General features: G+C 40.0%; 7 protein-coding genes, 1 long non-coding RNA gene and 71 other non-coding genes across 82 annotated transcripts; 4 read left to right on the forward strand and 75 right to left on the reverse strand.

Annotated features, from left to right (window-relative positions):
* Window positions 1–28,740: 28,740 nt before the first annotated feature.
* On the reverse strand, window positions 28,741–28,813 carry trnav-cac (transfer RNA valine (anticodon CAC)). Its single transcript has one exon. It is a non-coding gene; the product is annotated as a tRNA-Val (tRNA).
* Window positions 28,814–33,944: 5,131 nt separating this feature from the next.
* Window positions 33,945–34,017, reverse strand: trnav-cac (transfer RNA valine (anticodon CAC)). Its single transcript has one exon. It is a non-coding gene; the product is annotated as a tRNA-Val (tRNA).
* Window positions 34,018–35,034: 1,017 nt separating this feature from the next.
* trnac-gca (transfer RNA cysteine (anticodon GCA)) lies at window positions 35,035–35,106 on the reverse strand. Its single transcript has one exon. It is a non-coding gene; the product is annotated as a tRNA-Cys (tRNA).
* A 1,302-nt stretch (window positions 35,107–36,408) lies between these two features.
* On the reverse strand, window positions 36,409–36,490 carry trnas-gcu (transfer RNA serine (anticodon GCU)). The gene has a single exon. It is a non-coding gene; the product is annotated as a tRNA-Ser (tRNA).
* Window positions 36,491–37,283: 793 nt separating this feature from the next.
* On the reverse strand, window positions 37,284–37,356 carry trnav-cac (transfer RNA valine (anticodon CAC)). The gene has a single exon. It is a non-coding gene; the product is annotated as a tRNA-Val (tRNA).
* Window positions 37,357–38,373: 1,017 nt separating this feature from the next.
* Window positions 38,374–38,445, reverse strand: trnac-gca (transfer RNA cysteine (anticodon GCA)). Its single transcript has one exon. It is a non-coding gene; the product is annotated as a tRNA-Cys (tRNA).
* Window positions 38,446–39,747: 1,302 nt separating this feature from the next.
* trnas-gcu (transfer RNA serine (anticodon GCU)) lies at window positions 39,748–39,829 on the reverse strand. Its single transcript has one exon. It is a non-coding gene; the product is annotated as a tRNA-Ser (tRNA).
* A 793-nt stretch (window positions 39,830–40,622) lies between these two features.
* On the reverse strand, window positions 40,623–40,695 carry trnav-cac (transfer RNA valine (anticodon CAC)). Its single transcript has one exon. It is a non-coding gene; the product is annotated as a tRNA-Val (tRNA).
* A 1,715-nt stretch (window positions 40,696–42,410) lies between these two features.
* On the reverse strand, window positions 42,411–42,482 carry trnac-gca (transfer RNA cysteine (anticodon GCA)). The gene has a single exon. It is a non-coding gene; the product is annotated as a tRNA-Cys (tRNA).
* Window positions 42,483–43,790: 1,308 nt separating this feature from the next.
* Window positions 43,791–43,872, reverse strand: trnas-gcu (transfer RNA serine (anticodon GCU)). Its single transcript has one exon. It is a non-coding gene; the product is annotated as a tRNA-Ser (tRNA).
* Window positions 43,873–44,665: 793 nt separating this feature from the next.
* Window positions 44,666–44,738, reverse strand: trnav-cac (transfer RNA valine (anticodon CAC)). The gene has a single exon. It is a non-coding gene; the product is annotated as a tRNA-Val (tRNA).
* Window positions 44,739–45,395: 657 nt separating this feature from the next.
* trnac-gca (transfer RNA cysteine (anticodon GCA)) lies at window positions 45,396–45,467 on the reverse strand. Its single transcript has one exon. It is a non-coding gene; the product is annotated as a tRNA-Cys (tRNA).
* A 1,308-nt stretch (window positions 45,468–46,775) lies between these two features.
* On the reverse strand, window positions 46,776–46,857 carry trnas-gcu (transfer RNA serine (anticodon GCU)). Its single transcript has one exon. It is a non-coding gene; the product is annotated as a tRNA-Ser (tRNA).
* Window positions 46,858–47,650: 793 nt separating this feature from the next.
* On the reverse strand, window positions 47,651–47,723 carry trnav-cac (transfer RNA valine (anticodon CAC)). The gene has a single exon. It is a non-coding gene; the product is annotated as a tRNA-Val (tRNA).
* Window positions 47,724–49,438: 1,715 nt separating this feature from the next.
* On the reverse strand, window positions 49,439–49,510 carry trnac-gca (transfer RNA cysteine (anticodon GCA)). The gene has a single exon. It is a non-coding gene; the product is annotated as a tRNA-Cys (tRNA).
* Window positions 49,511–50,819: 1,309 nt separating this feature from the next.
* trnas-gcu (transfer RNA serine (anticodon GCU)) lies at window positions 50,820–50,901 on the reverse strand. Its single transcript has one exon. It is a non-coding gene; the product is annotated as a tRNA-Ser (tRNA).
* Window positions 50,902–51,694: 793 nt separating this feature from the next.
* trnav-cac (transfer RNA valine (anticodon CAC)) lies at window positions 51,695–51,767 on the reverse strand. The gene has a single exon. It is a non-coding gene; the product is annotated as a tRNA-Val (tRNA).
* A 2,035-nt stretch (window positions 51,768–53,802) lies between these two features.
* Window positions 53,803–53,884, reverse strand: trnas-gcu (transfer RNA serine (anticodon GCU)). The gene has a single exon. It is a non-coding gene; the product is annotated as a tRNA-Ser (tRNA).
* Window positions 53,885–54,677: 793 nt separating this feature from the next.
* On the reverse strand, window positions 54,678–54,750 carry trnav-cac (transfer RNA valine (anticodon CAC)). Its single transcript has one exon. It is a non-coding gene; the product is annotated as a tRNA-Val (tRNA).
* A 657-nt stretch (window positions 54,751–55,407) lies between these two features.
* Window positions 55,408–55,479, reverse strand: trnac-gca (transfer RNA cysteine (anticodon GCA)). The gene has a single exon. It is a non-coding gene; the product is annotated as a tRNA-Cys (tRNA).
* A 1,305-nt stretch (window positions 55,480–56,784) lies between these two features.
* trnas-gcu (transfer RNA serine (anticodon GCU)) lies at window positions 56,785–56,867 on the reverse strand. Its single transcript has one exon. It is a non-coding gene; the product is annotated as a tRNA-Ser (tRNA).
* A 1,201-nt stretch (window positions 56,868–58,068) lies between these two features.
* On the reverse strand, window positions 58,069–64,525 carry LOC129434907 (uncharacterized). The gene is made up of 10 exons (XM_073875774.1): window positions 62,800–64,525; window positions 62,485–62,698; window positions 61,752–62,333; window positions 61,369–61,581; window positions 60,548–60,774; window positions 60,323–60,397; window positions 59,969–60,135; window positions 59,778–59,879; window positions 59,332–59,589; window positions 58,069–58,911 (listed from the first exon to the last, which is right to left on the reverse strand). Exons 1-10 carry the CDS (start codon window positions 64,297–64,299, stop codon window positions 58,140–58,142), a joined length of 4,110 nt encoding a protein of 1,369 aa, XP_073731875.1. The 5' UTR covers window positions 64,300–64,525; the 3' UTR covers window positions 58,069–58,139.
* Window positions 64,526–67,795: 3,270 nt separating this feature from the next.
* trnav-aac (transfer RNA valine (anticodon AAC)) lies at window positions 67,796–67,868 on the reverse strand. Its single transcript has one exon. It is a non-coding gene; the product is annotated as a tRNA-Val (tRNA).
* A 657-nt stretch (window positions 67,869–68,525) lies between these two features.
* Window positions 68,526–68,597, reverse strand: trnac-gca (transfer RNA cysteine (anticodon GCA)). Its single transcript has one exon. It is a non-coding gene; the product is annotated as a tRNA-Cys (tRNA).
* Window positions 68,598–69,905: 1,308 nt separating this feature from the next.
* trnas-gcu (transfer RNA serine (anticodon GCU)) lies at window positions 69,906–69,987 on the reverse strand. Its single transcript has one exon. It is a non-coding gene; the product is annotated as a tRNA-Ser (tRNA).
* A 793-nt stretch (window positions 69,988–70,780) lies between these two features.
* Window positions 70,781–70,853, reverse strand: trnav-cac (transfer RNA valine (anticodon CAC)). The gene has a single exon. It is a non-coding gene; the product is annotated as a tRNA-Val (tRNA).
* Window positions 70,854–71,510: 657 nt separating this feature from the next.
* trnac-gca (transfer RNA cysteine (anticodon GCA)) lies at window positions 71,511–71,582 on the reverse strand. The gene has a single exon. It is a non-coding gene; the product is annotated as a tRNA-Cys (tRNA).
* A 1,308-nt stretch (window positions 71,583–72,890) lies between these two features.
* On the reverse strand, window positions 72,891–72,972 carry trnas-gcu (transfer RNA serine (anticodon GCU)). Its single transcript has one exon. It is a non-coding gene; the product is annotated as a tRNA-Ser (tRNA).
* Window positions 72,973–73,765: 793 nt separating this feature from the next.
* Window positions 73,766–73,838, reverse strand: trnav-cac (transfer RNA valine (anticodon CAC)). The gene has a single exon. It is a non-coding gene; the product is annotated as a tRNA-Val (tRNA).
* Window positions 73,839–74,495: 657 nt separating this feature from the next.
* trnac-gca (transfer RNA cysteine (anticodon GCA)) lies at window positions 74,496–74,567 on the reverse strand. The gene has a single exon. It is a non-coding gene; the product is annotated as a tRNA-Cys (tRNA).
* A 1,308-nt stretch (window positions 74,568–75,875) lies between these two features.
* On the reverse strand, window positions 75,876–75,960 carry trnas-gcu (transfer RNA serine (anticodon GCU)). Its single transcript has one exon. It is a non-coding gene; the product is annotated as a tRNA-Ser (tRNA).
* A 793-nt stretch (window positions 75,961–76,753) lies between these two features.
* trnav-cac (transfer RNA valine (anticodon CAC)) lies at window positions 76,754–76,826 on the reverse strand. The gene has a single exon. It is a non-coding gene; the product is annotated as a tRNA-Val (tRNA).
* Window positions 76,827–77,483: 657 nt separating this feature from the next.
* trnac-gca (transfer RNA cysteine (anticodon GCA)) lies at window positions 77,484–77,555 on the reverse strand. Its single transcript has one exon. It is a non-coding gene; the product is annotated as a tRNA-Cys (tRNA).
* A 1,308-nt stretch (window positions 77,556–78,863) lies between these two features.
* trnas-gcu (transfer RNA serine (anticodon GCU)) lies at window positions 78,864–78,945 on the reverse strand. Its single transcript has one exon. It is a non-coding gene; the product is annotated as a tRNA-Ser (tRNA).
* Window positions 78,946–79,738: 793 nt separating this feature from the next.
* trnav-cac (transfer RNA valine (anticodon CAC)) lies at window positions 79,739–79,811 on the reverse strand. The gene has a single exon. It is a non-coding gene; the product is annotated as a tRNA-Val (tRNA).
* A 657-nt stretch (window positions 79,812–80,468) lies between these two features.
* On the reverse strand, window positions 80,469–80,540 carry trnac-gca (transfer RNA cysteine (anticodon GCA)). Its single transcript has one exon. It is a non-coding gene; the product is annotated as a tRNA-Cys (tRNA).
* A 1,308-nt stretch (window positions 80,541–81,848) lies between these two features.
* trnas-gcu (transfer RNA serine (anticodon GCU)) lies at window positions 81,849–81,930 on the reverse strand. Its single transcript has one exon. It is a non-coding gene; the product is annotated as a tRNA-Ser (tRNA).
* Window positions 81,931–82,723: 793 nt separating this feature from the next.
* On the reverse strand, window positions 82,724–82,796 carry trnav-cac (transfer RNA valine (anticodon CAC)). The gene has a single exon. It is a non-coding gene; the product is annotated as a tRNA-Val (tRNA).
* Window positions 82,797–83,453: 657 nt separating this feature from the next.
* Window positions 83,454–83,525, reverse strand: trnac-gca (transfer RNA cysteine (anticodon GCA)). The gene has a single exon. It is a non-coding gene; the product is annotated as a tRNA-Cys (tRNA).
* Window positions 83,526–84,833: 1,308 nt separating this feature from the next.
* On the reverse strand, window positions 84,834–84,918 carry trnas-gcu (transfer RNA serine (anticodon GCU)). The gene has a single exon. It is a non-coding gene; the product is annotated as a tRNA-Ser (tRNA).
* Window positions 84,919–85,711: 793 nt separating this feature from the next.
* On the reverse strand, window positions 85,712–85,784 carry trnav-cac (transfer RNA valine (anticodon CAC)). Its single transcript has one exon. It is a non-coding gene; the product is annotated as a tRNA-Val (tRNA).
* Window positions 85,785–86,418: 634 nt separating this feature from the next.
* trnac-gca (transfer RNA cysteine (anticodon GCA)) lies at window positions 86,419–86,490 on the reverse strand. Its single transcript has one exon. It is a non-coding gene; the product is annotated as a tRNA-Cys (tRNA).
* Window positions 86,491–87,798: 1,308 nt separating this feature from the next.
* Window positions 87,799–87,880, reverse strand: trnas-gcu (transfer RNA serine (anticodon GCU)). Its single transcript has one exon. It is a non-coding gene; the product is annotated as a tRNA-Ser (tRNA).
* Window positions 87,881–88,673: 793 nt separating this feature from the next.
* Window positions 88,674–88,746, reverse strand: trnav-cac (transfer RNA valine (anticodon CAC)). Its single transcript has one exon. It is a non-coding gene; the product is annotated as a tRNA-Val (tRNA).
* A 657-nt stretch (window positions 88,747–89,403) lies between these two features.
* trnac-gca (transfer RNA cysteine (anticodon GCA)) lies at window positions 89,404–89,475 on the reverse strand. The gene has a single exon. It is a non-coding gene; the product is annotated as a tRNA-Cys (tRNA).
* A 1,307-nt stretch (window positions 89,476–90,782) lies between these two features.
* Window positions 90,783–90,864, reverse strand: trnas-gcu (transfer RNA serine (anticodon GCU)). The gene has a single exon. It is a non-coding gene; the product is annotated as a tRNA-Ser (tRNA).
* A 793-nt stretch (window positions 90,865–91,657) lies between these two features.
* On the reverse strand, window positions 91,658–91,730 carry trnav-cac (transfer RNA valine (anticodon CAC)). The gene has a single exon. It is a non-coding gene; the product is annotated as a tRNA-Val (tRNA).
* Window positions 91,731–92,387: 657 nt separating this feature from the next.
* Window positions 92,388–92,459, reverse strand: trnac-gca (transfer RNA cysteine (anticodon GCA)). Its single transcript has one exon. It is a non-coding gene; the product is annotated as a tRNA-Cys (tRNA).
* Window positions 92,460–93,766: 1,307 nt separating this feature from the next.
* Window positions 93,767–93,848, reverse strand: trnas-gcu (transfer RNA serine (anticodon GCU)). Its single transcript has one exon. It is a non-coding gene; the product is annotated as a tRNA-Ser (tRNA).
* A 793-nt stretch (window positions 93,849–94,641) lies between these two features.
* On the reverse strand, window positions 94,642–94,714 carry trnav-cac (transfer RNA valine (anticodon CAC)). Its single transcript has one exon. It is a non-coding gene; the product is annotated as a tRNA-Val (tRNA).
* Window positions 94,715–95,371: 657 nt separating this feature from the next.
* On the reverse strand, window positions 95,372–95,443 carry trnac-gca (transfer RNA cysteine (anticodon GCA)). Its single transcript has one exon. It is a non-coding gene; the product is annotated as a tRNA-Cys (tRNA).
* Window positions 95,444–96,751: 1,308 nt separating this feature from the next.
* Window positions 96,752–96,833, reverse strand: trnas-gcu (transfer RNA serine (anticodon GCU)). Its single transcript has one exon. It is a non-coding gene; the product is annotated as a tRNA-Ser (tRNA).
* Window positions 96,834–97,626: 793 nt separating this feature from the next.
* On the reverse strand, window positions 97,627–97,699 carry trnav-cac (transfer RNA valine (anticodon CAC)). The gene has a single exon. It is a non-coding gene; the product is annotated as a tRNA-Val (tRNA).
* Window positions 97,700–98,356: 657 nt separating this feature from the next.
* Window positions 98,357–98,428, reverse strand: trnac-gca (transfer RNA cysteine (anticodon GCA)). Its single transcript has one exon. It is a non-coding gene; the product is annotated as a tRNA-Cys (tRNA).
* A 1,308-nt stretch (window positions 98,429–99,736) lies between these two features.
* Window positions 99,737–99,818, reverse strand: trnas-gcu (transfer RNA serine (anticodon GCU)). The gene has a single exon. It is a non-coding gene; the product is annotated as a tRNA-Ser (tRNA).
* A 1,519-nt stretch (window positions 99,819–101,337) lies between these two features.
* On the reverse strand, window positions 101,338–101,409 carry trnac-gca (transfer RNA cysteine (anticodon GCA)). Its single transcript has one exon. It is a non-coding gene; the product is annotated as a tRNA-Cys (tRNA).
* A 1,308-nt stretch (window positions 101,410–102,717) lies between these two features.
* trnas-gcu (transfer RNA serine (anticodon GCU)) lies at window positions 102,718–102,799 on the reverse strand. The gene has a single exon. It is a non-coding gene; the product is annotated as a tRNA-Ser (tRNA).
* A 793-nt stretch (window positions 102,800–103,592) lies between these two features.
* On the reverse strand, window positions 103,593–103,665 carry trnav-cac (transfer RNA valine (anticodon CAC)). The gene has a single exon. It is a non-coding gene; the product is annotated as a tRNA-Val (tRNA).
* Window positions 103,666–104,321: 656 nt separating this feature from the next.
* On the reverse strand, window positions 104,322–104,393 carry trnac-gca (transfer RNA cysteine (anticodon GCA)). The gene has a single exon. It is a non-coding gene; the product is annotated as a tRNA-Cys (tRNA).
* Window positions 104,394–105,701: 1,308 nt separating this feature from the next.
* Window positions 105,702–105,783, reverse strand: trnas-gcu (transfer RNA serine (anticodon GCU)). Its single transcript has one exon. It is a non-coding gene; the product is annotated as a tRNA-Ser (tRNA).
* Window positions 105,784–106,576: 793 nt separating this feature from the next.
* Window positions 106,577–106,649, reverse strand: trnav-cac (transfer RNA valine (anticodon CAC)). Its single transcript has one exon. It is a non-coding gene; the product is annotated as a tRNA-Val (tRNA).
* A 657-nt stretch (window positions 106,650–107,306) lies between these two features.
* On the reverse strand, window positions 107,307–107,378 carry trnac-gca (transfer RNA cysteine (anticodon GCA)). The gene has a single exon. It is a non-coding gene; the product is annotated as a tRNA-Cys (tRNA).
* A 1,308-nt stretch (window positions 107,379–108,686) lies between these two features.
* On the reverse strand, window positions 108,687–108,768 carry trnas-gcu (transfer RNA serine (anticodon GCU)). Its single transcript has one exon. It is a non-coding gene; the product is annotated as a tRNA-Ser (tRNA).
* Window positions 108,769–109,561: 793 nt separating this feature from the next.
* trnav-cac (transfer RNA valine (anticodon CAC)) lies at window positions 109,562–109,634 on the reverse strand. The gene has a single exon. It is a non-coding gene; the product is annotated as a tRNA-Val (tRNA).
* A 657-nt stretch (window positions 109,635–110,291) lies between these two features.
* On the reverse strand, window positions 110,292–110,363 carry trnac-gca (transfer RNA cysteine (anticodon GCA)). The gene has a single exon. It is a non-coding gene; the product is annotated as a tRNA-Cys (tRNA).
* A 1,308-nt stretch (window positions 110,364–111,671) lies between these two features.
* Window positions 111,672–111,753, reverse strand: trnas-gcu (transfer RNA serine (anticodon GCU)). The gene has a single exon. It is a non-coding gene; the product is annotated as a tRNA-Ser (tRNA).
* A 793-nt stretch (window positions 111,754–112,546) lies between these two features.
* Window positions 112,547–112,619, reverse strand: trnav-cac (transfer RNA valine (anticodon CAC)). The gene has a single exon. It is a non-coding gene; the product is annotated as a tRNA-Val (tRNA).
* A 657-nt stretch (window positions 112,620–113,276) lies between these two features.
* On the reverse strand, window positions 113,277–113,348 carry trnac-gca (transfer RNA cysteine (anticodon GCA)). Its single transcript has one exon. It is a non-coding gene; the product is annotated as a tRNA-Cys (tRNA).
* Window positions 113,349–114,656: 1,308 nt separating this feature from the next.
* trnas-gcu (transfer RNA serine (anticodon GCU)) lies at window positions 114,657–114,738 on the reverse strand. The gene has a single exon. It is a non-coding gene; the product is annotated as a tRNA-Ser (tRNA).
* Window positions 114,739–115,531: 793 nt separating this feature from the next.
* On the reverse strand, window positions 115,532–115,604 carry trnav-cac (transfer RNA valine (anticodon CAC)). Its single transcript has one exon. It is a non-coding gene; the product is annotated as a tRNA-Val (tRNA).
* Window positions 115,605–116,261: 657 nt separating this feature from the next.
* Window positions 116,262–116,333, reverse strand: trnac-gca (transfer RNA cysteine (anticodon GCA)). Its single transcript has one exon. It is a non-coding gene; the product is annotated as a tRNA-Cys (tRNA).
* Window positions 116,334–119,050: 2,717 nt separating this feature from the next.
* Window positions 119,051–119,191, reverse strand: LOC129428299 (U4 spliceosomal RNA). Its single transcript, XR_008638939.2, has one exon. It is a non-coding gene; the product is annotated as a U4 spliceosomal RNA (small nuclear RNA).
* Window positions 119,192–126,861: 7,670 nt separating this feature from the next.
* On the forward strand, window positions 126,862–129,104 carry LOC129428221 (uncharacterized). The gene is made up of 2 exons (XR_008638880.2): window positions 126,862–128,695; window positions 128,780–129,104. It is a non-coding gene; the product is annotated as an uncharacterized lncRNA (long non-coding RNA).
* A 1,545-nt stretch (window positions 129,105–130,649) lies between these two features.
* LOC129427376 (taste receptor type 1 member 2-like) lies at window positions 130,650–145,140 on the reverse strand. The gene is made up of 11 exons (XM_073876468.1): window positions 144,832–145,140; window positions 143,911–144,654; window positions 142,819–143,031; window positions 141,874–141,994; window positions 140,716–140,748; window positions 140,557–140,646; window positions 134,559–134,685; window positions 131,521–131,672; window positions 131,231–131,287; window positions 131,008–131,064; window positions 130,650–130,909 (listed from the first exon to the last, which is right to left on the reverse strand). Exons 1-11 carry the CDS (start codon window positions 145,138–145,140, stop codon window positions 130,650–130,652), a joined length of 2,163 nt encoding a protein of 720 aa, XP_073732569.1.
* A 12,201-nt stretch (window positions 145,141–157,341) lies between these two features.
* timeless (timeless circadian clock) lies at window positions 157,342–203,349 on the forward strand. 2 transcript variants are annotated; one of them, XM_073875776.1, is made up of 31 exons: window positions 157,342–157,404; window positions 158,849–158,905; window positions 163,686–163,819; window positions 165,244–165,397; window positions 165,502–165,616; window positions 167,061–167,123; window positions 167,195–167,296; window positions 167,461–167,616; window positions 171,427–171,560; window positions 179,271–179,358; window positions 179,481–179,657; window positions 181,082–181,299; window positions 181,611–181,714; window positions 182,603–182,772; window positions 186,474–186,593; window positions 188,015–188,166; window positions 191,557–191,654; window positions 191,754–191,871; window positions 194,833–195,034; window positions 195,125–195,264; window positions 195,342–195,427; window positions 195,509–195,629; window positions 195,759–195,841; window positions 198,589–198,737; window positions 198,831–199,038; window positions 199,112–199,180; window positions 201,964–202,082; window positions 202,197–202,431; window positions 202,549–202,591; window positions 202,680–202,753; window positions 202,897–203,349. In XM_073875776.1, exons 3-31 carry the CDS (start codon window positions 163,723–163,725, stop codon window positions 203,013–203,015), a joined length of 3,714 nt encoding a protein of 1,237 aa, XP_073731877.1. In that variant the 5' UTR covers window positions 157,342–157,404; window positions 158,849–158,905; window positions 163,686–163,722; the 3' UTR covers window positions 203,016–203,349. The 2 variants fall into 2 exon arrangements, with proteins under 2 accessions (XP_073731877.1, XP_055040448.1); XM_055184473.2 differs by lacking the exon at window positions 157,342–157,404 and adding an exon at window positions 157,855–158,038.
* A 4,716-nt stretch (window positions 203,350–208,065) lies between these two features.
* On the reverse strand, window positions 208,066–229,368 carry suox (sulfite oxidase). Of its 2 annotated transcripts, none has more exons than XM_055184374.2 (4): window positions 229,266–229,368; window positions 223,238–223,292; window positions 218,438–218,630; window positions 208,066–210,266 (listed from the first exon to the last, which is right to left on the reverse strand). In XM_055184374.2, the coding sequence occupies exons 1-4, from the start codon at window positions 229,351–229,353 to the stop codon at window positions 208,773–208,775; spliced, it is 1,830 nt and encodes a 609-aa protein (XP_055040349.1). In that variant the 5' UTR covers window positions 229,354–229,368; the 3' UTR covers window positions 208,066–208,772. The 2 variants fall into 2 exon arrangements, with proteins under 2 accessions (XP_055040349.1, XP_055040350.1); XM_055184375.2 differs by having other exon boundaries at window positions 223,238–223,318; window positions 229,266–229,324.
* Window positions 229,369–232,612: 3,244 nt separating this feature from the next.
* mcrs1 (microspherule protein 1) lies at window positions 232,613–248,321 on the reverse strand. The gene is made up of 15 exons (XM_055184634.2): window positions 248,150–248,321; window positions 247,656–247,704; window positions 246,047–246,209; window positions 245,790–245,928; window positions 245,199–245,363; window positions 245,000–245,109; window positions 244,778–244,886; window positions 242,616–242,754; window positions 242,451–242,526; window positions 238,133–238,161; window positions 237,942–238,034; window positions 237,778–237,860; window positions 236,384–236,471; window positions 234,721–234,848; window positions 232,613–233,144 (listed from the first exon to the last, which is right to left on the reverse strand). Exons 2-15 carry the CDS (start codon window positions 247,663–247,665, stop codon window positions 233,058–233,060), a joined length of 1,419 nt encoding a protein of 472 aa, XP_055040609.1. The 5' UTR covers window positions 247,666–247,704; window positions 248,150–248,321; the 3' UTR covers window positions 232,613–233,057.
* A 4,125-nt stretch (window positions 248,322–252,446) lies between these two features.
* On the forward strand, window positions 252,447–260,527 carry LOC129428034 (uncharacterized). Its single transcript, XM_055184897.2, has 4 exons — window positions 252,447–252,691; window positions 253,021–253,221; window positions 253,436–253,626; window positions 259,873–260,527. The coding sequence occupies exons 2-4, from the start codon at window positions 253,110–253,112 to the stop codon at window positions 260,044–260,046; spliced, it is 477 nt and encodes a 158-aa protein (XP_055040872.1). The 5' UTR covers window positions 252,447–252,691; window positions 253,021–253,109; the 3' UTR covers window positions 260,047–260,527.
* Window positions 260,528–263,638: 3,111 nt separating this feature from the next.
* On the forward strand, window positions 263,639–279,696 carry dnajc14 (DnaJ (Hsp40) homolog, subfamily C, member 14). 2 transcript variants are annotated; one of them, XM_055184214.2, is made up of 8 exons: window positions 263,639–263,762; window positions 266,360–267,676; window positions 271,749–271,847; window positions 271,933–272,039; window positions 274,245–274,364; window positions 274,455–274,615; window positions 274,701–274,815; window positions 277,695–279,696. In XM_055184214.2, the coding sequence occupies exons 2-8, from the start codon at window positions 266,558–266,560 to the stop codon at window positions 277,999–278,001; spliced, it is 2,028 nt and encodes a 675-aa protein (XP_055040189.2). In that variant the 5' UTR covers window positions 263,639–263,762; window positions 266,360–266,557; the 3' UTR covers window positions 278,002–279,696. The 2 variants fall into 2 exon arrangements, with proteins under 2 accessions (XP_055040189.2, XP_055040188.2); XM_055184213.2 differs by having other exon boundaries at window positions 263,732–263,939.
* Window positions 279,697–285,228: the final 5,532 nt, after the last annotated feature.

Raw genomic sequence — 285,228 nt, forward strand, 5'->3', positions numbered from 1 at the left:
GCGTCAAACTACATCGCTCCAGCTCCGCATGCGTCACTGATATAAGCGTAAGTTTTGTCTTAGCTTGCTCAAAGTTAAAAAAACTTTACAACAATTAGCATTATGTGCGAGAAGAACTCTTTATTTGGGGTTGCAGCTCGAGGGTGCTTAGAGAGACCTCTGCACACGAGAGACCCGCCGGCTGCTGCATGAGCACAGAGAGAGAGAGAGAGAGAGAGCGAGAGTCTCGCTGCGAGACCCGCGGTGGATTAACTGGCAGTTATTATAAAAATTACAGAAATAACTCGTTCATTTTTTTTGAGTGAATTATTTTACATGTTCCTCTGTCACACTCAGTCTAACATGTGGGAGGGCAGAGTTAGCCATGCCCACTTATTTGCATTCCGCGGAATAGACGGAATAGAAAAATCTGTTACGTCTGACATTTTATTCCGCGGTAACGGAATATACCGTCATATCGCCCAGCCCTATTCCTGAGTCCTGTTCATTCAGATATGGATGTTAAATCAAGACAGTCTGAATATTAAACACTGTTAATATCAGTATAAGGTAAACTCAACTTTATTTTGTTCAACTCTGTAATGGTAATGTTAATTAATAAAGATAATAAATTGTTATTAATCATTATTTCTTCATTTCTTTGGGTTTATTATAAGCAGCCAGTTATATAAAACACGTAGGCTACTTTAGTAGGATTCGTATAAGTTCTTTTGATTTAAATTTAAAATTAAATGAATAAACTACATGTTTTGTAATAATTTTACATTTAAAGCAAAATATCAAACATTACAAGCACGGATATCCAGAGCACTTGATCTTCTGCAATGCCCAAACGCATGAAACAGACACTCCCATCTCTGGAATAGCCTGAGAACTTTAATCCCGTCCGATTTGGTACCGTATTTTCCAGACGGTATTTTCCGCTCCGGAGTATAGGTCACATCAGTCAAAAAATGCATCATGAAGAGGAAAAAACATATATACAGTCTTGTTCAAAATAATAGCAGTACAATGTGACTAACCAGAATAATCAAGGTTTTTAGTATATTTTTTTTATTGCTACGTGGCAAACAAGTTACCAGTAGGTTCAGTAGATTCTCAGAAAACAAACAAGACCCAGCATTCATGATATGCACGCTCTTAAGGCTGTGCAATTGGGCAATTAGTTGAATTAGTTGAAAGGGGTGTGTTTAAAAAAATAGCAGTGTGGCATTCAATCACTGAGGTCATCTATTTTGTGAAGAAACAGGTGTGAATCAGGTGGCCCCTATTTAAGGATGAAGCCAACACTTGTTGAACATGCATTTGAAAGCTGAGGAAAATGGGTCGTTCAAGACATTGTTCAGAAGAACAGCGTACTTTGATTAAAAAGTTGATTGGAGAGGGGAAAACCTATAAAGAGGTGCAAAAAATGATAGGCTGTTTAGCTAAAATGATCTCCAATGCCTTAAAATGGAGAGCAGAACCAGAGAGACGTGGAAGAAAACGGAAGACAACCATCAAAATGGATAGAAGAATAACCAGAATGGCAAAGGCTCAGCCAATGATCACCTTCAGGATGATCAAAGACAGTCTGGAGTTACCTGTAAGTACTGTGACAGTTAGAAGACGTCTGTGTGAAGCTAATCTATTTTCAAGAATCCCCCGCAAAGTCCCTCTGTTAAAAAAAAGGCATGTGCAGAAGAGGTTACAATTTGCCAAAGAACACATCAACTGGCCTAAAGAGAAATGGAGGAACATTTTGTGGACTGATGATAGTAAAATTGTTCTTTTTGGGTCCAAGGGCCACAGGCAGTTTGTGAGACTGCCTGAATTCAAGCCACAGTACACAGTGAAGAAAGTGAAGCATGGAGGTGCAAGCATCATGATATGGGCATGTTTCTCCTACTATGGTGTTGGGCCTTTTTATCGCATACCAGGGATCATGGATCAGTTTGCGCATGTTAAAATACTTGAAGAGGTCATGTTGCCCTATGCTGAAGAGGACATGCCCTTGAAATGGTTGTTTCAACAAGAAAATGACCCAAAACACACTAGTAAATGGGCAAAGTCTTGCTTCCAAACCAACAAAATTAATGTTATGGAGTGGCCAGCCCAATCTCCAGACCTTAATCCAATTGAGAACTTGTGGGGTGAAAATAAAAATGCTGTTTCTGAAGCAAGACCAAGAAATGTGAATGAATTGTGGAATGTTGTTAAAGAATCATGGAGTGGAATAACAGCTGAGAGGTGCCACAAGTTGGTTGACTCCATGCCACACAGATGTCAAGCAGTTTTAAAAAACTGTGGTCATACAACTAAATATTAGTTTAGTGATTCACAGGATTGCTAAATCCCAGAAAAAAAAAAGTTTGTACAAAATAGTTTTGAGTTTGTACAGTCAAAGGTAGACACTGCTATTTTTTTTTTAACACACCCCTTTCAACTAATTGCCCAATTGCACAGCCTTAAGAGCGTGCATATCATGAATGCTGGGTCTTGTTTGTTTTCTGAGAATCTACTGAACCTACTGGTGGCTTGTTTGCCACGTAGCAGTGAAGAGTATACTAAAGACCTTGATTTTTCTGGTTAGTCACATTGTACTGCTATTATTTTGAACAAGACTGTAAGTCAACACTGGACTAGAAGTCGCATTTATTTAGAAAATTGTTATTCTTTTGGGGGACATTTTGTTTGTTAAGTCTTTGTTCGTTGTCTTTAAGTTAATGTTTCAGTTAACAGTTTTTTTCAGGGGTAGGCTACAGGAGCTAAATATAGCGCCCTCTCGTGACTGTGTAGACAGTAATGTTTTCCTTTGGTTCATGTTAGTCAGTATGAATTAATTTTGACATATAAGTCGCACCTGACTATAAGTCACAGGACCAACCAAACTATGAAAAAAAAGTGTGACTTATAGTCCGGAAAATACGGTACATAAAATCACAGACGTCGTGGGGGACACGTTGAAACTCAAACGTCGTTTGGGAAACTAATCCCGTCCGAATAGTTCCAAATAAAATACTTAAAAAACTTCACATTGTCCCTTTAAGAACAACTTTCTCCAACTCAACTTTGACTTTGTAATGGAGAGAGGGGCACAAAGTAACGCTTATTGGCTTTGGCTCTATCGGTCAAAACATATATTGTAACTAGGGATGCACCGAAATTAAAATTCTTGGCCGAAACCGAAAAAAGGAAACCAAGGCTGAAAAAACGAAACCGAAACACTGAAATAAATTATTAGGCCAATTATTAGTACAATTGCATTTATGGCTATCACTGTGTACTAACTTTACTAGGGGTGTGTGACGAATAAAAAAACTCACAGTTCGGATCACATTACAGTTTTTGAGGCACAGATCAGATTATTTTTCGGATCAGCAAAAAGCCGGTGGGAAAAATGTAATAAACAATAAAGAAATTGCAAACATTTATAAAAGAGAACAAAGTTGTACATTTAATAAGGTCTGAAATTAGCATTAGGTACAGAAATCAAATTAAATGAATCATAACACAATAAATTAAATATATTATTATTTTTTAGAGCTATTTGTCTCTTTGTCATGGGTTGTTTGATCAACATTAATGACACAGATTTAAGTAGGTTAATCTGACTGTAATCTATACATACACTTAAGACATAAACAAATGTTTTTATTAGAAAAAGAATATTGTGGAGATAATTATGATTATATGTGCCCTGTCAATAACAGAGAGATTTTATGTTTGCTTGTTTTTTTTTTACGCGTTTCTCTCGTATGTGCACTACCGAGGGCACTTAAACGCGTGCACATACAGAGACCGAGGGTGAATCTCAAACAGCGCAACAGTCGCTCCACATAAAAACGTTACGTTGTTTTTCATTGCTTTATTCGCCAAATGTATGTTAATGGATTACAGTAGGAGACACATTAGCGCGACTCTCTCTAAAGTTTACACATCAAGACATGCTTAATCTTTGCAGACGCGTGCAAACAGCTCGACCGTGAGTGAAACCTGCTTGAGCACAAAGGGGAGGGGTGGGAGACGACTGATCACTGTGAGTGAAACCCAAGCGCTAGCGCACAGATTGGAGGGGCGCGGTTGACATTCATTTTCGGTTTACATTTTCGGCTGGATTTTTTATTTCGGGCTGAAACCGATAATGCCATTTTCGGCCGAAATTTTCGGCGACCGAAATTTCGGTGCACCCCTAATTGTAACACTGTGTTACTGTAACTAACCTTGCTGTGTAAAAATGTTTTCGATTTTTACCAAATTTTGATATGTTTTAGGTAACAAAAAAATCGAAAAAAAACAAAAACATAAGATGAAGAAGTTTACTTTCATGCCTCTAAAACACTTTGGTCAATATTTTGCACTGCAAAAAATGACTTTCTTACTTAGTATTTTTGTCTTGTTTTCAGTACAAATAACTTAGAGTTCTTGGGTTAAGATGTATTTTCTTGATGAGCAAAATTACCTAAAAAAAAAGTCTAGTTTTTAGACTATGAGGCGGTTTCCCGGACAGGGATTATCTTAAACCAGGACTAGGCCTCTGTTTAATTAGGAAATAAAACTAGTTTTAACAAGCATGCCTTACTAAAACATTACCTGTGTGCATTTTAAGGCAAAACAAAGGGCATTGATGTATTTTAAGATATGTCAGTGCAAGTTGTTTTCAGTTTGGACAGCTCTTACATTTATTTTAGTCTCGGACTAGTCTAATGCCTGTCCGGGAAACTGCCCCAAAATGTTTTAAATTTAAGTGAATTTGTGCTTAAAACAAGAAAAAAAATCTGCCAATGGGATACGAAAAAAAACTTGAAATAAGTTTACTTTTTTTCTTAAACAATAAATGCAAGAAAAAAATGTCTTACCTCATTGGCAGATTTTTTTGTTTGTTTGAAGCAAGATTCACTTACATTTGATATTTATTGTCTAAAAACGTATTTTCTTGTGTGACTTTGCTCATCAGGAAAGTGCATCTTGATTTGGGAATTTTTGTATGTTTGTACTGAAAACAAGACAAAAATATTCAATTTTTGCAGTATAAACAAAACACATTTAAAACTTTTACAAATTCACAGGAGATCATCTTCTGACAGTAAGAGGAAAAGGAAACGAAACGAAATACGTAGCCGTGTTACAATTAACCTCACGTTAGTTTGTGTCCTGTTCTCCCCTACATTTATGCATGGAGAAAGCCAAGTCCTCCTGCTTTTCGGCGGAGTTCAGATGTGGGCTAAATTCACAAAATAAACTGTTTTCAATTAGATTTTCTGTGGTTTAAGATGAAAGGAATTCCATTGAATAGTTATTGTTATTTGGGCTCTGAGTTGTCTTTATGATGCTTTTGGGCTAGTTTTGAATGTCCCTTGGGCTGTTTTTTTAATATACAAATCTTTCAGCCCTGACTGGCAATTACACAGATGTTTGGTTTGGATTATATAGAAAGTACATGTAAACAAATATTATAAATCAGATTGCAATATTTAGGGTGCATGTAAACTTTACTGTTGTAACCTGCAGTCGGATTAAATTACGTCAGATTGACAACATTTTATGCATGTAAATATAGCCAATGATTGTGCTCACTCAGTTTTACATCACTGTTTTAAGTTGATGTAACCATAAGTTCTTTTGAATTGCAATGTTTGGAGGTTATGGAAGAACATAAAGTACAGAACAGTGTTGTCTAGTAAGAAAGCAAATGTTTCCTTTGTCTGTGGCATTTCTGGTCTATGTAAAGATGCAGTTATATTTGCAAAGACAGTTCAGTATTAGAATAGATAAAGCACGCCCTCTGCAGGTCATCCTATTGAATTAACCTTCTTTACTGCTTTTCTTTTTTTTATTAAATCCGTAAAAGAAATAGTTGCTCAAAAAAATGAAAATCCTGTCATCATTTTCTCACCCTCATTTTGTTTTAAACCTGTATAAATTACTTAGTTCAGCTGAACACAAAAGAAGACATTTTGATAAATGATGAGTTTGAATGCATCCATTGATGTCCATTGTAGGAAAATGAAATGCTATGGAAGTTAATGGGTACCGGCAGCTTCGTTTATTAAAATATCTTCTTTTGTGTTTAACAGAATAAAGAAACTCATACAGGTTTACAGTGACATGAAGGTGAGGAAATGATAACAGGATTTTCCCATTAAGGTTTTTGCATTATATGCCAATTTATGATTGTGTACCTGTACTTATAAATGTGTGTTTCCTCTGCAGAATGCTGTAATGAAGAACTGTTAGCTTGTTTGGATCATGCCAGCATTCCCGTGAATCAGCGGAGCAGCTGACCGACTCGAAACAGCACCGGACATACTGAGCAAGAACACCAGTCGCTCTTAGTTTCCCGTTTATTTTGACAGAAAAATCTGAGGAACGGCTCAATTTCCAACTAAGCAACTGTGTTAGAACCGAGGACAACTCAACATTTTCCTGACCTTCTGTATGACTGATGAAGAAAATAAACCTCATAAAAATAATAGTGAAAATTAACCATCATAATCCAAAAAAATGAAAATATTTTAGTAGCTCCACCGAAAATCAATCCAAGGACGTAATAAATATCTTAGGGTTCAACTATCACTGATTTCCTTCCAACATCGAACCTAACTTGAATGCTGAAAATCGTATGGCAATATATAAAATCCTTCAACTTCCTCTGAAAATCCAGATGTTCAGAAACTTCCTTGACCCACACCTACAAGGAGAAACGGACAGACATTTCACCACAGATGTGTTTTAAAAGGATTAAAAACTGTTTCCCATAAACTCTTGAACTCATTGCTTTTCAATGGCATGGTGATCTGTTGAAAAAGCAGGGAGAGAGAGTCGGCAGTATTCTTTTACGCAATACCGCTCATTCAAAGACATGGAGGATGACAACATACAATATCCTGGTACCGGCAAACAGCATGACCATCTTTAAGTATAGATGTTGTAAATGACGTCAAGTTCAGTTGTTGCTTTTCCTAAGTTGTACTTCAATTCTTGATACAATGTGCAAATGTCTATAGACATCCTAAAACTGTATATAAATATTGTTTTGCTTACAACTGTGGAAAATGTTCCCCCCTTCCCCAATGTGACGATATTTTCTATTTAGTCACTTGGTTTTCTTAGCTCATAAGTCATCATACTAATGCCATTCTGTTATATAAAGACTGTTTCATAAGACAACAGGGCTTTTATAGTGTAATAGAGAGAGACGGAACGACTGATTTCTGTGTCTGAAATATATTGTACTAAACCAACTTTTTCCTCTTGCTTTTCTGTCAAAAGATCTTCTGGCTTTTAAGATTATTAAAATTTAGTACCTTTTCATTATTTCTGACAGTCTGTATTTTATTGGTTTTGTCTGACAAGATTTGATTTCATTACTAGGCTATTAAAGTTTTTATAGTTTATCGTTTTTCATTTTGGCCAAACATGTTGCATAGAAATCCATGCGCGGACACCTGTGGCGCCTGTGGTTTTTAAAGGAGTTTAGGTTGCATTAAGCTCAACTTGTAAATATTTTGCACTCGTGTTACAGCATCATATGAACCTAACATGCAGGGGAAAAGTGCTCACCGCTTGTCATCTGGTTACTTTTTATATATTATCTTTTAAATACTATTTTGCATATAATCATTCAAGTCGTTGTGATCACATGTGAAATTGAGAGTTGTTTTTACTGGTGTTTTTGTGCTGGATTGCCATGACTTTGTATGAGGAGATACTCTCTTCCTGTTACTCACTTGAGCATTGCATTAGCAATGTAGTGGTGTTAGGTTCAATCCCAGAATCAATTAATCAATGCTCTATGAGTAGCTTTGGATATAAGTGTCGAGCAAATGCATGTTTTCATATTCATAGAGTACAATATAAAACTGACACATCCGTGCTTACATTTGCATTTAATGAACGTTTCATCACAAAAACACTGATCTGATCTGCAGGCAGTTCACTCAACAGTCACATTGTCACTTGTTAATGGAGCAGCTGTGGAGCCTGGCAGTGTTATTTGACATACATTTTATTAAAGAAAAGGAGAAGTGTTCCAAAATTCTGGAACTACAAAAAAAAATTTTGAACGATATTTGGAATAAATATTTTTTTATTGTGTTAAAATTGCACTGTAATACTGTATAACCTTCCTGGTTATAAAGTACTGAAGGCAGGACTGTTATCCTGGAAAAGCATCCTTGCATGTGTTCTGCCAAAGTCCAGGTGTTGAAGAGTCTAATGCAGAGCCAAAGACCCCTTTGTAGTCCACTGATCTGTTAGGGCAGTAGTAAGTAAAGTTCTCTTGGCACTTAATGGCAAATGATGTATGTGCTACTGACCTAAAGTCATTCAGAGTAAATGTGTCTTGGGTTTCTTAGGAACCAAAAGACCTGAATACGTGTGGTACTAAGAAGACTGGTTTTAGATGAGTTTGGGTCAGATTGGAAGACCAGCTACATAAGTGGCCAAAATGTTTTTAAAACCAGGCTGATTGACGACTTTTTTTTTACAGTGAGTCTTGTAGTGGTATACCAGTATGCAGAGGTGTATAATACTTGAGTGTGTTAGTTACATTTTCCAAGCGTCTATGCTTTATCAGAGTGTTTGTCTTGGGAAAAAATTTTACTTTTCTTTACTAAAAAATGTTCACTACATTCTAAAGCATAAAATCATACTGTGTATTCATTATATATTTCATATTAAAATTGATTTAATGCCTACATTACATAAAAATTGTGTACTTTTAGTTTCTTGAGTAAAAGTACGAAAAAAAAATTACTTAAGTAAAAGTACAAAAAATTACTAGATGTTTAATGTACTTAAATATTAAATATAAACCAAAATTGAAACCACTTGAAATTATTAAATGTAGTGGAGTAAAAATTATGATGATATGTTTTGGAATGTTTGTTTTCCAAAGAAAAACACTAATAAAATACGAATAATTGAAATTTTACTTTTATGTATAAAGTAAAAATACTTAAGTGCTATACAACTCTGGCAGTATGACGGTATATCGTATGGTAGTTATTAGGGCTGGGTAAAAATATCGATTCATCAATGCATTGCAATTATTTGTTTCTCAATTCAATATCGATTCATTAAATTCTATGAATTGATTCAGCCCCCCCGGCAAGTGGCGCCGCTGTGGGCAACACTCTAGTGAGAGCGTTCAGCGTTGTACAAGACGCGCTTTATCAAAACAGAAAGATCAAAGATGGCAAACAGCAGCACTTCTTTCAAGCCTGCACCATCAACGTGATCAAACATTAGTAATACTACACACATTATTTAAATATATACTCGGGTACTTAATTGCTTGTGTATTTACTTAATATTGAATCGATATCGAAGCAAGTAAATCAATATTGAATCGAATCGAATCGAAGCCTCAAGAATCGAAATTGAATCGAATTGTGAAATTCCTAACGATACCCAGCCCTAGTAGTTATATAAATCTGGATTCTTAGATTCTTATTTGTGTCAGACTGGAGAAATTTTGTCTGACTTAAGAGCATGCGACACCATACCATCCTTCCTTACATACTCCTTACCTAACCAATCTGTTACGTTCTGCGCTAGCCGGTGTCATGAGCAGTGTTGGAGAAAGTTACTTTTAAAAGTAATGCATTACAATATTAAGTTACTCCCCAGCAAAGTAACTAATTGCATTACTTAGTTACTTTTCATGGAAAGTAATGCTTGCGTTACTTTTGCGTTACTTTTTGGCTTTCAGGCCTTGCAGGTGTTTTTTATAATCGCAAAAATGTCAAACTTATGCCTGCCATCATCGTTTCTGACTCAAACTGTTTCCACTCAGAGTGCGTAATTTTATGTTAAAATGTTCAATTTAATTCAGTACATTATTTTATTTTTAAATTTAATGAATTAAACTGAAAAGTAACTCGCATTACTTTTTTTAAAAAGTAACTCAAATATTAATGTGTACATTTATAAAGTAATGCGTTACTTTACTCATTACTTCAGAAAAGTAATATTATTACATAATGCATGTTACTTGTAATGCGTTACCCCCGACACTGGTCATGAGCAATTCGGTCCCCCCTGGCAATTCTGCCCCCTTAGGACCCCCGCGTGATTCCATTGGCTGAAAAACTCCTCATGAGTAGTTTTCTTAGCGCCTTAGTACAATTCCTACAAAATCGCGTTATGATTTATGTAGTTAGAACGTTGTTAAAATTGTAATTGATGTCTTTTAAATGATATGTTTCATATAGTAGTATATAAATGATGCTATAGGTGGGAGATCTACGCATTGCTTGTGTCATTTTATTATTTAGATATTATATACTGTACCCTTTCCACTTTTTTACTGTGTAAAGTTAACTCTTTCCCCGCCATTTACGAGATATCTCGTCAATCAAGAGAAAACGCTTCCCCGCCAATGATGACTATTTCCGTCTTTCCGCAATACCGCTATTATCCACTAGGTGGCGCCCTTCCGCAACTTTTTAAAACCGGAAGTATTGCCCTATGGCAAGCTGCTAAAAAATAAGGCTACTAACCACTACTTTGTATAATTTAATGTTTTGTTTAATTAAAATGTGAAGTTTTAGCATAAATTTTCTTTGGGGGGCCGCGAAGGAATGCACTGCATACAAGGGGGGCCACATGTTGAAAAAGTTTGAGAACCACTGTCTTAAAGTGTAATTCTAATTCTAAGTGGTTAGACAGGGGCAGGGTCAAACAAAGGCAATATAACCAGATATACAGTCCAGGGGGCGTATTCCAGAAACTTTCTATCTTAGGTCTTAACTTGCTATTAAGATTTTTCACAAATTCATATTACAGAAGCAAGTCTTAAGTTGATTTAGGATTCTTATCTTACCAAATCTTATCTCATCTCTAGTTAGGACATCTTAAATCGCTTAATCATGTTCGGTTATCAACTCTCAGGTCTGTTACCAAGCAACCAGGAATGTGTGAGCTGCTGCTACAGTAAACAAAAGAATTCTCTTTTTTATTTAAATGGGGCAGAAAAATACATTTGATTAAATTCATTGTAATCATAGTCTGTGTTTTTTATTAGTGTTTTAGCACATCATCTGTGAGTTACCATTAAATGTAAACATTTAGCAAATGTGACTTACAAAAATGAGAAAACTATTCTTCCTAAGTGCTAGGACACTATTGTACATTTTAACATTTGATAGAGACATCAGAAACAATAGATGCTGAGTCAAGTGTGTACTGTATTCACTATGACTTTATCAAGTGTTCACTGATAAGACAACCTAACTGTTTTTTTTAAATGAGGGATGACACAGATTGTAACATCGCTCCACTAGTGAGAAACATTGTGATTATGTGAATGTGTGAAGGTAAAAAAATATTCAAAGAGTAATCCAAAAACAAACATTGCTGCACTTTGTTAAAAATGTCATTCACCTGCAGTTCTATCCTATATGATTGTTTCAGTTGGCGTTAATTTAAATTTTAAGTTATGACACCCGTGGGGATATCCTAAAGTTAAGACCGTTTTAGGATGTTTTGTCAAGTTAGGAAGCTTCTGTAATATCACTTTCCTATATGCAGTTAAGATAAGATAATGCACTTAGGAACGTTATTCTGTAATAGCTTTTGTATTAAAGCAACACCAAAGAGTTTTTTTACCTTAAAATAACGTTTCCAAAAAGGTTTCAGTCGTTCATCTACTCGAAACAGGGTGTACGGCACTTTTACATTCGCTTTGCAGCCCTCTATCGGCCAAAAGCGCACTAAAGAAGTTTCGTGTCGCAGTCTTGTAGTTCGAGTGAAAACTACAAAAACTTGCTTTACGGCAGACCTACAATCCAATCAAAGCCAGCTTTGCTGCAGTAGGCTAAAGTATTTACTAGAGTGGTAATGGACAATTCCGCTTCCAACCTGTAGGGGGAGCAAAGAGCAAAAACTCTTATGGCGCTTTTCCATTGCATAGTACCCCACGGTTTGGTTTAGTTTGGGTTGGGTCAGCTTACTTTTGGGAGCTTTTCCATTGGGTGCAGTAGTACCCGATACTTTTTTTCGTACCACCTTGGTTGGGGTTCCAAGCGACCCGAGCTGATACCAAACGTGACGCGAAAACACAGTAGATCACCGATTGGTCTGAGAGAATCGTCACTACAGCGTCATCGCTTTAATGTAAAAGATTAGCTTTACCTTTAGTGCTAGCTTGCGCTGTCTTGAGCAAACATGTTGTAATCCGTGCTCTGCTATAAGTTCCCAAACTCCCTTTTAGCGACGAAAAACACCACAGGTTGAGAATCAGAAACACCATAACAGTTTTTTCCAAACTTGAAGTTTGTGGCGGAACATTCACGACAAGCACGTCAGCATTATATGCTTAAATGCAACTTAAATGAGGCTCAGCGGAGTGCGTCAACTACTGACGCCGCGGTGTTTAAACAGAAACTGTCATGAGAGATAGAGGTAACCTTAGTGATAAACGTGATATGCAAACATCTATTTGTGGTGGCCAATTTTAATCTTATGGCGGACTGATAAATAAATAAATGTATCATGTACAAGGACGCTCTGTGTGCTGTGCAAATACATCCACTGATGCTACTGGACACATCATCAGTGATGTTCCTGGAATCACTGGGTGTTTCGGGTCTTTTAACATCAGACACCCCCATCCAGGTGACCCAGTTGTGGCTGATCAGACCTCAGCTTGTGTCCAGTTGACAAATCTAGCTACACTGGCCCAATGGATCTCCGCCTCATGAACCATAGCCATCTCGAGGCTTTCTCTGCCGTTTCAGGGGTGTTACGGATGGCTCTTCTTCTCCTCACTCCATCAATGCCTAAAAGACAGAGGCTCTGTACAGGGATCGTGCTACAAAGCCCCTGCATCCTACCTCTATTGGGAGACACCGTGATCTCCACCCAGCTTGTCGACACTCTCTGACCAGTCCCTCGTACTTGGTGAGCTTCCTCTCAAAGGCCTCTTCCAGTCTGTCTTCCCAAGGGACTGTAAGCTCCAGCAGAACTACTTGTTTGGTGGAATTAGACAAGAGAACAACATCTGGTCTTAAGGTGGTAGCCACAACGTGGCCAGGGAACTTGAGTTGCCGCTCCAAGTCCACCAACAGCTCCCAATCTCGCGCAGTGGCCAGGATGCCTGCAGTTGTTTTCACAGCTGGTTTTGGCTGCTCTCCCGTTCTGACAAAGGCAATGGCTTGCCTGAGAGGAGGGAGCGCTTGGCCCCCTTGACTCCTGTAGCAATGGCTTCAGCGATGGCCTTTAACACCTGGTCATGCCTCCACCGGTACCTTCCCTCTCCCAGTGCCTTTGAGCAGCAACTCAGAATGTGCTCTAGGGTTCCACACTTGGAGCACACACTGTAAAAAAAATTCCTGTAAAATAACAATAAAGAGCTGGCAGCAGAGATGCCAGCAGTATACCGTTATTTTTACGGTATTCATACGTAAAATGACTTTACGGTAGTAGTCTGTAAACCAGAAAAACTGTATTTTTCTGTATTTATATAATTTACAGTAAAGAGCTGGCAGTATACCGTTATTTTTACAGTATTCATACGTAAAATTACTTTACGGTAGTAGTCTGTAAACCAGAAATACAGTATACTTCTGTAGTCACACTGTTAAATTATTTCACAATCTAATACTGTAAAAAGTAAATGCAGCATATTTATGTGATTTATTTGGAAACTAAAATAATATTGTAAGTTAAAATAACAACCTAAACAATATTATTGTAATTTCCAAATAATCACAGAAATATGCAGCATTTTTACTGTATTAGAAATAACATACATTTAGCAGTTTCAAAAAATTCTTCAAATTCTTGTGAATATTATGCAAAATAAGCAACAAAAACTTCCAAATCAAACATCTTTATTTCAAAGAGCAATGTCAACATGAATACAAAAAAGGAAAGAAATAAATCCTGTTGGACAATGCTGAGAAGAGCTTTCTAATAACAAACAGAAATAGTAGTGGTTTGCTTTAGAAAATGGCAATAAACTTACATTCTTAACCTCCTAAGACCCAGGTTTTGGTTTGTCTTTTTCAGATTTCTTCCAGCTATTTTTGGGTTATGAAGAACCAATAAATATAATAACCAAATTTTTTTCTAAGAACATGAAGCAGTGTATTTGTCCATGTTTGTGTACAACAGGTTCCAGATACACAGAATTAAAGGAGCATTTCACCTGTAGAAACATTAATCTTTATTGAAAGTGCGTCATATTTGTAGTCGAAATGTAATATACATTTCGAATTTGACAGAGAAAATGGGTGTTTGTAGTCTCACCCTCTCAACAAAGATATTGGACTTTCTGCTTTCTATGATGCAAAAATTATAATTTTACATCATTAAAAGAAAGAAGTGCAACACTGAAATCTGTATTTCTCCTGTCTCAGCGGCAACTGAGGAAATGATGCACGACCATTCAAAAACATGACTGGGGTTCTAACAATACAAAGCTTAAAGGTGACATAGAATGATTGAACGGAGTATTTATCCTTGTTCTGTGATGTGACGTAGACAAAAACATTTTTGTTTGGGTCTGTAATACCTTAGAAGCTTCCTAAAAACCTTTCTCAGATAGCTCTAGGGTGGGGGATTTTAAACAAGTGGTTTTGCACCTATTTGGCTCCCCCTACTGGCTTAACTTGCAATCTCATTACTGATTGGCTGACTTTGCTGCCACTCAAAAAATGTAGGCAATTATTTTAAAGGGGGGAGGCAGTTAGATGCCTGTGTAGCAGGATTAGTTGAGCTGTGATTGACAGCTGATTTCACCTATCAGGAAGGGGCAGTCCCTTTTTAAGAGCCGATTGGCTGCTGCCCGGGATGCGTCATGTCCTGTTTTCCCCCTGGGTGTTTGCAACGTTAGCGGCAGGTGAGTTCTTGCTAACATGTTATGGTTAGCAGTTTTAATCTGTGTTTGTCATTTAAAAGTAATATGTTGGTTTTAGTGTGTTGTCTGTCGTGCTGGTGCCCTTGTGCTGTTAGTGGTGTACGTGATGGTGTACCCTCAGTCGGCTATTGGTTTTCCTGCTGTTGGTTAACCCGTGCCTTAAAACAGTAAATTGTCTGGGGTGATACCACTTTTCAGTAAGTGTCTAGCACGAAATCTTAATGTGTGAGTGTATGATGTTGTGTGTAGTTTTAATATTATATTTGTTTACTTTAGTATCCTCCCTTTCGTTCTATGCCGTGTCTCCCCTTGCCCTGTGTCTTTGCTTCTCGTGCTACGGTGTTGCACCCCTGCTAACAACGTCATTATCTGCACTTCTACACATGGGACTGTACCTTGTCTGGTTCTGCTGAGCGGCTAGAAATAACGCTCCACCTTTAATGTGACCATCGCAGAGCCGTGGTTTGCTCTGTGTGAGAACGAGTACCGAGTACAAGTAGAAATGAATGCAAGGGAGCGCACTGGAGACCCATCCAAGATGGCGGCCGCGCGATACGTCAGCTCCAATAGGCAGCTCAGTCTGCAGTGGCAGACACCTGAAGGGAACAAATACATTATCCTTACCATAATAAGATTTTTAAGAAGAAAATTTATAAAAAGGACAATAATTAGTAAACACTAGGTGAGAGTAACCAAGAGGCGAACAAGGTAGGCTTCTGAAGTACCTATAATCAAACTTCTAAATAGATTTGACATTCAAATTTAAAGGGTAACAATTTTTTTACAGATCTTGGGGAGATCTTGCAAATGTTTAAAAAGTAGTATGAACCCTTTTGTGGCTCTAGAGGTAACTGCACCTAATCTGATAAATTGCCTTCAGTGATGTCACTCATTGGTCAAGTTGCATTGTGGATAATGTAGGCACCAGGTTTTGAAAAGAAAGATAAATATGTGGAATAAAAAAGTAATATTTGTGTTTCTGCTGTATTGATTTGATCATTTGCTTTTAAAAGATTCAACAGTGTCATTGTAGGGCAAAGAAGACAAGTGAAATTCTTTTTAAAACCTTGCATCTACTTTACCTTATAATGCAATTTAGCAAATGTGTGACAACATGGAGTTAATTTATTAGCTTACACACACCTTCCATTGAGCCACAAAATAATTTACACCTCTCTTTTTATGTAGTAGTACTCCCACAAACTATTACACACATTGCATTCACAAGAGTCCAGAAAGACAATTTTCCACACCAATTTGGCATTTGAAAAGAAAAATGCAACGCCTTGACTATTCAACAGTCTTTAAAGCTCACGTAACACACGCTGTTTCTGCATTTCTGATGTTAATCTGGAGTACCTATAGAGTAGTATGACATCCTTTATATCTCCGAAGAGTCATTAGTTTAATCAGATTTATAAAAGAAAGATTAGCTTTACCCAATCTTTCCGATAACGTACGAAAAAATGAAGAAGGAGGAGTTATACTGCGGGAGGAGCAAGTACGAGTCATGCAACACTATACAACACCGTTTTAACTGATTCACTACATGCTCGTGTCATTTATATAATATGCACGCGACTATTTCCAACATAAGACAGAAGTCTTACTTACCGCGTGCAACTCGTCATGACCCGGTTGGGAAAATCCACTGCATCAAACACACACGCAAAACTCCGCTGCTACCCCGGATAATAAACTATATCCATTGTTTCCATGAGGCTGGATGTCTTCTCCTTACATCCAAAAACACACTTCTTCTTTCGTGCCATTGTTGACTTTTGAAATTAAACAAAGCTGAGTGGCGTGATAAGCTGTTAGCAGCTCTAGCGTCTCCCGCTGATTGACGGGTGGGCGGGGTTTTCCGGGGGAAGTTTTCCGGTGAAAGCCCATATAAAGAAGTGATACGTATCGAAAACCCCTGAAACGTCAGTTAGAACTGTAATCGAAAAAAACTTGCCGAAACTTGTACGAAACCCTGGCGAAGTGCATTCGGCACAGAAATACTCTGTAACACGTCCAACTGCTGTTTTGACACTTTGCCTACGTTTAGCATGAGGAAACAACTCCATAACTGTGTTAATAAGTCAGAATGCTTGAAATACCATTAAACCCCCCATTTAACCAAACTGCAATTAGCTTCATTTTCTTGTTAACTGTTTGAAAAACACTTTTCATTAAAATTCAACACAAACAAAATAAAACTCACAAAAACCATCTTGGTTAGCCCATGTTTAAATAATCCTATGGTTTGGTTGAAATAAATTCTTTAACAAGTGTTGTTCCTCAATTGCAGAAGTACGGCTAACGTTACCAAAATTAAACAAAATACCACCCAAAAGTAATATTGTTTTGGCTATTCAAATCTAAGCCTCACTGTTAAATGCCACATTTAAATCCCTATCTAGACAAGCTTCTATCAGTTGATATCAAGCATTCTTGGCAATATAAATAAGATTTGAATTACCATTTCATTTGTAGATGCAAGAACTGATGGATTTGATGAAGAACACTTGACGATGTGCAGCACGTCATCAAAATTGAACGTCGTCTTCTGGAAAATCTCCTATCCAAATGATGGTTCCCGAATTCCATCCAGGAGATAATGGCAAATTATTTCTGTATTTTTTATAGAAAATTTACCAAAACCAGTAGGCTAGCCTCAATATAAGACTAACGTTGCTAAGCTTCTGACCGTGCTCCAAAATCCCCAGTCAACACGCAGTTTCCAAAAAATACTGTATTGTCCTGTAATTTAAAACATCAACTTACTGTTTAGGGCCTCTGTCTTGTTGCTCCAATTTAAGCAGCCCACGATGCATTGCTAATTACAGTACTAAACTGTTAAACATGAAAACAGTATTTTAGTGTTGAAAGTTGGCTGTAAATTTACAGGATGAGATGAGAAATTTGATCCGCTGTGGCTCTGCCTTCCACAGCTCTGCCCATGTCACCTTCCTCTCAATCGCCAGTATCCAGGCACCCTGTTGTCTCATTCCTACTGTCTTGCTGGTTCTCTCGTCCTCAATCACTGCTCTCACCTCCTCCTGGACTAGGCAATGCTTCTCCTTTCTGTTGATGGTACCTATGTGGGGAGTTGGAAAGGAACCCAGTCCAGCCCTACCTCTTGTTACAACCCCCACCAGCCTTTTGTGGTGTAATCTTGCCTCTCATTGTCGAACAGCTTACTTAGCCTTCCACTTCCGGCCAGTGCTCACTTCAATCCCAGCCGTTGTCACAATTAAATCACTTGAGTCTCTGTATAGCAACACTTCCCTAGCTCTTGTTACCTTGAACTCCTCTTCCAAGGACTTGAGCGGCAGTTGCAGTTTGTTACGGTGCTCGTAGAGTGCGATGGTACTTAGTAGGGCTGTAACGATATATCGCGTGTCCCAATAAAAAGACCTGTCTAAAATCTAATCTGCATTGCGATTCTGTGTTTCATGCACAGCTTGTGCGTGTACTATGGCGTTTTGGTCAGTAAGAAGGCCATTATCAATCTATAATCATTATGAGTCTGAGTCGTTTATAATGTGCATTTAAAAAAAGCAACACTCCTTAAACAAAGTCATTCAAAATATTCTTTATTATCATGAAAATACCTGAAACAATTTGAAAAACAGCGATATACATATTCCTGAAGAGACATTTCCTGGAATAGGGTTTGTAACGCTACTTCTTCTGTGGCACAAGAGGCGTTTCTGCACGAGTGCGCCCCCTGGCTTTTGGATGTGGCGGCATTTCACCGTAGTTCATTCAAATCATGAGAAAACGGGCATTTGCATGATAAATCGTTACAACCCTACTACTTAGACTTTTTGGAAGCCCCAACTATCTTCTGAGGTGGCTGCTTACTTTCCTCTCTAATGTTTCCACAGTCGAAATTGGTACCTCATAGACAAGTAGTGGCCACAGAATCCTAGGAAGAATGCCATGCTGGTATAACCAAGCTTTAAACTTCCCTGGCAAACCAGAGCGGTCCACAGACTTTAGCCATCTGTCCAACTCAGTACAGGTTGCCTGGATGGGTGCAGAGTCCCTCATGGTGCTGTCAAACACCTTGCCTAAGCTCTTGACAGGCTTCTCAGTGATGGTTGGGATTGTTACACCTGCGACGCTGAACCAAAATTCGTTGTCCACCTTTCCTCTTCTCAGCACCATTGATCTTGACTTGGCTGGTTTAAAATGCATCCTTGCCCACTCCATTAGCTTATTGAGACCCTTAAGAATGCACCGGCAGCCTGGGACGGATTCTGTGGTGACAGTGAGGTCATCCATAAAAGCTCTGATCGGTGGCTGATGTTGAGCTGACTTCGTCTTGGGCCCTCTACACTCTGATTCAGCAGACTTTGTGAGCATATTCATTACAGAGATGGTACAGCCTGTGATAATTCCAATCTGTATCTTATGCCAGCCTGATGTCACTGCTCCTGCAGAGGTTCTCATCCTGAAATTGTGTCACTTGTATGTCATAGCAGTAGGCAGCGCAAATATAACGACACACCTATAATACCTCCACCAATACCAAACTCGATGGAAAAGCTAACCACGCCAAAATGAAGTGAGCTGACCTGACCCGACCCAAACTAAACTAAACTGTGGGGTACTATGCAATGGAAAAGCGCCATTAGTGTTGCTTTAAATGAGGTCCTAACTTAAATTACCATTTTTACAGTTCTACAGTTAAGATAAGATTTTAAAGTTAGGATTTGTCTGTAATATGCCCCCAGGAAACCAAATCCAAAACAGGAGGCCGGGGGGCAACAAACAGTGTAATCCAATTTAAAAATATGGTGAGCAACTAGGAGGCGATGAACATCATGAAAAAAGATGGCTGTGTCTCTCATGACCTTGTTATTTGTACACGGTGTGACTATACATATCACAACACATAAATAGGAAAATGTTCACGTTATTTTGTCACTTATTGGGAGCAGAATGCTAGCTGAAGCCATTCACTTCCAGTCTTTGTGCTAAGCTATGCTAGCGGGGGCTGCGTCAGACAGAGTAAGAGCACACAAGGAGATGAGAAAGGTATGTATGGACTTATATAACTCTTGGGGAAACGGTGAACAAGCTAAATTCCTAAAATGTGGGCGTGTTACTTTAAGGTGGCGGTAGCTGGTCTAAGCTGGTCCTTCCAGCCTGCTTAAAAAGTGACCAAAACACATAGCTAGTCCAGCTTGCTACACCAGCAATACCAGCTAAAACCATGCTGGGAGACCAGCTAAAACCAGCTCACCAGCTTATGCTGGTCTTAGTTGGATTTTTCAGTTGGGTAAAAACGGATCACATACCTGTGTCTATTGTGATAAATGTTGAGTTTCTTGTAGCGATGTCTAATAATGAAAATAATATCAATGCTCAGTCTTCTTATTCACTTCCTTTAAATTAAAGGTTAAATGTTAATTTGGTTTTCACTGCATCCTCCTTTTTTGTCATGACTTGAGCCGGTTGTGACAATACAAATAGATGTCTGAGTAATATTAATTTACCTAGTGATGCAGTTATGTGTAGTGATGTTTACAGTAAAGATGCAAATCATCAGAGAGTATTTGCTCAATGTAAAATGATATTGTTAATGCCTTTTTTTAAATCGAAGGGTATAATGAATAAGACTATGCTTGGCTGGAGTAAATGAATATGGATCTGAATATCAGGATGAAGCCCAGAAAGCTTTTAAATTATGGGTTATAGTGGGTAGACCCAGGCAAGGGCCTGAGCTTGAGTATAAGAAGTCTACAAATCCAAGATACAGTACAAGTATTGCTTTTCGTTTTATTTGTAAAAATAAGAAAACCTTGAGTGCTGATTCTATGGCTATTAAGCTGTTAAATCATAGTATACAACAGTTCTTTCTGGTTCTCGAATCTGATTGGCTATGAGCCCTTCCCAGGCATGCAATATTGTACTGATAACATAACAGTAATGGCTTCACTGTTTGTATTATTCCGCCACCTGCTGGTCATTTTAGTATTAGTGAGTGGGGCTTCTTTAATCCTTAAGCCGCCTTTCCACTGCACATGACATATTGACCCGATTATCAGACTTCTCCCTCTAGTGGTCGTGGTCGTAACGAAGTTTCAGTTTAATCGTAATGGGAGAGAAGCTCATTTCAGCGCAAGAGCCTTTATTCCAATATTTAACATAGTGAAATAAATAAATGAACGCAAATGAATGAAACAATAAACAGCTCTGCATATATGAACAAAGACTACCAATATTTTTAATATGGAGACAAGATTAAAATAACGTATACATATTAAATTAATAATATTACTTATAAGCAGTGATTTGAGTAATGTAGGGTTCACACCAGATGCGGTAGAGGCGTCTTGTTCCGGAATATTAACAATTATTAAGTTGACTTTTTTCTTATTTTTTTGTAAATTGTTGTAATATGCTTACGACTTGCGAATGTAATGGTCAGTTAACTTAAATAAACCAGGCTTGATATGCGACCTCCGCATATCAAGAGAAACGGACATCACTTATGTGGTTGAGCCGTGGATGAATCACCTGAGCATTTCAGGTGAACAGAACCAAATGTTTGGCTGTCATTAGTTCAATTCTGGCACCATGAACTTCAGACAGACTGTAGTCTGAAAAGTTCAGATGTTCATAGTGTTCTTCAGCATCCTTGCAAGTTAAAGTACAACCAACAGCCTTTTATTGTTCTGCATACTGCATAAGGTAAGCCTATATTATGATCTCTCTCTCATACAAACCTATTTATCAGGAGTAAAAATACATTATTAATAATAATATAAATAGATAAAAAAACAGACATTGTTGAAGTTGTTATTAACGAATTGGGTATTTGAATGATCATAAAACCACTTAAATAAATGTTGTAAAAGTGCATTGTGCATGTGAGCGAGGGGGCATAACATTAGCTGTATATGTGAACAAGTTATGTCATTTTGCTTGTGTGGTTCTGTTCTGGTGTTGCTTGCTATAGTAGGCTATGGTGCATTAATTGTGGAAGTTAAAATAACTAAATGCTAATCAAATTGATTTAAATATTGGAAACCATCTGGCAACACTGAGTGAATGTCTCGAATGACTAGACTTTCACGCGCAGCTTTCATGCGCGAATGAAGCGAGTACACTCCAAATGTTGAAGCGTCCAACTTCGCGTTTTTGCCACCTCTAGCGTGGCTGGGGTGACAAAGTACAAAGTAACGCGTTACTGTAATTACACTACTTTTAGCGGTAACGAGCATGTAACAAAGTATTTTTTTAAATCAACCCACTGAGCAATGCGTCTTAAAAAGACGTCATTTCGACGTCCCATGAGGAGCCGGAATGAAAGTTTTTATGACGTCTTTTTATGACATGTTCTGAACATCCAATATTGATGTCAAGGGGACCTCCACACAAAGTAAAACTATTTAAAATGTGGCCAATTTAGAGATTATATGTGTATATATATATATAATATTTATATATGAATAAATGTTACAAAATATTGCTTATAGATAATTCCCAAATATACAAGTTCCACCTTAACTATCTGCAATCTTGTTCTCTCTCTCTCTCTCTCTCTCTCTCTCTCTCTCTCTCTCTCTCTCTCTCTCTCTCTCTCTCTCTTTCTTTCTCTCTCTCTCTCTCTCTCTCTCTCTCTCTCTCTCTCTTTCTTTCTCTCTCTCTCTCTCTCTCTCTCTCTCTCTCGCGCGCGCGCGCGCGCTCTCTTTCTTTCTTACTCTCTCTCTCTCTCTCTCTCTCGCTCTATCATTCAATAATTGAAGTGAAGTGAACTTCACTCTTCCTCCCACGCTTGCTCTCGCTGGATTATTGTTACATGTACATTCTCTAAAACAATGTCATCACCTTTACAAAAAGTTGTTTTAACAAAGCATTGTGTTGAAGTTGGACCATACTCACTAAACAAACCAAATTTACTTTATTTTTTGTCATTTCTATGGCTCGTTTTTGAGAATTTACAAGATTCTGATGTTTTATTGAACTTGTTTTGTCACCATCATGGTGATCAGTGTTTCCTTTAGTTGGGTAGTTTGACTCTTTGTTTTTATATTGTAGTGTGTGTGCTTGATGATGATGTTTTTTAAAACACATTATTATTGCACCAAGTGTTTTTTATCAATGCAACTTACTTGTGGCTTCACATTAATTACATTGATGGTCAGAAGTGGTGGTATAATATAACTGAACTAACAACACAGATAAAGCATTAGAAATTTTGTTAAAAAGTAAACTGCTATCACAGTTTTGTTTGGAGCTGCAATCAACATACTTCGGTTTCTACTGCTGCCTACTGTAACAGGAAATGCAACCTCGTGGCTGTAATAAAGAATGTAAAGATATGCAGATGCAGACATCAAGAATCAGCCCATGAATCACAACGATGGTGAGTTTTCTAAATGTTGCAATGCATTGCACCAGCGTATTATAAAAACTCATGAGTCCAGCGAGTGTCACCACTGTTGTGATTCATGGGGTGATTCTTGATGTCTGAATATGTGACAAAAACATCTGGACTTTTAATTTTATATAAGCGCTTCTCAGTGGTGGTGTGAACCTAAATAATAAGTTGGATGTGACACCTCAAATTAACAGAGAAATTGAGACAGTACTACATGGTTTACAAAATTACTTTACAGACTTTACATATGTGGTATTATTGTTGATAAACGTTCAGTGAAGTTGTAAGATCCACATGTGAGTTTTGTTTACAACAAATTTTCTTGGCAACAAATAACATGCTTTAGCAAACACTTTTACAAAGACCAAACACTACTATAAAAAGTCAAAGGGTCAAACTACCCAACTAAAGGAATCAGTGATCGTCATTATGGTGACAAAAGATTTTCAATAAAACGTCAGCATAAACGTCTCTGTTAATAAAGAGAGAGAGAGAGAGAGAGAAAGAGAGACAGCATTTAAGGTGGAACTTTATCTATGAGCAGTGCTATGTTTTTGAACACTCATTCAACGTGATGTTTATGTTTTTTGACTCAGATCTCATAGACCACATTTGTATAAAATATTTTTGTATTGATTTCCCGAACCCCTTTTGGACGTCTACCTGAAGTCCAAGAGGGGTCATAGTCAGACGTCCAGATACTGTACCAGATCTGCACGTTGTATAGACGTGATAAGGGCCTGGACCAACCGACCTAATATAGACATATTCTGCACGTCGAGCGGACGTCTCATGTTTGGTGGGAAGTAACGCAGTAACTAAAAATTAAATGAGTTTGTTACTCGCGTTACTCTATTTTGTGGAAAAATTAACACTTGCAGACAAGACATTTCTGATCTAACGTCGCAGGACCGTGGTGGACAATGAATCATTAAACTTCATGGCCGACAGTGCGTATAGACTAGAGCAGTGGTTCCCAGTCCTGGTCCTTGAGGCCCCCCAGCCAGAAAGTTTTGGATGTCTCCGTGTTTTACACACCTGATTTAACTTATCAGCTTGTTAGGGAGACATGTTTACCATTTTTGAAGTAGGCTGATACATTGAATCAGGTGTTTTAAATAAGGAGACATCTAAAACTTTCTGTCAAGGGGGCCTCGAGGACCAGGATTGGGAAACACTGGACTAGAGCAGTGGTTCCCAAACTTTTTGCAGCATGCACCCCTTTCTAGTTTTTGACACCTGTCAAGCACCCCCCAACATCTTACTCTGGTTAAACTTCAAAATTTTATTGCAGTAACTAAATACAAATATTCACTGTAGATAAAAAAATCTATTATAAACCCGAAAGCAATGTAACTGTCACTGTATTTGCGTTTCTTACTTGACATTTTCTCTCTCTGGCATGTATGCCTATTTCTCTTGACCAGTACACCTCTGTTAGTTTTTTTTTATTTTTTATTAACATTATGCCAGTAACAATTGATATTTGAGAACATTATGTATTATCCAATAATAAGAACAAACATTCTGTTATGAGGGATTCACAATAATAATAATTTAAAAAATAATACAAATAAATAATAATAATAAAAAATAAAGAAAAAATTTAAATAAAATAAAATAATGGAAAAAACATACATAGACATAAAATAATTATCTCTGTTAAGTTTCTCTGTTCCTGCCTATTCACTCCGTTCATTATCATCTGAGTCCCTTTGATCGGGTTTTTCTATATATTTTTCTATATTTTCTATATTTCTATATACATATATATATATATATATATATATATATATATATATATATATATATATATATAAGAGGCTGATGTAGATGACTCATTCCCATCCCTTGATTTTTTAAAGTGCCCGTTTTTAACCAGGTGTCCATTTTGATCAATGTAGTAAGTGAAAAAATAAATGAACGAATTATCAGTTCATTACTAATATGAAGAGGGCGGGGCTATTGTGACACAGATGTGCTTGTAAAATGAAATTAAATCAGAAGTAATTTATAGCTTGTAATGTGAAATTTTATTTCTTAATAAAACTTTCCCATGTGAAGTTTACCACAGTTAAATAAGTAAAAATAATAAAGAGTCAATATTCCCCCGCCATTACAAACATTCTCTTTGCGCACCCAGGGGCGTCGGACTGGGGGGTAAAACCAGTACTGATTACCAGGGCTCCAAAGGAAGAGAGGGCCCTTGAAAAGTCTGAAATATATTATGGGGTGGGGCATGGGGGCCCATCAGGACTGCCTATGCATAGGGCCCGAGATCTTGCGCAACGCACCTGCGCGCACCCCCGGTGATCAGTCTACGCACCACTAGTTTGGGAACCACTGGACTAGAGGGTATGCACGTGACGTCACCTTCGGTGAAAGTTACTGCGGTTACGCCCTCTGAGTGGCAAAAGACAGAGCGACAGCATTTGTGTACAATGTGAAATCAGCGAAATCACGGGGCAAACTCGTCTAAATGGGAAAAAGCTGTTGTGCGATAGACTGTACTAACAGATTAACAAGAAATCAGAGCTATCGTTTTACAGACTGCCAAAAAACACAGAAAGGAGAAGTAAATAGATCGTTCAAGCCTACTTCCACAGACCACAGGTGGGTTGATAAGTTCCCAGCTAACAGAAAAAAGTTCTAAGAATGTTCCCTGAAAGTTCCCAATGTTCCCAAAAACGTTCTGCCAGCATAAAAGGTGTCCAGTTTTCTTGACGTTCTAAGAACGTTTTTGTGTTGTCTGAACGTTAGAGGAATGTTACATTTTACCATTTTTAAACGTTATGACAATGTCATGTTTTAATGTTCACACAATGTTTAAAACAACAACTGTTTATTATATTGACTTGTTTGTTTGTTATGTAAATGATATAGAAACATTGCTTTTTATTACATTCATTTTTATATATTTATATTATTTTATTTTATTATATTTATTATATATTTTATAAAACATTATTTTTGTCACAGCCAGATCCCGTGTAGCTCCTAAGAAACAGCAAACCATTCCTCCCTTGGAGCTATGCGCAGCTCTGACTGGCACACAACTTGCAAAAGTTTTGAGAACAGAGCTAACTTTGACTATCCAAAGCATTACTCTGTGGTCTGACTCCACAACTTTGCTTAACTGGCTTCTGTCACAATCTTGCCGATTCAAAGTGTTTGTAGGCAGTAGAGTGGCTGAAATACCTGGATGGTATGTGCCTTTACAGGACAACCCTGCAGATGACATCACAAAAGGTAGATCTATCCGTGACATAGGCCGTGAAAGCAGATGGTACAGTGGGCCCAAATTTCTTAGCCAAACATCTCATAGCTGGCCAGAGATGCTGCCGCTAACCACCACTAATCATGACAACGAACTGAGAAAGTCAGCTTTTTGTGGTTTAACAACTTCCACTGTGCCTGCCCCAGACCTGCAGCTGTACTCACCCACCAAACATGAGACGTCTGCCCAACATGCAAATCTGGTACAGTATCTGGATGTCTGACAATGACCCCTCTTGGACGTCCATTTGAGCTCTTGGCAGACCAGGGTACCAATTTCAGAGGAGGAGAAAGAGAACTAAGGGAATCGTTTATGGCTCTTCATCCTGAGTTACAAGCTCACCTCGCCAGCCAGCAGATAAGATTTCTCTTTACCCCACCCAGTGCACCTCACTTCAGAGGATGCTGGGAGAGAGAAATACGTTCTATAAAGGCAGCGCTTCAAGTCACACTTGGCGCCCAGACGGTCAGTGAAGAAGTACTAAGAACAGTCCTTATAGAAATTGAAGGTATTCTCAACTCCAAACCCATTGCCTACACCTCTTCTGACATTGCGGATCTAGATCAAGTAACTCCAAACCTCTTGTTGATGGGCGGGGGGATGCCTCATTACCTCAAGTCACATACCATGATTCTGAAATCTTGAGCCGTAGAAGATGGAAGCATGGTCAGCTCCTCGCTGATCACTTTTGGAGACACTTTATTCGTCACTACCTACCAAACCTTCAGATTAGGCAGAATGGAAAACAGGAGGAACTGATCTGCAGATTGGAGATACCGTAATGATCATAGACCAGCAATTTCCACGTGCTTTGTGGCCTGTGGGAAAGGTTGTTCAGGTATATCCTGGAACTGATAAGAGAATTAGATCGGAAGAGATACAGGTGAAAGACAAAACTTACACCCGACCTGTAGATAAGTTAGTATGTCTGCCCCCTCTCCATGATTAACTCCCATCCTGGACTGATAGAAAGATGAGCCACTTTTATAAATCAAATTCACAAGGTGAATTTGGGGGCGGCTGTAGGAACTATATGCCTAATACATAGACTTTCCCAAACACCCCTTTCATTTCATCAGAAATGGACTGTTCCAAAAGTTTGCGCTGAGGTTGCCAGGTAACGGAGCGGGAGAGAGAACCGTATAGCGGAGTTGGCTGCACGTTGTAAATAGTTTATAGACCGAAACAGAACCATACATTTCTTATTCAATAAACAAACCTACATTTCTTTCTTGAGATATCGTTGTCTTGACCAGCAACCTGTAGCCTTCAGCAATCCAACCAGTGGTTGACAAAGAGATTTTACATTAGGTATTAAATACGTTTTAATATGCAATATTAAAGAATACACAGTATGATTTTATGCTTTAGAATGTAGTGAAGTGGATTTTTTCCTAAGATAAGATAAACACACTAATAAAGCACAGATGCTTGGAAAATGTAACTAATGTAAGTATTGTCCACCTCTGCTATAAAGTCCAACTAAATGCAATTTAAGCTGATAATAGTTAGTTTTACTGGCATTTTCGCAGCAGCCGCTATGAAAACCAGCCATTTTGTTGAACGTTTGACACTCAATAGGGCGTTCCAGCGTGGTCACTTGGAAAAGTGACATCAATGAATACCCTGTATAGAGAGATATTGAAAAATTAAAACGGGACAACATACCTTTGTTTAAAAATTTTTGTCTCAAGTCCATCAGTCTGTTTGTAAATTATCTTTGCCAATCAATCCCAGTATGACAACAACTTGCATTTGTAGTCCACAAAAGCAATAAATCTGAGAAATGTTAATATATTCTCAGATGTTTACAATGGCTTTCATGGAAGAGAATGATCCATGATTGTTGATTTCCAGTAAAATATTCACCCTGGGCTGTACACCCATGTTAAAACTCCATAGTATGTGTGATTGCTCATTTAGTTTCAGTTTTGGTTTCACTCGCTCCGTATCCGACAAAACAATCCAGGCGAGGCGAGTGTGTTAACCACTACACCACAGAAATCTGCCCATTTGGATTCTTCACTTGTTTTGATTGATTCGGCCACACATTTTCTCTTTGTGCAACTCTCCCCAAAGGGGCAATGCTTTTCGCACGCTTGCGAACAGTCCACCTGTCACGTGTGGGGCGGAAACCTACCACTGTGTGTAACTTTGAAAGTGCTTCATGGCACAAGCGGTAAAGTGCATCACGAAATAAATTTGACTGGCTTTGTATCAAAAGGCACGCTTTGTTTCTGCCCGGTTTCGAACCGAGGACCTTTCGCGTGTGAGGCGAACGTGATAACCACTACACTACAGAAACCTGGTTGTTTGAACAGAGAGAGAGAGACAGAGAGAGACAGAGACAGAGAGAGAGAGAGAGAGAGATAGAGAGAGAGAGAGAGAGAGAGATTTTCACCCACCTGACTGGCTGCAGCAATCCCGGTCGACATAGATGACCTCAGGTTCAGCTTGGCCCGCATTCTTGTACCGAGTGACGATGCCTTGGCACAACTCTTCCAACCCTGCACCTTCATCTGTCGTCAGAACAGACAGAGTTCAACACCTGGCCAAACTCGTTGCCGATGTTTGTCATCCATGCAGCACTGTCCCCGATCTTGCCAGCCAGCTTTTTGGTGATCTGTAAAACAAACACAAGCACTAAGAAGTAAACCAATTTCCTCTTTTGTTGTAATTATACATATTTTATTTTATATACTTTTTTACTGTTGAAACCCTAACCTTCTTTGTTGAATCCATTTTAAGAATTCTACCATAGGTAGAAGTGATCACTCCCTTCATTTCATCCACATGGCTGAGGATTTCATTGGAATGGACCGTCTCAAACCATTGAGCAAGTGGAAGGGGCCTGAAGGGTGGTGGAGGAAGATATACAGCTGCAGAGGGGACGAAGGTAGCCATCTTCTTATGACGCTCACAGTCTGAGAGGTAGCTGATGGTCTGCCGAGCCCACTCCTCGCTGTGCGCTTCCTCTATTGCAGACTGGAAGTAGGAGGAACTGTTACCAATGGTCCTGGGCTTCAGGAAAGTCATGCATTTCCTGTCCAGAGCCAGCTGTGTTGTGAGGACAGCGGGGAACATGCTCCTGTGTGCCACATCCACCTGGGAGAGAATATCCTGGCTCCATGGGCAGACCGGCTGAGAGCACTTGCTGCAACGTGGATAGTCCCCTCCCACTAGGTAGTAGCGGCTATCCACATCAATTACCTCCTTTATCTTTCTGTAGATCCCGGAGCTGTTCATTTTCTGGGAACATTTTGGGCATTTTAAAAGAATTCCCCACATCCTCATTGGTGCCCAGATGAACATCCTCTGCCGGTAGTACCACCCAGGCTCAGGAGGAGATGGTTGGGGCTCCAGTGGGGGGTGAAACCAGCAGACTTGGATTTTTTGTTTCAGCTGGCCTGTAGGCTCATATAGGCATTTGGAAATCCACACCTGATCTGCTTCCTGGACTACTCTCCGAAACTGCTCAGGAAGAAAACCTTTCCAATTGATTGAAGTTGGTTTTAAAGTTGGTGGAGTTGCAGTGTGGTGTGGTGTGGCAGAGCTACTTGAAGGAGGGAGCAGAGATGGCGTTGTCTTTGATGGTAGAACTTTTGTGGTGGTAGTGCTTTTGTAGTTTTTCGGGGCTGGCTTTTGCGGTGATGGCATAATAAATGCTGTATAGTGAGCCGTTTGGATGTGATTCAAAAGACCAAGAGTACCCTGCACCTTGACCCCACAGGTGTCACACATCTCCTCCACATGGTGGTCAGACAGGTGCTCTGAAAATTTGTCTCCCTCCACAAGCTGGTTGCACTTGTAGCACTGCACTTTCTGTCCTGCCACTGATGCCCCTGCCTCTGTGTCTCCTCTCCCTGCCTCTGTGTGGTCTCGGACTCCTCCTGCCTCTGTGTGTCCTCTCGCTGCCACTGTGTTGTCTTGAACTCCCCCTGCCTCTGTGTCTCCTCTTGCTGCCTCTGTGTTGTCTTGAACTCTCCCTGCCTCTGTGTCTCCTCTACGTGTCTCCATGCCTCCTCTCCCTACCTCCATGCTGACTTGGACTCGCCCTGCCTCCGTCTCAACTACTCCTGCCTCACTGGACCCAGCGCCTGATGACAGATCTGCTGGCTGGGGAGGAGTACAAAAAGAGGGCCATACACTAATAAAGAATCCTACACTACTAGTTTTCTCCAGAATTGTACAGATATATATATATTGTTCAATAAATAAATCCACATCCCTTACGAAAATTAAACATGGTTTTACTACAGTTAAAACAAAAAAAAACATGGTTACTGTAGTAAAACCATGGTTTTGCTGATAGTAATCAATACACCAAAAAAACACACTTAATACACTTTTACCACAATAAAATGGTTTATTTTCGTAAGGGATGCTACAATGACTATCATGACTTAAAGGAAAATTCCGGTATTTAGCACTTTGAGTCTCTTTTCTGGTTTGTTTTGGATGACCTAGAGTGGTTGACAAAGAAATTTTGAAGATTGGTCCTGTCTCGACTTTTTCACTTTTTTGTTAATGTTGCAAAACAAGTAACGTAGCGAAATACAGTTTCTGTGGTGTTTTTTATTTGGCATTGTCAAAATTTCGGTATCCACCACTCTAGTTCATCCAAAACAAACCAGAAAAGAGACTCAATGTGCTAAACACTGGAATTTTCCTTTAAACCTAGATTATGTTAATTCTTAGCAAAAACCCCTTTGTTCTTTCAAAAATATGTGCTCATTCATGTGTCATTACTTCCACCTACTAATCAAAGTATTCTCGTAAGTGTAGAATCTGCTATTCAGAATACATACGGGCGAGTCCCTCAAATGGTTGAATACATGTTGCGCCTTCATCTTTGAAATACTTTCGCTGCGCCTTTCGCACTGTTATACTACACTCACACTGGACAAAGTCGTAGTACTGGAAGCCATGTTAATCCTGGCATGAAACGGCCACCGTAGGAGTGAAAACACGCTCGGAATTGGGCTGAGGGCTAGAAAGTAATATTCAGTTGGAATAGAATTTCACAGCTAGATGGGAGAAGTTCTTACACAATGCAGCTTTAAAAATAGAACAATATGTAAAATAATGTTTATTCAGACAATGTCAATTAAAGAAAAAATTAGAAAAAAGACAAAAAGCAAACAGGCTTTATAAACAGGCATTACTGCAAAATCACTGAAGCCCACCAGAGGAAAAAACAACCAAACAAACCACAAACAATAAATTAGTAAATAGTTTCACCTACCTTATGGAACCCACAGGAGCACCGAAGACTTCTCCCAAACAGATCCTTGGTAGAATGGCTCTGCAGGGGGCAAGCATCAATTCTCTTCAAGGCCTTTTTTCATTTCTTGGCCCCTGGCCGTTTGCCAGTTGAAAAGTGGTATTGGCCCCGAGCATATTTGAAGCAGATGTCCCTCCAGTAACTATCTGGCTTTCCTGTCTTAGTCATCTGCAAACATTAAACAAAAAATAAGTTAAGGTCAAGCTAGGCTATGTGTGTAGACAGACAAACAGAGCAGAGGAGATTATACTTGTATGTGTGTATGTGTGTATGTTATGTAGGTAGGTAGGTATGCTTTGCATGATTGTTTTATAGTTGTTGTGAAGCAATTTGAAAATGTATGTTTTAAAAGGTACTATATATGTTATTTAAAAGGTACTATATAATAAATTAACACATCTGGGCACATCTGTTCGCTCTGCTCAAACACATAACCAGGCTCCATTACCGGAGGGGATGAAACTTGGCACAACTATTACACATCTTATGGCTTTTCCCGAGAAATCGACAGTTTATATGGCAAATAAACAAATAAATGTATGTTTAAAAGTATGTTCCTCTGCCTCCTTCTGGTAAAATAATGTTTATAAATGGTTTACAAAGTATTTATTAACTATTTCACAAGGTATTATAGAAATCTGTTGCAACCTTATAATAACCACCCAGATAATGTTTATAGACACATAACTTTACAAACCAACTACTAGTTACCCTTAACAAAGTGTTAGGAATATCTGGTCCGCCTGATGGTTTCTTGAAGGTTTACACACATTGTTAACCATTACCTGATAAGTTACCTTATACATTATATGAGGAATATAACTGTAACTGTTAATTTACAGCACAACTTATAATCAGTAAACATTATTAATTATAATTTCATTGTTTGTTTACAGTAAAAAGACTGTTTGCTAACAGTTAAATGACAGTTAACGTTAATTAAAGATTAATTAACAATCAATTTACCATCTATTAATGATGGTTATTATAAGCGGCCACGTAATAAGAACGTTGAAATACAATTTGAATACCATGCTAACGGGACAGGAGATGAAATCGTTTATTGATTTGTGTTTTATGAGTGTTGCTTTTATGAGTATTAATACATTTTCCAAACCTTAATCCCGTGTTTTGAGTTGATGCGGTGAAAAAATGGCCGCCACGCTAAAGCGATAACCACACCCCCTCCCGCGTCACAACAACTACGTCACTGTCCGGACCTGTGTTAGGACCTCGTTTGAAATTCTTTGATCTCGTTAGGAATGTGTTCGGACCTGGTTAGGAGCTGGTTCAGACCTCGTTCGGATGTTAGGACCTCGGAGGCAGTCCAGACACTGGTGGGTACTCGTCCACCTCGTCGCGTCGACTGTCCTCGGAACCGCTACCTTTCGGCATTTTCCTAATCCTAACCGACCAGCAAGTACATAGCAGCTTGTGTCAAGTTGATTCAACTGTTGAGGTAGTGAAACGCTATCTTTTAGAAAGCGTTCATTTCAGCCTAATGGAAGGTAAAGGCGTTAAGAGAACTGTGGATTTGCAATCCATCGCCTTAGACATGTTTGGAAATCATAAAAAGGACTGACCTTTAAAGCAAAGGGTTTTTTCTCTCAAAATTGTTTTCAACAGATTTAAACATGAAAAGGCGAAAACCATTCAAGACTTTACGTAAAAAGAACAAGAGGTTTTCGTTGGCCTAAATACCCAGCCAAATTGCTGGGTAATGTAGACTGAACCTCAAAACCCTCACCCGCCGTAAGTTTAACTCTCACAAACCGACGATCGGGTTCGCAAACTGATTTAACTGTTCACGTAATTAAATCAATGTGGCTTAAACCCTTTCACATCTCTAACAAAGTGTTTACTTCAGAGGAACCCAGAACCTTTCGCGTGTGAGGCGAGCGTGTTAACCACTACACCACAGAAACCTGCCCATTTGGATTCTTCGCTTGTTTTGATTGATTCGGCCACACATTTTCTCTCTGTGCAACTCTCCCCAAAGGGGCAATGCTTTTCGCACGCTTGCGAACAGTCCACCTGTCACGTGTGAGGCGGAAACCTACCACTGTGTGTAACTTTGAAAGTGCCTCATGGCACAAGCGGAAAAATGCATCATGAAATAAGTTTGACTGGCTTTGTATCAAAAGGCACACGTTGTTTCTGCTCGGTTTCGAACCGAGGACCTTTCGCGTGTGAGGCGAACGTGATAACCACTACACTACAGAAACCTGCCTGTCACGTACCCTGGTTGTTTGAACAGATTCTGCCACATATTTTCTCTGTATGCCACACATTTTAAAGGGAAAACCCCTAGCGGTCGTTTAAAGGAACCGCACATACTGTATGAGAAAGGCGACGCATTTGATGGGAATGCATGTATGTTTCTTCTGAAACAGGCAAACAGCTACGCACTTCTGTGTTTGGGTGTCTCGCGTGTTTATTTCAGACGTGAAGTGCGAGCAGTCAAGTCGCAGCTCGCCGATCTGAACCTTTAGTGTGAGCATACAGTTCGTGAGCTATGGGTTGACATGGCATGGGATTTACTAGTTCAGTGTACGTTGGCATTTAGCCACGATTGTGCTTAAATCCCACAGTGTATGTCCGGCTTTAGCGTTACAACCGTGGTGGGCAACGTCGGCCCTGTAATGCTGCAGTCCTGCAGATTTTGTTTCCAACCCTGGTAAAACCTAGTTTTGTAGTTTTCAGCCGACCCTTTAAGGCCGGAATACACTGCACGATTTTTGTCCTCTTATAAGATCAACTCGGGTACGAGAGGCATGTAGACTGTACGATGATGACACGGAAGCTTCGGCGGCTGCGTCACACGTTGCGCAACGTCACCAGCATGCGCTCGTGGTAAACAAATACTGGCGCGCAGGTCGTAGCAGCAAACACACTGTGCGGTGATCATGCCGAATTTCTGACACTGCCAGAAAACTATCGTAGGCTATCTTTGGACGCAAGACCGGGAAAACGGCCGTCTTTGAACCTCTCTCACTGTACGACATAGGACCACCGATGGAGAGCCACGATCACAGCCAATTATCGTGCAGTGTATCCCGGCCTTTAGACCTTAATTAGCCACAGAGCTACGATAAGAGCTGAGGACAAATTCTGCAGGAATGCGGCCCTCCAGGAACGACGTTGCCTACACCTGCGTTAGAATGTTCCAGGACGAACTTTGCGTCAGACACATTAGCACGCCGAACTACCGCAAGAAGCTGCAAACATGTGGGCTCTCTCTAAGGGGGCACCTGGATTTGAACCGGGGACCTCTTGATCTGCAGTCAAATGCTCTACCACTGAGCTATACCCCCGTGAAACCGACACCACGCTGAAGAATTGAAAAAGCTTCACGTGTTATACGTCACAGCAATTAAAGCCAACGTGAGAATGTCCAAGTGAACGTGGGGCGACTCTATCTGCTGTTAAATGCTCTAGCACTGACCTATACAAATTGTGGTAGAGACAACGTACGCTTTCAACCATTCCGCTTATGTTTCCAGTTGTTATGATTCCTGTACTGTACTGGTCCACTTACACTGAACATCAACAAAGGCAACCCCTCAGCCCAGTCTTTACCACTTTCTAGACAGTAGGCACGTAGGATGGACTTTAGAGTCTGACAACACTCAAGTGCCCCCCTGAGAATCTGGATTCAAAATGCAGAGTGCTAACAGTAACATCCTTGAAGTTATTATTATCTTGCCACCGCTTGCCGTATAATGTCATGCAGTAAACTGGAAGAGTTATTTGAGAAAGTCTGATGCTCTTGCTTTCCAGTGAGCCCTTTCCTGTTGCCACATCTCAGAAGCAACATCACATTTGAACTCAGATTGGTACATTCAAAGGCCAAAGCACTTACCATTACACTATGAGAACCACTACAAGACGTTTTGCCATGAAGTTCATAGTTCTAACAGAAACACCATGGGAACTTGGGTCAACATAAAATTCAAAGAGAACAAAGGAAGGTTGTACTGAGATTTGATCTCGCATTGCTGGAATCAATGTCCAGAGCGCTAAAAATTAAACCATGGAACGTTTGCCGCATAATGTTGTGAATTAGAGAGGTATTTATCTGAGGAAATCTGAGGCTTGTGGTTTCCAGAAAGCCCACTACCACAATTCAGTAGAAACTTTATGTAAGCTACTCCCACCTTAACAAGGTTCCGTCAAGATTGAACTTGGATCACTGGATTCAAAGTCCAGAATGCTGACCATTACAACGTACACTAAACAAGGCACCATGCAACCCACTGGAACCCAAGTACCGAGTGACAAACTTACTGAAGCGAGACTCATTTAATAAGGTGGCTTTGGGGTTTTTCAAAGGGATCTTTACCACTGCCAAAAACTAGAATTAGCTCTGCACACGCTTTTGCAAATAGATAAGTTCCACCACGATTTGAACCCGGATCACTGGAGTCAGGCGACAGAGTTCTGCTTCACGCAAAAGTTGTGGCCTCCAGCATTACAGATTTTTTGCAGGAGGGTTTGAAATTGTGGCTTAAACGCCTTGGTATCTCTGAGAAAACATTCACTAGCTGTGGCAGAAAAACACCCAACGTCCAGAGCAAGGTTGCATTCCAAAAGGAGCTCGAGCACGTAACGGCAAGCGACGAGGATGGGATTCGAACCCACGCGTGCAGAGCACAATGGATTAGCAGTACATCGCCTTAACCACTCGGCCACCTCGTCGCGTCGACTGTCCTCGGAACCGCTACCTTTCGGCATTTTCCTAATCCTAACCGACCAGCAAGTACATAGCAGCTTGTGTCAAATTGATTCAACTGTTGAGGTAGTGAAACGCTATCTTTTAGAAAGCGTTCATTTCAGCCTAATGGAAGGTAAAGGCGTTAAGAGAACTGTGGATTTGCAATCCATCGCCTTAGACATGTTTGGAAATCATAAAAAGGACTGACCTTTAAAGCAAAGGGTTTTTTCTCTCAAAATTGTTTTCAACAGATTTAAACATGAAAAGGCGAAAACCATTCAAGACTTTACGTAAAAAGAACAAGAGGTTTTCGTTGGCCTAAATACCCAGCCAAATTGCTGGGTAATGTAGACTGAACCTCAAAACCCTCACCCGCCGTAAGTTTAACTCTCACAAACCGACGATCGGGTTCGCAAACTGATTTAACTGTTCACGTAATTAAATCAATGTGGCTTAAACCCTTTCACATCTCTAACAAAGTGTTTACTTCAGAGGAACCCAGAACCTTTCGCGTGTGAGGCGAGCGTGTTAACCACTACACCACAGAAACCTGCCCATTTGGATTCTTCGCTTGTTTTGATTGATTCGGCCACACATTTTCTCTCTGTGCAACTCTCCCCAAAGGGGCAATGCTTTTCGCACGCTTGCGAACAGTCCACCTGTCACGTGTGAGGCGGAAACCTACCACTGTGTGTAACTTTGAAAGTGCCTCATGGCACAAGCGGAAAAATGCATCATGAAATAAGTTTGACTGGCTTTGTATCAAAAGGCACACGTTGTTTCTGCTCGGTTTCGAACCGAGGACCTTTCGCGTGTGAGGCGAACGTGATAACCACTACACTACAGAAACCTGCCTGTCACGTACCCTGGTTGTTTGAACAGATTCTGCCACATATTTTCTCTGTATGCCACACATTTTAAAGGGAAAACCCCTAGCGGTCGTTTAAAGGAACCGCACATACTGTATGAGAAAGGCGACGCATTTGATGGGAATGCATGTATGTTTCTTCTGAAACAGGCAAACAGCTACGCACTTCTGTGTTTGGGTGTCTCGCGTGTTTATTTCAGACGTGAAGTGCGAGCAGTCAAGTCGCAGCTCGCCGATCTGAACCTTTAGTGTGAGCATACAGTTCGTGAGCTATGGGTTGACATGGCATGGGATTTACTAGTTCAGTGTACGTTGGCATTTAGCCACGATTGTGCTTAAATCCCACAGTGTATGTCCGGCTTTAGCGTTACAACCGTGGTGGGCAACGTCGGCCCTGTAATGGTGCAGTCCTGCAGATTTTGTTTCCAACCCTGGTAAAACCTAGTTTTGTAGTTTTCAGCCGACCCTTTAAGGCCGGAATACACTGCACGATTTTTGTCCTCTTATAAGATCAACTCGGGTACGAGAGGCATGTAGACTGTACGATGATGACACGGAAGCTTCGGCGGCTGCGTCACACGTTGCGCAACGTCACCAGCATGCGCTCGTGGTAAACAAATACTGGCGCGCAGGTCGTAGCAGCAAACACACTGTGCGGTGATCATGCCGAATTTCTGACACTGCCAGAAAATTATCGTAGGCTATCTTTGGACGCAAGACCGGGAAAACGGCCGTCTTTGAACCTCTCTCACTGTACGACATAGGACCACCGATGGAGAGCCACGATCACAGCCAATTATCGTGCAGTGTATCCCGGCCTTTAGACCTTAATTAGCCACAGAGCTACGATAAGAGCTGAGGACAAATTCTGCAGGAATGCGGCCCTCCAGGAACGACGTTGCCTACACCTGCGTTAGAATGTTCCAGGACGAACTTTGCGTCAGACACATTAGCACGCCGAACTACCGCAAGAAGCTGCAAACATGTGGGCTCTCTCTAAGGGGGCACCTGGATTTGAACCGGGGACCTCTTGATCTGCAGTCAAATGCTCTACCACTGAGCTATACCCCCGTGAAACCGACACCACGCTGAAGAATTGAAAAAGCTTCACGTGTTATACGTCACAGCAATTAAAGCCAACGTGAGAATGTCCAAGTGAACGTGGGGCGACTCTATCTGCTGTTAAATGCTCTAGCACTGACCTATACAAATTGTGGTAGAGACAACGTACGCTTTCAACCATTCCGCTTATGTTTCCAGTTGTTATGATTCCTGTACTGTACTGGTCCACTTACACTGAACATCAACAAAGGCAACCCCTCAGCCCAGTCTTTACCACTTTCTAGACAGTAGGCACGTAGGATGGACTTTAGAGTCTGACAACACTCAAGTGCCCCCCTGAGAATCTGGATTCAAAATGCAGAGTGCTAACAGTAACATCCTTGAAGTTATTATTATCTTGCCACCGCTTGCCGTATAATGTCATGCAGTAAACTGGAAGAGTTATTTGAGAAAGTCTGATGCTCTTGCTTTCCAGTGAGCCCTTTCCTGTTGCCACATCTCAGAAGCAACATCACATTTGAACTCAGATTGGTACATTCAAAGGCCAAAGCACTTACCATTACACTATGAGAACCACTACAAGACGTTTTGCCATGAAGTTCATAGTTCTAACAGAAACACCATGGGAACTTGGGTCAACATAAAATTCAAAGAGAACAAAGGAAGGTTGTACTGAGATTTGATCTCGCATTGCTGGAATCAATGTCCAGAGCGCTAAAAATTAAACCATGGAACGTTTGCCGCATAATGTTGTGAATTAGAGAGGTATTTATCTGAGGAAATCTGAGGCTTGTGGTTTCCAGAAAGCCCACTACCACAATTCAGTAGAAACTTTATGTAAGCTACTCCCACCTTAACAAGGTTCCGTCAAGATTGAACTTGGATCACTGGATTCAAAGTCCAGAATGCTGACCATTACAACGTACACTAAACAAGGCACCATGCAACCCACTGGAACCCAAGTACCGAGTGACAAACTTACTGAAGCAAGACTCATTTAATAAGGTGGCTTTGGGGTTTTTCAAAGGGATCTTTACCACTGCCAAAAACTAGAATTAGCTCTGCACACGCTTTTGCAAATAGATAAGTTCCACCACGATTTGAACCCGGATCACTGGAGTCAGGCGACAGAGTTCTGCTTCACGCAAAAGTTGTGGCCTCCAGCATTACAGATTTTTTGCAGGAGGGTTTGAAATTGTGGCTTAAACGCCTTGGTATCTCTGAGAAAACATTCACTAGCTGTGGCAGAAAAACACCCAACGTCCAGAGCAAGGTTGCATTCCAAAAGGAGCTCGAGCACGTAACGGCAAGCGACGAGGATGGGATTCGAACCCACGCGTGCAGAGCACAATGGATTAGCAGTACATCGCCTTAACCACTCGGCCACCTCGTCGCGTCGACTGTCCTCGGAACCGCTACCTTTCGGCATTTTCCTAATCCTAACCGACCAGCAAGTACATAGCAGCTTGTGTCAAATTGATTCAACTGTTGAGGTAGTGAAACGCTATCTTTTAGAAAGCGTTCATTTCAGCCTAATGGAAGGTAAAGGCGTTAAGAGAACTGTGGATTTGCAATCCATCGCCTTAGACATGTTTGGAAATCATAAAAAGGACTGACCTTTAAAGCAAAGGGTTTTTTCTCTCAAAATTGTTTTCAACAGATTTAAACATGAAAAGGCGAAAACCATTCAAGACTTTACGTAAAAAGAACAAGAGGTTTTCGTTGGCCTAAATACCCAGCCAAATTGCTGGGTAATGTAGACTGAACCTCAAAACCCTCACCCGCCGTAAGTTTAACTCTCACAAACCGACGATCGGGTTCGCAAACTGATTTAACTGTTCACGTAATTAAATCAATGTGGCTTAAACCCTTTCACATCTCTAACAAAGTGTTTACTTCAGAGGAACCCAGAACCTTTCGCGTGTGAGGCGAGCGTGTTAACCACTACACCACAGAAACCTGCCCATTTGGATTCTTCGCTTGTTTTGATTGATTCGGCCACACATTTTCTCTCTGTGCAACTCTCCCCAATGGGGCAATGCTTTTCGCACGCTTGCAAACAGGCCACCTGTCACGTGTGAAGCGGAAACCTACCACTGTGTGTAACTTTGAAAGTGCTTCATGGCACAAGCGGTAAAATGCATCACGAAATAAGTTTGACTGGCTTTGTATCAAAAGGCACACGTTGTTTCTGCTCGGTTTCGAACCGAGGACCTTTCGCGTGTGAGGCGAACGTGATAACCACTACACTACAGAAACCTGCCTGTCACGTACCCTGGTTGTTTGAACAGATTCTGCCACATATTTTCTCTGTATGCCACACATTTTAAAGGGAAAACCCCTAGCGGTCGTTTAAAGGAACCGCACATACTGTATGAGAAAGGCGACGCATTTGATGGGAATGCATGTATGTTTCTTCTGAAACAGGCAAACAGCCACGCACTTCTGTGTTTGGGTGTCTCGCGTGTTTATTTCAGACGTGAAGTGCGAGCAGTCAAGTCGCAGCTCGCCGATCTGAACCTTTAGTGTGAGCATACAGTTTGTGAGCTATGGGTTGACATGGCATGGGATTTACTAGTTCAGTGTACGTTGGCATTTAGCCACGATTGTGCTTAAATCCCACAGTGTATGTCCGGCTTTAGCGTTACAACCGTGGTGGGCAATGTCGGCCCTGTAATGCTGCAGTCCTGCAGATTTTGTTTCCAACCCTGGTAAAACCTAGTTTTCAGCCGACCCTTTAGACCTTAAATAGCCACAGAGCTACGATAAGAGCTGAGGACAAATTCTGCAGGAATGCGGCACTCCAGGGGCCTCATTTATCAAACGTGCGTACGCACAGAAGTGTGCGTAAAGTGTTCGTAGGAACAGTTTTACGCAAAGTGTGGAATTTATCAAATTGCACTTATACTTAGAAATGTGTGTAAATATACGCACACCTCTGAGTATGCGTACGCAGAGCATCTAGTGGTAGAATAGCGATACTACATATAGGACCCTGTTCCAGTGAGTATAAAGAAGTGTCTATTTATTATCCACAAGCAGGTGTTAAAAATGATTAATGTCAGTATGGTAACAGCAAATAAGTATAATGATTTATTTGTGATATGTATCTGTATCTGTGAAAGCACATGTGATTTGTATTAATGAAGTCTCCGTCAAATGCTTGACACAGTGCAATGGCTTATCTTGCGTTATTGGAAGACTTGGCAAATAATCCATTCTGCCGGTAGCGCGTTTTCAAAGATCGCGCCAATGATGCTGGTTATATGCTGTTGTCCAAGGTGGAAAGTTGTCTGTCCTCCTCCAGTTGCACTCGTTTCACGTCGGTGTGCTGTGACGCGTTTTTTTTTTGCTGATAATTTAATGTCAAACGACTTTTTAATTTCTAAAAGTGTTCTCATACCCAACGGAATTAAACTCACTGTAACATGTTCCCATGCAGATTTGTTTTCTTTTGTTAGTCATTCCTCCCATACTAAGTGAACCAAACAGGATGTGTTATTAGGATTTAACCTCATCCACCAGTAACTCAATTTCTGCGTCTGTAAAGTTTCTCTTTTATGCTCTCTTTGCCATTATTGCGATGAGGGAAAAAGCACAACCACGTGACTTATAACGGGAGGTGTTGTCACCATATATGGTTCATTGGAGGCGTTTCGAAATGCAAATGAACATGAACGTGCACGAGCATGGTGCTTAAGAACAAGTGGGATTTATCATCAAGGATTACTTACTGATGTGCGTACGAACCACGTGCGCACGTTTGATAAATCCCGATTTTTTTGTACTTAGGCACATTCTAAATTTCATTCGTAGGTACAAATATAGAACATTTTCTACGCAATGTTGATAAATGAGGCCCCAGGAACGACGTTGCCTACACCTGCGTTAGAATGTTCCAGGACGAACTTTGCGTCAGACACATTAGCACGCCGAACTACCGCAAGAAGCTGCAAACATGTGGGCTTTCTCTAAGGGGGCACCCGGATTTGAACCGGGGACCTCTTGATCTGCAGTCAAATGCTCTACCACTGAGCTATACCCCCGTGAAACCGACACCCCACTGAAGAATTGAAAAAGCTTCACGTGTTATACGTCACAGCAATTAAAGCCAACGTGAGAATGTCCAAGTGAACGTGGGGCGACTCTATCTGCTGTTAAATGCTCTAGCACTGACCTATACAAATTGTGGTAGAGACAACGTACGCTTTCAACCATTCCGCTTATGTTTCCAGTTGTTATGATTCCTGTACTGTACTGGTCCACTTACACTGAACATCAACAAAGGCAACCCCTCAGCCCAGTCTTTACCACTTTCTAGACAGTAGGCACGTAGGATGGACTTTAGAGTCTGACAACACTCAAGTGCCCCCCTGAGAATCTGGATTCAAAATGCAGAGTGCTAACAGTAACATCCTTGAAGTTATTAGTATCTTGCCACCGCTTGCCGTATAATGTCATGCAGTAAACTGGAAGAGTTATTTGAGAAAGTCTGATGCTCTTGCTTTCCAGTGAGCCCTTTCCTGTTGCCACATCTCAGAAGCAACATCACATTTGAACTCAGATTGTTACATTCAAAGGCCAAAGCGCTTACCATTACACTATGAAAACCACTACAAGACGTTTTGCCATGAAGTTCATAGTTCTAACAGAAACACCATGGGAACTTGGGTCAACATAAAATTCAAAGAGAACAAAGGAAGGTTGTACTGAGATTTGATCTCGCATTGCTGGAATCAATGTCCAGAGCGCTAAAAATTAAACCATGGAACGTTTGCCGCATAATGTTGTGAATTAGAGAGGTATTTATCTGAGGAAATCTGAGGCTTGTGGTTTCCAGAAAGCCCATTCCCACTACCACAATTCAGTAGAAACATTATGTAAGCTACTCCCACCTTAACAAGGTTCCGTCAAGATTGAACTTGGATCACTGGATTCAAAGTCCAGAATGCTGACCATTACAACGTACACTAAACAAGGCACCATGCAACCCACTGGAACCCAAGTACCGAGTGACAAACTTACTGAAGCGAGACTCATTTAATAAGGTGGCTTTGGGGTTTTTCAAAGGGATCTTTACCACTGCCAAAAACTAGAATTAGCTCTGCACACGCTTTTGCAAATAGATAAGTTCCACCACGATTTGAACCCGGATCACTGGAGTCAGGCGACAGAGTTCTGCTTCACGCAAAAGTTGTGGCCTCCAGCATTACAGATTTTTTGCAGGAGGGTTTGAAATTGTGGCTTAAACGCCTTGGTATCTCTGAGAAAACATTCACTAGCTGTGGCAGAAAAACACCCAACGTCCAGAGCAAGGTTGCATTCCAAAGGCAGCTCAAGCACGTAACAGCAAGCGACGAGGATGGGATTCGAACCCACGCGTGCAGAGCACAATGGATTAGCAGTACATCGCCTTAACCACTCGGCCACCTCGTCGCGTCGACTGTCCTCGGAACCGCTACCTTTCGGCATTTTCCTAATCCTAACCGACCAGCAAGTACATAGCAGCTTGTGTCAAGTTGATTCAACTGTTGAGGTAGTGAAACGCTATCTTTTAGAAAGCGTTCATTTCAGCCTAATGGAAGGTAAAGGCGTTAAGAGAACTGTGGATTTGCAATCCATCGCCTTAGACATGTTTGGAAATCATAAAAAGGACTGACCTTTAAAGCAAAGGGTTTTTTCTCTCAAAATTGTTTTCAACAGATTTAAACATGAAAAGGCGAAAACCATTCAAGACTTTACGTAAAAAGAACAAGAGGTTTTCGTTGGCCTAAATACCCAGCCAAATTGCTGGGTAATGTAGACTGAACCTCAAAACCCTCACCCGCCGTAAGTTTAACTCTCACAAACCGACGATCGGGTTCGCAAACTGATTTAACTGTTCACGTAATTAAATCAATGTGGCTTAAACCCTTTCACATCTCTAACAAAGTGTTTACTTCAGAGGAACCCAGAACCTTTCGCGTGTGAGGCGAGCGTGTTAACCACTACACCACAGAAACCTGCCCATTTGGATTCTTCGCTTGTTTTGATTGATTCGGCCACACATTTTCTCTCTGTGCAACTCTCCCCAATGGGGCAATGCTTTTCGCACGCTTGCGAACAGGCCACCTGTCACGTGTGAAGCGGAAACCTACCACTGTGTGTAACTTTGAAAGTGCTTCATGGCACAAGCGGTAAAATGCATCACGAAATAAGTTTGACTGGCTTTGTATCAAAAGGCACGCGTTGTTTCTGCTCGGTTTCGAACCGAGGACCTTTCGCGTGTGAGGCGAACGTGATAACCACTACACTACAGAAACCTGCCTGTCACGTACCCTGGTTGTTTGAACAGATTCTGCCACATATTTTCTCTGTATGCCACACATTTTAAAGGGAAAACCCCTAGCGGTCGTTTAAAGGAACCGCACATACTGTATGAGAAAGGCGACGCATTTGATGGGAATGCATGTATGTTTCTTCTGAAACAGGCAAACAGCCACGCACTTCTGTGTTTGGGTGTCTCGCGTGTTTATTTCAGACGTGAAGTGCGAGCAGTCAAGTCGCAGCTCGCCGATCTGAACCTTTAGTGTGAGCATACAGTTTGTGAGCTATGGGTTGACATGGCATGGGATTTACTAGTTCAGTGTACGTTGGCATTTAGCCACGATTGTGCTTAAATCCCACAGTGTATGTCCGGCTTTAGCGTTACAACCGTGGTGGGCAACGTCGGCCCTGTAATGCTGCAGTCCTGCAGATTTTGTTTCCAACCCTGGTAAAACCTAGTTTTCAGCCGACCCTTTAGACCTTAATTAGCCACAGAGCTACGATAAGAGCTGAGGACAAATTCTGCAGGAATGCGGCACTCCAGGAACGACGTTGCCTACACCTGCGTTAGAATGTTCCAGGACGAACTTTGCGTCAGACACATTAGCACGCCGAACTACCGCAAGAAGCTGCAAACATGTGGGCTTTCTCTAAGGGGGCACACGGATTTGAACCGGGGACCTCTTGATCTGCAGTCAAATGCTCTACCACTGAGCTATACCCCCGTGAAACCGACACCACACTGAAGAATTGAAAAAGCTTCACGTGTTATACGTCACAGCAATTAAAGCCAACGTGAGAATGTCCAAGTGAACGTGGGGCGACTCTATCTGCTGTTAAATGCTCTAGCACTGACCTATACAAATTGTGGTAGAGACAACGTACGCTTTCAACCATTCCGCTTATGTTTCCAGTTGTTATGATTCCTGTACTGTACTGGTCCACTTACACTGAACATCAACAAAGGCAACCCCTCAGCCCAGTCTTTACCACTTTCTAGACAGTAGGCACGTAGGATGGACTTTAGAGTCTGACAACACTCAAGTGCCCCCCTGAGAATCTGGATTCAAAATGCAGAGTGCTAACAGTAACATCCTTGAAGTTATTAGTATCTTGCCACCGCTTGCCGTATAATGTCATGCAGTAAACTGGAAGAGTTATTTGAGAAAGTCTGATGCTCTTGCTTTCCAGTGAGCCCTTTCCTGTTGCCACATCTCAGAAGCAACATCACATTTGAACTCAGATTGTTACATTCAAAGGCCAAAGCGCTTACCATTACACTATGAAAACCACTACAAGACGTTTTGCCATGAAGTTCATAGTTCTAACAGAAACACCATGGGAACTTGGGTCAACATAAAATTCAAAGAGAACAAAGGAAGGTTGTACTGAGATTTGATCTCGCATTGCTGGAATCAATGTCCAGAGCGCTAAAAATTAAACCATGGAACGTTTGCCGCATAATGTTGTGAATTAGAGAGGTATTTATCTGAGGAAATCTGAGGCTTGTGGTTTCCAGAAAGCCCATTCCCACTACCACAATTCAGTAGAAACATTATGTAAGCTACTCCCACCTTAACAAGGTTCCGTCAAGATTGAACTTGGATCACTGGATTCAAAGTCCAGAATGCTGACCATTACAACGTACACTAAACAAGGCACCATGCAACCCACTGGAACCCAAGTACCGAGTGACAAACTTACTGAAGCGAGACTCATTTAATAAGGTGGCTTTGGGGTTTTTCAAAGGGATCTTTACCACTGCCAAAAACTAGAATTAGCTCTGCACACGCTTTTGCAAATAGATAAGTTCCACCACGATTTGAACCCGGATCACTGGAGTCAGGCGACAGAGTTCTGCTTCACGCAAAAGTTGTGGCCTCCAGCATTACAGGTTTTTTGCAGGAGGGTTTGAAATTGTGGCTTAAACGCCTTGGTATCTCTGAGAAAACATTCACTAGCTGTGGCAGAAAAACACCCAACGTCCAGAGCAAGGTTGCATTCCAAAGGCAGCTCAAGCACGTAACGGCAAGCGACGAGGATGGGATTCGAACCCACGCGTGCAGAGCACAATGGATTAGCAGTACATCGCCTTAACCACTCGGCCACCTCGTCGCGTCGACTGTCCTCGGAACCGCTACCTTTCGGCATTTTCCTAATCCTAACCGACCAGCAAGTACATAGCAGCTTGTGTCAAGTTGATTCAACTGTTGAGGTAGTGAAACGCTATCTTTTAGAAAGCGTTCATTTCAGCCTAATGGAAGGTAAAGGCGTTAAGAGAACTGTGGATTTGCAATCCATCGCCTTAGACATGTTTGGAAATCATAAAAAGGACTGACCTTTAAAGCAAAGGGTTTTTTCTCTCAAAATTGTTTTCAACAGATTTAAACATGAAAAGGCGAAAACCATTCAAGACTTTACGTAAAAAGAACAAGAGGTTTTCGTTGGCCTAAATACCCAGCCAAATTGCTGGGTAATGTAGACTGAACCTCAAAACCCTCACCCGCCGTAAGTTTAACTCTCACAAACCGACGATCGGGTTCGCAAACTGATTTAACTGTTCACGTAATTAAATCAATGTGGCTTAAACCCTTTCACATCTCTAACAAAGTGTTTACTTCAGAGGAACCCAGAACCTTTCGCGTGTGAGGCGAGCGTGTTAACCACTACACCACAGAAACCTGCCCATTTGGATTCTTCGCTTGTTTTGATTGATTCGGCCACACATTTTCTCTCTGTGCAACTCTCCCCAATGGGGCAATGCTTTTCGCACGCTTGCGAACAGGCCACCTGTCACGTGTGAAGCGGAAACCTACCACTGTGTGTAACTTTGAAAGTGCTTCATGGCACAAGCGGTAAAATGCATCACGAAATAAGTTTGACTGGCTTTGTATCAAAAGGCACGCGTTGTTTCTGCTCGGTTTCGAACCGAGGACCTTTCGCGTGTGAGGCGAACGTGATAACCACTACACTACAGAAACCTGCCTGTCACGTACCCTGGTTGTTTGAACAGATTCTGCCACATATTTTCTCTGTATGCCACACATTTTAAAGGGAAAACCCCTAGCGGTCGTTTAAAGGAACCGCACATACTGTATGAGAAAGGCGACGCATTTGATGGGAATGCATGTATGTTTCTTCTGAAACAGGCAAACAGCCACGCACTTCTGTGTTTGGGTGTCTCGCGTGTTTATTTCAGACGTGAAGTGCGAGCAGTCAAGTCGCAGCTCGCCGATCTGAACCTTTAGTGTGAGCATACAGTTTGTGAGCTATGGGTTGACATGGCATGGGATTTACTAGTTCAGTGTACGTTGGCATTTAGCCACGATTGTGCTTAAATCCCACAGTGTATGTCCGGCTTTAGCGTTACAACCGTGGTGGGCAACGTCGGCCCTGTAATGCTGCAGTCCTGCAGATTTTGTTTCCAACCCTGGTAAAACCTAGTTTTCAGCCGACCCTTTAGACCTTAAATAGCCACAGAGCTACGATAAGAGCTGAGGACAAATTCTGCAGGAATGCGGCACTCCAGGGGCCTCATTTATCAAACGTGCGTACGCACAGAAGTGTGCGTAAAGTGTTCGTAGGAACAGTTTTACGCAAAGTGTGGAATTTATCAAATTGCACTTATACTTAGAAATGTGTGTAAATATACGCACACCTCTGAGTATGCGTACGCAGAGCATCTAGTGGTAGAATAGCGATACTACATATAGGACCCTGTTCCAGTGAGTATAAAGAAGTGTCTATTTATTATCCACAAGCAGGTGTTAAAAATGATTAATGTCAGTATGGTAACAGCAAATAAGTATAATGATTTATTTGTGATATGTATCTGTATCTGTGAAAGCACATGTGATTTGTATTAATGAAGTCTCCGTCAAATGCTTGACACAGTGCAATGGCTTATCTTGCGTTATTGGAAGACTTGGCAAATAATCCATTCTGCCGGTAGCGCGTTTTCAAAGATCGCGCCAATGATGCTGGTTATATGCTGTTGTCCAAGGTGGAAAGTTGTCTGTCCTCCTCCAGTTGCACTCGTTTCACGTCGGTGTGCTGTGACGCGTTTTTTTTTTGCTGATAATTTAATGTCAAACGACTTTTTAATTTCTAAAAGTGTTCTCATACCCAACGGAATTAAACTCACTGTAACATGTTCCCATGCAGATTTGTTTTCTTTTGTTAGTCATTCCTCCCATACTAAGTGAACCAAACAGGATGTGTTATTAGGATTTAACCTCATCCACCAGTAACTCAATTTCTGCGTCTGTAAAGTTTCTTTTTTATGCTCTCTTTGCCATTATTGCGATGAGGGAAAAAGCACAACCACGTGACTTATAACGGGAGGTGTTGTCACCATATATGGTTCATTGGAGGCGTTTCGAAATGCAAATGAACATGAACGTGCACGAGCATGGTGCTTAAGAACAAGTGGGATTTATCATCAAGGATTACTTACTGATGTGCGTACGAACCACGTGCGCACGTTTGATAAATCCCGATTTTTTTGTACTTAGGCACATTCTAAATTTCATTCGTAGGTACAAATATAGAACATTTTCTACGCAATGTTGATAAATGAGGCCCCAGGAACGACGTTGCCTACACCTGCGTTAGAATGTTCCAGGACGAACTTTGCGTCAGACACATTAGCACGCCGAACTACCGCAAGAAGCTGCAAACATGTGGGCTTTCTCTAAGGGGGCACACGGATTTGAACCGGGGACCTCTTGATCTGCAGTCAAATGCTCTACCACTGAGCTATACCCCCTGTGAAACCGACACCACACTGAAGAATTGAAAAAGCTTCACGTGTTATACGTCACAGCAATTAAAGCCAACGTGAGAATGTCCAAGTGAACGTGGGGCGACTCTATCTGCTGTTAAATGCTCTAGCACTGACCTATACAAATTGTGGTAGAGACAACGTACGCTTTCAACCATTCCCCTTATGTTTCCAGTTGTTATGATTCCTGTACAGTACTGGTCCACTTACACTGAACATCAACAAAGGCAACCCCTCAGCCCAGTCTTTACCACTTTCTAGACAGTAGGCACGTAGGATGGACTTTAGAGTCTGACAACACTCAAGTGCCCCCCTGAGAATCTGGATTCAAAATGCAGAGTGCTAACAGTTACATCCTTGAAGTTATTAGTATCTTGCCACCGCTTGCCGTATAATGTCATGCAGTAAACTGGAAGAGTTATTTGAGAAAGTCTGATGCTCTTGCTTTCCAGTGAGCCCTTTCCTGTTGCCACATCTCAGAAGCAACATCACATTTGAACTCAGATTGTTACATTCAAAGGCCAAAGCGCTTACCATTACACTATGAAAACCACTACAAGACGTTTTGCCATGAAGTTCATAGTTCTAACAGAAACACCATGGGAACTTGGGTCAACATAAAATTCAAAGAGAACAAAGGAAGGTTGTACTGAGATTTGATCTCGCATTGCTGGAATCAATGTCCAGAGCGCTAAAAATTAAACCATGGAACGTTTGCCGCATAATGTTGTGAATTAGAGAGGTATTTATCTGAGGAAATCTGAGGCTTGTGGTTTCCAGAAAGCCCATTCCCACTACCACAATTCAGTAGAAACATTATGTAAGCTACTCCCACCTTAAGAAGGTTCCGTCAAGATTGAACTTGGATCACTGGATTCAAAGTCCAGAATGCTGACCATTACAACGTACACTAAACAAGGCACCATGCAACCCACTGGAACCCAAGTACCGAGTGACAAACTTACTGAAGCGAGACTCATTTAATAAGGTGGCTTTGGGGTTTTTCAAAGGGATCTTTACCACTGCCAAAAACTAGAATTAGCTCTGCACACGCTTTTGCAAATAGATAAGTTCCACCACGATTTGAACCCGGATCACTGGAGTCAGGCGACAGAGTTCTGCTTCACGCAAAAGTTGTGGCCTCCAGCATTACAGGTTTTTTGCAGGAGGGTTTGAAATTGTGGCTTAAACGCCTTGGTATCTCTGAGAAAACATTCACTAGCTGTGGCAGAAAAACACCCAACGTCCAGAGCAAGGTTGCATTCCAAAGGCAGCTCAAGCACATAACGGCAAGCGACGAGGATGGGATTCAAACCCACGCGTGCAGAGCACAATGGATTAGCAGTCCACCGCCTTAACCACTCGGCCACCTCGTCGCGTCGACTGTCCTCGGAACCGCTACCTTTCGGCATTTTCCTAATCCTAACCGACCAGCAAGTACATAGCAGCTTGTGTCAAGTTGATTCAACTGTTGAGGTAGTGAAACGCTATCTTTTAGAAAGCGTTCATTTCAGCCTAATGGAAGGTAAAGGCGTTAAGAGAACTGTGGATTTGCAATCCATCGCCTTAGACATGTTTGGAAATCATAAAAAGGACTGACCTTTAAAGCAAAGGGTTTTTTCTCTCAAAATTGTTTTCAACAGATTTAAACATGAAAAGGCGAAAACCATTCAAGACTTTACGTAAAAAGAACAAGAGGTTTTCGTTGGCCTAAATACCCAGCCAAATTGCTGGGTAATGTAGACTGAACCTCAAAACCCTCACCCGCCGTAAGTTTAACTCTCACAAACCGACGATCGGGTTCGCAAACTGATTTAACTGTTCACGTAATTAAATCAATGTGGCTTAAACCCTTTCACATCTCTAACAAAGTGTTTACTTCAGAGGAACCCAGAACCTTTCGCGTGTGAGGCGAGCGTGTTAACCACTACACCACAGAAACCTGCCCATTTGGATTCTTCGCTTGTTTTGATTGATTCGGCCACACATTTTCTCTCTGTGCAACTCTCCCCAATGGGGCAATGCTTTTCGCACGCTTGCGAACAGGCCACCCGTCACGTGTGAAGCGGAAACCTACCACTGTGTGTAACTTTGAAAGTGCTTCATGGCACAAGCGGTAAAATGCATCACGAAATAAGTTTGACTGGCTTTGTATCAAAAGGCACGCGTTGTTTCTGCTTGGTTTCGAACCGAGGACCTTTCGCGTGTGAGGCGAACGTGATAACCACTACACTACAGAAACCTGCCTGTCACGTACCCTGGTTGTTTGAACAGATTCTGCCACATATTTTCTCTGTATGCCACACATTTTAAAGGGAAAACCCCTAGCGGTCGTTTAAAGGAACCGCACATACTGTATGAGAAAGGCGACGCATTTGATGGGAATGCATGTATGTTTCTTCTGAAACAGGCAAACAGCCACGCACTTCTGTTTGGGTGTCTCGCGTGTTTATTTCAGACGTGAAGTGCGAGCAGTCAAGTCGCAGCTCGCCGATCTGAACCTTTAGTGTGAGCATACAGTTTGTGAGCTATGGGTTGACATGGCATGGGATTTACTAGTTCAGTGTACGTTGGCATTTAGCCACGATTGTGCTTAAATCCCACAGTGTATGTCCGGCTTTAGCGTTACAACCGTGGTGGGCAACGTCGGCCCTGTAATGCTGCAGTCCTGCAGATTTTGTTTCCAACCCTGGTAAAACCTAGTTTTCAGCCGACCCTTTAGACCTTAATTAGCCACAGAGCTACGATAAGAGCTGAGGACAAATTCTGCAGGAATGCGGCACTCCAGGAACGACGTTGCCTACACCTGCGTTAGAATGTTCCAGGACGAACTTTGCGTCAGACACATTAGCACGCCGAACTACCGCAAGAAGCTGCAAACATGTGGGCTTTCTCTAAGGGGGCACCCGGATTTGTACCAGGGACCTCTTGATCTTCAGTCAAATGCTCTACCACTGAGCTATACCCCCGTGAAACCGACACCACACTGAAGAATTGAAAAAGCTTCACGTGTTATACGTCACAGCAATTAAAGCCAACGTGAGAATGTCCAAGTGAACGTGGGGCGACTCTATCTGCTGTTAAATGCTCTAGCACTGACCTATACAAATTGTGGTAGAGACAACGTACGCTTTCAACCATTCCGCTTATGTTTCCAGTTGTTATGATTCCTGTACTGTACTGGTCCACTTACACTGAACATCAACAAAGGCAACCCCTCAGCCCAGTCTTTACCACTTTCTAGACAGTAGGCACGTAGGATGGACTTTAGAGTCTGACAACACTCAAGTGCCCCCCTGAGAATCTGGATTCAAAATGCAGAGTGCTAACAGTAACATCCTTGAAGTTATTAGTATCTTGCCACCGCTTGCCGTATAATGTCATGCAGTAAACTGGAAGAGTTATTTGAGAAAGTCTGATGCTCTTGCTTTCCAGTGAGCCCTTTCCTGTTGCCACATCTCAGAAGCAACATCACATTTGAACTCAGATTGTTACATTCAAAGGCCAAAGCGCTTACCATTACACTATGAAAACCACTACAAGACGTTTTGCCATGAAGTTCATAGTTCTAACAGAAACACCATGGGAACTTGGGTCAACATAAAATTCAAAGAGAACAAAGGAAGGTTGTACTGAGATTTGATCTCGCATTGCTGGAATCAATGTCCAGAGCGCTAAAAATTAAACCATGGAACGTTTGCCGCATAATGTTGTGAATTAGAGAGGTATTTATCTGAGGAAATCTGAGGCTTGTGGTTTCCAGAAAGCCCATTCCCACTACCACAATTCAGTAGAAACATTATGTAAGCTACTCCCACCTTAAGAAGGTTCCGTCAAGATTGAACTTGGATCACTGGATTCAAAGTCCAGAATGCTGACCATTACAACGTACACTAAACAAGGCACCATGCAACCCACTGGAACCCAAGTACCGAGTGACAAACTTACTGAAGCGAGACTCATTTAATAAGGTGGCTTTGGGGTTTTTCAAAGGGATCTTTACCACTGCCAAAAACTAGAATTAGCTCTGCACACGCTTTTGCAAATAGATAAGTTCCACCACGATTTGAACCCGGATCACTGGAGTCAGGCGACAGAGTTCTGCTTCACGCAAAAGTTGTGGCCTCCAGCATTACAGGTTTTTTGCAGGAGGGTTTGAAATTGTGGCTTAAACGCCTTGGTATCTCTGAGAAAACATTCACTAGCTGTGGCAGAAAAACACCCAACGTCCAGAGCAAGGTTGCATTCCAAAGGCAGCTCAAGCACGTAACGGCAAGCGACGAGGATGGGATTCGAACCCACGCGTGCAGAGCACAATGGATTAGCAGTCCATCGCCTTAACCACTCGGCCACCTCGTCGCGTCGACTGTCCTCGGAACCGCTACCTTTCGGCATTTTCCTAATCCTAACCGACCAGCAAGTACATAGCAGCTTGTGTCAAGTTGATTCAACTGTTGAGGTAGTGAAACGCTATCTTTTAGAAAGCGTTCATTTCAGCCTAATGGAAGGTAAAGGCGTTAAGAGAACTGTGGATTTGCAATCCATCACCTTAGACATGTTTGGAAATCATAAAAAGGACTGACCTTTAAAGCAAAGGGGTTTTTCTCTCAAAATTGTTTTCAACAGATTTAAACATGAAAAGGCGAAAACCATTCAAGACTTTACGTAAAAAGAACAAGAGGTTTTCGTTGGCCTAAATACCCAGCCAAATTGCTGGGTAATGTAGACTGAACCTCAAAACCCTCACCCGCCGTAAGTTTAACTCTCACAAACCGACGATCGGGTTCGCAAACTGATTTAACTGTTCACGTAATTAAATCAATGTGGCTTAAACCCTTTCACATCTCTAACAAAGTGTTTACTTCAGAGGAACCCAGAACCTTTCGCGTGTGAGGCGAGCGTGTTAACCACTACACCACAGAAACCTGCCCATTTGGATTCTTCGCTTGTTTTGATTGATTCGGCCACACATTTTCTCTCTGTGCAACTCTCCCCAATGGGGCAATGCTTTTCGCACGCTTGCGAACAGGCCACCCGTCACGTGTGAAGCGGAAACCTACCACTGTGTGTAACTTTGAAAGTGCTTCATGGCACAAGCGGTAAAATGCATCACGAAATAAGTTTGACTGGCTTTGTATCAAAAGGCACGCGTTGTTTCTGCTCGGTTTCGAACCGAGGACCTTTCGCGTGTGAGGCGAACGTGATAACCACTACACTACAGAAACCTGCCTGTCACGTACCCTGGTTGTTTGAACAGATTCTGCCACATATTTTCTCTGTATGCCACATATTTTAAAGGGAAAACCCCTAGCGGTCGTTTAAAGGAACCGCACATACTGTATGAGAAAGGCGACGCATTTGATGGGAATGCATGTATGTTTCTTCTGAAACAGGCAAACAGCCACGCACTTCTGTGTTTGGGTGTCTCGCGTGTTTATTTCAGACGTGAAGTGCGAGCAGTCAAGTCGCAGCTCGCCGATCTGAACCTTTAGTGTGAGCATACAGTTTGTGAGCTATGGGTTGACATGGCATGGGATTTACTAGTTCAGTGTATGTTGGCATTTAGCCACGATTGTGCTTAAATCCCACAGTGTATGTCCGGCTTTAGCGTTACAACCGTGGTGGGCAACGTCGGCCCTGTAATGCTGCAGTCCTGCAGATTTTGTTTCCAACCCTGGTAAAACCTAGTTTTCAGCCGACCCTTTAGACCTTAATTAGCCACAGAGCTACGATAAGAGCTGAGGACAAATTCTGCAGGAATGCGGCACTCCAGGAACGACGTTGCCTACACCTGCGTTAGAATGTTCCAGGACGAACTTTGCGTCAGACACATTAGCACGCCGAACTACCGCAAGAAGCTGCAAACATGTGGGCTTTCTCTAAGGGGGCACCCGGATTTGAACCGGGGACCTCTTGATCTGCAGTCAAATGCTCTACCACTGAGCTATACCCCCGTGAAACCGACACCACACTGAAGAATTGAAAAAGCTTCACGTGTTATACGTCACAGCAATTAAAGCCAACGTGAGAATGTCCAAGTGAACGTGGGGCGACTCTATCTGCTGTTAAATGCTCTAGCACTGACCTATACAAATTGTGGTAGAGACAACGTACGCTTTCAACCATTCCGCTTATGTTTCCAGTTGTTATGATTCCTGTACTGTACTGGTCCACTTACACTGAACATCAACAAAGGCAACCCCTCAGCCCAGTCTTTACCACTTTCTAGACAGTAGGCACGTAGGATGGACTTTAGAGTTTGACAACACTCAAGTGCCCCCCTGAGAATCTGGATTCAAAATGCAGAGTGCTAACAGTAACATCCTTGAAGTTATTAGTATCTTGCCACCGCTTGCCGTATAATGTCATGCAGTAAACTGGAAGAGTTATTTGAGAAAGTCTGATGCTCTTGCTTTCCAGTGAGCCCTTTCCTGTTGCCACATCTCAGAAGCAACATCACATTTGAACTCAGATTGTTACATTCAAAGGCCAAAGCGCTTACCATTACACTATGAAAACCACTACAAGACGTTTTGCCATGAAGTTCATAGTTCTAACAGAAACACCATGGGAACTTAGGTCAACATAAAATTCAAAGAGAACAAAGGAAGGTTGTACTGAGATTTGATCTCGCATTGCTGGAATCAATGTCCAGAGCGCTAAAAATTAAACCATGGAACGTTTGCCGCATAATGTTGTGAATTAGAGAGGTATTTATCTGAGGAAATCTGAGGCTTGTGGTTTCCAGAAAGCCCATTCCCACTACCACAATTCAGTAGAAACATTATGTAAGCTACTCCCACCTTAACAAGGTTCCGTCAAGATTGAACTTGGATCACTGGATTCAAAGTCCAGAATGCTGACCATTACAACGTACACTAAACAAGGCACCATGCAACCCACTGGAACCCAAGTACCGAGTGACAAACTTACTGAAGCGAGACTCATTTAATAAGGTGGCTTTGGGGTTTTTCAAAGGGATCTTTACCACTGCCAAAAACTAGAATTAGCTCTGCACACGCTTTTGCAAATAGATAAGTTCCACCACGATTTGAACCCGGATCACTGGAGTCAGGCGACAGAGTTCTGCTTCACGCAAAAGTTGTGGCCTCCAGCATTACAGGTTTTTTGCAGGAGGGTTTGAAATTGTGGCTTAAACGCCTTGGTATCTCTGAGAAAACATTCACTAGCTGTGGCAGAAAAACACCCAACGTCCAGAGCAAGGTTGCATTCCAAAGGCAGCTCAAGCACGTAACGGCAAGCGACGAGGATGGGATTCGAACCCACGCGTGCAGAGCACAATGGATTAGCAGTCCATCGCCTTAACCACTCGGCCAAAAATGGGGCAAAAGGGACTGCCCGTGGAGGGGGAAAAGAAGAAAAGAGAGAGGAAAAAGGGGGGAAAGAGAGAAAAAGAAAAGGAGAAAAGAGGAGGAAAACGTACACTATATTTTTTCAACATTGTTTACACACAGTTCTATACTTATTGCAAGGTTTATCATCACTTTAATTTTCATGTCTTTTGCGGGATTCGAACCTATGGTATGGCAATGTCGCTTGCATTTTCGGTTGTTCTTTAGTCTCGTAGTGCATTCCGGAAGTACAGATGCAATGCATTGTGGGTAACGTAGTCATTTTTTTAAACTCTTTTCCATATAAACAGAGGCGGACAATACATTAGTATTTTTACTTTCTACATAAAAGTAAATTTTCAAGTATTCGTATTTTATTAATGTTTTTCTTTGGAAAACATACATTCCAAAGCATATTATCATAATTTTTAGTCCACTACATTTCATAATTTCACGTTTTTGGTTTATATTTAATATTTAAGTACATTAAGCATCTAGTATTTTTTTACTTTTACTTAAGTAAAAAGTATTTTTGTACTTTTACTCAAGAAAGTAAAAGTACACAATTTTTATGTAATTAGGTATTAAATCAAGTTTAATATGTAATATAAAAGGAATACACAGTATGATTCTATGCTTTAGAACGTAGTGAAATTTTTTTAGTAAAGGATATTTTTTTCCCAAGACAAACACTCTGATAAAGCACAGATCCTTGGGAAATTTACTCAAAGTACTCAAGTAATGTCTGCCTCTGCATATAAATCACCATAGTAATAACCCTGTGATTATGCAATTATGCACATTAATGCATTTAAAGCAAATTCTCTTGTAAATAAACATATTTTGTGATGTAAACTAATTAATATTCAAATAATTAACTCAAAATGTCACATGCTACATTTAAAGCTACAACAGTATTAACAGTGTATAACTGTAAATGTTAATAATTCCCCCATCATGTTTCCCCCTCCTTTTTTTGGTAAACTCATTTATTTGAGAGACTACATCTGTGCAGCACAAGTGAATAAAACATATTCCAAATTGAGGATAGAGTGTTGGGTTTTGTGAATAAATGTAAAATGATTCTGCAAGTAAATCTGGCTTTAGTTTTAACAATTACATTCAATGGAGTACACTCACTGTGCTGGTATTAAGAGGAAATAAAATAAAAACGTGAAGGCTGTTCTTGGCTCCAATAAAATGATTAAACTTTATTATAACAGACAAACAACATAGAGAAAGACATGTAATGGTGACAGAAACTAAACACTCTCCTTCCAGTCATCCAGGGTCAGTCCTGAGGCTGGACAGTACCACCGCCCCTTCAGCTGGGTGTGTCCAGTTGTTTTATTTTTTTCCTGGCCACACAACTTGCAGGTGTAGTGATACTTTTCTTTTGTTAGCCTCTTCCGTGGCGGTTCCCCCCTTGACACTAGCTCCTCATCCTCCTGGGCAGCTTTTTTCAGCCTCCAGGCACGTTGCCTTGGCTGGGATGGAAGGCACTCTGTAGGAGCTTGCTGCAATGGAGAAGCTTGTGGATATGGAGGAGCATGTGGATATGGAGGAGCATGCGGAAATGGAGGAGCATGCGGATATGGAGGAGCATGCGGATATGGAGGTGCATGGGGATATGGAGGTGCATGGGGATATGGAGGTGAATAGGGATATGGAGGTGCATGGGGATATGGAGGAGCATGCAGAAATGGAGAAGCATGTGGAAATGGAGGCGCATGCTGCAACTGAGGAGTTTGCTGGAACGGAGGAGCTGGCCCAAATTGTGGAGGGAACTGGGGAGGTGGAGATGGTGGAGAGAACACAGGCTTGCTTACCGCTAGTGTGCGCTGGCGGGGGAAAGCTTCCCCCTCATGGTTTTCAGGCTCCTCAAATGTCATAGGTTCATGTGCATGTTGCACAGGGGCAGCTGGAAGTGTGTTCACTGCAGGAAGAGGCTCCTTGGCCAGGTACAGCTGTTTGGGAAGTGCAGTGCCTTGCAGCTGCATGTTCCTGTCCTTCCTCTTATCCCTCCTAAACAGCCTACAAGACATACATTCATTATTTTATACATGTATAAAAGCCTATCCTCCCTCTCTAAGGTTATTACATATTTTCTAACAAGCATGCAGGTGGATGGTTTTTCATCATGTTAAATCTTTATATGAAGAGTTTCGTTGCAAAACGAGATAACTACGTTTTTTTTATTTTTCAGAAATCTCGTTTTTTTGGTTGTGCATTCCAATTAATATCCATTCAACTGCAGTTGGTTTGTTTTGATTTAAACCTTCATAACTTAAAGAATACAGCTAAGTAGCACCATAAAACAAAATAATAACATGATAACATAATAATAAACATGTTTTGACAAAAATGTTAAAAAACGGATTTATCTCGTTTTGTAACGAAACTCTTCATATTCTGTCTTGACTGTATGGGAAAGGTAAATGAAATAACACATACCATGAAGATACTGTGGTGTTGTTAACCGGCACCAGACTCAGGTTCGTCTGGTTCAGGACAACCATGCTGTCCTCCAGCAGCTGTTTGATGTGGCTGTAGACGCTGACAATGGACTGAGGGATGGGCATGGTTTTCCCCTTTGCGTCCTTTGGCCTGTTGCATGACTGCTCAAACTCTTTTGCAAGTCTGAGGCAAACACAGTCACTGACCCTATGTATTCCGGGGTCCTGGGCTGCTTGGCCGTGAGTCATGTATAGTCTGTGGGAGAGAAGGATGATATTTTCTGGACTGTGAACAAGGATGTAAAGTGATGAAGAACTAAGTTACAATGTCAATAGGGATTGCAATAAAATAATTGACACTCAAAAAATACTTTTCACAGTGACTCGTGCTGTCTCTTAATGATTTGTATTGAACCAAAATAATAGCAAATTGTGATCAAGCACCTCTCTGCCGCCTGCTGTCCAGGAGCAGAGCCACTCGGCTTCCTGGGTGCTCTCCATGGTCCTCCTGATGCATGTGCTTTTTTCTTAGCCTTCTGGGTGTACCTAAACAGTGAAAGAGACATCCATATGCTTCATTCATTCCATGGAATGTATGTTTAATTTTGGTGTACAAAATAATGACTATGTTGTACCTTAAAGGTTTTTTGTCCATGGCATGGAGAGCTGTGTACAGGTTGACTATGTACGCCGCCTCCTTGGCTGACAAGGCGGTGATGGTGCGATTCAAGTCAACTAGGTAGGCTGCAAGGGCATCAACTGCCTCCCATCCCACAACGCCCCTCGAGTCACATTGGCTGGTCTGAAAAGTGATAAGTGAGAAAAAGAAAAAAACAAGCAAATTAATGTACACTCTTGTTTCTGATATGTGAGCAATGCTGATTTTATATTTATTTACCTTATTAAAATGTAACCACATTTACTTAACATAAGTTAAATAAGTTAAATATTGTGTTTTTGAGTAAGGTGTTACAGAAAGTGTTTCTGACCTCTGTGATGAGGGGTCCGGGTTCAGTGTCACCCTCCACAGCACTTGGAGGATCACCAGCCCCTATCTCAGCTGACTGGCAGACAATATCAGGCATGGTTATATGTGAGCAATGCTGATTTTATATTTATTTACCTTATTAAAATGTAACCACATGTACTTAAAATAAGTTAAATAAGTTAAATATTTCGTTTTTGAGTAAGGTGTTACAGAAAGTGTTTCTGACCTCTGTGATGAGGGGTCCGGGTTCAGTGTCACCCTCCACAGCACTTGGAGGATCACCAGCCCCTATCTCAGCTGACTGGCAGACAATGTCAGGCATGCTGATGGTGTCATCTGGTTCATCCTCCTCCTCCTCAAGCACCTGCGAGGGGATTTCGGAGACCTGTGATGGAGCCAGCAGGTCACCTCTGTTGGTCTGGGCCAATAAATATTCCACTGCTATACGCTCACCTGTAACCAGTGTAAAGACAAAATGAAGAAAGGACATACATTCACTATGGCATAACACAAATGTAACTGTGAGAATTATGCTGGTGATTAAAAGCATCCAAAATAAATCAAAACTCAGTAAAATATATTATATATATTTTTTGTTATATTTTATCGTCTGAGTGCAGTCACCCTTTGCCTAGAAATTGCAAAATACGCGTTTCATGTTTTCAAAATTTTCAATTTTAAAGAGTATAGAAGGAGTTCACATTTAATCTGGGCTCTTATTGGCTGCTTTTTTCAATATTCAGTGTAAGTCATCATTCTAAAATAAAATGTTACTTTTCTAGTAACAGAAATTAATCAGTAAAGTAAAAGTAATTTCAAGCATTTAACCATACCCCTTCAGATTAAATGATTTTGAAGATCATAACATTTTAGTCAAGTGAGCCTAAACTTTTAAACAGTAGTTTGCGCACATCCTTATCCTACATAAATAGCATGTTTTTCACAGCCAAGAAATGCATGTCCTCTGAGTAGGGGGGTGCTTAAGAAAAAGAGGAGGAGAGGATGTAATACTCTGGTCAACCAGTGTTGCTCTGAGATCTCTCTTACCAGTAGGTTTCCCGGGTGGGGTGATCTCTGGCACCAGATCACAACCATGGACGCGCTGGCTTAAGTTGTTAAGGTGGGAAATCAAGCGAACATCAAAGCTTCTTAGGGACGAGGCCCCCTCCACATCTACTGCCTCCTTAGCCCGACCCATGTTCCATCTTGATGCCCCCTCGAGCATGTACATTTGCATATGTACAGCATTGCACCTCCAGCCTAAGAAACAAAATACTCTGTTCAGTGAACCATTATTGTAAAGGTAATACATATGAATACCCGGCAGTGGTAATTGTGTTATTTTGAATAATTACAACACATTCTCTGTCATAACAGAAAATAACAATTAAAAAAGATATACAATACAGTATGTCTTGATGCAAATGTACCTGGTATAAAAGCACACTGATGTCGGTGAAAACTCTCCAGGGAGGAGGACCCCCTACCACACCTAAGGATGTCCAGCTCTTTGCCGCCCTTTTGGAGTGTCCCCACCTTTGTGTACAGTGCAACACCTGCAGGGTCTTGGAGGCACTCCAGGTGCTTCTGCTGCACTTTCCACACGTGGCTCATGCTGTCATGGCTCACCAGACGCAGCCCTGTGGTGTCTGTCAGCTCCCATACTGATTCCAGCAGCCCTGAAATCATGCTCCGCATCTCCTCCACTCCACGCGTTCTCCTCCTGCAGTGTCTCTTTAATTCCCCTGGGCTGATAGTGGCCATGAGCTGTTCTTCAGTGGGAGTATGTCCGCTGTGGCTGCTCTTCCACTCCGCTCTCTTGGCCTCCTTCAGGCGTTGCACATCCTCCTGGTCCCATTCAAAAACGCAGGAGGAAAGCTTGGCACAAAAGGTGCCATAGAGAGGGTGGTGTTCTGTAGTGAGGCCGCAGTTAAAGCGTCTCATGAAATGGAAGCTGTCTAAGCGCACTGCAGACCTCCATGGGTGAAAGAGCTTAGCCACTGAAGACACACCTGTGAAAAACAACGATTCATAATAACATAGACCACAACACCTGTACTGTGTGTGTGTGTGTGTGTGTGTGTGTGTGTGTGTGTGTGTGCGAGAGAGAGAGAAAGAGAGAGAGAGAGAGAGACAGAGAGAGAGAGAGAAATTTTCACCCACCTGACTGGCTGCAGCAATCCCGGTCGACATAGATGACCTCAGGTTCAGCTTGGCCCGCATTCTTGTACCGAGTGACGATGCCTTGGCACAACTCTTCCAACCCTGCACCTTCACCCGTCGTCAGAACAGAGTTCAACACCTGGCCAAACTCGTTGCCGATGTTTGTCATCCATGCAGCACTGTCCCCGATCTCGCCAGCCAGCTTTTTGGTGATCTGTAAAACAAACACAAGCACTAAGAAGTAAACCAATTTCCTGTTTTGTTGTAATTATACATATTTTATTTTATATACTTTTTTACTGTTGAAACCCTAACCTTCTTTGTTGAATCCATTTTAAGAATTCTACCATAGGTAGAAGTGATCACTCCCTTCATTTCATCCACATGGCTGAGGATTTCATTGGAATGGACCGTCTCAAACCATTGAGCAAGTGGAAGGGGCCTGAAGGGTGGTGGAGGAAGATATACAGCTGCAGAGGGGACGAAGGTAGCCATCTTCCTATGACGCTCACAGTCTGAGAGGTAGCGGATGGTCTGCCGAGCCCACTCCTCGCTGTGCGCTTCCTCTATTGCAGACTGGAAGTAGGAGGAACTGTTACCAATGGTCCTGGGCTTCAGGAAAGTCATGCATTTTCTGTCCAGAGCCAGCTGTGTTGTAAGGACAGCGGGGAACATGCTCCTGTGTGCCACATCCACCTGGGAGAGCATATCCTGGCTCCATGGGCAGACCGGCTGAGAGCACTTGCTGCAACGTGGATAGTCCCCTCCCACTAGGTAGTAGCGGCTATCCACATCAATTACCTCCCTTATCTTTCTGTAGATCCCGGAGCTGTTCATTTTCCGGGAACATTTTGGGCATTTTAAAAGAATTCCCCACATCCTCATTGGTGCCCAGATGAACATCCTCTGCCGGTAGTACCACCCAGGCTCAGGAGGAGATGGTTTGGGCTCCAGTGGGGGGTGAAACCAGCAGGCTTGGATTTTTTGTTTCAGCTGGCCTGTAGGCTCATATAGGCATTTGGAAATCCACACCTGATCTGCTTCCTGGACAACTCTCCGAAACTGCTCAGGAAGAAAACCTTTCCAGTTGATTGAAGTTGGTTTTGAAGTTGGTGTAGTTGCAGTGTGGTGTGGTGTGGCAGAGCTACTTGAAGGAGGGAGCAGAGATGGCGTTGTCTTTGATGGTAGAACTTTTGTGGTGGTAGGGCTTTTGTAGTTTTTCAGGGGTGGCTTTTGTGGTGATGGCATAATAAATGCTGTATAGTGAGCCGTTTGGATGTGGTTCAAAAGACCAAGAGTACCCTGCACCTTGGCCCCACAGGTGTCACACATCTCCTCCACATGGTGGTCAGACAGGTGCTCTGAAAATTTGTCTCCCTCCACAAGCTGGTTGCACTTGTAGCACTGCACTTTCTGTCCTGCCACTGATGCCCCTGCCTCTGTGTCTCCTCTCCCTGCCTCTGTGTGGTCTCGGACTCCTCCTGCCTCTGTGTCTCCTCTCCCTGCCTCTGTGTGGTCTCGGACTCCTCCTGCCTCTGTGTCTCCTCTTGCTGCCTCTGTGTTGTCTTGAACTCTCCCTGCCTCTGTGTCTCCTATACATGTCTCCATGCCTCCTCTCCCTACCTCCATGCTGACTTGGACTCGCCCTGCCTCCGTCTCAACTACTCCTGCCTCACTGGACCCAGCACCTGATGACAGATCTGCTGGCTGGGGAGGAGTACAAAAAGAGGGCCATACACTAATAAAGAATCCTACACTACTAGTTTTCTCCAGAATTGTACAGATATATATATTGTTCAATAAATAAATCCACATCCCTTACGAAAATTAAACATGGTTTTACTACAGTTAAAACAAAAAAAACATGGTTACTGTAGTAAAACCATGGTTTTGCTGATAGTAATCAATACACCCAAAAAAAAAACACACTTAATACACTTTTACCACAATAAAACCATGGTTAATTTTCGTAAGGGATGCTACAATGACTATCATGACTTAAAGGAAAATTCCGGTATTTAGCACATTGAGTCTCTATTCTGGTTTGTTTTGGATGACCTAGAGTGGTTGACAAAGAAATTTTGAAGATTGGTCCTGTTTCGACTTTTTCACTTTTTCGTTAATGTTGCAAAACAAGTAACGTAGCGAAATACAGTTTCTGTGGTGTTTTTTATTTGGCATTGTCAAAATTTCGGTATCCACCACTCTAGTTCATCCAAAACAAACCAGAAAAGAGACTCAATGTGCTAAACACCGGAATTTTCCTTTAAACCTAGATTATGTTAATTCTTTGCAAAAACCCCTTTGTTCTTTCAAAAATATGTGCTCATTCATGTGTCATTACTTCCACCTACTAATCAAAGTATTCTCGCAAGTGTAGAATCTGCTATTCAGAATACATACTGGCGAGTCCCTCAAATGGCTGAATACATGTTGCGCCTTCATCTTTGAAATACTTTCACTTCGCCTTTCGCACTGTTATACTACACTCACACTGGACAAAGTCGTAGTACTGGAAGCCATGTTAATCTTGGCATGAAACGGCCACCGTAGGAGTGAAAACACGCTCGGAATTGGGCGGAGGGCTAGAAGGTAATATTCAGTTGGAATAGAATTTCACAGCTAGATGGGAGAAGTTCTTACACAATGTAGCTTTAAAAATAGAACAATATGTAAAATAATGTTTATTCATACAATGTCAATTAAAGAAAAAATTAGAAAAAAGATAAAAAGCAAACAGGCTTTATAAACAGGCATTACTGCAAAATCACTGAAGCCCACCAGAGGAAAAAACAACCAAACAAACCAGAAACAATAAATTAGTAAATAGTTTCACCTACCTTATGGAACCCACAGGAGCACCGAAGGCTTCTCCCAAACAGATCCTTAGTAGAATGGCTCTGCAGGGGGCAAGCATCAATTCTCTCCAAGGCCTTTTTCCATTTCTTGGCCCCTGGCCGTTTGCCAGTTGAAAAGTGGTATTGGCCCCGAGCATATTTGAAGCAGATGTCCCTCCAGTAACTATCTGGCTTTCCTGTCTTAGTCATCTGAAAACATTAAACAAAAAATAAGTTAAGGTCAAGCTAGACTATGTGTGTAGACAGACAAACAGAGCAGAGGAAATTATACTTGTATGTGTGTATGTTATGTAGGTAGGTAGGTATGCTTTGCATGATTGTTTTATAGTTGTTGTGAAGCGATTTGAAAATGTATGTTTTAAAAGGTACTATATACGTTATTTAAAAGGTACTATATAATAAATTAACACATCTGGGCACATCTGCTCGCTCTGCTCAAACACAAAACCAGGCTCCATTACCGGAGGGGATGAAACTTGCCACAACTATTACACATCTTATGGCTTTTCCAGAGAAATCGACAGTTTAGATAGATAGATAGATAGACTTTATTTGTCATTGTGCAGTAGTACTGTACAACGAAATTTACGTGTGCAACCTCTAAAACAATACTCACTTACATAAACACACACTCACACAATAAATAAAATATAAAATATATAAAAAATATAAAATACAACTTTACACTGAAGTCCCATTAAATAAAAACCATGTTTATAAAGTACAAATGTGCTGACAGGTTGGTAGGGGTACATGGTTGTTCAGTTCTGTGATGGCCCTGGGGATAAAACTATTTTGGCAAATAAACAAATAAATGTATGTTTAAAAGTATGTTCCTCTGCCTCCTTCTGGTAAAATAATGTTTATAGATGGTTTACAAAGTATTTATTAACTATTTAACAAGATATTATAGTAATCTGTTGCAACCTTATAATAACCACCCAGATAATGTTTATAGACACATAACTTTACAAACCAACTACTAGTAACCCTTAACAAAGTGTTAGGAATATCTGGTCCGCCTATGTAATGTTAAAGATGTTTTAAAAATGGTTTCTTAAAGGTTTACACACATTGTTAACCATTACCCGATAAGTTACCTTATACATTATATGACGAATATAACTGTAACTGTTAATTTACAGCACAACTTATAATTAGTAAACATTATTAATTATAATTTCATTGTTTGTTTACAGTAAAAAGACTGTTTGCTTACAGTTAAATGACAATTAACGTTAATTAAAGATTAATTAACAATCAATTTACCATCTATTAATGATGGTTATTATAAGCGGCCACGTAATAAGAACGTTGAAATACAATTTGAATATCATGCTAACGGGACGGGAAATGAAATCGTTTATTGATTTGTGTTTTATGAGTGTTGTTTTTATGAGTATTAATTAATTTTCCAAACCTTTATCCCGTGTTTTGAGTTGATGCGGTGAAAAAATGGCCGCCACGCTAAAGCGATAACCACGCCCCCTCCCGCGTCACAACGACTACGTCACTGTCCGGACCTGTGTTAGGACCTCGTTTGAAATTCTTTGATCTCGTTAGGAATGTGTTCGGACCTGGTTAGGAGCTGGTTCAGACCTCGTTCGGATGTTAGGACCTCGGAGGCAGTCCAGACACTGGTGGGTACGGCCACCTCGTCGCGTCGACTGTCCTCGGAACCGCTACCTTTCGGCATTTTCCTAATCCTAACCGACCAGCAAGTACATAGCAGCTTGTGTCAAGTTGATTCAACTGTTGAGGTAGTGAAACGCTATCTTTTAGAAAGCGTTCATTTCAGCCTAATGGAAGGTAAAGGCGTTAAGAGAACTGTGGATTTGCAATCCATCACCTTAGACATGTTTGGAAATCATAAAAAGGACTGACCTTTAAAGCAAAGGGTTTTTTCTCTCAAAATTGTTTTCAACAGATTTAAACATGAAAAGGCGAAAACCATTCAAGACTTTACGTAAAAAGAACAAGAGGTTTTCGTTGGCCTAAATACCCAGCCAAATTGCTGGGTAATGTAGACTGAACCTCAAAACCCTCACCCGCCGTAAGTTTAACTCTCACAAACCGACGATCGGGTTCGCAAACTGATTTAACTGTTCACGTAATTAAATCAATGTGGCTTAAACCCTTTCACATCTCTAACAAAGTGTTTACTTCAGAGGAACCCAGAACCTTTCGCGTGTGAGGCGAGCGTGTTAACCACTACACCACAGAAACCTGCCCATTTGGATTCTTCGCTTGTTTTGATTGATTCGGCCACACATTTTCTCTCTGTGCAACTCTCCCCAATGGGGCAATGCTTTTCGCACGCTTGCGAACAGGCCACCTGTCACGTGTGAAGCGGAAACCTACCACTGTGTGTAACTTTGAAAGTGCTTCATGGCACAAGCGGTAAAATGCATCACGAAATAAGTTTGACTGGCTTTGTATCAAAAGGCACGCGTTGTTTCTGCTCGGTTTCGAACCGAGGACCTTTCGCGTGTGAGGCGAACGTGATAACCACTACACTACAGAAACCTGCCTGTCACGTACCCTGGTTGTTTGAACAGATTCTGCCACATATTTTCTCTGTATGCCACACATTTTAAAGGGAAAACCCCTAGCGGTCGTTTAAAGGAACCGCACATACTGTATGAGAAAGGCGACGCATTTGATGGGAATGCATGTATGTTTCTTCTGAAACAGGCAAACAGCCACGCACTTCTGTGTTTGGGTGTCTCGCGTGTTTATTTCAGACGTGAAGTGCGAGCAGTCAAGTCGCAGCTCGCCGATCTGAACCTTTAGTGTGAGCATACAGTTTGTGAGCTATGGGTTGACATGGCATGGTATTTACTAGTTCAGTGTACGTTGGCATTTAGCCACGATTGTGCTTAAATCCCACAGTGTATGTCCGGCTTTAGCGTTACAACCGTGGTGGGCAACGTCGGCCCTGTAATGCTGCAGTCCTGCAGATTTTGTTTCCAACCCTGGTAAAACCTAGTTTTCAGCCGACCCTTTAGACCTTAATTAGCCACAGAGCTACGATAAGAGCTGAGGACAAATTCTGCAGGAATGCGGCACTCCAGGAACGACGTTGCCTACACCTGCGTTAGAATGTTCCAGGACGAACTTTGCGTCAGACACATTAGCACGCCGAACTACCGCAAGAAGCTGCAAACATGTGGGCTTTCTCTAAGGGGACACCCGGATTTGAACCGGGGACCTCTTGATCTGCAGTCAAATGCTCTACCACTGAGCTATACCCCCGTGAAACCGACACCACACTGAAGAATTGAAAAAGCTTCACGTGTTATACGTCACAGCAATTAAAGCCAACGTGAGAATGTCCAAGTGAATGTGGGGCGACTCTATCTGCTGTTAAATGCTCTAGCACTGACCTATACAAATTGTGGTAGAGACAACGTACGCTTTCAACCATTCCGCTTATGTTTCCAGTTGTTATGATTCCTGTACTGTACTGGTCCACTTACACTGAACATCAACAAAGGCAACCCCTCAGCCCAGTCTTTACCACTTTCTAGACAGTAGGCACGTAGGATGGACTTTAGAGTCTGACAACACTCAAGTGCCCCCCTGAGAATCTGGATTCAAAATGCAGAGTGCTAACAGTAACATCCTTGAAGTTATTAGTATCTTGCCACCGCTTGCCGTATAATGTCATGCAGTAAACTGGAAGAGTTATTTGAGAAAGTCTGATGCTCTTGCTTTCCAGTGAGCCCTTTCCTGTTGCCACATCTCAGAAGCAACATCACATTTGAACTCAGATTGTTACATTCAAAGGCCAAAGCGCTTACCATTACACTATGAAAACCACTACAAGACGTTTTGCCATGAAGTTCATAGTTCTAACAGAAACACCATGGGAACTTGGGTCAACATAAAATTCAAAGAGAACAAAGGAAGGTTGTACTGAGATTTGATCTCGCATTGCTGGAATCAATGTCCAGAGCGCTAAAAATTAAACCATGGAACGTTTGCCGCATAATGTTGTGAATTAGAGAGGTATTTATCTGAGGAAATCTGAGGCTTGTGGTTTCCAGAAAGCCCATTCCCACTACCACAATTCAGTAGAAACATTATGTAAGCTACTCCCACCTTAACAAGGTTCCGTCAAGATTGAACTTGGATCACTGGATTCAAAGTCCAGAATGCTGACCATTACAACGTACACTAAACAAGGCACCATGCAACCCACTGGAACCCAAGTACCGAGTGACAAACTTACTGAAGCGAGACTCATTTAATAAGGTGGCTTTGGGGTTTTTCAAAGGGATCTTTACCACTGCCAAAAACTAGAATTAGCTCTGCACACGCTTTTGCAAATAGATAAGTTCCACCACGATTTGAACCCGGATCACTGGAGTCAGGCGACAGAGTTCTGCTTCACGCAAAAGTTGTGGCCTCCAGCATTACAGGTTTTTTGCAGGAGGGTTTGAAATTGTGGCTTAAACGCCTTGGTATCTCTGAGAAAACATTCACTAGCTGTGGCAGAAAAACACCCAACGTCCAGAGCAAGGTTGCATTCCAAAGGCAGCTCAAAAACGTAAAGGAAAGCGACGAGGATGGGATTCGAACCCACGCGTGCAGAGCACAATGGATTAGCAGTCCATCGCCTTAACCACTCGGCCACCTCGTCGCGTCGACTGTCCTCGGAACCGCTACCTTTCTGCATTTTCCTAATCCTAACCGACCAGCAAGTACATAGCAGCTTGTGTCAAGTTGATTCAACTGTTGAGGTAGTGAAACGCTATCTTTTAGAAAGCGTTCATTTCAGCCTAATGGAAGGTAAAGGCGTTAAGAGAACTGTGGATTTGCAATCCATCGCCTTAGACATGTTTGGAAATCATAAAAAGGACTGACCTTTAAAGCAAAGGTTTTTTTCTCTCAAAATTGTTTTCAACAGATTTAAACATGAAAAGGCGAAAACCATTCAAGACTTTACGTAAAAAGAACAAGAGGTTTTCGTTGGCCTAAATACCCAGCCAAATTGCTGGGTAATGTAGACTGAACCTCAAAACCCTCACCCGCCGTAAGTTTAACTCTCACAAACCGACGATCGGGTTCGCAAACTGATTTAACTGTTCACGTAATTAAATCAATGTGGCTTAAACCCTTTCACATCTCTAACAAAGTGTTTACTTCAGAGGAACCCAGAACCTTTCGCGTGTGAGGCGAGCGTGTTAACCACTACACCACAGAAACCTGCCCATTTGGATTCTTCGCTTGTTTTGATTGATTCGGCCACACATTTTCTCTCTGTGCAACTCTCCCCAATGGGGCAATGCTTTTCGCACGCTTGCGAACAGGCCACCCGTCACGTGTGAAGCGGAAACCTACCACTGTGTGTAACTTTGAAAGTGCTTCATGGCACAAGCGGTAAAATGCATCACGAAATAAGTTTGACTGGCTTTGTATCAAAAGGCACGCGTTGTTTCTGCTCGGTTTCGAACCGAGGACCTTTCGCGTGTGAGGCGAACGTGATAACCACTACACTACAGAAACCTGCCTGTCACGTACCCTGGTTGTTTGAACAGATTCTGCCACATATTTTCTCTGTATGCCACACATTTTAAAGGGAAAACCCCTAGCGGTCGTTTAAAGGAACCGCACATACTGTATGAGAAAGGCGACGCATTTGATGGGAATGCATGTATGTTTCTTCTGAAACAGGCAAACAGCCACGCACTTCTGTGTTTGGGTGTCTCGCGTGTTTATTTCAGACGTGAAGTGCGAGCAGTCAAGTCGCAGCTCGCCGATCTGAACCTTTAGTGTGAGCATACAGTTTGTGAGCTATGGGTTGACATGGCATGGGATTTACTAGTTCAGTGTACGTTGGCATTTAGCCACGATTGTGCTTAAATCCCACAGTGTATGTCCGGCTTTAGCGTTACAACCGTGGTGGGCAACGTCGGCCCTGTAATGCTGCAGTCCTGCAGATTTTGTTTCCAACCCTGGTAAAACCTAGTTTTCAGCCGACCCTTTAGACCTTAATTAGCCACAGAGCTACGATAAGAGCTGAGGACAAATTCTGCAGGAATGCGGCACTCCAGGAACGACGTTGCCTACACCTGCGTTAGAATGTTCCAGGACGAACTTTGCGTCAGACACATTAGCACGCCGAACTACCGCAAGAAGCTGCAAACATGTGGGCTTTCTCTAAGGGGGCACCCGAATTTGAACCGGGGACCTCTTGATCTGCAGTCAAATGCTCTACCACTGAGCTATACCCCCGTGAAACCGACACCACACTGAAGAATTGAAAAAGCTTCACGTGTTATACGTCACAGCAATTAAAGCCAACGTGAGAATGTCCAAGTGAACGTGGGGCGACTCTATCTGCTGTTAAATGCTCTAGCACTGACCTATACAAATTGTGGTAGAGACAACGTACGCTTTCAACCATTCCGCTTATGTTTCCAGTTGTTATGATTCCTGTACTGTACTGGTCCACTTACACTGAACATCAACAAAGGCAACCCCTCAGCCCAGTCTTTACCACTTTCTAGACAGTAGGCACGTAGGATGGACTTTAGAGTCTGACAACACTCAAGTGCCCCCCTGAGAATCTGGATTCAAAATGCAGAGTGCTAACAGTAACATCCTTGAAGTTATTAGTATCTTGCCACCGCTTGCCGTATAATGTCATGCAGTAAACTGGAAGAGTTATTTGAGAAAGTCTGATGCTCTTGCTTTCCAGTGAGCCCTTTCCTGTTGCCACATCTCAGAAGCAACATCACATTTGAACTCAGATTGTTACATTCAAAGGCCAAAGCGCTTACCATTACACTATGAAAACCACTACAAGACGTTTTGCCATGAAGTTCATAGTTCTAACAGAAACACCATGGGAACTTGGGTCAACATAAAATTCAAAGAGAACAAAGGAAGGTTGTACTGAGATTTGATCTCGCATTGCTGGAATCAATGTCCAGAGCGCTAAAAATGAAACCATGGAACGTTTGCCGCATAATGTTGTGAATTAGAGAGGTATTTATCTGAGGAAATCTGAGGCTTGTGGTTTCCAGAAAGCCCATTCCCACTACCACAATTCAGTAGAAACATTATGTAAGCTACTCCCACCTTAACAAGGTTCCGTCAAGATTGAACTTGGATCACTGGATTCAAAGTCCAGAATGCTGACCATTACAACGTACACTAAACAAGGCACCATGCAACCCACTGGAACCCAAGTACCGAGTGACAAACTTACTGAAGCGAGACTCATTTAATAAGGTGGCTTTGGGGTTTTTCAAAGGGATCTTTACCACTGCCAAAAACTAGAATTAGCTCTGCACACGCTTTTGCAAATAGATAAGTTCCACCACGATTTGAACCCGGATCACTGGAGTCAGGCGACAGAGTTCTGCTTCACGCAAAAGTTGTGGCCTCCAGCATTACAGGTTTTTTGCAGGAGGGTTTGAAATTGTGGCTTAAACGCCTTGGTATCTCTGAGAAAACATTCACTAGCTGTGGCAGAAAAACACCCAACGTCCAGAGCAAGGTTGCATTCCAAAGGCAGCTCAAGCACGTAACGGCAAGCGACGAGGATGGGATTCGAACCCACGCGTGCAGAGCACAATGGATTAGCAGTCCATCGCCTTAACCACTCGGCCACCTCGTCGCGTCGACTGTTCTCGGAACCGCTACCTTTCGGCATTTTCCTAATCCTAACCGACCAGCAAGTACATAGCAGCTTGTGTCAAGTTGATTCAACTGTTGAGGTAGTGAAACGCTATCTTTTAGAAAGCGTTCATTTCAGCCTAATGGAAGGTAAAGGCGTTAAGAGAACTGTGGATTTGCAATCCATCACCTTAGACATGTTTGGAAATCATAAAAAGGACTGACCTTTAAAGCAAAGGGTTTTTTCTCTCAAAATTGTTTTCAACAGATTTAAACATGAAAAGGCGAAAACCATTCAAGACTTTACGTAAAAAGAACAAGAGGTTTTCGTTGGCCTAAATACCCAGCCAAATTGCTGGGTAATGTAGACTGAACCTCAAAACCCTCACCCGCCGTAAGTTTAACTCTCACAAACCGACGATCGGGTTCGCAAACTGATTTAACTGTTCACGTAATTAAATCAATGTGGCTTAAACCCTTTCACATCTCTAACAAAGTGTTTACTTCAGAGGAACCCAGAACCTTTCGCGTGTGAGGCGAGCGTGTTAACCACTACACCACAGAAACCTGCCCATTTGGATTCTTCGCTTGTTTTGATTGATTCGGCCACACATTTTCTCTCTGTGCAACTCTCCCCAATGGGGCAATGCTTTTCGCACGCTTGCGAACAGGCCACCTGTCACGTGTGAAGCGGAAACCTACCACTGTGTGTAACTTTGAAAGTGCTTCATGGCACAAGCGGTAAAATGCATCACGAAATAAGTTTGACTGGCTTTGTATCAAAAGGCACGCGTTGTTTCTGCTCGGTTTCGAACCGAGGACCTTTCGCGTGTGAGGCGAACGTGATAACCACTACACTACAGAAACCTGCCTGTCACGTACCCTGGTTGTTTGAACAGATTCTGCCACATATTTTCTCTGTATGCCACACATTTTAAAGGGAAAACCCCTAGCGGTCGTTTAAAGGAACCGCACATACTGTATGAGAAAGGCGACGCATTTGATGGGAATGCATGTATGTTTCTTCTGAAACAGGCAAACAGCCACGCACTTCTGTGTTTGGGTGTCTCGCGTGTTTATTTCAGACGTGAAGTGCGAGCAGTCAAGTCGCAGCTCGCCGATCTGAACCTTTAGTGTGAGCATACAGTTTGTGAGCTATGGGTTGACATGGCATGGGATTTACTAGTTCAGTGTACGTTGGCATTTAGCCACGATTGTGCTTAAATCCCACAGTGTATGTCCGGCTTTAGCGTTACAACCGTGGTGGGCAACGTCGGCCCTGTAATGCTGCAGTCCTGCAGATTTTGTTTCCAACCCTGGTAAAACCTAGTTTTCAGCCGACCCTTTAGACCTTAATTAGCCACAGAGCTACGATAAGAGCTGAGGACAAATTCTGCAGGAATGCGGCACTCCAGGAACGACGTTGCCTACACCTGCGTTAGAATGTTCCAGGACGAACTTTGCGTCAGACACATTAGCACGCCGAACTACCGCAAGAAGCTGCAAACATGTGGGCTTTCTCTAAGGGGACACCCGGATTTGAACCGGGGACCTCTTGATCTGCAGTCAAATGCTCTACCACTGAGCTATACCCCCGTGAAACCGACACCACACTGAAGAATTGAAAAAGCTTCACGTGTTATACGTCACAGCAATTAAAGCCAACGTGAGAATGTCCAAGTGAATGTGGGGCGACTCTATCTGCTGTTAAATGCTCTAGCACTGACCTATACAAATTGTGGTAGAGACAACGTACGCTTTCAACCATTCCGCTTATGTTTCCAGTTGTTATGATTCCTGTACTGTACTGGTCCACTTACACTGAACATCAACAAAGGCAACCCCTCAGCCCAGTCTTTACCACTTTCTAGACAGTAGGCACGTAGGATGGACTTTAGAGTCTGACAACACTCAAGTGCCCCCCTGAGAATCTGGATTCAAAATGCAGAGTGCTAACAGTAACATCCTTGAAGTTATTAGTATCTTGCCACCGCTTGCCCTATAATGTCATGCAGTAAACTGGAAGAGTTATTTGAGAAAGTCTGATGCTCTTGCTTTCCAGTGAGCCCTTTCCTGTTGCCACATCTCAGAAGCAACATCACATTTGAACTCAGATTGTTACATTCAAAGGCCAAAGCGCTTACCATTACACTATGAAAACCACTACAAGACGTTTTGCCATGAAGTTCATAGTTCTAACAGAAACACCATGGGAACTTAGGTCAACATAAAATTCAAAGAGAACAAAGGAAGGTTGTACTGAGATTTGATCTCGCATTGCTGGAATCAATGTCCAGAGCGCTAAAAATTAAACCATGGAACGTTTGCCGCATAATGTTGTGAATTAGAGAGGTATTTATCTGAGGAAATCTGAGGCTTGTGGTTTCCAGAAAGCCCATTCCCACTACCACAATTCAGTAGAAACATTATGTAAGCTACTCCCACCTTAACAAGGTTCCGTCAAGATTGAACTTGGATCACTGGATTCAAAGTCCAGAATGCTGACCATTACAACGTACACTAAACAAGGCACCATGCAACCCACTGGAACCCAAGTACCGAGTGACAAACTTACTGAAGCGAGACTCATTTAATAAGGTGGCTTTGGGGTTTTTCAAAGGGATCTTTACCACTGCCAAAAACTAGAATTAGCTCTGCACACGCTTTTGCAAATAGATAAGTTCCACCACGATTTGAACCCGGATCACTGGAGTCAGGCGACAGAGTTCTGCTTCACGCAAAAGTTGTGGCCTCCAGCATTACAGGTTTTTTGCAGGAGGGTTTGAAATTGTGGCTTAAACGCCTTGGTATCTCTGAGAAAACATTCACTAGCTGTGGCAGAAAAACACCCAACGTCCAGAGCAAGGTTGCATTCCAAAGGCAGCTCAAGCACGTAACGGCAAGCGACGAGGATGGGATTCGAACCCACGCGTGCAGAGCACAATGGATTAGCAGTCCATCGCCTTAACCACTCGGCCAAAACCTCGTCGCGTCGACTGTCCTCGGAACCGCTACCTTTCTGCATTTTCCTAATCCTAACCGACCAGCAAGTACATAGCAGCTTGTGTCAAGTTGATTCAACTGTTGAGGTAGTGAAACGCTATCTTTTAGAAAGCGTTCATTTCAGCCTAATGGAAGGTAAAGGCGTTAAGAGAACTGTGGATTTGCAATCCATCACCTTAGACATGTTTGGAAATCATAAAAAGGACTGACCTTTAAAGCAAAGGGTTTTTTCTCTCAAAATTGTTTTCAACAGATTTAAACATGAAAAGGCGAAAACCATTCAAGACTTTACGTAAAAAGAACAAGAGGTTTTCGTTGGCCTAAATACCCAGCCAAATTGCTGGGTAATGTAGACTGAACCTCAAAACCCTCACCCGCCGTAAGTTTAACTCTCACAAACCGACGATCGGGTTCGCAAACTGATTTAACTGTTCACGTAATTAAATCAATGTGGCTTAAACCCTTTCACATCTCTTACAAAGTGTTTACTTCAGAGGAACCCAGAACCTTTCGCGTGTGAGGCGAGCGTGTTAACCACTACACCACAGAAACCTGCCCATTTGGATTCTTCGCTTGTTTTGATTGATTCGGCCACACATTTTCTCTCTGTGCAACTCTCCCCAATGGGGCAATGCTTTTCGCACGCTTGCGAACAGGCCACCCGTCACGTGTGAAGCGGAAACCTACCACTGTGTGTAACTTTGAAAGTGCTTCATGGCACAAGCGGTAAAATGCATCACGAAATAAGTTTGACTGGCTTTGTATCAAAAGGCACGCGTTGTTTCTGCTCGGTTTCGAACCGAGGACCTTTCGCGTGTGAGGCGAACGTGATAACCACTACACTACAGAAACCTGCCTGTCACGTACCCTGGTTGTTTGAACAGATTCTGCCACATATTTTCTCTGTATGCCACACATTTTAAAGGGAAAACCCCTAGCGGTCGTTTAAAGGAACCGCACATACTGTATGAGAAAGGCGACGCATTTGATGGGAATGCATGTATGTTTCTTCTGAAACAGGCAAACAGCCACGCACTTCTGTGTTTGGGTGTCTCGCGTGTTTATTTCAGACGTGAAGTGCGAGCAGTCAAGTCGCAGCTCGCCGATCTGAACCTTTAGTGTGAGCATACAGTTTGTGAGCTATGGGTTGACATGGCATGGGATTTACTAGTTCAGTGTATGTTGGCATTTAGCCACGATTGTGCTTAAATCCCACAGTGTATGTCCGGCTTTAGCGTTACAACCGTGGTGGGCAACGTCGGCCCTGTAATGCTGCAGTCCTGCAGATTTTGTTTCCAACCCTGGTAAAACCTAGTTTTCAGCCGACCCTTTAGACCTTAATTAGCCACAGAGCTACGATAAGAGCTGAGGACAAATTCTGCAGGAATGCGGCACTCCAGGAACGACGTTGCCTACACCTGCGTTAGAATGTTCCAGGACGAACTTTGCGTCAGACACATTAGCACGCCGAACTACCGCAAGAAGCTGCAAACATGTGGGCTTTCTCTAAGGGGGCACCCGGATTTGAACCGGGGACCTCTTGATCTGCAGTCAAATGCTCTACCACTGAGCTATACCCCCGTGAAACCGACACCACACTGAAGAATTGAAAAAGCTTCACGTGTTATACGTCACAGCAATTAAAGCCAACGTGAGAATGTCCAAGTGAACGTGGGGCGACTCTATCTGCTGTTAAATGCTCTAGCACTGACCTATACAAATTGTGGTAGAGACAACGTACGCTTTCAACCATTCCGCTTATGTTTCCAGTTGTTATGATTCCTGTACTGTACTGGTCCACTTACACTGAACATCAACAAAGGCAACCCCTCAGCCCAGTCTTTACCACTTTCTAGACAGTAGGCACGTAGGATGGACTTTAGAGTTTGACAACACTCAAGTGCCCCCCTGAGAATCTGGATTCAAAATGCAGAGTGCTAACAGTAACATCCTTGAAGTTATTAGTATCTTGCCACCGCTTGCCGTATAATGTCATGCAGTAAACTGGAAGAGTTATTTGAGAAAGTCTGATGCTCTTGCTTTCCAGTGAGCCCTTTCCTGTTGCCACATCTCAGAAGCAACATCACATTTGAACTCAGATTGTTACATTCAAAGGCCAAAGCGCTTACCATTACACTATGAAAACCACTACAAGACGTTTTGCCATGAAGTTCATAGATCTAACAGAAACACCATGGGAACTTAGGTCAACATAAAATTCAAAGAGAACAAAGGAAGGTTGTACTGAGATTTGATCTCGCATTGCTGGAATCAATGTCCAGAGCGCTAAAAATTAAACCATGGAACGTTTGCCGCATAATGTTGTGAATTAGAGAGGTATTTATCTGAGGAAATCTGAGGCTTGTGGTTTCCAGAAAGCCCATTCCCACTACCACAATTCAGTAGAAACATTATGTAAGCTACTCCCACCTTAACAAGGTTCCGTCAAGATTGAACTTGGATCACTGGATTCAAAGTCCAGAATGCTGACCATTACAACGTACACTAAACAAGGCACCATGCAACCCACTGGAACCCAAGTACCGAGTGACAAACTTACTGAAGCGAGACTCATTTAATAAGGTGGCTTTGGGGTTTTTCAAAGGGATCTTTACCACTGCCAAAAACTAGAATTAGCTCTGCACACGCTTTTGCAAATAGATAAGTTCCACCACGATTTGAACCCGGATCACTGGAGTCAGGCGACAGAGTTCTGCTTCACGCAAAAGTTGTGGCCTCCAGCATTACAGGTTTTTTGCAGGAGGGTTTGAAATTGTGGCTTAAACGCCTTGGTATCTCTGAGAAAACATTCACTAGCTGTGGCAGAAAAACACCCAACGTCCAGAGCAAGGTTGCATTCCAAAGGCAGCTCAAGCACGTAACGGCAAGCGACGAGGATGGGATTCGAACCCACGCGTGCAGAGCACAATGGATTAGCAGTCCATCGCCTTAACCACTCGGCCACCTCGTCGCGTCGACTGTTCTCGGAACCGCTACCTTTCGGCATTTTCCTAATCCTAACCGACCAGCAAGTACATAGCAGCTTGTGTCAAGTTGATTCAACTGTTGAGGTAGTGAAACGCTATCTTTTAGAAAGCGTTCATTTCAGCCTAATGGAAGGTAAAGGCGTTAAGAGAACTGTGGATTTGCAATCCATCACCTTAGACATGTTTGGAAATCATAAAAAGGACTGACCTTTAAAGCAAAGGGTTTTTTCTCTCAAAATTGTTTTCAACAGATTTAAACATGAAAAGGCGAAAACCATTCAAGACTTTACGTAAAAAGAACAAGAGGTTTTCGTTGGCCTAAATACCCAGCCAAATTGCTGGGTAATGTAGACTGAACCTCAAAACCCTCACCCGCCGTAAGTTTAACTCTCACAAACCGACGATCGGGTTCGCAAACTGATTTAACTGTTCACGTAATTAAATCAATGTGGCTTAAACCCTTTCACATCTCTAACAAAGTGTTTACTTCAGAGGAACCCAGAACCTTTCGCGTGTGAGGCGAGCGTGTTAACCACTACACCACAGAAACCTGCCCATTTGGATTCTTCGCTTGTTTTGATTGATTCGGCCACACATTTTCTCTCTGTGCAACTCTCCCCAATGGGGCAATGCTTTTCGCACGCTTGCGAACAGGCCACCTGTCACGTGTGAAGCGGAAACCTACCACTGTGTGTAACTTTGAAAGTGCTTCATGGCACAAGCGGTAAAATGCATCACGAAATAAGTTTGACTGGCTTTGTATCAAAAGGCACGCGTTGTTTCTGCTCGGTTTCGAACCGAGGACCTTTCGCGTGTGAGGCAAACGTGATAACCACTACACTACAGAAACCTGCCTGTCACGTACCCTGGTTGTTTGAACAGATTCTGCCACATATTTTCTCTGTATGCCACACATTTTAAAGGGAAAACCCCTAGCGGTCGTTTAAAGGAACCGCACATACTGTATGAGAAAGGCGACGCATTTGATGGGAATGCATGTATGTTTCTTCTGAAACAGGCAAACAGCCACGCACTTCTGTGTTTGGGTGTCTCGCGTGTTTATTTCAGACGTGAAGTGCGAGCAGTCAAGTCGCAGCTCGCCGATCTGAACCTTTAGTGTGAGCATACAGTTTGTGAGCTATGGGTTGACATGGCATGGGATTTACTAGTTCAGTGTATGTTGGCATTTAGCCACGATTGTGCTTAAATCCCACAGTGTATGTCCGGCTTTAGCGTTACAACCGTGGTGGGCAACGTCGGCCCTGTAATGCTGCAGTCCTGCAGATTTTGTTTCCAACCCTGGTAAAACCTAGTTTTCAGCCGACCCTTTAGACCTTAATTAGCCACAGAGCTACGATAAGAGCTGAGGACAAATTCTGCAGGAATGCGGCACTCCAGGAACGACGTTGCCTACACCTGCGTTAGAATGTTCCAGGACGAACTTTGCGTCAGACACATTAGCACGCCGAACTACCGCAAGAAGCTGCAAACATGTGGGCTTTCTCTAAGGGGACACCCGGATTTGAACCGGGGACCTCTTGATCTGCAGTCAAATGCTCTACCACTGAGCTATACCCCCGTGAAACCGACACCACACTGAAGAATTGAAAAAGCTTCACGTGTTATACGTCACAGCAATTAAAGCCAACGTGAGAATGTCCAAGTGAATGTGGGGCGACTCTATCTGCTGTTAAATGCTCTAGCACTGACCTATACAAATTGTGGTAGAGACAACGTACGCTTTCAACCATTCCGCTTATGTTTCCAGTTGTTATGATTCCTGTACTGTACTGGTCCACTTACACTGAACATCAACAAAGGCAACCCCTCAGCCCAGTCTTTACCACTTTCTAGACAGTAGGCACGTAGGATGGACTTTAGAGTCTGACAACACTCAAGTGCCCCCCTGAGAATCTGGATTCAAAATGCAGAGTGCTAACAGTAACATCCTTGAAGTTATTAGTATCTTGCCACCGCTTGCCCTATAATGTCATGCAGTAAACTGGAAGAGTTATTTGAGAAAGTCTGATGCTCTTGCTTTCCAGTGAGCCCTTTCCTGTTGCCACATCTCAGAAGCAACATCACATTTGAACTCAGATTGTTACATTCAAAGGCCAAAGCGCTTACCATTACACTATGAAAACCACTACAAGACGTTTTGCCATGAAGTTCATAGTTCTAACAGAAACACCATGGGAACTTAGGTCAACATAAAATTCAAAGAGAACAAAGGAAGGTTGTACTGAGATTTGATCTCGCATTGCTGGAATCAATGTCCAGAGCGCTAAAAATTAAACCATGGAACGTTTGCCGCATAATGTTGTGAATTAGAGAGGTATTTATCTGAGGAAATCTGAGGCTTGTGGTTTCCAGAAAGCCCATTCCCACTACCACAATTCAGTAGAAACATTATGTAAGCTACTCCCACCTTAACAAGGTTCCGTCAAGATTGAACTTGGATCACTGGATTCAAAGTCCAGAATGCTGACCATTACAACGTACACTAAACAAGGCACCATGCAACCCACTGGAACCCGAGTACCGAGTGACAAACTTACTGAAGCGAGACTCATTTAATAAGGTGGCTTTGGGGTTTTTCAAAGGGATCTTTACCACTGCCAAAAACTAGAATTAGCTCTGCACACGCTTTTGCAAATAGATAAGTTCCACCACGATTTGAACCCGGATCACTGGAGTCAGGCGACAGAGTTCTGCTTCACGCAAAAGTTGTGGCCTCCAGCATTACAGGTTTTTTGCAGGAGGGTTTGAAATTGTGGCTTAAACGCCTTGGTATCTCTGAGAAAACATTCACTAGCTGTGGCAGAAAAACACCCAACGTCCAGAGCAAGGTTGCATTCCAAAGGCAGCTCAAGCACGTAACGCCAAGCGACGAGGATGGGATTCGAACCCACGCGTGCAGAGCACAATGGATTAGCAGTCCATCGCCTTAACCACTCGGCCACCTCGTCGCGTCGACTGTCCTCGGAACCGCTACCTTTCTGCATTTTCCTAATCCTAACCGACCAGCAAGTACATAGCAGCTCGTGTCAAGTTGATTCAACTGTTGAGGTAGTGAAACGCTATCTTTTAGAAAGCGTTCATTTCAGCCTAATGGAAGGTAAAGGCGTTAAGAGAACTGTGGATTTGCAATCCATCGCCTTAGACATGTTTGGAAATCATAAAAAGGACTGACCTTTAAAGCAAAGGGTTTTTTCTCTCAAAATTGTTTTCAACAGATTTAAACATGAAAAGGCGAAAACCATTCAAGACTTTACGTAAAAAGAACAAGAGGTTTTCGTTGGCCTAAATACCCAGCCAAATTGCTGGGTAATGTAGACTGAACCTCAAAACCCTCACCCGCCGTAAGTTTAACTCTCACAAACCGACGATCGGGTTCGCAAACTGATTTAACTGTTCACGTAATTAAATCAATGTGGCTTAAACCCTTTCACATCTCTAACAAAGTGTTTACTTCAGAGGAACCCAGAACCTTTCGCGTGTGAGGCGAGCGTGTTAACCACTACACCACAGAAACCTGCCCATTTGGATTCTTCGCTTGTTTTGATTGATTCGGCCACACATTTTCTCTCTGTGCAACTCTCCCCAATGGGGCAATGCTTTTCGCACGCTTGCGAACAGGCCACCCGTCACGTGTGAAGCGGAAACCTACCACTGTGTGTAACTTTGAAAGTGCTTCATGGCACAAGCGGTAAAATGCATCACGAAATAAGTTTGACTGGCTTTGTATCAAAAGGCACGCGTTGTTTCTGCTCGGTTTCGAACCGAGGACCTTTCGCGTGTGAGGCGAACGTGATAACCACTACACTACAGAAACCTGCCTGTCACGTACCCTGGTTGTTTGAACAGATTCTGCCACATATTTTCTCTGTATGCCACACATTTTAAAGGGAAAACCCCTAGCGGTCGTTTAAAGGAACCGCACATACTGTATGAGAAAGGCGACGCATTTGATGGGAATGCATGTATGTTTCTTCTGAAACAGGCAAACAGCCACGCACTTCTGTGTTTGGGTGTCTCGCGTGTTTATTTCAGACGTGAAGTGCGAGCAGTCAAGTCGCAGCTCGCCGATCTGAACCTTTAGTGTGAGCATACAGTTTGTGAGCTATGGGTTGACATGGCATGGGATTTACTAGTTCAGTGTATGTTGGCATTTAGCCACGATTGTGCTTAAATCCCACAGTGTATGTCCGGCTTTAGCGTTACAACCGTGGTGGGCAACGTCGGCCCTGTAATGCTGCAGTCCTGCAGATTTTGTTTCCAACCCTGGTAAAACCTAGTTTTCAGCCGACCCTTTAGACCTTAATTAGCCACAGAGCTACGATAAGAGCTGAGGACAAATTCTGCAGGAATGCGGCACTCCAGGAACGACGTTGCCTACACCTGCGTTAGAATGTTCCAGGACGAACTTTGCGTCAGACACATTAGCACGCCGAACTACCGCAAGAAGCTGCAAACACGTGGGCTTTCTCTAAGGGGGCACCCGGATTTGAACCGGGGACCTCTTGATCTGCAGTCAAATGCTCTACCACTGAGCTATACCCCCGTGAAACCGACACCACACTGAAGAATTGAAAAAGCTTCACTTGTTATACGTCACAGCAATTAAAGCCAACGTGAGAATGTCCAAGTGAACGTGGGGCGACTCAATCTGCTGTTAAATGCTCTAGCACTGACCTATACAAATTGTGGTAGAGACAACGTACGCTTTCAACCATTCCGCTTATGTTTCCAGTTGTTATGATTCCTGTACTGTACTGGTCCACTTACACTGAACATCAACAAAGGCAACCCCTCAGCCCAGTCTTTACCACTTTCTAGACAGTAGGCACGTAGGATGGACTTTAGAGTCTGACAACACTCAAGTGCCCCCCTGAGAATCTGGATTCAAAATGCAGAGTGCTAACAGTAACATCCTTGAAGTTATTAGTATCTTGCCACCGCTTGCCGTATAATGTCATGCAGTAAACTGGAAGAGTTATTTGAGAAAGTCTGATGCTCTTGCTTTCCAGTGAGCCCTTTCCTGTTGCCACATCTCAGAAGCAACATCACATTTGAACTCAGATTGTTACATTCAAAGGCCAAAGCGCTTACCATTACACTATGAAAACCACTACAAGACGTTTTGCCATGAAGTTCATAGTTCTAACAGAAACACCATGGGAACTTGGGTCAACATAAAATTCAAAGAGAACAAAGGAAGGTTGTACTGAGATTTGATCTCGCATTGCTGGAATCAATGTCCAGAGCGCTAAAAATTAAACCATGGAACGTTTGCCGCATAATGTTGTGAATTAGAGAGGTATTTATCTGAGGAAATCTGAGGCTTGTGGTTTCCAGAAAGCCCATTCCCACTACCACAATTCAGTAGAAACATTATGTAAGCTACTCCCACCTTAACAAGGTTCCGTCAAGATTGAACTTGGATCACTGGATTCAAAGTCCAGAATGCTGACCATTACAACGTACACTAAACAAGGCACCATGCAACCCACTGGAACCCAAGTACCGAGTGACAAACTTACTGAAGCGAGACTCATTTAATAAGGTGGCTTTGGGGTTTTTCAAAGGGATCTTTACCACTGCCAAAAACTAGAATTAGCTCTGCACACGCTTTTGCAAATAGATAAGTTCCACCACGATTTGAACCCGGATCACTGGAGTCAGGCGACAGAGTTCTGCTTCACGCAAAAGTTGTGGCCTCCAGCATTACAGGTTTTTTGCAGGAGGGTTTGAAATTGTGGCTTAAACGCCTTGGTATCTCTGAGAAAACATTCACTAGCTGTGGCAGAAAAACACCCAACGTCCAGAGCAAGGTTGCATTCCAAAGGCAGCTCAAGCACGTAACGCCAAGCGACGAGGATGGGATTCGAACCCACGCGTGCAGAGCACAATGGATTAGCAGTCCATCGCCTTAACCACTCGGCCAAAACCTCGTCGCGTCGACTGTCCTCGGAACCGCTACCTTTCTGCATTTTCCTAATCCTAACCGACCAGCAAGTACATAGCAGCTTGTGTCAAGTTGATTCAACTGTTGAGGTAGTGAAACGCTATCTTTTAGAAAGCGTTCATTTCAGCCTAATGGAAGGTAAAGGCGTTAAGAGAACTGTGGATTTGCAATCCAACACCTTAGACATGTTTGGAAATCATAAAAAGGACTGACCTTTAAAGCAAAGGGTTTTTTCTCTCAAAATTGTTTTCAACAGATTTAAACATGAAAAGGCGAAAACCATTCAAGACTTTACGTAAAAAGAACAAGAGGTTTTCGTTGGCCTAAATACCCAGCCAAATTGCTGGGTAATGTAGACTGAACCTCAAAACCCTCACCCGCCGTAAGTTTAACTCTCACAAACCGACGATCGGGTTCGCAAACTGATTTAACTGTTCACGTAATTAAATCAATGTGGCTTAAACCCTTTCACATCTCTAACAAAGTGTTTACTTCAGAGGAACCCAGAACCTTTCGCGTGTGAGGCGAGCGTGTTAACCACTACACCACAGAAACCTGCCCATTTGGATTCTTCGCTTGTTTTGATTGATTCGGCCACACATTTTCTCTCTGTGCAACTCTCCCCAATGGGGCAATGCTTTTCGCACGCTTGCGAACAGGCCACCCGTCACGTGTGAAGCGGAAACCTACCACTGTGTGTAACTTTGAAAGTGCTTCATGGCACAAGCGGTAAAATGCATCACGAAATAAGTTTGACTGGCTTTGTATCAAAAGGCACGCGTTGTTTCTGCTCGGTTTCGAACCGAGGACCTTTCACGTGTGAGGCGAACGTGATAACCACTACACTACAGAAACCTGCCTGTCACGTACCCTGGTTGTTTGAACAGATTCTGCCACATATTTTCTCTGTATGCCACACATTTTAAAGGGAAAACCCCTAGCGGTCGTTTAAAGGAACCGCACATACTGTATGAGAAAGGCGACGCATTTGATGGGAATGCATGTATGTTTCTTCTGAAACAGGCAAACAGCCACGCACTTCTGTGTTTGGGTGTCTCGCGTGTTTATTTCAGACGTGAAGTGCGAGCAGTCAAGTCGCAGCTCGCCGATCTGAACCTTTAGTGTGAGCATACAGTTTGTGAGCTATGGGTTGACATGGCATGGGATTTACTAGTTCAGTGTATGTTGGCATTTAGCCACGATTGTGCTTAAATCCCACAGTGTATGTCCGGCTTTAGCGTTACAACCGTGGTGGGCAACGTCGGCCCTGTAATGCTGCAGTCCTGCAGATTTTGTTTCCAACCGACCCTTTAGACCTTAATTAGCCACAGAGCTACGATAAGAGCTGAGGACAAATTCTGCAGGAATGCGGCACTCCAGGAACGACGTTGCCTACACCTGCGTTAGAATGTTCCAGGACGAACTTTGCGTCAGACACATTAGCACGCCGAACTACCGCAAGAAGCTGCAAACATGTGGGCTTTCTCTAAGGGGGCACCCGGATTTGAACCGGGGACCTCTTGATCTGCAGTCAAATGCTCTACCACTGAGCTATACCCCCGTGAAACCGACACCACACTGAAGAATTGAAAAAGCTTCACGTGTTATACGTCACAGCAATTAAAGCCAACGTGAGAATGTCCAAGTGAACGTGGGGCGACTCTATCTGCTGTTAAATGCTCTAGCACTGACCTATACAAATTGTGGTAGAGACAACGTACGCTTTCAACCATTCCGCTTATGTTTCCAGTTGTTATGATTCCTGTACTGTACTGGTCCACTTACACTGAACATCAACAAAGGCAACCCCTCAGCCCAGTCTTTACCACTTTCTAGACAGTAGGCACGTAGGATGGACTTTAGAGTCTGACAACACTCAAGTGCCCCCCTGAGAATCTGGATTCAAAATGCAGAGTGCTAACAGTAACATCCTTGAAGTTATTAGTATCTTGCCACCGCTTGCCCTATAATGTCATGCAGTAAACTGGAAGAGTTATTTGAGAAAGTCTGATGCTCTTGCTTTCCAGTGAGCCCTTTCCTGTTGCCACATCTCAGAAGCAACATCACATTTGAACTCAGATTGTTACATTCAAAGGCCAAAGCGCTTACCATTACACTATGAAAACCACTACAAGACGTTTTGCCATGAAGTTCATAGTTCTAACAGAAACACCATGGGAACTTGGGTCAACATAAAATTCAAAGAGAACAAAGGAAGGTTGTACTGAGATTTGATCTCGCATTGCTGGAATCAATGTCCAGAGCGCTAAAAATTAAACCATGGAACGTTTGCCGCATAATGTTGTGAATTAGAGAGGTATTTATCTGAGGAAATCTGAGGCTTGTGGTTTCCAGAAAGCCCATTCCCACTACCACAATTCAGTAGAAACATTATGTAAGCTACTCCCACCTTAACAAGGTTCCGTCAAGATTGAACTTGGATCACTGGATTCAAAGTCCAGAATGCTGACCATTACAACGTACACTAAACAAGGCACCATGCAACCCACTGGAACCCAAGTACCGAGTGACAAACTTACTGAAGCGAGACTCATTTAATAAGGTGGCTTTGGGGTTTTTCAAAGGGATCTTTACCACTGCCAAAAACTAGAATTAGCTCTGCACACGCTTTTGCAAATAGATAAGTTCCACCACGATTTGAACCCGGATCACTGGAGTCAGGCGACAGAGTTCTGCTTCACGCAAAAGTTGTGGCCTCCAGCATTACAGGTTTTTTGCAGGAGGGTTTGAAATTGTGGCTTAAACGCCTTGGTATCTCTGAGAAAACATTCACTAGCTGTGGCAGAAAAACACCCAACGTCCAGAGCAAGGTTGCATTCCAAAGGCAGCTCAAGCACGTAACGCCAAGCGACGAGGATGGGATTCGAACCCACGCGTGCAGAGCACAATGGATTAGCAGTCCATCGCCTTAACCACTCGGCCACCTCGTCGCGTCGACTGTCCTCGGAACCGCTACCTTTCGGCATTTTCCTAATCCTAACCGACCAGCAAGTACATAGCAGCTTGTGTCAAGTTGATTCAACTGTTGAGGTAGTGAAACGCTATCTTTTAGAAAGCGTTCATTTCAGCCTAATGGAAGGTAAAGGCGTTAAGAGAACTGTGGATTTGCAATCCATCGCCTTAGACATGTTTGGAAATCATAAAAAGGACTGACCTTTAAAGCAAAGGGTTTTTTCTCTCAAAATTGTTTTCAACAGATTTAAACATGAAAAGGCGAAAACCATTCAAGACTTCACGTAAAAAGAACAAGAGGTTTTCGTTGGCCTAAATACCCAGCCAAATTGCTGGGTAATGTAGACTGAACCTCAAAACCCTCACCCGCCGTAAGTTTAACTCTCACAAACCGACGATCGGGTTCGCAAACTGATTTAACTGTTCACGTAATTAAATCAATGTGGCTTAAACCCTTTCACATCTCTAACAAAGTGTTTACTTCAGAGGAACCCAGAACCTTTCGCGTGTGAGGCGAGCGTGTTAACCACTACACCACAGAAACCTGCCCATTTGGATTCTTCGCTTGTTTTGATTGATTCGGCCACACATTTTCTCTCTGTGCAACTCTCCCCAATGGGGCAATGCTTTTCGCACGCTTGCGAACAGGCCACCTGTCACGTGTGAAGCGGAAACCTACCACTGTGTGTAACTTTGAAAGTGCTTCATGGCACAAGCGGTAAAATGCATCACGAAATAAGTTTGACTGGCTTTGTATCAAAAGGCACGCGTTGTTTCTGCTCGGTTTCGAACCGAGGACCTTTCGCGTGTGAGGCGAACGTGATAACCACTACACTACAGAAACCTGCCTGTCACGTACCCTGGTTGTTTGAACAGATTCTGCCACATATTTTCTCTGTATGCCACACATTTTAAAGGGAAAACCCCTAGCGGTCGTTTAAAGGAACCGCACATACTGTATGAGAAAGGCGACGCATTTGATGGGAATGCATGTATGTTTCTTCTGAAACAGGCAAACAGCCACGCACTTCTGTGTTTGGGTGTCTCGCGTGTTTATTTCAGATGTGAAGTGCGAGCAGTCAAGTCGCAGCTCGCCGATCTGAACCTTTAGTTTGAGCATACAGTTTGTGAGCTATGGGTTGACATGGCATGGGATTTACTAGTTCAGTGTACGTTGGCATTTAGCCACGATTGTGCTTAAATCCCACAGTGTATGTCCGGCTTTAGCGTTACAACCGTGGTGGGCAACGTCGGCCCTGTAATGCTGCAGTCCTGCAGATTTTGTTTCCAACCCTGGTAAAACCTAGTTTTCAGCCGACCCTTTAGACCTTAATTAGCCACAGAGCTACGATAAGAGCTGAGGACAAATTCTGCAGGAATGCGGCACTCCAGGAACGACGTTGCCTACACCTGCGTTAGAATGTTCCAGGACGAACTTTGCGTCAGACACATTAGCACGCCGAACTACCGCAAGAAGCTGCAAACATGTGGGCTTTCTCTAAGGGGACACCCGGATTTGAACCGGGGACCTCTTGATCTGCAGTCAAATGCTCTACCACTGAGCTATACCCCCGTGAAACCGCACCACACTGAAGAATTGAAAAAGCTTCACGTGTTATACGTCACAGCAATTAAAGCCAACGTGAGAATGTCCAAGTGAACGTGGGGCGACTCTATCTGCTGTTAAATGCTCTAGCACTGACCTATACAAATTGTGGTAGAGACAACGTACGCTTTCAACCATTCCGCTTATGTTTCCAGTTGTTATGATTCCTGTACTGTACTGGTCCACTTACACTGAACATCAACAAAGGCAACCCCTCAGCCCAGTCTTTACCACTTTCTAGACAGTAGGCACGTAGGATGGACTTTAGAGTCTGACAACACTCAAGTGCCCCCCTGAGAATCTGGATTCAAAATGCAGAGTGCTAACAGTAACATCCTTGAAGTTATTAGTATCTTGCCACCGCTTGCCCTATAATGTCATGCAGTAAACTGGAAGAGTTATTTGAGAAAGTCTGATGCTCTTGCTTTCCAGTGAGCCCTTTCCTGTTGCCACATCTCAGAAGCAACATCACATTTGAACTCAGATTGTTACATTCAAAGGCCAAAGCGCTTACCATTACACTATGAAAACCACTACAAGACGTTTTGCCATGAAGTTCATAGTTCTAACAGAAACACCATGGGAACTTGGGTCAACATAAAATTCAAAGAGAACAAAGGAAGGTTGTACTGAGATTTGATCTCGCATTGCTGGAATCAATGTCCAGAGCGCTAAAAATTAAACCATGGAACGTTTGCCGCATAATGTTGTGAATTAGAGAGGTATTTATCTGAGGAAATCTGAGGCTTGTGGTTTCCAGAAAGCCCATTCCCACTACCACAATTCAGTAGAAACATTATGTAAGCTACTCCCACCTTAACAAGGTTCCGTCAAGATTGAACTTGGATCACTGGATTCAAAGTCCAGAATGCTGACCATTACAACGTACACTAAACAAGGCACCATGCAACCCACTGGAACCCAAGTACAGAGTGACAAACTTACTGAAGCGAGACTCATTTAATAAGGTGGCTTTGGGGTTTTTCAAAGGGATCTTTACCACTGCCAAAAACTAGAATTAGCTCTGCACACGCTTTTGCAAATAGATAAGTTCCACCACGATTTGAACCCGGATCACTGGAGTCAGGCGACAGAGTTCTGCTTCACGCAAAAGTTGTGGCCTCCAGCATTACAGGTTTTTTGCAGGAGGGTTTGAAATTGTGGCTTAAACGCCTTGGTATCTCTGAGAAAACATTCACTAGCTGTGGCAGAAAAACACCCAACGTCCAGAGCAAGGTTGCATTCCAAAGGCAGCTCAAGCACGTAACGCCAAGCGACGAGGATGGGATTCGAACCCACGCGTGCAGAGCACAATGGATTAGCAGTCCATCGCCTTAACCACTCGGCCACCTCGTCGCGTCGACTGTCCTCGGAACCGCTACCTTTCGGCATTTTCCTAATCCTAACCGACCAGCAAGTACATAGCAGCTTGTGTCAAGTTGATTCAACTGTTGAGGTAGTGAAACGCTATCTTTTAGAAAGCGTTCATTTCAGCCTAATGGAAGGTAAAGGCGTTAAGAGAACTGTGGATTTGCAATCCATCGCCTTAGACATGTTTGGAAATCATAAAAAGGACTGACCTTTAAAGCAAAGGGTTTTTTCTCTCAAAATTGTTTTCAACAGATTTAAACATGAAAAGGCGAAAACCATTCAAGACTTCACGTAAAAAGAACAAGAGGTTTTCGTTGGCCTAAATACCCAGCCAAATTGCTGGGTAATGTAGACTGAACCTCAAAACCCTCACCCGCCGTAAGTTTAACTCTCACAAACCGACGATCGGGTTCGCAAACTGATTTAACTGTTCACGTAATTAAATCAATGTGGCCTAAACCCTTTCACATCTCTAACAAAGTGTTTACTTCAGAGGAACCCAGAACCTTTCGCGTGTGAGGCGAGCGTGTTAACCACTACACCACAGAAACCTGCCCATTTGGATTCTTCGCTTGTTTTGATTGATTCGGCCACACATTTTCTCTCTGTGCAACTCTCCCCAATGGGGCAATGCTTTTCGCACGCTTGCGAACAGGCCACCTGTCACGTGTGAAGCGGAAACCTACCACTGTGTGTAACTTTGAAAGTGCTTCATGGCACAAGCGGTAAAATGCATCACGAAATAAGTTTGACTGGCTTTGTATCAAAAGGCACGCGTTGTTTCTGCTCGGTTTCGAACCGAGGACCTTTCGCGTGTGAGGCGAACGTGATAACCACTACACTACAGAAACCTGCCTGTCACGTACCCTGGTTGTTTGAACAGATTCTGCCACATATTTTCTCTGTATGCCACACATTTTAAAGGGAAAACCCCTAGCGGTCGTTTAAAGGAACCGCACATACTGTATGAGAAAGGCGACGCATTTGATGGGAATGCATGTATGTTTCTTCTGAAACAGGCAAACAGCCACGCACTTCTGTGTTTGGGTGTCTCGCGTGTTTATTTCAGACGTGAAGTGCGAGCAGTCAAGTCGCAGCTCGCCGATCTGAACCTTTAGTTTGAGCATACAGTTTGTGAGCTATGGGTTGACATGGCATGGGATTTACTAGTTCAGTGTACGTTGGCATTTAGCCACGATTGTGCTTAAATCCCACAGTGTATGTCCGGCTTTAGCGTTACAACCGTGGTGGGCAACGTCGGCCCTGTAATGCTGCAGTCCTGCAGATTTTGTTTCCAACCCTGGTAAAACCTAGTTTTCAGCCGACCCTTTAGACCTTAATTAGCCACAGAGCTACGATAAGAGCTGAGGACAAATTCTGCAGGAATGCGGCACTCCAGGAACGACGTTGCCTACACCTGCGTTAGAATGTTCCAGGACGAACTTTGCGTCAGACACATTAGCACGCCGAACTACCGCAAGAAGCTGCAAACATGTGGGCTTTCTCTAAGGGGACACCCGGATTTGAACCGGGGACCTCTTGATCTGCAGTCAAATGCTCTACCACTGAGCTATACCCCCGTGAAACCGCACCACACTGAAGAATTGAAAAAGCTTCACGTGTTATACGTCACAGCAATTAAAGCCAACGTGAGAATGTCCAAGTGAACGTGGGGCGACTCTATCTGCTGTTAAATGCTCTAGCACTGACCTATACAAATTGTGGTAGAGACAACGTACGCTTTCAACCATTCCGCTTATGTTTCCAGTTGTTATGATTCCTGTACTGTACTGGTCCACTTACACTGAACATCAACAAAGGCAACCCCTCAGCCCAGTCTTTACCACTTTCTAGACAGTAGGCACGTAGGATGGACTTTAGAGTCTGACAACACTCAAGTGCCCCCCTGAGAATCTGGATTCAAAATGCAGAGTGCTAACAGTAACATCCTTGAAGTTATTAGTATCTTGCCACCGCTTGCCCTATAATGTCATGCAGTAAACTGGAAGAGTTATTTGAGAAAGTCTGATGCTCTTGCTTTCCAGTGAGCCCTTTCCTGTTGCCACATCTCAGAAGCAACATCACATTTGAACTCAGATTGTTACATTCAAAGGCCAAAGCGCTTACCATTACACTATGAAAACCACTACAAGACGTTTTGCCATGAAGTTCATAGTTCTAACAGAAACACCATGGGAACTTGGGTCAACATAAAATTCAAAGAGAACAAAGGAAGGTTGTACTGAGATTTGATCTCGCATTGCTGGAATCAATGTCCAGAGCGCTAAAAATTAAACCATGGAACGTTTGCCGCATAATGTTGTGAATTAGAGAGGTATTTATCTGAGGAAATCTGAGGCTTGTGGTTTCCAGAAAGCCCATTCCCACTACCACAATTCAGTAGAAACATTATGTAAGCTACTCCCACCTTAACAAGGTTCCGTCAAGATTGAACTTGGATCACTGGATTCAAAGTCCAGAATGCTGACCATTACAACGTACACTAAACAAGGCACCATGCAACCCACTGGAACCCAAGTACCGAGTGACAAACTTACTGAAGCGAGACTCATTTAATAAGGTGGCTTTGGGGTTTTTCAAAGGGATCTTTACCACTGCCAAAAACTAGAATTAGCTCTGCACACGCTTTTGCAAATAGATAAGTTCCACCACGATTTGAACCCGGATCACTGGAGTCAGGCGACAGAGTTCTGCTTCACGCAAAAGTTGTGGCCTCCAGCATTACAGGTTTTTTGCAGGAGGGTTTGAAATTGTGGCTTAAACGCCTTGGTATCTCTGAGAAAACATTCACTAGCTTTGGCAGAAAAACACCCAACGTCCAGAGCAAGGTTGCATTCCAAAGGCAGCTCAAGCACGTAACGCCAAGCGACGAGGATGGGATTCGAACCCACGCGTGCAGAGCACAATGGATTAGCAGTCCATCGCCTTAACCACTCGGCCACCTCGTCGCGTCGACTGTCCTCGGAACCGCTACCTTTCGGCATTTTCCTAATCCTAACCGACCAGCAAGTACATAGCAGCTTGTGTCAAGTTGATTCAACTGTTGAGGTAGTGAAACGCTATCTTTTAGAAAGCGTTCATTTCAGCCTAATGGAAGGTAAAGGCGTTAAGAGAACTGTGGATTTGCAATCCATCGCCTTAGACATGTTTGGAAATCATAAAAAGGACTGACCTTTAAAGCAAAGGGTTTTTTCTCTCAAAATTGTTTTCAACAGATTTAAACATGAAAAGGCGAAAACCATTCAAGACTTCACGTAAAAAGAACAAGAGGTTTTCGTTGGCCTAAATACCCAGCCAAATTGCTGGGTAATGTAGACTGAACCTCAAAACCCTCACCCGCCGTAAGTTTAACTCTCACAAACCGACGATCGGGTTCGCAAACTGATTTAACTGTTCACGTAATTAAATCAATGTGGCCTAAACCCTTTCACATCTCTAACAAAGTGTTTACTTCAGAGGAACCCAGAACCTTTCGCGTGTGAGGCGAGCGTGTTAACCACTACACCACAGAAACCTGCCCATTTGGATTCTTCGCTTGTTTTGATTGATTCGGCCACACATTTTCTCTCTGTGCAACTCTCCCCAATGGGGCAATGCTTTTCGCACGCTTGCGAACAGGCCACCTGTCACGTGTGAAGCGGAAACCTACCACTGTGTGTAACTTTGAAAGTGCTTCATGGCACAAGCGGTAAAATGCATCACGAAATAAGTTTGACTGGCTTTGTATCAAAAGGCACGCATTGTTTCTGCTCGGTTTCGAACCGAGGACCTTTCGCGTGTGAGGCGAACGTGATAACCACTACACTACAGAAACCTGCCTGTCACGTACCCTGGTTGTTTGAACAGATTCTGCCACATATTTTCTCTGTATGCCACACATTTTAAAGGGAAAACCCCTAGCGGTCGTTTAAAGGAACCGCACATACTGTATGAGAAAGGCGACGCATTTGATGGGAATGCATGTATGTTTCTTCTGAAACAGGCAAACAGCCACGCACTTCTGTGTTTGGGTGTCTCGCGTGTTTATTTCAGACGTGAAGTGCGAGCAGTCAAGTCGCAGCTCGCCGATCTGAACCTTTAGTGTGAGCATACAGTTTGTGAGCTATGGGTTGACATGGCATGGGATTTACTAGTTCAGTGTACGTTGGCATTTAGCCACGATTGTGCTTAAATCCCACAGTGTATGTCCGGCTTTAGCGTTACAACCGTGGTGGGCAACGTCGGCCCTGTAATGCTGCAGTCCTGCAGATTTTGTTTCCAACCCTGGTAAAACCTAGTTTTCAGCCGACCCTTTAGACCTTAATTAGCCACAGAGCTACGATAAGAGCTGAGGACAAATTCTGCAGGAATGCGGCACTCCAGGAACGACGTTGCCTACACCTGCGTTAGAATGTTCCAGGACGAACTTTGCGTCAGACACATTAGCACGCCGAACTACCGCAAGAAGCTGCAAACATGTGGGCTTTCTCTAAGGGGGCACCCGGATTTGAACCGGGGACCTCTTGATCTGCAGTCAAATGCTCTACCACTGAGCTATACCCCCGTGAAACCGACACCACACTGAAGAATTGAAAAAGCTTCACGTGTTATACGTCACAGCAATTAAAGCCAACGTGAGAATGTCCAAGTGAACGTGGGGCGACTCTATCTGCTGTTAAATGCTCTAGCACTGACCTCTACATATTGTGGTAGAGACAACGTACGCTTTCAACCATTCCCCTTATGTTTCCAGTTGTTATGATTCCTGTACTGTACTGGTCCACATACACTGAACATCAACAAAGGCAACCCCTCAGCCCAGTCTTTACCACTTTCTAGACAGTAGGCACGTAGGATGGACTTTAGAGTCTGACAACACTCAAGTGCCCCCCTGAGAATCTGGATTCAAAATGCAGAGTGCTAACAGTAACATCCTTGAAGTTATTAGTATCTTGCCACCGCTTGCCGTATAATGTCATGCAGTAAACTGGAAGAGTTATTTGAGAAAGTCTGATGCTCTTGCTTTCCAGTGAGCCCTTTCCTGTTGCCACATCTCAGAAGCAACATCACATTTGAACTCAGATTGTTACATTCAAAGGCCAAAGCGCTTACCATTACACTATGAAAACCACTACAAGACGTTTTGCCATGAAGTTCATAGTTCTAACAGAAACACCATGGGAACTTAGGTCAACATAAAATTCAAAGAGAACAAAGGAAGGTTGTACTGAGATTTGATCTCGCATTGCTGGAATCAATGTCCAGAGCGCTAAAAATTAAACCATGGAACGTTTGCCGCATAATGTTGTGAATTAGAGAGGTATTTATCTGAGGAAATCTGAGGCTTGTGGTTTCCAGAAAGCCCATTCCCACTACCACAATTCAGTAGAAACATTATGTAAGCTACTCCCACCTTAACAAGGTTCCGTCAAGATTGAACTTGGATCACTGGATTCAAAGTCCAGAATGCTGACCATTACAACGTACACTAAACAAGGCACCATGCAACCCACTGGAACCCAAGTACCGAGTGACAAACTTACTGAAGCGAGACTCATTTAATAAGGTGGCTTTGGGGTTTTTCAAAGGGATCTTTACCACTGCCAAAAACTAGAATTAGCTCTGCACACGCTTTTGCAAATAGATAAGTTCCACCACGATTTGAACCCGGATCACTGGAGTCAGGCGACAGAGTTCTGCTTCACGCAAAAGTTGTGGCCTCCAGCATTACAGGTTTTTTGCAGGAGGGTTTGAAATTGTGGCTTAAACGCCTTGGTATCTCTGAGAAAACATTCACTAGCTGTGGCAGAAAAACACCCAACGAACAGAGCAAGGTTGCATTCCAAAGGCAGCTCAAGCACGTAACGGCAAGCGACGAGGATGGGATTCGAACCCACGCGTGCAGAGCACAATGGATTAGCAGTCCATCGCCTTAACCACTCGGCCACCTCGTCGCGTCGACTGTCCTCGGAACCGCTACCTTTCGGCATTTTCCTAATCCTAACCGACCAGCAAGTACATAGCAGCTTGTGTCAAGTTGATTCAACTGTTGAGGTAGTGAAACGCTATCTTTTAGAAAGCGTTCATTTCAGCCTAATGGAAGGTAAAGGCGTTAAGAGAACTGTGGATTTGCAATCCATCGCCTTAGACATGTTTGGAAATCATAAAAAGGACTGACCTTTAAAGCAAAGGGTTTTTTCTCTCAAAATTGTTTTCAACAGATTTAAACATGAAAAGGCGAAAACCATTCAAGACTTTACGTAAAAAGAACAAGAGGTTTTCGTTGGCCTAAATACCCAGCCAAATTGCTGGGTAATGTAGACTGAACCTCAAAACCCTCACCCGCCGTAAGTTTAACTCTCACAAACCGACGATCGGGTTCGCAAACTGATTTAACTGTTCACGTAATTAAATCAATGTGGCTTAAACCCTTTCACATCTCTAACAAAGTGTTTACTTCAGAGGAATCCAGAACCTTTCGCGTGTGAGGCGAGCGTGTTAACCACTACACCACAGAAACCTGCCCATTTGGATTCTTCGCTTGTTTTGATTGATTCGGCCACACATTTTCTCTCTGTGCAACTCTCCCCAATGGGGCAATGCTTTTCGCACGCTTGCGAACAGGCCACCTGTCACGTGTGAAGCGGAAACCTACCACTGTGTGTAACTTTGAAAGTGCTTCATGGCACAAGCGGTAAAATGCATCACGAAATAAGTTTGACTGGCTTTGTATCAAAAGGCACGCGTTGTTTCTGCTCGGTTTCGAACCGAGGGCCTTTCGCGTGTGAGGCGAACGTGATAACCACTACACTACAGAAACCTGCCTGTCACGTACCCTGGTTGTTTGAACAGATTCTGCCACATATTTTCTCTGTATGCCACACATTTTAAAGGGAAAACCCCTAGCGGTCGTTTAAAGGAACCGCACATACTGTATGAGAAAGGCGACGCATTTGATGGGAATGCATGTATGTTTCTTCTGAAACAGGCAAACAGCCACGCACTTCTGTGTTTGGGTGTCTCGCGTGTTTATTTCAGACGTGAAGTGCGAGCAGTCAAGTCGCAGCTCGCCGATCTGAACCTTTAGTGTGAGCATACAGTTTGTGAGCTATGGGTTGACATGGCATGGGATTTACTAGTTCAGTGTACGTTGGCATTTAGCCACGATTGTGCTTAAATCCCACAGTGTATGTCCGGCTTTAGCGTTACAACCGTGGTGGGCAACGTCGGCCCTGTAATGCTGCAGTCCTGCAGATTTTGTTTCCAACCCTGGTAAAACCTAGTTTTCAGCCGACCCTTTAGACCTTAATTAGCCACAGAGCTACGATAAGAGCTGAGGACAAATTCTGCAGGAATGCGGCACTCCAGGAACGACGTTGCCTACACCTGCGTTAGAATGTTCCAGGACGAACTTTGCGTCAGACACATTAGCACGCCGAACTACCGCAAGAAGCTGCAAACATGTGGGCTTTCTCTAAGCGGGCACCCGGATTTGAACCGGGGACCTCTTGATCTGCAGTCAAATGCTCTACCACTGAGCTATACCCCCGTGAAACCGACACCACACTGAAGAATTGAAAAAGCTTCACGTGTTATACGTCACAGCAATTAAAGCCAACGTGAGAATGTCCAAGTGAACGTGGGGCGACTCTATCTGCTGTTAAATGCTCTAGCACTGACCTCTACATATTGTGGTAGAGACAACGTACGCTTTCAACCATTCCGCTTATGTTTCCAGTTGTTATGATTCCTGTACTGTACTGGTCCACATACACTGAACATCAACAAAGGCAACCCCTCAGCCCAGTCTTTACCACTTTCTAGACAGTAGGCACGTAGGATGGACTTTAGAGTCTGACAACACTCAAGTGCCCCCCTGAGAATCTGGATTCAAAATGCAGAGTGCTAACAGTAACATCCTTGAAGTTATTAGTATCTTGCCACCGCTTGCCGTATAATGTCATGCAGTAAACTGGAAGAGTTATTTGAGAAAGTCTGATGCTCTTGCTTTCCAGTGAGCCCTTTCCTGTTGCCACATCTCAGAAGCAACATCACATTTGAACTCAGATTGTTACATTCAAAGGCCAAAGCGCTTACCATTACACTATGAAAACCACTACAAGACGTTTTGCCATGAAGTTCATAGTTCTAACAGAAACACCATGGGAACTTGGGTCAACATAAAATTCAAAGAGAACAAAGGAAGGTTGTACTGAGATTTGATCTCGCATTGCTGGAATCAATGTCCAGAGCGCTAAAAATTAAACCATGGAACGTTTGCCGCATAATGTTGTGAATTAGAGAGGTATTTATCTGAGGAAATCTGAGGCTTGTGGTTTCCAGAAAGCCCATTCCCACTACCACAATTCAGTAGAAACATTATGTAAGCTACTCCCACCTTAACAAGGTTCCGTCAAGATTGAACTTGGATCACTGGATTCAAAGTCCAGAATGCTGACCATTACAACGTACACTAAACAAGGCACCATGCAACCCACTGGAACCCAAGTACCGAGTGACAAACTTACTGAAGCGAGACTCATTTAATAAGGTGGCTTTGGGGTTTTTCAAAGGGATCTTTACCACTGCCAAAAACTAGAATTAGCTCTGCACACGCTTTTGCAAATAGATAAGTTCCACCACGATTTGAACCCGGATCACTGGAGTCAGGCGACAGAGTTCTGCTTCACGCAAAAGTTGTGGCCTCCAGCATTACAGGTTTTTTGCAGGAGGGTTTGAAATTGTGGCTTAAACGCCTTGGTATCTCTGAGAAAACATTCACTAGCTGTGGCAGAAAAACACCCAACGTCCAGAGCAAGGTTGCATTCCAAAGGCAGCTCAAGCACGTAACGGCAAGCGACGAGGATGGGATTCGAACCCACGCGTGCAGAGCACAATGGATTAGCAGTCCATCGCCTTAACCACTCGGCCACCTCGTCGCATCGACTGTTCTCGGAACCGCTACCTTTCGGCATTTTCCTAATCCTAACCGACCAGCAAGTACATAGCAGCTTGTGTCAAGTTGATTCAACTGTTGAGGTAGTGAAACGCTATCTTTTAGAAAGCATTCATTTCAGCCTAATGGAAGGTAAAGGCGTTAAGAGAACTGTGGATTTGCAATCCATCGCCTTAGACATGTTTGGAAATCATAAAAAGGACTGACCTTTAAAGCAAAGGGTTTTTTCTCTCAAAATTGTTTTCAACAGATTTAAACATGAAAAGGCGAAAACCATTCAAGACTTTACGTAAAAAGAACAAGAGGTTTTCGCTGGCCTAAATACCCAGCCAAATTGCTGGGTAATGTAGACTGAACCTCAAAACCCTCACCCGCCGTAAGTTTAACTCTCACAAACCGACGATCGGGTTCGCAAACTGATTTAACTGTTCACGTAATTAAATCAATGTGGCTTAAACCCTTTCACATCTCTAACAAAGTGTTTACTTCAGAGGAATCCAGAACCTTTCGCGTGTGAGGCGAGCGTGTTAACCACTACACCACAGAAACCTGCCCATTTGGATTCTTCGCTTGTTTTGATTGATTCGGCCACACATTTTCTCTCTGTGCAACTCTCCCCAATGGGGCAATGCTTTTCGCACGCTTGCGAACAGGCCACCTGTCACGTGTGAAGCGGAAACCTACCACTGTGTGTAACTTTGAAAGTGCTTCATGGCACAAGCGGTAAAATGCATCACGAAATAAGTTTGACTGGCTTTGTATCAAAAGGCACGCGTTGTTTCTGCTCGGTTTCGAACCGAGGGCCTTTCGCGTGTAAGACGTGATAACCACTACACTACAGAAACCTGCCTGTCACGTACCCTGGTTGTTTGAACAGATTCTGCCACATATTTTCTCTGTATGCCACACATTTTAAAGGGAAAACCCCTAGCGGTCGTTTAAAGGAACCGCACATACTGTATGAGAAAGGCGACGCATTTGATGGGAATGCATGTATGTTTCTTCTGAAACAGGCAAACAGCCACGCACTTCTGTGTTTGGGTGTCTCGCGTGTTTATTTCAGACGTGAAGTGCGAGCAGTCAAGTCGCAGCTCGCCGATCTGAACCTTTAGTGTGAGCATACAGTTTGTGAGCTATGGGTTGACATGGCATGGGATTTACTAGTTCAGTGTACGTTGGCATTTAGCCACGATTGTGCTTAAATCCCACAGTGTATGTCCGGCTTTAGCGTTACAACCGTGGTGGGCAACGTCGGCCCTGTAATGCTGCAGTCCTGCAGATTTTGTTTCCAACCCTGGTAAAACCTAGTTTTCAGCCGACCCTTTAGACCTTAATTAGCCACAGAGCTACGATAAGAGCTGAGGACAAATTCTGCAGGAATGCGGCACTCCAGGAACGACGTTGCCTACACCTGCGTTAGAATGTTCCAGGACGAACTTTGCGTCAGACACATTAGCACGCCGAACTACCGCAAGAAGCTGCAAACATGTGGGCTTTCTCTAAGGGGGCACCCGGATTTGAACCGGGGACCTCTTGATCTGCAGTCAAATGCTCTACCACTGAGCTATACCCCCGTGAAACCGACACCACACTGAAGAATTGAAAAAGCTTCACGTGTTATACGTCACAGCAATTAAAGCCAACGTGAGAATGTCCAAGTGAACGTGGGGCGACTCTATCTGCTGTTAAATGCTCTAGCACTGACCTATACAAATTGTGGTAGAGACAACGTACGCTTTCAACCATTCCGCTTATGTTTCCAGTTGTTATGATTCCTGTACTGTACTGGTCCACATACACTGAACATCAACAAAGGCAACCCCTCAGCCCAGTCTTTACCACTTTCTAGACAGTAGGCACGTAGGATGGACTTTAGAGTCTGACAACACTCAAGTGCCCCCCTGAGAATCTGGATTCAAAATGCAGAGTGCTAACAGTAACATCCTTGAAGTTATTAGTATCTTGCCACCGCTTGCCGTATAATGTCATGCAGTAAACTGGAAGAGTTATTTGAGAAAGTCTGATGCTCTTGCTTTCCAGTGAGCCCTTTCCTGTTGCCACATCTCAGAAGCAACATCACATTTGAACTCAGATTGTTACATTCAAAGGCCAAAGCGCTTACCATTACACTATGAAAACCACTACAAGACGTTTTGCCATGAAGTTCATAGTTCTAACAGAAACACCATGGGAACTTGGGTCAACATAAAATTCAAAGAGAACAAAGGAAGGTTGTACTGAGATTTGATCTCGCATTGCTGGAATCAATGTCCAGAGCGCTAAAAATTAAACCATGGAACGTTTGCCGCATAATGTTGTGAATTAGAGAGGTATTTATCTGAGGAAATCTGAGGCTTGTGGTTTCCAGAAAGCCCATTCCCACTACCACAATTCAGTAGAAACATTATGTAAGCTACTCCCACCTTAACAAGGTTCCGTCAAGATTGAACTTGGATCACTGGATTCAAAGTCCAGAATGCTGACCATTACAACGTACACTAAACAAGGCACCATGCAACCCACTGGAACCCAAGTACCGAGTGACAAACTTACTGAAGCGAGACTCATTTAATAAGGTGGCTTTGGGGTTTTTCAAAGGGATCTTTACCACTGCCAAAAACTAGAATTAGCTCTGCACACGCTTTTGCAAATAGATAAGTTCCACCACGATTTGAACCCGGATCACTGGAGTCAGGCGACAGAGTTCTGCTTCACGCAAAAGTTGTGGCCTCCAGCATTACAGGTTTTTTGCAGGAGGGTTTGAAATTGTGGCTTAAACGCCTTGGTATCTCTGAGAAAACATTCACTAGCTGTGGCAGAAAAACACCCAACGTCCAGAGCAAGGTTGCATTCCAAAGGCAGCTCAAGCACGTAACGGCAAGCGACGAGGATGGGATTCGAACCCACGCGTGCAGAGCACAATGGATTAGCAGTCCATCGCCTTAACCACTCGGCCACCTCGTCGCGTCGACTGTCCTCGGAACCGCTACCTTTCGGCATTTTCCTAATCCTAACCGACCAGCAAGTACATAGCAGCTTGTGTCAAGTTGATTCAACTGTTGAGGTAGTGAAACGCTATCTTTTAGAAAGCGTTCATTTCAGCCTAATGGAAGGTAAAGGCGTTAAGAGAACTGTGGATTTGCAATCCATCGCCTTAGACATGTTTGGAAATCATAAAAAGGACTGACCTTTAAAGCAAAGGGTTTTTTCTCTCAAAATTGTTTTCAACAGATTTAAACATGAAAAGGCGAAAACCATTCAAGACTTTACGTAAAAAGAACAAGAGGTTTTCGTTGGCCTAAATACCCAGCCAAATTGCTGGGTAATGTAGGCTGAACCTCAAAACCCTCACCCACCGTAAGTTTAACTCTCACAAACCGACGATCGGGTTCGCAAACTGATTTAACTGTTCACGTAATTAAATCAATGTGGCTTAAACCCTTTCACATCTCTAACAAAGTGTTTACTTCAGAGGAACCCAGAACCTTTCGCGTGTGAGGCGAGCGTGTTAACCACTACACCACAGAAACCTGCCCATTTGGATTCTTCGCTTGTTTTGATTGATTCGGCCACACATTTTCTCTCTGTGCAACTCTCCCCAATGGGGCAATGCTTTTCGCACGCTTGCGAACAGGCCACCCGTCACGTGTGAAGCGGAAACCTACCACTGTGTGTAACTTTGAAAGTGCTTCATGGCACAAGCGGTAAAATGCATCACGAAATAAGTTTGACTGGCTTTGTATCAAAAGGCACGCGTTGTTTCTGCTCGGTTTCGAACCGAGGACCTTTCGCGTGTGAGGCGAACGTGATAACCACTACACTACAGAAACCTGCCTGTCACGTACCCTGGTTGTTTGAACAGATTCTGCCACAATTTTCTCTGTATGCCACACATTTTAAAGGGAAAACCCCTAGCGGTCGTTTAAAGGAACCGCACATACTGTATGAGAAAGGCGACGCATTTGATGGGAATGCATGTATGTTTCTTCTGAAACAGGCAAACAGCCACGCACTTCTGTGTTTGGGTGTCTCGCGTGTTTATTTCAGACGTGAAGTGCGAGCAGTCAAGTCGCAGCTCGCCGATCTGAACCTTTAGTGTGAGCATACAGTTTGTGAGCTATGGGTTGACATGGCATGGGATTTACTAGTTCAGTGTACGTTGGCATTTAGCCACGATTGTGCTTAAATCCCACAGTGTATGTCCGGCTTTAGCGTTACAACCGTGGTGGGCAACGTCGGCCCTGTAATGCTGCAGTCCTGCAGATTTTGTTTCCAACCCTGGTAAAACCTAGTTTTCAGCCGACCCTTTAGACCTTAATTAGCCACAGAGCTACGATAAGAGCTGAGGACAAATTCTGCAGGAATGCGGCACTCCAGGAACGACGTTGCCTACACCTGCGTTAGAATGTTCCAGGACGAACTTTGCGTCAGACACATTAGCACGCCGAACTACCGCAAGAAGCTGCAAACATGTGGGCTTTCTCTAAGGGGGCACCCGGATTTGAACCGGGGACCTCTTGATCTGCAGTCAAATGCTCTACCACTGAGCTATACCCCCGTGAAACCGACACCACACTGAAGAATTGAAAAAGCTTCACGTGTTATACGTCACAGCAATTAAAGCCAACGTGAGAATGTCCAAGTGAACGTGGGGCGACTCTATCTGCTGTTAAATGCTCTAGCACTGACCTATACAAATTGTGGTAGAGACAACGTACGCTTTCAACCATTCCGCTTATGTTTCCAGTTGTTATGATTCCTGTACTGTACTGGTCCACTTACACTGAACATCAACAAAGGCAACCCCTCAGCCCAGTCTTTACCACTTTCTAGACAGTAGGCACGTAGGATGGACTTTAGAGTCTGACAACACTCAAGTGCCCCCCTGAGAATCTGGATTCAAAATGCAGAGTGCTAACAGTAACATCCTTGAAGTTATTAGTATCTTGCCACCGCTTGCCGTATAATGTCATGCAGTAAACTGGAAGAGTTATTTGAGAAAGTCTGATGCTCTTGCTTTCCAGTGAGCCCTTTCCTGTTGCCACATCTCAGAAGCAACATCACATTTGAACTCAGATTGTTACATTCAAAGGCCAAAGCGCTTACCATTACACTATGAAAACCACTACAAGACGTTTTGCCATGAAGTTCATAGTTCTAACAGAAACACCATGGGAACTTGGGTCAACATAAAATTCAAAGAGAACAAAGGAAGGTTGTACTGAGATTTGATCTCGCATTGCTGGAATCAATGTCCAGAGCGCTAAAAATTAAACCATGGAACGTTTGCCGCATAATGTTGTGAATTAGAGAGGTATTTATCTGAGGAAATCTGAGGCTTGTGGTTTCCAGAAAGCCCATTCCCACTACCACAATTCAGTAGAAACATTATGTAAGCTACTCCCACCTTAACAAGGTTCCGTCAAGATTGAACTTGGATCACTGGATTCAAAGTCCAGAATGCTGACCATTACAACGTACACTAAACAAGGCACCATGCAACCCACTGGAACCCAAGTACCGAGTGACAAACTTACTGAAGCGAGACTCATTTAATAAGGTGGCTTTGGGGTTTTTCAAAGGGATCTTTACCACTGCCAAAAACTAGAATTAGCTCTGCACACGCTTTTGCAAATAGATAAGTTCCACCACGATTTGAACCCGGATCACTGGAGTCAGGCGACAGAGTTCTGCTTCACGCAAAAGTTGTGGCCTCCAGCATTACAGGTTTTTTGCAGGAGGGTTTGAAATTGTGGCTTAAACGCCTTGGTATCTCTGAGAAAACATTCACTAGCTGTGGCAGAAAAACACCCAACGTCCAGAGCAAGGTTGCATTCCAAAGGCAGCTCAAGCACGTAACGGCAAGCGACGAGGATGGGATTCGAACCCACGCGTGCAGAGCACAATGGATTAGCAGTCCATCGCCTTAACCACTCGGCCACCTCGTCGCGTCGACTGTCCTCGGAACCGCTACCTTTCTGCATTTTCCTAATCCTAACCGACCAGCAAGTACATAGCAGCTTGTGTCAAGTTGATTCAACTGTTGAGGTAGTGAAACGCTATCTTTTAGAAAGCGTTCATTTCAGCCTAATGGAAGGTAAAGGCGTTAAGAGAACTGTGGATTTGCAATCCATCGCCTTAGACATGTTTGGAAATCATAAAAAGGACTGACCTTTAAAGCAAAGGGTTTTTTCTCTCAAAATTGTTTTCAACAGATTTAAACATGAAAAGGCGAAAACCATTCAAGACTTTACGTAAAAAGAACAAGAGGTTTTCGTTGGCCTAAATACCCAGCCAAATTGCTGGGTAATGTAGACTGAACCTCAAAACCCTCACCCGCCGTAAGTTTAACTCTCACAAACCGACGATCGGGTTCGCAAACTGATTTAACTGTTCACGTAATTAAATCAATGTGGCTTAAACCCTTTCACATCTCTAACAAAGTGTTTACTTCAGAGGAACCCAGAACCTTTCGCGTGTGAGGCGAGCGTGTTAACCACTACACCACAGAAACCTGCCCATTTGGATTCTTCGCTTGTTTTGATTGATTCGGCCACACATTTTCTCTCTGTGCAACTCTCCCCAATGGGGCAATGCTTTTCGCACGCTTGCGAACAGGCCACCTGTCACGTGTGAAGCGGAAACCTACCACTGTGTGTAACTTTGAAAGTGCTTCATGGCACAAGCGGTAAAATGCATCACGAAATAAGTTTGACTGGCTTTGTATCAAAAGGCACGCGTTGTTTCTGCTCGGTTTCGAACCGAGGACCTTTCGCGTGTGAGGCGAACGTGATAACCACTACACTACAGAAACCTGCCTGTCACCTACCCTGGTTGTTTGAACAGATTCTGCCACATATTTTCTCTGTATGCCACACATTTTACAGGGAAAACCCCTAGCGGTCGTTTAAAGGAACCGCACATACTGTATGAGTAAGGCGACGCATTTGATGGGAATGCATGTATGTTTCTTCTGAAACAGGCAAACAGCCACGCACTTCTGTGTTTGGGTGTCTCGCGTGTTAATTTCAGACGTGAAGTGCGAGCAGTCAAGTCGCAGCTCGCCGATCTGAACCTTTAGTGTGAGCATACAGTTTGTGAGCTATGGGTTGACATGGCATGGGATTTACTAGTTCAGTGTACGTTGGCATTTAGCCACGATTGTGCTTAAATCCCACAGTGTATGTCCGGCTTTAGCGTTACAACCGTGGTGGGCAACGTCGGCCCTGTAATGCTGCAGTCCTGCAGATTTTGTTTCCAACCCTGGTAAAACCTAGTTTTCAGCCGACCCTTTAGACCTTAATTAGCCACAGAGCTACGATAAGAGCTGAGGACAAATTCTGCAGGAATGCGGCACTCCAGGAACGACGTTGCCTACACCTGCGTTAGAATGTTCCAGGACGAACTTTGCGTCAGACACATTAGCACGCCGAACTACCGCAAGAAGCTGCAAACATGTGGGCTTTCTCTAAGGGGGCACCCGGATTTGAACCGGGGACCTCTTGATCTGCAGTCAAATGCTCTACCACTGAGCTATACCCCCGTGAAACCGACACCACACTGAAGAATTGAAAAAGCTTCACGTGTTATACCTCACAGCAATTAAAGCCAACGTGAGAATGTCCAAGTGAATGTGGGGCGACTCTATCTGCTGTTAAATGCTCTAGCACTGACCTATACAAATTGTGGTAGAGACAACGTACGCTTTCAACCATTCCGCTTATGTTTCCAGTTGTTATGATTCCTGTACTGTACTGGTCCACTTACACTGAACATCAACAAAGGCAACCCCTCAGCCCAGTCTTTACCACTTTCTAGACAGTAGGCACGTAGGATGGACTTTAGAGTCTGACAACACTCAAGTGCCCCCCTGAGAATCTGGATTCAAAATGCAGAGTGCTAACAGTAACATCCTTGAAGTTATTAGTATCTTGCCACCGCTTGCCCTATAATGTCATGCAGTAAACTGGAAGAGTTATTTGAGAAAGTCTGATGCTCTTGCTTTCCAGTGAGCCCTTTCCTGTTGCCACATCTCAGAAGCAACATCACATTTGAACTCAGATTGTTACATTCAAAGGCCAAAGCGCTTACCATTACACTATGAAAACCACTACAAGACGTTTTGCCATGAAGTTCATAGTTCTAACAGAAACACCATGGGAACTTGGGTCAACATAAAATTCAAAGAGAACAAAGGAAGGTTGTACTGAGATTTGATCTCGCATTGCTGGAATCAATGTCCAGAGCGCTAAAAATTAAACCATGGAACGTTTGCCGCATAATGTTGTGAATTAGAGAGGTATTTATCTGAGGAAATCTGAGGCTTGTGGTTTCCAGAAAGCCCATTCCCACTACCACAATTCAGTAGAAACATTATGTAAGCTACTCCCACCTTAACAAGGTTCCGTCAAGATTGAACTTGGATCACTGGATTCAAAGTCCAGAATGCTGACCATTACAACGTACACTAAACAAGGCACCATGCAACCCACTGGAACCCAAGTACCGAGTGACAAACTTACTGAAGCGAGACTCATTTAATAAGGTGGCTTTGGGGTTTTTCAAAGGGATCTTTACCACTGCCAAAAACTAGAATTAGCTCTGCACACGCTTTTGCAAATAGATAAGTTCCACCACGATTTGAACCCGGATCACTGGAGTCAGGCGACAGAGTTCTGCTTCACGCAAAAGTTGTGGCCTCCAGCATTACAGGTTTTTTGCAGGAGGGTTTGAAATTGTGGCTTAAACGCCTTGGTATCTCTGAGAAAACATTCACTAGCTGTGGCAGAAAAACACCCAACGTCCAGAGCAAGGTTGCATTCCAAAGGCAGCTCAAGCACGTAACGGCAAGCGACGAGGATGGGATTCGAACCCACGCGTGCAGAGCACAATGGATTAGCAGTCCATCGCCTTAACCACTCGGCCACCTCGTCGCGTCGACTGTCCTCGGAACCGCTACCTTTCTGCATTTTCCTAATCCTAACCGACCAGCAAGTACATAGCAGCTTGTGTCAAGTTGATTCAACTGTTGAGGTAGTGAAACGCTATCTTTTAGAAAGCGTTCATTTCAGCCTAATGGAAGGTAAAGGCGTTAAGAGAACTGTGGATTTGCAATCCATCGCCTTAGACATGTTTGGAAATCATAAAAAGGACTGACCTTTAAAGCAAAGGGTTTTTTCTCTCAAAATTGTTTTCAACAGATTTAAACATGAAAAGGCGAAAACCATTCAAGACTTTACGTAAAAAGAACAAGAGGTTTTCGTTGGCCTAAATACCCAGCCAAATTGCTGGGTAATGTAGACTGAACCTCAAAACCCTCACCCGCCGTAAGTTTAACTCTCACAAACCGACGATCGGGTTCGCAAACTGATTTAACTGTTCACGTAATTAAATCAATGTGGCTTAAACCCTTTCACATCTCTAACAAAGTGTTTACTTCAGAGGAACCCAGAACCTTTCGCGTGTGAGGCGAGCGTGTTAACCACTACACCACAGAAACCTGCCCATTTGGATTCTTCGCTTGTTTTGATTGATTCGGCCACACATTTTCTCTCTGTGCAACTCTCCCCAATGGGGCAATGCTTTTCGCACGCTTGCGAACAGGCCACCTGTCACGTGTGAAGCGGAAACCTACCACTGTGTGTAACTTTGAAAGTGCTTCATGGCACAAGCGGTAAAATGCATCACGAAATAAGTTTGACTGGCTTTGTATCAAAAGGCACGCGTTGTTTCTGCTCGGTTTCGAACCGAGGACCTTTCGCGTGTGAGGCGAACGTGATAACCACTACACTACAGAAACCTGCCTGTCACGTACCCTGGTTGTTTGAACAGATTCTGCCACATATTTTCTCTGTATGCCACACATTTTAAAGGGAAAACCCCTAGCGGTCGTTTAAAGGAACCGCACATACTGTATGAGAAAGGCGACGCATTTGATGGGAATGCATGTATGTTTCTTCTGAAACAGGCAAACAGCCACGCACTTCTGTGTTTGGGTGTCTTGCGTGTTTATTTCAGACGTGAAGTGCGAGCAGTCAAGTCGCAGCTCGCCGATCTGAACCTTTAGTGTGAGCATACAGTTTGTGAGCTATGGGTTGACATGGCATGGGATTTACTAGTTCAGTGTACGTTGGCATTTAGCCACGATTGTGCTTAAATCCCACAGTGTATGTCCGGCTTTAGCGTTACAACCGTGGTGGGCAACGTCGGCCCTGTAATGCTGCAGTCCTGCAGATTTTGTTTCCAACCCTGGTAAAACCTAGTTTTCAGCCGACCCTTTAGACCTTAATTAGCCACAGAGCTACGATAAGAGCTGAGGACAAATTCTGCAGGAATGCGGCACTCCAGGAACGACGTTGCCTACACCTGCGTTAGAATGTTCCAGGACGAACTTTGCGTCAGACACATTAGCACGCCGAACTACCGCAAGAAGCTGCAAACATGTGGGCTTTCTCTAAGGGGGCACCCGGATTTGAACCGGGGACCTCTTGATCTGCAGTCAAATGCTCTACCACTGAGCTATACCCCCGTGAAACCGACACCACACTGAAGAATTGAAAAAGCTTCACGTGTTATACGTCACAGCAATTAAAGCCAACGTGAGAATGTCCAAGTGAACGTGGGGCGACTCTATCTGCTGTTAAATGCTCTAGCACTGACCTATACAAATTGTGGTAGAGACAACGTACGCTTTCAACCATTCCGCTTATGTTTCCAGTTGTTATGATTCCTGTACTGTACTGGTCCACTTACACTGAACATCAACAAAGGCAACCCCTCAGCCCAGTCTTTACCACTTTCTAGACAGTAGGCACGTAGGATGGACTTTAGAGTCTGACAACACTCAAGTGCCCCCCTGAGAATCTGGAGTCAAAATGCAGAGTGCTAACAGTAACATCCTTGAAGTTATTAGTATCTTGCCACCGCTTGCCGTATAATGTCATGCAGTAAACTGGAAGAGTTATTTGAGAAAGTCTGATGCTCTTGCTTTCCAGTGAGCCCTTTCCTGTTGCCACATCTCAGAAGCAACATCACATTTGAACTCAGATTGTTACATTCAAAGGCCAAAGCGCTTACCATTACACTATGAAAACCACTACAAGACGTTTTGCCATGAAGTTCATAGTTCTAACAGAAACACCATGGGAACTTGGGTCAACATAAAATTCAAAGAGAACAAAGGAAGGTTGTACTGAGATTTGATCTCGCATTGCTGGAATCAATGTCCAGAGCGCTAAAAATTAAACCATGGAACGTTTGCCGCATAATGTTGTGAATTAGAGAGGTATTTATCTGAGGAAATCTGAGGCTTGTGGTTTCCAGAAAGCCCATTCCCACTACCACAATTCAGTAGAAACATTATGTAAGCTACTCCCACCTTAACAAGGTTCCGTCAAGATTGAACTTGGATCACTGGATTCAAAGTCCAGAATGCTGACCATTACAACGTACACTAAACAAGGCACCATGCAACCCACTGGAACCCAAGTACCGAGTGACAAACTTACTGAAGCGAGACTCATTTAATAAGGTGGCTTTGGGGTTTTTCAAAGGGATCTTTACCACTGCCAAAAACTAGAATTAGCTCTGCACACGCTTTTGCAAATAGATAAGTTCCACCACGATTTGAACCCGGATCACTGGAGTCAGGCGACAGAGTTCTGCTTCACGCAAAAGTTGTGGCCTCCAGCATTACAGGTTTTTTGCAGGAGGGTTTGAAATTGTGGCTTAAACGCCTTGGTATCTCTGAGAAAACATTCACTAGCTGTGGCAGAAAAACACCCAACGTCCAGAGCAAGGTTGCATTCCAAAGGCAGCTCAAGCACGTAACGGCAAGCGACGAGGATGGGATTCGAACCCACGCGTGCAGAGCACAATGGATTAGCAGTCCATCGCCTTAACCACTCGGCCACCTCGTCGCGTCGACTGTCCTCGGAACCGCTACCTTTCGGCATTTTCCTAATCCTAACCGACCAGCAAGTACATAGCAGCTTGTGTCAAGTTGATTCAACTGTTGAGGTAGTGAAACGCTATCTTTTAGAAAGCGTTCATTTCAGCCTAATGGAAGGTAAAGGCGTTAAGAGAACTGTGGATTTGCAATCCATCGCCTTAGACATGTTTGGAAATCATAAAAAGGACTGACCTTTAAAGCAAAGGGTTTTTTCTCTCAAAATTGTTTTCAACAGATTTAAACATGAAAAGGCGAAAACCATTCAAGACTTTACGTAAAAAGAACAAGAGGTTTTCGTTGGCCTAAATACCCAGCCAAATTGCTGGGTAATGTAGACTGAACCTCAAAACCCTCACCCGCCGTAAGTTTAACTCTCACAAACCGACGATCGGGTTCGCAAACTGATTTAACTGTTCACGTAATTAAATCAATGTGGCTTAAACCCTTTCACATCTCTAACAAAGTGTTTACTTCAGAGGAACCCAGAACCTTTCGCGTGTGAGGCGAGCGTGTTAACCACTACACCACAGAAACCTGCCCATTTGGATTCTTCGCTTGTTTTGATTGATTCGGCCACACATTTTCTCTCTGTGCAACTCTCCCCAATGGGGCAATGCTTTTCGCACGCTTGCGAACAGGCCACCTGTCACGTGTGAAGCGGAAACCTACCACTGTGTGTAACTTTGAAAGTGCTTCATGGCACAAGCGGTAAAATGCATCACGAAATAAGTTTGACTGGCTTTGTATCAAAAGGCACGCGTTGTTTCTGCTCGGTTTCGAACCGAGGACCTTTCGCGTGTGAGGCGAACGTGATAACCACTACACTACAGAAACCTGCCTGTCACGTACCCTGGTTGTTTGAACAGATTCTGCCACATATTTTCTCTGTATGCCACACATTTTAAAGGGAAAACCCCTAGCGGTCGTTTAAAGGAACCGCACATACTGTATGAGAAAGGCGACGCATTTGATGGGAATGCATGTATGTTTCTTCTGAAACAGGCAAACAGCCACGCACTTCTGTGTTTGGGTGTCTCGCGTGTTTATTTCAGACGTGAAGTGCGAGCAGTCAAGTCGCAGCTCGCCGATCTGAACCTTTAGTGTGAGCATACAGTTTGTGAGCTATGGGTTGACATGGCATGGGATTTACTAGTTCAGTGTACGTTGGCATTTAGCCACGATTGTGCTTAAATCCCACAGTGTATGTCCGGCTTTAGCGTTACAACCGTGGTGGGCAACGTCGGCCCTGTAATGCTGCAGTCCTGCAGATTTTGTTTCCAACCCTGGTAAAACCTAGTTTTCAGCCGACCCTTTAGACCTTAATTAGCCACAGAGCTACGATAAGAGCTGAGGACAAATTCTGCAGGAATGCGGCACTCCAGGAACGACGTTGCCTACACCTGCGTTAGAATGTTCCAGGACGAACTTTGCGTCAGACACATTAGCACGCCGAACTACCGCAAGAAGCTGCAAACATGTGGGCTTTCTCTAAGGGGGCACCCGGATTTGAACCGGGGACCTCTTGATCTGCAGTCAAATGCTCTACCACTGAGCTATACCCCCGTGAAACCGACACCACACTGAAGAATTGAAAAAGCTTCACGTGTTATACGTCACAGCAATTAAAGCCAACGTGAGAATGTCCAAGTGAATGTGGGGCGACTCTATCTGCTGTTAAATGCTCTAGCACTGACCTATACAAATTGTGGTAGAGACAACGTACGCTTTCAACCATTCCGCTTATGTTTCCAGTTGTTATGATTCCTGTACTGTACTGGTCCACTTACACTGAACATCAACAAAGGCAACCCCTCAGCCCAGTCTTTACCACTTTCTAGACAGTAGGCACGTAGGATGGACTTTAGAGTCTGACAACACTCAAGTGCCCCCCTGAGAATCTGGATTCAAAATGCAGAGTGCTAACAGTAACATCCTTGAAGTTATTAGTATCTTGCCACCGCTTGCCCTATAATGTCATGCAGTAAACTGGAAGAGTTATTTGAGAAAGTCTGATGCTCTTGCTTTCCAGTGAGCCCTTTCCTGTTGCCACATCTCAGAAGCAACATCACATTTGAACTCAGATTGTTACATTCAAAGGCCAAAGCGCTTACCATTACACTATGAAAACCACTACAAGACGTTTTGCCATGAAGTTCATAGTTCTAACAGAAACACCATGGGAACTTAGGTCAACATAAAATTCAAAGAGAACAAAGGAAGGTTGTACTGAGATTTGATCTCGCATTGCTGGAATCAATGTCCAGAGCGCTAAAAATTAAACCATGGAACGTTTGCCGCATAATGTTGTGAATTAGAGAGGTATTTATCTGAGGAAATCTGAGGCTTGTGGTTTCCAGAAAGCCCATTCCCACTACCACAATTCAGTAGAAACATTATGTAAGCTACTCCCACCTTAACAAGGTTCCGTCAAGATTGAACTTGGATCACTGGATTCAAAGTCCAGAATGCTGACCATTACAACGTACACTAAACAAGGCACCATGCAACCCACTGGAACCCAAGTACCGAGTGACAAACTTACTGAAGCGAGACTCATTTAATAAGGTGGCTTTGGGGTTTTTCAAAGGGATCTTTACCACTGCCAAAAACTAGAATTAGCTCTGCACACGCTTTTGCAAATAGATAAGTTCCACCACGATTTGAACCCGGATCACTGGAGTCAGGCGACAGAGTTCTGCTTCACGCAAAAGTTGTGGCCTCCAGCATTACAGGTTTTTTGCAGGAGGGTTTGAAATTGTGGCTTAAACGCCTTGGTATCTCTGAGAAAACATTCACTAGCTGTGGCAGAAAAACACCCAACGTCCAGAGCAAGGTTGCATTCCAAAGGCAGCTCAAGCACGTAACGGCAAGCGACGAGGATGGGATTCGAACCCACGCGTGCAGAGCACAATGGATTAGCAGTCCATCGCCTTAACCACTCGGCCACCTCGTCGCGTCGACTGTCCTCGGAACCGCTACCTTTCGGCATTTTCCTAATCCTAACCGACCAGCAAGTACATAGCAGCTTGTGTCAAGTTGATTCAACTGTTGAGGTAGTGAAACGCTATCTTTTAGAAAGCGTTCATTTCAGCCTAATGGAAGGTAAAGGCGTTAAGAGAACTGTGGATTTGCAATCCATCGCCTTAGACATGTTTGGAAATCATAAAAAGGACTGACCTTTAAAGCAAAGGGTTTTTTCTCTCAAAATTGTTTTCAACAGATTTAAACATGAAAAGGCGAAAACCATTCAAGACTTTACGTAAAAAGAACAAGAGGTTTTCGTTGGCCTAAATACCCAGCCAAATTGCTGGGTAATGTAGACTGAACCTCAAAACCCTCACCCGCCGTAAGTTTAACTCTCACAAACCGACGATCGGGTTCGCAAACTGATTTAACTGTTCACGTAATTAAATCAATGTGGCTTAAACCCTTTCACATCTCTAACAAAGTGTTTACTTCAGAGGAACCCAGAACCTTTCGCGTGTGAGGCGAGCGTGTTAACCACTACACCACAGAAACCTGCCCATTTGGATTCTTCGCTTGTTTTGATTGATTCGGCCACACATTTTCTCTCTGTGCAACTCTCCCCAATGGGGCAATGCTTTTCGCACGCTTGCGAACAGGCCACCTGTCACGTGTGAAGCGGAAACCTACCACTGTGTGTAACTTTGAAAGTGCTTCATGGCACAAGCGGTAAAATGCATCACGAAATAAGTTTGACTGGCTTTGTATCAAAAGGCACGCGTTGTTTCTGCTCGGTTTCGAACCGAGGTCCTTTCGCGTGTGAGGCGAACGTGATAACCACTACACTACAGAAACCTGCCTGTCACGTACCCTGGTTGTTTGAACAGATTCTGCCACATATTTTCTCTGTATGCCACACATTTTAAAGGGAAAACCCCTAGCGGTCGTTTAAAGGAACCGCACATACTGTATGAGAAAGGCGACGCATTTGATGGGAATGCATGTATGTTTCTTCTGAAACAGGCAAACAGCCACGCACTTCTGTGTTTGGGTGTCTCGCGTGTTAATTTCAGACGTGAAGTGCGAGCAGTCAAGTCGCAGCTCGCCGATCTGAACCTTTAGTGTGAGCATACAGTTTGTGAGCTATGGGTTGACATGGCATGGGATTTACTAGTTCAGTGTACGTTGGCATTTAGCCACGATTGTGCTTAAATCCCACAGTGTATGTCCGGCTTTAGCGTTACAACCGTGGTGGGCAACGTCGGCCCTGTAATGCTGCAGTCCTGCAGATTTTGTTTCCAACCCTGGTAAAACCTAGTTTTCAGCCGACCCTTTAGACCTTAATTAGCCACAGAGCTACGATAAGAGCTGAGGACAAATTCTGCAGGAATGCGGCACTCCAGGAATGACGTTGCCTACACCTGCGTTAGAATGTTCCAGGACGAACTTTGCGTCAGACACATTAGCACGCCGAACTACCGCAAGAAGCTGCAAACATGAGGGCTTTTTCTAAGGGGGCACACGGATTTGAACCGGGGACCTCTTGATCTGCAGTCAAATGCTCTACCACTGAGCTATGCCCCCGTGAAACCATCACGACGCTGAAGAATTGAAAAAGCTTCACGTGTTATACGTCACAGCAATTAAAGCCATCGTGAGAATGTCCAAGTGAACGTGGGACGACTCTATCTGCTGTTACAGTTTTTCTCAGTCGCTTTGGTGCATTTCTCGCATGACTGTTTACATTTGCACAACAGTTACTTCAACCTCCACAACATTTATGGCGCTTTTCCATTGCATAGTACCCCACGGTTTGGTATAGTTTGTGTCGGGTCAGCTTACTTTTGGGAGCTTTTCCATTAGGTCCAGTACGTGCTACCCGATACTTTTTTCGTACCCGAGCTGATACCAAACATGACGCGAAAACACAGTAGATCACTGATTGGTCTGAAAGAAACGTCACTAACAGCGTCATCGCGTAGCTTTACCTTTAGTGCTAGCTTGCGCTGTCTCGAGCAAACATGTTGTCATCTGTGCTCCGCTATAAGTTTCCAAACTCCCTTTTAGCGATGAAAAACATCCACATGTTGAGAATCAGGAACACCATAACAGTTTTTCCCAGACTTGCAGTTTGTGGCAGAACATTCGCGACAAGCACGTCAGCATTATATATGCTTAAATGCAACTTCAGTGAGGCTCAGCGGAGCGCCTTCAGCTGACGCCACGGGTGTTTGAACAGAAACTGTCATGTGATACAGAGGTAGTGATAAACGCAATGTGCAAACATCTATTTGTGGTGGCCAATTTTAATTTTGTGGCGGACTGAGAAATGAATGTATGGGAATATACAACGACGCTCTCCTCTCACTTGTTGTCACAGCTGTAGGCAGCGCAAGTATAACGACATGCCTATAATCCCTCCCACTGCGAAGTGATACTAAACTCAATGGAAAAGCTAACCACGCCAAAGTGAGGTGAGCTGACCCGACCCAAACTAAACTAAACCGTGGGGTACTATATAATGGAAAAGCGCCATTGGTCATTTGTGCACATCATAGTAGCAGTTTCTCATTCCTTTGAACAAATTGCAAATGCTTTTGGACATGCATCAATTGCTTTCATACAATTCTCTGCTGTTTTAAAACATGATTATTTGCTTATGTCATGTCAGTCAAAATTAACTATACTGGTGAATGCTGAATAGTCATTCCATATAAAACTAATAGTCATCATTTCATTGCTGGAGTCATTACATAGAAAAATGTTGAACTAGTTGTCAAAATAATTTTTTTAATCCTTTTTTTCCCTGAAAATGTCTTCTAAATTGAACAATTTCTGAAATTATGTGGCCAGACAGAGAGTCTGGATGTGCAAGAATGATTACAGTACTATGTCTGTTGTATGTTCAGTTCCAATATGTACTGCAATATTGTTTACAGTTGTGCACAGCTCTACCCAAAGGGAGTTTTTGTTTGTTGTAAATAAGGGTGTATTTTTTTCTTTTGCAATATGCACAATGCTATGAACAAATTAGAATTGCAAAGAGCATATGCAGTAAAAATGTGAAACATACATATTCAGTGTCTTGTACTCAGTTACCTCACTAAAACAGTAATGTGTAACTTTACTGTATTTTTCAAATAGCTGTGCAAATACAGTTTTTCTCAGTCGCTTTGGTGCATTTCTCACATCACTATTTACATTTGCACAACAGTTAGTTCAACCTACATAACATTTAGTCTTTTGTACACATCATAGTAGGAGTTTCTCATTCCTTCGAACAAATTGCAAATGCTTTTGGACATGCATCAATTGCTTTCATACAATTCTCTGCTGTTTTATAACATTATCATCTGCTTATGTCATGTCAGTCAAAATTAACTATACTGGTGAATGCTGAATAGTCATTCCATATAAAACTAATAGTCCTCATTTCATTGCTTGAGTCATTAACGTCCAGCAAGGTTGTATTTCAAAGGCGGCACAAGCGCATAACAACAAACAACGCGGATGGGATTCAAACCTACGAGTGCAGAGCACAATGGATTAGCAGTGCATCGACTGTCCTCGGAACCGCTACCTTTGGGCATTTCCCAAATCCTAACCGACCAGCAAGTACATAGCAGCTTGTGTCAAGTTGATTCAACTGGTGAGGTAATGAAACGCTATCTTTTAGAAAGCGTTCATATCAGCCTAACGGAAGGTAAAGGCATTAAGAGAACTGTGGATTAGCAATCCATCGCCTTAGACATGTTTGGAAATCATAAAAAGGACTGACCTTTAAATGATAGGGTCTTTTTTTCCTCAAAAATCTCTCATGCCTCCTATGGTCTGATAACGCTTGCAGACAAAGATGGGATTTCTTTATCATGATCTGTTCATTACTCGCCGGTCTGCGGACAGAGTAAATGTTACTAGAATGCCACAAATGAGCAGGAGCCTGCTTCAGTGAACAGAGAAGCAGTGTTACTAAGCTCAAGTAAGTGTAGGTTTGTCTGTGTAACATGACGAACTGACTCTCGAGTTGCACGAGATAAAGCACATATGACAAAAACGTGACCCTCCCTGTGAAAAGCCAGCTAAATCATTTTTTATTATTTGCTTATTCCTCCATAAAATCATCACACGTGATGTAAAGAAAACTGTAAAAATGCAACCTTGATATCTTTAACGTTGACTCCCTCATCAAAGCTTGAAATGAATGTGACACCAAAGATTGGGATGAAACTGTGATTCCCCTAATCTCGTTACGAACAACACCAACACAAGCGGACATCTTTCTTTTACAATGACCTTGTAAGTCTCTTAAGAGACTAGCAAAAATTGCCAAAGCTGACTGTATTTCAAGTCATCCTGGCGGGGTATTGGGTAAAGTTTTCAACCAGCAATGATCACGCTTTGGATAAACCTCATAGGCTATGATATTGCCTCGGCAAAAAAATGACAGCAAAGGTCACAACCTCTCCTGTGCACATTCCTGGACGCTGGCCGATATAGTGGTAATCAAGCTTTCAACTGAGATTAGACTTCAGGTACAAATTTTAGAGCATGTTTTTTGTTTTGTCGAAAGTATATTAAGGAAAGGGTAAACATTGCAGAGGGCAATAAGGCAAGTGGGAATTGTTGACTTGAACCCTTAGAATATAATCAGTTATGGCTCGGAGAGTTTATTTCATTATTTAAAGATAACAGGATTAAGAGAATCTAGGTTTTTTCGTGGGGGAAAACTCTGCTTCACACTCCAACACAGTGGATGGCGATAATGCACCTTAAAGTTGGTGCTACCCGCCATTAAACAGAGAAGAAGAAGAAAAAGAAGACGAAGAAGGTACTGCTTTGCTGTATGTTGTGCCTTTTCGGCAGGTAAGAGATCTTCACGAGAAGTTTATTTATTATTCGCTTTCTATAAAGAAAAGCATAAGTGCAAAAACATGTTTATATTAATTAAGGACAACAATCTGGGGCAGGGAATTATGGGAATTGTGAAAAGAAAGGGGTGGGGCCTTAATCCTTAACCTCTCAGAACATGGCTCAGGTTAGGATCAACTCGATTAGCCACAATGCACATCCGTTCTAAACAAAGACCTGTTCCAGCTCTTCTTTGGCCTCATGTTGTGCATGCTGTATATGGTCAAAATGACAATGAAAGCTGCATCACTCCACAACAGGGCTGCTTGTTTAACACACACAGGAGAAATGTCACGGAGTGACTTCTTAGAGCGGAACTAAAGGTGAGAGGAAAGGTTCCGCCCGGACCAAATAACGCAAACACTCGTCACTTCCGGGTAACCCCCGTCAACCCAAATCAGGCTGAATTCGCGACAGGTGTGGAGAATGACGTGGCGATCGTGGACTGGGCGTCTCCGTGGATGAAAAGGGTACAAAAGGAGCAGTGGATATGTAGGAGTCACGCATGTTTTGGGGAAGAAGCATCCGGTGAGTGACCTGTGGAGAGAGAAGGAGGATTATTGATACAGGCTGTGAGTAAAACGGATTTTGATGTTTGTTATTACCTCTGACCCATGCATTGATGTTGCAAAGTCTAGCGGTTGTCTAGCAGCCCCACTGTATATGTGGAGATCAGTGGAGGAGCTGGAGTGGCAGAGTTGAACCACTGTGGTCTTGCGGGCCAACCCGACTGGTCGAATATTGTGTGTAACAGTGAACTCAAGTTTTCCCTCAGGACGGACCTCAACCCGGCGCAGAGTACGGACCCTATTATATCACTGGAGTGGAGTGCAGTGGGTGAGCTTTTCCTTGATGTGTGTGCACTTGAAGCTTTGCAGTGTTGTGCCGTCTCTTTTGTTGTCTGTTCTCGCCCCAGGTCCAGGGAGCACCTGCTGGAATGAGCGTGAGCTGCCACCACAATAAATCGTCAAATCCTACGACCGCCCGCTACCACCTTGGCCTGGAGAAAACGGAGGTGTGTGGGTTCATCGATTGAGGTATTGTACAGAGTTTGTGTGGAAAACTATAACGATGAGCGATACTTACCTTTACCCAGAGCTAAAGCTAACTCACCCTGTACGTTCTGAAACCCTAGAGTGGAAGATTATAACGACGAGCGATACGTACCTGTACCCAGAGCTAAAGCTAACTCACCTTGTATGTTCTGAAAGCCTAGAGTGGGAAACTATAACGACGATCGATACTTACCTGTATCCAAAGCCAGAGTCAACTTACCTTGCGTCGTCTGAAGACCTAGAGTGGAGAAACGTAACGTCCATCATTACTTACCTGTACCCCGAAACTAAGTTAACATACCTTGTGTCGTCGGAAGGCCTAGAGTGGAGAAGTACAACTCTAACTGTGACTTACCTGTATCTAGAGTCAAAGCTAACTCATCTTGTGTACCTCGAAGGCTTAACGTGGAAGGATAGCTACTTCAACCGATACTCACCAGAACCCGAGTTGGAGAGCGCGGCTGCTGGAGACGGGCCCGAGGAACTTAAGTACACATCGGACCCAGGTAGTTGTTGTTCATCTTCCCCCTAAATCTCATAGTGTGTTTATTCTGCCTTCAGGAAGAAGAAAAGGGCGCCACGAGAGCAACAACAAAACCCCAGGAGGTGTGACAGGGACGAAGGAGCTCCGTCCTGTCCTTTCCCTGTAGGCACTTACTCTTGCTGGCTGGTCTTCCCCTCCCCCCTTCTCAGGACCCCCGTCTCTCCCTGAAGGAGAGAGAGAGACAATATTTTAGATTTCCCTTTCCCTTTCCCCAAATTTATTTTAAATAATTTAAATAAAGTTGTTTAAATTTTACTTATCTCTTTCGTGTGTCTGGTCATTGGGGTGCTTTTGGGACCTCCTCGAGGTGGAACCTAGGAAGGGGCGTGACTCACAAAGTCTGTGGTCCGCTCCGACCTGTGACAGAAACAACAAAAGGCTGCTTAGTTTTCCCTTTTCATATCCCATGGTAACAACTTGAGCTGCAGAAATACAGCACGTCGTGAGCTGGAACGTCCAACAAGAGACCGTCCAGGGAACAAACGCTACTAGTCGGCAGGGTTTGAATGTGCGTGGGGAGACCCCAACAGCTTTCGAGTCAATCGCCTTAATCACGCAGTCACGACTACGATGAGTCGTTCGGGCAAACCGTCTGGGCTTGGTGTGTACTGAAAAAGGACTTGTAAGAAGAGGTTACGTTTTTACATAGTGTATGGACCAGCCGGTCACAAAAGGGACAGCAACGGAGTCAGCCATGCATCTTCCTGAACGGACTGCCGTGACTGGATTCAAACCGGGGTTGCTGCGGCAACAACGCAGAGTACTAACCACTATACAATCACGGCATGCCACCAGGCTCCGCCAGAACCCCGCCTGCAGGTCTGCCGGAAGATGCTTGGCATTGATTTTCCGAGGTCTCAATCAACTTTTTTGTTTACGTTCATTTGCAATCCGCCTCTCAAAGTCCAATCCATCAACGAGTCCAAAAGCTGACCCTAAAGCCAAAGGGAGATGTCCGGAGACGTAGTCGGCAGGATTCAGACCTGTGCGAGGGAGACCCCAATGGATTTTTAGTCCATCGCCTTAACCACTCAGCCACGACTATATGCAGACAGGTGATATGTTTTACTCTCTCCGTTTCCAACGAAATGGAGCTCTTCATACAGCGGCACAAAATGGAACCGAGGCTTTTGCGAGAGCACTCATCGCCCAAACAGGGACTTGAAACTGGACCCTCAGATTAAAGGCTGATGCTCTACCAACTGAGCTACCCAGGCTCAGGTTTACAGTTTTTCTGAATTGCTAAAACACTAAACCCCAATCTCTGAACCAAATTCATAGTGGCCTAAACCCATTTGTCAAATTATGCACTCTTTTTTAAAAACACTAAACACAAATTTCTCACTAAAACACACATTTCACACTGCAATGAATTTGTTTTATAAATCCTAAACACAGGCAGGCAAAAGTTGAACACAACTACAACACCGTTATCAATGAGTAAACACAACAACTCAAAATTCTACACACTTTTATCTAATGGTATTTGGGCAGGTGGCACATATATTGGCCATTTAGCTCGTGTAGTGTCATTTTGAATGGTAGTGTTTTGAAAAGGCAAACATGTGACTTTTTGTCAGATTGTTGTGTCTTGTTCAGAGAACCGTGTTCAGTGCATTTAAAAAGTGCCATTGTGAATTCCAAAATGTGTGTAAAGCAGAAAATGTGTTTAGACTTTTGGAGACTTGAGAAGAGGTGTTGCTCTCTGTGTGTCAGTTTAAATAGTTGTGCTGTTCTTGTCATTTTAGTGTGTTAGCAATTGGAAAAAACTGTAAAATAGATGCATTTGTTTAAAGCAAAGCATTTATTTACTTACCAGGCTGCAGGTGAAGCAGCTCTTTGTCCCTTCTAACGTCTCATAATTAGTCCTTATTTATGTCTAAGAGACTCAATAATAATCTTTTACATTCAATCCTTTAATCTTTCATATTTAAAAACGTTTTTGTGCTGCTGTGCATTCATGTGTGTGTGATAAGCAAACCCGCGTTGTCCTCCCGTTTATAGGCGCATATTACTAATGCGCTTTTTAAATAACAAAAAAAACATATTGCGCCATTGACTTCAGACTTTAGAGCAGGTTTTTGTTGGTCAATGGCGTAGTCTATTTTATTGGCCTCAAAATAGCAACGCGCCAACAATGCGCCTGAACACACCTTGTTTTTAGACCAGAACGCCCATGGGCGCAAAAGGGGGCACAAATGCATTTGCTATTTAAACAACGCGGCGCTAAACGTGAAAATTATAATTGCGCAGGGTGGAAACTAGCAAATGACACTTGCGTCGCACATTGCACTGCATTGCGCCGGGTGTAAGATAGAGCCCTTAGTGTTTCCACCTTGTTAATTGTTTGTTTTTTGAGCCTAAGCTGTACTGACTTGAGTGAACAGTATTGAATGCTAGTGCTTTCCATATGACCACATGGTGTAAGCACTGAGAAATGTAAGGATTTGTGTGTATAGTTTTGAAGTAACAGTTCACCAAATCTGACTCATGTGTTAAAGCAGGGGAGTAGTGTTTAGTAGTTCAGCAAAATTATTGCCAAATATGGCCTTATGGTTTTGAAATTTTAGTTCAAAAGCCTGGTTATAGTGTTTTAGCAATTGAGAAAAACTGTAATACTCCTTTGATAACTGATATTGTAACCCTGTGTGATATCTTGTTTACACCAACCGCGTTCCAGGCGTCAAAATCGCGTCTACCACGCCTAGTTTGCCGCTTGAACACTTTGAATGCATTGTGCATGTAGAGCGGAGTAGACGCGCGGAAAAAGCAAGCATTTGATGCGCGTCAGAGGCAAAATCCGCTTCTTGTGGGAGGGGCAAGTGCTCTGCGGTTGACTGTTTGCAAGATGACTTAGGGCCGATTCACACCGGCTGCGTAGCGTATCTGTTGTGTGTCAGTTGCGTGGCGGCTGCGTCGCGTTTTCTGTGTCTGTACATACCTGAAGCGTGCCTGACGCGGCGCTGACGCGCTGCTGTTGCTGTAGGTGACATATATTTTGCCTGGAAACGCTTCCAAGACGCTTGCGTGTGGCGTGAAAAATAGGCGTCAGTCCTATTCCTAGCATGCATGCGTTTTCTGAGACGTGCAGGCGGTGTGAAATGTCAAACCTGCTAACATGGGAGCCTAAATAAAAACGGCCACGCAGCCGGTGTGAATCGGCCCTTATGTTGAGCATTTACCGGTTTGTATTTGGTAACCTTACTATAGGGGGAAAATAAACGGCGTGGGTGGATAAACTTCACGTGACTCAAAAGTAAAATGTGTATTATAACTTACCAGGTTGCCCGATGTCCTCACTGACACTCTTCCAAGCGAGGTCATTTTTATTCCTGTCTCTATAGAAATAAGAACTTGTGTCGTATAGCTCCGGGCAGGGTCCGAAATTAACTTTTTGGCTCACCTGCCAAGGGGACTGGTAGATGAAAAAATCCACCAGCCAAACACATTTTTTACCGACCAGAATAATAAACAGCCTTTTTTTGTCACATGTATATTAATTTAATTTGCTGTATTCATGGCAGGGCTCGCAAAATTTCAAAATCCCTGGTAGCCCTTCGGGCAGGCACTCTTCAGTTTTTGGTAGCCCGAAATGAATGCAAGTAGCCCGAATAAAAAATACAGTACTTTTAATGTAGAATATTAAGAAAAAAACATATATCAAAACACAAATAACACATATCAAATTTCAGTACATATCAATCATCAGTACAAATATTAACTGAAGTCACAGATAAGAAAATGCTACTTGACTTTGTGGGCATAGCACAGGCTTATTCATTTAGTTTTACCACAGGCCAAATTTTGCCAATACAAAGCCAATAGGGCCTCTAACCACAATGTTTAATCTGCTTTTCTTGTTGTTGTTTTGATGCTGTTGTTTTTTTAACAAACAAAAAGACTGGATTTCCATGTAAACCAAGTTTTCCTGCTCATCCCCACACCAGATATACTCACCATTTAAAAGTGGTTTAGTGGGTCACAAAACTCACAGTTTGAATCATCCAGTTACAGATTGGATCATTTTTTCGATCAGAAAATCAGGGGCTACTGTCGCTTTAAGAGTCACTCTCTTTACTGCCCGTACAATCTATACTTTAAAGCTTGCTGCGAGAGATTTAATTTTCTTACGTGAGGATAGTAATGACTGACAGGACGAAGTTGGAGGATTGGCCCAACAAATCCATGACAAATCATGACGGATTGCTTCCTGTACTGCGTCTTTTCGCGCAATCGCGAAAGTGAAAGTAAAACTCGAGCGCAGGCTCAAACGTAACTTAAATACCCAATGCCTGAATTTCATACACCATTATTACCCATCCAAACCTGTGAAAGAATGCATAAGCATTTAAATATATTTTTTCCTCCCTATAAGTCAAGATAGCCCGACGGGCAGGGCGGGGATGCATTTTGATAGCTAATATGCAGCAGATAGCTGTAGACCGCAAGTTACCTGCAGTACTAGCTAGCAACAGACCGTCTCTAGTGCGAGACTTGGAGCGTAGAGACGTTCTGTGGCTAGCTCACCTCGTTCCCAGATTAGTTACTGTCAAACACATTTTGGTATGAAAATCACCCGCCAGTGTGGCGGGTAGCCTTTTGAATTTAGTCGCCAAATGGAAAATCTACCCGCATTTGGCGCTTGGCTGGTGTTAATTTCGGACCCTGGCTCCGGGTGACTGCTCACGGACAATATCAAGTGTTCCTTCAGGTTGAATGAGTGACTCCGGGCGGGGCTGCCTCCACAGCAGTAAGCAGGCTCCTGATTGGTTAACGCAGCGCAACTGGCTTTTTAAGGGGATGAGAGCTGAGACTCTCATTGGTTTATTGCACGTTACGCCCAAAATACTCCCATTACTCATTAAAAAAAGAAACCAACCCTTTTCGACCATGCGCTTGGCGCACAAACCATTTTTCCCGTCGTTAAAGGTGGAAAAGAGGATGTTTGTTTAATACATTTTTGCAATATTACCTGAAACTGTCTTTACTAAATGATAAAAGACTATTTATTAGGCGCACTGACAGTAATAAAATTAATATATGTCATCTGTGCATAAGGTAGGGCCTTATAAACATCAGCCAATCGTTGATGCAATCATCGCAATCGTCATTGGCCCTCTGGCTTGTCAATCACTGCCATTACGTTTCTTGTGAGAGACGTGCGCGCTTCAGTAACGTTACACGAGTGACGCATGCGCATAGCGCATGAAACTCCGTCTTAAGTTTCGGTTTGTTTTCATTTTCGCTCCTGCTTTCCTCCTCGAATCTGCACCATGGAAGAAAAGAAACCCGAAGGAGGACGCAAAAGAAAGAGTTTTTAAGTCGCTGAGAAGAGGAGAAAATTGTCAGAAGAATGTTATCTAACCAGAGTCGTGATTGGAGAAACATTTAAACGCGGGAGAGCAATGAAGGAACAGAGAGGTGTCAGACGCGCAGGTCGCAAAAATTCTCTTCGACAGGTAACAGTGATTATTCTTTCTTTGTGGAATAATTATTGTTGTACTGTTATTCAGGTATATCGACGTTGTTCTTGTACTGTAGTTGTAAGTGACCAGTCTGCTACACGCTAGTTGAAATGGGAGTAGCGTCGACTTATCTAACTTTACGTCTTATGTGTTTATTATCATATCTTTTCACAAAATGAATCCACTGACGCGACACAGCATATGCCAGTGGTAAACAAACACTCGTGTTCAAATACTCGTGCACGAGTTATGGAAGGCGTTTCCTAGATATGAGCTGTGAAGGAGGGAGGCTGTTCTTGCGCATGCGCTTATTTAAAAAACTCAGTAACGGTCTTTGGATTCTCAGTCGGCGGAAATATCCTCTTTTGCGCCTTTAAATTAGCAAAAGTGGATTCTGACACGCCCATTTAGACGTTGCGCTGTGCGCTTTAGACAATGCGCTTAGATCGTTAAAATAGGGCCCTTTGTGTCATAATTTTCTTTGGAATATGCAGACATGTCGACCAAATCTGCTTAAACTGCACGTCTATCCCGTAAACATTTACTCTTTTTTTTATTTTATTTTAGATGCGGCGGTCTATGTAATGTGTAGGCATCCTGTGAGGAGAGCCATTCTGGAACCTCCTTATCATTTAGTCGAACATCATGATCTTTTAAAACAGTCTGTTTTAAGCGATTTTTACCACCTGAAGACCCTGGGTTAGAGAGTGTTTAATAAACCTTGTTCATGAGTTCTGCTGACATAATGTCGCTTCATCAAGTAATGCGTGAGAGTTAGGTAAATACACTTTTAGTCTTTTTTACTTTCATGCAGCAACGATAATACTGAATATATATGCCATTACAGGTTTTTTAAATACCATAAAAAGTGTATGTCACAGGCTGATTTAGTAGTTTTCTTTTTTTTGCCTTGAATCATTTGAGACATTAGGGCTTTATTGTGTGCAGTGTGCTGTGTGATGGTTATTGTGTGCATTAAAATATAGGCAATTTGAATTGTAGTGGGTATTTACTGTACATTAAATTTATAGTGTTACTTTTTTAAAACTGCCCTATTTAACTCTTAGAGATTCATTTATGGACAAACCTGGCAACTTGTTTCCTGTTTTATTATTTTGCCCATATTTGGTCTGTGCTTCCTCCCCTGTTAATTTGACCTAATTTTGTTTATTGGAACTCATTGTTAAGCTCCACCTTTTTGCCCATATTTGGTCTGTGCTTCCTCCCCTGTTAATTTGACCTAATTTTCTTTATTAGGACTTATTATTATGCTCCACCTTTTTGCCCATATTTGGACTGTGCTTCCTGTCTTTGATGAATTGTTTTATTGTCTCTGCCTTGCTGCTGATGATTACAATTAGCAACCAATTGCCAAACAGCTGGACATGCTTAAGTGAAAGGGTATAAAAAACTGTTTCTTTGGGAGAGGACGCTGGTTTTTTTTTTTGAGGGTGACTTAGATGTTTGCTGCCATGGTGTAATACACTCTCCTGCCTTGCAAAGGAAGTATGGGTTCCCAGGACGTTTGCTGAACAACGGTGCACTGCTCTGGATTTCCTCAACGCTCTCTAATGTTGCCTGAAGGGCCCCCCAGCAGTACCTACCTGGTAGTTCCAGCGGCTGGCGTCGTCCTGAAGACTGTGATTTTCCTCCGACCTCCCTCAACGCTCTCTAATGTTGCCTGAAGGGCCGTAAATATATTTGTTACTGCACTGTGAATGTGTCCATTTACTATTTGTGGTGTTGGTGTTTATGGTGGTCGCTTGTTTCCAGTCCCAGCAATACCTATCTGGTAGTTCCAGCGGGTGGCGTTGTTCTGAAGACTGTGGTTATCCTCAAACCTCTCTCAACGCTCGCTATGGTTGCCCGAAGCCTCTGCAATACCTTTCCTGTGGTCCCAGTGGCGGCTTTGTCCTGAAGACAGTGGTTACCCTCTAACTTCCCTCAACGCTCGCTAATGTCGCCTGAAGGGCTGTAACTATATTTTGTCGTACTACAGTGCAAGTGTGACCTCTGCTGTTTGTGGTGCTGGTGGTTATTCTTGGTGCTCTCTTCTAGCCTCTGGATTGTCCCGTTGGTGATCTTGGCCAAGTGCTGCTGCGAGCCCGCCTTGGCTACCCGGAGTCTTCCTCAACGCCTGCAGTTTGCTGCTTAAAGTACCGTCACTTTCTCGGGTGGGGTCTGACGACTGCCGTGACGTTCTGGACGTATTTGCTCGATTATTTGGAAGGAAAGACAGCTGGGCGGACTTCCGAGGAGCCACCGAACCTTAACCCCGCCCCCATTTGCTATAAAGACTTTATTTTAGTGGACTTTACCCTCCATAATAGTGTTTCCTATTTAATGCTTTCTAGCCTATTAGTAAAGTATTTTTTTGCATTTATACACTGACTGTCTGTTTTGTTTCCGTGGCTGGGACCTGAGTCATTTTATTGTCACTAGGTGACATGTATACATGAATCAATTATTTTATCAAGCGTATTCAACACCTGTTTCAACAACTTTATACACAGAGGTGGGTAGTGACGAATTACATAAATTTTTTGGGTAACTAGTACTTTTAGAGTAAGGATGGGTACTTTTTACTCTTACTCAAGTATATTTCTAGTGAAAAAACTGTACTTTTACTTCGCTACATTTGGCGGCGTTACTGCGCTACTGTCAAATGGTAATAATTAATGAATAACAGTGGCGGAGCCAGAGGGCTATTTGGGGTTGCAATTGCCTCCCCAGACGAAGTCCTTGCCACCCCTGTTGCCACCCCGCTGAAAACATTACACTGTTTGATTTTTACGTGAATGCATCCAGCACGCACAAGCGTGCAGAGTGCTGTTGCTGCTACATGTCACGGAGTGACTCGGTAGGGCGGAACCAAAGTGAGAGAAGAGGTTCCGCCCGGGCCGGATTTCACAAACACCGACACTTCCAGGTTTCCCCGGGAATCCCCAAAATTACACAGAATCGATCACAGCTGTGTAAACAACGTGGCGAGTGTTGATTGGGTGAGTCATCCCAGGAAGAGTGGTATAAAAAGGAGAGTGAAGATACAGGAAGTGCGCTGTTGTATTGGGAAGAACGCCGCGGGTGCATGCTGGGTTATGATACGAGTGTGGGAAAAGGCACTGTTTGGAGTTGTCTCGGAGATCTGTTGAGAGAGAGAGAGTCAAAATCCAACTGAGGGTGAGAAAGGAACTTATTGAAGCGAGTCGATATATTCATTGTTGTCTGTGTTTAAAAGAAGGTCTGGGCGAGTCACACTGGTGGAGTTGGATGCATGGTGGATTCCCTGGAGGAAAAGGAACAAGAGGACAGATCGATTAACGATATAAAAGTCGTGAGTACCATTTAGCAACAAGCCTGTGATTTATTGACATAACCAAGGAAAAATGTTACCTGTTCATAGCGGCCCCACCGTGTGTGTGTGTGACGAGTGGGTGAGCCGGAGTACGTGAACTGTACTGACGCTGTGTGGTGAAGCTGCTACTATCTGGTTCGAACATCGCTTGGCGTAGCGATTCAGACCCCCCCCCCCCCAGAGCCGGTCTAGCCAGGAGAGGAGTATGGACTCTAAATATTCACTGGAGTGTGTGCTGTGCAGCGTGTGAGTGACTTATTTGATGTGAGTACACCTGAAGCTTTTGCAGTGTTGTGCCGTGTCCTTGTTGTCTGTACTAACCCCAGGAAGGATCAGGCCTCTGTGGAGACCAACGGGAGCTGCCGAGACGGTGGACGTCGAAACCTAATAACTACGCGACACGACCATAGCCAGCAGGAGTCCAACGGATCCATTAAGTGAGGTACTGTGGGGAACATTGTAGCCAAACTTGAACACGTAACGTCAGAAGAGGTGTTGGGAGTATTAAATAATCTTGGCGGCTGTGTATACTTTGTGTGTGTGGTGGTGTACGTCGAGCACTTACCTTATCGTCTAGATCTTCGCCTGTCCACAGGAGGAAGGGAAGATGACGTGTTGGTCCGGGAAGACGGACGTGTGCTCACTGTGCCATTCTGAACCCCACCCCCGACAGGACGTTGTCTCATCGGTCACAGTTGGACGCTGGTAAAAGCCCCCCCTCTCTTTGCCCGTGCACGACGCTAGAGGTGACGTATGGTTCTTACTATTGTTGACCCCCGGTACCCAGCTAAAGCTAAATTCATCCCACAAAGGCTCGTAGACCCAGAGAAAACCTGTAGAGAGAAATACTTACCCTGTATTGAGCTAAAGCTATACCCACTCTACACAGACTCATAGACCCAGAGGAAACCTGTAGGAGATAAATACTTACCTTGAACCAAGCTAAAGCTAAACATACCCCACGCCGACTCGTAGACCCAGAGGAAACCTGTAGGAGAGAAATACTTACCTTGAACCAAGCTAAAGCTAAACCTGCGCCACGCCGACTCGTAAGCCCAGAGAAAACCTGTAGGAGAGAAATACTTAGCTAAAGCTAAACCTACCCCACGCCGACTCGTAAGCCCAGAGGAAACCTGTAGGAGAGAAATACTTACCTTGAACCAAGCTAAAGCTAAACCTACCCCACGCTGACTCGTAAGCCCAGAGGAAACCTGTAGGAGAGAAACACTTACCTTGTACCAAGCTAAAGCTAAACTCGCCCCACGAAGACTCATAGCTCAGAGAAACCTTTTGGAAAAGTGTGATACCTACCCGTATTAAGCGAAGTTAAGTCCAACCCACGAAGACCCCAGAACACGGGAGCCTGGTCGTGAGGAAACAAAAAGGATTGGAGTTTGGTAGTTGGTCTCTGCCTTCCCTGATACTTACATTGTGTTTATTTTGCCCTCAGGAGGAGAGAGGAGCGCCCCGAGGTCAACAGCAACGCAGGAGGTTGGCCGTAGACGAAGGAGCTCCGTCCGGCCCTTTCCCTGCTGTCCCTTGCCAGTGCTGGCCGGATTTCCCCTCGCCATCCCCCTCTGGCCCCCTAGCTCCCCCCTGAGGGAAAGAAGAAGCCTCATTTTAAATTTCCCTTCCCCACTTCCTCCTTCATTTTAAATCATTTAAATAAAGATTATATTTTATTGTACTTATCTCTCGCTTGTTTGGTCATTGGGGTGCTTTTGGGACCTCCTCGAGGTGGAACTTAGGGAGGGGCGTGACACACAAAGTCTGTGGTCCGCTCCGACCTGTGACATACACTTTTCATTAGGCTTGTTCGACTTCATACGGCGCCACAAGAACCGACAGCTGGATAACGTCAAAGTTTCGCGAGAGCGATTTACAGTTTTTCTCAGTCGCTTTGGTACAATTCTCAGATCAGAATTGAAATTCTCAAAACTGCTTGTTCAATTCTCACATCATTGTGTCACTTGTGCACATCAAAAAAGCAGTTTCTCATTTCTTTGAACAAGTTGCAAATGTCATGTTGATCAAAATGTATTATAATGGGTCTCTGTTGAATAGTCTCACTTCACACAACATTTAGGCATTGGTTCATAGTATAAGTCTTTACTTGCAAAATGGTTAAACAAGTTTTCATAATACAGGGTTTGGTCAAACATATTTCCATACATTTCCATTAGATGTTTTTTTCTAAATCGGTCCTAAATTGGTAAAATGCTCCCAGGTGAATCTTGACTTTCTCTAACAGACAGAAACGTCCACCAGCAAGCAAAAACCAAGACGTTGAAATGATGGCTAACTATAGACCCAATAGTAACCCACTCCTACCCTAAATAACCTTGAATTTGGTTACATGCCATTTTTGCCAAAATAACTTGAAGATGTATGATATTCCAACATGTAAGCAAAGTCAACAAGTGTTCAAGGTGTTTGCTTTGATTTCTTTTACATGTTCTAAAACTATACACATCGTCTATTCTTGGGTCATGGTTAGAAGTCTATTAGACTTTTACTGGCAGCCAAAATTTTGTCTTGTTTTAGCCAAACATGCTTGCTGGGTCAGGAGGTATAGGAAGACTTCAGTGCAATTCCTACAGCACTGCATGTACAGTTTTCCCTAAAGATATTATCCCATGTTCACATTTCTACTTTTATGTTATGCAGTGCTGTCTTTTCCTTTCTGTATCACTATGACATGGTCTGTCAACCAATTAGAGTACAAACAGTAAAAGCGTAAATGTAAATTTTGTCCAGTCTCTTGCAATCAAACTCCCACATAACTTAGACTAAGGTGTAACTTACAATTTACAATACTTGTCTTCAAACCTTTAGCCATAGTTTACATCAGAACATCCCTCCAGAGTAAACTGTTATAATGACAACATGACTAAACAATTTGACTGTCTTATCCGTACACAATGACACAAGGACTTGTCATTCTGATGGCACTGACATGTTCATTGACACAGATATTTAATTTTGAGCGATGAACTAAGGATTTTGAGTAAAAGAGTGGCTTTTGCAGGTTATCCATGGTGTTTTGCTATTTGTACGAATTGTTTTGAGAAATGCACTTACTGTTTTGCAAATTGTGAGTATGATTCGAGAAATGTACCAAAGCGACTGAGAAAAACTGTAATAGGTGTTATCATTGGTAGAATAAAACTTTGCAACATGTGTAAACACAAGTATTTTAGCCAAATATAATTTATGCAATGGCAAACCAGAATGAAACAACAGCAGATGACCTTCTTATGTTGTCCAGCATCATCAGTGCCCTGTCTGCCTCAATCCAAATACTGTTTAAAAACTTTTGTTTTAAATAAAAACCAGTAAACACCTTTTCCGTGTTGCAGTTTGCTGTTCCACACTTCCAGTCCCATAAGCTTTGCACTATTGCATTCCCAGTCCGCACTGCACTCACAATAATTTATTTACACTCATTCGGGGCATTCGCTGTTATCACTAACCCAAAGAACTACTGAATAGTTGAACACAAAGTTGTGTATGTGTGTGAGTTGTGTGTACATAGGTTAACACAAGCAGAGTAAAATACTTTATTTAATACACCGGCAATAGATAAAGTCCACACCATGACAATTTGGTTGCTCAGAATGAATAGATTCGTGTGCAATACATTGCTTTCCACAGCAGGTGTCCCTAGAGAGCACACTGTTTCATGAGGCTTCGGGTAAATGAACCTTTTGGTGAACCAATGGGCTGGAAAGCCTGAGTGGTTCAGGAAGCCTCATTTGGCCATCACTACCTGCAACTGCTTCCGTCTCTTTACGTGTCATGACAACTGGCCCTATTTAAACCCCTCATTCATTATTACCCCTCAGTCATACACTGCATACATGTGCGGCGTGTTACGAAGCATCTCCAAAACGGCAGCTCTTGTTGGGTGTTCTTGGTCTGCAGTGGTCAGTACCTATCAAAAGTGGTCTATGGAAGTAAAAGCGGTGAACCAGCATGGTCATCAGCATACCAGCACCAGCATTCCATGCTGGTCATACCAGCAAGACCAGCATATGTTGTGTTTTGGTGCTGGTATGCTGGTGACTACCAGCTAAACCAGCACCAGACCAGCATGGGAATTATGCTTGTCTATGCTATTTTTTTAATCTTTGATATTGATTAAACTCACTGATCATTATCCTCAGCATTAATAGAAGGCTACAGGCAGGTGAGTTTTATCAGGCTTGGAGCTATACTCTGCAGGGACAACGGCCCTCCAGGACCAAGTTTGCCCATGCCTGGGTTATATAGTTATATACGTTGTCATTTGCATATCAATTCAGCACCTAAGAATTTTGACAATATTGATTCCAGAGAGCGTATCATCAAAGCCCTAATTTATCAGTTTGAGAAAAAAAATCAGTAGCTGTGTAATTGTAAAAAAAAATCACCAGTTTTTGCTTGTAGTCTGGGCTCTGCTGCAGTCTTTGCTCCAGGCTAATCAGTTGTGGAAGGTCTTACAAGAGCAGCAAACCTCCCTCAATATCCAAAAGATGCCCCCTGTCCTCCTGCAGCTGCAGGAATCTGAGGATGGTGGATTGCTGGTCCAGCACCATCTCTAATTTTGTTAAAACCTCCCTCGGCAGGGCTATGATAAAGACATTTACAATGAGACTACACACTACAAAACTGTACAACTCCATCCTTAGTCTTTTTAATAACCAATAAACTTGTAGTAAGATGACTGAGAGGAAATCACTGTTGGAACAACCTGGTTCTGATGATTGCTGGGGGGGGCAATTCGGAACGTCCAACAACGCTATAAAAGGACTAAAGCCTTAAAGCCTTCCTCTCTGTAAGAGTTAACAAAAGCCATGTCCCAGATTATATCTGTGGGCGCATACTTAAAACCTGTGCAAAGCAATTGAGTCCTCCTTTCCATTACATTTTTAACAAATCTCTAGAGACAAAACTAGCACCGGAGGTCTGGAAGGATGCTGTGGTGGTCCCTGTGTCCAAATCAAACACCCAAAAAACGTTTAATGATTTAAGACTAGTGGCAATTACATCAATTGTAATGAAAGCATTTAAAAAATTTGTGAAGTCTGAAATATTAAGCCTGCTTTAAGATCATGGTCATGGTCCAGTTATCGATGACTTTGTTGAATGGTGTGAGGCATCACCTTCAAATAAATGTAGCAAAAACAAAATACATGCTCATTAATTTTAGGGAAAAATCCAGACGCAAGAAACTACATCAATAAAAGGTCAAACTGTTCAATGCAGGCAATCGTATAAATACCTGGGGACGATAATAAACTCAAAACTCACATTTGAATCTAACTGTGAAGCTGTGAGGAAAAAAGGACATCAGCGACTGTTTTGTTTGATGAAACTGAGTCGCTTCCACATAGACAAATCCACGCTTTTATTGAATCTGTTTTATCATTTGCGCTAGTAGCCTGGTTTGGGAACCTCTCTGTGAAAACTAAAAACTCACTCAGTCAAATAGTGAAGTGGTCTAGCAGGTTGATCGGCGAGCCACAGCTTAACGTGGAGATCTTGTACAAAATCCAGTTACAGCTCATAATTGGTTCAATTTTAAATGACAGTTCCCACCCATTGCACAGAGAGTTTAAGCTTCTCCATTCTGGGCATAGGTTTGCAATCCCTAGGTGTAAAACAAAAAGACACAAAAACAGTTTTGTCCCTGCAGCAATTACACTGAGGAATAAGTTGTAGCTAGAAGCATTGTGCTTGTCTTATTGTTTAAACCCTTGACCTTTTTAAGAACTTTTTAAGAACTTATAACTATTTTTACTAAACTTTTTAATAGCTGAAACTTTTAATTTGTCATTTCATATTGGATGTTTTATTTATTGTTTTCAGCTGGATAATGTGTGATATATGTGGATTTGTTTGTTCTTATGTGTGTTTGAGGACTCTACTGCAAACAAAATCTACCTATGTGTACAAATAAAGTAACTTGAACTTGATAAATGGCTAGTTACAGTCCTACATTACTGAAGTAAAAGTTTGATTTTGAGTTTGTTACTCCCCGCTAGTGCCAAAAGTGTATGCATGGAAAAAGTGCGTCAGAAGAATACAATTCATACATATTTAGAATAAATATGAAGTTTTAGTTTTACAAGACATTAATTACACCTACGATTAACAGTACAATGTTGCAAAACTTGTTTTCTTATGCTTGCAAATTTATTTACACATTTACAAAACTGTTCTTGCCCATGCAAATTTATTTTTAGGGCTGGTTATCGATTCAGATGTTCCAGATCGATTTGATTTCGATTCCCAAGCTATCAAACCGATTTAATTTCGAATCTCGATTCAATTTTCGATTACGGTTCTTGGGTTGGTTTTTATACTCGATTCTTGATTCAACTCAATGAATATAGATTTAATACAAATGCTATATTAATAAAAAAGAACAGTGAACAGCAGCTTACAAGTGGGTAATTAATAAAAAGAAATTAAAAGCCACAACACTACCGTCGTCGTCTTGCTTGCGAAATCTAAAATGCTTCCATACCTTTGACTTTTTATGTGAAGGTGGCATCAACGTCAATGAAGCACCTGAACCCGCATTTTAAGCACTGAATGAATGAATGACAGACTTGCCTCTCGCTCCTTGGTAACATCACGCAAGGCAAAAAAGAGGGTGACATTTAGTAAAGAAGACTAGTAATTAGAGTAACGTTAATCTTTAATTCAATGTTTGCGGAAATAAATATGGAGGGAAAATCGATTATGCTCTTTAAGAATCGATTTTGAAATCGACCACGTTTAAAAAGACGATTAATCGAAAAATCTTTTTTTGCCCAGCCCTATTTATTTTATGATTGCAATGTCACGTACACTCTCACAAATTTTATCCTGTGCATGCAAATCTTTTAGGCATCATATTACCTTCATATTTCACAATATAAAATTGTGTGAAGATTTAGGAAAGTGGTGAATTGTTCCCTGAATTGTGTATAAGCAATTGAAGATTTTTTTTACAAAAGGGAGCAGAAGAAATTAAAATGGTATAATTATATATATATATATTATACATATATTACACCTTTTTAATTATACCTTTTTAATATTTATATCTTGTATTGTTTTTCTTTTATAAGAATGTGTTTATGTAGAAATACACAATAAAAAAGCTTGTCTCTACTTGCATACAGTCAACAGGTCTACTCACAATCAACCCAGTAAGACCATCCTGGTGAACCAGCTTTACCAGCTCTGTTTACTTGTTAACAGTACCAGCTAGACGGGCACTAGCCACCACTAGACTAGCATGGAATTCATGTTGGTTTATTTTGGATTTTTCAGCAAGGAAACGTGATTCTGCCTACAGTGGCAAGAATCAAATGTACACATGTGTGGACAACTGTGCTTGCAACATGACTAAATTTTAAGATGGTTCTTCTCCAACTGGATCATTATCAGGCAGTCGTCATTATAGTTTGGTACATGGATGTCCAGACATTGTGATGGTCCATAAAAAGTAAGGCTAGATCAAATGGAAGAACCAAATACTGACAGAAGCGAGAGATGTTGAATGCAAGTGCCTTTTATGGTCTCTGTGGAGCACAATGTCAGCCGACCTTTTCCTAGCTTATTAATAGGCATGATTTTACATTTTCTCAGATGTGAATATAATGTAATGCAACAGAGACGCTGCCGACAGCATTAAAAAACACGAGAGTTGAGTTCCCTCGAAAGTAAAACTATTCTACTGTAGGACCCCCCAAAAGCAAAATCAAGACTTCATTTAAATGGGGCACAATAGGACCCTGTTAAAGCCAAAGAACAATATATCCAACACAACTAAATGTTTTTATTTGGATTTTTACATTTATGTTGATTGCGTAAAAAAACAAAATAATTGTTGAAAAATGGTGTTTACATTACATAATTGCTTTATGGAGAAATAATTAAAATTTTTACTTGAGACTCCAAAACTGATCTTTATTTTGTATGTTTGTTTATGTCCATATCTGTAAAACTAATGCTACTGTAAAATCGTTAAGTTTGCCTAACAAATTTGTAAAAAAAAAGAAAATGCTAACATCTTCAGAAAATTTATTTATCTGTAAAATATCTAAAATTGCATTTTAAAGAGTAACTAAACCTCTGGTCAGAGCATTTTCACCCACTGGCAATATTTGAAAAATTGCAAGAAAAGTGGGCAGACCCCAACGGAAATAGAGGGGACGAACTGAGCTTGTACCAAGGGTGTGGTGAGATCGTAATAAGGGCGTGGTGAGCTTGAACCTGCTTACGTAGGGTCGTACCGCTTTCACGCGGTAATGCAACATCCAATAGGAAAATTCAACTGCAGTAGCCACCGTCCACCTGAAGAGGGCAGCACTCGCAGACGTTTTTACACCATATATTGTAGTATTGAAACACTTTACATCCAAATGTCAAAAAAATTACTAAAATTAATGAACAACACTAATAAAGCCCCATTCTTACAGATCATTAACTAAAAATAGTTGGTTTATGGCTTAATTACTCTTTAATAACAAAATTATCCTGCAACTACAAGCAACTGCAATTTCCCTGTGATGGATTTGATCTCCATATGGCATCATTGTTGTGGTTTAACTCCTGCTGATTGTTTGGGTGTAATTTTGAATAGATGTTTGAAAGTACACAGCAGTGTTCTTTTTTGGTTTAAATATAATGATGTAAGATTTTGGTATGAAATGGCTAAAGAGAATTGCATAAACACTCATTATCTGAGCCAAAGCATTTAAAAGCATGACATATTTGCTTTTTAAAAGCGCGTAAGCTGCAAAGTATATAATCCAGATCACGTAGAACAAAATGATACTAAAAGTTATTGACTTTGCCTCGTTGTAATTTTTTGGCAGGTCTCTTCCTGTGTAAGAAAACAGGATACACAGAAAACCTAGAAACCAACTCATAAACACAATTATGCTAATGAATATACTATTTCCCTTTTCACAGGTGAGCAAAACCTGGTCTTTAAAAGAAATGTCCTTAAAGGTTTTAGTAGGTGAGATAGTCATCCATAAAACACAAGCAATTAAATAAAAGACCGAAAAAGTAGAAACAAAAACCCACTGGCCATTGTACCTTACCCACAACCTGTGCACATTAGGGAACTCTGCCATTTTGAAGACACAAAGTATTTGAAAAGAACGAACGGTCAAACAGGAGAGACAGACAGTGTAGAAATACGTATATATGACACTTCTGAAGCGACACCTAATTGACGTGGGTTCTCCAAAGAAAAAGAACATACTTATACAAGATAAAATCAAACACGCTAACATGAGGAAACACATGCTGCCACCGGCTGACCTCACTACTGGTGTGTTGTAATTATATGCAAATGTGACAAGCATGATGATGAGAAGAATAAACGCACATCCTGTAGAAAATATAACTACAATGGAGGGGATTTCTGTTCCCTGAAGATAAACAACAGAACGTGTTTGGCAAGACGTGCTCCCCTCATCCGACCATTCACTCTCTGCACATGGAAAACAGGTATAAGGGTCACCTGAAACAAAAAAGCAAATTTGTGCCCTTTATTTGTGACATTCAATCCTTTACATGGCCTTAGTCAATATTATATTGTCAATTAAGAGAAAACATTTGCATTAAAAAAAAGTGTTTCTGAAGAATTTTTATGTTAATCTGCAATACCGCGATTATCCAATTTATTTTAAAAAATGAAGCCAAAACGCTATTTACTAATTTTAAACTTTATGTATGTTTTGATTATGGTTCGGAATCTGATCTCTAACAAAATTCATTCATAAAAATGTAATTATTTTAGGGTTTTGCTAAAAAAGAAACGATTTTTAAAGAAAAAGAGTTTGATCAGGGTTAAACTCTGCAAGAAATGAACCTCCGGGCCTTATTGTTCATTTTCCCAGTGAATTCCGGGTGGCATAGTCGAGACGTTAGTCTTCCTGAATTAGAAATTTTATCTCCAACTTGCCACAATTTGAACCAGCATGCTTCCACAGAAATCCACAAAAATGCCAAATTAGCTTAAGGAGTAAGCAATATTGGTGCATGTTGTTAAGAAGATGCACTTGGGATCAGGGATTTTTTTTTCATTCTTCAGCATCTGTATAACATCTTAACCTCATCAGTACCATGCTGATCAATCCTGCAAAGCCATGTGAAGCTCACTGTCAAAAATCTGTCAACAACAAGATGGGAATGCCGCATTGACAGTGTATATCACTACCATATTTTCCAGAGTATAAGTCGCTTCAGTCAAAAATGCGTTTTGATGAGGAAAAAACATATAAGTCGCACCAGACTATACGTTGCGTTTATTTAGAAAAAGATTTCACAAAATCCAAGCCGAAGAACAGACATTTAAACTGAAAAGGCAAGTTATTCAACTAAACAATAGCACAGAGCAGCAGGCTGAATAGGTGTCCGTACATGCTCAGGAGGTGGTGTACGCACGTTTTGAGTTAGGAAATGCACAGAAAAAAATTCTTAACACAACCTTTTTCCAAAGATTCCGCTCGCTCAGCACCACTCGTTGAACCCAGAACGCCCTTTGATAATTTGCTAGTTCGAGAATCTGTAAAAACGTCTAGCAATAAGTTATGGAATTTAAGCCTTATACATAAATGTAAAGTAAAAATCAAAGTTAAGATTGGACAGGAAGAAAACATTGAAAGGGAATGCGGAGAGACTGTAACCCAGCTAGCAGAAAAAAGTTCTAAGAACGTTCCCTGAAAGTTCCCAACGTTCCCAAAAACATTCTGCCAACATAAAAAGTGTCCAGTTTTCTTTAAGTTCTAAGAACGTTTCTGTGTTGTCTGAACGTTAGAGGAATGTTACATTTACTATTTTTAAACGTTATGACAATGTCATGTTTTAATGTTCACACAATGTTTAAAACAACAACTGTTTATTATATTGACTTGTTTAATTGTTATGTAAATGACAGAGAAACATTGCATTTTATTACTCTACAAAACATTATTTCTGAATGTTCAGCAAATACACCGCTGTAGAAAACACAATTCACTTATTAGGTTTAGATGTTGATGTTTTGTTTCATTTTAAGTCACCATTATTGTGATTAGTGTCTGTTTTAGTTGGACCCCCGACTCTTGACATCTTGCTTGCTAGTTTTTTCTCTGGTTGTGTTATCTTTGTGTTAATGCACCACATTTGTTATGAGCGTGTAAAGTTAATAGTGTAATTCTGTGGTTGTTGGTACACAATGGTAAAAAAATCATCACCTAATTATTTACTAATCAAAAGTTTATTTTATGTCAATAATGTAAATGAGATTCAGCTCTTTCACGGCAGTTTGTCATTAAAGAGTTTTAGAAACTTTGGACAAAAAATTTCCACTGTATAATTGGGTGCACAAACATCAAGAATCAGAGCACGAATCTCAACCATGGTGACAAATAAAATTGTTAAAAAAAATCATTATTTATCCATGCTGCAGTGCATGTTGGGAATCCTGAATGAGATTTGTAATTTGTTCATACCCAGCATGCATTGCAGCATGAAGTTTTTCATCATGGTTGAGATTCATACTGCAAATGCACAGTCCCAAAAGGCATTGTGTGAAACCGGACTGTAGCATCTATTTACATACATATGCATTGTCAGTATTGTGAAATACTGGAGGCGGGGACTAATTTTCATATTCATATCTATGATCTGGGTATACTAAATGAGGCAAGGTTGTTGAGTTTCATTCAAGCTTTTACTATCAAAAACTTATATGCTATACTTATATATGCTATTATGATGCTCAAACTTTAAGTTCTCATTGATCACTGCTTAAGGTACTTACGAGAATAATTCACATAGCTGTTTTGTGGGCATTTTTTACACAAAAAGCAGCAATTGTAATATCCAACACGTTCCCTTGAAAATCCCTTCTTACACTCAACAGAGCAGCTTGAGAGAGGAACCTTAATAGATTAGAAAATTATGTCATTATTTTGATCTTGACACATAAATATTCAAGTTAAAGGAATAGTCTACTCATTTTCAATATTAAAATATGTTATTACCTTAACTAAGAATTGTTGATGCATCCCTCTGTCATCGGTGTGTGTGCACGTAAGTGCTGGAGCGCGCTGCGACGCCTCGACAGCATTTAGCTTAGCCCCATTCATTCAATGGTACCATTTAGAGATAAAGTTAGAAGTGACCAAACACATCAATGTTTTTCCTATTTAAGATGAGTAGTTATACGAGCAAGTTTGGTGGTACAAAATAAAACGTAGCGCTTTTCTAAGCGGATTTAAAAGAGGAACTATATTTTATGGCGTAATAGCACTTTTGGGAGTACTTCGACTCGGCGCAGTAATACCCTTCCTCTCCCATTATGAGAGTGAGAAGGGGAGCGGACTTTTCAGGCGAGTCGAAGTACTCCGAAAAGTGCTATTACGCCATAAAATATAGTTCCTCTTTTAAATCCGCTTAGAAAAGCGCTACGTTTTATTTTGTACCACCAAACTTGCTCGTATAACTACTCGTCTTAAATAGGAAAAACGTTGATGTGTTTGGTCACTTCTAACTTTATCTCTAAATGGTACCATTGAATGAATGGGGCTAAGCTAAATGCTATCGAAGTGTCGCAGCGCGCTCCAGCGCTTACGTGCACGCACACAGATGATAGAGGGATGTATCAACAATTCTTAGTTAAGGTAATAACATAGTTTAATATTGAAAATGAGTAGACTATTCCTTTAAGGCTGTAAGGATATTGAGACTGTCAATGGTAACTTACAGAAACATTGCTACGCCAGGGAAAGAGAGAGGTGTTGATGGTAAAAATATTTTGTGGATATGTGTCATAAGTGCCCACCATCTCAATCCATGGAGGATTTGTTTCAGTGTGCCAAAGCACAACTGCATAACTAATGGCCGAATCACCATTAGCATCATATTTCACCTGACGTCCAATCAGTGGAAAATCCAGCTTCTTCATTTCTCCCAGTAGCTGATGTCAAGTGTAAAAAACATAAAACATTTCAAAACCTTGAAATAAAAATAAATAAGGCAGCTACTATTTGTAGTAATTACAAATAGCAGAAAAAAATAATTTAAATAACATTTTGATACAAACAGACACATAACACTAACATCCCTAAACCCTGTCTTTCTTAAATTTTTTATGAAAAGTAATCAATTACATCTGCCCAGAAATAACAGGGTTAAAGGAACAGTATGAAATAAATTTATATCAATTAATCATAAAATGGCCCTGATATGTCACTAGACATTAAGAAATCATTTTCATTTCAAATACTTATATCACTGACAACAGTGGTCCGGCCAGAATATTGTCATTTAAAAAGTGGAGTTGCAGCCCTCAACTGATTATGTTGTCTTGTTGTGTATTGGCCACCAGTTGTGTGATTGCAGTACCAGTTTTAGCCACAAGTTTTGTGATTGCAATACCAGTTATGGCCACAATCCTACATACTGTTCCTTTAATGATAGCAGGGCCATTAGGTGTTGTAGATGTGCATTAAAAACTTTCTAATACAATTCTGATAAATAAAATTGGGATTTTTGGCCGAATTACACATATGTCAGTCAGTATGCACAATGTATGAAACTTTACCATATCAAGAACGTAACAGTTTGTAGTCTAATTTGTTACAACCAGATCAGAGTAGTGCGGTTGTAATTATTTGTTGCAGTATTAATTTATTTACCTAGCTTTAGGTAAGCTAGCTGGACAAAAAATATTGTTGCTCTATGTAATAGATTAGAAATATGTAAAAGTTGCTCCCACTGACCCCTTCCCTCTCGTGTTCTGCCCCCATTTTAAATCATATTGTATTTTGTAATGAGAATTCTGTAATGCACTTACCATGTATGGTTTAACTGTTGTATTTTTGCTGCATTCATTCATGTTGCACTTCAGAACTTTATGTAATGCATGAGCTGTGGTATATATGGCAGCGTAGATGGGAAAGGATAATGTGGATTCTTCATTGATAATGTCTTCTGCAGTCAATGATGTGCAGTTGTCACAATCTTGATTACATGTCTTAGTCTGTATTTTACTCTGAACATTATTATTAGTAGTATTAATCTTAGGTGTTGCTTTAAATTCGTAGATGAATTCATTAAATCCAGGCAATGATAATAATCTCTCCGTCATGCCAATTACTGTACCAATATTCTTGATTCCTGGCTCTTTTAGAAGCTGCTCATTCATGGACCACGCTTCACTTGTTATCCAAACTTTGTCTCGGATGTTGTTGTCTATGGCCGCTTTGATTATATTTTTGGCATATTGTGACAGAGTGAAAACCACAATTACGTTGATGTTGAGCTTATGAATATTTTTAAGTGCTAGACTGTAGTTTGAATTTTGTCTGAGAGTCTCTTGATAAGCCAAACAAATGTCAGTATTTCTGATATAACTGCTAAACAGTTGTAGGCCTTCTTCGCTGTCTGGGTCTCCAAGAAAAGCAACCCAGTTCCATCCGAACCATTGTATGGTGTGAATAATCATCTGTATCAAGTCTTTGTTGCTAGGGATTGTTCTGATAAAAGAGGGATACTGAAGTTTATCACTTAATGTATAGCTAGTAGCTCCATAATTAACCTTTAAAAAAAGAAAAACACTATTTTAAAACAATTCACATAACACATTTAATTTACACATTGCACTTTCATGCACGAAGGTACTTAAGTGTTTTTTTCTGGATTAAAATGGTGCAATTTGGTAGCACTAGATGAAGGAGATGAATAATGTGCAGTTTAATTCACAAACATTATTTACCAGTGGTATAAGGTCCATTGTGGCCAATGGTGCAACCGAAATGGCCCTTGTGCTTCCATATGGTCCTATTAAAGCAATGACTTTAGGTTGATGGCTGTTGAGTTTCTCTTGAGGTTTTATTGATCCATTCTGTGAGATAAAACTGAAGACTGAAGGGAAATTCTCAGTGTCAGAACAATGATCAAAAATGTCATAACCCAGAGAAACATTGGGCAGCAGGGTGGTGGAGTTATTGATCTCTTCAACAGCAAACCTCATTACTTGAAACATCTTATAGCCAGATTTTGTAAACGTGTGCCTAGAAAACATTAGCAAGCAAGTTAGTTGCACTTAATTAAAAAATACCAAGAATTTACAGTCTTGTAATAAAAATCTGCCTGGTTTGTTAAACCCACCTCATAAAAATCATTAAAACAGTATTTACTTACCTAAAACATTCAATGGACTCGGGGGAGAACAAAGATGTTTCATATTCAACTTCATGTAGTGGAAAAAGGCCACCCAATAAGTAATCTCCATTTGAGCTGAACTCAGATGACAAACAGGAAACTTCATAAAATACACAAATAGTAAAGCCCACCAGGGTCAAGTAAATGTGACTCAAATGCATGTTTTAAAGACAGACTATGTTCTTATAAAACATGGATGCTGTGTGGTAGTTTTTATACTTTTGTTTAATTTGCCTAAAACACATTTCAATTTGGTTAAACCACTTTGTTTACTCACATGTCTGGGCCTCACTCAATGTTGAGATTGTTCGAAACACTAGTTGTTTTTGTAAATTTATTCAAACTGGGCAATGTCAGTAATCTCTCTATAATGTCATGAATTGGACTAATTTTATACATTTCCTGCTTATTAGGAAGCTGTCAATTTATAGAGCATCTTTATCTGCAATCCAAACTTTGTTTGCTTTGTTTTTTGCATATTGTGGTAAAACGAAAACCACGCTGACATTGATGTTGAGCTTATTTGTCTTAGAGCTAGACTGTAGGTCTGGCCAAAAGCCTAATGATAGGCCAGAGAAATGCCATTATTTTTGATACAGTATACTTTTTAACAAATAGCTAGCCCCAAAAAATGATCTATTTTGGTTCGGAAAATCAATGACCATTTAAGGTGTCTATATTTTCCCAGCCCCCAAAAGTACTCAAAATTTCATAAAACAATTGTATGCAATTCATGTCAAGCATTCTAAAGGTATACAGATTTGATCAACTAAAATACAATCTCTTAAGTGTGTTTTAAGCCCTAAGCCTTTGTTTTGATACCTGATGCATTTTCTCCCTTGGTTCGGTTTGTTTAGGCCAGTGCTTCTCAACTCTGTTCCTGGAGGCCCACTGCTCTGCACATTTTGTATGTCTCTCTTATCTGCCAGCCACAGTTCAGTTCATGGAGATCTCTGCTAATGAGCTGATGATTTGAATCATTTGTGTTAAATAACATAGACATACAAAATGTGCAGAGCAGTGGGCCTCCAGGAATAACGTTGAGAACCACTGGTTTAGGTATATGTGAACACCAGTGGCGGCGTTTCACAAAAACCTAGGGTATGGCAAAATTTCATCGTACAAGGCCATTTTCAAATAACGAATCTATGAATCCACATTATGTGTGTACATACTCCAGCAACCTGTACAAAATCATACTGATTGCACGGATGTACACTTACAGAAAACAATACGGAAGCAGTACAAATGAAAAACAAAAATAGAAACTGAAAATCATGTTTGTTTAATAATGCTTTTCAAATGTTGTAATTCTTAACTAACGTAAGTGCAACTCCAGCAACAGATAACTAAAAACAAGATAATATCAAAACAAAACATACTGTAACCTCCGCCAATAAACACACAATAAAGACTTTTAAATGATGTTATAGAGCACACGAGTTTAAGACTAACACTAAATAAAACTTAGTAAAACAGGGCTAAATGCCTTTATTTTAAGGATATTAAAATAAATATATTTTAATATCCTTAAAAACTTATTTGTTATTGTCTGAATTTACAATCGGGGACAAAACTCTTTTGAATGTTTTCATTTTTTTATTGTTGTGGGTTTATGGAGAACCGAACACCAAAAAAATGGGACTGTCCCCGGAAAACGAGAACATCTGGTCACCTTATTCTACAGCTACTGTAGGTGGCAGTTGTCGTGAGGTTAGTGTGTGAGGTCAGATGATGAGTGACAATGCGGGGAAAAAAAGAAAAAAAAACAGAGATGGATGATGGACGCTATGAAAAAGACAGAAGACACTTCTGCCAAAAAACCAAAACCCTCAAGTAAATACCACAATCAATGGGACAGCGAATTTATTTTTCTGAAGAGGAGCAGGGTGGGGGACAGTCACGCGTTTTGTAAGTTTTGTAACTGCGACTGGTATTTTACACTTAACGCCCTGTTTTCAGATTGTTTATGATAAAATAAAATGCTTTTGACTGAAATTTGGACATATGATGCTGGTCCCAGAATTTTCGGTTTCTGTTGTATCGCCCCACACCTCTACAATGGCTGCGGGTGCACTGGAACAATCCTTCCTGAAATGCATTGGGCTGTCGTTTACAAAGACGTGAAACTCACCGAGTGGTCAGGGGTGTTCACTGATATGCTCACACAAAAATCGCTGCAAAAGATGCTTTCCAACAGGTGTTTTACCATTTGTTGTAAACTTGTGGACCTATTTTTCCAAACGCCTCACACCCGTTGAGAGCTTGAATAATAGTGTCACAGGTCGGAGCGGACCACAAATGTAGTGAGTCTCGCCTCTCCCTAGTTTCCACCTCGAGGAGGTCCCAAGAGCACCCCAATAACCGTAACCTCATATATCAGTTTCTGTGAGGATATGTGTATTCCTACAAAGACTCAAATGATTTACAATAATGATAAACCGTGGTTCACTGCAAAACTCAGACAGCTCCGTCAGGCCAAAGAAGATGCTTACTTGAAGGGGGACAATGTCTTGTATAAACATGCTAAATACACATTGGAAAAGGAGATCAAAGTGGCAAAGAGGAATTATTCTGGAAAAATAAGGACTCAGTTCACTTCCAACGACTCCGCATCAGTGTGGAAAAGTCTAAAGAAGATCACCAATTACAAGACACCACCTCCCAGCACTGTAGAGAATCAACGACTGGCAGACGATCTGAATGAGTTTTACTGCAGGTTTGAAAGAACACCCATCACCTGCCCTGAACGCCTCCCCACAAAACCATTCACACCCTTCACAACTCCTGTAACCAGCCCTGAATGCCTCTCCAAACTATCGTTCACACCATTAACAGCTCCTGCAACCCATCCTGAACACCTCTCCAATCAAGCACTCTCACCATTCTCACCTCTTGCATCTCCCCTCCCCCCCATACCTGCAATTCAGATCAGCGAGGATGCGGTGCGCCAGGTCTTCCGGAGGCAGAAAAGGAAAAAAGCACCAGGCCCAGACGGGGTTTCATCAGCCTGTCTGAAAACCTGCGCTGACCAGCTGGCCTCTATCTTCTCACTGATTTTTAACAGATCACTGGAGCAGTGCAAAGTCCCTTACTGCTTTAAACGCTCCACCATCATCCCAATCCCGAAGAAACCCAAAATTACAGGACTAAATGACTACAGGCCTGTGGCTCTAACGTCTGTAGTCATGAAGTCATTTGAAAAACTGGTGCTGGCCCACCTGAAGGACATCACTGGACCCTTGCTAGACCCCCTGCAGTTTGCCTACAGAGCAAACCGGTCTGTGGATGATGCAGTAAACATTGGACTGCATTATGTTCTGCAACACCTGGACAGACCGGGGACTTATGTGAGGATCCTGTTTGTGGACTTCAGCTCGGCCTTCAACACGATCATCCCAAACCTCCTCCTGCCCAAACTAAATCAGCTCTCCGTGCCCACCTCCGTCTGTCAGTGGACCAACAGCTTCCTGACAGACAGGCAGCAGCTAGTGAGGCTGGGAAAATACACATCCAGCACCCGTACAATCAGCACCGGAGCTCCGCAGGGCTGCGTTCTCTCGCCAATGCTCTTCTCCCTGTACACTAACGATTGCACATCTAAGGACCCCTTTGTCAAGCTCCTGAAGTTTGCAGATTACACCACACTCATCGGCCTCATTCAGGACGGTGACGAGTCTGCTTACAGACAGGAGGTAAAAGAGCTGGCCGTCTGGTGCAGTCTCAACAACCTGGAGCTTAACACCCTCAAAACAGTGGAGATGATCGTAGACTTCAGGAGAAACCCCCCTGCACTCCCCCCACTCACCATCATGAACAGCCCTGTGACTGCAGTGGAGTCATTCAGGTTCCTGGGAACCACCATCTCTCAGGACCTGAAGTGGGACATTCACATTGACTCCATTGTGAAAAAGCCCAGCAGAGGTTGTATTTCCTTCGCCAGCTGAGGAAGTTTAACCTGCCACAGGAGCTGCTGAAACAGTTCTACTCCACCATCATTGAATCCACCCTCTGCACTTCAGTAACTGTCTGGTTCAGCTCAGCTTCTAAATCTGACCTCAGAAGACTACAGAGAGTAGTCCGGACTGCTGAGCGAATCATCGGTTCAACTCTCCTATCTATTCAAGATCTGTACTTATCCAGAGTGAGAAAAAGGGCTGTCAAAATCTCTCTGGACCCCTCACATCCAGCACACTCCCTCTTTGAACTGTTGCCATCTGGTCGACGCTACAGAGCACTACGCACTAGAACGACCAGACACAGGACCAGTTTCTTCCCTCAGGCAATCCATCTTATGAACAGCTGACAATAACGGCGAACACACTACACTTTATATTTATATACACACACACTTTATTTATTTAACACCATACTTAGTATACACTCAAATTTTGCACACAATATATGTATATACATAACTTGACTGTGTAATATACCTGCCTACAATTGTCATTTGTATACTATCATTCACTGTCTATATATTTGTATTTTTTATTCCTTATTATGTGTTTTTTGTTCTGTCACTGTCATTCTGTTGTATTGCGGAGCTTCTGTCACGAAAACAAATTCCTCGTATGTGTAAACATACCTGGCAATAAAAAGCTCATTCATTCATTCATTCATGACCAGACACACAAGAGCATAAATATATTTAAAACAAACTTTATTTAATTTAATTAAAAGCAGGTAAGTAGGGGAGGGGAAAGGGAATCTAAAACTAAACTCTCGGGCCAGAGAGTATTGAGCCTGTAGTGTTCGAACTTCGTCACGGGGATTCTTCAGGTAAGTTTTCAGAGAACTTTCACCTCTCCCTCACGTAACTTTGACTGTTGATTCCAACTGACACTGGATTCTCTGTTTCAGGTTGACTGGCCGTGGCGCCCTTCCTCCTTCCTGAAGGCAAAGAGAGAAACACGGTGAGTACTAGGTTAGACCGAGGTGAGTACCTTAGGCTGAGGTGTCTGCTTCCAAGGGCCCAGCTCGAGGAGCGCCTGGACAATAAGCAGATGGAGGTTTCCAAGGCCCTGAAACTTCACTTAGGACACCAGTGAAATGGATCTTCGCGATGAACATACAGGTAAGTGTTCCACAGCAAGTGGCTAGTAGCTTGAGCGTACAGGTACGTGTACAGAGAGGGAACTGGATCTTCACTGCAGACGTACGGGGCGGATTTCAAAGGTAAGTAGCTCTTAGCTTGGGCATACAGGTACGTATTCAAAGGTAAGTGACCTTACTTGGACTTACAGGTACGTGTACACAGGTAAGTAACTTCTAACTTGGGCGTACAGAGGCATGTACAGAAGGATAACTGGACCTTCACCTTGGGCTTACAGGTAGGTATTCGAGGTAAGTAGCTTGTAGCTTAGGCTTACGGGTCCGTGTACGGAGGGGCAACTGGGTCTTCACCTTGGGCTTACAGGTAGGTATTCAAAAGTAAAAAGCTTTTAGCTTGGGCATACAGAGGCGTGTACAGAAGGGTAACTGGACCTTCACCTTGGGCTTACAGGTAGGTATTCGAGGTAAGTAGCTTGTAGCTTAGGCTTACGGGTGCGTGAACAGAGGGGCAACTGGGTATTCACCTTGGGCTTACAGGTAGGTATTCAAAAGTAAGTAGCTTTTAGCTTGGGCATATGGGTGCGTGCACAAAGGGGCAACTAGATCTTCACCTTAGACCTACCGGTAGGTATTCAAAGGTAAGTAGCTTTTAGCTTGGGCGTACGGATGCGTGTACGGAGGGGCAACTGGGTCTTCACCTTGGGCTTACAGGGCGTGTACAGACACAAAGAGGAGACTACAGCATCACTTTGGGGACAGACAGGGAAGAATTCAAAAGCCACTAAATAGATACACTCACAGGCCCTCAAGGCGGTGGACAACAGGCTTTGGTCTCTTTGGAGATTGAGAGACTGGAGAAGATGTGTTTGCCATGACACTTGTACCTTCTTCACCACGTGGGCTTTCCGAACCAACATTCGACCCGGTCACTTCTAACCGTCGACGATACTCCCACGACGACACAGAGCCTTAGGCTCAGACCTGCAGAACTAGTAGCAGACAGACACACAGCATTCCTTCTCAAGTTTAACTGACTCCAGTAAATATATGGGGGAAATACAACACCTCTTGGCTTCGTACAAGGGCAGATGGAGACACGAATCGACAGCTGCTGCTCGTTGGGCCTACACGGTAACGGCCGATGTTACCACACTGGGTGGGTCCAGATAGGTTGTCTACACCAAGTATGTGCCACAGGACTGACTCGAACGCTTCCCTCTCCTCTCTTCCAACCAGCAGGGCAAAAGATCTAGACAGGGGTGAACTTCTGAAATCACTCCACAACAGAATGACATACACAGTGGCCACAACAGCTCGTGTTTTATGCAGCAGTCAACACTTTCCTCCGTTGACGTTTTTCCCACAATATCCACACAATACCTTACTCATTGTTGTTGCCTCGCCACCTCCAGGTGGGGACAAAAGGGTCAGGAGTTACAAGCGGGCATACATGGAGAAGATGGTCACCGCCAGCACAGCGCACATTCTCTTCGACAGGGTTTCCTTCTTGGCCTAGAGAGTGAGTACAGACGACAGGGACACGGCACAACACTGCAAGTGTAAAATACAGAACTTGTCCTTTAAATGGATTACATTGCGGTTTTTTAGTCATAGATCGAATAATTTTCAGATCAGCAAAACTGGCAGTGGGAAAATAAAATAAAAACAAATTAAGAAATTATGAGCATATAAAAATAGAAAAGAACAAAGTTACAAATAAAGTTAGATCTAACAGTAGTATTTAGGTACATAAATAGAATCAAATGAATAATAACACCGTCTTCTTCATTGTATAAATTAAATGTAATTAATCTTTTTAAAGATACAGAAGTGATTTTCCTTTGTTTGCTGTTGTTAAATTAATATGAATGACACAAACATAAGCAGATAAGAACTGCTACTTTCAGAAACAAAGATCTGATTTCTTTCTGAACTGTTTGCACTCACTTTAAGACATATCTGAATGTTTTTTATGAGAATAGGTGCCAAGACTGAGGTATTTCGAGATAGTTTTGTGTTTGCATGCTAGGAAACGCGCGTCTCCGTGTGTCCGCTTATGAGTGTGCGTCCATTTGAGTATGTGTGTGCAACTGTGCGTCATTGTCTGTGCACACACAAAACAGCTCGCTTTAACATTTTGCACTAAAATAGTTTAAAATCGCTTGCGTTTTAACATTTGCGAGGTTTAAAGGCGCTCTAATCGAATCTATGCAACGTCACTTTTTGTTGATGTTTGAACTGTTTACAAACAAACCGAGCATAGCAAACTCCTCCCCCTCCCTTCCGTGCTTTCATGAACGCCCCCAACCCCCACCCCCAAATCCTTCTTGTTGTTTATTGGCTGGAACACTTTATGTTATGTTTCGTGGTGCTAGGTTTGGCCACTGTGTTGTTATTGCCGTTTGTGGAGCCTGGGCTGTCTACAGAGATCGCATTTTTTTTACAGTTTGATCAGCGGTCAGGTAGCAAGCAGATAGTGAGGAGATGTTTGCTGTATGTAACAAAAAAATGTTTTATGGTCTAAAACGTGTGAATTCGCTTAGAGCACCTTTAAAACCACACATGCAAAACATAAGCTTTCTATAAATAGTTATTTATTTCAGAATAATGCGTATTTGAGAGATTATAAAGAGACTATAATATATTATCATTTATGCACGTGATTTCTTCTGCTTTCCCAATAAAATATTTTGTGTCTCTTCTGACTGGGTGGACCAGCCGTCAATCTGAGTAGGTAGCCTCGCCACAGGTGTGAAATAATAGTTTGAGAAGAATTTTAAAAAAAAACGAATCCTAAAATTTCTAAAGATTCTTACCGTCAATGAGGTGAAAATAATCCACAACTCGTCTGTCAATTCCTCCAGAAAACAGAGGGAGGCGCACTTAAGAGTTAATATTTATTTCAGACAGAAATCATTTGAATTAGTTTACTTTGTGGCAGCGCAACATGAGAATTTTAAATTCATGTAGTATTTTAATATTAATAAAAACCAGGGGACCCCCCTAAATTATATTTTTGTGCTATATGGGGGTCCCTCAAGGCTTATAGGAGGTCCGAGACCCCCGCAGACCCCCTCAATTCGAACACTAAGCGGATTGAAAATAAACAGATCCACTCTGGCCAAATAAAGAAATATTCCACTTTTATAAAAATTCTGATCATTTACTCACCCCCATGTCATACAATTTGTTTATGTCTTTCTTTGTTCAGCCGAAAAGAAATTAAGTTTTTTGATCAAAACATTCCAGGATTTTTCTCCATACAGAGCACTTCATTGGACCTCAACAGTTACAGTTTCAATGCAGCTTCAAAGGGCTCTAGACGATCCCAAACGTTTTTGTATGTGGAATGATACTAATTAATGTCTTTGTGTCAGTTTATGGCTCAAAATGGTCCGCAAGTGTGTGTTTCACATATAACGCATAACCTTTCCATGTGATTACGTTATCCGTAAGGTCTCGCTGGCGCATCACCTGGCTAGTGCAAGACAAGAATTTAAAAGGTGGTTTAAAAGTTTTTTTTTTTTTGCTAAAATAGCGATCGTTTGGCTAGATAAGAGCCCTTTGCCTCGGTTGGGATTGTTTAGAGTCCTTTGAAGTTGTATTGAAACTGTAAACTGTTGAGGTCCACTAAGGTCAACTGCATAAAGAAAAATCCTGGAATGTTTTTCTCAAAAACTTGATTTCTTTTTGACAATGACATGGGGTTGAGTAAATGATCAGTTTTTTATGAAAGTGTAGTATTCTTTTTAAGGTCAGCTTATTCACACATGACTTGTATTAGCAAAGTCTGGTCCATTTGGTAATATTGCCTTGTGAATGCAACATTGTAAAATGCGAAAGTTGTCAATTTACAGATCATCTTTATCTGCAGTCCATACTTTGTCTCCGTTGTTTGCTTTGGCTGCTTTCGGTTTTGCATATGGTGGTACAATGAAAACCACACTGACATTGATGTTAAGCCTATCAGTCTTAGAGTTACAGTAGACTGTCGGTCTGGCCAAAAAACCCATGATAGGCCAGACAAATGCTAGTATTTCTGATGTGAACCCCTAGGAATAAACTAGTGTTCTACAGTGTTTTGACATAAAATGTGATTTGATCCTCATCTTGGTCACAACAATAGACAAACACAATGTGCGTAAACTGACAACACAGAAATAATTCTAGTTTATTGTGCCCTTTTTGAAAATATCTATTAAACACACACACACACACAGATAAGTCTCTGAAATATGTCACATCACTCACTTCCACCTTTGAAAATAAGGTGGATACAGTATCAACGCCATTGTTTTGTCTGAAGATGCACACCAGAATTGTTTTTTGTTTGTAAATACAAGGCCTAGTCCTGGAATAATCTAATCCTTGTCTAGGAAACTGCACCTTTTTGTTTTAATTGCATCTTTATTATTTAAAACATTTGAATTCATTAATTCTTTTATGTCTTCATGTTATTTTTGTATTTTGTTACTATTTGTTTATTTTGTGTTATTGTCTTGATAGTGTTATTGGTATATTTGGCAGATCTTTTGACATTGTATACATTTTTTTCTGTTATCTGGCTGAAGTGATTTTTGTCAGCATCAATAAAACACAAGTTTAATTGCATTGCTTTTGATTTCCCCCAATAAAACATTTAACGGTATATAATTATTACAGCTATATTCTGGGGCTTCTGCGTAAGTTATGGGTATATTCTGGTGTAAATGTGGGGGCACTTTGGCTCTCATCCAGCTGACCTCGGGGGATTCTACACTCTAAATGGCTGGGTTATTTTTGACCCATAATGGGTAAATATTGGACAGAACACATACACCGCTGTGTTAAAATTGACCCGATTTTAAAAAATACATTAATTTATCATAAATTCTCTGTCATTTAACCTCAGAAAAATAAGGCTACTGCTATAACAGCACTACACTGTATGATTTAATGTTTTGTGTAATTAAAATTGTATGTTTTGCATTGTCATGAATGTTCTTTCAGGGGGTCACAAAGGGCACGAGGGGGGGCACCGCTCCGTGTACGTTTTATTCATTTGATATCCTATCTGAAATCATGTAAAGAGAAATTGGTAATCGGTTCGGTTTTTTTTTTTTTTTTTCGTTTTTCCGTTTATTTCAAAGAATTGAAAATTAGATTACTGCCCGATTTTTCAATTTTCATTTGTGGTTTACAAATCAGTTAATAGGTTCTATATTTCATTTACGCCTCTGGTCGGCGCTGAAACGCCCCCTTCATCTGATTGGCCAAACCGCGGCCCGGCTTCATTGTGTCAGGCAGGATAAGAGTCCTTTGCGACGTAAAGCAGGGCTCACTGATAACTCCGCATGATATTTCTAAACACATTATTAAAGCTGCTGTGAAGCTTTGCTTCTAATGTACAAAACTTGAGAGATCGCAAGCACAGTATACTGACAAGGAGTTTGAGATTGTATCAATTTTTATTTTACATTTAGAAAGATTAAAGATTTGAATTGGTTATACTAAAAAGGCATAATATCATGTATTTTATAATACAATTTATTAAATATTATTATATTATCATACATTTGACAGTTTTCTATTAGGGTATTTCTTTTAAAATATAGCCTGTCTTTTTCGTTTTTTTTTCCTTTACTGGTTGTTTTAAAAATTGAATGTTTGCATACATAATTAAATAAATATTATACATATAATATGATTCATACTGTAAAAATAATTGACTTACCATTAAGAACAATACAGATACATTACAGAAAAGCACACATCTCAGTAGCCATTAAAACTTTAAATATATAAATAATAAAACCTATAACGTGATAAAAACGCCATAAAAACACTACACTGAAGGGAAAAATAGGGGGAACATAGGGGGAACAGACTTCGACACAACATCGTATACAAGGCCGCACACTGAAAACGTTTGAGAACCACTGCTAAGCAACCATTTTTTTCTTAAATACATATTTCACACCTGGTCATACGATATAATTACTCTGTTTTGATGGGCAGTTTTAGTTTTAAATCTGTTACATTTTTAGGAGTTTGTAGTCAGCTAAACAATGTTTTATTAATTAAGTTGACATTTGGAGGTTTGATGTTAAATATGACACCATTTCACTACTGTGCACAACAATAATTCATTTAAGGATGCTGTTGGATCATGAGAGATCCACATACAGCCACAAGATGGCGACACGCCATCTCATTTAGCAGTTTTTATACATTTACATTAATTTATTTAGTAGGCCCTTTACTCCAGTATGATTTATAAACGAGGAGTAAGTCCATAATGTGTACAATTTCAAGCCATTAAATCATGGAATGACAGTGTTTATTCTTCGTTTCATATAGTCCCTCGATCTGCTCTGGAAAATTGACATAGCCTATGTTAAATTATGACATACGTTGTTGCAACCATTTAATTTTATATGGGACACATGTGATAAAGGATTAATGCGCTTACCTTATTTAGTGTTTTACCCGATAGATAAAAAACATTATAGCACAAAACCAGAGATTGTCAAAATGTAGCATGACAGTGTGAGGAGTTATGGTACATGATTTTACTTTATCACACATTCACGTAAACTTGCAGCCAAACAACATAAATAGTTTGTGAATTTTGTGAAATGTAATTTTATTATGAATTAATTTATAAAATAATAAAAAATGTTAACACGTTGATATCATTGAACTATGATGAGTGATTGATTTCTAATAATCCAGATACACATATAGTATTATTTAGAAGTGCCCCAGCTAACACATCAAGTATTTCCATTCAGTAAAACCAGAAGACTAGTGGTGGTCACGCAGTCTTTAATGTGACCGGACTGAACCATTGTTAGCGCTACAGAGGGGTGTTTCTAGAGCTAAACCATTATATTAAACACTGGGTAATTATTTCATAAAAGAGGTGAAATCAAATCATGTTCATAGTTTTCTTATTTTATGTAACTGTTGTTTTTATCCCCTGTGATAATAAAAACTATAATCTACTGGAGCTATAGTGTTTGGATGCGGTTTGCTCATCAACTGCTATTCTGTTTCAGAACAGAATAACACGCGCACGCTTATAAAGGTAATACAAACTTTTACAAATATTCAGCCTTCGTGTTTGTTTCATAATAGTTTCTTATCCATGGATGTTATTTGAACTAAAAATGCAGTCTTGTTTGTTAAAGTATAAGCAATGCTACTCATTCATCATAACGTAAAACAATAATCATAAAGACAGATGAATAAAGTGAACGTAAAAGCATTTTAAACATTTTTAAAAAAGCATTTCTGTGTAAATAAGATGGACAAATTCACAGTGACAATTGGCATTATTCTTGAAAATTGAAAGAGTGTTTTAAATTGACCACTGTTACTTAAATGAGATGAAACAAGACCACAGTAACACACAGCTGTGGTCGCTGCACAATTTTAAATTAATCATGTCAGTTTATTAGTTGTATTATTATTATTATTATTATTAAAGTGGCCTTTCGCCAAACTTGACTCTTTCTAATGTACACGGTTCCTTTAAGACTCAAGGCCTTGCGTCATTTCCTCTCTGAAGAGCGCGCGCTAGACGATACAAGCTGGACTATGTTTAGTCAATGTTTTTTTTGTTATTAATTTTCATTTTACCTGAATAGTTATTTCATGGTCGAGTCGTTTGGATAGTTTTATATCGGGAAGACAAGCACAATCCAAACATATATAATCTGGTATGTATGATTTTCATTAATACTTTATAACGAAGAGTACAGTGAGCTCTTGTCTTGTCACACTACTGCACAGATATCGACAGCTTGTTGCAAGTTTTCTGTAGATACGTTGCAACGATATACCGATAGACATAAATGTGTGTCATTACATTACGTAACATATTCAAGCAAAAGTTAGCTTCAGCAGCTTTTATTCTTTGTAACTGTAATGCATGTGTTTAGGTAAAGGGTTTAGTCCAGATTTGCCACTTAAACTAAACGCATGCAAAAAAACGAACAAAATATGCACTTTGAAAGTGAAATCGTTAAACTTGATGGCAAATTTTAAACATGATTTTCAAATTAACCGCATTACTAAACTAGATTTTCTTTTTCTTTTTTACAGATCACTGCCAAGCTCTGTTACCAAGGTAGAGTAACAGTGTTGACAGTATGTAACAGAACTGACACGCGCACACACAACTGTCAACACTGTTACTCTTCCTTAATAACAGAGTTTGACAGTAACAAAAATGACACTGACTTGTTTGGCCAACAGGAAATCATGATTTTCAGCTTCATTAGACACTTTCTACAAAAAATATAATATTGTTATGGCCTGTAACATCTTGTGATTCTTGACAATGAGTACCAAATTATCAAAATAATTAAAAATATAACCATTTATACTGGTCTTCCCTTATATATCCATCTGTGTATTGGCTATGTGAGTTAGTGATCTATACTTTTGATCTAAATAATTGTGTATCTTTTTGTTCTTGTCTGTCATGTTTGGTGTTATTTTGTTTAATTTTTAGTTATATTTTGCAGGTTTTGAACAGCGAATAACTGGTGTCATTGGACTCCAGATCTGCTGTTGAAAACCAGGTAAGACCCAAACCAATTTATCATGATTTAATCTAAAATTATATTGTTATACACTCTACCACAGGCTCTGAATTTGGTGTTTCACCCTAAAACGGAAATCTGTATTAATCCTTGGGTCATACAATATGTAGGTGACATTTTATCTTCAGTAGAACAGCATTGAAGGTTTTAGTTGAAACCATGGTCTGTTGTTATCCATATAATTCAAGCCTCAGGTGCCGTGTCTTTGAAAGTTTAAAAAGCAGATACAGATAACAAGTAATCCCCGGTTTCTAAAGATATAATTCATAAGACATATAAAGATATGTCTTATGAAACCATTTAATCAGCCTGTTCAAGAAACTGAGTGTTATTTATTAGGGACGGGCATTTTTTTGATATAATGAATGAGATATAATGACTTCCAGTCTGACTTTTTCTTTAGAAAAATACAAAATAACGGCTTGAGGAACACATTCTCCACACCTGTCACTTACTTACTTTATGTAATGCAGGGACATTGCTAGACATAAAGCTATACTAGTGCACCTGCACCCACCCATTACCTTACTTTTTCTTAAAAGCCTGCTGCATGCATAAGTGTGCAGCACAACACTTGCTTAACCCACTACTCCTACACTGCAACAAATAGTAGGAAATTAAACATGTAATACTGAAGATCTCAGCCAAATATTTACTCCCAACTGTTTATGTAGTATTCATATCTAGTGAATTAGATATAAATCTACCATACGTACCATCACCTGCACTTCTTTTTGAGCAGCTGCGTGGGTTGCCAGATCCGCATAACAAAACCAGCCCGATGCGTCATTATAAACTAGCCCAAAAGCATCCCAATGATCATTCACAGCTCAAAATCCTTCCATCTTTAATCCACTGACGCATCTTTAATCCACCACGCAAAAACAGTTTAAAAGTGTCCCAATTGTTAAAGGAAAACACCACCGTTTTTCAGTATTTTACCATGTTCTTACCTCAACTTAGACGAATTAATACATACCCATCTTTTTTCAATGACTTAATCTTTGTACAGCACTTCGTAAATATTTTAGCATTTAGCATATCCCCATTCATTCCATTGGATCCAAACAGGGATGAATTTAGAAGCCACCAAACACTTCCATGTTTTCCCTATTTAAAGACTGTTACATGAGTTAAGTATGGTGGCGATTTTTTTAAGCAAATAAAAAATGAGAACTATATTGTATGGCGGAAGAGCACTTCGTTTGCAGAACTTTGACCTCGGCACGCAGTAACATCATCACTCCTGACTACTCCTCTCGCCCAAACTTCTTTCGATATTACTGCGCCTGAGGTTGGATAAATTGGATACATTGAGACACAGCCTTAGACAGTAAATGTGACCTGTGCTGTCTAAATAAGTCAGAGGTTTTCATAAAAATAAGAATATTTACGCTTTCGTCTAGCGAATCCAAATCTAAAATTAAAGCTGCAAGCAGCATTTGCCGGGTTTCGAGCATTAAGGCACGTCAAAGACGTCACACGTCGTCAACCAGGCTGATCCAGCATCCACAAAAACGAAAGAGATGGTCAGAAACGGTTCATACAGACTATGTATGCTTAAACACATGTGCACCTATAGGACTATTTTGGTTTTTCACAATTTTCAGCCATTTCTGATGGAGATTTTAATATAACGCCAATAAAGATTTTGTTCAGAAGCTATTGCATTTTTCTTCCTATGGTGTTTTCGAATCGATAGGAGTTACAGTTACGAAGCTATTAGTGATTGTTTTTTATGTGGTAAAACGTAGTTCTGGTCGAACCGTAATTCGAAACCTGGCATGCTTGGTATCGTAGGATTCAAAAACAATTCAGGATCATATAAAAACAACTCCCATGGAAATTCGTTGATCACAGATGAAGTTATAGGCTTATAAAGTGTAACCATTGGATAATCACAGTATTTAATGCCATCTTTCCCGTTATAGTGCCACCTTTTGTCCGATCGGCAAGCATTTTATTTCACAACCTCAGGTCGATGGCCTTCACATACTATTCAAGCCCCGTGAATATCTCAAACCCCTCTCGAGTTATGGCCATTTAAATTTACTAAGCTCCGCCCATTTATATTTTTGGCCACTCCTTTCGTGGATGAATACAAATTTCAACTTTTTTTTGATAACTATTTATAGTCACACTCCACAGAATCAATCAGCCTTGGTTAGGTTCCGATCGGGTGAAAAACCTAGGACTAGTTAGCAAAAGTAGGTTTTGAAGGTTATCACAAATAACGCGAGAACCATTTAATTGACAGCAACGCTTCAAGAGGAAAAGTTGTTCACCATGGGCAGATCTATCATATGATGTCATGTTTGTGTGTGTATGTCAAACGTCACGTGATACAGGGCACCGAAATATGCCCCCTAGTGGCCAAATGACACCGTAATTCTTACAGACCTTCATGAGCAGTACACAAAGCAGCACAGTGCGTTTCGTTCCGATCGACCTTCGTTAACCCTGTCAAATCAGTCCTCAACCTTCATTGGCCGATGACGGCCATGTTTTTGGAGATACGCCAATGTCCTTCCAGATCCTCATGGTACATTGCACAAAGACACACCATACCAAATATTGAGAGTATCGGGAAAACGATTGTGTAGTAATAGCCATTTCCGAGCTCAAGCCTGTTATAGCGCCACCTAGTGGCCAAAATCCGCATCTTTTTTACTGTGTCCCCGGAGTGAGCTGGTACATATGTGTACAAAACCTCGTTAAGATATCTCAAACGGTTCACGAGTTATATCCATTTTAGTGACGATAGGCTACTTCCTGTATGGAGCTTTGGCGCCCCTTAGTGACCCTGAAGCGAAATTTCAAAATCTGTTCGATAATTATTTACCTACTCACTCCACAGATTTCTCCTGCATTGGAACGATTCCGATCGGGTAAAAAACCTAGGAGTAGTTCGCAAAAGTAGGATTTGAAGGTTATCACCAATAACTCACGAACCGTTTGATTGACAGCAACGCTTCAAGAAGTAAAGTTGTTCACCATGGGCAGATCTATCATATGATGACATGTTTGTGTGTGTATGTCAAACGTCACGTGATACAGGCACCGAAATATGGTATTACGCCCCCTAGTGGCCAAATGACACCGTAATACTTACAGACCTTCATGAGCAGTACACGAAGAAGCACAGTGCGTTTCGTTCCGATCGACCTTCGTTAACCCTGTCAAATCAGTCCTCAACCTTCATTGGCCAATGACGTCCATGTTTTTTGAGATACGCCAATGTCCTTCCAGACCCTCATGGTACATTGCACAAAGACACACCATAGCAAATATTAAGTGTATTGGGCTAACGGTTGTGTAGTAATAGCCATTCCCGATCTAAAGCCTGTTATAGCGCCACCTAGTGGCCAAAATCTGCATCTTTTTTACTGTCACACCGGAGTGAGCTGGTACACATGTGTACCAAACCTCGTTAATATATCTTAAACCGTTCACGAGTTATAGCCATTTCAGTGATGATAGGCTACTTCCTGTATGGAGTTTTGGCGCCCCTTAGTGACCCTGAAGCGAAATTTCTAATTCTGTTCGATAATTATTTACCTACTCACTCCACAGATTTCTCCTGCGTTGGAACGATTCCGATCGGGCGAAAAACCTAGGACTAGTTCATTTTGGCTAGAAATGCATATTATGCAAATTAGCGAAAAATTTGCATACCGGAAATGAAATCGGAGATATACATTTTTTAAGTTTGGAGCCAGGGATTACAATGGTACCAAATACTTGAGTGTCTGATGTCCGGTTTAGGAGTTATGAGCCCCAACGCGTCGGGCATTGCTATAGCGCCACCTATGGGCCGATTTGGCTGATTCACCGTATCTGAGTAGCGAGCTGATATACAACCAGTTGACCGAGTGGCAAGTTTCTACGACTTACGGTTTGTGCTGGGCGACGCGTTTTATGGCGGAAAAATAATAATAATAATAATAATAATAATAATAATAATAATAATAATAAAACAGACAAATACAATAGGTTTTCAGCACTTCGTGCTCGAAACCCTAATTATCTTTATTTGTACGATTTCTAAGAGGTGTAGCCTACCATCCTAATACACAAAGTATGGTTGTCTATCCTCTTGCGGATCTGAGATTTTGGTTTCTAAAACATGCAGGACTAGAAAATACAGTGCAGGACTTGCTTGATGGTTAAATAATTATTAAGAGAGATAAAGTTTGGGACATGACCGATGTTAAAAGAGTTATTAAGAGAGACAAGACTCGAAAATTATCTTTCTCGCGCAGACTGACACATCTGAAGCCCCGATATATACACACAGAATTACAGTTTTAAAAACATCTGTTTTGACAATAATTCACAAATATATATAATAAATAATAGTGAATATTTGGTTAACTGTTGGGGAACAAATATCTGATGTGTAACATTATATTAGAACCTTACAGTAGATCTTAAAGCTGTCTGCCTCAATGTCAATCAAACAATAAAAGAAAGAAAAAGTTGAACAAATACAGATATTGTTTTTGACTTTGTTTGTGCTAAATCTATTAGTTTTACCAGTGATTTTAAGATGGATGTGGTAGTTATATTGATTTTACTAGTAATATTCTAATCTGTATTCTACCTCAATTGATCACTTGTTTGGAAAGTATTTGTCATGTTCTGAATAAAAAGTAGTTTAAAACCACAACTTTCATTCAGGAGCAAAAATCTGCCTTTAAATTTGACAAGAATAAAGATTTGTCATTTATCGTGATTAAATTGTGTTTGTTCTCTGCAGACTTGGTCCCAGTTATTCTTTTTGGTAGTACTGTTGCATGGACTTATTCATGATGAACTGTGAATTATTGGCCACATGCAGTGCTTTGGGTTATCTGGAGGGAGACATTTATCACAAAGAACCAGACTGCCTCGGTAATTATAAAACCATTACACACCTTTAGATCAAGGCACATTTGTATACATATAAATTTACAGCCATTGCGATTGTAGTATACAGTGCCCTCCACTAATATTGGCACCCTTGTTATGAGCAAAGAGGGCTGTGAAAAAATATTTTTATTTAACCTTTTGCTTTAGATATTAACACAAAAACTCTGCTGTCATTGAAAACAAACAATTGCAAACAACACGGTTTTATAAAAAAATTATAATAATTGGCACCCCATAAATTCACATAAGCAAAATATTTTTTAGTATATCCTCAATGATTTAATAAAAAAAATTACACCTGGGTGACTAGGAAAAAGAAATAGTTAAACCAAGTGGGTGGGGCTTTATCAGTGTGACCTCACATTGATAAGAGAATCAAAACAGCATGTCGAATGAGACTGCTCTGGTTTAATGGGGATTAAAAACAAGGAGCGGGTGGATTTTTTTTCATCATAGGGTTGTTGTGTTCACACACTGCAAACTCACATTATGTCTAAACACCTTGTAAAAGTTGATTTGGCATAATGGGTGCCCTTCCTTAAAGGGATAGTTCGGCCAAAAACGATATTAAACCCATGATTTACTCACCCCCAAGCTGTCCGAGTTGCATATGTCCATCGTTTTTCAGACAAACACATTTTCGGATATTTTAGAAAATATTTTAGATCTTTCTGTTCATTAAATGTAATGTTACGGGGTCCAGCAATAGTTCACGACCTTCAAGTCCAAAAAAGTGCGTCCATCCTTCACAAATTAAATCCACACGGCTCCAGGATGATAAACAAAGGTCTTCTGTGGGTAATCCGTGCGGTGTTGTTGTAGAAATATCCATATTTAAAATGTTATTAACGTTATAAACTACCTTCCGGTAGCGCCGCCATCTTAGACTCAGGAGAGAGTATTAGCGTAGTGTACGCACTTTTCTTTGTGACGTATGACAAATTCGGAGGGCGGGGGCACAGAGCAGCAGCAGAGAAACTCTGTACGCTGCGTAAGCTCTCATCCTGAATGCGCATTACTCTAAGATGGCGGCGCTACCGGAAGGTAGTTTATAACGTTAATAACATTTTAAATATGGATATTTCTACAACAACACCGCACGGATTACCCACAGAAGACCTTTGTTTATCATCCTGGAGCCGTTTGGATTTAATTTGTGAAGGATGGACGCACTTTTTTGGACTTGAAGGTCGTGGACTATTGCTGGACCCCGTAACATTACATTTAATGAACAGAAAGATCTAAAATATTTTCTAAAATATCCGAAAATGTGTTTGTCTGAAAAACGATGGACATATGCAACTCGGACAGCTTGGGGGTGAGTAAATCATGGGTTTAATATCGTTTTTGGCCGAACTATCCCTTTAATTAGTTTGAATGTGTTTTTTTATTATAATTGTGCATAGAGAGTGTGAAAGATCTTATCCGCTACCTCCGACATGAGGATGACACACGGGACATCAGACAGCAGCTGGGAGCAGGACAGATTCTTCAAAACGACCTCATACCCATCATCGTCCAGCACACGGAGGACAAGCCGCTGTTTGATGCCTGTATTAGGTGACTGAGCTGCAGTATTTTGAGTTATTTGATTCAATAAGTTTATAGTCTAATGACTAGAATGAAGTAAAATAAGAGGCGTAACAATTAAAAAATGTTCTCAGGCTGATGGTGAACTTGACCCAACCAGCGCTGCTCTGCTTTGGAAAAGTTCCAGATGATCCGACATTCCGACATCACTTTCTGCAAGTGACATCATATCTTCAGGCCTATAAAGAGGTACTTTATCATGTATGAAACGGCCATGTCAAGGTTATTTGTATAACGCTTTAAAACTGCTTTTACAACATAGTCTCCCTCCATGTAGTCGATAATTTTATCACTTAAAACATATATTTGAGCATCGTAATAGCATATGTAAAAAAAAATTCAGTGACTGTAATTTCAACATGCTTTAAAACTGCTTGAATGTAATTACCTAATTTAATTTGCAGCACTGATCTGTCCCTCCAGAAAAACATGATTATGCAATCACATGATTCAACACATAATCAGCCAAAGTCCGCATATTTATGCGGTGGCTGCATTTTTTCAAATATATGCCGCACTTTCGCAGCATAAATTGCAGATTTCCGTGTGCAAAATATGCGGGCTTGCATGATTTCATAATCCCCGCATTTTTCGTAGCAAAAATCACATATATCTAAGCAGAAAATTGAAAAATGTTGCATTTACTTCACACAAGCGCAGCCATGTCCCCTGTTGCCATGGCAATGTTATGAAGTGGCATGATTATGTGACGTGAACATCATTGAAAAGCTGCAAACCGATTTCCCAAGTAGTTCCCGCAGTTTTCGCAAGTAGTTCCCGCAGTTTTCGCAAGTAGTTCCCGCAGTTTTCGCAAGTGGTTCCCGCAGTTTTCGCAAGTAGTTCCCGCAGTTTTCGCAAGTAGTTCCCGCAGTTTTCGCAAGTAGTTCCCGCAGTTTTCGCAAGTGGTTCCCGCAGTTTTCGCAAGTAGTTCCCGCAGTTTTCGCAAGTAGTTCCCGCAGTTTTCGCAAGTAGTTCCCGCAGTTTTCGCAAGTAGTTCCCGCAGTTTTCGCAAGTAGTTCCCGCAGTTTCATTGCATAAAATAGCATAAATATCCCGCATATTCCACACATTTTTTAAGAAAACGTGCTGCAAGGTCAAGGATTTTTGCTTGCAACAAACTCTGTGTTTTTCTGGAAGGACTGACTAATTGGTTTTATCGCTGATGTTAGCAGGTTAGACCATTACACACTGCACGTGATTTCAGCATTTGTAAGTTCAAATGTGATGATATGACGTAAAAGAAAAAGGAAAAAATTAGGATTAATAATAAATCCTGCTTTTGTTTGCTTATAAAATTTGGTAAAAGATAGAATTAACATACACACCAACCTTTCCACTGCATTTGGCATAGGACCTTTGACACTTCCATTTTCAGTATGCCACTTTGATTCCATGCAGGGTCCTTTCTCTTACAAATCATGTTTTGTCCAACATTTAACATGTCTGGTAGAGGCACTCATCTTCAACATGCAAGATGTTTTCATTACTGAGATTGATTTCTTCCTTTAGTTGGTTTAACAATAATTTATCATTCAGGCGTGATGTCGCCAAAAGCCCCAACACATTCCTATTATTATCAAATACCATCTGCAGGTTAGTAGTTATTGATGAAAATAATTTGCTCTTCTTGCAGGCGTTTGCGGATGAGAAGGTTTTCACTGTACTGAGTGAGACGCTTTACAACCTTCTGCAACTGGTGAGGATTAAAACTGTGCTTTTACTTTTCAAGACTGTGTTCCTCAAACTAATCCTGTTTTTTTCATTAAGGACTGGGAGGATAGAACTGAAGAACATAATTTACTTATAGAGAGAATTTTACTGCTGGTGAGAAATGTATTGCACATTCCTCCAGACCCCTATGAGGAAAAAGTGAGTTGACATACAGACGTGTTCAATACCACAGTGATACACATAAACAAGCTATTCATTTACATGCCGGTTGAAGTATTAAAATATACAAATGTGGTCATTATGCTAATCGTAACTGCTTGCTATGTAAGTTTAAATGGTTCACTGTTTAATATCTTGTGCAGAATGTGGATGATGATGCCAGTGTTCATGATAAACTGCTGTGGGCTCTTCACATGAGTGGACTGGATGATCTTCTCAAGTTTCTGGCCTGTGCTCAGAGTGAACAGAAGTGGAGCTTTCACATACTTGAGATCATTTCACTCATGTTCAAAGATCAGGTGACACCATAACCCATATTTAAATATATTTATATATATATATATATATATATACACGCATCTCTTTAATAAAATTGTGAATGTACATACAGCCGTGGATAAATTAAGAGACCACTCCAGGTTTGACTTTAACCATCATTTCTCCATGTATTGTGACCAATTTAGTCCAGTGTCTGTTGAATTTCAACCAAAGCAAACCTCAGAAGTGACAATAACGTCACCCAACCGCAATGTAACAGATTGAGAGCATGGCAAGACACAGGAAAGATGTGATGATAAATCAGGGCTTATTCCATCAAATATTTACTTTTGAACTGTTCCTAAAATACATGGTTAGTACTTAATTAGCATAGGTTAATGCATAATGAACTGTATTGAAATGAACTAACATTAACAGGAATTAATACATGCTGAAAAACTATATTGGTCGTTGTTTGTTCATGTTAGCTAATGCATTTAGTAATCTTTACTAGTACAACTTTATTGTAAACAGTTACAGTACTAATACATGTAAAAACATTAGCATTGTGTTTTTTGAAAATGAATACAAACTTGTTTTCTTTGGAGCATTCAAGACTGAGAACATTGCATCTTTTTGTTCGTTTATCTGGTTTCAGTTTTCTGCAAATAAATGCAAATGAAAACATTTAGTTAGGAATTTGGTAGTTGACAGAATGAAACCAAAAAGATAATTTTACTTGAACACATACCAATAAAAAAATACATTTAGACAAACTAAAAATAATTTTAAAGTAGTCTCTTCATTGTTTGTTTTTTTTTGCGACTGTATAGTCAGTTTATTTTTAAACTCAGTGGCTGTGTATTCATGATTTGTTTATTTACAGTCATGCTAATTATAATTCCACAAACATTTTCTTGCATTTGATTAATACATGTTGTAAACGTTTAGTTTAAATAACAAAAGTTCATAATTTATATCGCCTATTACATTAAAGGTGCAGTTTGTAAATTTTAGCAGCATCTAGTGGTGAGGTTGTGAATTGCAACCAACGGTTCAGTCCACTGCTCACCCCTCACTTTTGAAACGCATAGAGAAATTATGTTAGCCACCACCGGAAAAAAATGTCATCAACGGAGACAACTTAGTAAAAAGTTTGTCCGTTATGGGCTTCTGTAGAAACTAGAGATCGACCGATACTCATTTTTTTAAACCGATACCGATAACAAATATTTGGATGCTTATGTGCCCGATAACCGATATGCTGAACCGATTTTAATTTACTGTTATACTTCTGATTTTGACATAATTACTACAACACTACTGAACTGAACAAACCCTTATAATAATAATAATTAGCATCATAATCACTCCCTCTTTGCATACAAAGTAATAAATAGAGGGGTCTGAAAGAGTGAAGAATAATATTAATTTAGTGAATAATGTAGAAACTATATTCCCAATACATGGACTATTCCAAACACCCCTATCATTTCGTCAGAAATGGACTGATCCAAAGTTCGCGCTGCCGTTTCCAGGTAACGGAGCGGGAGAGAGAGAAAAGTATAGCGGAGTTGGATGCTTGTTATACATAGTTTATAGAGTAAAACAGGTGGATTAAGTGCCTTTTTTGGGATATAATATCTTTGTCTTGAGTCTGACCAACAACCTGTAGCCTTCAGCAATCCAACCAATAGTTAGCAAAGAGATTTTACAAATATTATCACTGACTGGAATACTACATTCAGGAAAGTAACAATCAAAACGGCTTATATATCATTTAATTTCTTAACTGGTAATGTTATTTGATGTCAGAATAATTAATATTTTGTTGTTATAGCTTATGAAATGGCTGTTGACAGCGCTGTTTTTATCTATGCATTTACTCACGCATTAACTGTATCAAACTGTGACCGCTTGCTGAGGTAATAAATAATTAATTAATATCCACAGACATTTATTTAGATATTTTAGCAAAATAATGTTTATCTGGGAAATGTTAATATGGTAAATCTTGTTAAAAGTTAGTTACATGTGGTGGCTGTGCTTCAGCCTTCAACCCCGGTAACTTACAGTAAGTGAACAGCAAATATGAACGTGATTTTACGATGCTAATGATAAGCATAAATAAAAGAAAAACTAATTTAATTTAGCGTTTTTAATTCCACAAAGCATTAATTCAGGTTGTTTAATTCATGCAAAGCTACGTCGTTATTGGGAGCGGATTTTATGGATCAGCGTGACTCTGTGAGTTCGTCTCTATTCTTGGACAAGCTGCATACATTGCTTTTAATATATCAACTTATTTAACATAACATACATTAATGCACAAATGAGATGTGTTATAAATGCCTCATATGCAAAGTAAGTATACTCAAAGACCTTTTAATGAAGTCGCGTCGCCTTCATATTTGCTGTGCACGTTGCTGCTGCTGTGAGCTCCTCTCCTCAGATGCGTTCAGCGCGCAAATCTCAATTCTCTCGTTTATCGGTCAATCCGATATTACAAAACTGATATCCGATCATCGGAAAATGCTCAAATATCGGAAAACAGATATATCGGTCGATCTCTAGTAGAAACATGGCGGGACAAAATGGCGACTTCCACGTTAGGGGACCCTCGTGTATGTAGATAAAAACATCTCATTCTAAGGTATTAAAAACATAATGGTTCATTATAAAAAGGTCTTTATACACCCCTGATAATATAGTTTTGTATATTATTTAGCATTTTTGTCAAGAGATCTTTTTAAACATTACGCACTGCACCTTTAACTAATGATAACATGTATAACATCATTGTAATAGTGAGGTCTTAAAGATTTTGAAGCTATTAACATGTTTTCAGATTTACAGTAGATATATGAAATAGGGATGCTCCGATCGATCGGCCAGAGATCGGTATCGGCCGATAACAGCATTAAATGACTCGATCGGTCCTCGTTCAATTTGCCGATCTCGTGAACCGATCTTTTTGTCATCATATGGCTCCTCAATGCGGCTGCAGTTAGAGACCATTTTTACGCAGTGAGAGCATTTTTATAACCCGTGGCTCACGAGCAACATGCAGATTTGCATTTCTCTCTTCGCCTTTACAGAAATATTTGTATTTTCAATGAGGACCCGGTCCGGTCCTAACAGCGCGACCCGTCTTCACATCCCCATCAAACAGCGTATACAACACATATCTATCGCGGACAATTGCATCCTCATGTCAAAAGTTTATTATTTGCATGCGTTTTAAAGTTTTGAGCGTTTAAACTTTAATTTTCCTCACAGCTGCTCTCGTCTGCATACACCCGTCGCGCGCACACACAGCAGCCTGTCATCAGTGCACGTGAACAGAGCAATCTCTGTCAAGTCTTAAAGCTACGGTAACCTAATTCATCTCTCAATAAAATCACTCTCTGCTCTTTACTAAAGAACTGTTGTACTTCATACGAATGCGTGTATATTTAATTCATACAGTAAAGACTGTGAAGTGTTTTATTTTCATTAGATTTTACAGACATAAGCCTTTTTAAAGGCAAATTAAATTTATCTTTGCAGAAGAAATATTTGTTGTGCTAATTTATTTGATTCTCTATTAAAACAATAATATACCTTATTACTGCAAGTAATAAAACAAAGGCAACATCTGTGGTATTACTTTATCTAGAAAAAATGTTAAAAGTTACAGTCATCAAAGAGCTTGCATATCAGCTTGAAAAATCGGTATCGGCATTGGTATCGGCCGATCACGAAGACAACAAATCGGTGATCAGTATCGGCCTGCAAAAATCCTGATCGGAGCATCCCTAATATGAAAGTAAAGTTTTAGTGTAAAGTGGTTTTCTGTATGTTGGTTTCAGACTGCAGAGATGTTGGTGAATGCAGGACAGATACGTTCAGCAGCAGAGAAACAGAAAGACGCGGATGAACTTGAGCAACTGAGAAGAAAAGAGATGGCAGCAAAACACAGTCGTGCTCTGCAGAGAGGAACCAGGTGAGAAAACAACATCATACTGTAGTAAAGATTGATCAGGATTACTAATATATATATATATACATACATACAGAAGCTTTATTTGTTGATATGGATTCAGATTTAAGGGAAAAAAGTTATTTGGATTGGAAATCGGACTAACAGGACCGATCCAGTTCCGATACTGTGGGTTACCTGTGGTTGTTACTGACAAGCGATTAAAACGACAACATATTTTAAAAGCACCATAAATGTTTTCTTTATACACTCAATAGCTTCATGTGAAGGAACAAACGCACATTTAAAGATATTTAAGTTCACGGAAACTCTGTACTTGCAACTGGGTTAATACACTGGTTAGGGATGGGAATCGAGAACCGGTTCTACTTAAGAACCGGTTCCCAGTGAATCGATTCCTTTGAACCGTAAGCATGCCTGCTTAACGATTCCGCTTATCGGTTCCGCTCACGCTCGTTGCAAATGTGTCATGACGTCACACACACGCTGTGTTGTTTTGGTTTAGAACGCAGCAAACATTGCATCGAGGCAGTACGATCCAAAGTTTGGTTATATTTAGTGGTGGGCAGAGCGAGGCTTCGCGAAACACTGAAACAGTTGAATCAGTAACTTATATTTCACGCGAACATACGACAATACGGTCGTGTTGCAGGAGGTTGCAGGACTGTCGCGTGTTTGATACACTATTACACAACAACACCAGTGAGTCAAGCACCAGCGGAGCTAACGGGACACCATCTGTTATTAATGCAGAAGGTAATGTGTTAATGTTAATGTGAGCGCCATTTCATTATGTAAACTTTTACTATACGGATAATATCCGGTGTCATTGTCCATCAAATTGATGATGGCCAGAGTCTGGCTGGCTCTCACACTGGCTCAGAGAGATTGCAGAAAGTATCTCTTGTGCACCTCTAGCTACTCCGTTTACAGAGGCAGGGAGGAATAAAATGACCGAGGCGAGGATAAACACATTTCACCGAGCAGTGCAGTAGAGGCGGACACTACTTAAGTATTTCTACTTAAAAGTACATTTTCAAGTATTTGTATTTTATCAGTGTTTTTGTATTTTTTTTTTTTTAAACATACATTCCAAAGCATATTATCATAATTTTAACTCCACTACATTTCATAATTTCAAGTTTTTGGTTTATATTTAATATTTAAGTACATTATAAATCTAGTAATGTTTTTTTACTTTTACTTAAGTAAAAAGTACTTTTACTCAAGAAAAGTAAAAGTACACAATTTTTATGTAATTATGTATTCAGGGTTTCCGCGGGGTTGTAAAAGGTAGTAAAAGGTAGTAAATTAAATTATGCCAAATTAAGGCCAGTAAAAAGTAGTAAGCGTCATCTGACGAGGTAGTAAATTTTCGATTGCCTTTTGTATTGTGATGATGCCTGAAATTAATTCAAATCACCTGCATATCTGGGCAAATAATCAAAGATCTTTCATCTCTGGGATGTGATCAAAGCCTGGAGTGGAGCCAAATCACGTTCCTCTCTCCGCTGTAAGCGTACTGTAATCACTACGGACCGGATCCACTCCGGGTTTTCTGACTGTATCATGTTAAGCTGAGGTAACACGTTTTCAGCTAGCATGGTCAAACTTATAATGCAGGAAGGCTCCGATGTTTTGAAGATCGATAAAGGTGTAAAAGGCTTAGCGAAATGATGAAGATTGGCAAGCCTTTCAGTTCGTGGGATAATAAAACCAAACAGGTAATTGCGTGTCTTTGCACAGTATGACTAACGTAAGGGGTCCTGTATTTTGGGGGTAAATGATTTCTCACGTTACTGATCATCCGCGGCACGCTTTTTAATAATGCTGATATAGCCAGTGGCTGGTACAACGGGTTTGTTTAACTCGTGGGTAAACTTCATGTGGCGCCACAACAACCAAAGGTCAGATGACATCCACATCCCTTGAGAGCCATTGACGAGGAATCATAAGAGGAGACTGCTTCCGAAATGCTCTCGCGGGACTTTGATGTCATCCACCTGTCGGTTCTTGCAGTTGCATTTGCGTGTGGTCACAAAAACGTAACATTTGTACATATATTTAAGCACTGCAGAGGGCTATTTCATAAAACTCGCTTGGAAAAGCGAGGATTAAAGTTACAAACTCGACTTGAATTAACCTAACAAATGAGGCGAGGCTAAAGCGGTTTCAAAAAAGGCAAATGAAGCTTACGCAATCCAACTAATGTGATCCAGATTTCCCTAGTCAAGATAATTGCGCGTGCACGCTATTCTTGAGCAGCCCTAGAGGTCGAGCGTGGATCAAATCGATCAAAGTTAAAGGGAAAGCGGTAATTTTTGATAAAAATGTATGAAAATGTGCTACTAACTGAAAATTATAATACTGCTGCAATAAACAAACCCATAAAATAGTTGGAAAGTCCTTATGGATTAAATCCTTGCATGCAGAAACTAAATTTAAATATATTGTCTTATTTTAAAGTGATCACATGAAAGCAGAAACACTGTTGGAAATGATGGCCTAGTGGTTAGTGCTCTCAGCAGCGCATGCGGGGATCCGGGTTCGATCCCTGTCAATGCTTATGTGGCTATGCTTTGCTCATTTTTATATACTGTACTTTTTTAAAATAACACAAATCTTAACTTTTAAAAGACAATTTGTAGTTTACTAAGTAACCTATATAATATTTAGCAGATGAATGATTTTAATACATTTACAGTAACTTTAAATGTAAATTACATTTATTTATTTTTTATTTGGGGGTACATTTCAAAAGCAGCAACTTCAGTGGACAATAAAGTAACAGGTGAAAATAAAATATAAATATATTGTTCATAAGAAGTGTAGTTGATTTAAGCATAATCATATGCTAGAAGAAGTGTCTAATCTCATTATGTTAGCTGCCAAAGATGTTGACTGGCAATGAGGAGAGCACTAGCATCTATCAGCAGCACAGCTTTACTCCTGCAGATGAACTGTTCTTCAAAGAAAAAAATGGGGTCACTGAGAGCATGGTGGGTAAACAGCATATGCATTTCTGAATTTACAGTAGTACAAGAAATGATTGTGTAAAATCATATATGTTACACATATTCTTGACCAATCATTATTACTTGACATGTTACTCAAAACATTTTTGATGGCAAATTATGTGTGCGTTATAGAGTCACAAGTCATCATGTTAAACCCTGGGAGTATGAGAGATTTAAACCACTGATTTATTATCACACTGTTAAAAAAAATTAGCTGTAGTTATGCAGCTGTTTGCCAGTAACTTATGTAGATTTAAAGGTTTATTATTTACTGGCAACAGTTTGTTCAAAGTTAAATTAACATTAAACATTAACAAGTCTATGATTTTACAGCATAAAACTATAAAATAACAGCCTCATGCAAAGCATTTTGTGAACCAGAAATCCTCATCAAAATGTAACAACTAGAGAAAGATACAAATACTGTAGATCTTTAAAATAATGTGCATTTTTATGCACACCAAGCATAAAAAAATTAAATGACTGTACTTGACTTTTGTGTGTTGTATATTTAAATAAAATTTACTCTTTGTGTGACAGACAATCTGAATAAAAAAATTAAATAAAAAAAAGTATGTATGTATATATATATATATATATATATATATATATATATATATATATATATATATATATATATATATATATATATATATATATATATATATATATATATATATATATATATATATATTTCATCAATACGTTGCAATTATATGAATTTAGATACATCTTAAATTTGTTAATAAACTATTATCCTTATATTGAGGTAGTTAAGATTATCATTTATATTCAACATTTGATAGGCCTATATACCATATGAAACACATGTCTATATTTTATTTATTAATTATTATTGTAACAAAATGTATCAAATTTAATATATAAGTTGATTTTCTTTAATTGTTAGATTAATAGTGGTTAATAAAGTCAAATAAAATGTCAAAGAGTCAGCTGTAATATCATACATTTCAGTGTTAGTGGAAGTCTAGTTAAGCAACAACTGAGGCTTAGCCTGACAGTTAGCCTGCTCCGGACCAGGCTAGTTTGCAAGCATAAGTTTCCATAGTAACCGGGGTTGAGCTAGTTCAAGTTTGTTTTATGAAACGAAATCCACCGGCAATAAGCCAGACTTAACAAAATAAGCCTGGCTTATTCTGTAATCTAGTTTTATGAAATAGCCCTCAGTTTAAAAACAGGTGATTTTAAGCCATTCAAACACAAACAACAGTGCGTCCGCTGTTTCTGTGCAAGAGGAGCACGCAAGCCGCGCATTCGATTCTCATTGAGCATGTGTTGTACGTATTTTTGCCGCTTTATTGGCCTTAAATAACACATATGCGTCAAAAATCCCGTCTTTGCAAATATCCTTATATAAACACGACCATTTAGGTCTTAGGAGAAAGTAAACAGCAGAAACATTGCGCATAAACTAGCACATCAGCGCTGCCTCTATTGTAACATAATATTTTGTTGATAAATGTAACTTACAGTCATTCAATTAACAACTGTCACTATTGTTACAGACATCCTGTGCGAATTAATGAAAAATATAGAGTATATAATCATTAATTAATTCTTGTTTATGTCATTACAGTAATTGACGGTGGTTCATGGTGCATTCACTAATGTTAACAGTTTCAACTTTGATAAAAAAATTATTAGTAAATGCTAAAATAAATACATTTACAATTAATAAATAATTAATAAAAGATTAATTAAAGGTGGTGATATTCATGTTTTCTTTTTATACAGTATAGTGAGTTATTTAGCTGTTTCGCCTTAATCTGAAATGCCCTGCAAACTACAGCTAGCTATATGCCACATGAGACTCCAATATGGAATTTATGGCAAAAAAATCTCCCCTTAAAATGCTATTGGTCTCGCCTACATAAAGTGTTAGGTAAAGGAATATGACTTGGCCTGAAAAATATTTCAGTCAGAAGAATTTTTTCACTTTAATTCTTTTTTGTATGTTATACATGTCAAAATCTGTGAAAATAATAGAAAGGTCGCTGATTAACACTTGCAATTCAGTGTCGTGATGGTTTTAAAAAATATTCTGAAGGTAGTAAAAAAAGGTAGTAAAAAGTAGTAAATTTAACTTAAGGATTTCTGTATAAACCCTGGTATTCAATCAATTTTAATATGCAATATAAATAAACAGTATGATTCTATGCTTTAGAATGTAGTGAACATTTTTTAGTAAAGTAATTTTTTTCCCAAGACAACACTCTGATAAACACAGATGCTTGGAAAATGAAACTATAATACTCAAGTAATGTCCACCTCTGCCGAGCAGTGACTAAGTTTGTGGTAAAGGGTTTGCATCCGTTTGCCACAGTAGATGCCTCTGCATTTCGGTAGGCTAATTTGCTGTATTTTGTCCAGCATCATGTCTTTAAAAGAAAATAACAAATGCATGCATGACCAAAAGTTGCATGTTTTATGTCAGTCTAGTTCTGTTTTATTAATTCCTAGTCCGATCACATATTTACTGGTTGAGAAACACTGCCCTAGGCTATAGGTCCCTTACTTTAAGAAGTAGCTCACCTACTTTTAAGTTGGTTCTGAGATTGCTACACATAATTTGTGTATACTCTGTTCTGTGTCTTCTGAACAGATATTAAAGCGAGTTAATACAAACATACAAATTTGTGCTTATTCCCTCACCCAATGAGAATCGATAAGGAATCGGATCGATAAGCAACATCGATAATGGAATCGGAATCGTTAAATTCTTATCAATTCCCATCCCTAACACTGGTGCAGCACACCGATGAAACGCGTCATTCACACACGCGCACACACACACACACACAGTGATGGCCATAATTATTACAACACCTGACAGATCTGAAAATATCGACCTTTTTTGCCCCTACAACATGATTTCATTTGATAATGATGGTTGTGCTGAGCACAACAAATATCAGATGAAGCGAGTCGGACTGTTTTTATCCTTTCTTAGCTTCCATCTTTGGTTTGTCCACATTTTGCAGCAATTACCGCAGCACATCTCCCTGTCATAGTTTTAACATCAACAGGGTCAGGGCACACTCACAATACTACAATATTAACTTAACTGTACCAAATAGCTGAAGTTTAACACTGTGGTGCGGTTATGGCTCTCGCCTTGTCCCCAAAGCAGTGAAAGTGAACCTATCTAAACAGAGCATCCAAGTCTAAAGAAATGTATTTTGGGGGTCAAATGAAGTCTTAACGTTCTCTTGTTACAGTATGCATAGTGTGAGTACAGCCTTTAACTATGTTTTATCTAAACAATATACCTCACCTTTAAAATACTTGATTAATGCTTTAACCAGTGTCATTTTATGCTTTATTATACACTCACCTAAAGGATTATTAAGAACACCATACTAATACTGTGTTTGACCCCCATTCGCCTTCAGAACTGCCTTAATTCTACGTGGCATTGATTCAACAAGGTGCTAAAAGCATTCTTTAGAAATGTTGGCCCATATTGATCGGATAGCATCTTGCAGTTGATGGAGATTTGTGGGATGCACATCCAGGGCACGAAGCTCCCGTTCCACCACATCCCAAAGATGCTCTATTGGGTTGAGATCTGGTGACTGTGGGGGCCATTTTAGTGCAGTGAACTTATTGTCATGTTCAAGAAACCAATTTGAAATGATTTGAGTTTTGTGACATGGTGCATTATCCTGCTGGAAGTAGTCATCAGAGGATGGGTACATGGTGGTCATAAAGGGATGGACATGGTCAGAAACAATGCTCAGGTAGGCCGTGGCATGTAAACGAGGACCAATTACCACTAAGGGGCCTAAAGTGTGCCAAGAAAACATCCCCCACACCATTACACCACCATCACCAGCCTGCACAGTGGTAACAAGGCATGATGATCCATGTTCTCATTCTGTTTACCCCAAATTCTGACTCTACCATCTGAATGTCTCAACAAAAATCGAGACTCATCAGACCAGGCAACATTTTCCAGTCTTCAACGGTCCAATTTTGGTAGGCTCGTGCAAATTGTAGCCTCTTTTTCCTATTTGTAGTGGAGATGAGTGGTACCCGGTGGGGTCTTGTGCTGTTGTAGCCCATCCGCCTCAAGGTTGTGCGTGTTGTGGCTTCACAAATGCTTTGCTGCATACCTCGGTTGTAACGAGTGGTTATTTCAGTCAAAGTTGCCCTTTTATCAGCTTGAATCAGTCGATTCAAGGTCCATTCTCCTCTGACCTCTAGCATCAACAAGACATTTTCGCCCACAGGACTGCCGCAAACTGGAGGTTTTTTCTTTTCACACCATTCTTTGTAAATCCTAGAAATGGTTGTGCGTGAAAATCCCAGTAACTGAGCATATTGTGAAATACTTAGACCGGCCCGTCTGGCACCAACAACCACGCCACGCTCAAAATTGCTTAAATCACCTTTCTTACCCATTCTGAGTTCAGGAGATTGTCTTGACCAGGACCACACCCCTAAATGCATTGAAGCAACTTCCATGTGATTGGTTGATTAGATAATTGCATTAATGAGAAATTTAAAAGGTGTTCCTAATAATCCTTTAGGTGAGTGTATAAGGAGATGGAATTTTATTTAAAACATTTGTTTTATCATTTGCACATGTGGTTTTTTTATTGTAGTTAATGATATTCCTCGAATAAACTTCTGAAGAATAACAGCAAACATTTCTGATCTCTTTCTTTTAAAGACACTCTCGTTTCCGTGGCTCATATGTCATTGAAGGACTGAAGTCCATTGGAGAGAAAGATGTGATATTTCATCAAGGACTTCACAATGTAAGCTTCACTCTTCAAAACATTAATCATTTCAGCATTTTATTTAGGCTATTTATTTAAGTACAGCTAACCTGAAGCAGTTTTAAGAAGCACCTCTGTATTAATAGTATATTTTTTTTTAGTTCAAGAACTATTCTCATGATTTGGGTAAGGACGTGAGACGTGTGCCCAAACGCAAACAGATTGCTCGAGACTCTGCGAGACAACGGCGCTCTGCATTAAATGTACGTCTGTTCCTGCGTGAGTTCTGTATTGACTTTCTGGAGAACTGCTACAATCGACTTATGTACCTGGTAAAGGTGAGTAAAGACGAAGGACAGAATAAGCAAGATACTTAGTAAAGATGTTATAAATGCTCAAATAAATCTTATGGGAAATAGGTCAGTATGTTTGATAAATGTGGCAGTCTTACAAAAGGACAACATGTTGAAAAAAGCCTTTATGTTTTTGTTTGCACTTTAAAGGGTTATGAAATTCTGGTTTCTGCTCTTATGTCTAACTTACACTCGTTTTAAAAAAATAAAGGAATAGTTTACCTAAAAAAGAAAATTGGCAAACAATGGCAGAGGTCAATCTCCTAACATTGATTGTTGTTGTGGATGGAGTCAACCAACTATAGTGGCCATGATTTTTTATACTAACTATTGTACACCTAAAACTGTGGTGAAGTTAGTTTTACATTTGACATTCATTATACATTTGATTTTAAACACACTAACGTTAGCTAAAGAGTTGGGATGCTGTGCATAGGCAGAATTTGGGGGTGGCACCTAATGCTAAAATAATTTTAATTCATTTGAAAACAGAGAAGCCCCAATTTCTTGCTAATCCTAAGGAGCTGTATGTAACATTGACCTCTAGCAACTAAACGTATCGCATGCTAAATTTCAAATATTGGAAATTGACAGACACATACAGGAGCACCACTGATGGTAAACGGCTTAAGTTTATCTGCAAAATTTTATGGTTGCAATGTTTTTGTTGATTGCAAATTACAAACCCACTCTTATGGATATTTATACTTCAATCTGCGGCTCAATTTCAAAAATCTACATACAGCTCCTTTAAAGTATTACAGTTCCTTTGTCTGCCTGTAGGTGCCCCCCTAAGCACAAGCGTGAAACACCGCCTATGATGCTATGTTATATGTAAATTAACAGAAAATGCAATAATTCGCACAAGCTTTTGTACCTTTACTTGATTATCTGTAGTACTAAGACTTCAGTTATCTCTATAAAATAGGGGCGGATGAAAAAACAGGGCGGATGAATCGTACAGCTCTGAGTAACCCTGTACAGCCATGATCAGTTGTTCCTTGAGTTGATACTTCATGATACAATGTGTAAAGGGTGAAGCTGATTGCTTGGTTCTTGTCACATGACCTGCGGTGCGGACACAGCATTTTGAAAAGTTAAAATATTTTCAATTTCTGCAGCACCGATGCACCTGTACAAAGGAGGGTTTCGCATGGCATGCGTTACTAACTATTAGAATGTTCTTGCCGCCCGTCTGCATTTCAGATAACAAACTTGCGCTCGCTAAAGACTTGAAAAGTAAACGATGATACTCTACATAAATATAACATATAGTTCAATGTAACATTTTATTATACATTTATGGTCCTCCGTCATTTTGGACCCTGGTGCACTGCTGGCAATATTTATTTTTCGAAGAGCACATTTTCCACTGTTTGTAATGCTCATGTGTCTTGTTGTCTGTGCAGGAGGATCTGATCCGTGAACGGGCCCAACAGCATGATGAGACGTATTACCTGTGGGCGTTAACCTTCTTCATGGCCTTTAACCGTGGTCAGAACTTCAGACCGGACCTTGTATCTGAGACCATGTCCATCCGCACCTTTCATTTTATTGAGAAGAACATTACTAACTACTACGAGATGATCCTCATGGATCGGAAAAGTGCCACATCCTGGTCTCGCAGGTCAGTCACACTCCCACTTGTGTGTTTGGGTTTTTTTTTATATTATGGATGCCACAATTCTCCATATAATATTGAACCGATTGGCAAATTCTTGTTTCTAATTTCTTGTTACAAAAATAAAGCGGTGTAATCTTGTATTATTTTTAACATTATTTAATCATATCATCTGTGTCCATTTACATATCACAATGTTTTACTTCATCTGTGTGTTTTCTTTTTCAGTAGAATAGAAGAATATGAATAATGATTTTGTTATGGTTGAGATGAGTAGAGCCCAATTGATGTTTATCAGTTATTCCTCCTTTTCCCAGGATGCACTTTGCTCTGAAGGCATATCAGGAGCTGTTGCTGACAGTAAATGAGATGGACCGCTCAAAAAACGACAATATCCGGCATGGCGCCAGTGTCATCAAAAGTATGTGCCTACAAATGCCTATGACTTCAAAACGGTGACTTTTATCTGTCACATTAAACATTTTCTTTGCTTTTATCTAGGGATGCACCGAATCCAGGATTCGGATTCGGCCGAATACTGGGCTTTTTGACGGGGTTCGGCCGAATCCTAGATTTTTTTCCACCGAACCAAACCCTAGGCTTGCGCTACGCTGGTCGACGTCACGCAGCCGTTGATTACACACATCGGGTGCTGACGTGGAGATGAGCTTTTTCTTTCAGTGAGCCTTAGGGGCTAGACACACCAAAACTTTTAAACACGGCTGAAAACACCTTGAGGACGCCAAAGGCCAGCTGTTTTTCAGCCGCGCGCTTGGTAGCTGTGACGCTTCAGCTGTGAGCCGGTTGGTTGCTGTGGTAATGTCCCGCCCCTCCTCCACTGTAATTGGACGGCCGTGTGAAAACTGACATTGACGAGCGGAGCTTCTCACTCAAAGTTAAATATGGTTTTCAGCGCGGAGCTGCTTGCTTATTGGAAAAACGAGCGTGTCGCAACGCATCGCTTTCATTACGCATAGGCTTATGGTTATTGTCAAAATAGTTTTTCCAACTTGTCATCCTGGCATAATGTACAGTTAAAATAAAATAAAATGAAAAAATACATTACTGTGGACGTTGTTTACTTCATTAATGTGTTTTACTGTGTTAATGGAATAAGGATGCGAGTAGGTTTCGGATTCGGCCGAATCCACCGTTTAAGATTCGGCCGAAACCGAATCCTACTCGCATCCTTGTACCATTAACACAGTAAAACACATTAATGAAGTAAACAACCTAAAAAATCTGGATTCGGTGCATCCCTACTTTTATCTGTCTTTCTGTTACTTTAAATATGTTTTGTTTTGTTTAGGTAATATCTTCTATCTGATGGAGTTTAGAGAGATTTTCCTGACTCTTTTACGCAAGTTTGATGAACGGACACAGCCACGTTCATTTCTCAAAGATCTAGTGGAGTCCACGCATCTGTTTCTGAAAATGCTTGAGCGATTCTGTAAGGGACGAAACAATCTGGTTGTGCAGGTGAGAACTTGAATGTTTTTTGTGATAGCCTCTGAAAGTCTGCTTTTTTTATCCAAATCAAGCTATGATCTTAACTGTAGCCCATCATTTAAAAAATGTAGTGTTGTGCAAAATCAAGGTTAAAACATGCATTAAAGTGAAAGGCCAAATTAAATTACCCCATGATTTACTCACCCGCACACCGGCTGCGCAGCTCAGCGCTGCGCCGTTGTAAAAAAATGTAACACATTGTTTTCTATGAGTGTACGCACACCGGCGCCGCCAGGTGGTGCCTTTCCGCACCGCCCAGCTGTGACTCAGGAAGTTGCCCAAATCCCTATCGTGCCACACAGCGCCACTCACATAGTTTAACATTAAATAACATCATATTTGTCCCACATCATTAATGATTAACATTGGCTGCTAACGTATATTTTACATTTTGAAGTAGACACTATCACGCTATTTAATGTGCACTTCCGGTTTACAATACCTCCGAGTTCTCCTAGGCGCGACGCGGCACTGAGCTGCGCGGCCGGTGTGCGATCCCCTTTAGGGTTGGGTACCGAAAGCCTACCGTAAAACTTCAAATAATAGCCCGGGCTTTTATTTTCCCAAACCTATCATCACACCAGGCGTCTAAAAGAGACAGGCCTCTATAAGAGACAGGCTTTTAATTTAATTGTTCCAGCATGACAGCAGGAGGTTACCACATATTACGTTTTATTTTTAATTTGAATGTGTTTAACAAATTAGTTTGTGTAATAACAACAGTCTTAAATTATTGGCAGTATAAATAAAGCAAACAATGATATGTTTTTTTATTGGTTGTTGCTTGAAATCTTACCCAGATACAACAGTGCTATTTTCTGATTGGCTATTGTGTAGCCTCTTTCTCTTTTTTTTGTATTGGCTCGCTCGACTGGAACTCTAGGGAAGACGGGCTTGATAGAGAGAGAGAGCAGTGCGGCCAGATACATTTTAGGCGCTGCAGCATATTAAATATGATAAATAGTGTTTCCGCGTGAGAAATACAATGTGTGGCGGGAGAGCATGCATGACAAAAGACTGAAAGCCCGGCTATTATCAGCGGCCCCAAAACACTACCGGCCCACCGGTAAAAGTCCTGTCTCTCTCGATTGCCACTTCGCTACTGTCATCATCACCTCAATCCTGGCGACGAAGCTTGTTGTGTTGTCATAGTGATGAGTAAAGGAACGACTGCGTCTGTCACGTGACATCTACCGGTAAAAAAAACTTTAGCGTGTTCAATCTGCACCATAGAACTGTCTTAAACAGACTATCTGATGGGTTTTAGAAGATTAAATACAACCCGAAACTAAAAAACAGACCAGGCCTTAATTTGAGACAGGCGTTTATTTACCCAAACCTGTCGTCACACCAGGCGTCTAAAAGAGACAGGCGTCTATTTGGGACTCGGCTATTATTTGAAGTTTTACGGTATATGGCTGGTATCTATCAGACCGTATCAGAAAACAGATTTTGATGCCTCTTAAATGCCTGAATGGCCGACTGAAATATCTTGCACCCTGTGACGCAAAAAGCGTGATCACAACGCACATGATTGCGGGAAAATAATACTGCACTCATATGGTGTAAATAATTTCCTTACTTTCAAAATTCATGTGAATGTGAAATTCAGAAGGCTTTGATAATACATAAGATTCATGTTTCATTTTTTTGCTTTACTTAGGTGAGATTTTTTATGTTTTACATTGTTGTAGTTAGGGGTCAAGCCCAGAATGGGCGAAGGAAATACCTGAGTTCACATCACGACTATAACGATAATTAAACAATGAATAATATCGTTGGGATCACTTTCTGAGCGATTTTTTTTCCAACTGATGAATGACAGACAATCAAAAGTATTTGAACTTCAAGCGCATGCGCATTTGCATGATTGCATTGAAGACATTTAAAGTGTGTGTACACTTTCTGGGTGAAAGAGAGGGAAATTCATAAAGAGCTAGCTTAGCGGATATCTGAAAGCGCTCGTCCAGTTTTGTGCAAAGGAAACCCTTAAGGTCAAAAGGATGTGTTTGCGCATCATAGTCTGCTATTGTACGTTTGCATAATTATAATGCTCTCTCGACATTTGTCAGTAAAAAAGCGCCTTAAATTAAGTCTTAAATTACTTTTAAAGGTGCAGTGTGTAATTTTTAGAAAGATCTCTTGACAGAAATGCAAAATAATATAGAATTTATCAGGGGTGTATAAAGACCTTTCATAATGAACCGTTATGTGTTTATTGCCTTAAAGTGAGATGTTTTATCTACATACACCGAGGGCCCCCTTACATGGAAGTCACCATTTTGTGCAGCCATGTTTTTACAGAAGCCCTTAACAGACAAACTTTTTTACTAAGTTTTCTCCAACTATGACATGTTTGTCCGGTGGCGGCTACCGTTGCTTTTCTATCTACTTCAAAAGAAAGACGTGAGCAGTGGACTGAGCCGTTGGTTGCAATTCACAACCTCACCACTAGATGTCGCAAAATTTACACACTGCACCTTTAACAGAAACCATCATCAAGCTCGTAAAATAAAATCTATAAATTGAGAGTAAAATTCATGTACGTGCCTTGACTAAGCGTTTTCTCATTTGAATGTTAGCATTTTTACAATATATGAAGGTATATACCAGGTGATCAAGTAAAATTACTCTAAATCAAGTTATTTTAGGATACTAAAGTCAAATTTAATCATATAAAATGTATTTTCTTGTGGCCAGTGAAAATGCTGTAACTTTGGAAGACAACTAGCCACAGCAGATGGTTAGCAAAAAATGTTAATGTCAAGCCCTGAATCCGTGCAATTAGGTCTTAAAGTGACAGCAGCCTATTTAACCAGCAGCTGTCTGTTTTTAATGTTGGTCATTCACTTCTCTTGATTAATGTTTGAAGCTTCATTTAGATTAATCTGTACCATATTTATACAAAAAAGCTATGAAGTATTATTTTACATTTGATAACTTAAATTTAGGCTTGCCTAGTAGTTTTAGCCTTACTTGTTAAAGGAGAATTTCACCCGTAGAAACATTAATCTTTATTGAAAGTGTGTCATATTTGTAGTCGAAATGTAACATACATTTCGAATTTGGTGCCTATTTGACCGAGAAAAGGGGTGTTTGTAGTCTCACCCCCTCTACAAAAATATAGCACTTCCTTCTTTCAATGATGCAAAATGATGATTTTTACATCATTGAAAGAAGGAAGTGCAACATTGAAATCTGTATTTCTCATGTCACAGCTGAAACTGAGGAAATGATGCACGACCATTCAAAAGCATGTCTGGGGTTCTAACTATACAAAGATTAATGCAAATGGGTGTCCCTTTAAGGTTTCATGGCTCAAAAACATTGTAAGGAAATCTTATGTCTGAGTATTACTGCAGTTATGCAATGAGGTTTAATAAACTAATGAGTGTAGAATATCTATCAACCATGGCTTACCAACGAGTTATCTTATTATATTAACCTCTAATTGTAAGTGCTTATTATTTTGTCCATATGTTGAATTAAATAATATTGGTAAAAGTTTCAACTGTTGACTTTATAAGATGTTATAATTGAGCAATAGGGTTCAGGATCAACAAGTGTGCACATCTCTTACATGGTTTGGACTAAAGATATACAAATTGCTGTGATGGTGCTGTATTCGTTTTTTAGCTGGACTAAGCAAAAAATATTTGTGTAACACACAGAAAAAGAAAGTTAAACGAAGAAAACGAAGTCAGAAGACCCTTCAGCCTGAGATGACTCCTGAAGATCTGGAACAGACATGGCAGATCGTGTCTGAAGAGCTCCGAGCTTCTGGCTTTCAGGTGACTTTCAGAAAATAAAGAATAACAACAATAACATGTTTTTATCACTTTATTTTAAATACAGTCAGTGCAGTTTATGTAAATTATACTTGTTTAATCCACATTATTTTTGCTATGTTTGTTGTCCTTGTAGTGTAAGTAATATACATTTGCACTTTATGTGGTACTCTGAATGTTAAATGAGACTCAGATTTTTGGTTCACTCTCACCACAAGCGAGAATGTGATAGTGTTCCCCCTCCTGAAAAAATACCATAAACATGCTGTTTGTCGATTGAAAAATAATTTACACAGTTGTGTGGTTAAACCCATGTAGCTGTATAGCTGTGTCTGGGATGTTGCTCTGTAGCCACACAGATAAGCACACAGTGGTCCTTGTTGTCCATAGTGCACATTAGCCAGTAGTACACATGGGAGAGCTGGGGTTAGCCTTTAGCCCCATCCGACACCAGCTAACTTGCCTCACTCCCGGTTCCCATTGCACCACCTCCTTACTCTGTTAACTGGATGATGCAACACCGTGTTGAGCTCTTGTCTATGTAGTAGTCCTACTTCACTTAGCATCTCTCTTAGTGATACTGATATTTCAAAGTTGTTCTTTAAGCCCAGAACAATAAGGGTTTCATGACTGTAATGACGAGAGAGACTGACTGAACTAAAGTCTTGACCAAAGTCCTATGACAGCGTTTCTCAACCGGAGGCCCACAGGGAGGCCTCAACAAATGTCCAAGGTGGGGCCTTAGGGTGGCTTAAAATTATTTACAATTAGACAAACAAGCAGAAGAAATTGTAAGTTGGGGGCTTACATATTTTGTTGTGGACAATGGGGTCTTGATGTGATAAGGGGTGAGAACCCCTGCTATATGACCAATATTAACACAAATATTTTTAGTACAGTTAGCTGAAGTCGTAGAGGCCGCTGCATCCTTGCGCGCTGCCATCTTGTACTCTTCAATAACTGAAAAATATAACAACTGTTCCTAAACTTTATTAACATGATAATGACACAACTGCCACAGTGGTAAAAGTGTTAAGTACCATATAGACAAATATATCACGTTACTTGTTATTTAGTATATTTAATGGTTTTTATTGTAAATGTCTTTGCTTATCACATTCACAATTAAGATTGACATTACATGTCCAATTATGTAAATGGCAGATTTTTTATTTAAAACATTGAAATTTATTAAAGTGTGAGTGGTTTGCATCTTGGGCTATTGTTTGTAGTTATAAAATGGTTGGCAAATGTTGTATGATTAATTAATTGCGTAGTTTTCGTGCACTGTTTTAATAAAGCATTGATGGCAAAGTGATGTCCGCTTTTGGTGCTTTGGATTAAAGCAGCTGTCAAATGTTACAGGATGAGTTTAAAGCAGGTCTAAGAGTGTGTTATGATGTCTCTTGTGTGGTTGGTTACAGTTATCTGAGAGTCTGTCTGAGGGCATTGTACCCTTTGATGCGGCAGCTGAGACTCCAGTAAATGAACAGAGGACTGATGCTTTGATCAGGATTCAAGACTGTCTGATGTCTCGCAGTGGACCTGAAGCACTGAGTTTACTGCGTGCTGCACGGTAAGATCATGCAAACTTTGCTCAATGATAGGGCTGAAACAATTAGTCGACATTGTCTACAAATATATTTGTTGTCGAGTAGTCGTTTGGTTTCACTTAACCTAATGTAAGGGCCTGCAATGTCGTGATTTGACCGCTACGACACGGTAGATGAAAACACAGCACAGATAATAGTGTAGTGCAAATGTATCAGCACGAACACTTCATAAATCTTCAAACCAAGAAAGCTGTCATGTTTAATACATAAAAGACAAAACTTACGTTTAAAGAGGAAATATCCGGGGTCAAGAGGAGCCGGTGAGATGTAACTTCAGTGTTCTGAAGCTGGAGCTAACTTACGCTAACTAGCGGTAATCTCTATTACATAAATGGGAATGCAGTACAGTACTTCTAATAGTAATAATATTAACAGTAATAATATGATCTTTACACTTTATAATAAGGGTTCATTAATCATAATGAACTTATTTGTACTTCAGCCTTAACCAATGCTGAGTTAATGCATGCAAGTTACAAACATAAACTAATAAAGAGTCATCAACTACAACATGACATGTCTTTTAGTTGTTAGTTATTGTATTAATAAACAATGAATTCATGTGTTGCGTCATGTTAATGATGACTCTTTATTAGTTTATGATTAGTACATGTCATAACACAGCATTACTTCATATTTAAGAATTCATTTAGATCAGTTCATTATGGTTCATGGACCCTTAAAATAAAGTGTTACCAATATAATTACAGTAATCTGATGATTTATTTTTCATAGAATAAAGCCTGATCGTGTTTAAGTAATAATAAATAGTGTTATTATAGTAACACTTTTAGATCTTATAGTCTGTTTTAGAAAAAAGCTCTTAATACTGCTGACAAATTTTTTTTTGTCTGTAATGCTGTTTAGTGTTTGTTTATTTTTTTAAGAGAACAGAATATTTAAACAATGCTTAGAAAGCATGTGTGTGTAATTTACGTTGGACAGAAATCCAAAAACTTAAGAGAATGACCTGCTCAAAGTTCATTAAAACAACTATTTCAAATGCTGAAATGATTTTCTTTTTTATTTATTAGTTAGAATATGTATAAATTAATGTTTTAACTAATTGAAAAAGCTGAATAGTCATTCAAAACGTACTGATTAGTCATTGAAATAAGCAACGATTAGTTGATTAATCGGTCTAATAATCAATAGATTCGCCGATTATAAAAATAATCGTTTGTTGCAGCCCTACTCAATGATAACTAACTGATGCGTGATGCTTATGCACTCATGCTTATAAATATCAGTGTACCTGTACATGACATAGTAGCTGGGTTAAATCCAAACAGCGTGTCCAGCACTTCAAGAAGGGGACATGCGTAAACAAACGCTCCAGATAAAGACAAAATTATTGTTTTCATTGCTCTATTCCCAAAGTGTATTTTAATTGCTCTCGCTATGTATCTTTAGGAAGTATAGTTTTAGGCCTTTCTCCGTTTTACTGGATGGTGTGACCGCTGTCAGAATCACAATGTGACATACATCTTTTATAGAAATCTGTGAATGTACAACACAAAATCAGAAAATGTTGGGACACTGTAGAAATTGTGAGTAAAAAAGGAATGGAATAATTTACATTCACATACATTCACGTACATCTGGCCTCTTATTGCTACCTGTCCCAACTTTTTTTGCAATGTGTATTGTGTAGCTCTTATGACATCCAAAATGAGCCAATATTTGGCATGACATTTCAAAATGTCTCACTTAAAACATTTGATATGTTGTTTATATTCTATTGTGAATAGAGTAGGTTTGTGAGATTGGTGGATTGTTCCATTCCTTTTTGCTCGGGATTTCTGCAGTGTCCCAACTTTTTCTGATTTGGGGTTGTAAAACCTCAACTTTTCCTCAGTCAGAGCTCTAAGTAAAGAATCATGAGATCTGGGACAGCACCTGTCTCCAGAAAACACCTGTGTCGCCTGACACAGCTGTGTGTGCGGATCGTCCAATGCAAAACACGCAACAAAGTCCCAAAATCTGAATGAACAGAATACGATGAATGCACATGCGTCGCCTGATCCACAAATGCATCCTCTTTTTTGCGTGCACAAATTGTAATACATTGATACAAAGTATACCCACAGAATTTCACAAATATGTCTCTGTTTTTACAAATCGATGCACATTCATGTAAATATAAAATTTCACGGACACAAAATGAAAGACATTTGTTTGGTTCATTCATTGACAGTTGTTTGTATTTGGCTCATAAAATGTTTTAAAAGGCAAAATTTAATTCCCAAAATCCAAATAAACAGGACGGGATAAACGTAGGCGTGTCACCTGGTCCACAAATGCACATTTCCTTTTTTTTTTTGCATGCGCAAATTAAGATTTTTTTAAATACAAAATGAAGCATTTTTATTCCCATATTTGTCTCCATTTGTACAAATTGATACACATTCATTTAATTTCTGAATTTCATATATTCAAATCTCAAGACATTTGCTTGTGGATAGTAAAATACATTTGTAACGTGCATCAAGTTCACAGATAAATCTGCATGTATTTGTTAATTATTTTGATTTTAAATTCAAACCATATGTTTTGGTTAAGATATTGAACAAAGAGTGTTTTGTAGGCATAGAAGTAACCATCTTCATCTTATGTTTTTTTTTCCGATTTCTGAGTTGAGTGTGTAAGTCACTTAATCCAACCTTATATTATTTTAATCACTGTCTTGTTACCTAAAACATAACAACATTTTGAAACATGTCAGCAACTCCTAGTAACTGATACCTGGGAATGAAAACCTTTTACACAGCGGGGTTAGTTGTCACACAGTGTTACAGTTAAACCTCAGGTATACAATGATAATAAATGGAAAAATGTAAATACTATTCATCAACATGATAACTGTTAATACAATATCAGGGGAAATAACTCACAATTATGATTTTTATGAAAAATCTATTTATATTCTTTGATGCACAATACAAGGATGATTAGATGAAGGATCATGGATGGATAAATGTGTGAATATCCATCTATTATATAAACAATATCCACCTTTAGTATATAGACAGAATTGTATTGAATTCTTTCTGTTTAAACTAAATTTTCTAGCAGGTGTTACAACAAACCCTTTGTTTGTTACAATGAACCCCACCTATGGGTAACGTTTGCACTTTCTGTGTCATTATACGATAACCGTAGGTCCCACAAACAAACTTTAAGTGTTCATTTGTAGCAGAAATGTGTGTGTTGATTGTGTAAAAAAAAGATTAATCTAACATAAATATTTTTTAAATGATGAAGCCAAAGCCCAAAATTGTGCCCCACTCTTCCCTACTTGACTATACAACAAAAACATACTCATGAACACATCTACTGCTCTGTTTACTTAGGTCGGTGTGGCCGGAAGGAGAGACGTTTGGATCTGTGGAGGTCGCACCTGAGGAGGAACTTGAACTTCTTAAACAGATACTATTCACTAAACTCCCCAGTAAGAACACTGTACTTACTTAACTTTTTATACCATACTTGAGAGTATACCTGACACTGTTTATATGTCTTTATGTGTGCTGGACTTTGTTGTGTATAGGATCAGCTCCTGTAGATTCTGCTCTGGAGGATGATGGGATTGAGATGGAGGAAGAAGAGGAACTGGAGTCTGTCACTGTGTCAGAAACAGAGTTTAATTTCAAAGACTTCATTAAAAGGTGCATTTACACTTAAATACAGATGGTAATCAGGCTACCTGTCACTGTGGGTCCTAACTATTAAAATGTCCTTAAATTCACTTTTTTATTACAAATTACTATTACAATATTAGTATTGATATGTTTTGCATTAATGTATGTGAAGGACAATAATCATGTCAGACAAAACGGTGGCATGTCAAATCTCTTTGGTTCCCACGTGTAAAATGACAAAACGGGCACATGATGACTACCGTATTTTTCGGACTATAAGCTGCACCGGAGTATAAGCCACATCATTCAAAAATGCGTCATTAAGACAAAATAACATATATGAGTCACAGTGGACTATATGTCGCGTTTATTAAGATAATTATTTCACAAAATTCAAGCCAAAGAACAGACATTTAATCTGGAAAGACAAGTTATTCAACTAAACAATAGCAGACAGAACAGCAGGCTGAATAGACGTTAAAGTAATATTATCAGTTATTTAAACCATAAACCATAGCATACAGAACTTACCTGGAAGGTTGAATAGGCTAAATTAACCGAACAAGCCAACTAGCGAGAAGTTCGCATACTCGTCATTCTGCATCACTGAATCCATTGAATTACATAAATACAGAAGCAGCATATAGCGAACTCTTGCGGCTGTAGACGGTAATGATGTCTCTTGTCTCATAAATGTCAAAATTAATATATACTGACTTACAAGGCGCACCTGACTGTAAGACGTAGAACCAGCCAAGTTATGAATAAAACACGGCTTATGGACCGAAAAATACGGTAGTCACAAGATATGAATGAGAACCAATAAGTGACTTACCAACGTAGAGCCGGCGAGTTGCCATTTTGAGTTTACTGAATTATACAGATATGTTTACACACTCATCCCTAAATACACTTAAAATATAAGTTGCTTTTTTCTCAAACATATTTTTTTTCTTTAGAAGACATTTATTAACCCAGTGGAGTCATGTTGATTACTTTAACTCTTTCCCCGCCAGCATTTTAACTCTTTGCCGCCATTGACGAGATAACTCATCAATTAAGAGAAAACGCTTCCCTGCTTTCCGCATTACCGCTATTATCCACCAGGTGGCGCACTTCTGCAACTTATAAAACCCCGAAGTAACGCCTCACGTGAAAGAGAAAGAACTCTCTGTGTATGTTTAAAAGATCGCTCTGCATCTGATCTCTATTAAAAGTCCTTCACAAAAATGTAATTATCTGAGCTTTTTGTTCAAAATTTTGTGTTTTGAAGAAACCTACCCATATTTGAGAGGTGATAAAAAGAGAACAAAAGAAGATATGATGAAACAGGGGGGTTTTTTGAAAGCAGAGGGTCTGTTCCTTCATTTGATACATTGAATGTTTATACATTTAAAGAAGAATGTTTCTGGAAGGCATCAAACTTTTGTGAAAATCATGAAAAATGCTTGCGCTGGCAACTTTTTTAAAAAAACGCTGGTGGGGAAGGAGTTAAAAAAAGTTGCCAGGCCAGTGCCAGCATTTTTAAGGTTTTTCCAAAAGTTTCATCCAGAAAATGGTCTTCTTTTAAATATATAAACATACAATATATCAAATAAAAGAACAGACCTTCTGCTTTCCAACTCGTTTCATCCTATCTTCATTTATTCTCTTTTTATCACCTATCAAATATGGGTAGGTTTCTTCAAAAATATAACATTTTGAGCAAAAAGCTGAGATAATTGCATTTTTGTAAAGGACTTATGTTAGAGATGAGATTCAGAGCGATGATCAAAACATACACCGAATTTTTATTACTGTTTTGGATCAGTGGATGCTTCAGTGTTTTATAAGTTGGTAAGAGCGCCACCTAGTGGATAATAGCTTAAATATGGATTGACGTAAAAACTCATCTTTGGCAGGGAAGTGTTTTTTTTTCATTGACAAGATAACTCCTCAATGGTGGGGATGGAGTTGATGGATAGATGCACTTTAGGAGCTTGGAAACATTGAACCCTGTTCAGAGTTATTATAAAGCCAAGACGAGCCATTATATTATTTAATATAATGTATTTATTAATGTATATTATAAAACGGTTAGTTCCAATCCTTGATTCTGATTGGTCAATAGGTGTGCTTTATTCATGATAAAACACTGCTATGACCGCTTCACCCAACAGTTCTATTTAATATCACTGCGCCCTTAGCAACACCCTTAGCAACACATAAACATATAATGAGACATAAGCCATTTCTCAATACCAAGTACGCCAAGTTCGGACTTGTGTCCTTCCTAGTTCGGACTTGCAAGTTCAGACTCGGAAGAACGAACTTCTGACGCGAAATGCATTCTGGGAAACTTCGCTGTCATAAGTCCACACAAGTCTCCTCTGATGCATCCTCGATAAAATGGGCGGATCAAGAACACATCCGGGGACTTTATGTGAACTTGGGCTTGATGCAAACTTTGAATTGGAACAGTACTTGGGCCGCGACTGATGACGTTTCACAAGTCCACAAGAACGCAAGTATGAGACAAGAACACATATTGAGAAACGGCTAGAGTCTGAGAACAGTTTGTTGTTTTTATTTGAGCTTTCATGTTGTTGTTCGCAGTCAGGGACTATTTTTTCTAGCGGAAGGAATGCTTTTATTGATTTAACTTCATGAAAGTTGCACTAATATTTTTTTTACTTTAATATTGTGTGGTAACCGTTTTATAAAAGCAATAAGGTACTCGAGGCAAGTGCTGTATCGTGAATAAGTAACGGCTGAAGGGGTTGCAGTCGTGCCTAACAACGCCCTTCAGCCGTTACTTATTCACGATACAGCACAGCCTCTCGTACCTTATTGCTTACATAAAGTTGGATTCAGGCTCTGTGGGATCATTGTAAACATTGAGATGAATGTCATAAAGTGTCACAATCACCCTGAATTCACTCTACATTTGCAGAGCTTACATATGATTTGCATTTGTTTAAAATGTTATTTTTGCATTCTGTTTGACAGATTTGCCAACCCAAACATTGTGCGTCCATACTTCATCCTGCTGAGTTCATACTCTCAAAATTCTCCTCATACCAACCACTGCATCATACGCCTACTCCATAGACTGGCTGTAGATCTGAAGATGGATGCGTTATTTTATCAGCTCTCGGTCTTCTGCTTATTTAATAAGATTCTGGAGGACCCGGCAGCGGCCGCATATCAGGTGACCCCTAAAGTGCCTTTATTTATAAGAGCTGGATTCTGTTCAAGTTATTTAAGTAATAATGAATATTTCTGTCTTTGTTTCTGACAGGAGCTTGTCACTTTTACAAAGTTTGTTCTTAACCGTTTTTTCACGTTTGCTGCTAAAAACAACAAAGCATTTGTGGAGATGCTCTTCTGGAAGAATGTGGGTGCTGTGAGAGACATGACAGAGGGCTATAGTAAAGATGGGTAAGACTCATTCACTACACTTTCATTCACAAGTACTTCAAGATGTTCGTGATTTTGTTTTATATGTCCATGTTTAGTGAGGGCTCCAAGAAAAAATCCAAGTGGACACCTGAGGAAGAAGAAGAGCTGAAGCACTTGTATGAAGAGCACAAGGACTCTGGAGGTGAGACTGCATCCACCCGCAACAACATCTCTTGTTTGGATATTTTCTAATATTTTGTCTTTTGAATGATTTCTTTGTCAGTGCCAGATATAGTCGAGACACTGATCCAGTTGTTGAGCAGCAGCCGTACACGACGTGAAGTGGTTTCTCAGATGGTGACATTGGGTTTGGTTGACAGTGTGAAGGATTTAAAGAAAGAAAGGTGGAGTTCTTTGTTAAATCTATAATATGATTTTATGACTTTATATTATTTTAACAGTAGTGTCTATGATAATTTCTCACATACAGTTACAGTATTTGTGAATCTTGAAACCTCTCTGAATCTCTTCAGGAAGGGAACACATATTGTGCTGTGGACTGAAGAACAGGAGCAGGAACTCCAGATGCTCTTTCAGGAGTACAAAGACTCTGATGGTTTGTGTTCACTTACATTAATTTAGTTAACAGGGTTGACATGTAGAAAACTTTTCATACTTGAAATAATTAACTCTGGCTTATTCTAAACACCAGGTTAATGGAATCCTGAGTTATCTGTTTCACGCTTTACACTCTTTATACACTGTTTTTAAATCTGTGCATTCCTAAACCCTAAGTTAACGTTTTCAATTGTGTATTTGCGGTGTCAACAGTCAATGATTGGATAAAAAACGAATTCAAACTGACTGAATTAAAACCGCACACTGTCGCTTTAAATAACCGCTTGTCTCGTACTTCCACATCAGTGACAGAACAGGTCGCAGCGTAAATTTCTCTTGGCTGTTTTAAGCCTCTTGGGATGTCACTTTTACTTTATTTCAGGTGTTTGCAGTACACAGATGGGACTATGAGGTACGTGCTCTTCAGTTTCTGAATGGCTGTCCATTGCTAAGCATCAAGTCGTAACATTATAACCCTGCTTCAATTTACACTGCATGCGTTTGGCACTGAATGTCAGTGTTCAAAGTGTGAAACGCTCCTTAACCCAGGGTTAACCTATGGTTAAAAGCGGGGTTTAGAATGAAGATATCCCGGGGTTACGTGCATTGTGAAAAGCCCTTGATTGATTCATCTTAGGGAAACAATAATATGCGTGACCCAGTCTGTTAAAACCCATCTGATGTCATTTTTAGTAATGTACTGCATACAATTATAAAAAGTACAAAGCTTTACCTTTTCTGTCACTGGGGCGGTACCCTAAAAGTGTAGTTAATGATGACTCTTCATTAGTTCATGTTTTAACTCATCATCCGACCCAAACGGAAACAGCACGAAAAATCATGGATTTAATGCCTGTCATTGACAAGCACACATACCTCGCGCTTGTGCGTGTTTGTGAGCAGTAGGCGTCATTGACAAGCACACATAGCCCTTTTCACACAGACATTCCGGAAAATGCATCCTGGAATTTTCCGGGATCGTTCGTTTTTTTTTTGTTCATTCACACTGCCATGATTTGCCGGCATCTGCAAGGTCCCGGAAAGATGTGTGACCTGTTTAAAGTCCTGCACTACCTTAAACACAGCGTCTGAAGTTTGCATATTATTTATTATTTCTTTTTCCAGAAACAACTCGCATGCATTTTTGTTTATGAAAAGACAATAAAGGAGCGCGTGAACGCACAGTTCTAATGCTGGTGAATGATCTCAGCTTCAGAGTGGATATTTGACGAGCTCCCTGATCTCTGCTTTAATACAGTTTTCAGACATTTCTCATCGTGATTGTTTATATGCATTTAAAACCCACATTTTGAGGAGCTGAACGATATATCTTGTTGGGATGACGCGCGGGGATTGTTTATTATAGCTCAATGAGCATGTGACGCAATATTCTTTTATGCTGCTGAATGATCTCCGTTTCAACGCAGTAAGTAACGAGCTAACTTACCTGATATCTGCTTCAGTCCAGTTTGCTGACATTTCTCGTCGTGAATGTTGTAAATCCCTCATTTTAAAGAGTTGAACCAACTTCATGTTGCCTTGACATGCGTGTCCTGACTACGGCACGTGCGTCATTGTTTATGCGTCTCATTTATCATTTCCTGATTACTGCTTCAATCTAGTTTGCGACATTTCTTGTCGTAAATGTTGATCTCTCGTTTTAAAGAGCTGAACCATAACATAACTTTTGTTGTGATGACGCGCGCGTCCCCACTACGACACGCCCATTACGGCATTATTTCGGCTGCTTGTTCCTACAGAGAGTTTTCTGTGTATCTTACTAGGTCCTCTTTTCGGCAACAATCTCAGTTTTAAGTTACTTTTGCGTTACTACTTCTTACCTGGCTGAGGCTTGATCTCTTTCAGGCCTTGCAAGTGTTTTTTATGATCGGAAAAATGTCAGATTCTGGCCTGCCATCTCCGTTTCTGACTTAAACTGTTCCCACTCAGGGGCACAGAGCGCGTAATTCTATGTTAATTTGTTCAGTTTAATTCAGTACATTATTTTACTTTTAAATTGAATTAATTAAACTAAAAAGTAACTCGCATTAAATATTAATGTGTACATTTATAAAGTATTGCTTTACTTTACTCGTTACTTCAGAAAAGTAATATTATTAGGTAATGCGCGTTACTTGTAATGCGTTACCCCAACACTGGTAAAAATGATGAAAATATCTTGATACATGCTAAATTCATGAGAATAAATTAACATAAGTTTTTTTTATTCTGATATAATATATAACACTATACGCAATAATTTATTGTATTTTGTATATAAAATTCCATATATTATCTTGACATGTGCTTTTTCTGGTTCATGTTGGTCCAGTTTAATTTATACTTATTGGTTTGGTGTATTTATTTTTTATTTTGCTCATCGTTGGTTCATATTTGCAGTCGGTTGACTTACTTGAAGAGTCCTCTAGTATGAGCTGCAGTAAACCACTACAAACTGGCAAATGCAGATTTATCAAGCAATTATTAGAGAAAGCATTATTAAATTTGATTTGGATTTATTTATTCACAAAATAACATTTTGAAGTGATTATGTATATCTCCATATTGGAAACAATGTTTTTGTTGTAAGTTATGCTTACACTTGAGGGGTTATTATGTCCTCATCAAATAATTATGAACTAGATGGATCATGAATTGAAGTCGCGAGTCGAGTTATAAATGTAAATGTCATTGGTCAAACTCTATAACATGATGTCATTTTGAGTTTTTATGTTTTATCCACAGATGTGTTGGGAAACATTTTAAAGCGCGTCACTGCCAAACGTTCAAGGGCTCGTGTAGTAGACAAGATCCTCAGTATGGGTCTCGTGTCCGATCGCAAGGAACTTTACAAGAAAAGACAACGCAATGCTCCTCAGAAGAAGAAAGGAATGGTTTGTTAATCAACATTTACATGCAGAGTCAATGTCACAAACAAACGTTCTTTCGAAAAATGATTTATAACAACGACATTTTTCATGTCTCAGACGGAGGAAGAGTTCTTCAGTATGACAGAAGAGCAGCAGGAGTTAGACATGGAGAGAGATGAGGAAGAATCTGAGGAAGACGATGATGAAGATGACAGTGAAGAGCATGCTGAAGTCTTGGCGAGTAAAGGACAGAGAAGCAGATCTGAAAACGTTCTGGAGAGAAATCAGAATCTGAGAAGATTAGCTCAGACTTTAAGACAAGAAGGTACTTGAGCAGACATTGTTTTCAGATTGTTTGTCTTTTAAAGGAAGAATGGCTGATGTTGGTCTGTTAACAGGTCTGTCAGGTCCTATCCTTTGGCTACAGAATTCACTCAACAGAACTGCTGATGATCGTGAGGAGGAAGGTGAGATTATCTCTGTTCATGGGGGAAATAGAAAAACTGCATTTCTCAAAACACATGTGGTTTTTAGGATAATTTAATAGGGCTGTAACGATTAATCGTGTGTCCCATTAAAAATGCCTGTCTGAAATCGATTCTGAATCCCAAGGCTGTGATTCTGTGTTTCATGCACAGCTTGTACTACGGCATTTGATCAGTAGGAAGTCCTTATCAATCTAAAATCATTACGAGTCAGAGTCATTTATAACGTGCATTTAAAAAAGCAACACTCATTAAACAAAATCATTCAAAATATTCTTTATTATCATGAAAACACCTGAAACAATTTGAAGAACAGCGATATAAATATTCTTCTAGAACTTTCCTGGAATAGCGTTTGTAATGCTGCTTCTTCTGTGGCACAAAGGGTGTTTCTGCACAAGAGCGCCACCTGGCTTTTGGATGTGCCGGGATTTCCCCATAATTCATTCAAACTCATTCATTGAGAAAACACGCATTTGCACGATTAATCGTTACACCCCTATCATTCAAAAAAAAAAACATCTCCAATATTTTTCCTCTGCCGTCTTAATTTATTTATTTTCTGGGTCAGGCCCAGAATGGGCGAGCCCCCTATTGTAAATGTTAGTTCTTCTTTTGCCATTACGTCTACGGCAGCCCATAAAAGTGTACATAGGAAAGTTATGCAATTTGGCACACTGATAGAGGTCAGTCCAAAAAGTTATCACAGTAAATTTGTAGTCTCTTTCTCAAACCTGCTAGCCCGACCAACAGTCTAAAATTTCACTTACGTTTTGACTTACTTTTCTGTCCCACAAGTCCATAAAACCTAAACTCTTTTTTTCTCTGAATCTGATCATTTTTCCACCATTTTGAATTATTCAAAAACCCTACTTTTTCAAACTCCTAAATCTTTTGTCCGATTTTTGTGAAAATCAGTTTGTAGCATCTAGAGACACCCATGGTAAAAAGTTGTGGAATTTGTGTGGATTCTTTTTTTTTTTGTCTTCACCAAACTCGCTCGTATTTACTCACCACTTGGTACTTGTGATGGCAGTCAGGAACTGATGGTGCTTAGGCAGTTTTGCCGTAGGGCCACCTAGTGATCTTGAGATTTGGAAAGAGGTTATTTTTGCTCAAAACTACTGCAAACTTGCATTTACAATCATGACTTATCATGGATGATTGGCTTGAATTATAGACAGTTCAGCTGCAGCGGCTTTCGTGGTCAACATGTAACTTCCGGTAAACTCCGCTAAGAATAAATAATAACAAAGTCCTTTTAAAGTAGTTTATTTATATAAAAAACAAAATAAACAACACGTAGATTACATGGGAAACCAAAACATTTGTTATTTTCGACGAGGTATTTGTTCAGTTTAGAAACTAGTCAGACCATTAAAAAAACTAAAACCGGAAGTAAAGTTCCGACCAGACGCTTATTGCGTCACCTCACGTGCGTCCAATGAAACAGTCTATAATCATTGTTTGGTTGCTAGGGAGGGAATTGGTATCCGACTAAATCTCAGCATCATAACATTGTAGAGACATGGGGGTATACGTTCTTTAAACTGTTCACTCAAACTCAACGTTCTTGCCCTTGTTGGCTTGACCCCACAATTGCTGCTTGCAGCTATTATTCACATTTTTTTATTATCATGAATGGTGGATGTGAGCTATAATATGTTGTAATATTGCTGAATAGAAAAATGTTCCTTTCTACAATACAGAATGTATAGTTGCTTGTTGCTATTTATAAATGGCTATTTTACTGCACTAAACAAGTGAAATTAGCCTTGATATTTTCAGAGCTGATAGACAAGATGAAATCCCAATTTTGACAAAAAAACTTATTTTTTGATTTTTCTGAAAATGTTTCAGCACGACATCTGATGGGTATTCCCAGAACACATCACATTTCTGTGTTCAGGATAATTTGGGGTGGATAAAACGGTGCCTCTGACGCACTGGAACCACAAAGCATGGCCCCGCCCCTAAACGATTCTGCCGAATCCGGCCAATTTTTACAGATTTTTTTTTAAATCTTTCATTTGCAGGGTTTTTTTTTGCTAGATGATTAATATGTCGTTTTTCTGTGGTGTAACAAACAGAGAGCACATTTACTATATAAGGAATAATTGACAATGAGCCATTTAATTATTCTAAAATAAAGCACACCCATGGCGGTAATGTCGTCACACAGCGGTTGTGCTTTTTCTCTGAATAATTCAAATGTCAATTATTTTGCTTATACCATGGTTACCACAAACATTGCTCTGGTGATTATTTTAAGACCAGGTTCCGTTTGTTGAAAAATAATGCATACCCATGCAACATTTCTCAACCAATCAGAATAAAGCATTTAACAATGGACTTTAAAGGGACAATGTGTAGTTGTTTAAGTATTTTATTAGTCAAAATCAATGTCTTCATTCATAAATATGTCCTCATGTGTCCAAATGACATTTGGCAATGATCTGACTTTTCTTGGTAAGCTTAGAAGGCTTCCATATTGTTCCACCATATTGAAAAACTATAATAGCCTACCGCAACGCATTTTTGATCAGAACACGTGAACCAGCTGAAACGGACATGGAGATCAGTGAGTACATAACGGCTACTGTAGTTGCAACACACATTTGAAAAAGCTAGGTGCTAGAGAGCACTGTTCGTTTGAATGCAAAATACAAATTTACCACTAGATGAGGGGAAAAACCTACTTACTGTCCCTTTAAAGGATAAAAGATGTAGGAAGAATTGTAAATGGCGAGTTTTTTCTTCTTCAGGTGTTTCTCATCCTGTACCACTGGTTCCTCTGACGGAGGAGAACGAGGAAGCAATGGAGAATAGGGCTTTCCAAAAACTGTTGGGTAAAGTTGGGATCCGAGCACCAGCAGACGGGCAGGTTGGTTTGGATTCTCATTCTTTGGTCACCTTATTTATGATTTATTGTTACACTAGTAACATTGCTCAATATACACAAATGCATGAACGGTCTGTTTAATTGTGTCTTTACCAGGAGTCTTTCTGGAGGATTCCTGCCAGTCTAAATGTTTCTCATCTGAGGCGTTTAGCAGCGTCTCTCGACTCATATGAAGAGACTTCAGCCGATGGAGATATTGAGACACAGAGTACAGAGAACAGTTCAGCAGTAGAAATGGAGGACAATACAGATAATGAAGAGCTACGATCTCAAGCGTTGAGAGCTCTGCTGCTGTCACGACAAAGAAAACATTCATCTGTTCAGTCGAAAGGTAAGCGTGGATTTTACTTAGTTGCTGATGTTGACTGTTTTATAGTTTAAATGTGTCATTAAATAAGTCATGTTTGCTTTCCATGGAAATGATTTTGTTTTTGTTTTTCTTATCAAGATGGGACATCATGTGAGGGCAATACTGGAACTGAGGATCATGGGTAGAGTCAACTTAATCACTTACACTTGTGCTTAAAGTCTCTGCAGATTCACACCAAACGCTGACACTAGATGTGATTTGTGTTTTAGTGATCGTACTGAAGGCTTGAGCTCAAAGAAGAGAAGCAGAGTGTTGGACAGTGACGATGATGATGATCAGGAAGGTACAACATCTTTAAAAAGCTCATTTAGAGTTTCCATCAAAGAAGTTGCAATGATTTGCATCCAGTGATTTGTATCAAAACTCTCTGTGTGTTTGTGTTTTTACATATATTTACTACATGTATATTTTTTACACTTCTTACAGATGGGAATTCTTCATCCAAGATGATCTCTGAAAGTGACATTCAGTCCCATGATAAGACTCCTCACGCTGCTCCAGCCAAACGCAAATATCAGCGAGTAGTCAGTGATGACGAGGATTAGATTTATGTTTAACACGTATATCAAAAGTAAAAGTGGGTTGTAATGTATGGCTGCTCTTATGTATAATTAAAAACGTGACGTACTGTATGATGTAGTCAGGATGCTGTTGTTGTGTTTTTTGCTACTTTTGCTGGATTTAATTTGGTAGGATGTGCAGGATTTTGTTAAATTTTTTTGAAATACTGATACCATCTTTGTCATAACCAGCAAACTACTTCACCTTTAAATATGTTTTGTTGTTGTAGTTGTCATGACTGGAATCTTATACAAAAACATCTTGCATTCAAGGTTAACTTCGCTACAGTTTGCTTGTTATTAAAATATCATGTATAAAGTTGTGGAGTCTTGTGTTGTTTATAAATGTAATATGATAACTAAATGTTGTCTAATCTATTTTGAGAGGGGTGCATGGGTTGGCTGCTGCTTCTCCATCTCGTGGTAAAAGTGTTTTGTATATCTGTTGCTGGAAGTAACTTTCTTTTCTTGTGTATCCTCACTTGAGTGTATTGTTTTCAAAATGAATGGTACTCTCCTATCTTCTCATTTCATATGGGTTTTGCCATCCAAGTTTGCAGCTGAAACACAAATCATGATATAAAAATCCATCCATATGCACACACATTTTTTTTCTTTTTTATGAAAATCCTAATGCATAAATTAACTTATGCAAATAATTCAAAATGCAGCTGCACGATAAGTCTTTAATGAGGCCATAAGAGCCCACAGATGCTTAAATATCTTAATTTAATTAAGGCCCTAGTCCTGGCTTTAGCGAAGCCATTTCTGTGAAACCAAACCATAACCTGAAAGTTTTTACTGAATTATGAAGATTAGTTGCTTAAACATCTTATGGTTTGGTAATAAGTATTTTTAGCATGCCAAAAAGTATATTGCCCACAATGAATAATAACACAGAAGATGTGTTAGTTTAGGCTTTCTGTGTTGTTATTTATTGTGCCGCTCACCACAGTCCTGCGATGTTAGATAAGAAATGTCTTGTCTGTAAGTGTTCATTTTTCACAAAATAGAGTAACGCAAGTAACAAACTTATTTAAATTTCAGTAATTGTAACTGTGTTACTTGATTTTAAAAAAAATACTTCGTTACATGCTCATTACCGCTAAAAGTAGTGGAATTACAGTAACAGAATTACTTTGTAACGCGTTACTCCCATCACTGTTTTTAACACAACTTGTGTTGTCCCCTTTCATTTATCTTAACATGAACGCATTAAATGGCATGACACACACCATGTGTAAAAAAATTAACACATTTTTTACAGTGTACCTTTGGTGTTTTCCTTAAATGGTTTAAAAAAACAAACAAATACAGAATTTGGTGGGCAGCATAAACCAAAAATGGCAGGGCTGAAATTTTGTCCCAGTCCAGCCCTGGTTTAACCAATACTCAAATCAGCCTGAATCATTTAAAACCATTTACATCTCGATAAAGCAATGATACACAATTTACTCACAGACTCGACAGTCAAAAATAAGCCAATAGTCCAGTGTATTACTGTATGAATCTTTTCATAGCAGCTCTCCAGTTACTCTGACAGCACACTAAACCTAGTTTTGAGCCTAGTTTTTAAAAAACCCAGGTCAGTAATGGTGTGCATATGGAGGGGAAGAGTCTGGGACCATCGCCCCTATGTTTTAACCTTGACCTTAGGACTTTCAGCACAAGTTGACCTTAGATCCCTATTTGTGATGATGAAGAATCAGCATACCAGTCAAATAAAGTGAGGCAATGCCGTTAAGAGCTTTAACAGATAAATATTAACCTCCTAAGAACTAGATGTCCACATATGTGAACATCACTTTTTTTGTTTTTGCACCATAATACTTAATTCTGTGTAACTGGAACCTGTTGTACACAAATGTGGACAATTACACAGCCAAATATTTTTCTTTGAACATGAAGCAATTATATTTTTTGTTTCTTTCTAACACAAAAGTAGCTGGAAGCTTGGGTTTTAGGAGGTTAGGCTTAATTTTAAACAAATATGGAAGCCAATGAAACAAACAAAGCATTAGGGTAATGTGCTCATATCTGCGTGTATTAGTTAGAAAGTGAGCCACAGCGTTCTGCACCAACTAGAAATGGCTAAGAGACACCAACATAAACCACATTACAGTCATCTAATCTTGAGCTTATAAAAGCCTGGATAGCTTTCAGTGTGTTAGTGCAATTCAAAAATGGTTTGATCTTGGCCAAAATGCGTAACTAAAAGAACCTTGCTCTGACCACTCTGTCAATTTGTTAATCAAACTTCAGACTACAATCAAAAGTTTACTATCTAAGATTTTTGATAGTAGGCCTAAGCTTTGAAGTCAGCCCAACAAAATCAGAAGCCATGGACTCTCCAAATAAATTTACTCATTCTTTCCTTCATTTAAATTATGCTCTAACCATGGTTTAATGTCATGACTGCATTCAATTAGCAATCTAACTATGTTAGCATTTTTTGGCCTCAAAGGCAAATACATTTCCAAATCACCTGCATAACAATTGAAAGCAATATTATGCCTGCTCATAACTGACCAAATAGGCAGCTTATAAAGTGAAAATAAAATGGGTCCAAGAATAGAGCCTTGTGGCACCCCGCATGAGAGAGGGGAAGAGTCCCCAATCATTACAGAAAAACTTCTGTCAGACAAATATTACGAGAACCACTTAAGCGTGGTGCCCTGAATGCCAACAGAATGTTTTAGGCAGGACAGAAGGACTTAATGGTCCACTGTATCAAAGGCTGCTGTAAGATGCTGCAAGTAATACTAATATATAACTGGACACTTCACATCAACAAAACAAGGAATGTTATTGTGCACCTTTAAAGGCCAATTCACACTGGTCCAACAACAACCAACTCCAACAAACACCAACATGCTAAGTCTCATTTACTTTGATCCAATAAATACCTAACCCTAACCAGTGCAGAGTCAGTACTATGTCATGCTCCAAATCCAGAATGACATTTCTAAAAAATATCTAAACATTTTTTAATTAAGATGCTTTTTCTTGATGAGCAAAACGACCCAAGAAAATATGTCTAGTAGTAGACCAAAAATATAAAATTTAAGTGATTTTGTGCATAAAACAAGCAAAAAAATCTGCCAATGGGGTAAGCAATTTTTTCTTGAATTTAGTGTTTAAGAAAATTGTAAGATTGTTTTACTTACCCCATTGGCAGATTTTTTTTCTTGTTTTATGCATAAAATCACTTAAATTTGATATTTTTGGTCTAAAAACTAGACTTTTTGGGGGTTGTTTTGCTCATCAAGAAAAAGCATCTTAATTCAAGAATTTTTAGATATTTTTACTGAAAACAAGACAAAAATCCTAAGAATTGTTTTTCTTAAATCATTTTCTGCAGTGTAAGCATTTGTAAACTGAGAAGATTAGCAGGTGAAATGGAAGTTTATTTAATATCAACATGTACATGAAAATTACTGTTAACTTGTGTATGCAGACTAGTTGTAATGAGCTTGATCAACGTTTCTGTTAAAAGTTATTGAAGGCTTGTTTATTGACTTAATATTTTTAAGAAAAGTAAAACAAATGTTTGTGCAGCCTGTACTGGGTGCTTTACACAGACATCAACAACGTAGCAAATGTATTAAAAAAATATTTTTAATATTATTATTTAATAGAATAAGTCAACCATATGTGCTTATGCATGACTTTACTTGAATGTGTTGTTTATATACAAAATAATTGAATATTAGGTATAATTGACATCATTACGCAATAATGTAAAATAACTGGTGAAGCTATTTTTTTAACTGGTTCTTTAAAACAAACTGTCTGAAAGAACCGCTTCACAAAAATGAATTAGACTGCCCATCATTAACGTAGAAACGGTAAAGGATTGAGTTGATGACGCGCCCATCACAAACCCTCCCATTAAACTTCATATAGTGTATATACTTTCCCAATGTCTAATATTACTTTTTTATTTTTTTATTAGTCATGATATCTTTATTATCCTACAGCTGTGTATTATTGACATTTATAGACATTACTTTGACGTCACCTCTGTCTGATACCAGAATAAATGATTATAACATTTAAGTGTTGTGGAAAAACACAGTACAAATACACTTAAATTGTTTAACAAAACACGATAGAGGTTGATTTTTATAAACATTAGTATTTATTATAATGGTATTCAGTATACAAGGTGCCCTGCTAATTTTATAAAATCAAAACAAAACATTATCAAAGAAAATAACTTATGAACAACAAAAATTTTCTATATATGCAAAGTTGACACTAATGGGCATGGCTTTAAAAGGCACAATATGTAAGTTTTTCACATTTCAAAGTCAATGTATCACAAGAACCATTTAACAGCATTACTGTCAAATTACTTGTGTCAGGAACACATGGCACACATTCAAAAATCTGAAAGTAGTTGTTATTGTGTCTAGCATGCTACTCTGTTGGCTCACATTATAACAAAAAAAATACTTTATAAAACTTCATTTCATGACATCATCCATAAACATTATTTGTGAGTCCTGTTGGAAGGATTTTCATTGGCAGAGGTGGAGGTAAAGACTCCCATCAATCTCTGCTTCTTCACAGCGTCATCAGGTTTTGCAACCTCTAGTGGCAATGATGACATAGTGCTTTTAAAACACTGACACAATTCAGCTTGCATGACAAACAGTTTTGTATTTCCTATACATTTAAACACATCTGTGTCACTCTCATGGTACTGATTCTATACTGTATGCCACATGAAGACCAATACACCTTATACCTGCCGCACTGGTCCAAGTCCCAAAAAGTAATCAAATAAATGTTAAAGTATTAAAAACTTTATTTACCATCATGGCTGCGTTCCACTCCAGTTCTAGACATGCACTCGCGAACTTCCCCTCGGAAGTTCCCCTCGGGGGAATCCCTGTCGCCATTTTGAAATGTGTTCCACTTCGTCAGGCGAACGAGGGAAGTTTATATGGACAGACCCTCGCTTCCTCGATTTTGACCGAGGAGGGGGCGGTCTCCATTTTCCATGTGATCAAGGGCTTAGGGCGTTTCATTTGAACCCACTTCAAGTGTTCTGCCAGTAGTGGGCACTCGTACAACGTAAGCAATGACGTACATCCGAGTAAACGAGACTGAGGGAAGGTCATAAAAAACTAACTGGAACGCAGGGCAAATTTACTCTATATAGTGCCACGCTACTTCAATTAAGTTAGTGAGCAAGGGCGCCCTCTGGTGGTTCAGGGTCCTATGTGTCTTACTTTATGTTTAGACGGTTTCAGCAGTAATAACAAACGGCTTTCATGGAACAAACGTAACTTCTGGTAAACTCTGCAAGGAATCAATACCAACAGAGTCCCATAGAGTAATTTTATTTCTGATAACAAGCTAAATAAACAACATTGTATGTATAATCTACGAGGTATTTGTTCCAGATTTCAGTTTAGCCACTAACAAACAGAGACCGGAAGTTAAGTTCGCTCCAGAAGCGTAACCGCAACAACGCGCGTGCATACCATGAAACCGTCTATACTGAGGTCCGGCAAAGTATAATTTATTGTCAAGGTAATACTCTGAGATGACTTTAGTGATATGTCATTATGCATTAAGAAAGCATTTATTATTCCTACTCAAAGGTGCAATCGTATATATTAAAAAAAACTTTGCACGAAAGCACCAAGTTGAAGATCAATCAGCACTAAAGAACCGAGAAGTCCGATATAAGATTGATATAAGAGGTTTTCCCATTTTTTAATACTTCATTTAATGTTTATCACTCACTTTGACTTTTACCCGATGCCACGCGTTACTAAGCACACCTCTTAAGTTCCAGATTGGGGCAACACTGTCCGGTTGTACATTGTAACTACTGTCCACTGCTTTGCAAACAATCTCCAGCTCCGTGGCCTTATCAGGCAGCGGGATGTCGAGCTCCCATAACTTCCAAGCCCAGGCTCTTCCTGGTGGAGGAGGTGGGAGCGCAGTGTCCTTCTGCTCCTCATCACCGCTCCTGAGTTTAGCTACATGCCATGTGTTTCCACCATCTACTGAGACATCTACTCTGACAACCTCCCGTCCTCCACCACTCCATGCGTATCCTTTAACAGTCACCTCACCGGCACTGGGGTCTACAGACACTCCCTCAGCCGGATGAGTGATAGCTGACTGTACGGGGAGTTCCTGGATGGCTGGAGCTGATTTAAAGTCTACGGTGTCCCAGTCAGTACTTGGAGAAAAGCCTTTGTAGTCATTTTGCTGCCAGTGACTCTCGCTTTCTTCATCACTTACAACAATCTTTCCCAACCATTTGACATTACGTGCTCCAACAATTCCAGGTGCGATCACTCGAGCAGGGTAGCCGTGATCGGCGGGGAGGTCCTCCCCGTTCATTTCATACGCAATAATAACATCACCTTCTTCACTCAGCGCCTTGTTGAGCGGTATAGACGCGCCGTATGCCACACCCGTCACATCTCGGTCTAGCCCTTCAAACTGAACGTGTCGAGCCTTTGTCGTAACCTCCGGTCCAAAGCCATAATACAGGAGCACATCCCTCAGACGCGCACCGGACCACGTAGCATTACCTATCGCTGCCACGCCCCAATTGAGTCCTTTGACATGCTTGACTTTGTTCATGTCAGAGCGACGGTTACCGGCACACTGAAGCGTCGCTGTAATCGTGTGTTTAGGAAAACGAGACTTGAGCTCATTCAGCGTCAGTGCAACGACTCCACCGGGAAGACCCTCGATCTCCAACTTGTACGTTTCAGGATCCACCTTTGGCACAGGAAGATGATTACGCTTAAAAAATATGGCGGAGGGGGTGATGTAATTGTCTGTCAGTATAGAAGCAGGGGGTTCAGCGTTGAAAGGTTTCAGACTGTTGATCTGAAGCGCGGGGTGACGCGTGGGCTCGGCACAGTAAGGGTCTGAAGAGTTGGCCTTCTCTTGCTCTCTGTAACTCTCTGTATTAAGCACGCCGATTTTATATTCAGAGAGGATGTTCACAATCTGGTCTTGCTGATGAACCGCATATAAAGCCCAGTAGGGTTCGAGAGCTCCGCCTGCAGCCAGAAGTATTTTGTCACCGCCAGGGTGCAGGGCTACAAAATCTGTGATATCAAAGACTTCACCTTTATAGGTGACCCACACGCCGTGGTCAAGGGAACGATGCTTTGATACTTCTTCTAGGCTGTAAACCGGAAAAGAAGAGGTCTCGGGTACCGTTAGCTGTCCCGAGGTGTCCGCACGCTCCGGCTGAAAAGAAGTAAATGATACAAAAAATTACTCTGTGATATCAGTTTTTTCATTGTTCAACAAGCTGATCTAATGTATGGGGGGACATACAAGAAAAGATCACATGCTTTAAACACAGTTATTGAATTAGATGTTGTTGAGCAATAAATAAATTGAAAAACGTAAACAGTTTTAACAAAATGAAATAGTATTCTGCAAACTACCCATTCATCTGTCAAACATTACACACTTCACACACACAGTATTTACAGGTAATGCTTATGTTATGGTAATGTAACAGCAGTCTTGCAGTATTTTGTGACACTACACTAATAGTTAGTACACCGTTTTCAACACAGTTGGGCTAAGATATACACCAAAAGTTAACAATGACACAGTGATGTGTCTGAGGAAGAGCAGGCGTTCATTACTGTTTCCCATAGTTTCTCTGCTCATTTGTTCTGGTGTACACAGGGGTGTGTTGTTGACAACAGCTCTTAAATAAACACACACTGTTATTATACCTCATCCTCGACTCTTAAACCTTTGAAATTATGATTATGAAACATTAACCATTTTAATTTCATGTAGCCAATTTAATTTTCATAAGAAAAACTGCCATCTTCTCCATTTTTGAATAAACGCTTATTATTTTCAGTATTTTTGTGTCTGTTATAATTAGGGTTGGGAATCAAATTTAATTTCCAATTCTGGAATCAGATCCATAAGAAAGGAATCGGATCCTTGTAATAAAATAAAAATTTTGATTCCACGTAACGATTCGGTCACATTAGGTGTGTTTGAGATCATCCGGCGCTGCGCAGACCGATCGGTGAGGTTTGCCGCTTGCAGTCGAGGGAGGAGCTGAAGACGGAGCCGTCAAGCCGGACACCCGCTGCTTGCCGTAGTGAATTGTGCGCCATGTTTTCTTTTTTATGTGAATTAGATGGTGAATTTGATAAAAACAAAACTTTTAATAAAAAGTTGCAACCAGAAACATTTTATATCAAATATTTGAATGGCTGCTTATACTGTATGCCCGAAAACAACGGGAAACAAGCCTACATTATTAAAATACCAATAGATCTTGGTATTTTCATTTTTATTTTATTACACGACACAATATAACATATTTATGCATATTAACGTGTTTTACCTGTTATAACCATAGACCGTAAAAAAAAATATGGACGTAGTGTCCGTGACGTCACCCATTGGTTTGTGAAGATCGTTTTTGAATCTTAAAGTAGGCGTTGCCTGCCGTCGCCATCTTGGCCGCGCTTCACCAAAAATGGGTAAAGAGGTGGGACATGGGTGAAGCTGAGGTGAAACCACGCCCGCCTAGCTCGATTCTAGTGACAGCAGTGGCTGTTCAACCATCACTCAAGAGGCCACGCCCTTAATTATGCAGAACTTTAAAGCTTAATATAATTTAAACGGATGAGTTACAAAAAAATTCACCCTCCCTCACAGTTGTCATAAAGGGCAAAATTAGCTAAATAGACCAAAGACACTTTTTGTACCAGCGCCAGCTACACGTGAGACCCTTTCTCCCCTGCTTCAAAAGGAAGGCTCACACAGGAAAAACTTAAGGAGTGTGCAGATCTATCACAACATTTATAGTGAAAGGTTGTGTCGCCATAATTTAGGTAGGTGTTACATTACGATGGAAAATTATTCAAAAATCATTTTGTCTGTTCTGTTCGTTGGTATGTGTTGCATAAAAAAAATAAAAAGTATAAAAAAAATCATTTTGTGCTAGCCAAGCGGAATCTGTAAATTTGAAACAATGCCCAACCCTAGTTACAATACAAGAAAGTTTGATTTTTTGATGTGCATTCTCCTATCTAGATACAGAACTCCACACAAAAATCACCTGATCAAACCATTGATTTAATTTCCTGGCAAAATAAAAAAAAATGATATATTTAAAAAAAAATATTCGTGAAAGTTTTTTATTAAAAAGCCCTTCATCAGAAATTAAATTCAAAACATATTTCACTTAATTTTTTTATTTTGTTTTTATAGATGTTTGTTTAGCTGATTGAGCTTAAGATTATTATATGAATCATCATAATAGTTTAATCATTCCAATATTTGGACAGTTGTTTAATTATCATAAACAAAAACTCATTAGTTGCAGCCCTATTAAAAAGGAAGGTTTCAAAGTTAAAATAAAATGTTAAAAGGTTACTAATGTTAATGTTAAAGGTATTGCGGAGGATTTTCTTTTTCCGGGTGGATCATAAAGACTAGTTGTCAATCAGGAGTGTTGCGCAATTGCATTTTTTAAAACAGTGGAGAAGGAGGTTCTTTTCTAAAATTCGAGAAAATCCTCCGCTACACCTTTAATGTTAGGCCTGGCCAAAAAGTGTTGTTGACTAAAGTTGATGTAGTTAGTAGACTAAAGTGATTTGATTTAATAGACAAAAAGTTAAATAAACACATTTGTGAAGGATAACACAATAAAGAAAAAAGAAACATTTTCCATTGTGGTCCTTGTGTCTACAGTCATAGATATGTATAAAGGCTAGATGTCTTACTCGCGCTGCTGGCCAATTGAGTGGAACAACCGCATTTGGCAGACATCTTACCACAGGGCGCTCGCTCACTCGTAGCATTGAGTTTTAATGATGCAGGTACTTTTAAATGACCGTAACTTGCTTAATTTTCTAACGATTTTCAAACGGTTTGGTTTGTTATAAACATCAAAGATGTACCTATGACACTGCATACTTATACTAATTCATAAAACATGTTAAAGCATCTAGAATTACAGCCACGTTAATAATGTTTGTAAGAAACCAAACCGTTTGAAATTTGGTAGAAAATTGAGCAAGTTATGGTCATTTAGAAGTACCTGCACCATTAAACTCAATAGAGGGTTTTCACCACCGTCACGTTCTGGGCGTAACCCGAATGCGCGGCCATTGTGGAGGCACTCGGTGTAAAGAACTGAATGGAGTACAATGGATTATTGTGTGCTTTGGATACTTTAAGTGAATGTAGACATGTCTAAACAACAGAAAACGCGTCCAAGATACAAAGGCAAATAGGGAAGGGCTTGGACCACAAGAAAAGGCACGATATTTCGAGAAATTACAATTTATAGGCGGTGCAGATCCTTACGAGTTAGCTCCCTCTTCTTGGATTCGTGACGACCCGGCGATTCTTCCTTCAGTTGCATATTCTGATAGTCAACTACTTGGTTTTCATGCCGAGCCCATATGTCAATGTCAGCTTTATTTATATAGCAAAATTAAAATAGTCAGTGTCCTACCAAAGTGCTTTACAGTAAAATAAGCACACAGTAAAAAATAAAAGCAATAATTGTTTTTACCATTTAGTACTAAAAATATTATTTTCATTACAATAGAAAATTTGTTATGAGGAATTAAGCACACTGACATTAAGGCATTGCAGCGCAAATTTTAGTTGTGTTTAAGTACATTTTGTGCATACACTAAAAGTATACTTTTAAAAAGTACATATTAAATATTCTTTAAATAAAGCACAACAAGTAGAAGCATAACGTAACTTGTTTTATACTTTATGTACTTCAATCATATTTCTAATACAATACTACTCTTTTTCTTGAGCTTTGCCAACCACAAGCGCCTCCTCTGATAATTTCTTGCACTCCTTTCCCTGGTTTTTAATAACTTTTGAAAGTCGATAATATTCCAAATGTTTTTCTCAAACTATCCTAATGGTACAACCTCAAACGCAGTAATAATTAACAATTTTCCTTGACGACGTTTGGGATATACATCAGTGCTTGTGTTCTGTTGTGATGCAGAGTGCCTCCAATATGGCGACTACCGCTCTGATGACGCGTCGTGAAAACCCTCTATGCTACGAGTGAGCCAGCTGTCTGAGCCGCCGTAACACATCTAGCCTTTATACATATCTATGTCTACAGTCACATGTACATTCATTAACTCTGTACTAGAGATGGGACGATTATCGGTTTCACGATTAACCATGATAAAATGTCCTGACGGTTAGTATTATCGTTTAAAATTTAATTATCATTACAACCATGTTTGATTACCGTGATTTTGAAAACTCGCGGTAAATCCTGTCCAGCCAGAATCAGCTTGACCCAGGCGTGCGCATGCAACATTGGTTTTTGCACGAGAAGGCGTGGCGGAAGACAGTAACAGGTGCACTGTGTTTTAATGCGTTGTTTATGTTTGCATTTGATGTTCTTATTTAAGGTATTGTTCGTTAAAACAGGTTCATACATCTCAGGGCTCCATGTTAATGTTCATTTAATGCAGGGGTGTCCAATACAACCAGTCGATCGCACATAAGTTAATAACTGTGTATGCTGCTCCACACCTCCACGAGCTTCGGAAAACAAAGCGCCAAATTGGCATTATGGTCTTAGAAACAAGTCTTTTTGAGTTGCTGCACATTTCTTCTCAAGTGTGTTTTTATAAATCTTATGCCTGCCCGCTGCAGCGGAGTCGTATAACTTCCGAAATTTGGATGCACATTCTTGCCTTCATGCAGGAGTTGATCCACATGCACGGTGTATGTGCGCGCGATCGACCGAACGAGAGAGAGAGAGGTGCTTCTGATAATGTTGTCATTTTCTAGTTTATTTCATCAAAAACGCATCTCCGCTATTCCGCTATAAGGAGTACTCGGCATGTACTCAAGGATTTTTCAAAAAGAATGGAGTAATGGTGACAGCCTTAAATTCAACATAGAGATATATGCAGTATAGTGCTAACACGCATTTAAAGTGTTATTACAAAATGTAACAGTGTTTTGTTAAAGGCGGAGTGCACAATGTTTGAAAACCGCTTTAGAAAAGGGAGTAGGGCCGATTACCAAAACACACTTGTAGACAATCAGCAGTAAGGAGCGTGTCTACTAACCGACATCCTTGCCTGGGTTGCATATGTGTGGGGCGGGTCTATCAAAAGAAGGTCCAGGTGGGGTAGGGGCGTGTTTGTTTAGGTCAGGGGTCGGGAACCTATGGCTCGCGAGCCATATATGGCTCTCTTCCGGATTTTATATGGCTCTCCAATTTTCAAATGTTGACTTAAAAGACACCCTCGAACAAGATGACAAAATTATTTTTAAACTATTAGCATACTCCATTAATGTATAATTATGAATGTGTAAAATAAAATAAAATATGTTTAAAATATTTTGGTAAGACACTCGCAGCTTAACATGATTGACAGCGGCGTTTGGCCTGTAGCTAGCCTACCTGTCAGAGAGCTGAATTCTAATTGGACGACGTGCCTGTGTCATATCCACATCAAGTTAAACAACAACCTAACTAAAAATTAAAAATCATCATCAACGAGAGCAAGATGGCGAAAAGAAAAAAACAATTACAATTACCGTTCATTCCAGCCCGAATGGACGGATCAATTTGCATTTGTGGAGAAGTCGGGGTCCGCAGTGTGTCTCATTTGCAATGAACGTATTGCGTCGCTCAAAAAGTCAAATGTTAAGAGACATTTTGAGACGCACCATGCAGCATTCGCCGCAAAATATCCCGATGGGGATTGCAGGAAAAAAGCTTGCGCTGAGCTTCAGCGGAGAATGGAAACGGGACAGCAGCAGCTGCTTGCATGGACCAACAAAAGCGGGAATTTGAATTCTGCGAGCTTTGCTGGCGCTCTGGAGATTGTGCGGAGTGGGAAACCATTTACAGACGGAGCCATTAAGGGTTGCATGCTCAGTGTGGCTAAAGAACTGTTTAACGACCTCCCAAACAAGGATAAAATTATCCAAAAGATCGAAGACATGCCTTTGTCAGCAAGAACTGTTCATGATCGTGCACTCGTGATGGCTCGCCAGATAGAGGAGATGCAGATCAACGACATCAGTTCAGGTAGTTACTTTTCTCTTTCCCTGGACGAGTCTACCGATGTGAGTAATATAGCACAGCTAAGCATAGTCGAGCGGTATGTGACGGGTGATACAGTGCGTGAAGAGAGTCTCGCTGTTTTGCCGATGAAAGATACAACAAGAGGCGAGGATGTGTTAAAATCTCTGATGGATTTTGCTGCAGAGAAAAAGCTACCACTAAATAAACTTATATCTGTGTGTACTGATGGAGCACCAAGTATGTTAGGAAAACATAAAGGATTCGTTGCACTTCTGTGTGAGCAAGAGAAGCGGCCCATCTTAAGCTTTCATTGCATTGTGCATCAAGAGGCACTGTGCGCTCAGTCGTGTGGAGAGGATCTTCGCGAAGTGATGTCATTGGTCGTTCGCATTGTGAACTTCATTGTGGCCCGAGCTTTGAATGATCGCCAGTTTAAGGCCCTGCTGGATGAAGTGGGGAGTAATTATCCAGGGCTGCTACTGCACAGCAATGTGCGTTGGTTATCCAGGGGAAAAGTGCTCGCCCGCTTTGCTGCCTGTTTAAATGAAGTGAGGGCATTTCTGGAAATGAAAGGAAATGTTCATCCCGAGCTCACTGACATTGAGTGGCTTCTGAAGTTTTACTACCTGGTGGATATTACAAGTCATATGAACCACCTCAATGTGAAAATGCAAGGCATTGGAAACACAATCTTGTCCCTGCAACAGGCAGTGTTTGCATTTGAAACAAAGCTGGAACTGTTTATCAGGGACATTGAAAGTGGCCGTCTCCTGCACTTCGAAGCATTGCGAGCATACAGAGAGGATTGCTTAGCGAGGGACCCCGCTCATCATTTCGACCTCAGGCAGCTCGCAGCCTTTACGTCTGATTTACTGGTGTCATTTAAATCACGTTTTGCGGACTTTCGCAGAAATGCAGATTTGTTCAAAATCATAACTCATCCACATATGTGCACCGTGGATCCACAAAACCTGAGTGTCATCCCTGGCATCTCCATTGGAGATTTTGAGCTGGAAGCTGCTGAACTGAAGGTGTCAGATATGTGGGTGTCAAAATTTATCAATTTGAATTCCGAACTAGAAAGCCTCGCTCGTCAGCGGGCAGAACTGGCAAAGCAACATAAGTGGGCAGATATGAGAAAACTACAACGCGAAGACAATCTCATCCTGAAAACCTGGAACGAACTTCCAGCCACTTTCAGCACAATGCATCATGTCAGTGTTGCTGTGCTAACAATGTTTGGCTCAACATATACATGCGAGCAGTCCTTCTCACATCTTAACAACATCAAAAACAACCTGCGCTCAAGGTTAACGGATGAAAGCCTGAATGCCTGCATGAAGCTGAATCTCACCAGTTATGACCCCAACTACAAAGCACTCAGTAAAATGATGCAGCAACAGAAATCTCATTAATGTAAGCAGGGTACAATGCACTTCTTGTTAATAACTTGTTTATGATGCCTGTTTCTAATTTTTGTGGTGTCTTAGTGCTGGTTTCTAGCACTCCTATGTCAGTGAACAAAATATAGTGCTTTAATGTAGTATTGTTTGTAGTAACCTACAGTTAGCTTGGGTGTAAATGAGTTAAAAATAACTGCGTTATTGACACCTACTGGTGTTGTATAAAACTACCAGAACTACTACCAGTGTAAGTTGTATATTACTGCTGTTGTTATTACATAAAAATGTGCAAACATTTCTAATACACGAGTGTAAACTTTGCTGTGGCTCTTTTGAAAATTTTCTCTCAAATGTTTTGTTTGTTTGGCTCTTCTGGATAAAAAGGTTCCCGACCCCTGGTTTAGGTGATTTCAAATATCAACATTGGATTTCAAACATTGTGCCTTTAAAAAATGTTTTTTAGCAGGTAGGTCTTGTCGGCTTTATCATTTTAAAAGTAGATTGCCACACAAAAAAGGCTGGACACCCCTGATTTAATGTTTCTGCTTAAAAAAGTGCATATATCGGCGTTATCTGTATTTGTTGTTTGCTGATTTTCAAAAATAAAACTTGTTAAAATGTTTTCAGTGTGTGTATCAGTTCTCAGTGTATCATTTCCATCTCAATTTAAGAAATATGCACCACAGTAACTGATCAAATCCTAGTAGAAGGGCCTTATTGTTTTGCTCTATGCATTTTTTCATCTTTTGTCATTTGGGTGCCTGTGGATCATTGGCCCATGTGCACCATATTGACCCCATACCCCATATTGAGTCCCCGGCTGAATGTAATCTTATATTTACTTATATAACATTTTTAAATGTTGATGTTTTATTCTTCAGATAACTTGCTGAGTTGTGCTTATCTGTCAATGCCAGAGTGAGGTGTCTCACCTTGCCATCACGAAGATTATATGCGAGGACCGCTCCAGCACCTGCCAACAGTCCTGCCAGAGCAAATCTGTACTTTGAGATTCTTTCATTGTGAGATTCCTGCCGCTGATGACTTCCAGAACTCTGCCAACGGTGAGAGAGACGCCCATCCCAAACAGATACTGATGCGACAACACTGTTCGAAAACTTCAAACTAAACAGAGTTAAAGAGTTAGTTCAACTAAAAAATTCAATCTTCTTACCCTCAGGCCATCCAAGATGTTTCCTTAGTAAAGATTTTTAGCTTTGTGTAAGCAAGCCATTTGTTAAATTATAAAATGCAAGTCCACAGGTGCCGGTACGCCCTAAACAGTGTTTATGCATCCTTGAAAAGGTTTCTGTCAATTTAAGGTCATCTTAAATAAAGAGAAATGTTGTTTTTAATTACTGCCTTCACAACAACTGTGATCCAAACGTTTAAATGAGGAGATACAACTACCCATCATTCCTTTAGAGTTTCCATTTGGAGGACTCACGGATGCTTTATATGACCTCAATGTGTCTTCAAGAGCCACGGGAATTACTTTTGTGTTTCCTGTATCTTTGTTTTAGACTTTTAAAGACATAAACCTGCATTTTATAAATAACCAAGAACCAGATTTCAGTTTAAAATCTTCCTACTGTTATACTGAAGAATGTCAACTAGTTATTGGATGGCCGGAGGATGAGTAAATGAATATCAACATTTCAATTTGTGTGAACTAATGCTTTAAGAGAAGTTTAAGCCGTAGTTTCATAGTAATGAATTTTTTTACTAGCTCAATTGGATTGTAAAAGGTTTGTAATCATTTACATCACATCAAGCAAATCATTAAAGCAAGCTGCTATGTTGATGAACCAGATGAAGTAAACCATTAATCCTACAATTTAAATCCATACAGTACTGTGTGAAAGTCTACTGTTTCAATATAGATTATTTTCAGTAGAAAGTCCTCTAACATACAGATGATATACAGAGCCTTCATTTCAATATTATTGACTCAGCTTATGTACATTATTTAAATTTATACCAAAGGGCTGTTGAAAGCTTTATGTCAAATGTCTTAAAATAAACACCTGAGCAAGTCTGTGTTAACTGTGGCATAAGAGGAATAATTGACTCCGGTCCTTTGATTTATTTGCATCAAGGTGCATTACCACCTTGGCACCCTATGGAAAATTCCAGCTAAGACCAGCATAAGCTGGTAGCTGGTTTTAACTGGTTTAAGGTGGCAGTAGCTGGTTTAAGCTGGTCCTCCCAGCCTGGCAAAGCTGGTCAAGCTCATGGGTCAGTTGGTCTTCAAGCCTTAACAACTAAGTCCAGCTAGACCAGCTTAAAAAGTGACAAAACACAGCTAGACCAGCTTTAAAACTTAAACTTAAGACATTCTTCTTTAACAAAGCATTCACATAAAATGTCCAGTAAATGTACTTATCCTGCAATAGTTAGTTTGTCTAGAACAAAGCACTCACATAACTCATCTGGGTAATATAGACCAGTTCAAATGATGTAAACAACACTGGTCCAGAAACACTTCCTGTTACAGTTTGTGACAGTTATTTTTTTATTTCACATATATTATTATCTTTAAGATGTTTGTTTAACTTCAGTTAATTCAGGTTTATATGTTCTGTTGGTTTATTTTATCCCAACGTTTATCTAGTGTTAAAAAAAGGAAACAGGAAGTGCTTCTGGACCAGTGTTGTTTACATCTTTTGAAATGGTCTATACTTTTGGCCATTAGTCCTCTCATCACACAAATAATAAACCAATCATTAAACTCTGGTCATGTCCCACCCTCACTTAAAACTGTTGTTATAAAATCTCTCTTGAAAAAACCCAATCTCGACCCAGAATGCCGTTCAAACTATCGGCCCATTTCCCATCTTCCATTTCTGTCAAAGGTGCTTGAAAAAGCTGTTGCTGCACAGTTACAGGAACATCTACAACGCCATTCACTGTATGAAACATTCCAGTCTGGTTTTCGTACTGCCCATAGTTCAGAGACAGCACTGTTGAGGGTAACCAATGATCTTCTCATTTCTGCAGATTCCAGATCCCCCTCTCTACTTATTCTCCTTGACCTGTCGGCGGCCTTTGATACTGTAGAAGACCATCAAATTCTTCTAAGCCATCTTCATACTGACATTGGTCTCTGTCACTCCACACTGGACTGGTTCACCTCATACCTCTCTGACAGGACGGAGTACGTCCACCTGGGAACTGCCAGGTCCTGTACAACCCCTGTCACGTGTGGCGTCCCTCAAGGATCCATCCTAGGACCCCTCCTTTTCATCATCTACATGTTGCCATTGGGTCATGTCATCAGCCGGCACGGCATCTCTTTTCATTGTTATGCTGACGACACTCAGTTGTACCTGCGAACCGACTCAAACCTATGCTCTACCCCGGGTCTTTCATCATTATCTGCTTCCTCATCATCTTCTGCTCCCTCCTCTCCATCATCCCTAACCCTCTCTAATTGCCTGGAGGAGATTAGGGCATGGATGAGTCATAATTTCGTACAGCTGAATAGCTCGAAAACTGAAGCTATACAAATTGGCACTCATCTCCAGGTTCAGTCATCACCTATAACCAATCTCCTTCTCCGGTCAAGACATCCCCCTATCAACTACTGTTACCAACCTCGGTGTGAAGCTGGACCCACAACTGACCTTTTCTAATCACATTAAACATCTATACAAGACTTGCTTTTTTCATATCAAAAACATCTCAAAACTCCGCCCCTTCCTCACTTTCTCTGATGCGGAAAAACTCGTACATACCTTAATTTCCTCCAGGCTGGACTATTGTAACAGCCTGCTCATCGGTATACCAAATAAACACCTTCAAAAACTACAATTCATTCAGAACTGTGCTGCCCGCACTCTCATGAAAACCCGCAAATACGAACACATCACTCCCATTCTTCGAAACCTTCACTGGCTCCCCATAACCTCAAGAATTCAATATAAGATTGCTCTCATCACCCACCTCTGCATCTATAACAATGCTCCGCAATACCTCAAAGACCTCCTTACCCCTCACTCCTCCACCCGCAACCTTCGGTCTCAAAGCACAAACCTTCTTCATCAGCCTCGCTCAAGACTCCGCACTATGAGAGACCGAGCATTCTGCTTGGCCGCCCCTGCCTGAACATTTGCGAAAACCCCAATCGGTGGACATTTTAAAAAAAGAGCTTAAAACTGTCTTGTTCAGACAGGCTTTTTAAAATTGTCCTTAGGACTTGTTTTTATTTATCTATGTGTTTTACTGTTTTCCATTTTAACTTTAATATGTACTCTGTAGCACTTTGAGATTTTTTTTTATGAAAAGTGCTTTATAAATAAAATGTATTATTATTATTATTCCGCAATAGTTAGCCTGTCTGGAACCAAACTGACTTAAACCACTATAATGTATGACACTTGCATTGCATGTGACAGGCCCCTATGCTAATAGGATTCTGTTTCTGTTCCTCTCTCCCTGTCTCGTCCTCGACCCCGAAGACAATGAGACAAACAGACCCAGTTCCTGCTGCTGTGGAGGTCATCACACCGCTGATCTACTGACCGTCCTTCAACGAGATGCCCAGCTGATGCCTGACCCATGACCACCGGCGGAACCAGTTTATTTTGCATACCCCAATAGTGTTTATATATATATAAATATATATGTATCTCTCTCAGGGGGTTTTCTCCTCCTAGGAGTTTTCCCCCTGGACTAGCCGGGAGGGTTTTTCATCATCTGGAGAGTCCGCCACCTTTGGCTTAACTTACTACTTTACTGTATACGTTACATTATTACTACACTCACTTTTCTATACTTTTCCTACATTCATTAATGTAAAGCTGCTTTGAAACTAATACAATTGTGAAAAGTGCTATATAATTTAAACTGAGTTGAATTGAAAAATTTTAAAGTGACCAAAACACAGCTAGACCAGCTTGCTACACCACCAGTACCAGCTAATGCCAAGCTGGGAGACCGGCTAAAACCAGCTCACCAGCTTATGCTGGTCTTAGCTGGAATTTTCAGTAGGACGTGCATTATTTTAAATTATACAACAGTTCTTTTTGGTTCTCGAATCTGATAGCCGTGATATATTCCACCAGTATCATCACAGCACCCACTTTACCATTTTTGGCCATTTTGCAATACCTGACATTAAAAAAAACAGCCGAAAGTGTTACCTGTCATTCTAGCCTTCAAATCCAAGGCGGAAGAAAGTAGTTCCTCACAAAAGAGGCTTTTAAAAACACCCTGTTGTTGTTTTCTAGTTTTCTTTTTCAAACTTGTGCCGACGAACTGTTGTATAAAAGCAATATCGCTCTCGTGTGACATACGTCTATATCATCACAGCTGTGATTGCCTCCTCTACTCGGCCTGCTGCCTCTTGATGATATAGACCATTTTGCAAGATATAAACAACACTGGTCCAGAAACACTTCCTGTTTTAGTTTGAAACTGATTTCTTTATTTCTTTATTAATATCTTAAAGATGTTTGTTTAACTTTTTGGTTGAGTTCAGGTTGTATTTTATGCCAAGATTTATGTTGTGTTAAAAAACTGAAACATGCAGTGCTGCTGGACCAGTGTTGTTTACATCTTGCAAAATAGTCTATAAAGCTATTTCACACTCCTGCTCCAGCCATACTGCTTTAATAATTCAACGGCCTGTTGTCAATTATTCCTTACATATAAACTTTGCACAATCCTCTCTCTGTCTTGCTTGGAAATGACTGAATGGAACAAAGGTTTATTTGAAATGGCAGAATTACCTTTTACTCCTGATAAGGAAACTTTGGCAATGCCTGATGTGCTGCATGGCACCCTCTGAGAAAAGAAATAAAAAGACAAATCTGTCAAAGTACAAGGACACAGGGTTAAGTGTTATATCTAAAGATCATCAAAATAGATCACTGGTCAAATGATGATTTTGCTTTATAAACACAGAAAGAGTGACAGGACAAACTGCTTTAAGGGATTTGGCAGCTTTATGAATTGTTAGTGTTTATTAAAAGAGTAACAATCTACTGCTATCTAATTTTTAATAAATACTTATTACTGTATGAAACTAAAGGTTAACATGATGGTGATGACAGAAAAAGCCTTTTAAAAGTTTTTATAGTAAATGTCTTTTGAATTTAAATTTATTTATACATCACGTTTTACAATATTATATTGTTTCAAAGAAGCTTTATTTAAAAAAAAAAACAGAAAATATGAAAATGATTAAATATACACTATATAGAGTAAGGGTGTCACGATGTCGATTTTAAATCGAAATAGATCGAAATTAAGTCACAACATTCAAACTTCAAATTAAAAAATTGGATCGTCGATGCTGCCACGCCCCCATGTCATGTCCGGTCGGCTTGCCAAGCGGGGAAAATAAACTCTCAGAAGTGCCTTTAAAAACATCCATCCAGCGGAACGAGATTTATATTTTAAACACGAGGGATGTATTGCTCCTTGAAATGTATATCATAAACAGGATTACTACCTAGTGATCTGCCTTCGGACAGAGCGCAGCTCTCTGCACGTGCACGAGACAGCCGCCAAGATGCAGCGGGTTTACTTTTAAACAAAAGGTATAGTTTGCCTCAGCTCGCATGAAACGCATAAAACTGAACAAATACGTAAGGATTATTACTTAAGTTTATGTTTAGACTTTGGACAGATGCGAGATGCGCATGCACGTGAGACAGAGAGAAGCGCAGCTGCTTATGACGCACCGGTTTTAGTTCAGATAATAGGAGTCCAAGACACGCGCATTGGTCTATCTGCGTGCAAGAAGGAATTCTCTCTCTACAAGCTCTCTCGCGTAAAGTAAAGCCCACAAACCCCCATGCGAGGAAAAGCACGCAATGTGCATGTTAATGTGAAACTATAATAATAATAATAATAAAGGCATATCATTTTTTGTCTTTTAAAAAATCATTTAAAAACCGAGAATCGAATTGAATCGTGACATCAGAATCGAAAATGTAATCGAATCGAGGATTTGGAGAATTGTGACACCCCTAATATAGAGTAGAATTATTGCAAATGTATTTCACTAAAACAGCCTACTTGTTCTGAGACGCATCAGTCAAGGAGTATGACAGATGACAGGTGTAAAATTAAACAACAGACATGACTTTACAACTTGGTTGACGAAACAATAAAAGAACAGGAGTTTAAACTACATAGAGATTTTGCAATAAAACCATGTACTTTAGCATTACAAACTGTAAAGTAGTGATGTCTTTAAGCTTATATGTGAATCATTATAATAAAAGCGTTATGGATTTATAACTCCCCAAAGCAATCTAATGTCAGCAGTCTCACAGCAGCAAGGAACCAAAACTTGAATGATGTATAAATGGAGAGAAAAAACTTGTGAGAAACCAGACTCGGTCAGTCAGTTCTCCTCTGACATATTACAACTGCAATACATACGTTTTGGTTATAAAGTTTATGATAATTCTTTGAATGAATAATGAAATGTTTTTTTACAATAATAGGCGAATCTAAGAAGATTGGTATTGAACATCATTGTATAATGTTAATTGGCTTGCCGCCTGTGCAACATTACAAGCTTACATTAAAAACACCGCACAACTAAGACAGAGCACTCATACTGCTTATTTTCTCATGTATATTATCTACTAAAGTCTCGGAAAAAGACAGTAAAAATGAAGAAAAGCATTAAATAAGACAAGTGCATTCTAAGGCTTCATTTACACCACAACAATGTAGTGAAGTCCATAACAAGTGCTTCCTTAAAATCTTACTAGAATGATAAACATACACCACAATGTTACTGACAGACGCTTTAATACAAAGCCATTTAAAAATGAAAGGACACTTAATATTTGCCTTAAGAGCAAACTTACAAAATGATTTTTAGTGAGTTCTGGCGTTTAGGGTGTAGAGAATCAGATAGAGATTCATAGCAGATGTAAGTTGGAATTAATCATAATTTTTAAAAGTGAATGTAAAATGCATGGCACCATGAAAAGGATGAAACAGATATTGCATTAGTTAGACACCTCATTTGTATCCTCCGTATCTTTATTGACTTAAAGCTCACGTAACACACGCTGTTTCTGCATTTCTGATGTTAATCTGAAGTACCTATAGAGTAGTATGACATCCTTTATATCTCTGAAGAGTCTTTAGTTTCATCAGATTTATAATAGAAAGATTAGCTTTACCGAATCTTTCCGATAACGTACGAAAAAATGAAGAAGGAGGAGTTACTACCGCAGGAGGAGCGAGTACGAGTCATGCAACACTATACAACACTGTTTTAACTGATTCACTACATGTTCGTGTCATTTATATAATATACACGCGCCTATTTCCAACATAAGACAGAAGTCTTACTTACCACGTGTAACTCGAGTCGTCATGACCCGGTTCTGAAAATCCACAGCATCAAACACACACGCAAAACTCCGCTGCTAATCCGGATAATAAACTATATCCATTGTTTCCATAAGGCTGGATGTCTTCTCCTTACATCCAAAAACACACTTCTTCTTGTGCCATTGTTGACTTTTGAAATTAAACAAAGCTGAGTGGCGTGATAAGCTGTTAGCAAGCTCTAGCGTCTCCCGCTGACTGACGGCTGGGCGGTGTTTTCCGGGGGAAGTTTTCCGGCGGAAGCCCATATAAAGAAGTGATGCGTATCGAAAACCCCTGAAACGTCAGTTAGAACCGTAATCGAAAAAAATTAGCCGAAACTTGTACGAACCCTGGCGAAGTGCATTCGGCACAGAAATACTCTGAAACACGCCCAACTGCGGTTTTGACACTTTGCCTACGTTTAGCATGAGGAAACAACTTTATAACTGTGTTAATAAGTCAGAATGCTTGAAATACCATTAATCCCCCCCTTTAAAAGAGCAATCAATAACTTCTGCCTCTCTATCGCCATCTCTGTTTAAAGATTATTTTGCAGAGTAATTTTCTATACATGTGTTGTGCTTTGCACCGCTACTCTGCACAAGTAATTCTGTTGTCTGTTATCACAGCATCAGAGCAGATCTGTTATTATACATCCACATAACAGTTAAAAGTACATCCTAAAAGTAGAGCTGCACGATTCTGTATAAAATGAGAATCACGATTCTTTTGCCCAAAATTAAGATCACGATTCTCTCACGATTCTCAAGAACTTCGTTAATTTTAAAGATGTACAACCCCTGAACATTAGTTTAACATTAGTTTTTACCGGTGCAAAGAATATATTTCTGAAAGTTTCAGATACGTGTACATAATCTTTAAATTCAGTTCATGTTAATTGTAGAGTTATTATGAATTCATTTTATTTAAAGAAAAAAAAATTTATATACATTTTAACTAGACATGGATTAACATTACTTTATGGTAATGAGCTATGACGCGGTTCGGCGCCAACCAATCGCAAGGCGAAAATGTTCGCCGCCAACCAATCGGAAGGTGGAAACCTCCGCTTGAGAAATTTCCAGAGAATGCATTTAAGCATTTTTTGATGCTCTCGCTGGCAGCGTGAACGTCCATCGGGTGAATAAATCTACATGCATGCTTAATCTTCACACACTTGGGCCAAATGCGCGTTTGTTCCTTTACATGAAGCTATTGAGTGTATTAAAAGACTTTGAATATAGTGCATAAAACGTTTATGGTGCTTTTATAATATGTTGTCCGTTTAATAGCTTGTCAGTAACAACCACGGCTAACACACATATCGGAATTGGATCAGTCATGTTGTCGTGTCGGTCCTCGATCCGATGTCCGATCCAGCCAAAAACCCCGGATCGTACCCGATAATGATCCAGCATATCGGATCAGGACATCCCTATAGACTGCCATGTTAAAATGCCCAACTTTACAGTATAAAATAATATGTTTACAGCCTGGTACAAAGTGTTTTGGGCCTGTATAGCTAAGTTTGCCCTTCGTGACTACTCTGAGGGGATGAATTTTTTGTAACTCATTTGTTTAAATTATATTAAGCCTTAAAGTTCTGCATAATTAAGGGCGTGGCCACTTGAGTGACGGAGAACTGCCACTGCTGTCACTAGAGTTAGAGTTCTCAACGGGCCTGAAAATTACAACCCGACCCGACCCGGCCCGTGGCTTTTAAAGGCCGGACCCGATGTAACCCGACACATCAACGTGAATTATCTGTCCGAACCTGACTCGCCGACCCCCCCTGCCTTTCTCCCCCTCATACACGTAGGCTATTATCATGACCAGCAGACGGGACTTCAAATCAAGCTGTAATGTTCATTCAATATTGTTCAATATTCAATTTTTTTTCATGGAGCGTAAAAGATTAAGCCCGAGGTCCGACCCCACTCATTTGCTTATATTTTTGACCCGAACCCGACCCGAATCCGCGGGTCCCGTCGGGTTTGTCAGCCGGCCCGACCCGTTGAGAACTCTAACTATATTCAAGCTAGGTGGGCGTGGTTTCAGCAACCAGCCACCTCAGCTTCACCCATGTCCCGCCTCTTTACCCATTTTCGGTTACCTGTGAGTGATGCATGGCCAAGATGGCGATGGCAGACACCACCTACTATTGGCTTCAAAAAAGCTCTTCACATGGGTGATGTCACGGACACCACGTCCATATTTTTTTACAGTCTATGATAAATACACTTAAAATATCTTCTTTTGTGTTCAAAATAAATTAATACAGGTTTAGAACAACATGAGGATGAGTAAATGATGACAGAATTTTCATTTTAAAGTGAACTATCCCTTTAATCCATTATGTATTCTTTTTATTTTGAACTGACAAAGTCACAGATTGCAGCTTTAAGTCCCTTAAAAGCTTCACAGGGTCTGCTCAGTGCTCAGAGCAGAGGTCAACTAACCCACATGAGATCTACAGATCCTTATGGACAACCGAGGATAACTTATCAAAACTCAAACATTCGTCTTATCACTGCAGCCACTGGTAGACCCACACCAGCGTTCACCCAAACAAAATAATTATATGCACTCCTCCTACCAACGACCAATCAAAAGAGACCAGCAAGTCACTGCACCTCAACATTTTACACTTAAGAAAAATCATAACATGAATTTACTGACATTATCAGTACATATCTTATTGAGTATTGAGACTGGAGTCTATTAGCTTTTATCAGTCATTTATTATACAGCTGATGATGAGCTACTGGTGTTTAAACGCTTTATAACCGGCAATAAACTTATCTGCACGTGATAAAAAAACAGACGCGAGTAACGTAGACGAATACAACCGTGAGAGAAAAGCTGAGGCAAATGAAATTATAAACGTCAAAATATAAACTGTGTAAAATAAATTATGCGTTTCCTTTTTTAGCGCGTGAACTAGAAAACAAGGTTCGCTCGTTCATGCAGCTCGTGTGCTTTTCTACGGTTACTTGTCACAGATCGATCCTACTGAGGACGAAAGACTTGTGTAATGTCTCATATAGATTCAAAGCAGACTAGTTTATCATCAAACAAATGCTGTTTAAGTTAGACATTTCGAAGTAGGACCGATCGGGAAACCGTGATTAGTGACAAGAAAATGAGCATTCAAACCAGTCCACGTCAGCAAGCATCCCCATATGTAATGTGCTGCGTTCAATTAAACACGAAATGCAGAATGTTTTACATGTAAAGTCTCAATCTAAAGAGAACGCGCTTAACCGGCCGGCGTAACTTGAATAGAAATATAACACACTAAAAATGATCATGCTAGTCATCTGGTAGATATTAACGTGTTTAACACAGGTCGAGAGGATTTGAATCACAAACATTTACGATTATTTATGAATTTTAAAAAATGTGATGACTTACTGTTGTTAAACTGCAGTTCCAGTAGAAGCAGAAAACGCCATGCACAACTCTCGAGTCGCTCTCGCGGTGCTGTGACGTCATAATCCATGGGGTCTGCGCGTTGCGCCACATGAAGTCGAACACGCCCGCTGATCCAGAGAAGGTTGTGGTGGAATGGTTTAATAGTTTATGAAGAATACAAATAAGTTATGTATATACTAATTACATATTTAATACTCTTTTAATAAAAGTGGGCTAAACACTTTTTGGTAAAATCTAAAATTTCTGTTGCCAAAGTTATGGTTATCTTGTCCGATTTCTGCAGGCCTTCCTAGCATGGAATTTAATATAAGCACAATTTTATTTCAAGTTATTTCTTACGGGAAAAAAACTATATTGAAAATCAAATCACAATGTTGACTTTGTTTAAAGATGGGATTATTTATTACACATCATAAATCCACCTCTGAAAGGCACTTCAAAGTGAGAACAATGGCCTACATGATGGGACATTCCAATCCAAAACATTCAAAACTGATCGCTTCAAATGGGCCTTCAGGTTTAAGGATTTTAAAGGGAACACCTTACTCCCATAATTCCTTCTGTTGATTCTGCATGCAACGATGACGTCTTATAACAATTAAAGAGTAATTAAACCCTAAACCAACTTTTTTTAGTTAATGATCTGTAAGAATGGGGCTTGTTGTTCCTAGGTTTTAGTAACTTTTTTGACATTTGGATATAAAATGTTTCAATACTACAATATATGGTGTAAAAACGTCCGAGTGCTGCCCTCTTCAGGTTGAACGGTGGCTACTGCGGTTTAATTTTCCTATTGGATGTTGGGTCCAAAAAATACCTTGTGACGTAAGCAGGTTCAAGTTCACCACGCCCTTGTTATGATCTCACCACACTAGGGGCCAATCCCATTTCTCTGTCTTACCCCTTCCCCTTCCCCTACCACTTCGTCTTACCCCTAGCCCTTGTCCCTCAAAACCAAGTGTTAAGCGCTAGGGGTGAAAACATACCCCTATGAAATGAGACACCGCTTGGTTACGGTTACGTCATCATGCATCGTCGTTTGCTGGCTGCCAGTTAAAACTGTAGACAAGCATGCAGTCCATTCATGGCTAGTTAGAGAAATACGGGAATGTTGTGCAAATCAGCAAATACGGGAATGTTGTGCAAATCAGCAACGTAACGTTAGTGTTGCAAACTAGCGAAATTTTAAAACATTTAAATTAAGAACATAATTCAAATATATATGAACAGGACTGTGTAGAGCACAAAACAAGACGTTAGTAATTTTTAAATTAATTATTAAGCCGAAAATACTTACATTTATGGGACTCTCTGGACGCTCTGGACGCCATTTTTGCCGGTTGCGCAGTGTATTCTGGGTACCCCTCGGTTTCAAGTAAGCTCGCGGAAATTCTTGGTTTTAAGGGGTATCTACCACTTGCCCTTAGCCCTACCCCTTGATCAAAACGAGAATTGGGATAGCCCTTACTCTCACGTGAACGTGCAAAACTAAGGGGTAAGGGTAAGGGGAAGGGGTAAGACAGAGAAATGGGATTGGCCCTAGGGCTGGGTATTGGCAAGGGCCTCTCGATACGATATACGTATCACGATACAATGCGGTGCGTTGCACTTCGACTCGCCTGAAAAGTCCGCTCTCCTTCTCCCTCTCAACGCTGAGTCGAAGTACTCCCAAAAGTGCTATTACGCCATAAAATATAGCTCCTCTTTTAAATCCGCTTAGAAAAGCGCTACGTTTTATTTTGTACCACCAAACTTGCTCGTATAACTACTCGTCTTAAATAGGAAAAACGTTGATGTGTTTGGTCACTTCTAACTTTATCTCTAAATGGCAGCATTGAACGAACGGGGCCAAGCCAAACGCCATCGAAGCGTCGCAGCGCACTCCAGCGCCCACGCGCACGCACACAGATGAAAGAGGGATGTATCAACAATTCTTAGTTAAGGTAATAACATATTTTAATATTGAAAATGAGTAGACTATTCCTTTAATCCACACTTACTATCAAATAGTCTATCTGCTTGATGGATCAATCCGACCGCATATGTACTCCAATAAACACGCATTCGGCTGCGCAGCTTTTTACATCAAAGGCCGACAGGCTATGCCATTTGGGGAGCGCCGTTCAATGATCCCCCTATATTTTTAAAAATCCTAAACATGGTTGGACCTGTCGAACAGGTTGAGCACTTTTATGTTGAGCAAAGAGGCTGCACCAGCGGGCCGCCAGACGGGGTTGCTATAACTCGCAACCTATAACTATTATCAGACCGACCCTTGCAGCCTCAAAACACTACCGGCCCACCAGGAAATGTCCCAACTCTCCCGATGGTCACTCCGCCACTGCGCAAGGCTTTGTAATTTTGCAGATGGTTAACATTTACTAACACACACTTACACACCAAAAACAGAAATGTAAAATCGTGAAAAGGAAAATAGGGGTTCTTTAAGACCTGTCTGTGAAACAGGACCAAGATGTTTTAGACTTCTTTGCTTTGGCTTGTTATAAATGAAGAGATTGTTTTCTCCAGACATGAGAAAAATGCCTTGGGAATATATATATATATATATATATATATATATATATAGTGAGTGTGACATCCTATATATATAGTGAGTGTGACATCCCATCAGTATACGGTTTTCAGTTTAGCAGTTATGGTTTGATGAATCGGTGTTTACACTTCCCACACAGTGAGTTCATAAGGACTCGTCTCAGGTTATGCACCGTATAAGTCGACCCAGTTTCCTGTTTAATCAGTTCCTGCTGGTTTACTATTTGAGCTGCATTTACATTTGACATGAGTAAGCTGCTGTATTTATACTGTAAACATGCATGAGCTGGATTTTGAAGTCTTGCCATTAAAGATTTGTTTGAATATTTCTCATTTTTTGAATTGTATATATACTGGTGAACACTTTCACATTTGGACTTTAGGCACTGTTATGGCCCGGTCTCCTATTTTTATGATATTAATGTCCTCAGGCTTTTAACACAATTTTTATATCATTTTGCTTGTACGTCTCATCCTTTAAACTATTTAGTCTCACACAGTATGATATGACTCTTACATGGTTTAAAGTGCTTTAATATTTTCATTTTATCTTATCACTTAAATTATTTTTTTTTATTAAGTTTTGTCAGATTTCATCTTACTGCGATACACTCTTTTGTGTGAAATAAAAAAAAATCCAATATTTTGAAGTGAATTAAGTTGTGCAAGTAATGCATTGTTTCAGAAGACTCTGACTTTAATAAAAGGTCAAATTCACAATTATTGGCAACAGTCAAGAGTCTGTGGTTGGATTTAAAATGCAAACACTCAAATTATGAATATATATATTTTTATGAGTTATCCAACAATCAAACATTTGACATGTTATAAAAACGTGACAATACTAGGCTACTGGGTTATAGTTACAAACAAGTCTACAAAAGACATGAAGTGGCAAATGTAACTTACACAAACAAACAAACAAACTTCTACCACTAACAAGCAGTGACAAGAAGATCAAATAATCTGTTTGTTTGTTCTTCATTGCTTGTTGTTAATTGTATCTAACAGGAACATATTGACATTATATTTTCAAGTCTCCAAATGTTTGGTCAGTTCCAGTCTTAGCTTCAGGTGTAATATTGTATGCAAATCCCGCAGTATGTAGGTCAGAGCATCTACGGCTCCGGTGACTCCAGTGCACAACCTGTCGGTGTTCCTGTGGTCCCAAACTGAGACACGATTGACTGCCCGTGAGCGGGACAAGAAGGTTCAGCTTTACGGCTGGTTCATCTTAGCAGCTTCAGCTTTTATAAGAGAGATTAAGTCCTGGTTGATAAGGAACACAAAACGAAGACCTGCAATCTGGACAAAACAAACACAACATTATGAACCTTACGGACTGGACTTCACACTTTGACACTTGGGTACCACAAAAACTACAGCTAACCGTTAACTAAGACATAGGATGTGTGTGAGAGAGTTACACAAGCAGAACATACACTGTGTCATTTAAAGAAGAGCTGTAACTGTGGATATACAAACCATACAAATAGATATTGTGTTATTCAAATTGGCTCAATGCTATAATAAGTCAATGAGTCCACTACACTGGATTAAATGTAAACATTAAGCAGTAAGGTACATGAAAGCTTTTTTGGATAAAAACGGCAATAATGTTTACATTTCTTACTAAATTATTCACATTATTTTTATTATTAACTTATTATTAAATTATTAACTTATACTACATTAAAGTCTCCACAAGACAGGACTTTTCCCAATTACTTAAAATAAGAATTATTTTCCATGCCAAAACATTTTACGCCACAAAATCTAATGAAAATTGTAAATGTTATTGGTTTTTTTTGGATGCAGGCAAAACACATCTACCTTGTGTACTCGTTTACTGTATGTTTATAAGTCGTGAGCAGTATAATATGACGTACGATTCAGTGGTCAATATGTTGTTTATGTTTGTCCATAATACAAACTCTGTTTTGATTATCGTATTTACCACAGATATGACAAACTATTAGAGAACATAATGTTAACAAATATACCCCACAAAACAAACTAAATTAACCATAGACTAATCAACCAGACTGCTATAGATGCCAGACTTTGACCAAACTAGAGCTGCATCTAATGATGATTTTGATAATGGAGTAGTCAGATGATTATTTTTTTCAATTGATAAGATAGAAAGCTAAACAATTATTCTGTTGTCTTTTGCTTCATAAATTAGGGTATTCATGTGTAAAAGTGTACCTGAAAAAATGTAAAAGCCAAACACAAGAGTTTTAGACAAATTCACTTCTATTAAAGGAAGAAATTAAACATTTATTAAACAACATCTCTTTAGCTTTTGCTACTGCCATCATTGTGCTATTGTAATATGATCACATGAAGCTTGTGCTGTTAACCTGCGTTTATACCAGCAGCGGTAGAGGCGTCAAGCGCGAGTGACTTCAATGTTAAGTCAACGTGAAGACGCATTGACGCGCGTCTGGAGGTCTCGTGGCGCAAATGAGGCGTTTAGTGTGGCGCGGTAGATGCGATTCCGCCTCATTCGCGCATCTAGTTCACGCAAATGGCGCGAATTGAGCATTTCCACTGCAAATGCGCGAGTTGAAAAATTTGAACTTCAGGAGCTTGCTTTAGTAGTGACATGATTACAGAAAGCGAGCGGAGTCGCAGAAGCCCCTCCCATGTCGCGAATTTCCGTGTGAATGTTTTAATGACTAGAATTTCACGCGCAAATGAAGCCAGTATACGCAAACTGTTCAAGCGGCAAACTAGGCGCGATTGTGACGCCTCAAACGCCGCTGGTGTAAACCTAAAAAAATGAGGTCACATATGGCCTATCATATTTGACAATCCTGTCACTTTCATTAATCTATTAAAGAAATTCAAATGAAAGTCTAAAGTGTGACTATACCTCCATGACAGTGTTGTTATTGAGCTTCCACTTGTTTCCAGATAAAACAGGTCTGCCATCAATGTAAATGGGTCTCCGGCCTTCATTAGCGATAAAGAAATCCCCGTTATTTTTCAGTTTGATGATTCCTAGAGTTAAAAAAAATTGATTTAAAATTCACACTAAATCATGCTAGCTTCATGCTTATTCATGCCAGATTTACATAAAAAAATGCTAGCCTCATGGTAAATCATGCTAAATAATGCTAGCTTAATGTTAGCTTCATGCTTAATCATGCTAACTTCATGATAATTCATGCTAGCTTAATGTTGACATCATGTTAAAGAAACAGTATGTAAGAAATTTATATCAATTAATCATAAAATGGCCCTGATATGTCACTAGACATTAAGAAATAATTTTCATTTCAAATACTTATTTCACTAACAACAGTGGTCTGGCCAGGATATTGTCATTTAAAAAGTGGAGTTGCAACCCTCAACTGATGTTTATGTTGCCATTTTGTGTATTGACCACCAGTTGTGTGATTGCAGTACCAGTTTAACCACAAGTTTTGTGATTGTAATTCCAGTTTTGGCCACAATCCTACATACTGTTCCTTTAAATAATGCTAGCTTAATGTTAGCTTCATGCTTAATCATGCTAGCTTCATGATAATTCATGTTAGCTTCACGTTAACATCGTGTTAAATAATGCTAGCTTAATGTTAGCTTCATGATAATGCATGCTAGCTTCAGGACAATGCATGCTAGCTTCACGTTAACATCATGTTAAATAATGCTAACTTGATGCTAAATAATGCTAGCCTCATGGTAAATCATCAAAATATCACCTTTATGACTTAACTGATCCTATAACTATATTACAAAATGTCCGCACTGATCAGCTATTGACCTGTAAACCTTACGGCAACACATCTGGGCGATTCCACAGTTTCGGTCCTCAAGGGGTGTAATGAACAATATGGATGACAATGCCCAGTTGTTGTCAATTCTTTTATTTTTAGTTCACTATTTTGTTTTTAGATAGATCGAACGAACGCTAAAATGTTGCGAATGGGATAAACTTTGGTTAAGGCAACATTAAATAGGATCAATGTGGTGAGAAAGGATAAAAGAGTGTGCTAGTCGGATCATTGCTAGTGGTTTCGGACCGAAAGCTGCGTCGTGTTTTTATTGAAAGAGCAGGGCCTCAACCGCCGGGTCGCGACCCAGCACCGGGTCGTGGACAAGTTGCCACTGGGTTGCAAGAACGTCCTGAAAAAATGTGTATAATAGCCACATAATAGCTTGCTCGGGTATTTTGTCTTTTAAGAGCCAACTTCAAATAACATCCATCATTTCTAAAGAGCCACCGTTTCTCTTTTTCTCAATCACATTGCTGTCATTAAAGTTTACACCACTTCTAAAACACGATCAACCAAATAATTGCAGAGGTATGACTTTATGAATCATTTGCAAATGTACCTCGCAAATGAGGTCAATTAATGGCTTTCTCCGTGAAGATTGATTTTTGCCGGCTAATGTCTCACAAAGTGAGCCCTAAACTGTGGAATCGCCCATCTACTGTATGGACATACTGTGGACTCCAGAAGAGTTTGATATGATTTATATAACAGAGATAAAATATGGGCTTCAAGGGAAATGATGTTGAATGTGTCAACCTTGTTTTCTGGAGATTTTCCACGCAGGTCCCTCCAAAGACAGATCCACATCTATCTGCTTGTCTTTAGTAGCACGTCCAAGGGTGATCTGAAACATTTCAAAACGTTTAATAATAGTCGTAGTCAATGAGAGATATACTACATATACTTGAGCACAGATACAGACTTGATGCAAGTGTGCTTAGAGATAAATCAACACATACTTGCACTTTTTCTAACACTTCTCCGAAATGCAATAATGCACATTACTTGACAAACTCAATTACAAAATGCATTGCTGTGAACTTCAGGTCAGTGGAAGATTTAAGTTACACAAATATAAATAATAGAAAAGGTCAGATGCTGGGATAATATGATTTATTGGATTGTGCTAGTTCTGTAGATTTTGTCCTTACAAAATATAACAAATGTATATAACAATATAACTAATCTTATTTGTAAAAGTACTGAAAAAAGGACAAAACTGCAAAACAGACACATGTGACCTCATGGTTTGTTGTTTTAGTTGTGGTTGTTTTAATGTGGTTTTAAATCACATAAATAAGATATTTTATGTCTCCATAAGTGTTCTGTTATATTGCTGTAGGTTAACAGTGTAAATAAAGTCTATAGTCCCTTTCACACATACAGTCTTTACTGGTAATTTACTGGTAAATTGCCGTTAACATGTCATGTGTGAACAGAACCTTTCCGGTAATTCAGTGCTCCCAATTTACCAGTAAGACAGGTTGTAAGATTAACGGTAATTTGCCGGTAAGCGCTGTGTGTGAACGAAAAATATAGCATTACCGGCATTTAGATGACGTCAGACCGCGCTGACAGATCGGGCGGGCCAATCAGAAAGTTTTTTATACAGGTGACGCGGTTTCCCCCAGACCGTTTACGGACATTTCCACACACATGTTGCTTAAAAGTCGAGCACACCTGAAGTTAACATCCACATTTCTTCACCAAAGTTGTTTAAAACAGCTTACCATCTAATTGCCAAATTGCCGACGTCCTTAGCACACCATCTGTGAAGCCTAATGTGCAAACGCGCAGGTTTCGTTTGACGCCGCCTAACGCAATGTTGTTTGGTCACGAGCAACTTCGCGACCGTTTGCCACAGATGTGAAAACAACAAAATACGGACCGTGGATATTAAGTCATAACCCGCCGTTTACAAATACGACACGGACGGAGCTCGCCGGCCGCGAGCCACAGGTAACTTCCGCTTTCTCTCCGAGTTTACCGGTATTTTGATACTGATGTGTGAATGATGTCTTACTGGTAAAAAGACGGAACGTCACTGCATGTGTGAACAGCACGTTTTTGTATTTACTGGTAAATTCATTCTGGTAAATTCATGGTAATTTACCAGAATTACTGTGTAAAAGAGGCTTATGTCAGCTAACCTCTCTTGAACGCATCAAATATCTGACCATCCTCCCACGTAAAGCTGCCAGCGTCTGATTATCGAAGTCTGGTGAATTCATGCCTGAGAAAAGACACATTTATTATCATTACACGATCACATAAACATACGAGTAAAGATGCTCATAATATACTGGAGACAGACCTGTGATACTGTCCACTAACACCTGCCAGCGAGGAAGTTCCTGCTCCAGCTGTCTGATCTCACGCTTCTGATGTCTGTCTGCAATCATCAGCTCTGTCACACAAACAAAAGACAACATTAAAACAATCAAACTCTATATAACATCATGGTTATATATATGAATGATGAACAGACTGTAGGAAATCACTCACCATGCTCCAGGACTTCATCTCGACTGTCCCTGGCAAACACAATCAATCACATTATTCATTAAAACCAGTCAGTTTACAACTATTTATAATAAAAGACACAAATGATTTAGTGATGTGTGGTTAAACTCAGACTAAGAAAGATTTAAATAATCTGTTAAATTGTTTCCTGATATCTACATAGAAGGTATGTGACTTTATTAAGTGTGAACATTTTCTAGAGGCAGTTTTACATGTCCATTTACACTCACCAAAAGGATTATTAGGAACACCATACTAATACTGTGTTTGCCCCACATTCGCCTTCAGAACTGCATTAATTCTACGTGGCATTGATTCAACAAGGTGCTGAAAGCATTCTTTAGAAATGTTGGGCCATATTGATAGGATAGCATCTTGCAGTTGATGGAGATTTGTGGAAAGCACATCCAGGGCATGAAGCTCCCGTTCCACCACATCCCAAAGATGCTCTATTGGGTTGAGATCTGGTGACTGTCGGGGCCATTTTAGTACAGTGAACACATTATTATGTTCAAGAAACCAGTCTGAGATGATTTGAGCTTTGTGACATGGTGCATTATCCTGCTGGAAGTAGCAATCAGAGGATGAGTACATGGTGGTTATAAAGGGATGCACATGGTCAAAAACAATGCTCAGGTAGGCCGTGGCATTTAAACGATGCCCAATTGGCACTAAGGGGCCTAAAGTGTACCAAGAAAACATCCCCCACACCATTACACCACCACCACCAGCCTGCACAGTGGTAACAATGCATGATGGATCCATGTTCTCATTCTGTTTACGCCAAATTCTGACTCTACCATCTGAATGTCTCAACAGAAATCAAGACTCATCAGACCAGGCAACATTTTTCCAGTCTTCAACTGTCCAATTTTGGTGAGCTTGTGCAATTTGTAGCCTCTTTTTCCTATTCGTAGTGGAGATTAGTGGTACCCGGTGGGATCTTCTGCTGTTGTAGCCCATGCGCCTCAAGGTTGTGCGTGTTGTGGCTTCACAAATGCTTTGCTGCATACCTTGGTTGCAGAGGTGGGTAGAGTACCCAAAATCTGTACTCAAGTAAAAGTACAAGTACTTATACAAAAATTTACTCAAGTAAAAGTAAAAGTAACAATCTAATTATTTACTTGAGTAAGAGTAAAAAAGTATTCGATGAAAAAACTACTCAAGTAGTTAGCTACTCGTTACTTCTGATCTGATTGAAAAGAAGCGTAAAATCCCTGAATTTCAGACTACTTGGAGGGCTTTCACAAACCTCTCCTTAAAAGTCTCATTGTTCTGCTTATATACTACTTATAAACCTAGGTTAAAGTAAAGCAGTCTATCTCAGTCCTCCAACACCACATAACGTGTCATTAAAAAAACACACTGACTGTTTTCTGACAGTTAACTGTGTCTTTATTTTCGCGTTCACAGCAAAATTTGGCTGCATCTGCCTTTAAACAAGCTTACAGTAAGCAAAAAAGAATGTGTGTGTCTGTTTGTTATCATGTTTTTATATGAATAGGTTATTTTCATTGCCATTAATGTGCAATTAATGAACATAAGGAGCTTGATAAAATGCTTATTTTAGAATTTCAAATGGAACTCATCTGTTTTTGCAAATCAACTCTACATTTTCTTTAAAAACATACTTTATTCTTTTATTTTTATAAGTATATAGATTCTTTAGGAAGGAATTAAATAAAATACAATCCAGTTTTTATTCGTATGTATTTTCTACATTGAAGTAAGGTGTCTAGTTATGTGTAGGGGAGATCAGGCGAAAAGTAAAATTTTTCAGAATTTTTTTTTTAAGTTTTTTAAATTTTTAAAGATAATGTTTCAGACAGAGATATATTTTGCTGTGGTCAGTAACTATCAATACCAGGTGGAATTTTGAACAAATGTAAAATACCTAGTATAATTTTACTTTGAACATAAGTGGTTTAACACAACAAAACAATGTAGATTTTCGTGTTACACTTGTTTTTATTAACTATACATGACTATGACCTCTTTAATATGTAACTGCAAACATATTTTGTAATTTATCTTTGTAAAAAATAATGAAATTATATTTTCATTTTAAATTTCAGTTTTATCAAATGTTTCAAAAGCAACCAACAGTACAAACTTAAATTCAACAGTTTGAACACTATGAAAATAAAATTAAATAAAATTAGAATAATATAAATGGTACAAAAGTAAGTGTTACTTTTGTCCCGACAGGATCTCCTCACATTTAAACCCGATTTACTTTTATTTTGAAAAACTCTTGAGAAGTCCAACATCAGGATGTGTTAGTTAGAGCACTAAATAACCTGAAGATTGATGAAACGAGAAACACAACGCGTTATAAGAAAACAATGACCGCTTTTGGAATTTACTTATGTTTGAAAACACCTTTCTGGATCTACACCCGGAAAATGGTGAGTAAATAACGCGATATTTGTCAGCTCTGTCAAGGGTTGCGAAGATGCTGTCATAGTTTGGGATGCAAATGTTATCAGTCCTCTGAGAAAATCGCTTTGTTACTTTCGTCCAGCGTTACTTTTGCCCCGGTTCTCCCGTATTATTGCTGTTCAATTTTAGTTTTTTGAGGAAATGATATGGAAATGTGCAGATGTGAACGTGTGTTGTTTGTAAGGTTAGAGTTATTTTCATTGCTTGCACAAGAGCGCATATGACAAAAACAGTGCGTGAAATAATATTATAATAAGGCACTGCAGAAAGTGACACTTACCGCCGTGTTGTTTCAGGTTGGAGCTTGAATTCCTGTACGCTGAGATGTCAGTTCGTTTTGGTGCACAAAGCATACATCGCATTATGAAACTATTCTTTTTGACCTTTTGTAGTGTAAACATAGACCAAACTTGAGGCCACGCGTGATCTGCCTCCGATAGCTTGCATAGTTCATCCTCCGCTTCAATCATCTCCTTTCATCTACGCGCGCTAAAGGGTGAAACGTAGCCACCCCTCGCAATGCACGCTGCCTCTCTAACGTCTCGCGAGACTTTCGAACAAGCCATATAAACTTAAAAAATTAAATATATTCATTATTACCATTTGAAAGTAGCGTAGTAACGCCACCCAATGTAGCGAAGTAAAAGTACAGTTTTTTCATTAGAAATGTACTTGAGTAAGAGTAAAAAGTACCCATCCTTAAATTTACTCTAAAAGTACTAGTTACCCAAAAAATGTACTCAAGTAAATGTAACGAAGTAAATGTAATTCGTTACTACCCACCTCTGCTTGGTTGTAATGAGTGGTTATTTCAGTCAAAGTTGTTCTTCTATCAGCTTGAATCAGTCGGCTCATTCTCCTCTGACCTCTAGCATCAACAAGGCATTTTCCCCCACAGGACTGCCACATACTGAATGTTTTTCCCTTTTCACACCATTCTTTGTAAACCCTAGAAATGGTTGTGCGTGAAAATCCCAGTAACTGAGCAGATTGTGAAATACTCAGACCAGCCCGTCTGGCACTAACAACCATGCCACGCTCAAAATTGCCATTATTAGCGTGTCTTTCCCATTCTGACATTCAGTTTGGAGTTCAGGAGATTGTCTTGACCAGGACCACACCCCTAAATGCATTGAAGCAACTGCCATGAGATTGGTTGATTAGATAATTGCATTAATGAGAAATTGAACTGGTGTTCCTAATAATCCTTTAGGTGAGTGTACAACCCTAGGATTTGCCCTAAATTGGTGTATTACCTAATTTAAAAGGGTCATGAATAATAATGTGGTGCCCTGCTCTGATTTTGAGCCTGTATCAGAAACGTAACTATAACATCAATAGAACTTACTAAACGCTAGCATATAGCATTAACTGTCATATCAGCAGAAGTATTGCTCTAGTTGTATTTGTGACTAGTATTAAATAACCCACTACTTGCACCTGATTATAAATTATATATTAGTATTTCTTATTTTTAAGCTTTTGACGTCAGCCATAGCCCTTTGGCAAGCACAGGGAAGGCACAGTTGACACATACTTATTTATTAACATCATTCCATCATCTATGGCTAAATTCATGGCAAGAACTGGTTAATCTATACAAAATTTAAATATACATACAAGTTTCACAAATTTGACATCTCTAGTTCACCTAACCTGCATGTTTTTAGACTGTGGGAAGAAACAGACAGAGCCAAAGCTCAAACCATGCCTTCTTGCTGTGAGGCAACAGCAACACTGCTACCACTGAGCCACTGTGCCGACCTTTTTCGTTTTGTTTACAACTTCGGCAAATTGTTGCCGTAGATTTAAGAGAGATTGTGCTATATCATATTAAGGTTAAATATAGTGTACTTACTTGAGTTTGGCATCATCAACCACCTGCTCTGCGTCAGAGAAATTTAACACCTGCTCTCCTTTAGGCAGAGGTTGAACTATAGAGGAAAAAGATGTTCTAGTAAAACGAGAGCAATGAACACATGTAGAAAACATCAGACAGCAGTGAAATATAACAGCAGCTCACCGCTCTGATCCTCCAGTAGATAATACTGTTTAAGCAGCTGCCAGTGGATCAGGAGACTCTTAGCTGTACGGGACGGGTAAAACACACTGGGGTGCTTGTTTAGCAAATCCTGAAAAACCTCCATCTTAGGCTGACTGCTCTACTCACATACAGGAGAGAGAGACAGAGAGGACTTAATGGCAGTTAGATGTTTACATGACTGGAGTTAACCTCTTCACTCCTGTTAACATGTTTTTTTATATTCTGATTATTCATTAATGATTGCGTTTATTATTTACACATAGGCCAATGCAGCACGCAAATGATGAACTCACATATATACAGTCCACTTTTTTAATTTACTCAGTGTTTGAATTATGATTATGGAGGGTCCCCTAGCTAAGCGCCCGTGCGGAGCAATTGAATTAATCTTTTAGATTAGTTTATTAAAGGTGTCTAAGCTGTTATAAAATGCACTGTAACACCACTGCTTTGCGGGGCTTATTGCTTTTATAAAACGGTTACTTCATATGCATAGCAGGATTTCATAAAATAAAACACAAATAAGTTGTAATTATATTAGTACAAATATAACTTCTCCCCCAAACAAAGTATTTCCTCAGAATCAAGTGTGGCGGAAACAGATCGCAGTTCCCAACCAACACAGATGCAGCAAAGACACAATGAAAATATGATTTAAGACTGTAGTGTTTATTTTTTAAATCAACATTCATCTAATTTATACATTAACATTCATATCGTGCAACTGTTGAAGTGATGATCAAATATGCTTGGAAGCATGCTTAACTCTTTCCCCGTCAGCGTTTTTTAAAAATGTTGCCACCCAGTTTAAGTTCAATGCCTTACAGAAAAATTACCTTCTTTAAATAAACATAAAATATCAAATGAAAGAATAGACCCTCCGCTTTCAAAAAACGTTTCATCCTACCTTCATTTGTTCTCTTATCACCTCTCAAATTTTAAGCTAAAAGCTGAGATAATTTGATTTTTGTGAATAACTTTTGTAAGATATCAGATTCAGAGCCTGATCAAAACTAACGCAGGCTGCGTCCGAAAACTCTAAATTGCTGCCTTCTGAGGCAGCTTTCCAAGGCAGGAAGGCATCAAGGCATGTCCGAATTCAATGTTTGGTTTACTTCCTGTCTCCTGAGATACCTATGCGTGGACTTACATTAAGAATGTGATTGGTCGAGCCCGGTCGAGTTCGAAAAAATAAAATGGCGGCCACGGACACGACTGGACCACCAATTTAGTGTAAATAAAGGTAGATTTTCACTTTTTACACCTTTTCATTGCATTTCTAGCGAGAAATTATTATTGTAGTTTTCAAATATGTGATTAGTTATCACAAAGGCGCTCTCTGTTTACATTTCAAACACGCTGCCTTTGAAGTGTGTCCGAAAGTCTTTCTCTGAGCTGCCTTCATGCCTCCGAAGTCATTTCCTCATGAGGCAGCGAGGCAACGAGTCACTGCCTTGAGTTTTTGGACGCAGCGACTTTGTTTTAAGTGTTGAGTGTTTAAGTTGGGAAAGATCGCCACCTAGTGGATAATAGCGGGAAATATGAATTTGAGGTAGAAACTCCTCAGGGAGCGTTTTCTATTTATTGACAAGATGACTTAACAATATTTATTGACATTTATCTGGATATCACCATTAATTGTGCAACTGTAGAAAAAATAAAAATTATAATTAAAGGCTGTGGTGTTCATAAATCAGTACACAGCAACAGTGCGCTGTGATACTTATGTCTGAACCGTGGGGTTACTGGGGTATTTTATCATGGCTTACAACGCGTTTCAACCAATCAGAACGAACGGGCCATTTTATAATGCAAAATTGGGGGGGGTAATGGACAGTATCGCTTTGCGGCAGTGCAGCACGAGAATTTCATGTAGTATTTTTATTTTGATAAAAAACAAGGGACCCACCCTACATGGACGCATACTGCGATTAAAAACAGCGTATGCAACCTATTTTAATATGATTATACTTGCTGCGATTATGAGCTTAATCGCATTATTTTTATCAAAATATTGTGTTTACATGAGGTAAAGTATAATTGCCAAAATCCCATTATGATGGTGCATGTAAACATGGTGATCTCAAAAATGTTGATTTAATCACATGGTGAAGATTAAAGCGATGTATTGTAAGACTTACAGAGATGATTTTGGCAAGAAGAGTTTCCTCTGCCTGACTGAAGAGAGCTTTACTCTGAATGGCTGCGATGGCCTCTGGATGAAGCTGCCTCATGGCCTGCCATGCCATTCTGAACAACACAAACAAAACACAGCAAACACACAGTTAATATTTAAACAGGACAGGGTTTATTTTTTCATTATTTTTAATTATCCAAAAATGATGATCCATTGAAAAACTCACTTTGAAATGACAGGGTCATACAGCAGAGCATACCAGCGCTCCTGAATCTCTCGCAGTGTGAAACGACAGCTAAATTTTACCCCCAAATGAACTGATGTCAGATCTGTTGTCTATAAATCAACACATGGCATCAAAAATTAACCTTAGCAAACCAGTTTACATGACAAACACATATGCAATCATTGCTCATCATTCTGACCTGTAAGACAGCATTAATGAGCAGAAGATCATCAGTAGATTTCCAGCGTCCCAGGTCTTTAGTGATCTGTAACGGTTGCTTGTTTTTCTTCATACGTTTGGACATCGATGAAGGCGTGATGACCATTGTAAGAGGAGGTGTAAGAGAACTGCCAGACTTTAAACCCTACCATGAATATGAATAACCAAAATCATATTATTTTTATAAAGCAAAATTGATGTTATTATATACTAATGAAATGCTCGCACATCAAATAGCTCAACAGTTCAAAGGTCAAGAATTATCATGGGTTACTCTGGAAATTTGCTGGCGAAAACAAAGCAACGCTGTAAATATAACTATGATGCTAATGTGACTTTTGTATTCTAATGTTGTTTCGTGATTGTTCTGAACCAATGCAGCATGCAAGTCGATTCTGGACAGCGAGGACCAATTAGGTGTCAACACCAAGTGTTCCTGAAAGTTTGCACTGGTTAGGTGAAACAACTCAAAAATACCTTGCCCACATCCATCCATCTTTAATTTATGTGTTCTTTAGTTTTATGAAACTTGGGCCCATCAAATCAAAACATGTTTAACAATAACCATTACCTTCTTCTTGTCACTTGACATGAAATCACCCCCGGGGCATCTGATTGTCTCAATGACTGGCTGCCCTTTGACCCGACTAGTAGATTTAGCCAGGCTGCTCTCAACAAGTTCATCATCGAACTTTTTTCTCTTTATTGACCTAAAAATAATGAATAGATAGAAATAAATGTATAAAAACCTTTGAGTTTATCTTACCACCTAAAAATGACTCGAAAATGACCCAAAATGTGATTATTTTTATTGATGGCTTGTTATACCTGGAAGAGCTTCTGCGTTTGGGAATTAATCCGGGTCCACTGAAGGTCTGAGTAGGCGTTCTTTTCATTGCATTAGTCTCCTCATCCTCAGATCTGCTCTGTGAAACCGCTGGTCCGACTGAAGCTCCTGCAGTCACAGGGGAGGTGATGCACTCCCTCACATCTACAACATATCACAAGATCATTTCAGACAGATCCCGGTTCCCTAAACCTGACAGAAACTAGTGGCCCTAACCACACATGTCGTCAAGCAGACAAAAAACTACTAATACACTGGTAAACTAATGCTGGACAGGACAACCTACTAAAGGTGATGTTATAAATGCACACTGATTTTGGTTTTTAATGATGGCAATAGTGAAAAGAGAGCCCTTAATCGCCTGCATCACTGTGACGTCACCGCTCTAGCTGGAGGCAAAAAATAAATAGGAACCCATTGCAGGCGAGCTAAAAGTTTGAGGTTTTGACTTTAAATTGTCATCATGTTGTGTTTTTGGCTACCAGAATAGAAGGAACAGCACTTTTGGTTCAAAACTGAAGTTTTACTGGATCCCGGCAGACATTTCTTCACAGAAATCAAGACAATAATTGTGGTTGAATGCAATACGCCGCACAGACTGGACGGAGACGATCATAAACAATACTTGTGTTTGCAGTGCACACTTTATATCAGGTAAAATAATCTATGCATTTGTACTGGTGTGTTGGTTTTATCTAGCACAAATCAGCAAGTATCTGTTTTATAGGTGAAAAGTCGCCACCCTTCAATATTGTTTAGCTTAAATGTTAAACAAACATACAGCGATAGATGTGTGTGCCATCCTTTGAATGCAGGGCTCCAGACTAACTTTTTTCACTAGGAGCACAGTGGCCCCTAACTGGAAATTTTAGGGGCGCTACTAGAAAATTTAGGGGCACACACTGTAAATCAACATGCTAACTAAATATTCACATTTCTACTAATTTCCACTTTATTACTAATAAATCCTTCAATGATAGATGCAGAAAGTACAATGTGCCGTTTCAAATTCAGTGTCACATCACAAAAAAAGGTCAAATTTACTGTTCGTGCATGTGCGACTGGATGTAAAATTCAGTGGCTGTGGCAAACTCTCAAATTTTGGTCAGAATGTACCAAATTGTTGATCTGGCATCAAGTTCCTCGTCTCTGACTGATGTACCAATTGTGTTTTTGAAAGCTAAATGTATCACTTGCATGGATATCTATCTAAACCATATGATGTGGGTTCAGAGTCAAAGCTTACTAATGCAAATGCTACACTTAAAATCAACTCCAGACCTTAAACAGCTAGACAATTTGTGTCTATTTAACTGTTTTAAGTCAACTGTCCTGTTATTTTTTGCCTCTTCAAAAAGGGTGAGTTAGATATTAAATCAAATGGCTGTAATTCGTAAACCCTTCATCCAATTTGGATGTGAATAGTCCCTAAATAAAGATGAGAGTATGCACTTTACGACAATATTCATTATATGACTGAAAGAAATGTTGGAAAACATCTAAAATAACAAAGTGTGCCTCTGTCCCAATATTTATGGAGCTGACTGTATGTCTGTTGTTTAAATGTCCACATCACTCATGTTGTCTTACCGTTCTCCATGATCTCTTGATCAACACTTCACCAGTCATGAAGAAGCAACTAGAAACAGACAGACAGAATAAATCAATAATGAACACCCCACACAGACATATGCCAACAATGTGACGACCCTTTCAATAATAAATCATGGTTTTACTACAGTTTACCTAAAAACACATGGTTACAATAGTTACATAGTTAACTTACGTTATTTAGTAAATATTTATAGTTATGGTTACTGGGTTATCTGCATTTAACTCGATTTGGGAGACACGCACACAAACTACACTTAGTAAAGGATACCACATATACAATGATGAAAAAACAAACCACAATCATTAAATGTGAGCATGACTTTGCGTTATATAACAATAACTGCTGTAATAACACATTATGAAGTTTAAACGTGAATCATTCTGTTAGCATTGACATCTAAAGCTATTGTGTCAAACGCGACACATTCACATAAGCGATCTCACGCAAATGCTTAAGCTTTGTGTTTTACCTTTAAGATGAGTCTTCTTAGTTCGACTATAGTGTTATTATCAATATATATTCCTTACTTTCCTCGTTTGTTTTCTTTAACAAACATAAACAGTCGATGCTAAATAAACGGGAAGGTTCTTCTTCTCTCCTCCTGTTTCCAACGGTTGAAAATCCTCTCTTACCGATGAATATGCGCCCCCTGCTGGAGTGGAGTGTGAGCGACCAAAAGCCACCTCTGGATCGCTGCTGAAATTTTTTATTTACATTTTGTTTAATGACTTATTTAATTGTGCGCACGCCCCCTCTGTTTGAATAGGCATGACGCCTCTGTGTATAGATTTATGTAGGAAAAGAGTTCAACTAGTGTGCAATACACTTAAATTCAGAGGCTTGGATCCTTTGAAAGTAGTCCATTCAGACTTCGAAGTCCACAAAGGTCGAACTGGAAAAGTTCTGTGTCTGACCCTGACAATAACCACTCATTATCTCACAAATTGACAAATTGACTCATTGCTGGGGGTGGGTGTCCTGCATGTCAAGTAAATACGCTTTAGCTGGATCAAAACACAGCACCTACTAGATCAAAGAAATACCATCATATAAAATCAATTTATCATCACTCCACTGGCTATTAAGTAGCCTACTGCATACATTTAAAAATTTCTCTAAAAACACATATAAAGCTTTAAATGGTCTAGCGCCTCAGAGTAGCCTATAATTTATCACATAGACATTGTAGTTTCTGGTCTCTTAATAATTCCTATTAAAATAATCTAATTGTGGTAGATTTTTCTCTTACTTAGCCCCTAAACTTTGGAATGACCTTCCTGACCATGTTCAGGATTTAGACACACTCCATCAGTTTAAGACTCATATTTTTAACCATTAACCTCATTTAGGCCTCAATAGTTAGTTCGACCATATCTCAGCCTCAGACAGTTGGATGAACATTTGTTGCATACGCCACATTCAACTGGAAACACTTCAGTAGCTTTAAAGTCGTCCTCTGATTGGTTGAACTATACAGGATTTCCGTGTGTTGCGTATACTTTAACGGTCCGCCTGGAAACAACACAAAGTCAAAAAGTCCCATTCGGCCAAAAATATGTTGTAAATTTATTCTAAATAAATTTTGTAGAAAGGAAAGTTTAATTAAATATTTTTTTGAATTTATTAACATATTTGTTGCCCTTGAAATACATTTTGAAATATATTTCTAATTTTACAACCCATATGGCAAAAAATATATGTTTCATGGCCAAAATAAAAGTTTGTATAAAATGTGTAAAGTAGAAAATATATAACTTAAGTACTTATAAAATATAAAATTGTAAATATTTGCAGTTGAAAATATACTACATTTTAATATTTTCAAATTTGTTATGTTAACATACAAAGTCTTTTTTAAGTATTTGTAAAAAGTATTTTTAAAATGTACAAAAATGGCCAAGTACTATATTCCATAATATCCAAAATATATTTCAATACCGCTCAATACATATATTTATTCAGTATATATATTTTTTGCCGTATGGGGTATGCAAGGATCACTGCATCAAGTGTTTAAAAGACCTCCAAGAGTTTAGCTGATGCAAATAGTGTAATCTAAAAGAGATATTTTAACATGTTTGCCATAGTTGTTATGAACTTCAGAAACATTTGTGAATAAATGATTTAATGGTTGCACACCGGTCTGTTATTGTGGAGAAATTTCATGCCCCTAAACATGACATGGCACAGAGCAAAACGTGATGGGTTCTTTACATGTCAGTCATATGGCTTCTTAGGCGGTCCTTGGCCATTCAAAGCGGCCATGGTTCCCAGACCTTTAGTATGAAGCTATGCGAGACTAGCTTAACCAGAACCAAGCACACTGTGTGCCTAATTTGTCTTCTGGTCATTTCCTCTTTATGCTTTTTCTACTTCCACATTCTTTGTAAACTTCCAGTCCAGTTAGATTATACAAATCTATATTTATTCTTTTGTGACGGAAGTGTGATGTTATAGCCGCAATCCGTAACATATACCTCTTTGTTTAAAGCATTTGTTGTTTTAATCCAGTACATATAACTCATTATATGCAATTTTATATTTTATTCAACCAAAAAACTGAGCTTATTAACTCAGTAGCCCACAATGACAAAGTGAAATGTCTGTAAATTTATTAAAAATAAAAAAATAAAATATCACATTCTGTATTCAGACCCTTTCCTCAGTATTTAGTTGAAGCACCTTTGACAGCAATTACAGCCTTGAGTATGCAACAACAAGCTTTGCAGGAGATTTTCTGCCATTCTTCTTTGCAAATCCTCCCAAGCTCGGTTAGGTTGGATGGGGACCATAATTTTCAGGTCTCTCCAGAGATGTTTGATAGGGTTCAAACCAGGGCTCTGTCTGTGTCACTCCAGGACATTCACAGAGTTGACCCTGTGTTGTCTTGACTTTGGGTTATTGTCATGTTGAAAGGTGAATCTTCAGCCCAATCTTAGGTCCTGAGCTGTGGAACAGATTTTCATTGAAGATATCTCTGTAATTTGCTTTTCCCTCAATCCTGACACATCTCTCAGTCCCTGCTGCTGAAAAACAGCACCATAGCATGATGCTGACACCTCCAAGCTTCCCTGTTGATGATATTGGGCATGTAAGTGTGCCTGGTTTCCTCCAAACATAATTTTTAAAATTGAGGTCATACAGTTCAATCTTGGTTTCATCAGACCAGAGAATCTTGTTCCTCACAGTCCGAGAGTCCTTCAGGTGCTTTTGAATTAAGGTTGCCAGATTGGATGGTTTCGGGTGGTTTTAAATTTGATTGTTCGGGTAAAAATTGGTTTGGGTGGGTGGACAGAATTTGGACTGGGATCAATTTGTCAGGTATTTTACAGTTACATTAAGTGAATCTGTAAACAACCGAAGTGCATGCCATGTACTACTTCTAATGCTGTGTTCTGCAGCATCATGTTAAGTTACCACCACTGACAGCCTGTTGCTGTGCATCACTTCAGCTTTGGTGTGTTCAAGTCATGTCCGATATATCGTATTTTCGAGATTAATGTGCATAAATGCCACCACAAAGTAGTACCACTGGGGAAACTTGAGATTTACTCTAAACCCCAAGTTTACGAGTTATGGTCGTGTCCTTGAGAAACATCGTGAAAATATATGCTAAATACATTTTGTAGAACGTAAAGCTCAAAGTGCATCTATTTCATTGCAAAAATCAAAGGTATTTTGTGTATGTGGTATAATACAATGTGTTTGCGTGGTTTATGATAAAAAAACACATTATTTTCCACATACCGTACATTTTTGTAGCTCCTCCTGTCTTCCTGAAACGCATTGATTTTGTACAAAACTCATCCTTCTGAAAAGCTCTGTGCTGTGAACAGCATCAAACCAGCATGGACCAACATGGGAATTATGCTGGTCTATGCTGGTTTAGCTGGTGGTCACCAGCATACCAGCACCAAAACACAGCATATGCTGGTATGACCAGCATGAGATGCTGGTTTGGTGCTGGTTTAGCTGGTGCTAATGCTGGTGCTGATGCTGGTTTGATGCTGGTTTAGCTGGTGTTCACCAGCAAACCAGCACCAAAACACAACATATGCTGGTCTTGCTGGTATGCTGGTTTTTTCAGCAGGGTAAACAAACAAAAATGTCTTAATTTGACAATATATTTAGTTTTAACCTTCATAAATTAACATACATTTCAAAATGTATGTCAGGGCAACAAATACATCTCTAATTTTACAACCTGTGCGGAAAAAATTCCTGGCCAAAATATAAAAGTTTATAAAGTATATTTCTTACAGTTGAATATACACTTTTAACCTTTTATGTTTACAGGTTTGTAACATAAAGTTTTTCTTTTAGTGTGATGTGAATATAAATGCTTTAAAAATATAATTCTTTTTTAAAACATGTTTTAAAATATACAGAAATGGGCAATACATATATTGGTGACACATTTTTTTTTTTAAACATATTTCTAAATATTTTCCAGCAATTTTTTAGCCATTTTGAAATATAGGCTATTCAAAATGATATTTAGAATGATATATTTATACCCTCTGCTTTAAATCTACACAATATTTTATAGGTTTCCACAGTACATCTTCCCTATCAGTTTTTGGAGATATAATACTTTAGAGAGCTGATGTCAGAGTCTGAATTACAATTAATTGACTTGATCTGTTCAATCATAGCAATTAGTTCTGACTGAAATGATCTTTAGATCTATCTGTAAATGTCAAAAGAGTAAAATGTTTCAATCTCAGTTTCTGAGGAGTTTCATCACTGCGGGGAGGGGCTGAGGGAGTTCACGCGCGGCTTCCTGTTTCAGATTCCCGGACGCTTTACTGTCCAAACGCACAGGATATCTTCTACTGTACAGCGTTTACGGTCTTTTTATTGCGTTTCACCGGATTGACAGTTTTGACAACATTTTTCAGTTTGTTAATGTCGGTCAGAAATGTTTGTCTTTTACTTTTAGTAAGAAGTTCGGTTATGTAAATAGGTAGGAGTGTACTTTCACATGACACCGCAGTCTCTCATACAGTATGTAAGTAAACAGCCATTCTGAAAAATAACCTTCAAAAGATTTCAGTTTTTGTCATTGTCGGAGCTATAATTAAATACTTAAGAAATAGTGTTTGTCATCGTTTTCCAGAAGTGCAAATTGTGATGTGAAAACAGACAGAAACCTGAACATTTGTGTATCATAGTTTCTGATAGTTTCATAACACGTGACAACTGTATTTAGATATGAATAAAAATAACATTGCACTTTTTATCTGGTTAATATAACATTATCTTTTCACAGTTAGAGCAGTGCAGATCACTGTAAACAAACATAATACTACATTATATTTGTGTTTTTGTCATCCTCAGAGCTGACCGTCTATCAGATCTATCAGATCTAGTGACTGCAAGCCCAAAACTTTCTGAGGAATTCATTTTCAACATTGTGTTTGTGTTAAATGGAGGAGGCTTACACAGCACTGTATCAAGAGTTTCTTCATCTCCAGTCAATCTGCTTAAAGCAAGCAGCAATGTTACAACATCTCTCTGACATTGTACAAAAACAGCAAGGTCAACAAGTCTCTTATTTTAAGTACTGTTTTATGAATAAGTCAGACCCTATGAAAAATCATTCAAAGTAATGTGCACTTGATTTTGTAATGTAGGCGTTTGGATTTGGCTTTAGCATCTTTACCCGTGAACTTTCTCCTTTTCTCGAAAAAAGTGTATTCTTTTATTGTACTGTTTTTCTCCGCATTTTAATTTATATGCTTTTGTTTTTCAGGTGGTAATGATGTCAGTCAAATTGACGGCAAACTAGACAAGTTACATCTAAATCTGGACCTGCCGGAACAGAAACAGGATGGCCATGATAGGGCCGTTGTCCAAAATCCTGTAAGGACAGTAAATAACAGTCCTTGGGAAGACCTGAGAAAAGCTGAACAACACTATAATGCCACCCAGACTTCACGACGGGTTTGTATCATAACTGTGTTAAGTTTGCTGCAGTTCACTTTAGATTTTTTTCATTTTCAATCTTTGTTTTGGATAATGTTGCATATTGTGCATTATTTTAATAGCACTACTTGCTAAGCATATGATCATTTTAAGGTACTTTTATGTACAGCTGCAATCAGAAATATTTAACTCCCAAAGAGTTTTAAAGGGACACTTCACCCATTTGCATTACGCTTTGTATCGTTAGATACCCCAGTCATGTTTTTGAATGGTCATGCATCATTTCCTCAGTTGCCGCTGAGACAGGAGAAATACAGATTTCAGTGTTGCACTTCCTTCTTTCAATGATGTAAAATCATCATTGATCTTTGTTGAGGGGGTGAGACTGCAAACGCCCTTTTTCTCAGTCAAATAGGCACCAAATTCGAAATGTATGTTAAAGAGCCACACAGATCCAAAATCGAAACTAACCTTTATTGCAGTGTGTCGTGTAGCTGTCCATCAATGTAAACAACGTGTAAAGTAGTTGAACCAAAAAGTGCACGATTAATAAAGTTATTGGCTTCTAAAGCAGGGAGTCGACTCTGAATCGCTGAAACGAGTCGTTATAGGGAGTGAGTCTTCTTCCTGATATTATCCACGTCACACGAACTTATCCACGTCACATGAGATACTAATCTCCGCCTACAGCCTTGCCTGCGGGAGAAACGAGAACTATGACCCGCCCACAGCTAGCTAGTGTGTGTGAGTGTAAACATCAGCTCACGCTGTTTTCAGCTTTTGTTGTTTTCACTACCAAAGGAGACTTTTTCAAGGAGGGATATTCTAAACGTGTCTGGCTGTGAAGAATCAGTGGCTAAAATTAATTTTTAACGGAGGGATTTAGACGTTTGGCAATGCAAGATGGTTCAGTACCCACTTTATTTGGAACAACATGCGTCTCCTAACTAGGGCTGTGCCGGTTTCAGAATTGGTGATGACGGTTATGACGTGAGTCAAATGTGACGGTTCATCACATAACCGTCTGGGGGGGGGGCTTGTTTAAATGCTGGTGGATTGACGCGAAAGTGTCATTTTACTATAAAATAATGAATGTGATGCCAAGTGTGTTTTAAACAGTAATGACTTTGAGAAATTTAACAGAAAGCAATTAAATATTTAAAAAACACACTGTTGCCAGAAGACTGCGCTGTCACTCTCTGCCCAGCATAAATGAATCCTATATCTATCATTATCTTACTAATCTTCAGAGAAACAGATTTGTGCCACGGGCTTTTAATGTCTATAATTGTGTCTATATCTGTCATTACACGGACCAGAACAGCACGAAAACAATGTGGATTAAAAAGCGTCTTGAAGAGGGTTTGCTCATAAATGCATGTAAAATAAAATAATGTGAACTTGAGATTGTTATACTGTTATTAAACTGCGCCATATGCGCTGCAAACGCAGCCGTTGTAAAAGCACAATGGCCACGCGCGGCAAATGCTCTCCGCATACGCGCTGCTCAGTGCTCATGCTTGCGATGTGAAACCAGCATTTGAATAAACTAAACACTGATTAGCTACTTGCTTTACGTTTATTTACAATTAACAGCAAGACAACTAGCAGCGAACGTGCTTTCAGGAGAGTTAGTAGATTAACATGGGAGGATTTGAACTTGAAAAGCGGGGCGGAGACTTTCCGCGGTTAAAACTTATTATGGTCATTCATGTTCATTTGATTCTATAAATTAAATAGAAGGAAGAGATGATTTGAAAGGTGAGACTTTGTTTAATATGTTTAATCTCGAAAGTACCCAAAAAGTGTCCTGGTCTCTCCTGTCTGTCAGCGCGTTGTCCGTGTCTGCTCCGCTCTGAATTTTTAATTGCGTGACGTGATAACATGGTGGGGCGTGTAACACAGACTCTTGACAATTGTTTTTAATTAGTATTTAAACATTCTTTATGATATATATTTTTTAATATTTTAATAACACGGTTTTGTCGGTTATAGAGTCCTAATGACGGTGTTCAACTATAACCGTCGGTCTCACGGTTATATAATAACCGTCACACCCCTACTCCTAACCACAACCTGTAAGTATGATTATAGCTACATACTTGCTTAAATGAGTGTAAAATGTCTATAGTCGTTTTATTGCTTGGATTAATGATGAATGATATTGTTGTTTAAACTCTAACTTATATACTGTCAGAGCCACGATAGCAAGCAGTTTTGCTATGACCCGGTTAGTTTAGATAAATGCTTAAATGAGTGTAAAATTGTTAGTTATAATCGTCGTTTGTATTGTTTGGGTTAATGATGAATGATGTTGTGTGTTTAAACTGTTGATTTACTGTCAGAGAGTCACGTTAGCAAACGGCTAACGCATGCTTATTTACGGTCTTGCTATGACCCGGTTAGTTTAGATAAATGCTTAAATTAGTGTAAAATTGTTAGTTTCAATCGTCGTTTGTATTGTTTGGGTTAATGATGAATGATGTTGTGTGTTTAAACTGTTAATTTACTGTCAGAGAGTCACGTTAGCAAACGGCTAATGCATGCTTATCTACGGTTTTGCTATGACCCGGTTAGTTTATATAAATGCTTAAATGAGTGTAAAATGTTAGTTTCAATCGTTGTTTTTATTGCTTAGATTAATGATGAATGATGTGTATTGATGTTGACAATGTCTTCTCAGTAAATCATGTTAGGACGAGGCCAATACATGTTGCACTGTTGTTGGTCTGTGCCACCGATCTGTGGTCTGTGAGACTGATCTGTGATCTGTGCATTGTGTGCAAAGACACTCTGTCAGTTGACCAATCAGAGCAGAGTAGGCTACTGAAAGGTGAGGTTTAGGCAGGCTGAGTCGTTGAATGGCTTCACACGAATCGTTTGGGGATCTCTGAGAAATGGGCAGGGCATGAAATTAACACCCGACCACGCGCCAAATGCGGGTGGATTTTGCAATTGGCGGGTAACACTGTCAATCTACTAGCCACATTGGCGGGTAGCCAATGCGAATCAGTGATGCGCGGGTCATTGTATGACCAACCCACTACCGACCGACATTTTCAACTTTTCATAGATTCGGCTCTTTCGGCTCCAGGTCCGGCTCTACATTTTAGTGATGGCAGTCCGGCTCTTTTCATAGATTCGGCTCTTCTGGCCGCTACGGTCCCACCCCTGCCTGCATCTGAAGATTCGGCTCTGCTCGTTCGTTACAAAGAATCAGCTCTTAGAGCCGGCTCGTTCGCGAACGACCCATCACTATAACCCGCCCGCAATTGTTCAAAATAGTTTTTAAACTCGACCGACTGACCGCGGCCTGAATATCATAAAAATATTTTTGGATGACTCGTAACCGGCACCCGCTCATTTCTTATCAACCTGCGCATATCACCGATGCAAATTGTGTGATTCATTGAGAGGATGCGACTTCTGTTTCGCAACGTTCATGCGATTGGAAAGAAGATGAGGCACTTCTGACTACGTTTGGATGTGCGAGTAAGTATTAAACTGTTGGTGAGATGGGATGATAATACAATGCTGACATAGGCTACTGTACAATCGCAGTTGCACAGATGTGTAGTGCTGCTGTGACGGATCAGAACTCTTGATGTGTAAACTTTAGAGAGAGTTGCGCTACTATGCCTTTTACTGTAGTACATTAACATACATTTTGCGAATATAGTAATGAAAAACAACGTATGTGCGGCGTTTATGTGCGCCGTTTGTGCCCCCTCTGTCTCTGTGTGCGTGCGCGGGTTTAAGGGGACTCAATAGGGCACATCGGAGAGACGCGTTCCTAAAAGCATGCGTACATAAAATTTTTCTGCTCTTGACAGGGCACATATAAACAAAATGATCTCAACAGTATTAATTTTCTAATAAAACATTTCTTTATGTCTTAAGTGTATGTATAGAGATTTAAAAACCAGTCTGTGCTGGTCTTAAAAAGACAATAACCTCAATAAACCTACTTAAGTCTGTGTCATTAATGTTAATCAAACAACCTAAGACAAAGAGAAATTCACTTTTGTAGCTCTGAAAAAAAATTATATTTAATTCATACAATAAAGACAGCGTTATCATTCACTATTCAGGCAAAAAAAAAATGGCTGGTAAAAAGTCTCTGTGGCAGGTGGATTTCTAAATCCACCTGCCACAGTGGCTGGTGGTCAAAAAAGTTAACTTCAGGCCCTGGAAATGGGGTAATTTTAAATTTATATTTTGAGAAAGTTACAGTGTTTTTTGACCTTGCATGCATTTAAACCTGTTGTCGGGGACTTATAAATAGTGATAGGATGCTTAAAATTGTCATCTTACTGGCTCTTTAATGTTACATTTCGACTACAAATATGACAGACTTTCAATAAAGATTAATGTTTCTAAGGGTGAAATGCTCCTTTAAGGATTTCGTTTTAAAGTCCGGGATTCTGCTTTGAATGACTTCTTTGAGTTAAGTGATGCATAAAATCAACACAGAAAATATATTATGTAGTATTTGTGTGTAACAGTATATTTTGTAAAGATAGCCATGTCACAATTATTCAACCCCTATATAATATTGTTATTTTTAAAGCTTTCTGACAGTTTTTTATGTCCTGAAGTGGAGCTGAAACATCATTATGCCTGTGGGAACTCTATATTGATCCTTCATTTGCTTCAGCTGTGATGCATATATGAACCCCAACCGTGAAGGTTTTCAAGGTGAGTCGCAATCATGGGAAAGACAAAGGAGCTTCACCAAAAGCTGAGAGAGCAGATTATTTCATCACATCTGAAGGGCCTTGGGTATAAGAAGATTTCCAAAATATTTAACATTCCAAGACACCATTGGGAGCATTATAAGGAAGTTAACAACTTATGGAACAGCTGCAAACCTGCCTGGCCGTGGAAGAAAGCTCACAATTTCATCACCCTGTGTGACTGCAAGACAACTACAGGATGACATGATGAAGGCTGGTACAAGTGCTTCAGTGGCAACTATAAGGCCTTTTCCACACGTGTGAGGATTTTCAGAAACGCTGGTTGCAGTGTTGTCGTGTAGACAGTAAAACTGGGGGTTTTGCTTCTGATCAAGGCTTCTGATTGGCCAACGTGGCTTTACGATTAGGGTTATATCACCGCCTGCTGGTGTGGCATACTTTGCATTTTCATGTTGGCGGATATTTCTTTTAAACCGAGCATGTCTGAACAGGACTTTTTTTTTAAACGCAGGAGGATAAACTCTGGTTATAAAAATACCTGTGTCCTTGTGAACTAGGACTAAGACGTGCTCTGAATAAGCAAGGACTTCATGGCCGGACCCCAAGACGCACTCCACTCTTATTAACCTCAAGAAACATCAGGAGTCGACTAGAATATGCCAGGAGGAATTTAAATAAAACTGCAGCGTTCCGGGAGACAGTTCTATGGACTGATGAAACCAAACTGGAGCTTTTTGGACATATGGACCAGCGGTACGTCTGTCGTGCAAAAGTTCAAGCTTATGACCAAAAGAATACCATCCCCGCGGTCAAGCACGGACGTGGGTCATTGATGAACTGGCAATCTTGATTGTGTACCTATATCATGGATTACCAGAAAAAAAACAGGTCATTTTAAAGAAGAACGTTATGCCTTCTGTTGACAAATTAAACCTTGGTGATCTTTGGATCTTCCAGCAAGACAATGATCCCAAGCACACCTCCAATTCAGCTAAAGCTTGGTTGGGGAAAAGATGCTGGAGCATCCTGGAGTGGCCTTCTCAGTCACCAGATCTCCAATTGAAAATCTTTGGTGGGATTTGAAGAAGGCAGTTGCAGCACGGAAGCATCAAACATCACAGAGTTACAGACTTTTGCATGTGAAGAAGGGGCAAAGATTCCAATCGAGAGGTGTAAGAAGCTTGTCAGCACTTATCGAAACCGTTTGTTAGAAGTTATAAAAAATAAAGGACACTCTACAAGGTACTGAAGCTGAGGGTTGAATAATACTGCACATGCTCATGTGTTACAAGAGTTACAATTTTCATTTGAACCTCAAAGTTAAGTCAACTTCTGTTGTCAAAATAAAATATTTTTGTTATTTCACAAGTTTTTTTGATTATCATTTATCAACATCACAATAATGTCTTCTGAGTTGAGGGGTTTGAATATTTCTGATTGCAACTGTATGTCAAAATATGTTATCTTCCAAATGACATTTATTTATTATGATGTATTGAATATGTAAAATCAATGTAAATACTTATAAGTAATTGCCATATTTTGAGGATGTCTGTCTGTCCCATAGAGGCCCTGGTCTTCCTCTTTTTTGGACAGTGAGATGGTCAGTCAGGCTGGAGGACTCTTCATGTCTGAAGTCACGCTTCAGTCGCAGGTCTGTGAGTTCTGTCATGCTGTGTTTCCTGGACATACAAGCACACGTGGAGAGTTTCTGCGTCATCTTACAACACACATGACCTGATGATAAAGTGATTAACTTGTTTTATCACGGGTCTGTTGAATGCTGTATTCTGATTGGTTGAGAAATGTTCCATGGATTATTTTCGATAACCGCACACCTAACTTTTCAAATGTCTTAAAAATAGGCACCAGAGCAATGTTTGTGGTAACCGTGGTATAGGAGGAATAATTGACTTCGGTCCTTTGAATTATTTGAAAATAATGCTTCGCTTCCCGTTGTGCCGCATTACCACCTTGGGTGTGCATTATTTTCAAATAGTTCAATGGCCCGTCGTCAATTTTTCCTTACTTAATCTGCAGATAAGAGTTGTGGATGATTATTAATGTAAATGAAGTAGATCTTTGACCATGTTATTAAAATACTCACTATACGTCCTTGGTGAGGTATAACAAAGATGGTTAAAGTTTCATTGTGTTTTAGCTGTTATTCTATGTTGTTATGATTTAGTTCTAAATAAAAAGAAACTAAATTCACAAATAGCCATTTGCTTTGTATAAATAGTATTTTGTTATAAGTAATATATAATTTTATTTGAAAATGTGGCCAAGTCACTCACAAACATGCACATATGCCAGTGAGCGTGACTCTTACATTCACATATTTAACCTTTCCCTATGTAAAATTGTAACACTAGCCATTAACATTCACTTATGGTCTGTTGAATGCTTTATTCTGATTGGTTGAGAAATGTTCCATGGGTGTTGATTATTTTTCTGTAAACCGCACACCTAACTTATCAATTGTCTTAAAAATAGGCACTAGAGCAATGTTTAACCGTGGTATAAGAGGAATAATTGACTTCGGTCCTTTGAATTATTTGAAAATAATTTACCCTGGTGTTTTTGAAGGCTTTAGGTTTAACTTTTGAAATCTATTTAATCACATCATATTTTTAAAACATAATAGCATTAAACACTTTCAATAGAGAAAATAAACGGGCAAATGTATTATCACTTTGCATGAAATAAGACTTTGTTAAATATTAATATTAATTTATATTAATATTAAATAATAATAATAATAATAATGCAACTAAGTTTGCATTTTGTCTCTGACAAAAGTCATCACACTTTCTTTTCGGCAGGCTTTTTGGTTAATTAGGTCTTGGTTTTCTCTGCTGGTGCCAAATTTCCAGTTTTCATTTCGTGTCACAAACTTATCCATTGTTAACTTTTATACCCGCTACCACCTATCGTTTGGTCAATAAATAAAGGAATTAATAGAGATGGGCACAAAAATCACCAAATTTCCCCCCTTGTAATGTTCCTATTCCCCACCAGTGGGGCCCGCCCCACACTTTGAGAAACGCTGCTATAGACTGAATTAACACATATGCATGACGTCAAGGTTATCACAGAGTCATGTTTATGTAGTTTAAATGATGCGCTGTTTTAAACAACTTGCACTTTGAAATTTTAATTTTTTCATATAACAAACTGCATAAAATTTTCCTGTTTTTGGTTGAAAACGTTGTCATGTAAACAGCCCCTTAGGGTGCGTCTTAATCAGGTCCCTTTTTTTCTATTAAAAAGGCTTATAGTAATGAGTTATAATTTATTGGTATTTGTGTTGATAATTATTTAATAAATAAAAAATGTCAGTTTTGAGGCAAATGTCATGTGGTTAAGGTCTGATTTAAATAAAATTAGGGGAAAAGGCATAATGTTACTGATTGCAGCTATAAGATCGCACTGAAGAAAAGTGTTTTGTATAATCTAAGTTTGCACAGAAAGTTTGCACAGAAAGCGGAAGCAACCAGGCAGATAAGCAGGCAAATTAAGCAGATTGTGGAGAGATACAAAAGTTGTTGCTTCTCTGGGTGACACAGGCTATGGCCAAGGTACTGATTGTAGCTGGGCAGCACAAGACTAAACATCAGGCCAAATCGGAACTGGGTCTGTTGGTCTCAGCAGATGTCCTCGGGAAACCCGAAGATGGAACAAGAGCCGGCGTTCCGCTGTCAAGGCGGTGCGAGCCAAGGCTTCAGACAGGCTCAGTGGCAGGGCCTATAGCCTCCAACCCACAGGATTCATCAGGTTTTACAGAGTATTAACAGAAATAATAACACTGTCTTCTTAATTCTTTTAAGGGGACATTTCACAAGACCTTTTTAAGATGTCAAATAAATCTTTGGTGTCCCCAGAGTATGTATGTGAAGTTTTACCTCAAAATACCATAGGCCTATAAATTATTATAGCATTTTAAAATTGCCACTTTGTAGGTGTGAGCAAAAAAATGTGTGTTTTTGGTTGTGTCCTTTAAAATGCAAATGAGCATGATCTCTGCACTAAATGGCAGTGCTGTGGTTGCATATTGCAGATTAATGGGCAGTATTATCCCCTTCTGACATCACAGGGGGAGCCAAAACTCAATTACTTATTTTTTTAAATGCTTGCTGAGAATGGTTTACCAAAACTAAGTTACTGGGTTGTTCTTTTTTATATTTCCTATAAGCACCAGGGAGCCATATAACACTTAAACATAAAAGTCATGACATGTCTTTTTTAAATTAAATACATTTAATATTTTTACAGCTACAGATGTGATTTTCATTTTCATTGTCTTCTGTTGTTTGATAAACATAATGAGGCAAACACAAGCAGATTTCTTGAGGTATAGGCTACTGCCACTTTAAGACCGAAAAGCACGGATCCATTTGATTTCTTTCTGAACTGTCTGTTTGCGTTTACTTTAAGACATAACTGATTGTTTTTTGAGATTACGTCCCAAGACTGTAGTATTTTGAGATAATTTTGCGTGTGTGTGTCCTGTCAAGCTCAGAGAGATTATGTGTTTGCGTGCTTTTTAAAACGCGCGTTTCCGCGAGTATGTGTGTGCGTCTGCGCGCACAGAAAACAGCTCATTTTAACATCTTGCACTCAAATTATTTAAAGTCGCTTGAATGTTAACATTTGCAACGTTTAGAAACACATGCAAATGATGAATGCTATTTTTTATTTCTGAATTATGCGTGTTTGAGCGATTATTATTAAATTGATTATTATAATTTATGCTTGATTTCTTCGGCATTTCCACAAAAATAGTTTGTGTCTTGACTGAGTGGGCCATTGCCACCCCGGCTCTTATGTAGCTCTGCCACTAGTATGGGGTGGGATTATTTAAAACACATGCAACACTTTTGACTTTATTCATTAAATATCTTAATTTTATACTTTTTTTAAGTAAAAGAGAAATCTTGCATCTTAATAAACAATTCTTCTTCAATATCTATGGTAAACAACTAAACTTAGATTTTGGTGAGATTATCGGCTACTGTCCAAACACAAAGATCAGATTGTTTTTTTTTATTATTATTTACATAATGTGTTCATGTGTTTGTTCTTGCTTAAAGTTATTTTCTGTTTTTTTTTGTAATTAAATAAAATGTGATATACATTAGGGTTTATTCTTTTTATGTTTAAACATGTTTTATTGTGTTTTGTTCTCTCTTTTATCAACAAATACATTCATTGTGACAACTGAACAGTGTGAAAATAAACTCGAGAAAATCTATAACACGACACATATATTTAAAGTTTATATACATGACGAAAATGTCCGCAAAAGTACTCTAATGAATTATATTAATGTGCGTTTCCAAACTAGCACTCATTTTTATTCACTGGACTTTTAGGAATGAAGGAGTGAGCGGATCTTTAACGTGACGGATGTGACGTCACCGCCCTCTCGGAAGTGAACAGAAATGAAGAAGGACGGTGAGAGAAGCTGCAGATAGACGAACATAAACACTCAAATTGTTTTACTTTCTCTTTATTGTTAGTGTATTGCAATAATAATCTCACCTGCTAACATCAGCGTTTATTAAGAGACCCAATAAACATGAATAATCATAATGAGAGTCATTTAAATCAGCTGAACAGTTCGTGTGTACAGTAAGTGTTTGTCACGTTAGCATGTTTATCTTCATACTTTTATTTACTTTTAGCAACTTATTTATTTCTAAAGAGTTTCGTAAATGTTACCGTAGCTCAGCTAGATTTAGAAAGTGTTGTTATTGGACTGGGTTATATATGTTGATAATAAAACAAGCTTTTAATAGGGCACATTTGTTTTGTAGAAGGCTAGCAGGTTTCATGCAGATGTGCAGGAAAGAGTTCTGCATAAGTTTAGTTTATTGATAATTGTATGACATATATGTAACTCTGTCAGGCTCAAGTCTCAAAATCCATTTCTCAGATTTTGAGGATCAAAGTTTGATTTTAGCCATAATTCTCACATTGATATCAATCTTTGACCTGATCTTACTCAGTCAATATATTAAAGATCACAAGGTTATTTTCACATGAAGTTCTTTACATTATATATGATGAATTTATGTAGAAATCAGTATATCACAAAACATGACTTGAGCTGGGTTTCACAGGCAGGGTCACATATGAGGTGTTATTAACAGAAGTATCTGAAGTATTTTCGAGGCATTGAGAGTGAAAGATCATCATCTGTATTAACCGTTGTTTCTAATTACAAGATCTTTCGTCAGTATTATCAGTGAATTTGGGAATTAAACATCATAAAAAAAAGGTTTTAAGACTTGAAGATAAGAATTGTGAATTCAGCTGAATCAAATATATAATTTTATGATATGTTTGTCTTTAAGAATTATAAATTTTTAAAAAATGAATTAACAAAATGGATATGATTGTTATTTAAGGTAAAAATTAATTAATGTGTGTGTCTCTCAAGGTTTGTGATGGTTTTGGTCTTGTAAAGACGGTTTCATCCGACGCACGTGCGGTGACGCAATACACGTCTGGTCCGAACTTTACTTCCGGTTTCAGTTTTTTTAATGGCCTGACAAGTTGCTAAACTAAACTTTTGAACAAATAATTGTCGAAAATAAAAAAATTCTAGGTTTTTCTAGGTTTCCTAGGTAATCTATGTGTTGTTTATTTTGCTTGTTATATAAATAATCTACGTTTAAAGTACTTTGTTGTTAAAAATTACATTTATTCCTAGTGGAGTTTACCGGAAGTTAAGTGTTGACCACTACAGCCGCGTGTTTGTTGTTACTATAAAACCGTCTATACAATGACGTTTTATTAGACCTTGTTCACACTGTCAGCCCAAATCCGATTTTGGTGCAAATCCCATTTAGAAAGTGTAACCAGCCAAAAACCACATAAAATTAGGGCTGCACGATAAATCGCATGGGATATCATGCGCATCTTGTCAGTAGTGCTGGTTCCTTGATTAGTAATAAATCGGCTTCAACTGTTTTCAGATAGAGCAGCATTTACTACACAAAGTCGTAGTTCAGTTACAAGCTGGGCCATATCGCATACATGTCGCAGGCGATACGTCCGCAATAATTAATGCGAAATTGCCTCGATTGTCAGTGAACTACGTCTCTGTAGTAAATCCCGCTCCACCTGAAAGCAGGCGATTAATTACTAATCAAGTCACCGGCATTACTGACAAGATGCGCTTGACAATCACGTGATTTATTGTGCAGCCCTACATAAAATCTTTTTTTTTCTAATCCATTTCAGACTACATCCAGAGGTGGTTTGAAATACTTTTCAAATTGCATTTCTGGAAATCCTTTTAGTCTAAATTTGATCTTATTTGTGTAGGTTTTCGGTTACGTCATGCTGTCTCGTCACGTAAAATGTAAACGCGTCAGACGTCAAAGCAGATTGTCGTTCTAGCGCAACGTCATTGCCGTAGAAACGGTGCAGATAGTAAAAAAAACGGCTACATGATGCACAGATCGGATCTGAACAGTTGTGATACACAATATGTATAGCGAGTTTGTCAAATGGCATATGCACCAAAATCATATTTGTATTTGACAGTGTGAACAAGGTCTTAGATGTATACTTTATTTGAGTTTATACTTAAACACATGGGTGCGATTTCCCGGACTAAAATGCATGTTTGGACTTTCTGAATGTAAAAACATCTTGCCCTGACATCTTAACATACATCCTAATATTACTAATACTGGATTCATTTAAACCCTGTCTGATTTCTTTCCCTTCTGGAATTTCTGTTCCCCTTCGAGTCGACAAAGCATTTTTGCTGACAACGCATGCGCAGGGATCTTAGAACCAGTGGGTTGTTTTTTATTAGCATATGCACAGCGTTTGTACAAACTTATATAGCTCACAACAATTAAAATAATAGCTGGGTGTACAGAAACCGAGAAGTAGTATAAGATTGTGTTATGGGGGACAGACATTCCGAGGGGAACCGGATCGACTGCTTCACCGGGAAACTGACCTATTGAGTCATCCAGGATTACTTGTTAATTTACTACTTCAGTTTGTTGACTGTTTTGTTTCTTTTTCAGTTTTAGGGATTCTGGATGGTCTGATGGTTCGTAAATGTCTGCAACACCTGGATACACGAAGGAACCCACATTTATTTTGTTTCTTTTGTAAGTAAGAGACAGTTGTCCATGTTAAATGTGAAGCACGCATATTTGAGTCTGCTGCTCTCCTGAAGCTCACAATGGATCTTCTCATCGTGAGGGATTAAACGCTTTCGCATGACCGAGATGGAAGATGATATGGCTGTACATTGGGATACGGTAGTGAATACCACCCACTTTGAGCAGCCCGGTGTTTCCCTGCTTAGTTCATCAGAAGGAAATGACAGTCATGAGACGATTTCCTCTGGGCCAACGTGGGAAAATGAGGCGGTTGAAGGTCATGAATACACTGATGAGTACGTTGGTGAAATGGAAGCAGAGGAGAATGAAGAACTAACCGAAAACAACTCCAGAACTGAAGATCTTAATGATGATCAGGAGGAACATGAGAATTCTGAAAATAACGCTCGTGAAAATGAATTTGAGAGGGAGCTAACAATCAACGGAGAGTCTAAATCTCGCAACGCTGGAACCGGGAAGAAAGGAAGGTCCAAAAAAAGTGGATCAGGGCCGGGCTTATGTGATCAGACCCCATTATGGACTTCTTCATCCTCTGTGTCTCACAAATCTTACCTCTCTTCCTCTGGGCCCAGCAGACACAAGCAGGTGAGACGACGAAACCACTACGTACACAATCACGGGCGAACGCGACAGAGAAACGGACTTCAGCTCGTAATGACGTGTCGAGATTTTGTGGCAGAATCCATCAGCCCGTGGTGCGTTTCCTGCATCCGTATGTTTGTAGAACTCATCATCTCTTTAACCCACCGCTGCGGGATTGCTGTGGAATCGGCAGGAATTGCACTGTACGAGTTTGGAGCACACTTGCTCTGGAAGTTCACAGATATTCCCGGCACAATGCACGATTTGAGGCATATCTGGGACCGGAGCTGGTGTTCGGGTGCAGCTTTAATAAAGCGCATTGGCAGGACTACAGGTCAGGTTCGACACTCGCTCGTCTCCAATGTAAGGATTCTCCGTGTTGCACTGTCTTGCGCCTCTCAAATTATGAGTTGTGTCTTGGCGAGGCTGACAGGAGAGCGAGGCAAGAAATGGTGGCTTTCCATACAGAACAGCAGAGTTTGGAGAAAATTGTCTGATGTGAGCATGAGAATTCACAGGTGGTTCTTTAATCGAGGCATCATGAATGAAAACTCAAATCCAGAGTCTTCCAGCAGAGGAGCGGAAAGATGTCAGCCTGGAGAAGAGCTGCAGAGACTCCTGGCACTGGCCAAGGTATTATATAAATTTTTCATGTAGAGACAGGGGTCTTCCTGCATTGAATATTTTTGGTGGTATTCAAAACAAATTTTTGTCCCGCCAAAGCTTTTTTTGATAATTCTATGTGATTGAGTAATGATGAACGAGCAGAGAGACCCTCGCCGTGTCTCTAAACTAACCACTGTCTCTTTTCTCATTAGTTTCCGCGTTCGCTAATGTCTAATTTACAAACTAATGACTCCTTTAGACAGATCCATTTTAATGAACGGTTATAAATATCGCAACAGTCTAACACTGAACTGTGTATAACAAATCAGTCACTCAGAGCATCTCAGAAGAGAAGTTTAGAAAGAGGGTTTAAACATAATTACTCTGCCATTACTGTATATTAGTTGTTAAATTACAAGATGCAAACTTTAGCATAGCTAGCGGACCTCTAGTTAACACTTTTTAACTACGAGAAATGCAAATGGATAGATAATCTATGTTCTTTTCTATGTGGCATTCATACCACTTTACTCTTTTTAGAAAGGGGATATATCGTCGGCAGCGCTCCTCCTCTCCAAATTAGTGTGCGTGTGACTAGACACCAAAGAAATTTACCCCACCTGAAATGACCCGAATCACTATTTACCTGAACACGGGGTGCGTAAATATTATTTTTAAAGATAGACCCCGACCCTAGACAAATCTGAGAAAATTAGACCCCGGGTCCGACCCAACCCAGTGGCAAATTTTTTAACCCTACTAGACCCAAAGGTAAACGGCACTGATGCTTGTGCAGTCTGCAGCCCCACACGCACCAGTCAGACAGAAAGCAACCCAGTGGCCTCGAAACCAATTTGGCCCGCTTCTTCATTTATTTTTATTTGTTATCTGACGATGACACCAAGGTAACCGCTAAAATTAAAAAAATGGATTGACAGGTCTGTCTCAACAAAAATTAACCTTTTACTCTTGGTACACAGAGGGGGTTGAAAAAGGACTCGATGCACACTAGGGGTGTAACGGTTCTCTGTAAAGAATCTAATCGTCCCGTTATCCTCCCACGGTTTGGCACGCACGTGCACCATTGTGCACCGCCTTTGATTCAACCACGCATCTCTAATATAGTTTGATTTGAACAGTGACACCCCTAATGCACACACGCAAGATAGTTCAGGTCTTCAGTTAGGGTTAGGCAAAAACAAATTAATTTTAAATTACCAGAGTTTGATGCCGCGATTATTATACTCGACCCGTGCCCGAGAAACACATCAAACTTTAAGACACGACCCACTTGGCTCTCGGGTCGGATCTCTGGTTTTCGGATCTAAGTGGACCTGTGAAGACCCCTACATGTGACATTTACGCAGCATACACAGGCAGTGTCAATTTTATCCGGTCAAAAGAAAAGATAACGCACATTATCTTCACGGTAATTTAGGGGTGTAGCAGTACAATGTTTGATTTTGTTTGCGATGCTTCTCAATGAATTACGGTGAAATGCAGCTACATCCAAAAGCCAGAGGGCGCTCTTATGCAGAAACTTAGGCTGATTCTCAAGATGCGTTCTTCAGCGGTCTTGCGTCCTTGTGTCCTGGTTCTACGTCATCATTAACCTGAATTCGCTTTACATCCCAGAAGTCATTGCGGCAAAATGATGGCGGAGGTCAGGTGACCGACAGGAAGATCGCACACAACTCAATTCTCACAAGTGCGTTTTGTGTTCTCGCGACCTTCTGAGTTCGTTCTTCCAAGGTCGCCTGGCAAGACCAATCTCCACGAGAATGCAAGTCTGATCTTTGCTTTCTTGGAATTTTGAAACAGCCTTAATATGGACCACAGAAAAAGAACCATTTACACACGCGTCTCAAGGAATTTTCTATAAGCATATTTATATTGCTGTTTTTCAAACCTTTTCAAGTATTTTCATGATAATAAAGAATATTTATAATGATTATATTTGAAAAGTGTTGCTTTTACAAATGAATGTTATAAACGACTCAAACTCAGTGATTTTAGGACTTCCTACTGGTCAAAGAGTCGTAGTACGTGAAATAGCTGTGCATAATATCACCTTTGCAATTTAAAATCGATATTGGACAGTAGGGCTGTCCTCGACTAAGGATTTACGAATCAGAATTGTCGAATCTTTTCATAGTCGACCGATAGTCGAATCATCTATGTGTGTGTGCATGGGTTGAGAGGAGGTCAGACCAGGTAAATTGAAAACTTTTATTTTCTTTCACAAGCAGCACACATAAACAACTTTCTGATAAAGTGACCAAAACTGTCTATCAAGTGATGAACAAAGACAAAACTGACGATGCATTTATATATTATTAAGGTAAAATGTAAGGCAACATTTGTTTAATTATTCCTCATAATATTTTAAAGCCACGATCTACAGAACATCACACACAAAAAAACATTTTGATAACTAAACCTAAAAATATAACAAAGGTGATCCTGCCTTGGAAACCTCGGCGAATTCAGTGTTTTTATTTAATTTGGAGATTAAGCGCGTCAAAGCAGTCATGACCAAAAAAAAAAACGACAAATAATGATTTTATAGACACTATGCGTTATTATTTAGCACAGAAATACCTGCTTGCTTTCACTTTGATCATCTCTGTATTCACTTTAGATACAGAAACACCTGATGATTCTTATATTATTTATTTCAGGAATCTCTTTTCTATCATTTGAAAGTGAACACCGACGACCATAATATTAAATCACAAGAAAGACAGTCGTGTCAGGCATAAATATAGGTTCGGTGCAGATATTTTCCGTTTCATCACCGAAATTTAAAGAAACGGCTTACCTGTTTTGTAGTTTAACCACTATGTTTTAAATACATTTTAAAAACGTATACCCGTCGAAAACATCCGTTTTTTAATGTTTAGTTTGATGAACTTCTAAATATGAGACGAAGAGCACCTAGCACGTTCGGCTAAATTGCATGCGCAAGCATGGCCAGCACGCAATAGCGCAACATCGATACAACGAAAAGCAATCCAAAATGTACAGACTTAAATTAGATCAGAATTTACGTTTATAATAAATACATTTTTTTAATAAATTAAGGTCAGAAGTAACAAAGTGCAGAACAAATGTGCAAAATGCCTCAAGTGCACGAAAACAAAACACAAGCCAAATAGATACATCAGATAACCCAGAGTGATTTATAAATAAAATAAAATAAAATAAAGAAATTATTAAAAGAATGAAAGTATAGCCAGAATTGCCAGCTTTTTCTTTTAAATGTAGAAACAAAGAGGCAATGGTTTATTAACATAGGAACCTCTTATGGACGTGTAGCCCCGTCACAGGGGTTGCTGGATTTATTAACGCATTTTAAAAATATTTATTGAAAGCTGATACTTCACATATTATTTGCAGAATTATAATAATATGCTGTATATTAATATATTGGGAGAAAGCTGTTAGGTGAAATCAGATAATGTGTGCACCCATATACGGCCAAAATTAAAGGATCCTCATTTCATAACACATCTACGACGATTCGACTGTGAGATTGGTAGTCGAATCAGGCTTCTCCTATCGATGCATCGAATCTTCGACTATTCGGGGTCACCCCTATTGCACAGGTATTATTAGTTTGTATCATGAATTATTGTTACACCCCTACAGTAATTTGAAGTGCCTGCAATAACACTACTGTGCATTATCACTACACTGATATACCACATTACCAAACATCAGCGCATGTCTAGTGTGTGTGTATGAACATGCTTGTCAGCCACCACCGAAGACCTAGGAAAACCCCTGTAGACGAAAGCATTGTGTGACTTCCTGTAGCTTACCTGGTAGTGCAAGGTAGCAGTGCAAAGAACACAAACATTGCTTATATTTAATATCTTAAATGCACTGTTTTGGATGAAAGCAGTACCATATCAAACAATAGCCAATAGGGTTTGTATGGTTAGAAATGAGTTGTTTCTAGACGGGTTACCTTCCTTCTTTGGACGAAATATAAAAGATTTCTGGCTACCTTTAAATAACAATGTGCTGCATAATGATTTGCCATTTTATCCATAGTAGTAAATCAGACTTGTGTTGATGTTGCTCTGTGATGCAGATCCCTGAAGAGGAGTTGGACCCGTTTAATGTTCTGGGTGTGGACATTCACGCCACTGAATCTGAGCTTAAGAGAGCTTATAGACAGCTGGCTGTACAGGTGACGTGACATGAAATCTCTGCCCTGACATTTGATATACCAGTTTTCATATGTGTGAAATGTGTGACGTATGTTGTACCTGTAGATTCATCCAGACAAAAACAAGCACCCGGGTGCTGGCGAGGCTTTCAAGGTGTTAAGAGCAGCTTGGGACATTGTCAGTAATCCAGAAACACGCAGAGAGTATGAACTGTGAGTACATTTACCAAATAAAATGTTAACAAGATTCAATTCATGTAACAAGGTTGCAAGAGAGTGAACCGACATCTTTTTTACACACAAATGACAAAAGGTTTGTAACCTCTTGAAAAGCACCCCCACTCTGGCCCAAACCATGAAAAGACCTACTTTCACTAAAAGAGTTGTTTTTACTAAACCATTTAGAGTAAAAGCATAACTAATATGATTAGACAGAAGACACTTTAAGCTTCATTTTCCAGGTTTCAAAATTATTTTTAGATAAAAATTAAAGAAGTTAGAGAGGCTGAAGTACATTGTAATAATTTTTAAAAAATTTTTTAAATTAATTTTTGTACTTTTTTAATACAAAAAATCTTAATGATAAATATGTGTGTGAAACCTAGAAATGCAATGATGCCAAAGCCACAAGTCTGAAGAAGTTATATTTCACGTTTGAAGTCAGTAGGCCCAAAGATGAGGTTCTTGCGAGAGTTTTTTTAAGACTAGTGCCTGTTCTAAGTGCCAGTCAGCCCCAAAATAAAAGTCTTTTGTTTACATGCATACACATTCGTTCTTATTATTATTTATCCTTATGTTAGCATATAAAATGCCGTTTCCACACCAGGAAATAAAACGTCACACAAAGATCGTTGGATTCGTTATCTAATTGGCTACATGTTCTGTCCATCAATATTTTCCATGAAGTCATTGGAGGAACGAGCGAGTCAGATGACGTCACGATATTTGACAGCGCTGTTTGGATATTATGTATTATACTCCCGCCAACTTTTTAAAACAAAGTTTGAACGCGAGTGTAATCTCATATACAATGTAAGACATAAATAGTCCTCAGATTGTATATTATATTCTATTACAAGACGTTCATGCGAAATCTAATGTAAACAATGGACAATATATCTATATTTCACGGATTATACTCATTTGTGGACAAAAATGGTCATTGGATGTATTTTATTGGAGAGTTTTTCTGGGTTATTCATACATCTGAAACAGACTGGATTCGATTAGCGATCGTTGTACCAACACAAAGGTAAGGAGTCCCGTTTATATTTTACATGTTGTCATCTGGACTTCTGTAACAAAATACTATATTTATGATGCTAGAGCATCTGTATCTCAAAACAGAAACCATACACTGATGCTAAACCCGTAGACCTTTTAAACGATGTATAGTAATGTTAATATTATTCGTGTTTGTAGACAGTAGGCTATATAGATATTGTTAGCAGCGTTAAAAAAACTGAAGTATTTCCGCCATCGAGCTAGTGCGCGTCGAGAGGTTAAAGAAGTCAGTTTTTACAACCATATTTTATGCCTGTAAATTTCTCCTAAAATTCTCATTATTGTAACACAAACATTTTTTTATTTAAAGATCCGAAGGTTTGCAATCTGAAGGTTTGGCCTTTGGACGTTTCTTTACTTGTTTTACCGTGGGTTCACACCAGTCGCGTTTGAGGGGTCAAATTCGTGTGTACCGCGTCTAGGTCGCCGCGTGAACATTTTGAGGGTACTCGCTTCATTCGTGCATGAAATTCTAGTCATCGAGACATTCACGTGGAAATTCGCGTCATGGGAGGGGCTTCTGCGACTCTGCTGAGACGCTCGCTTTTTGTAATCACGTCACTACTAGAGCAAGCTCCTGATTGGTTAACGCGTTTTTTCAACTTACGCATTGCCTTCTGTAGAAACATGGCGGCCCAAAATGGCGACTTCCATGTAAGGGGACCCTCTGTCTATGTAGATAAAAACGTCTAATTCTAAAGTAATAAAAACATAACGGTTCATTATGAAATGTCTTTATACACCACTGATAATGTAGTTTTGTATATTATTTTGTTTTTTTGTCAAGAGATCCTTCTAAAAATTACACACTGCACCTTTAAGTCTTGTTTATATCTGTAGACACCCTGTAATAAAGATTATTCCTGGGTTATTTCAAACCCTCTTCAACCCGTCACATTTCGTTTTTGATTTGGAGGTAAAATCATATTTTTATAGATATACAATATATGTAGATGCAACGTTTGACTGCTTTAGACACATTAATGCATCTGGCATCTTGAAACGGTCAAGATTACAGTTGTTTTTGTCACACAGTAAAAATGACTTTGACCAAGAAGCCTTATAATGTGTATATTAAAATGGCCTGTGCATGTTTGTGTCATTTTGACCCCTTTGAATGTTTTCTCTCTATAGGAAGCGGATGGCAACTACAGAGCTTTCAAAATCCATGAATGAATTCTTGACCAAACTCCAGGATGACCTGAAAGAAGCCATGAACACCATGATGTGCACTAAATGTGAGGGCAAACACAAGTGCGTATCGTTGTCATCGTAAATCTGCTCCTACGATCTCAGACCTGTGTTATGTGTGTACAATGATCTGAGCGGTTGTTTCATCTGCAGGCGCTTCGAGATGGACCGCCAACCCAGCGAAGCTCGGTTCTGTGCTGAATGTAATAAGTGGCACAGTGCAGAGGAGGGCGATCTGTGGGCTGAATCTAGTATGCTGGGACTGCGCATCACATACTTTGCCTATATGGATGGCAAAGTCTTTGATATCACTGGTACTTCACTTATCGATAAAGCTGCTGGACTTGTATTGTGTTTGTTGATGTTTATATTGAAATACATGCCTGTATGTCCACACAGAATGGGCAGGTTGTCAGCGGATAGGCATCTCTCCTGATACACATCGCGTTCCCTATCATATCTCATTTGGCTCTAAAGGTAACGCCAGCAGCAGCAGCAACACCAGCCGGCAAAGGTAAACTTCCTTAGTCGGAAATTGTCACGTTGAAAAATAAATACGACCTTGCATTCATGTTCACACACTGTCTCTGAAACTTTCATCCGTCATCAGATTTAGTTTTCTTTGTTTTGCATCCGTAGCAAGCATTAAGACAGTTGGGTTGACAATGTACCATACAAGCGAACGCCAGATTAGCATCTGACAAGTTGATTTACCTCATCTCACAACACATGCACTGTATGACGAACAAAGTGCAGAATAAAAAGAGATGGAATATAAAGACAGATAGTAGCAGATGATCGCAGAGCAGCTTGGAAAACCGAGTGATGGGTACAAGATTTCAACACTGCAAAAAATGACTTTCTTACTTAGTATTTTTGTCTTGTTTACAGTACAAATATATCAAAAATTCATGAGCAAAATGACCTAAGAAATTAAGTCTAGTTTTTATACAAAAATATATACTATTTAAAGGGCCATTTTATCGGTAGAAACATCATTCTTTATTGAAAGTGTGTCATATTTGTAGTCGAGATGTAACATAAATTTAGAATTTTGTGCCTATTTGACCGAGAAAAGACAGAACATGACTTTAGGGCACATCTGTATGGAAAACTACAACTCCCACAATGCACAACTCTGCAAGCCACTCCCATTAATTTGAAATCCGATCAGTTATGCTATTGTGTACATAAATGCCACGTTAGTATAACAAAGGGTTCTTCTTGAAAGGGTAAGTCCACAATTAGAAACTCCACAATCCAAACAGTTTGTAGCTTTAGCATATGCTAACAATGTGCTTCTGCTGCTTCCTTTTATACTGGTATTGATTACTCACATGAAAGGCAGCCCCAACAAAATAAAAGACATAAACACATAAAATAGCAAAAGGAATAACATGGCTAAGAAAACATGTAAAACTTATTTAAAACTCAAATATACATAAAACCACAATACAATGTATAAAATGAGCGGTAACACGTTTCTTGTGTGACGGTGTCACAAGCTTAGCATAAAGATGGCGGCTGATGGTTTTTTCCGTCTGTGTTCGTATATTTTCATAAGTCCCACCCACTGATCTGTAATAGGTCTGTAGCGTGAGTGGCTCCCACCCATAGCCCCCACCTTGGAAAAATGAGGAATAAGTGTCTGTAGTCTTTCACCCTCAACAAAGATACAGCAGTTCCTTCTTTCAGTGACGCGAAATGACGATTTTTACATCATTGAAAGAGGGAAGTGCCTCACTGAAATGAGTATTTCTCCTGTCTCAGGAGAAACTGAGGGAATGATGCATGACTATTCAAAAACATGACTGGGGTTCTAACGATACAAAGCTTTATGCAGGTCGGTGAAGTGTCCCTTTAAGCGAATTTGTGCTTAAAATAAGCAAAAATCTGCCAGTGGGGTAAGAATTTATTTCTTTTTCTTTTTTTCTTGAATTAAGTGTGTAAGAAAAAGTTAACTTTTTTTCTTACCCCATTGGCAGATTTTTTTTTTTGCTTGTTTTAAGCACAAATGCACTTAAAATGTATGTTTTTGTCTAAAAACTTGACTTATTTTCTGAGGTCATTTTGCCAAGAAAGATTTAAGAATTTTTAGATATTTATACTAAAAACAAAGCAAAAATACTAAGTAATAGTCATTTTTTGCAGTAAAAAAAAACAAGGGTGTAAGACAGACACTGCTTCATACATTCGTAGTGAACAGTGCTAACATTATGAAGACTCAATTTGTATTGTTATGCTAATTTTTCTATAACTGATGCGCATCACACTGCAAAAAAAATGATTTTCAAGAAAAAATGTTCTTAGTATTTTTGTCTTGTTTTCAGTAAAAATATCTAAAAATTCTTAAATTAAGAAGCTTGTTCTTGATGAGCAAAACGACCCAAGAAAATAATCTAGTTTTTAGACAAAAAAAGATCAAATTTAAGTGATTTTGTGCATAAACAAGCAAAAAAATCTGCCAGTGGGGTAAGCAAAAAAATATTGGAACATTTTTCTTAAACACTAAATTCAAGAAAAATTTACTTACCCCATTGGCAGATTTTTTTGCTTGTTTTATGCACAAAATCACTTACATTTTATATTTTTGGTCTAAAAACTAGACTTATTTTTTGGGTTGTTTTGCTCATCAAGAAAAATCTTAATTTAAAATATTTTTACTGAAAACAAGACAAAAATACTAAGAACTTTATTTCTTAAATCATTTTTTGCAGTGCAGGCTTATCAGGTTTCTGTGCGTGATATACGTTTAGGATGACAAATTCCAAAAAACTGTATGAAATTTTAAGACTGTGGTTTGCAGGGATTATTAGCTTACCGTATTCATAAACACAAATCAAAAATGTCTGAGAGGTGTAAGAAGACCCAAATAAAGCAGCTGAAAGAATTAAACAATTCTTTTAACTGGTGCAGTATATTTTATGCAGTACGCCATTGATCTGTTTGGTTAAATGAACCTATAAGCAATTTGTCACGCAAGGTTTTTTATTGAATTAATACAACAGTGAAAGATGAACCCCTTACCTGATCATAAGACAAGAGTTTTGTATATCCATATTGACTGATATTTATTTTTGGGGGAGATTATATGATAAGATGATCACCTGTAACTACACCTGTATAGCTCATACCATCAGATTCACCAGTGCATATAAACAGAGCCGACGTCTCGTGTAATGATGACAATTATTCACTGCACAAGTGAATTGCAGTTTTATGCTTAAGAGTAAATAAGAGGCGAGAGCGCTGTTTATTTTGTATGTTTATGGTTGATGAAAGCTGTGGTTGGTCAAGTGTGTTCAGTCAGTTGTTAGTTCGTCATTGTTAAATGTGTCCTCGGCTTACCATGTTTGGTGCACTTAGTGACAGTTTTCTCTGTGTATCCTCTAGACCTCCTCCAGATCATGGTCCTCCAGGTGGGGGTTCACCCGCAGATCTGCAGGATTTCTTTAACCGCTTCTTCCAGGGCGGAGTTCCTAATAACGTATCTGCTAACGGAGGGTTCTTCTCTGAAGGACCTTCATCTAATCATGGTCCTGGAGCTGCTGCTGGAACTGCAGGAATGTTTTCAGGATCTGCTCCGCAAACCGGGTTCTTTAGCTCAGGAACCCAACGGAGCGACCCCAGCGATAACTGGACCGAAGGAGGAAAGCCTCCGCGTCGGCGCAAGAAAGTTCGGAAGCCGTTCCAGCGCTGAGCAGTTTAATAATCAGTGCGAGCTCTTAAGATGGAGCGCTGCTTGTTGCCATGATGTTGATTCATGCAAAAAAATTAAATAAATAAGGGACGAATTTTAGACCTCAGAAAAATAACATTCCAGTGTTGGCTTTATGAAGATACAGACTGAAGTGAATGCGTTGGTTTTCTTAAAAGAGTTGCAAGACAAAGATCTTGCCGTTTGAAGTCATTTTTCCTTTTCTATTTTGACAAAATTGAAATCGCATTCTTTCCCGAATGAATGTTATGTTTTGTTTGCATTGAGTTTGATAAAGTGAATCGGTTGGGTAATATTTAGGACATGGCAGTATGTTTTGTCGTGTTAGGATATATTTGAAATCACTCACAGACCTCAGGGATCATGTCTCTTTCCGTTCAGAGAGCAAGACAGAGATTTACAGAGCTCATGACGTCCTGAGGAATCATTCGACCACTTACTGAAGTCCAGAAATTCAGCAGGTTCTTATGAAAGCCTGTGGTTTGATCTGTTGAAGTGGACAGCAGCAGGCATATCATCTATAATAATTGGGTTGTGTGAAATGATTGTGTTACGTGTCAACTGAAAACAGATTGATAACCGGACATAAAAGAATCACCGCTCATGCTTTGTCTGAATCTCTTGAATAGTTCAGTTCATCTTTTGGTTCATGTATTGAGTCACTGTAAGAGGAAAACTTCAGTGTGAATTAGATTATAAGTTGTAATGTAAAACATTTGAGTTCAGTTGAAACACAACTGGAAGTTTTATGACATATTGTATAATGAAGAAGCTTGATGCATACGTTTTAATTGATCAACTTGAAACTATCCCTTTAACAGAAAGTTCACTTTATAACACTCAGGTATTATCAAAACCTGATGACTTGTGTTATCTTTGATGCAGAATTGTATTTCATTTTACTTTAAAAACGATTGCTTTCTTTTTCAAAAGATGATAACTTACTGGTTCATATGTGTTCAGGTTCATGAGGAAAGCGTTTGTTCAGTCTTAAATGGCAATGGCAAGAATCAAAATAAATCCCAGCGTGTTTTTGCTCTCTATTGATGATGTTTGCAGCCTGTGACTTTATAAAATCATTACACAGGATCATAAAGCGTTACATAATGCTTTTTTTCAGGTAAAATTCAACATGATGAAATGAGTTGAAAATAATGAAGAACACACATAAAATCAATAACCCACTACACAATTATACATGTTTGGGCTGTGTTGTTTTGTTGTTGTAGGTCATTCGGTTTAGTTTATGCTGGTATTACTCCTCTTAACACAAACAATATTTCAAATGATTAAACTGATGGATCGCTTTCTATCAGTTTAATAAACAAACATGTTTTTGTTGCATGTATTTCAGTTGTAATGTATGTGATTGTAATTGCAAGCGATGCAATATATTCTATTGACTAAAGAAGAGATTTATTGATAAAATTCAATAATGTCACTGAATTTAAAGGAGATATTGAAGTGTTATGGTTTATTATCACCTGTAAATCATATTGGAGTGATCTAATGTACACGAGAGAAATGCTGCAGATCACTGGAGATTTAGACAATCATTTATAATGTCTGTAATGTGCAGGACACTTTGTCATAAACAGATATATATATATGTATTATATATATCAGTGCCTCACCCCAACCGTACTATATTAAAGCTTATAACAATATTTCTTCAAACTTTGTGCCATCCTTTAAATCTCTTGAGCTTTACAAACTATTGGTTACCAACAAATCAAGTTCAGAATATCAATAAATGAATCTGCCAATCGGTTCATCAAAGTCTCGGTTTAGTACCAACGTGAATTTATTTGTTTAAGTCACTTGTTTTGCTTTATTAAAGATGACACATATGATCTATAGATTTCATTATTGTCTGGATTTTGAATTTTAACCCTCAAATGGTCCTTGGGGTCTATATATGACCCCAAACAACATTTCATTAGTTTAAAAAAGTTCCCTTCATCTCAGAGATATAAACTTTGTGACTTTTCCGAAATAATCTATCTTTACATACACAAAAAAACTGGGCTTTATTCGGTTGTTCTAAAGGTATGTTAAAAAAAATTCATCAATATGACCTCAATTGAAAGTGAATGGGAAATGCAATTTTTTTTCATTTATCAAAAAATAAATATCAATAAATCCAGCATGAATCTAAAAATTTTGACACAGAAATGAAGGCCCTGGTTCTTGTGCACAAATGCAATGCAAAAACACAAGCTCACACAAACACATCAAAAACTATACAAAATTACTATTTGAAATAATATTTATTTTTAATGTCCTTTCTAATGTTTATATAAACATAAATTCACAAAATGTTTCACTAAAGTATTGATGTTGAGCTGTTGTCCGTATCCAGTGAAATGAATGGGTCTCTATGGGCCTCTGCTGGTCGAAATGATTTAATTCTTTAATTCTAAACTGTAATTCTTTTATGTTTTTTTTTTAAACCGATGGCTGAATTCAACACCTAACATCTAGAACAATATCTAAAAACAATTTAAATCAAATTTAGATCATAATTTATGTAAATTTGCATTAAAATTTTATATTTTTCTGGCAAGCCAACGGTGTAGTTGAGGATTTTCGTGGTAAACCGGTACAAAACTACTTCAAATCTCTCAAAACACAGCTTTATTGTATAGATGAGAAGTAAACAAAAAAAGTATATATTATTTGTATTATTGAAAATGTATATTTTTCTTACAATTATGCTTTCAATTTTGGGGTCATATAGACCCCAAGGGCCAGAAGTGTAAACCGAAAACGAGGAGCGTTTGAGGGTTAAGGAATTCCCAGTATAACATAAATGGTGACACTTAATATTTCCTCAATCTTTATTTCTAATTGAAGACAATAACAATGATGAGTCAAGAGAAAACACAAAACAACTATGAAGAAAAAAAAACTTTTCATTTCACGACCCACTATAATCTATCCCAATATATATCAACAATGTATTTTTAAATAAAATCATAAGGAAACATTTTTCTTTTTTTCCTATAAGTAGTTTTATTTTCCTTGAAATCTTTTTAATGAAATGTAAGTTTACCAATATCAAAGTTTAGCAATATTAAAATACCACATGTTGTATCAAATCAGAATTAATGTCATTGCTTGTCACTAAACTGTTTATTATGTCATTCACAGCTCTACAGCCAAGCGACTTTGTGCGACCCACCTAATACCACTGTCTGACCCACAGTTTGAAAACCCCTTGCATATCAGTCCTGTCAATGCTTTCCCTAACTTAAATCTACAGATCTAAACCCTGTCCGGGATACCCCTCCTACATATCTTTATAACATTCACAGATTACTTATTTAATAGCATTATTACTATTCAGATTACAATCCTGCAGACAAACTGTTAGTACTGCTGATATATGGAAAATCTTAGAGTGCTATGAATCTGATTGTTTTTTGCATTTGATACAGCTGCTGTACTTGTATTTTGTAATATTGATATATAACCTATTTTTTTCATCCACTATATTTGAGCTTGTATATGTATAACACTGCACTACTTACTGTAAAGCTGCTTTGAATGCAAAAAAGCAATTCAGGAATAAATTCGAGTTGAATATACTGAGTTCCCACGCCTTACTTAACTTCAAATTCAAGGCCCTATCAATGACTTTCTAGGTCCAATACCAATATACTTAATGTGGAAACACAATTCAACTTTCAAGTGAGGGCAAGATAACATTGTTTTACCTTGTAAGATACATTGTTACAGTTTTCATGTGTCAAACACAACCTGCTAAAAAGCATTTTGGTATGGATCAAAATTTGCATACAGAAGATATAAGCATTCAAACACTAACCACTCTTAAGAAAAATGCTTCTTCAAAGGTTCTGAAACGATGGGAAAGGTTCTATATAGAACCATAGCTTACTGAAGAACCGCTTTTTTCTGAAATGGTTTTTTTGTGTTGACAAAAAGAGTTCTTCAGTTCCCGCCTTTCTTGATTTTAAATGTAGTCAGTTATTTTCAAGCTGCCTCCTGATTATTTTCACCTGTAAAAGCCTTGAATCATCAGTCCTGCAGACTAACAACATAAACAGATAAGAGAGGAAAATAATCATCATTTACTGTTAAAAACATTAAAAACTAAAGTTTTTTGTTTTCTTATTGTAATTTATTTATTTTAAACAGGTCAACTTTATACTGTAAGCTTCATTCCCTTTATAACAGCTTCTTACTGTTTTAAATGATATATTTAAGGGACTCTGCTTTAAGACTTAGGATAATGATTTGTTAAAGTGTTATAAAGCATATACATCTATATTGTACATTAAGTTTATTAAACTAATTATGAAAAGAATGTGGTACATGTGTTTAGTGTTTTTTATTGATATTTCAGAGTTTTTGTATGTGAGGTAATCTTACTGGGAGTGAAGGCAGTGCGTATGACCGCTTGATATGAGAGACTCATCCTGTTTTAAGGTGATGTATGTTACTTTCGATGCTGACATTAAAATAATAGTTATTCACTGTTTAAACATTTTGGAAATTGTGTGTGTGATCTTGTGGCACATTTACTTGTAGTAGCAGAATTACTTATTTTTGTCTATCTGTTGTAGGTGGATCGTGAGTGAAGCTCTGCAGGTCCGCCATTGGCTTGATAACAGTGGTTTATGTGAATTCAGTGAATTCAAGTTAGGAATAAATCTCTCGTCAAGCATTCACTTATTTACTGACAAAACAGGTAGCTTGAGCAGAATCATATTAAAACTTCTGTCAAATCATGTTTTACATACAGAATGTAAGCAAACTCCAGGCTAATATTAACCTGTTTTGTCTCTATGTCTTATCCTTTCACCCATGACCAACAGACCAAAATCTTGTTCGGCCTGATGCTCAACCTTGTATGATGATGGGTGATGGGAATCTGTGGTAATCACAGCCTGCGTTTCAAGATCAACATGACAACAGCAGACCATCTCTTATCTTACTCTTATCTGACTAAATGTTCAACTTCATTGCAACAAAACAAAGAACATTGGATGGAGTATGCACAATGATCCAGCAAACACAAAAATATGGACTTTTTTGGCGAGATTCTACAAATATTGACACAATCCTATTGACTTTTATTTTTACAGTTAGTAATGTATTATTAACATCACATTCATTTGTATTCTTTGCCATCTATCTGTTTGTGCTAAAATGTATACATCTAAACGTAATGTCATAATAGGTTAATATTCAATATTTATTATCATTTGCTGTCGCATATGTCATGATTTTATTGATTTCATGTAATTGTTGTCTATTTAGAGTTATTGTCTTTGTTAAATTTTATTGTTCATTTATTTAATATTATTAAGCAGTTATTTAACATCCATATCTCATTTGAGTAGTGATTTGTTATATTTATATAATAATTCATATATTTATTTTAATTGTGATTTTAATACACGTATTTATTATTGTAGGATATCTCATGTAATGAAAAAGTGAAAAAAAGTATTTTTCTGATCTCTTGAAGTTCTGTTTTTAAACTGTTAAACCTTATAAAGTGCTATAAATAAAAAAACAAAACAAAAATATAAACAAAAATAATCCTCCTGACTGCTAATAAATGAAAGGGTTCTTTATAGCGCCACTGAGGTTCTATGTAGCACTTTCAAGGCAAGGTTCTATATAGAACCATCTAAAAAAGGGTTCTATAGACCTTTTGCGAGTCGACGTCACAGTTACATCACGCACGCAATGTGGTGGCAGAAAAACAGTGGAAATAAATGAGACACGAGTGAAACGAACAATATAACTCACTAGAAAATGTCTTGTTGTGCTGTTGAGTGTCAGAATAGGAATGCCAAAATATATGACCTTCATTTTTATAGTATACCGTCGTCGAAGACACCATTTGAAGATAAACGTAGGTGTTTATGGTTGCAATAAGCCCTCAACCGGACAGACTGGAGTGATGAAATCATCTAAAAATCTTTTAATAATTTGAATAGAAAATAATTAGAGAAGATATCCGGTGTTCTGTTGAAGTCTGATCCCTTTATGTGTCTCTTATAGCGTTTTTATCACGTTACGTTAATCATTTATTTAGAAAGATTAAAGATTTGAATGAGTTCATAATATTAATTATATTACCATCTATTAAAGTTTTCATATTTTTCGTTTTCTATTACTTCTTTTTACCTTATATCTTAGCCTATGTCTTCTTCCTGTTTGTTCTAAATTATGATGTTTACTAATAAATACATAAACATAGCACATATGATGTAAAGTGTTAATAATATATAAACAGGCCTATACAAATTAATTTGTATGTAAACGTAATAGTTTTAGAACAAACACGTGGGCTATAAATATAAGGAAGAAATTGAAAACAGGTAATGATGAAATATTTAATAAATGATATTATACAGAATACATGATAGTATTGCTCTTATAAGTACTTCAGCGATTCATACTGTAAAAATAATTGATTTACCAATAAAGAACAATACATATACATTACACTGAAAAAAATGATTCATTGAATTTAATCAATTTTTTTAAGGTAAGTGGTTGCAATAAAAAAATTTAAGCTACATTTAAACAAAAAAGATTAGTAAAGTAAAATAAAATATAAAACTTTTGTTTAAATGTAGCTTAAATAAATTGATTGCAACCACTTACCTTAAAAAAATTTATTAAATTCAATGAATCATTTTTTTCAGTGTACATACATGCACGCATATCAGTAGCCAATTTTAATTTATTTAAAAAATAAACGTAACTTGGTGAAAACGTTATAAGAAACATTACACTAAAGAGAAATATAGGGGAAACAGACTTCTACAGAACACCGGATCCTTAAAAATCACAGTTTAACGCTAAAACACTTCACAACCCTATTGCGGAGCTGTCACTTTCTGCCACCAGTTGGGCTCCGCCCACAAAAAAAGTCATCTCTGTTTACAAACACGCAAAAGGTCTATATAGTACCAAAAAGGGTGCTGCTATTGTTACAAGCTGAAGAACCCTTAGAACCATTTTTCTAAAGAGTGACAGGGAATAATATGGATAGAAAACAGAAAGTTGGAAAGTTTTTCCAGAAAACTTCTTGCACAAAATAAATTCAAGCACTTTTTAATGACCTGCGTGTATTTACGTTTATTTTACTTTCTAGGGCCTTGGATTTATCCCAGATTCACAAACTTTCAAAGATTTCAAGGACCCGTGGGAGCCCTAAATATA

This window comes from Misgurnus anguillicaudatus, chromosome 14, assembly GCF_027580225.2.
Source record: "Misgurnus anguillicaudatus chromosome 14, ASM2758022v2, whole genome shotgun sequence".
NCBI classification, from domain to species: domain Eukaryota; kingdom Metazoa; phylum Chordata; class Actinopteri; order Cypriniformes; family Cobitidae; genus Misgurnus; species Misgurnus anguillicaudatus.

Bases quoted from the DNA above. Each gene is read 5' to 3' on its own strand.
- LOC129434907 (XM_073875774.1), bottom strand. From the start codon at position 64,299: ATGTGGATTTATTTATTGAACAATATATATATCTGTACAATTCTGGAG. The intron at 62,699-62,799 runs GTTAGGGTTTCA...TTTGTTTTACAG, and splicing joins AAATGGATTCAACAAAGAAG to ATCACCAAAAAGCTGGCTGG. The intron at 58,912-59,331 runs GTATGTGTTATT...TATGTCTTGTAG, and splicing joins AACACCACAGTATCTTCATG to GCTGTTTAGGAGGGATAAGA.
- mcrs1 (XM_055184634.2), bottom strand. The intron at 245,364-245,789 runs GTAATGGTTATT...TATTCATGGTAG, and splicing joins TGTCAAGTGACAAGAAGAAG to GGTTTAAAGTCTGGCAGTTC. The intron at 233,145-234,720 runs GTATAGTCACAC...TGTTTTGTCCAG, and splicing joins ATAACAACACTGTCATGGAG to ATTGCAGGTCTTCGTTTTGT.
- LOC129427376 (XM_073876468.1), bottom strand. From the start codon at position 145,140: ATGTTTTCTAGGCACACGTTTACAAAATCTGGCTATAAGATGTTTCAA. The intron at 144,655-144,831 runs GTAAATAATGTT...CTTTTTTTAAAG, and splicing joins CAATGGACCTTATACCACTG to GTTAATTATGGAGCTACTAG. The intron at 131,065-131,230 runs GTAAGTATTTCT...TCTCTCCTACAG, and splicing joins TAGCTTTAGCTTGGTTCAAG to GTTTCCTCTGGGTCTACGAG.
- suox (XM_055184374.2), bottom strand. From the start codon at position 229,353: ATGGATTATGACGTCACAGCACCGCGAGAGCGACTCGAGAGTTGTGCA. The intron at 218,631-223,237 runs GTAATTCTGCCA...AACTCTGTTTAG, and splicing joins TTCCTTATCAGGAGTAAAAG to TTTGAAGTTTTCGAACAGTG. The intron at 210,267-218,437 runs GTGAGACACCTC...ACTTCTTTTCAG, and splicing joins ATAATCTTCGTGATGGCAAG to CCGGAGCGTGCGGACACCTC.
- timeless (XM_073875776.1), top strand. From the start codon at position 163,723: ATGGACTTATTCATGATGAACTGTGAATTATTGGCCACATGCAGTGCT. The intron at 171,561-179,270 runs GTGAGAAAACAA...TTTCTTTTAAAG, and splicing joins GCTCTGCAGAGAGGAACCAG to ACACTCTCGTTTCCGTGGCT. The intron at 191,655-191,753 runs GTAAGAACACTG...TGTTGTGTATAG, and splicing joins ACTATTCACTAAACTCCCCA to GATCAGCTCCTGTAGATTCT.
- dnajc14 (XM_055184214.2), top strand. From the start codon at position 266,558: ATGACCGAGATGGAAGATGATATGGCTGTACATTGGGATACGGTAGTG. The intron at 274,365-274,454 runs GTGCGTATCGTT...TTTCATCTGCAG, and splicing joins AAATGTGAGGGCAAACACAA to GCGCTTCGAGATGGACCGCC. The intron at 274,616-274,700 runs GTACTTCACTTA...ATGTCCACACAG, and splicing joins CAAAGTCTTTGATATCACTG to AATGGGCAGGTTGTCAGCGG.
- LOC129428034 (XM_055184897.2), top strand. From the start codon at position 253,110: ATGGAGGAGGCTTACACAGCACTGTATCAAGAGTTTCTTCATCTCCAG. The intron at 253,222-253,435 runs GTCAACAAGTCT...TTTGTTTTTCAG, and splicing joins CATTGTACAAAAACAGCAAG to GTGGTAATGATGTCAGTCAA. The intron at 253,627-259,872 runs GTTTGTATCATA...TCTGTCCCATAG, and splicing joins CCACCCAGACTTCACGACGG to AGGCCCTGGTCTTCCTCTTT.